Source organism: Schistocerca cancellata, chromosome 3 (genome assembly GCF_023864275.1).
Source record: "Schistocerca cancellata isolate TAMUIC-IGC-003103 chromosome 3, iqSchCanc2.1, whole genome shotgun sequence".
NCBI lineage: Eukaryota > Metazoa > Arthropoda > Insecta > Orthoptera > Acrididae > Schistocerca > Schistocerca cancellata.
This window is the reverse complement of record NC_064628.1, coordinates 902,259,886-902,548,243: the sequence shown is the minus strand read 5'-3', so window position 1 is coordinate 902,548,243 and position 288,358 is coordinate 902,259,886. Positions and strand designations below refer to the sequence as shown.

Sequence of the window (288,358 nt, the reverse complement as noted above, 5' to 3'; positions counted from 1 at the left end):
GCTCGCCGTGTAACAACACTCCCAATCTTATTCTTACGTCACATTGCTTTGTAATGAAAAATAATAGCCAACTCGTCCTCTGCGGAATTGTATATTCTCTGAGAAATAGTTAATGCTAGCTTTCTATATGTTCCAGCTTGTATACACATAAATTCCTACTCTAACAGAACCTCCTTACGAAAATAACATCGAATGCACTCATCCCACCTCTCCTAACGTCTTTCCCCTCCAGATTTCAACATATGCAAACGTTCCCTCCGCTATGTTCAGTCCCCTATATCCCAGCACAAACAATGGAGCATTCTGATTTGCTCTTATCCAATTTACACGCCAAATTACTTATGCAGCCGGTATCAAAGCACCATCCACCTATTCTTTCTGATGCTTTCTATTAAACTACAATTAAATATTATTATTCCTGCTACACTCTGACACCAATCAATGTACATGTAATCTCTGCTCTTGGCGGCTGTACTTCAGTATTTATAGCGAATATAATTTTCCACTTAAAAATCGTTATCAACCTGCTCAATCTATATATCCCTCACAATAGGACATACAGTCATCCTCTCTAGTCATGCCATAACATAAACCGTACTATCTTTACTGTAACACTTCTGACACTAAATGTAACTGGGTTTTCTCTTTTGATGCTAGTCAGTTGTCAGGATGAGCATTACTGCAACGGGCATTTGATTCTAAAGCATTATCTCAGGGTGAAAATACTAAATAAATTAATTTTTCTCTCTTAACAACATGTGGGCAGGGTGGGTTCTTCCTTGGCTCGGGTATGAGGTAGAATGAAACAGCATTTTTACATAAGATAACTTTTATTGAAAGTTTTGTACAACTCTTTCCTTACTCGATTGTTCTTGCCGGGAGAGCGGCAGCTGTGTCGTTTGCGAAGCCTCTGCTGCGTCGTGTGATTACGCCTGGCGGTGTGTATCTCGTGTCGCCGTCTCGCCCAGTTGACTGGAGACACGCCTCGTGTGGTGGCCCGTTTAATTATTGGGAGCCAAGTCGTGCATCGGATGGTGATGCCTTGAATGTGGGGTCGCAGTGTTTCTCTACTCTAAGCGGCCGTGTGTGTTGCGCGTCAGCCAGCGGAGCGGCGCGGCGGGGGAAGGCCAGTGTCCCGGACTCGAACAACGGACTCCCGCCTGCCAGTCTTCGACTGTCAGATCTTCATCCCAGCTCACAGGTGACTGCTGATATGAGGCCGTCTCCTTCCCGTCCTCACGAGTCACCCGGGTACGTAAAAATCAGATTTCAAATACCTTTTAACTTCTGTCTTCTGGCGCCGAGGCTGCTGCTTGCTATTCCATTACAGCGGCGGACTTGGTGCGTCTGTGTATGATGTAGTCTCTTCTTGCATGACGGTCTTCAGCACCGAAACTAACTGAAAACTACTGCTACTCTCGTCGGGCCCACTGCGTCTCGCGTATTTATTCACTTCAGTTCACTGGAGGTGAACGACTTCACGGTCATTGCCTCTTCTGTCACGTTGAAAAGCTTCTCGAAGAATCTTCTTAACGTCGGTCATTGGCTCTTGGAATGTAGGCGAGGGCCTTTGATCACATGTGACAGTTGAGAAACACGTGAGCTGGTCGGGCGATGCCCTGACGGATGAATCGACAGCTTCCGCTTATGTGGGGAGGGCGATGGCTTCTCCTAAACGTGCTATGCTGACTTGCAAGCGCCGGTCATTGCCACTGCTGCTTTGTCCGCAGTTTGTAATTCTTCTAAACTAAACTGAGTTTTTAATTTATTTTCTAATTTCTACTTCACTTCACATTGCTTTCACTAATTTATTTACCTCGCGATAGCTAACGCAACATACACTCCTGGAAATGGAAAAAAGAACACATTGACACCGGTGTGTCAGACCCACCATACTTGCTCCGGACACTGCGAGAGGGCTGTACAAGCAATGATCACACGCACGGCACAGCGGACACATCAGGAACCGCGGTGTTGGCCGTCGAATGGCGCTAGCTGCGCAGCATTTGTGCACCGCCGCCGTTAGTGTCAGCCAGTTTGCCGTGGCATACGGAGCTCCATCGCAGTCTTTAACACTGGTAGCATGCCACGACAGCGTGGACGTGAACCGTATGTGCAGTTGACGGACTTTGAGCGAGGGCGTATAGTGGGCATGCGGGAGGCCGGGTGGACGTACCGCCGAATTGCTCAACACGTGGGGCGTGAGGTCTCCACAGTACATCGATGTTGTCGCCAGTGGTCGGCGGAAGGTGCACGTGCCCGTCGACCTGGGACCCGACCGCAGCGACGCACGGATGAACGCCAAGACCGTAGGATCCTACGCAGTGCCGTAGGGGACCGCACCGCCACTTCCCAGCAAATTAGGGACACTGTTGCTCCTGGGGTATCGGCGAGGACCATTCGCAACCGTCTCCATGAAGCTGGGCTACGGTCCCGCACACCGTTAGGCCGTCTTCCGCTCACGCCCCAACATCGTGCAGCCCGCCTCCAGTGGTGTCGCGACAGGCGTGAATGGAGGGACGAATGGAGACGTGTCGTCTTCAGCGATGAGAGTCGCTTCTGCCTTGGTGCCAATGATGGTCGTATGCGTGTTTGGCGCCGTGCAGGTGAGCGCCACAATCAGGACTGCATACGACCGAGGCACACAGGGCCAACACCCGGCATCATGGTGTGGGGAGCGATCTCCTACACTGGCCGTACACCACTGGTGATCGTCGAGGGGACACTGAATAGTGCACGGTACATCCAAACCGTCATCGAACCCATCGTTCTACCATTCCTAGACCGGCAAGGGAACTTGCTGTTCCAACAGGACAATGCACGTCCGCATGTATCCCGTGCCACCCAACGTGCTCTAGAAGGTGTAAGTCAACTACCCTGGCCAGCAAGATCTCCGGATCTGTCCCCCATTGAGCATGTTTGGGACTGGATGAAGCGTCGTCTCACGCGGTCTGCACGTCCAGCACGAACGCTGGTCCAACTGAGGCGCCAGGTGGAAATGGCATGGCAAGCCGTTCCACAGGACTACATCCAGCATCTCTACGATCGTCTCCATGGGAGAATAGCAGCCTGCATTGCCGCGAAAGGTGGATATACACTGTACTAGTGCCGACATTGTGCATGCTCTGTTGCCTGTGTCTATGTGCCTGTGGTTCTGTCAGTGTGATCATGTGATGTATCTGACTCCAGGAATGTGTCAATAAAGTTTCCCCTTCCTGGGACAATGAATTCACATTGTTCTTATTTCAATTTCCAGGAGTGTAATTCCCCGACATATAGACTCCAAATCATTTCTCTACAAACACTAAACTTTATCTACGTGGAGCGTCCTCTAGACCACTCAGTAATTAGAAACAAACATATGAAAAATCATTTTTCCAACCACGAATACTGATCTCTCTGATCTAACATACTCCAAATCATCCATATAATTTACAAGCCAACTAAGGTCCTTCCCATGTCTAGAGAACAGGCAAACGTATCTTCCACACACCACATTCGATCTTCTCTCAACTAAATAAAGGCGGGAAATGTGCACAAACAGTTAACTGAACAATTTACATGGGCGGAAATAACACTCCTTCACAATCATACCATCTTCTCAATTTTCCACTTGATCACAAAAGCCGCCCGACACACACTCAGTATTAGTTCGGTATCTGGCCGTCTAGACAAGGGCAAAGTTAACTCGTATGCATTCCTACAATCCAACAGGCCACTACAGTCGCACGGATGCTGCTGTTAGCAGGAAACGTGAATCATTACCTCCACGGACTTTTCATACACAGATTCATTCCGGAAAACTGGTCTTATATATGTTTATCATTATACTTACAATTAAATGTTACTATCGCGCTGTGTATTGAACAGCAATTGAGAATGAGATAAGTATCTGAAATACACCCTCTTGTCGGCAGTGGCTCTGGAAACAGCTGTACCCTCCTTACGACTAGACATACTCTTCCCTTCGCTATCACTGTACTCCAAGTGAAATCCATACCCTTCGTACAACGGCACATAGACATTTCCTTTACACAAACGCATATACTATATAAACCTGATGCTGAAATGCAAACATATCACACACCCAGCACTAATACTAAGTATAATATTACCTCGTTAATAACTGGATGCATACGATACCAAATAATACTGACCGAAAATCAACGATGGGTGTGCATGTCTCTTAAGTTTTTCTTTCGAGTTCTACCGCCGTGTCCTAGACGTAATCAAGCAGATGATAAAGAAAAAAATCCTGATCCCAACAACTACTGCATGTTACTCACAATCAGTCATGATTCTGCAGGTGCACACAAGCATCCGTGCTAAAAAGTAACCCCGCTTTACGAATCAAGGTACGACAATACCTCTGAATGAGGTGGTGTTTTCCAGATAAATACCGTGATGATGTGTCTATTAAGAGCCAAGGATGCAGCCTAGGGATAAAATCACTGAGCTTTGAAAGTGATTCGGCTAAGGAACGTGGTATGTACTCGGTATTTGTGACTCTATCACACCACACCCAACTAGATAATTCTTTAGTATTTGTTACGCACTCTGTCTCGGGATCATATCAGAGGTTCTGTTATATATCCACCGAGTTATAGGCGATGACTGATTGAGAAGGAACACAAACAGTAGTAGTAGATGATGTGCAGACTGAGGTCGTAAGAAGAAAAATGTACACTAGCTTCTCGGATCTCTAGAGTTCCGGTATATGTTCAAAATGATGTCAATCATTTAGAATCGCCTCTCTCCATTCAAACACATGGCTGTATCGAATTACAGCCACTACTCAATCGTATTTGTCGCACTCTCATATCTCTAAACGAGTCACCTTTCCTAAACCTAGCTTCTACAGTAAAATTACAACATGGTTTTAATCACCCCGTACATGTCCTGCAACTGATCCCATTTCTACAGCTATCCGCAAGTGCTAGTTCCAATTTAAGTCGGAGAAAGACATATCCAACATCTTTCTGCAACCCCTATAGAAACAGATCGAGCTGAGTTATTGCAACAGGGCCGTGTTTTGAGCATTCGATGGAAATGCGCGCAGTGTGGTACGTTCACAAACTAGATACAAGTACTACAGATCTCCGACATGCTATCTTCGTTCTTCTATACTCACCCCAACATAAAAAAATTACGAACTATAAGAGCTCATCCTATTTACAAGTCACCTAGGCGTCGATGTGAGCGCAATGGCATATTGCCTGGTGGGCCTCCAGCGCGAAGAAAGAGATTTCACAATACTTCCCCTGAATAGCGTAGCGTCCAGCCATCCAGGCATTCCTAACGGTTCACCAAGTCCGAGACCTCAAACTGCAGCTGCCTATGTGGACACGATCATATTTAATATAGAGACACCACAGAGACCACTTTAAAGTTTCATCACTTATACTCTAAGCGAATTATCGTATGACACGCTCCATCTGGTCCTGATTCAAACACTGTTTTCTAACACACTTTTGTACATTGCCAAACATTTCGTTTTCTGCCATGACTTCGAGGTCTGTGTCACATTAACAGACATTAAGACTCTCTGATCCATGACCTCTCACAGAAAACTAGACATCGCAGGGTATAAATAATATTGTTACGGCAGATAGCATAACAATGGATCATTTTTAAATAAAACACGCTTACAACATAAGGAAACTAGAATAGTTTGGCAACATTGTGGAGAGTTTCCAAACTACAGTCCGAAAGTGATTGACGACCTCTACATTTAAACTCATATGTCACAGTGATGGAATAGGTGATGGCTCCACGTTCCATTTCGAGTTATTCTTAATTTTGCACTCATGTATGCGATTGCTGTTTAGCTGCTAGCAACACCCAGAAGTTGTCACCCATCCACAAAACTTCTTCCCAAACTCAAACAAGCGATCTAACTCAATCATTATGCGATAACCAATGCAAGGAAGCGATGAAAAAGACACTGCCAATGTACTCTAATATTAAGCAACACACTTGATAATGCGAAGAATTTTATATTAACTCCAACACCAGCCAATCATGTGGCAGCATGTTTCCCCAATTTCAGTATCATAACTAAAGAATCCCTTCTCTACTTTGCAAGTATTATAACGAACATGGGTAGATGGTCACTCGGCAAGCACATTCACAGTTAATTCTCGAACACATAAATCATCAAAGTATACCATAGTGCGCTCTACATATTTCTAAGATCCCGAGCATAGTACTTTGTTGTGACTTGGCAAGACAGCCAAGCCACTATGACCGGTAGCCGAAAGGCACTCGTTTAAGCTCACGCAAGCTGGCGTGAGGTCTGGAACAGTTAATGGAATTTATGGTAGCAAATAAAGTACGTAGCTGATGGAATACTTAACTTTAATCCATAATTGGTGAACATGGGTCTGACGGTACATGCATCACAAGATAAATAGCAAATGATAATAGCGCCTTGCTAGGTCGTAGCAAATGACGTAGCTGAAGGCTACGCTAACTATCGTCTCGGCAAATGAGAGTGTATTTTGTCAGTGAACCATCTCTAGCAAAGTCGGCTGTACAACTGGGCGAGTGCTAGGACGTCTCTCTAGACCTGCCGTGTGGCAGCGCTCGGTCTGCAATCACTGATAGTGGCGACACGCGGGTCCGACGTATACTAGCGGACCGCGGCCGATTTAAAGGCTACCACCTAGCAAGTGTGGTGTCTGGTGGTGACACCACATACTTAATTTACGATCCATCTTTCTGCGTGTGGGAGTCACAGAGCATTCTCGCCGTCTTAGGCAAAAGACCATCGTCATATTGTCATTGGCCAACCCGCCCCGCAGCACTGTCACTGAATTAATATGCAACCAATCAGAAGACCGCTACACTCCACGTCTCGTGAATGAATAGAGCTTTCCGAGTCCTAACCCATCCAAGTGGATGAGATTTCTTGAGATGTGACCAAGTAGAGGAGCTTAGCACCTCTTATCGATGTATAGTAACATTCAAAGTGCATTGATGAAACAGCATAGACTTAAGAAGAAGAATAAACGACTGATTTTTATACACGATCGAGTTCCAGACGAATGAAGTTCCACGCATTTTTACGTAAATCATCCAAGCTCTCAACTCTAAAGTATCCTTTTGGGTCTAGGATCGGTACCTGGAAGGTATTGGTAAGACAGAGAAAACAAAACACACGCACTCCTAAGACTACAACGTTCTCCACTTAAAAACTAGCTATAATGTTAGATCGTATACGTTTCCGACCTATCAGACATACATCCTCCTTCCCAGTATCTCTACGCTGAACTATCTTACCGGATCGTAAAACGAAAAAACTACATCCGTAAAACAATTGCCTTGCATGACACGAGCACAATATAGCTTTGCGGAGACGTGTAGTGTCCACTGTCCACATTTGATCACGGTTCAGAAATTATAAAAATGGTTCAAATGGCTCTGAGCACTATGGGACTCAACATCTTAGGTCATAAGTCCCCTAGAACTTAAACCTAACTAACCTAAGGACATCACACACACACCCATGCCCGAGGCAGGATTCGAACCTGCGACCGTAGCAGTCCCGCAGTTCCGGACTGCAGCGCCAGAACCGCTAGACCACCGCGGCCGGCCCAGAAATTATACAGTGCATGCATCAGGCCTATATAAAATGATAGTTAGTAGCGGCGGATACATCCTACAAGGAAACACATAAACGCACAGCATCAGCATCTGACATGTGAAAATTACGAGTCATTCTGTCACTAACTCTGTAAACAGCACATCTGTCAGGCAAATGTGTACACGGGGATTGCAGCGCCTCACAAGCTCCTACTGCTAACTGCTAACTTAGTTATTACGCTGAAGACTCGATTTTACATCCAAGATGCAAAAGGAGGGGTCGCACAAATCAAGTATTGTTTAGAGGAATGTGTCAAGTTTCATCACACATGAGATGGAACTCTTCTCACGACTGACAGGTTTACCGTTGACGATTGCAAGTAGACAGTGCTTTAAAGCACATACAGAACACATAGATGTATACGAGTAGAATGCTGGCCATGTCACGTGACCGATGCCTCCGAACAGAACACTGGGAAAAAAAGTGATCTACAGCAACTTCTCCTTCTCTAGAATGAATCAGTCAGCCATTAAATTGCGTCTCGTTACAGCTCTAAATCAATCAACCCGCCCCCTCTCTGTTATTCTTTAGAGCAGATGCAAGTAAATGTAGAGGTGAATGATTCTCTATCATCCTGAAAAGCACCAAATACAGTAGTCAACTCGCGTACATCACTGGTACCTCAATAGACATACACTATAATACTGCCTCAGTGGAAAAGAAATTGACCACCTCCCTCATTCCCCTCATTTTGATGTCATCGTTTTCCCGGATTCCTCTTGTTCCCATGTGCAAATTGTTCAGCGCGAACCAGAAGATATGCAAGTAGTTCTGCAATTTCCCTGCATTTCGGTGTAAATTCAGTCAATTTATGCCTATGCCCTCGTCATTTTCTGCAATTCCGCAATGAGGTGTAACTGAGTGCATAAATGCCTTTCTGTGAAATTTCCTCAACCCTGTAGTGTGTATACCCTTGCTGGAGAATGCTAGAGATGTGAGGCTACATGTAGTTACTTACGCAGCTCGTAGAATCTGTTGCAGTGACTATTGTTTACTTCTTTAATTCTTTGAACTTGATAAATATGCTCCGACAAGAAGTCACTGTATATTGAAACGAAATGTATGTCAATTTATGCCATAAAGGAAAAAAGAATCTATTATTGTATGAATGTTATGTAAAGAATGTAAAACCAACCAAGAGCAAGAAGTGTACTCATATAATTGAAATTGACAATGTAACAAAATTATAATTTAACAAAATGTACTAAACAAAATGATAATCAGACTGTAATGTATATAAGCAATGACAATGGCATGTCAGCAAATGAACAGCATAAGTTTATTCTTGTAGCTGTATTTTTATTATTTTTGTCATGTGTATAGTATGTGGAAAGGACACTACAGAAATTTTGCATAATGCAACGGTATGAAAGACGCTCAAAAACAAAGCACAAAAACATATGAAACCTGCCTGCAAAGTGTTAAGTGTGTGTGAGAGATATGTGGGTGTGCACGTGATGAACTTAGAAAATGACAATACTTTGTGTAATATGAATTTTCTGTGCTCAACAACATTGTAAAAACATGAATTTTCTGTGCTCAAAAACATCAGAAAAACATAAATTTTCTGTGCTCGACAATGTTGGGCAAGAAACTGACCTTGTCAGTGGATGTCAGAAGTATAGCTGCTATCCCGAGTACTTTCCAATTTTTTTTCAGTTATTGCTTCAAAATTTTCGTTTTAATTATTTAAACAGCAAATTTTTATTAGGATTTCCAATATGTATCACATTTCTACTGTAATGTTTGCATATGCATTGACAATGCGCTGACGCATGTTGTCAGGCGTTGTCAGTGGATCACGATATCAAATATCCTTCAACTTTCCCCACAGAAAGAAATTTGGGGACATCAGATCCAGTGAACATGCGGGCCATGCTATGGCGCTTCGACGACCAATCCACCTGTCATGAAATACGCTACTCAATACCGCTTCAACCACATGCACGCTATACGCCGGACATCCATCATGTTGGAAGTACATCGCCATTCTGTCATGCAGTGAAACATCTTGTAGTAACATTGGTAGAACATTATGTAGGAAATCAGCATACATTGCACCATTTAGATTGGCATCAATAAAATAGGGGCCAATTATCCTTCCTCCCATAATGCCGCACCATACATTAACCCGCCAAGGTCGCTGATGTTCCACTTGTCACAGCTATCGTCGATTTTCCATTGCCCAACAGTGCATATTATGCCGGTTTACATTACCACTGTTGGTGAATGACCCTTCCTTGCTAAATAGAATGCGTACAAAGAATCTGTCATTGTCCCGTAATTTCTCTTGTGCCCAGTGGCAGAACTGTACACAATGTTCAAAGTCATCGCCATGCAATTCCTGGTGCATAGAAATATGGTATGGGTGCAATCAATGTTGATGTAGCATTCTCAACACCGACGTTTTTGAGAATCGCGATTCTCACGCAATTTGTCTGCTACTGACGTGCGGATAGCTGCGACAGCAACTAAAACACCTACTTGGGCATCATCATTTGTTGCAGGTCGTGGTTGATGTTTACCATGTGGCTGAACACTTCCTGTTTCCTTAAATAACTTAACTATCCGGCGAACGGTCTGGACACTAGGATGATGTCATCCAGGATACCAAGCAGCATACATAGCACATGCCCGTTGGGCATTTTGATCACAATAGCCATACATCGACACGATACCAACCTTTTCTGCAGTTGTTAAACAGTCCATTTTAACAGAGGTTCAAAAATGGCTCTGAGCACTATGGGACTTAACATCCTAGGTCATCAGTCCCCTATAACTTAGAACTACTTAAACCTAACTAACCTAAGGACAACACACACATCCATGCCCGAGGCAGGATTCGAACCTGCGACCGTAGCGGTCTCGCGGTTCCAGACTGTAGTGCCTAGTACTGCCCGGCTTAACACGGGTAATGTATCACAAAGCAAATACTGTCCGCACTGGAGGAATGTTACGTGATGCCACATACTTATACGTTTGTGACTATTACAGCACCATCTATCACAAAGTGAAAAAAGTGGTCCAACTGAAACATTCATATTTCTTTACATACTACATGAATATGTAATAAAAAATGGGGGTTCGTATTTAAAAAAATGCATTTTATATCCGTTTGACCTATGGCAGCGCCATCTAGTAAGCCAATCATAGCGCCATCTGGTTTCCCCCTTCAAGCTAGACGAGTTTTGTTCTTTGTAGTTTTTTCGTTTGATGCTTATTTCTTGAGATATTTGGCCTGGTCACTATCAATGGACCAGCTTGTATACAGTTCATACTGAATGCTGTACAATTGCAGCTTCGTTGCATCACTTTTGTTGCAAGAATGTCCCCTTTATTTGGACAGATGAGTGCCAAGTTGCTTTTCAAAACCTTAAGGATGCATTGCTCAGTGATCGATGTTTAGTTCACTTTGTTCGTGACAAACTTGATAAACTAGTTGTATTGCAATTTGACAGTTCCTCTTATGGCTTCAGTGCAGTGCTTTCACACAGAATTGGTGATAAAGACAGGCCTACTGCCTTTGTGTCAAAAGTGTTGTCCAAAGCTCATTGTAACTATTCACAAATTGAGAAAGTGGCTTTGGCTATTGTGTATGGTGCCACCAAATTCCACCACTATTTGTATGGCAGAAAATTCTACTTAGTAATGGATCATAAGCCTTTGTAGTCCTTGTTTCAGCCAATGAAACTGATTCCTGTATGAATCGCCCAAAATTTGCAAAGATGGGCTTTGTTGTTGTCTCAATAGCAGTATGAGATTGTGTATCATCCAACACCTCAACATGATAATGCAAACACACTTTCACACCTTCCAATTGACCCTGATACATACTTTGACGCTTCTGCTGCATCTTCTTGTCACATCGATGCTCAGGTTTCTGAATTGCTTCAATCTTCTCTGCTGATTTGAACACTTTGCTAACACACATTTACACATATTGGCCTCATTCCTTGCATAGCATAAAGAACTTTGTAGTGTGCCAATACTTTGCACATCGGCATGGCCCCACTATATAGAAAGAAGTGATTCTTGTTCAAAATGACAGTGGGTAGTCATGTGTGTTGATCCGTAAAGCTTTGCAAAAAGAAGGGTTGCAGTTACTTCACCAAGAACACTGGGAGATAGTTCGTACGTAACAGTTAGTGCACCGACACTGTACTTGGCAAGGTATGGACACACAAATAGAACAGATGATGTCACAGTGTCACACATGTGCAGAAAATCAGTCTGCTCCACCACAAAAATTCTCTACTTGGGCTAAGTCACAATCACCACAGCAATGTGTGTACATAGACCTTGCGGGACCTTTTTGGAACACTCGTTGGTTGGCTGTGGTTGACTCGTATACCAAGTTTCCTTTTCCTGTGCCAATGAACTTGACAATGTCACATAGCACAATTTAGGTGTTGTCCTATAATTTTTGCCTCGAAGGTTTACCTGAAGTCATAGTGTCAGACAATGGTCCTCAGTTCACATCATATGAATCTGAAACATTCTGTGAACAGGGTATGTCCAGAAGCTTGATGTCCCCTACAGCTACAGCTTCCATTCCAGTGCAGTGTCCACCCTCCAGCCTCCCTCACTGCTGTCATGCTCCCTACATGATATGATTGTCCATTGCTTTGGGCGGGAGGAATGTTCTGATGTAACATCAAGCGCCATCATATCAGCCCGAAATATTGCAGCAGAGAAGGCTGAGAGACGACGTTAACCAATAGAACACTGACTAGGGCGACAAAACGATAGGAGTGGCACGTATACAAAGAGAATATAATCACCACTCCAGTTAGCCTCAGCCACACTAGAAGACACACTAGAAGATGAACTGTGATACAAACCCGATAGCAGTGACTTATGAACTTGTGTGATTTGCTTGCATGGAAATTGTATATGTCAAAGGACATTGATTATTTGAATGTCACCAGTTGTTTGTGACACCTCATTATAAATCCAAGTTAAGTATTCTCAATTCAGTTTACTATAATAAAACTCCATTAATATTATTTGCTTCAATTGTTGTCTAGCTATCTGAGAAAACAGCTTCCTAGCCACCCCATATTAGATGAGTAGGCAGAACACCACAGTGTGTACATCACTTACACCTTTTAACTTATCTACCAATTGGCCTTGTGTCTTGTCTACTGATGACACTCTTTGATTCAAGTTATTTATATTGTGGGGTAAGTCAGTGAGCTACTCTGCTTTTAATTCCTTTCTGATGTTTACAAGTTTACCTGTTAATTCACTGGACATGTCAGTACATAAATTCTGACTAAGGTCAGCAAACTGCTGTGTTAAATTAACTTTAAGACCATAAATTGCCTGTTTTTGTTCATTTTTAAGAGTGTTAAAATTTTGTGTTTGTTTTTCAGGAAATTGGTCAAATGTTTGCTTTTGTTCCTTTGTAAAATTATTTTTAAATCACTGAATTGTCATGCTTGTGTATTGAATTTTGCATCAAAGTATCTCATTATCTCTTGCATCATGTTCATGGTACAGGGTGTGCCCACCATGTTTCGTTCAGTTATATTCCCATTAGGTGTCCATGCCATAGGAAAAGTGTAATTTAATGAATCTGCACTATCACTCCTTTCATTCTCACCATGTAGAAAATGCATCCCAGTGAAAATTAAGAAGCCATTTTGTCTACTGTAATCATGGTAGCATTACAGATTACAACATTGCTGTTGTTTGTGTCCATAGCATTTAAAGGGTAAAGTTAGAAGTCAATAGGATGACCGACATTTTCAATTTCACTGTCATTTGTTGTTATTGTATTGTTGAATGTAGGTGGTATTGGCTGAGGTGGGATGGAGGTCGACATGGAAGGCCACAGCAGACATGCTCTGTGCCAGTGCGAAGCTGGTTTGTGCATGTGGTGGGGTGGAAGCAGCAGTGACATTAGCATCTGTAGGAATGGCAGCAAGTGATCATGGTTTTCTGGAGGCCATAATGATAAGAAAACCCTCAGTAGAAGAGCTAGATGTAATTGCTGCTAAATCTACATCATTTGAGAGTTTGGAGCTGCAAGTGAGATGTCTGGTGATAAAGCTGTTGTCAGCTTTCCATTTCTCATGCTTCCCTTCAATCACGAGGAATTTATCTGCCAACTTGACCATGATGTCACCTTGCAGGAATCGCTGCTGTATATCAGGTTGTACCATGAATGTGTTGTCGGTATTCAGAGCGGACAACGCACGATTGGGTTCTGAAATGATGAGTGGTGGCATCAAGCTGCGTGGCCTCCACATCATTGGTATGAGTAACATTGCACAAGATTCAAACAGGTTTAAAACGGTTGACAGTCATGGTGGTATGGTTCCCATGGAGAACTGTATCAAAAGAAATGGTACCTCATTTGACGATTTAGTGGGGGCCAGAGTAAGGAGGCTGCAGAGTTGAGATCACATGGCGCCATCCAGTAACATGGCACAGTCACAGTCTGCCAGTGCTTTATGAACAAAAATTTTCAGTGGGCTGTGCGTCTGTGGTGGTAATGTTTTTGGAGCCATGGAACAAGCTGTTTAACTTGTTTTATGAGAGCAGGATGCTCCTTGATCTCTTGCGGCTGTATAGGCATCACAGAGTCTGTGGACAGAGTAAGCAACCCATTGCATGGAGCCTCTGCCAGGTAGATGTGGAGGTCTTTCTACGTGGAACGTACATCTAGCAACATCGATGGTAATGCTCAGTTCAGTGGTCATCATGATACGAGTGCAGCCTTAAGTGTATGGTGCCAGTACTCCACAAATCTGTTGCTATGCAGGTGATTATCCATTATGCAATAATGGTGTACACAACAAAGGTTACATAGTTCATTAAATAGTGCCACTTTGAAGTGATGCCCTTGGTCAAAGGCAAAGCATGATATCCATATATCAACAAATGTTATTGCCATCGTTTCTGCTGTTATGTTCTCCATGGATATAACCCATCACATCACACAGTCAGTGACAGACAGTGTGTAACAAAAGCCTTCAGAATCTGGGAGAGGATCTACCAGATCGAGATGGATGTGCTGAAATCAATCTTTCAGTATCTCATAGGAGCGAGTGGTGGCTGTGTGTGTCAACAAACTTTGCTGCACTGACAAGCCATACGTGTCTGCATCCACATTCAGCAGTCTTTTTTTATGTTGGACCACACAAAAAATGTTACAAATTGCATTGATAGGCATACATTGGAGTGAGACAGACTGTGTAACTGGTCAAATATGATCTTTCTCATAAGTGTAGGTACAAGAGGTCAGATCCAGTTTTGTGAAACATCACACAACACTTGTATAATGGGCCCAGGGATTGAATGTTGTTCTATATGTATACTAGTTGTATTGTCATGAAGAAGGTCCATAATTTGTCATGCAGTTGCACCTACGGTAATTTGTCATACTCAGTATGCATAGAAAGGGCACTGAATCTCAACAGATAGTCTTCTACAACATTGTCTGCTCTGTGGAGGTGTCTGACATCCATTGTGAGTTGTGCTGTGTTGTCCAAATGGGAGAACTGTCAGGGACAGGCAAACTGCCTCATATACTGCTATCACGGGCTGACCACTGGTGCTGAGAGTCTGTCATTTTGCAATAAAAGAAGCATGGGAGTTGTTGTATGCCAATCACTTCCTGCTGCAGCACTGCTCTGATGGCAAAGTCGCTCACGTCTGAAATGGTTGTCAGTTTTTTAGGAATGGTTGTGCTAATGTCGTAGTGTGTGTAAGAAAATCCTTGATTTTGTTGAAAGCATGCTGCGTTCATGGAGCCAATTCTAATCTTGTGTTTTCCAGTTGTGTTCTTCCCTGATAGTACTTTATTCAGTTGTGCCAGATGTCAATAGCAGAAGTTTAACACACCGAGGAAACAGCAAAATTCATGGAAGTCTTGAGGCCAACGTAGCTTGATGTTGGCAAAGCTGATGCTTACCACCATTGATGATGAAACTGGAGTCATTAAGAGTATAAGGAACTTATTTTAGATGCAGTTTATGATCTTCCTGTGAAGCAGAGAAAATCAGAATGTCATCCAAATGTGCGTAACAGAAGGGAAATTTCAACAGAATAATGTCTATGAATCATTTCCATATCTGGGCTGCATTTTTGAGACCATGAAGTATATACAGAAATTTATATAGTCCAAAGGGTGTTATAACAGATGCCTTTTGAATGTTCTACTTGAGATCTGCGTAGACACACACACACTTTTGTATGTTTCGAATCAGATAACTATCCTGGAACATGTGGGAGGTCAAAGCCTGGTGGTCGATTCATAGCCTAATAGTACCATCTGTCTAGGTTACTCATTTGTAGATGAAGTATATGAATTATCAGGAAGGTCTCACAATTCCAGCTTGTGATAGTTCATCAACAATTGCTTTAGCCACATGAAGTTTGTCTGGTACTGGTCTCCACATCTTATATTGGACTAGGTAGACTGGTGTGGTCGTAATTTTATGGACAGTACTGTTTCATACAGTACTCTGAGTAAATAGCACTTGCAGATACGTGGTGGAATACATGAAGAAGAAACATTGACAGGGTGAACCATATTAACCTGGATTGCATGTGGTGCAGGTGTTGCCATGTGTACTGCCATTGTAGTGTCCCTGCTGGATGATGCTGTGTGTGCCTTGCCTCACTGAAGTCAGTGGTATCAGAAAGTTGAGGATGTTCCACTGTAATGATATCCAAGTGGGAGTGCGTAATAGCAAGTTCCTCCATCACCATGTGAATTTTTTGTTGGAGCTGATGATGCAGGGAATAGACTGACCTGATGTTGAAGTGAGCCACCTCTTAGATCTGGAGAGAGAGAAATGAGGCAGAGTAAATCAACCCTGAGCACCCATTCCTTGACATCTGCAATGGGAAAGTTTCACAGAAATGTATCCTCAAAGCTGAGATCTGAGGTGTGAGGTGAGGATCCATAGATGCAAATAATGCGATCATTCAATACTCGGAGTTAAACAGCAGCTACGTTCATCATCACTGGTAAGTGTATGGAACATACGTCTGTCATTGCTGGTAAGTGTTCAGGAGGTGAGGTTCTCACTTCTGAACTCGTGTGAATGGGGAAATAGTGGTTCTGAATGTGGTCAAGGATGTAGAGTCTGCCACCCTGGTGAGAAGGCTGTGAGCAGGATGTTTTGCTGATGCATTGCAGGGTTAGGCCCATTGAACTGCTGTTACTATTCCGCACACCTATTGCCAATTACACTTTTCATTTGGGTGCTCACACACAGGTTTACAGTTCCACATTGTGTCACCAAACTGTGCTTGAAGCCAGCAGAGCCACAGCCTTGGCCCTGCATGGGGCACTGTTGCTGTCTGCGCGAGGGCATGTTATATTGTCTGGAGGCTGTTGCCCCATGGGTGAGGTTGACATTGCTCTCGGTGGCAGTCAGGTGTAGTTGGGTCAGTTTGGCTGCTTCTTGCTGCTCGGCGTGATGTAGATGCTGTGTGTCTCAGGTGCAGAGCACTGTCGTTGATGGCAATGATACATTGTCTACATTGTAATACTGTAAAAATCCTAACTGCCAATATTAGTTTCTGTTCCAATGATTTTCATTTGTGGAAAATTATTTCTATTTGTACTTTGAATGGCAGTTTGATGATATGCAGAGTTCAAAGTGTGTGATTGGGCATGAGATTCATGCCCACAAGAATACATAACAAGCACTAAAGTTGCAAGGTGTCCTGGTTCCCAGAAGTTCGTCATGTATGACTTGTTTTAATTGCTGCTCCAGTGTCTGTGAAAGGCGTTGGAGTGGTGCTGACTTCACAGCACTGTATTTGTTGTCATTTGGGGATGCAATAATGATATCACTGATAATGTCTGCATGTTCATCTAAGTTGGACGGTATTGCAACAAATTTTTGTCTGTTGTTGGAAATGGCGTGGGTGGCAAGTATGCACTTAGCAATCACAAACCACATAACCGTTTGGTCTGGACAGAATGGTGGTAACTTAAGCTGTGAACTAAAGCTTCCAGGGTGTCCCTCATGTGCAACTGTGCTTGTGGTTATGAAAGTGTCCAGTAAGGCACGATAGGACGAACTCTCAATTTCTGGACGTGGCTCAGTTTTAACATTGGTGAGGATGTCGATAAATTGTCCAATCAGCTGGACCACATTGTGCAGTATGAACAGATTGATTGGATATGTATGTGGAGTGGTGAGCACAACAGTGTTGGAGGACATACCATGATTTGCATTTACAGCAGTCTGTTGCACTGTCCTCATGGTATGCACGCAGTTTATAGTCACGGACAAAGTCACCCAGTGGATTGTCCATACGTACCCCTTGTTCAGTACTGTAGATAGCACAATAAGACATATAGCATTGCTCTGAAACATTTCATTTTCCTCTTTCACAAGCAGCAGCTATTGTACATGTTAATGCAAAGTAGTGAATGCATCTGTATGAAAGTCACTGCCTTGTTGTAAAAATTCAAGCACATGATAGTTGCGAGATGACTTCATCTTCAATGTGCAGTAGCTGGTTTGCAGAATGCAGAAGGGTCCAAATTGCACAAGGTTATCACTGATCACCAATGTGAATTTTACGCCAGAAAAGGATAAAGACAATGATTAATAATGGCTCAGTTGCAGATAAAATGCATCTTTATTATTTATAGCAGTACAGTTTGATATGGTCCATACAGGTGTCAATCTCAAAGCACACTACTCTCCTCTCAAGATATTCCACTCATGGCCATTGGTGCACTGGTCAGAGAGTCTTATCTCTCCATTGCCAGTATCACTTGCAAAGTCCCCACAAGCTGCACATGGACAAACCCTTGTTGTCATTGGTAACAGATGTAGCAGTTTACTTTTTAGGACAGATCATGATATCAGGTTCCCCTGCCTGATAAATGTCTCAACCAGTTTAGAGATTATGGCAACAGATAGAGAGAAGACAATGAACCACACTGGAGAGCACACTCATCAGTAAGTGGAAAGAAAAAGAAATAGTAAAGACTAACATGATACAACTGTATTCACAATTATTAAGCCTTCATCCAAATATGTAGTCTATTAAAAATAAAATAAAGTACCTGGAACAGCACAGTGGATGCATTACAGAAAACAGGTATACAAACATGAAATACTGCAAGTAATGGTATCATCATGTCAAAGGGCCAGTTATCACTTTAGGACTGTTAAAAAGGGAGGAGGGGGGGGGGGTATCAGAAATGCGATGTACTTTAAAGATAGGTAAAATCTGACCACAATTAGTGTAAATAAATATTTTGAATTGGTAAGCACTGAACTAAGCTTGCCATCCATAAGAATTTAATTATTTTGTGTGTATAGTGCCCATCTACCTGGAGATATATTTTTACAAATTAACCAATATGTTGTACAGAATCTCAGCTTCCAAAACCAACATAATCTTATGTGGAGATGTGAACATAAACACAAGTGTTAAGGATGAAATTGGTAAAAACTTCCAAAACATTTTGAATGCTTTTGGTATATAACACAGCCATAAAAGCTACAAAATTGTAAAATACATACTTTTTAAGGGTCTGGAAACAAAAGCTGTGATGAAGTGTGTACAGAAAATAGTGTAGATGCAAAATTCTGCACATTGTTCAAATAAATAATTTCAGAAGGCGGCCACTTCAGGAGCAGAAGCAGCAGCTAAGGTAAACAAACTATGGGTATTAGAAAGTCATCTGAAACACTTAAATATCTAAGATCTTTACAAAAGCACTATACTAATACAAAGTTCATAAATTAGTAACACATAGAAAAATATATATTAGAGGGTACTGCTACCCAAAAGAAGAATCATTTAACAACAAAATAATATGTAATATAAAAAATAAAACAGTATGAGACATCATAAAACAAGAAATTGGAAAAAAGGCAACCACAAATACAATAACATACAAATCATAGATGGGAGTAAGTTAATAGACAATCCACAGGAACTACCGGTTTGTATAAATGACTATTTTTCAGGTATTGTTGAGAAACTCCAACAAATATCCTTAAAGCAGGTATGGCACCCACAATGAATTACATAGCCAATACAGTGACGATATATCCAACAGAGTAAGAAGTGAGGAATAACAACAATAATAATAATAATAATGTCATCAGGCATAGATTAAATGCCAATCTGTTCTGAAGACATGCATACATAGCTTACACGCACTCCTCAGCTGAGTGAACTGTTTGACAAACCTAAAAAAGAAGAGGATCCTATTGCCCTAGATTACAAGCAAGAAGCTTTTTTGAGAGTAAAGGGCCATCACACTAGTGTCCAGGGAAATAGTATTTCCAGTATCAACAACAAAAGCAGTGCAAACACCAGCAGTAGATCTTCTGACAGCAGCAGCAGCAGCAGCACCTGGACCCATGTTAAGAAGCACCAAGAACAGGAAGCCCTCACAAAAGAATCAAAATTTTTGACATCCAGAGGTAGGGAAAAAATCAGTATAGCAAGTAGAGAAATATATTCAAAGAAATTAAATTTAAAAATACTGCATCAAAATGTTCAATATGCATCCAACAACAGGGGATTGCTCTCCACAGAGGATCACAAACTGTACACAATTTTGCTTTGAATCAGCAGCAGTGCAAATAAAGTTCATGTGGGAAAAATTCCTTGTAATGAGAATATACGGATCACCTAGCTCATGCATTAAAAGATGTTTATTGTAAATTGATGTGTTACTGCATAAAGTCATGAAACAGTACACTTATGTAATAATAGCTGGTGACTTAAATATAGATATGCTTAAAGTCAGTGGCTACACAAGACATCATAAGGATATACTATCTCCGGTTTTCGTGCAACAAATCCAACAAGACATACAGAAGAATCTAGCACATTAATAGACCATGTTCTGTCAAATATACATACAGACACACAGACAAAAAGTTCACATTATAAATACTGTAGTTGCAGACACTTTTGGACAAACATTTGAACTGAAAGAGCACATAAAAATTGAGGAAAATGTAGTGGCTGAATTTAAACAAACTGATGTTAGAAATCTGAGCAGGCTAGAATTTTTGATAAAAGAAGAAAAGTTAGACGATATGTACACAGAGGACAGTGTAGAAAAGAACTAGGAATCTTTCTGTGGTGTATTATGACACCACATATGCAGAACTATTAGGAGTAAACCAAACAAAAAATAGTTCACCACAGAAATTAAAAAAAGATGAACTGATTGAACTCTTTGAAACATATCAGAAAGGAAATGGTCAGGTCAGTCATGAAGCTTACAAATGTAAGAAGAAAGCATGAACTAGAAAGATAAGAGAAGCAAATGCCAGCCAGAAAAATCAATCTTCTTCTAACATCTCTAAAACAGTCTGGAAGTATATAAATGAAAACAAAAGAATCACATGCCTTGAAAGATACAAATATAGCACTGAAGGGAAGGGAAAGAAGTGACTGATCCATAACAAGTGTGCAATATTTTCAACCAGCACTATATAGCTATAGTGGAGAAACTTCTAAAACAAGATACATCAGTACCAAAAAGAATGGAAAGTCCCGAAAAGGTGGCCAAGAGTTTATACCTCCTCCCTACAGATGAATCAGAAGTTTTTAAAAAAAACTGGATCACTGGAACTTGATGGCATCTCTGCAAAACAGTCAATCACTGTGCTAGATATCTTGCTAAGCCTCTAGCATTCCTGGTAAATTTAGTAATGAAGCAAGGAGTATTCCTGAAATGTTTAAAGATGAGTAAAGTTGTGCCAGCATTCAAAGGAGGTAATAAAGAAGAGCCCAGAGACTATAGGCCCATAAGGATCACACCTGTTCTGTCTAAAATGGTAGAAGCAGTGATTAAAAATAGATTTATAAACTTCATAGAGAAGCATAACATTTTAAATGATGCACAACATGGATTTAAAAAGGGAAGATCCACCAAGGCCACAGTGACAAACTTCATAACTCACATTAGTGAGGCTTTGGGTCATCAAACAAAAGTATCTAGTATCTATTTAGATGTTTCAAAAGCTTTTAACTGTGTCTCCCATAAAAGTCTTTACAGAAAATGGACAGCTATAGCATAAGAGGGAAAGCTGATGATATTATAAAAAGTTTGTTGGAAACAGAAAACAGTGCATTGAAATTAAACATAGATCTGGAAATACAGAGAGAAATATCTACTCTGATTTTCTGCATGTAAAATATGGAGTAGCTCAGGGTTCAGCACTAGGACCTCTGCTCTTTATTTTATATATAAATGATTTGCCCACTGCTGTAAATGAAAAAGTGGTCATGTATGTTGATGACACAACTTTGCTAGTATGTAGTGGCTCAATGAGGGAGTTGGAAAAAAGAGTCAGTGAGAGCTTGCAAATGGCAGAAAGGTGTTTTAGAGAAAATAACTTATTGATCAACAGGAGGAAAACTATGTGTACAAATTTGAAACAAACAGAACCAATAGAGCAGAGGAACTTACTCTGTGTATTGGGGATGTATAAATGTGGACAAATTTCCAACAAGGGAAAACCGCATTGACAGGATCTCTTCCAAAATAAGTACAAATATATTTCTAATGAAAAAAATTTGACATACGGTGGACACAGAAACCTTGCTTAGAATGTACTACGGACTTATTTTTCCACACATATTATACTGCAACCCAATATGAGGTGATGCAGCAGATGTACATGTGCAAAGAATCCTAAAACTTCTTAGATGCATAGGCAAAGTAACACCTCGGGAATACTGCAAAAATAAATTCAAGGAATTTAAAATATTAACTGTACCAAGTTTGTACATACATCAGACAATACTTCTTCTAATGGTAAATTGTACAGCACCTCTAAACAGAGACTTTCATGACCACAATGCAAGAACCAGAGAAAATTGCCACATCTGCAGAAAAAGATTGAAAATGACAAACAGGGACCCTAAAATTGCAGGAAGCTCATTTTATAACAGATTACCATCTAACATCAAGAGTATAAAGGAACAGAGCACCTTCAAAAGAAAACTCAAGGTACACCTCATCTACGGATGGTGCTACAAGGTGAAACAGTAGTTGTTGGCAAGCCCATAGGACAAATGTAAATTGGAATATCAAATTTTCCTGAAAGAAAGAAAAGGAAAACAAAGTGTAGTGCTGAAATTACAGAAGAAAACATACAGACTAAGATGTAGCATTGCAATAATGTATAAATATTCTAATATTTCTATGCAGTGAGTTTAACATAGATGAACTAAAAAAAATTAATCTTCAGTTCTTCTAAATGTATTATTTATTAATATTAGCAGTATGACAAAAACAATTAGATTACAGGCTTTCTCTATTTGTGCTAGACTGTTACATAAATCAATGCAGGCTATCATACATCAGTGAGTAAAAATATTATCAGTAAACATTACAACAGAATTATTTCATGTATAAAATGACAAATTTCCAAGAAATTTGCTTATTTCTGCAACAGAACATGTGAAACTTATCAATGCGCAAAAAATAAACTATAACTATCAACAGACATAATAAAAGAGTCTTTTAGTTCAGCTGTTTTCTTAGAGTATCTAAAGCACACAAGTTGCACCCAAATTACAGGAAGATAATATGGAACATACTGAAAACTACAGACCAATTTTCTTATTCTCAACCTTCTTAACAAAGCATACTTTGCAGAAATACAGTACTGATCATAACAGAGTTTATGAAAGTGGTACTTAATTCTCCCAGTAGTAGTGAGTGTGTTAGTAGCGTGTTTTTAGACCTGCCCACAGGTTATTGTTAAAGAAACTAGAAGCACTAGGTATAAGAAGAACTGCTAATGAAAGATTCCAATCATACCTGGAAAATAACACGCAAAAGGTACAAAAAGCCTACACTTCAGATGATGCTAAATTTTTAGTCGACAATGTTCAGGCTCAATAAACATTAACATTGGTATTTCTCAGTGTAGTACATATATTAGGACTGGATTTGTTCTTGGTATATATATCGACGATGTCCCAGACAGTAAAACACAATGAAAAACAATTCTCTTTCATGATAGTAGTTAAAATACAGCCACAGATACACCAGGAAAACTCCTAGTTAAGAAGGCAAATGTAGACCTCAAGGATGTTAACAGTTGGACAGTAGGCAATAAAGTAACACTGAACATGAAGATAACAAATAGCATCAAGTGAGAAAACCCTTGTTATGTTTAAACATAAATGACAGTGTAGCAAATACAGAGTTTCATCAGCACGTTATCTCCTTAAATCACTAGTATGTAACAGCCCATAGCTTGTGATGACTCACTGTTCCTGTATACACTCAGTTCTTAGCCGCTGTTGTGTTCTTCAGTCCAAAGGGCACTCTAATGCTGCTCCTCACACTAGTTTACCCTGTCCCAGTCTTTTCGTGTATGAGTAACTACTGCAGCCTACTTCAATTTGAGCCTTCTTATTACAGCAAAGCATTGATCCTGTCTATTTACTTCCAAATTAATAAATACTACAGTGAATTTACCACTAACAACATTCTTGTAATGTGCTGAGATGGAGAACTGAGCCAGCAATGGGGTACACTGTTTACTGTAAGAAACTTCTTAATCAAGCAGTTGTTGGAATGCAGGCAGCACAAAAGGCTTTGCATATCCAAGTTAATTGGGCTGACTGTTGCCTCCATGTCTACTTGAAACTCAATTGGTAGCCTGTCCATAACCAGTGTTAGCAGAATATGCTTGGGGCTCATGGGGTTTGGAGACAGCTTCCAATTCCAGGGAAAATACTGGGGCCTCCGTTGACCATACTGTGGCTCACCGTCAGATACAAACTGACATCAAATGGCCTGCTTTCCACCATACACCACACTTGGTATCTACATGTGGGTAATGTATTGTGCTGGTGCATAAGCTTTTAGCATTTTTCCAAATGTATAATAAACACAACACATACACACAACAGAGAATTTAGTCCTCAATAATATTTTCTCCTTGACTATTTTGCAACAGTTTGCTGATGTTGAAGTAACTTTTCAGTTCTGCAACTGTAGAAATTGAGTGGTTTTGACATGAAGAACATGTTGTGCTATGTTCAGAGATCATGTTCATCTAGAAAGGAAGTTCCTTGAAGGTTGTTTGACAAAGAGTGGAAAATATGAAAATCTGAGGGCACAAGGTGAATAAGGTGGGTGCAGAATGACTTCCTAACCCAACTCCTGTATAGCTTTTTTTGTCAGTTTAGCAAAATGCAAGTGAGCATTATCACATAGTAGGATCACTTCTCACACTCTACCTGGCCATTTCTCTTGGATTGCATCTGCAAGACATCTCAGTTGTTGACAATAAATTTCAGTAGTAATAGTGATACTTAGGAAAAGCAATTCATAGTACACCACAATGTCGCTGTTGCACATCTTTTGTGGATGTGTGTAGGTCTTTGTACAGGGAGTTGCTGCTTTGTTTGGGCTCAGCCATTCCTTTCTTTTCCTTACATTAGCATAAAGACACCATTTCTCGTCACCAGTAAAGATACAGGCTAGGAGTGGTTGGTGTTTCTCACAGGCCAATTGATGATGAGCAAGCAGAGATGCACATATGGTGATCCACTGATTTTTGTGATTTTGGCTTAGAGCATGTGGTATCCATACACCCAATTTTTGAACCTTCCCCATTGCATGCAAATGTCACACTATGGTGAAATTATCACAGTTCCTCACATTTGCCAGTTCTCAAACACACTGATGCGGATCATTGTGGATTAATGTGTTTAAAGAATCTTCATCAAATACCAAAGCTCTTCCTGGATGTGGAGAGCCAATGATGTCAAAACAATCCTCCTTAAAATGAGAAAACCATTTTCTTGCAATGCTCTGTCCATTGGCATTATCCTCATACATAGTGTGAATAATTCTGGCTGTCTCCACTGATGTCACACTTCTATTGAACTCAAACAGAAGAATATGTCAGAAATGTTCATTTCTCAACTTGTCACTTGATTTTCTAGCATCCACAGCTCCACTCACTATCTCCAGATGGCAATATGTAAACTCAAAAAGTGAAAGTGAACTACAAAGAAAAAATGACAATCAATAAATAAACACATAGCAACTGGACTAGCAACACGCACAACAAAAATGCTATGAACATATGCAACAAATGAAAATCAGGGCAGGGCCAACAACTTCCCCATTGAGTGGAAACAGACATGAAAGGAGAGCAATGCCAAGGGGCTGGTAAATGTCACTAATAGTGGTCACATCTGTTCAATTTACTTGTACCTGGCAGCTCACTACGGGTAAAGACAGGCAATGACATGATGTCACTGCACTCGAATCGTCGATGGCTTCATCACATGGCAGCTCAGTGGAAGGGAAGGTCTCCAGGCCAACCCTTCATGGTACCAATTGTCAGTAAGAAAATCCCTTGCACTGCCCTAAGATCATGTGAGTCTTGCCAACTTTAGCTAAAGATGAATCAGATGAGGTCAATGACCTAGTTTTGACCTTGAAGTTGGATGCTAAACAGATGATCATGTCCCTAATTAGCAAGTCTGCATACAAGGTAGCACACTGGGGATACTCAAACTGACACCTGTGTGACAGATATTGTAGGTAGGTGATCCAGGCCTCATATGACTGCCCAGGGCATTTGTGATGCTGATTAAAGTGCAACCGTGCTGCCACCATATCAGTTAGATGTCCAAAATACTGTGTGAGCAACTGACAGAGATCCTTAAACATAAGTTTCTCTGATATGGTAGAGTGCTCCAATGGTGCATAGTTTCATACAACCTTACTGGACAACAACAAGGTGGCCTTATCAGCTGGATCCGTGATACGCCTTCCCTAACAGGACAGCAAGAGCTGGCACAGGTAATTCTCCACCTTCCAAAGAATCGTCAAAAACAGCAAAAGGCTTCAGGGGTGGTGAGCAGGCACCTGGCCATTGGCATGACATGAGAGCACATCAATCCTGCATTCTGTAAGTGCAGCACCTGAAGCTATTCCTGCTCACTTGTTTCTGGAGGTGCAACTGTTCCTGCCAGCACTGCAAGTGTGCTGGGCCCATTGGGCGTACATTAACATTATGAAGAAAAATAAGAAAGAAAAAGAGTACAAACATCAGTGTTCCGGCCAACGGTGAGTGCATGACCCGGAGGCCGGGAAGCTGGACACCGGAAGAGGAAAAACTCGATGTGCGTGTCAATCTATGGGGCTGCAGAGCGTCTAGACACTAAGTAGAGGCTGCCATGGAGAAAAGCACACAATTCGAGCACAATACATGACCAGCGTGAATGATCAAAACACCTAACACACAGGACCAATAACATGGCATGATGCAAAAGCAAGGTCTATCTTAGTCAGTCTCAGTGTAAGAACTGACTGGCTCATCCTATCAGTGCCAGCAAGTAAACACCTGGATCAATGGTTCTACCCATCCTCTCTAATAGCTTTATACACCATTCTCCCATGAGACTCATGCCAATTCATCTGCAACCATATATATATCCGCTGGTGAGCATACTGAAATTGTAACCAAAATCACCTGTAACTTAAATTCTATTAAATTTATGAGTAGCCTGCCTGTACCAACAGAAAGAGGAGGGAATTTTTGGGAAGAATGATGTTCCACATTGTTTGATAGTAATAATTTTTTGGCACTATTGATAATGTAGTATAACTGTGCAAACTTGCTAACTCACTGATTGTGGATGAACTACCATAGCTTAACTGTGATAAATCAAATTAATTGGCACAGAAATGTGTATCTTCATGTGTAATTAATTTTAATTATCATTAAGAATACAGCAATTGTAATTTTGTACTGGAGATAATTTGTGCCCAACAATAAGTAGTCAGAGAGAAGTCCGGTCTTATTTGTAATAAAACTTCACAGTTAAGTTGTAGTTCGGACTGTGATTATATTTGTTGCTTTCTTGGACTGTGTATTTCTCAGAACTTGTGACACTTCGAGTTGTGTATATTAGTTGGATGTTTGAATTTTTCATGTGTTAGCGATGGTTGGAAATTATATTTATTTTTGTGGTACAACCATCAGTAAAGACTTGTATTTATTCTCCATTTGTTAAAGACAGATGAACCTGGAAACTTAGCTACATAAAACAAATGAAAAAAATCATACCAGCATTTTTAACTGGATACTAAACTTATATAATACTTTGACCAAGGAGATAACTCAACTAAATTTATTTATATAGGCAGTCAAGAGTTGTTACTTAATTAATGTATATTACATAATTAAAGATTACTTAGAAAACAAGAGCACAGATTAATTAAAAAAGTGACAACTAAAACAACACTCCACATACATTCTGATCCATGCACAATGAACAGCTATGTGCCCCCCACAGACTGTAGGTGCAGCACCTTCTGTCCCTACATTCTGTCTGGTCCCTCCAACCAATCTCATCCAGGGCTGGTTTGAGGTCCATGCAACACAAGCCCCTGATTGGGGTGACAAGCTGAGAGGAGAGCAACAACTGCGAGAATTTTATACAAGACGTATCAAAATTAGTAGTAGCCACCAGGGGCACAAGTGCAAGATTTGTATACAGTGCATATCATGGTCAGTAGCAAAACCAGACCTGGCCGACAGTGTATAAAAGGAATGGGGGGAGGGGTGGTGCCAAATGATAAGTCATTTGTGTGCAGAAATATATTCTCAAACCAGCCCTGATCCCACTACCTCCTTTCGCCCATGCATATTTGCAGAAGTTTTCCTGGTACTCCCGGAATCACACATACTTTATTGCACCTCATATCTAACAGCTGGTCCTCCCTCCCCCTCAAATCACTTTATTTTCACTATACGTCATCTGTTTTGTACTGTTTTTTTTTTTTTTGTGGTGTTCCTACTATATATCAGGAATGAGGTTGTATAATTCATCAGCAGATCCTTTGCTATCATCTCTGAACTTGCCATCTCCATACACTCGAAGACTCGACTCGTCAGTTTCTGCTGCTGCCCATTTAACTGCAACAGATTAACTATCAACACCAAAAAGACAGCTTCCATGAACTTCCACACAACACAAAATGCAAATTCCTCTCAGCCATCTATCACTATATATTACCAGTCAATAGATACCGACACTGTTTTCAAATTCCTAGGTCTGTGGGTTCAAGATAACCTGAAATGGAATACACATACAGGAAAGGTAAATGCCAGGATTTGTACTGGCTGTTATGCATTGAGTGTACTGAAAACATGTGCTAGCCAGAGAACATTAACCAGTGCATACTATGCTTATATACAAGCCTACCTAAAATATGGTGTAATATTCTGGGGAAATGCTCCAACTGCTCTGAGCACATTCAGAATCCAGAAGAGAGCATTGAGGATTATTAATGGGAGCAAACCCAGAGACTCCTGCAAACTCATCTTCAGAAAGTTAGAAATCCTTACACTGCCTTGCCTCTACATTCTTGAGACTCTAAAATTCTTCAGAAAACATATAGTGCCAACTGACCCCAGAGTCGTAAAAAATAATGAAATACATGAACACAACACCAGGAAAAACGCAAACCTGCATGTTATACGTACAAACACTCAACTGTGTAAAAAGGGAGTTTTCCACATGGGCCTCCAACTGTTCAAAAATCTTCCCACTAGTATTAAGTCCATCGAAGACAACATAAAATTTAGCAAAGCCGTGAAGTCATATTTGTTGTGTCACTGTTTTTACTCTGTAAATGAATACTTAGATCAGTAATCTTGCTGTTTGTGCTAAATTGAAAACATTGAGCAATATAATACATTAGAATACTATAGGCTTACATTAATACATGTTAACAATGTTAAATGACATTTTCCGACATCTGCAACACTCTGTGTACCATCAGATCACATGGAATAAATAAAATAAAATAAAAATATTACTGACCAACATATTAGCAGTGAATCATGTTAGTAGTGAGTATTGTTCTGTTTACATGTATATACACACATGTACAAACATACCCCTTTTATCATCCTCAAGGAATAAGCGCTTGATGCAAAAATCCTAAACCTCATCAAATAAAAACACACACACACACACACACACACACACACACACACACACACACACACACACCTCTATACACCCTCCGAAGTAAGATTCTTGGGTGAGGTGTCAGAATATTTCCTGATCAAAACCAGTGTTTGGCACGGGGTGTCTGTCTCCCATGCTCTTCAGTCTGGTTTTGGACAATGTCTTCCAAGAATGGAAGAATGAACTTAGAACTTGTTGACTTACCTTCTTACTAAATGAGAAGAGAACCATTTTATTTGCATTGTACAAACTATGTTTATTTTTCCTGTGAAATGTGGGCTGCACCATCAAACTTTTTCTAGATATCACTCTTCCTCTTATAGAGCAAATTTGCAATTGTGTACACTGCATCATTTAATTTTTGTCTTACACCCTCCACAGTCTTACAAAACAGAGCTTCATTGGAGGACACCTGATCATAATAGCTGGCCTTTCTCACCATGTCAGTGCCATTCTACATCAGCATGATCGTGCACTCCTCTTCTGTGCTATGTCATTGCTCTACATTGCTCTACACTCCTCCACGCTTTACTAAGAGGGAATGAGTTAACAAGTAAAAAGTGACCAAATGCCACCAACTCTCTGACTTATCATACTCAAGCAATTACAGCTGGGGGGAAGGAAACCAATGTAACATTGATGTAGCAGAAGCATTTTGATTTCAAATGTATGCAACCCTCAGCTTTCGATTCATTCCATTTTTGATCGCTAATTCCCATGTATTTTTACATATTCTTATATGTTTCCTTATTCTCCATTATGGATCCTTGTTCCTTCCATCTACACCATTACAGAAAAGTTTCCCTGTTCCTAGAGATAACCTGGTCCCACCTACTATTCCTCGTTTATTGCTGCCTGCCTCACAGAGTTCCCTCAAACAGTGTGACCATCAAATTAACATATCCAGCTGCAAACCATCCTTCCACAACGACCTCTATCTATTCAAATTCGGTCAATCCACAGCCTCTGCAACCCCAAACTCCAACACCCTCTCTCCCTGACTGAAACCTTTGCCCTCCATGAATGAGAACAATATGCTCAACACACCTTAAAAAGACTATTCAATCTCTTCATCTCATAGTTCCAACTTGGACTACCACTACCCACAACCACCACTACAAGAGCGTCCATCAGATCTCACCCGCACCCCTTCATAGCTGCCAAACACTTGCTTGCAGACATATTATATTTGACACACACACAGAAACTACCTCCCACCACCCCAAAGAACCCAAAGGTTGAACAGAACTATCACACAGTCGTGAACCAGCTGTCTACAAGTCTCAGTTTAACAGAACTATCAGTCCTTTCCAAAGACCTTAATTTTGACCCATTCCCAAATTCAATCATTCTGGGCTTATTACAAGCCCCCTCTACTTACCCCACTCCATGTGATAGCAACACCTCTTTGCTGCTAACCTTACCTATTAGACTCAACCTAAAACCCTACATCTCCATTTAACCATAATCCACCCCCAATAACCCCAAATAATCACCTGCTAACTTTCCAGAATTTTCTAACCTTGAGCCTTGCATTACCATCATTTCCCAAAGTCCAAGAGGGAAACCAATCTCGTATCTGCAGGAAAAACCACAACCACCACCCAAAACTGGATCCTGACCTTACAACCCCACATGCTGACAACGGCTCCGCCATTGTAGTTATGAACTGCATGGATTACCTGGTAGAACAACTCCACAAGCTGTCATTAACATCTATCTACAAGCCCTGCAACAGTTTCTATTCATTCTCAAATCCCTAGGACAATATCAGAACCTCTCCGCTGAGAGTCTCTCTCTCTCTCTTCAACCCCACCACTCTACACACTCCATTGTGGTTTCTTACTGTGTCCCCACAGAGGGAATGTCTGCCCTTGTGGACCAACACCTTCAGCTTATTACCACTAACCTACTGTTCTAAATGAAAGACTCAATTTCCCCTACTGACTCTCCACAGTTCCTGTTCCTTTGCCACCCAGATTCCTGATTGTTACTATTGACCCCACATCTCTCTTCACTAACGTTCACAATACACACAGTCTTGCCACTAGTGGACAGTATCTGTCCCATTGCTTGATTGATTCCAAAGCTACAATCTCTTTCCTGGTCATTATGACCAACTACATCCTCACACGCAGTTACTTCTCCTTAGAAAACAGCATCTACAAACAAATTCATAGTGCAGCAATGGGCATCCGCATGGCTCCATCCTTTGTCAATCAATTCGTGGGCCATCTAGAGGAATCTTTCCTAACTATCCATAAATTCCTCACCTAGTACAGATTCACTGATGACATACTTATGATTTGGACTGAGGGTGAGGACACCCTATCCACATTCTTCCAGAATCTTAATGCCTTTACCCCATTTGCTACACCTGGTCCTCCTCAGCCCAACAAGCTGCCATCCTTGGTGTCAACCTTCGCCTCAAGGATGGCTACATCTGTGCCTCTGTCCACATGAAACCTACTAACTTCTATGTTGAAGCCTTGCGCCTACTCAGTCAGAAACCAACAATACAGATGGGTTATGTGGGCACAGACCTTGCACAGCTCTATAGATGCCACACAATGGATGGCCGCATTCCGCCCAGCCACCAGGCAGCAACTTTAGTGCCACCAGAGGTCACTGAACCCAAGGACATTTTCTCCTCCATGAGCCACATGATGGAAAAAAGCATCTACAGTATCCTGGCACCAAGGCAGCAGTTAGGGCAGCACTTTGACTGCACTCCAGAGCTCTGCCACCCCCCCCCCCCCCCCCCAAAAAAGGTTAAATGTGTGTGAATTCCCTAGAGACCAAACTGCTGAGGTCATCATCAGTCCCCAGTTTGCTCCAAATGAGTTTCCTGTGCCAGGAGTTGATTGTGAAAGTATTCCCACAATCAAGATCTCATTTTCGAGCTGTTGTTGAGACGACACCATCCACATTGATCTTCGCCTCCAGAAGCTCCTAGCTATGGAACTACACCATTCATGGCTTCTACACTGAAGAGAGATGGCCTCCAATGTTGTGGTCGGCAACTGGATTTTGTAATATTTTCCTTTGTTTTTCATGAGCAATGTGCCAAACTTAAACTCTTGTTTGTCCTCTCAATAATTTAACTTTTGGAAGCCCCTTCTAGAGTTTGATAGTGACACTTAGTGTATGAACATAGGATTTTGGAACTTTCAATTTGCTGTGACATTTTCAGCCCCTCAACTTTCAGATAATATTGTTGTTCTTTCAACATTTGAACAAGTGACTTGTTTTGAATTGCTGAATTCCAAACTAACTTCCATCAAAGAAGTTTGTTTATGTGTTACAATGAACTTCATATTCATTTTATGCCAGCGCTGCCTTCAGCGAGCACATCAGTTGCTGACAAGATATGTTTTTGGCTGTCTTTGTCCAGATGTTACTGTTCCAATACATGTAGTGCATCCACAAGCAGCTGGTGGCCATCTCCATGTCACCTTCAGAGCTCTCCAACAGCCTCTTCAGGATCAACTCCAGGGTCATGGGCTTCCCCCCCCCCCCCCCCACTTCCCCTCCCCCACCATTCCAGCAGTTCAACAAGAAGATCAAGCCATGGGCAAACTATGTCACAAGCATGGAACAATTCACAGCATCAGAGGTCATACTCAGCAGTGCACCTTCTTTCTGGCATAAATGGGCCCTGATGTTTTCCACTCTCTGCTAAAACTTAATCTAGAACTGGAACCCCACACTCTGTCCTATGACACGTTGAAGTCAAGTTTGTTAGAATACTTTGACTTCCAGGTGCATCTGGCAGCAGCTGCCATAAACTTAACAGTCAGTCATATCACGAACAGATTGTCCACATCTTCAAACAAAAAAGAAACTGATCACAGTGGGTATGTCGGAGATGGTAGATGATGCGAGAAAAAGTACCGGAGATTGGTTTCTGGTGAAAATAGGGAGTATAATTTTTGTCTTTGAAGAGCTCAGTGAGACTCTTTGCATATGTGGAGAGGAGCTGCTCATCACTATAGATGTGATAACCATGTGTTGCTAGGCTGTATGGAGGGGCTTCTTGGTGTGGAATAGTTGGCAGCTGTTGAAGTGGAGATATTGTTGGTGGTTAGTAATGTGTCCGCCAAAGGTAGCACAGATAAAATACCTGTATAAAATAAATACGAAGTTTATTGTAACATGCACAAACAATGTTCCACAATGGGAGTTGGTTTGGAACACAATAATTGAAAATGTGCCACTTGCTCAAGTATTGAAACAATATTAATATCGGGAAGTTGAAGGCCGGAAAAGGTCACAGTAAACCTAAGGTTCCAAAATCCAATGTCCATACACTAAGTGCAATCAAAGTCTGAAAGGGCCATGGAAAAGTTAAATTACTGTGAGGACGAACAAAAGTTTAAGTTTAGCAGATAGCCAATCGAAAAAAAGGCAAATATTAAAAAAGCCAACTGCTGGTCATGGCATAGGCAGCCATGAATGGTGTAGGTCCGTAGCAGGCAGCTCCTCAATGTGAAGGTCGATATGGGCAGTGGTTGCATCATCATAGCAGTAGCTCCAGAGCCTGGTCCTGATTGTGGGTATGCTTTCACAGTCAACACATGGACCAGGAAACTCCCAGAACATAGCCCGGGCTTGATGTAAATACTGCCCGGGCACCAGCATGCTGTTTTTCTGCTTCTGGTCACGTGGACCACGAAAAAGAAAAGGTCCACCCCGTGTCTCTGGTGGCACTTGGGTTGCCGAGTGTGGCCATCCCCTGTCTGGCTATTGGAGAGCTGTCCCCTGGAAGGTCTGTGCCTGCATAACCCGCCTGTATTGCTGGTTGTTGGTGAGTAGGGACAAGACCTCGATGCAGCATTTCCCCCAATGCCTAAAGGGCAGGATAGGTGGTAGCACATCTCAGCGTGGAAGGGGCTGGTCTCCCTCCATCAGTGTTGGTGCTAGTGTGGCATGTGGAGTAGCTGAGGGCCCCTGCAGGGAGACAGCAGCAGGCTGGGGCTAATAAAGGCCAGCAGTGTCTGGAGAAGGCATTGTGGAAAACTCTGCCTCTGAAATGAAAGATGATGGTTAGACTATCGGACCTAGGAAGAGGACCATGTCGAGGTCACAACTGGTTAATGTGCATATGGCACACTGTGCGGTCTTGATGCATTACCCCGACCATGGTCCAGCCCAGAAGACTGTAAATAGCTGTAGAAACAAATGCAGTTGGCTTTTGATCAAGACAAGGGCCTACACAGGGTCTTGGAGAGAGAAATGGTGGCAGCTGAGCTCAATGTACATTAAAAAATAAGGTAAGCCATTTTGATGCCTGGTAAGCACAAAATCCCCAGATACCCTTGCACATCTTGAAGTCACTTTGAGGACTTTCATGACCATGCATACAGCAGAACCCGGAAATGGTGGTGTGTACCTACAGAAAATAATTGTTTCATGTCTCTCACGAACTGCACCATGGCACAATCCATCAATACTGCTCGAAAGACAAACATTATTTACCCTGGTTCTCCCAAAGATGAGCATTTGCAATGTGAATGGATAGTGTGATGAAAATGCATGGACAAAGTGAATGTAAGAACTGTACATGCCACCCAACTGGAAATCTTCGACTTTAGCAACTACTTCACAGACTGTGCCATCTCGATTTTTCCCAGCAACCCCATCTTGTCTGTATATATGCAATGGGAACTTTCTCTGAAACGTATCCTTTGTTCCTGTAACCTCAACCTTCACCAGACCTTGTCCTCCAACTGCCTATTCCCTTCCTTGTTGCCACTTCAGTTCTCCATATGCTTTCTATCCTACCAGTGCACCTATAGAGTCCTTTTGCCTCCTCTCCCCTTTCTGCTGCCCCCCCCCCCCCCCCGCCCCCCCCCCCTCCCCTGCCCCAGCCCCAGCACAGCCTCCGGATGTTGTATTGGTCCCTGCACACTCCCACAGGCAGCATTAGCATCTTTCCCTGCCCCTGTCCTGCAATCTCTCACCTCGCCCATCCAACACTTGTTCTGGAACCCCAATACCTTTCCCAGCAAACATCACAACTCATCTCAGATGCAGTTGGGATTTGGTGTCTGGAGGTAACAGTGGCGATGTGTGCGAGAGTTGTGCTTTTGTGAATATTTTTTTCTGTCAAAGTTTGACATAGGAATTAAGCCAATAGCTAATAGTATCTATCAACCTTTTCCAATCTGCCCGTCTGCCATTCAATTTGGTGGAGGATGGAGGTGGGGGGGTGGGGGGGGGGGTGGAGAGGGAAGAGGTGGAGGGCGGTAGTAATATTTCAAGACTAAGCTTTGTGTAACCATTTCCCCATCTTATTATATAGAATTGCTTGAAGTATGTGTAAACATCAAAGCATCTCTGAGTGTGAATCTAAGTCACTGCAAGCAAATGCCGCGATCACTCCCTAAAACAGGCCATGGCTCACCACCTCTCCTCTCCTCATTGATTGCTTGAGTATGTATTTATATGTCTCTAAATCTTACTTTTGTTCCTGCTCAAATTATGCTGACAAATCTTAAATCATCTTAAAATGATCCTTGGAAGAATAGCTACTACACTAATTCTTGTAATTTGCTCTCATCCTGGAATACTGGGTGTTTCCTGTTTCGTAATGGATGACCTGTCTGATAGTTATCACATAGTTCAATGAGGAGAGCACACCTGTCCTTTTGTGTGTTCTGCCTGACCACATTTTGCCACATGTAGGCTGAGCTTTACACCATTCAATGCTGTGTTCAAACTTCTACCATTTCAAATACCTCATGGGATTTTAGAGTAACAAATAATAGTAAATACAGTATGTTTTCCAAATGCAGCCATATGCAGGGTGCAACTCATTTGACGACACTTTCACTGGTCCTCTCCAAAGGTTCTACAGTGTGAAAATAGATGGAATCACTGCAGGGCACTACACTTTTACTCTAATTAAGTGCAGGAAGTAGTTTGTCTACAAAGGAGTAATCAATGACTTGCCTTACGTTCAGAGGATTGACTGCTTGCTGTGACGTCAAGGTTTCTCCCAGAAGGCTTCCCTTAGACCTCTTGGCATTTGTTTTAAGACCCTACTATTCCATCAAGATCTTCCTGGGCAACAAATGAGAATACATTTGAGGAAGCCCTACATTCTCTTTTTATTGCAACAAAATTCTGACACACTGGAATTGTCCTGCGACAATAAGTCATATTTACCTTTACTGACTACATGCCCAGAAGACCACCTCCAGATCAGATACTGATTTGAGAAAATGGTGAACTTACATTTTTGTGGTAAGATGGAATTTGAGTCCGGATCCTCCTGAGTGGAAGTCCAATGTCTTCAGCCCCAATGGCCCAACCAAACTCCGTAGTGGGAAAAAGCACTACAGCTAGTGATGGTAGTAAAGAGAGATGGTAATTTGGATTCTTTTGAGCATAAAACTAAAAGTTGTCCATTTCGCACAGAGATGGCTTTCATACAAATGAAACTTTGGTTTTGTTGTGTTGGTATGTGTAGCATAATAATACAAGTCAAGTGCCGACTTGATCTGTAGAACAGTTCTGTTTATTTCTCACAAAAAAAATCAATAGGAATATTAGGCTCTATTATAAAATCCCTTGCTTTGTTTCTTTTCTCCATATGGAAATTCATTCAGAGTTGGCAAAGTTTTGGAAGACATATGCTCCTTCATTTTCAATGGTTAAAAAAATATGTTGTTGGATTCAGTATCTCTCTTTACAAAAAATAAATAAAAAATAAAAATTTGATGATCAGTTGACTGCTTCACTTCATATATGTTTGGTTGACTGGGCATTTAACAAAAATGCACCATACTATATACAGCCAAGGAGCACTGAAAATTAAGGAGAGCTCCAGTTTTGATAACAGCCTAAAACAAATATCAAAAATGACAATGCGAATAGAGGTCCCACAATGAGTGTGCTCAAACCTCTTGTCCTCACTCACAGTGTAGGTGTATCTTTGCAGACAGTAAAAACCTCTAGTATATATACTAATTAATATCTTTGAAACCGAAAATCAAATACCGACAAGAAAAACTACAAAGACCAACCATATTGTTTTGTTGCAAAATATAATTACGACATATAATTAAAGAATAGGCTTGATATTAAAATAGAAAACCTCTAAACACCATGATCTGTTTCTTTCATCAGCAAATTAATTTGAATTAAGCACACACACAATGAGATAAAAGTTTAATATTTCTCTTGACGACTGGGAGAAAGTGAAGCGTTTAGTGAGCTGAATGTTGGAATGAATACTATATTTCTTCACAAGGCGTGATTCTACTTTGAGCAGTTTATCCATGTTTCGCTGCAGCCTGTAAACCTGCTTTCCCAAACAGGTATGAGGGAGCCAACAAGTTAATGTGGAATCTACCGGGTGATCAAAAGGTCAGTATAAATTTGAAACCTGAATAAATCATGGAATAATGTAGACAGAGAGGTACAAATTGACACACATGCTTGGAATGACATGGTGTTTTATTAGAACCAAAAAACTACAAAAGTTCAAAAAATGTCTGACAGATGGCACTTCATCTGATCAGGATAGCAATAATTAGCATAACAAAGTAAGACAAAGCAAAGATGATGTTCTTTACAGGAAATACTCAATATGTCCACCATCATTCCTCAACAATAGCTGTAGTTGAGGAATAATGTTGTGAACAGCATTGTAAAGCATGTCCGGAGTTACGGTGAGGCATTGGCGTCAGATGTCGTCTTTCAGCATCCCTAGAGATGTCGGTCGATCACGATACACTTGTGACTTCAGGTAACCCCAAAGCCAATAATCGCACGGACTGAGGTCTGGGGACGTGGGAGGCCAAGCAAAACGAAAGTGGCGGCTGAGAACACGAACATCACCAAACGGCGCGCGCAAGAGATCTTTCACGCGTCTAGCAATATGGGGTGGTTCTAATAATATCCCATGTCATTTCAAGCACGTGTGTCAGTTTTTACCTCTCTATCTACATTACTATGTGGTTTATTACGTTTTCAAATTTCTACTGACTTTTTGATCAACCGGTAAATTACAACAAGGCATTACAGTTTTCCATTTAGAAGAGAGTATGGGTAAACAAGAATGTCAAAATTTCTCTACACTAGAGATGTTGTTGTTGTGTGTGTTTGTTTAGGGTATTCAACACCATGGTTATCAGTACCCTTTTAATCACTGCACAGGATGAAGTAGGTTAAATCATAAAAGATGCAGATATGCAAGAATGCCACAATGATCATGTTTGCACTCTCACACTTATTCTCACTTTAGCACACACTTACTCTGAAAGGTGCAAAAGTGAAAACCGGTTTGTTGTATTGCAGCTTATTGATACTTCCAAAGCCGGTACCTCGAAGATTCCTTCGGGCGCTGTAAGCGATGAACATCGCCACCAATGAAGAACCTACAGAACACCAACCAATGAAGACCACCAAGATGGTGCTATAAGCAAATGGCACTTGGGCACCAGTCTTCTAGTTCAAGGTTGCATCTTGTCAAAATTACTTGTGTTGCTAGTTGGTGCCTAATGTTACACAGAATTGTTGATATGTTAGCTCTACCTGCAAACATTCAGTGCACTTAGATGCACACCTGTGTCAGGCCTCTGCTTACAGCTAGCTGTGTCTGCCACAAGTTGTCAAACATGTAGCAGTTCTTTTGCACATATCGATTACAGTATATTTATTTAAAGTGCTCTATGTCTACTAATCTTTTGCTTGTCCGTCCAGATTCCTACGGTGACAAATCCTTTCCCATCCTCCACAAATTTATCTCAGCAGCAAGGGTGTAACATTTGGCTCCTCGGAACATAGCAGGTGCCAATTCACATCGTAATGTCTGGCGACAAGCCTCGACAAATCTACAACACCAAATCATTTCACTCCCATTGCCACCTATTTTCTTTTATCACTCTGAACACTTTCGTTTCTGCTTTTACCATTGGGCTTGTGGATATTTCTGTTTCAGAGCTGTGCTTGCCAGTTTGTTCAAGTTACTTGTTTGTGCTGCCACATATTGTTATAGCTTTAGTATATTTGTTTTGCCACGACCGCCTCACCACCCCGAGCTCCACACGTACCTGCCTTGCACTCAACAATGGCACAATTGTAAGTGTGTTTGGCACCAATGCAGATCTAACACAGCTTCTTCAGTTCCAGACACAACAAATGATGCAGCTTACCGAGGTGATGGGAGGCTACATTGAAATGCAGGTGGCAGCCCACTTTGCGGCCAGAACTTGTGAACTGTGAGGAATTAATCTGTGCTTTGAACAGATACTATGACGCAGAAATCCATGTGGCGGCTGCCAGGTCTAAATTTTCCAGACTAAAGAAGCAGTCAGGACAAAGTTGTAGACAGTGGGTGACAGACTCACAATGGTTTACTAGACAGTGTAAGTTTAAATGTGACTGAGACAAGTCTGATAATAGAATACAGGAACATATTCTCAAGTATCCCAGCCCTTCCTTGCAGCAAGTTTTGCAAACTATTGACAATCGAGATTATTATGGCAATGCTGTGTATAGTTTTCAATCAATAAACATTTGTGCAGCCACATAAACAGGCTGCTTCCAAGTCGAGCGCACAGTGCCCTACTCGGGTTCAGCATAGCCAGTCACATAAAAGGCCAGGCCAGCAAGGTACTGGCATGGAGTCTTGCCTGCTTCTCAGAATGTAAGCATCACTTCACATCACAAAACACAACTTGTTTTTCATGTGGCAAGAATGGATGTGTTCAGAAGCAATCTTACAGAAACAGAAGGACCCCTCCTAATATACACCCACAGAAATCAAAATTTGCTCAACTAGAGCTTCTAGTGTGACACAGAAGTATAGCAATTTTCAATCCAAGAAATCAGCAGCCTCTTCTTCGGTGCAATACCACTCTAACAAACGATTTGTGGATCTTGTGTTAGCTGGAATCTGGCACAGACTGTGAAATTTCAGGCTTCACATTCATGGAACTGTGCAAATATATTTGGTCTCGATTTGTTTTGGTTGCATGTGATAGACAATGTGTTGTCAGTTACATCCTTTGGTTTGAAGGACAGTGTTGTTCAGTTGTGTGCTGAATTCAAAGACTTGTTTGCTGATGGCTTAGGCAAAGCTTCTAATTTTGTTGTGCATAAGACACTGCACAGTCTCACATCTACAAGGCTTCCGTTGTACGTGTTGCTCAGGAACTTTCACAGTGGCAGGACAGTGGCATTATTGCACCCATCACAGCCAGTCTGTGGGCATCTCCGTTAGTGCTCATCAAGAAGACTTCAAGCAGACTGTGTATTTGTGCAGACTTTAAGGAAAAAGTGAATCCCAAAAAAGTGATTTGACTCATTTCCTTCACCTTGACCTGGTGAACTTATGGATCCCTTTAGATGAACAGTTACAGCAAGTGTTTGTCAGCAATATACAAAGGGGACTCTCTCTTCATTTGCCTTTCAGAAGTACGCTTGCACCATCAATTTCCCAGTACTATTTGGAAAAATTAACTGTATCTGTGCCTGTGTGTACAAATTATTTGGATGATATGGCGATATCAGGTCACATAGCAGATGAGCACCTTAGGAATTTGTGCACCCTGTTTCAAGTGCTATCAGAAGCAGGTTTTAAATGCTACACAGACATGTGTGTTCTTTCATATTGAGATCAAGTACTCAGGGCACGCAATTAATTCTCAGTGTTCATCCAATGCAGTCGCACTTGCATGCCATTTGTGACCCCAAAACTCCAAGGAACGTTACTTGAGTTACAGTCAGTTCTAGGAACACTGATGTATTACATCCATTTCACTCCAAGAGCAGCTCAGATTGCGGCACCATTGCACCACCTTTGCTGCAAGAATGTACCATTTGTGTTGTCCCAGGAATGTCACATAGTTTTTCGATAGCTCAAAGATGCTTTGCTCTGCGACTGTTGACTAGTTAATTTCGATCCTTCCAAACCTGTTGTCTTGGCCACGTATGCATCTTTGTACAGCACTGGTGCTGTACTCTCACACAGGATTGGTTCTGCTTCACCTCCAAATTGCATAAAAAAACGCAGATCAACTATTTGCAAATAGAGGAGGCACTCGCCATTATCTGTGGACTGACTAAATTTAATCAGTATTTGTACGGAATAAAGTTCTACTTGGGCTCTGACCACAAGCCTTTGCAGTCATTTTTCAACCTGGCGAAGCCCATTCCGGATCACTGGACAGAAATTACAACATTGGGGTCTAGTCTTATTGCACTATCAATATGAAATGTGTATGGGCCCACATCCAAGCATGACAATGAAAACACACTCGGGACAGGATGCAGACTTTGACACATCAGAAGCATCTTGTTGCCACATTGATGCACGACTCAGACACGGTGGACCAGTTTCCATCAGATCATGGGAAGATCACCCAGTCAACAGCAGCAGATCCGGACTTGCAGATTCTTTTGTGCTATATTTGCACTGATTGGCCTTACACTGTGAAATAAATTGTTAGCCTAGTGGTTCACTGATACTGTTGGCATGAAGCGTCTATGCTAAAAGGTGTCTTACTGCTATGCACTGAATCAGAACAATCACGTGTGGTGATGCCAGAGACATGTTTTTAGTTTGCTTCATCAGGGTCACTGGGGCATGGTTCACAACAAACAATTACCTCACTGACATTGAACACGGTTTGGCATGGACTCGCAAATACAGCGGACGATGGCTCAGTGCCACTGCCATGTTTGTGCAGTACACCCGGCAGCCTCTCCTCATTTTTTTGTTGGCCACAGTCTGAAGTGCCTAGGAAATGTTTGAATTTGGTCTTGGCTGGAGTGTACTGGAACACTCATTGGATGACATATAGCAGATTCCTTTTTGTGGTTCCCATGCACCCTACAATGGCATGTGGCACCCTTCAAGCCTTGCAATCCATATTGTGCCTTGAGGGTCTACCAGAGTTGCTTGTGACTGACAACGGACCTCAATTTGTGTTTGCAGAATTTCAAGTAGTTCTGTACAGCCAATGTGATTTGTCACATCACCAACATACCTTTTCATCCACATTCCAATGGAGTAGAGCAATGCTTCATTTGCACTTTTAAGCAACAGATGGATAAACTACGCATCCACCAGAACCGAGCTTTGCTGCTCTTCTTGTCACCCTATTGGTCCCAGCTTCACAACGATGCATCGCTGGTGAAGTTGTTTCATGAATGGTGCCACTGCATGTTGCTCCAGTTGCTGCACCCACCTCAGCTGCCGGCACCTACTCCATCCACTCAGACAATGTATCAATTTTATGACTCATTTTTTCTTTTTCTTTTTTCCAGATCATACAGTGTTTGAAAGCAGTGGGAATGTGGCACTGTCGCAAAGTTGCTCTGATACATGGTCCATGCAGATTGCAGCAATGGAATCTGAATCAACTTTACATAGTAAATTCCGTGATCTTGCCACAGACTCTTTGTTCCGAGATTCACTGCTCCCCAGATGATGCAGCCTACATCCCCTCTGGCTGTCTGGGGTCCTGCATCACCAGTAGCTGGCCCCAAACTGATCGATATGGACCCTAAACCTCATCTGTTGCAAGTGGGCAGCAGACGCCACAAGTTTTGGACCCCTCCATTCCACAGCCAGCCTTGAGGCTCTGAATCACTTCAAGATGCTGTTGCAATTGGAACACCAGAACACACTACACCATTGCTAGATGCAGGAGTGCACCCTCTCTCTCATTTCTCTGTGGCATTCTGCATAAGTCTCAAGTCGAATACTGGGGTGTGGACAGGAGCTCAGCACCAGATACAGCTTTGGCTCCTGTCTCCTCAATGCTTTCTGCATCCACACCTCTCCCCACCATCATTGCAGGAATCGTCATTACGATGACAGTGAGGTGTTTTGGGAGGGGGGGGGGGATAAAGGGAAGCGGGGGTTGGCACTCCAAGCTCATAGCTTATTAATACTGTCAGAGCCAATGCCTTGAAGGTTCTTGCTGCCATCATGAGCCACACTTTGAACATCACCACCAATGACCAATGAAAACCCTCCAGGTAACCAATTGGTGAAGACTGTTAGGACGGTGTTATAAATGGCAGGCACCTGTATACCAGTCTTCTAGTTCAAGATTGCTTCTAGTCAAGATTGTTGCTAGTTGGTGCCAAACATCAAACCAAGTTGTTGATAGTTAGCTCTTCCAGCAACCATTCAGTGTACTCAGATGCATGCCCGTTAAGGGGCTTCCACCTATAGCTAGCCACAAGTTCTTCTCAGCAATGACAAGGCAGCATGCCGAGAAACAGAAATGCGGATTATGTCTGGAAGGGTGCAAGCCTTTTTGGAATGTTTCTGGCTATCTTTTGGCCACAAATACTCACATGTCCTGTTACTAATCTCTGTATCTGCAATTGGAGAAGGGTATCCTGTCTGTTCTTGACAATTTTATGTGCTGAGTACATATGCTAGATGGTCTGCAGACCACTGAGTGAATTAAAGCAGATCAGGATTTTCAAAGCACAATCATGTTTCATCTGGTACAGTTTTAAGTAGATTTCTGCATCAAATATAGTAAACTCATGGGGCAGGTGGATTCTGAAGACACAGGCAGGACAAATGACAGAACAACCAGTAATGACCCCCCCCCCCCCCTCCATTTGGTCTCATTAGTGTATACAATGTTAAAATCATGGCACTCACTTAAAATGGTAAAAATGTCCTTAAAAATATAGTTTGGAGTAAACAGTTCTTTGCGCTCCTGTCAAGATTAATATTATACTAGGCTTCATTAACAGCCACAATGGTGCTCTGTTTATCAGAGATACGCAAGATTCATTAAATGCAGCTTTGCCTCTATGTTGTTGTTGTGGTCTTCAGTCCTGAGACTGGTTTGATGCCGCTCTCCATGCTACCATATCCTGTGCAAGCTTCTTCATCTCCCAGAACTTACTGCAACCCACATCCATCTGAATCTGCTTAGTGTATTCATCTCTTGGTCTCCCTCTACGATTTTTACCCTCCACGCTGCCCTCCAGTGCTAAATTTGTGATCCCTTGATGCCTCAGAACATGTCCTACCAACCGGTCCCTTCTTCTCGTCAAGTTGTGCCACATACTGCTCTTCTCCCCAATTCTATTCAATACTTCATCATTAGTTATGTGATCTACCCATCTAATCTTCAGCATTCTTCTGTAGCACCACATTTCGAAAGCTTCTACTCTCTTCTTGTCTAAACTATTTATCGTCCATGTTTCACTTCCATAAATGGCTACACTCCATACAAATACCTTCAGAAATGACTTCCTGACACTTAAATCTATACTCGATGTTAACAAATTTCTCTTCTTCAGAAACTCTTTCCTTGCCATTGCCAGTCTACATTTTATATCCTCTCTACTTTGACCATCATCAGTTATTTTGCTCCCCAAATAACAAAATTCCTTTACTACTTTAAGTGTCTCATTTCCTAATCTAATTCCCTCAGCATCACCCGACTTACATCGACTACATTCCATTATCCTCGTTTTGCTTTTGTTGATGTTCATCTTATATCCTCCTTTCAAGACACTGTCCATTCCATTCAACTGCTCTTCCAAGTCCTTTGCTGTCTCTGACAGAGTTACAATGTCATTGGCGAACCTCGAAGTTTTTATTTCTTCTCCATGGATTTTAATGTCTACTCCGAATTTTTCTTTTGTTTCCTTTACTGCTTGGTCAATATACAGATTGAATAACATCGGGGAGAGGCTACAACCCTGTCTTACTCCCTTCCCAACCACTGCTTCCCTTTCATGTCCCTCGACTCTTATAACTGCCATCTGGTTTCTGTACAAATTATAAATAGCCTTTCGCTCCCTGTATTTTACCCCTGCCACCTTTAGAATTTGAAAGAGAGTATTCCAGTCAACATTGTCAAAAGCTTTCTCTAAGTCTACAAATGCTAGAAACGTAGGTTTGCCTTTTCTTAATCTTTCTTCTAAGATAAGTCGTAAGGTCAGTATTGCCTCACGTTCCAATATTTCTACGGAATCCAAACTGATCTTCCCCGAGGTCGGCTTCTACCAGTTTTTCCATTCCTGTTAGTATTTTGCAGCTGTGACTTATTAAACTGATAGTTCGGTAATTTTCACATCTGTCAACACGCTTTCTTTGGGATTGGAATTATTATATTCTTCTTGAAGTCTGGGGGTATTTCGCCTGTCTCGTACATCTTGCTCACTAGATGGTAGAGTTTTGTCAGTACTGGCTCTCCCAAGGCCATCAGTAGTTCTAATGGAATGTTGTCTACTCCCGGGACCTTGTTTCAACTCAGGTCTTTCAGTGCTCTGTCAAACTCTTCATGCAGTATCATATCTCCCATTTCATCTTCATCTACATCCTCTTCCATTTCCATAATATTGTTCTCAAGTACATCACCCTTGTATAGACCCTCTATATACTCCTTCCACCTTTCTGCTTTCCCTTCTTTGCTTAGAACTGGGTTTCCATCTGAGCTCTTGATATTCATACGAGTGGTTCTCTTTTCTCCAAAGGTCTCTCTAATTTTCCTGTAGGCAGTATCGATCTTACCCCTAGTGAGATAGGCCTCTACATCCTTACATTTGTCCTCTAGCCAACCCTGCTTAGACATTTTGCACTTCCTGTCGATTTCATTTGTGAGACGTCTGTATTCCTTTTTGCCTACTTCATTTACTGCATTTTTATATTTCCTCCTCTCATCAGTTAGGTTCAATATTTCTTCTGTTACCCAAGGAGTTCTACTAGTCCTCATCATTTTACCTACTTGATCCTCTGCTGCCTTCACCACTTCATCCCTCAGAGCTACCCATTCTTCTTCTACTGTACTTCTTTCCCCCATTCCTGTCAATTGTTCCCTTATGCTCTCTCTTAAACTCTGTACAACCTCTGGTTCTTTCAGTTTATCCAAGTCCCATCTCCTTAAATTCCAACCTTTTTGTAGTTTCTTCAGTTTTAATCTACAGTTCATAACCAATAATTGTGGTCAGAGTCCACATATGCCCCTGGAAATGTCTTACAATTTAAAACCTGGTTCCTAAATCTCTGTCTTATCATTATATAATCTATCTGATACCTTCTAGTATCTCCAGGATTCTTCCAGGATTTGCCTCTATACCGAACATTATTATTCCCTGCATGCAATTTCTAGAGTCATCCCAGGGAACACAGATGTTACTTGTAACAGAGGCAAGTCAGTGACATTGGAAATGAATACAGCTCGAATGCTTGTTTAACCACAAGAAATGTTTGCCAAGCAGATAGAGGCAGCTCACCTGCCTCTGTGCATAAGCTCAGTATAGGGCTTGTCCTGTAGGCTCCCATGGCCAATCTGATGGTCCCGTGCTGTACAGACTCCAGCATCTTCAAGTATATTAGTCCTGGTGAGTCCTTCCATGTTTTTTCAAGTCACTGACTCGCTGGAGATGTAGGTCAGAAAAATTGGTTGACTGGGATCTGATAGCCTGACCTTCACTTATACTGATACTTATTTAATACATTTAATCAATAGATCTGATATTGCCAATATCAATGTTTGTAGGTGAAGAAATAAATATTGAATGTCATGAAACATAGTTAATTAACAGGCTGATACAATATAATGTAACAAAATGAAATAGCCAGGCCAGCAGAGAAAGTATATTAGGAGCACAATGTCAAATGTGAAGCTTATCGGCAGTCACTGTGTGTCTATTTCAACAGTAGAAGTTCAATAACGCAACTGACTGTCTAAATTACTGGAACACAATGAACTTACTTCAACATTTACTTTCCATTACTAGCAGGTTTCAGCCTGTGGCCATTTTCAAATGCAGGCTGTAATATCCAACATCAAAAAACTTATTAAAGTTGAAAAATGTTAATTCTTACAATATATGTCATAAAAGCAGTTGTAACTACTTACATTGTACCTTACTGATGACATGTATGCCACCATATTTAAGGCAAAGAGCATCTATTGCTATTTTGAAGCTGGATATTACAGCTGCATTTGAAAATGGCCAAATTGGTTTTGACTTCTGAAAATACACTGAGACTGCAAACCTGAATATGAGGAAACTAACAGAAAGGTATATGAGAAATAATGGCAAAAACAATTGTTAACCAAAAGCTACTTCCTTTAAAAGCACGGCATCTGTGTTTATGATGTTATCTTCGCTGCATATGTCTTTGGTATAAATGTTGTATAAACAAAATCTGGCATTCCTGAGTCAACTGTTGAAAGTAAGAAGATGTCTAACAGTTTTTATATTAACAACAAGAAGTACATTTAATTATCTAAACATCTCTTAATGTGAGAGACAGCAAACTACATCCTTGTGTACAGTGTGTGTGTGTGTGTGTGTGTGTGTGTGTGTGTGTGTGTGTGTGTGTGTGTGTTGGGTAGGGGGGGGGGGCATTTAAATCATCATGTATGACTTGGCACAGAACCTGGTTTAAACATATGACTAATTGAATACCTGATTATAGGGGCAGAAAAAATATTTGCGAAGAGTACTTTCTATCAGTGTAACACTCTCATTCACAGACTATACAGGAAAAATTAGTCAAATCTTTAACTCATATCCCTGTTCCTGAAGACATTAAAGCTGCATTTGAAAATGGCCAAAATGGTTTTGACCTTCAGAAAAGACATTGAAGCTGTGTAAGTGTATCCTAATCTACTACGTCCCTAATTTCTTTCTTTCTTAGCTTCTCAAATCTGAAGAAACAGAACTAATTTGATATTCAAAGAATATTAATCACTTCTTTATATTTCCTCAAGTACAGAGGTAATTGCAAACAGTATTGTGGTGTGAAATAGACTTCAAGGCAACTACTGCAGTTCAATGCAGACAACTACTTTTACCTTTACAAATAAATGGATGTGTATAAATATAGGCCACTGGCAGGGAGTCAATAATAAGCTATAGGGGAGCAAGCTGAAGTGTACCACACTTAATCAGGCGAGAGGGGAGTTCTGAATTATCACTACTTGTCATTTCTACGTGCATATGGGCTGTATGTGTAGAATTATGCTTTGATTAATCTTTTTCACTACAAATGTAGAACCCATGACTATTTATTGAATATAAGTACAGAAAAATCAGTCACTTCTTAGAATTATTTTTTATTCCATTAACTAGTTTTCAATCCTTTTCAGGCTCTTCTTCAGATGGGGCATATAGAAGTTACAAGATTATTTTCACAACATGATGCAATGAACATGTAACTTCCATGAGCTCCAGCTGAAGACGAGATGGAAAAGGACTGAAAACTAGTTAGGGGAATAAATGAACATTTTACAAAAAAAAAGGGGGGGGGGAGAAAGAAAGATTGGTTCCAGTTTTCTGTGTTTACACTATGCACAGATAAATACCATGGATTCTAAAATGGCTTATTATGAGAAGATTTCTAAAAGTAGCTTCTTAAATCGTCCTATCACGCCAGAGTCAGTACCTTCCCTGGCTCACAATTCCTCAATTAACTGTCCAAATATCACAGCCACCATGTCTTAAAATGTTGATACATAAACCATGAATGTTCTCTCTCTCTCTTTCTCTGTGTGTGTGTGTGTGTGTGTGTGTGTGTGAGAGAGAGAGAGAGAGAGAGAGAGAGAGAGAGAGAGAGAGAGAGAGAATGAGCATGCAGCCTAAATTGAATTACTATAAATTCTTTCTTTTACACACGTGTTAATTTCTAAGTGATGCAGTAATTTATTTACAGTACAGATTCTAATTTAAGTTCTGGTATGCTAAGAGAGCGTTATACTTGTACAATGTGCTCATCCTTTTTATCATTATATACTGTGCCTGCAAGAAGTTGACAGCTTGTAAACACAGATCCTGTAACAAGTTTCCACCTAGTTTTAACACAATATTTCATTTTCTTAAGTAAGGAAAACAACTAAAAAAATGATCTAACAGTATGTCCTGAATGCACGAACGTTTATTACCAGTGTTATGGATTAGTTCCCATTAATATATAATACAATATGTGAGAGTTGCAGCAATGTGGAACACTGAATCTAGTTACTAAAAATAGGTCAATACAGTACTACTGTATTTTTACAGTTGAAGGAACTAAGCTTAATTACAGTTTCCTATGTTGCTGCAGCTTACAGAAATAAGGTTATCGCAATGGTCTTTTCTAACAACTTAATCACAAAACAGAACTCCATGCTAAAAATATAGGCTATCTGATAAAAGTACACATCACACTCAAGCATACAGGTACTTCTCATATACAAGGGAGGGAAATTTACAAACTATCTCAATAAAATTAGAAAACAGATGCAATATTTTTATACCAGATAAGCAGCAATAATACAGCTAATTAAATATTACTATAGATACAAAATTTTAACAATCCTCACATCTCTTTCTCCTTACACTAGAGTGGAATGTACACTAAAAGTTTTCCACAAATTTGCGAATAACATGTGCTGAATGAGAAGGCACTTAAATATGCAAAAAAGTCCATAATGTTACATAATAAAATAATAATAATCACTTTGTATTACGTAGTAAAAGTCATGGAAATCAGAAAAGAATAAACAAATATTAAAATACACTATTTTCCACAAGAATGGAGCACACACACAAAACACATGGAGTAAACACACACACACACACACACACACACACACACACACACACAAAATTTCTATTAGCTCTGCATTTTGTTACAGGTATGGAAAACTCATTGAACCCTAGCAGAGAAATCCTGTTTAATGATTCTAATTTATTGCAAAAATGGGTATTTAATCAAGCACTGCATTAGCACAGGGACTAATAAGACTGCATTTTGCCATTAAAGAAATATTATTAGTGCCACATGCCATAAGAAGATATGAGGTTTCAACCATGTGTTCAATAAAAGAGTCAATATAAATTTTGATATATATTTAAATGAGTTCTGTTTAGTTTCTGCAGTTATGCAGTACTTCCAAACCACTTCACATTGCCATTGTCAGAACTGCTAAATGAATGGATCTGCTATTATCAGGTGAGTTGCACTGTCTTATATACCCAGTTACAATAAGCATCTGGCATTGTCTTCCCTGACACACAATAGCAAAATGCACCTGGCAGTCAATGCAATTTCTACAACTCTATCAAAATACAAGTGTACACATGCCTTGAAGAATGACGTAGGGAAACTACGTACACAAATCACAGTTGTCTTCAAATTGTGGAACACTCTCTCTGCAAATATGAAATACATTGTTATATTTTTGATGCATGAAACCAACAAAATAATTTCTTCACAGATAGTAGTGACGCCACTGTAATTTGCTTCTTGATAACTGATTATACGTTTTCATATTAAATCACCAAATTTCATATTGAGCATCTTTCCTATGTATAGAAGTGCATTGTATGTAACCTGATGCACTTCCCTAATTCAAGTTTATTCACACAAAAATTTTCAAATTGTTGATCACTCCAAGCTGAGTGCAGTCATTTGTGCGTATAGCTAATAAATATATTTAGGAACACATTTACAAGCAGTAGTTAACTTTTGAATGAATATGGCAAAGATGTTGGAGTACTCATTGTCTTCATAAATTTGCTTTCATTATGTAAATTTTAAATACATTTTAGTAGCCTCCTTCAGTACCATGCGTGATACTGAATGCCACAGCTATAGATGAAATTAAAATGAACATTTTCCTAACAAACTATAAAGATTAAATATTCATCCCCAGTAGTGTGGTTTATCTACTGACTACACTTTACAGTTTACCTTCTTGAGTGTTTAAGTTCAAAACATTACATTTATCAATTTAAGCAAACTCATGATCCATAGAGATGAAAGAAGAAAATGTTTTCAAATGTGCATAATGAAATACAAAATCCTACAATAATGTAAACATTTAAGACAAAAAATGATGTGGATTTTATACAAAACTGAAAAATTTATTTTCAAATATAAGTGGCATTGTACCTCTATAACTATCCTACAAACACATTGCAGACTTAATGTAAATGAAAATAATGTATGATGTCCAGTGTTGAGTATTCAGTAAAACCTTAGTTAGTTTGTCTTCTTAATACTTGTTTACATTTTCTCCTTCTGTTTTGCTCTGTATATTTGTACCAAATGAAGCCAAGCTAAGCACACTCATATCAAAAACATCATGTCATACGTTCTCACAAAACATTACACAATCAGGGCCTGTCAGTACCAAGGTAAAGACTTGCTAGCTGGGGTAGTTGAGCACATGATGAAATCCTATAAAATAATGTACTATAATCCATCATTATATCATAACAAGGGCAAAGGCGAGAATATAAAAGCTATAGGACTTCCGCTTCACCAAAGCGATAAAGACTACTGCTTTAGGTAAGACAAGGGATGGAACAATGCTCTATTTCAGAGACCCACAGGAAGAATATAGCAAACATGAACTGAAGAAGCTGGATAATAAAAGCACTACTGTTTTGATAAACAAATAATAGGACAGGGATCTATTTCAAAGAGTCCTGTATAAAGAACACAAGAGCAAACGAAATAAAGAGCCCAGACAAAATATGAACAAAAGTGCGACACTCATAAAGAGGAAACATGAAACAGAAAACATACCTATTTTATACAAGGAAAAGTATAATAAGTTAAAGTGAGGATATGATTACAGTAAAAATGGCAAGAACAAAGACTTGGAAACAAGTAGTACTTTGTGTACCAAATAAATACTTTTATATTCAAATTTCACATTAATATACACAATATATCAGTGAGTACTGACCAGCAGTATATACAAAATTTATTAGAATTGAGCAATGAAAAATATTTTGTACTAGTAAAAAGATAGTAATCTTAAATAAAAGGTGATAGAGACATGCTTATAAATGTATCTCTAAAATACAATAAAATCAAGTTTATACAATGCAACAAATATAATAATTTCATACACAAAACAATATTTTTCCTTTTACCTCATTTCCTTTAACAGTTAACTTCTCCCCCCCCCCCCCATACAATAATAATAATAATAATAATAATAATAATAATAATAATAATAGTCTGAGATAGGAAAGAAAATAATAATAATAATAATAATAATAATAATAATAATGTCAACAGGATTTATCTGGTACATCTATTTCTAGTACCGTCAAGCCTGTTACAATCTGTTGTGCAAGGTCCTGGAAGTACTAAACAATATCAAAGCAATGAGCATCTTATTGGAAATACATATGCCTTCTACCTATCATCGCAAAATGTTCACAATTCATACAAACTAACAGACTTCAAACTGAACTATCCACATATGACAGTAATTCATATTTTATAATAAAATACTGTAAACAGTTTTCTAACAAATTGACATATTGCAGAAGTAACTTCAGTGGTGGAGTGGTATCTTTACACTTCTAATATTTCTTTTAAATAACAAAGATAAGTCACAAAAATTTTGGAGAGGATATACACTAAATGTGCCTCTTGCCATTAGTGTGTCAATATCACCTTTCTTCTTCTTCTCACTCAGAAGACAATGGGAAATGTTATGATTCATTTTGAAACAATGATAAGGATTTCAAATTATAGCGGAGGCTTGTCAGGAATTTGGATACTACAAGTTCTTTCAGTCCTAGAATTTTTTAGGCTCACTTAAGAAACTATCAAGTACTTTAAGTGTGAGAAAAATCAAGTTGTAACTTGATTTAGTTAAAATTATAAACCTACTCTTATACAGGTTGTATGGACTGCTATCGAGTTCAAGAACTTCATGTGCAAACATAAAAGTCAAAGGTTAATTGCTCATTTACTTAATTTCCTTTGTGCTGTAAATTTGGCCAAACGAATTGTTGATGGTGGCCTGTTCACTGGATGGAGATCTTAAACTTCCCTTGATGATATTTGAGAGTAGTAGTCTTCTCTCATCATCAACAACAATAATGCAAACATGACACTGCGCAAGTCACATACTCAACGCAGTCACCTCTATGAGACAGTCACGGTTTACGATATGTAACACAAGACCTGCCCAATCAACTAAAAGTACTTGCACTGAGTGTAAGCCCCCCAATAAATAAAGTATTACTGCAAACAAGTATAGTTAAACACCTGTACTGTGACAACAAGTATTTACTAAATAAAAAAATCAGTGTCATACGTTTCTGCGTCCAAATGAGGCTCTAATCAAAATTTTACCAAAAAAGTGTTCAAGCACATAATTTATATGTGTAAATGACATGTACATCTTTGTAAATGTATTATTTACATGTGGATCATGAAATTAAATCTCAATTTTAGTTATAAACACAAATAATTAACTTATAATCTGACTGCATTTTGAGTTTCCTTTAAGAAAACTCTGCAGGTCTTTCAATAGATTTTTTTGTTCCTGTAAATCCAACTGAATGCCAAAATGATTACTTCAACTGATTCTTGACAGTTCCATCAACTGATTCTTGGCTGATTCCTTCTAGATCCTTGATGAAACTGAGGTCCAGTAGATGTCCAGTATAACAAAAAAGAGAAGAAAATAGTTTGTCTGCCTTTAGTTCTGGATTAAAGAGACTTTCAAGTACTTAACGTATGAGAAAAATCACGGTGTAACTTACATCGCACACACTCAATAAACAAGGCCCTTCTTCAATTTCTGGATCTTATTATACAAAGCTTATATAACATCATGAGGCATGATGTACTTTGAATGTCAGCTATGTTACTGTATCGCACACACTCAATAAACAAGGCCCTTCTTCAATTTCTGGATCTTATTATACAAAGCTTATATAACATCATGAGGCATGATGTACTTTGAATGTCAGCTATGTTACTGTCTAAATGTTTTCAATACAATCTCAACATGCAAAATGCACAGAATATTACGGAGAAATTAACTTACTGGCATGAGGCACATTTAACATCCTATTTTAAGCCATGTTGATGCAAATATTGTTCCGATCTTAGTGTTAAATGTAAGATATTCTATAAATAAGAAAGTTAAACAAGTGGACATTTCAGGAGCAGTGAAAAACAAAAGAATTTCTTACAAATACAAAATTAACAATAGAGACTTGAAGGCAGCTAATTTTTAGTCTTCTTAACCCATAAATATTATTCAGCTTATGGAGTCTAATGATTTTGATGACTTGAGTTTGCACAACTATACACAGCAACTTTTTTTTTTCCGGTGAAACTGAATTAACAAATCTGCACCCTTAAAAGTCCATTACTTGAATTTAACGAAACTCTGTCAATCATCGGCTGACATTGTTAAGCCAACTACATATAAAACAACCAACGAGCAAAATAAATAATCACAATCATTCATAACTATAATATGCATTTTTCTGCTAATGTTGGCTACTCTACAGCACAAAGTGGCTAAAGTTTTAGAAGGCAAAGCACTTTAAGAAGAGCAGAAACAAAGGTTTCCACTGGAAAACTGAGGCTAATTTTATTCATGTTTAAATACTTTTCTTGGGCATCAACTGGCAAAACCAAAGGCATAAATACCGCAGATAAGTAACAGAAAATTTACTATAAATCCAACAATGCACCATCAAAAATATGGGTAGACAGATTTTTTATTTTCACAGTGTATGGCAAGGACAGACCATTATATTACAATTCATGGCACATTGGGGTTATATAACTTTTTACCTATGAGCAGATACTTGAAAGATGAATGGAAACAAACAAAATCTTACACTGGTTTAAGGAAGTCAGCATCTATAACAGCTTTATGTCTCAATTTCTGATGGACGTGTATGAGTGTATTAGCAGACACATAATCAAACATGCACTTTCATACAAGTACACAAATGCCTGTGCTTTTACATGCACACATGTACATCACGGTCCCTGCCCATCCTGAAGTCATAACCCTCGACCTACAGTACATTTACACATATTAATGTGCTACGTTGCACCTAAGATGTTCTGAAAACCTAATTTTCCCAAAATAAGATACATACCTGTAAGAAACTAATAAAAAAAACTTAAATGAAATGATCCTGAGTTTTCAAGCTCTTGAAAAGTGTGCTAAACTAACCACTGGAACAATACAATCAATCTTTGGCACATTACTGTATTTGAAATATATGTACTTCAAGATCTTGTGACCAGTACCTTTCCCATCTAAATACAGTGTTACAGCATATTACACTATCACTTAAGTTAACATGAGTAAACCACAACGAATATCTACCAGTTCGTTACACCATGTCATACAGTGGATATAAATACTTTCTACTTTCGAAATACAAGGAGTTGAATTAGCCAAATAGTATTCACACAGTGAAATTCTATTTCATTAGTACAAAGAAATGTAGAATCATTTGTACTAACTGGAAGAATAGGGAGCAAAAAGTGATGGCACCCAATGAAGTTAGGATATTTTGCACTGATTCTTCAGTCATTCATATGTATAAATACAACTTTTGCAATACAGTTAATCAGTTATTATTAAATTGACATTGCCTACATAGCAGTTTATAATTTTGTAGATTAAATAGAAATGAAAAATGTAATATATAGTAAAATTAGAGAAAGTTCATAACTGTAGTATGGCAACAGGCCACACTGAATTTAAAATTCAATTATCTACATCTCAAAACTTAATCATGCACTAATGTTTTGCATGATGACTAACTACTAGTTTAAGAGTTGATCCTTCTATAAATCTCATGCAAGGAAGGAATGTTGTGTACCATTACAAAGGACTCCGAAGTGGACGTCATGGGAGCACGATATAGTTCCAGGATAGCTCCTCAGGAATAATACTGATAATAGAACCATGTAGAAGCTACAAAACTTTATAGTCTTAGGCGTTTGCACATATTCCATTGCATTTATGTACCTGAGAGGCTGACATCTTAATATAATTATGAAATGAGTGATGCACAAAACTGCATTCCTTCGTGTTTTGAAAAACCCAATAGATGTGACAAGATCCTTTGATCAGTATTAACACATTTAACCAGCAAATCACTCATCCATTAGCAATTTGTGAAACATTTCATCCCAGAAAGACTAGATACCATAATGTTAAAACGATTTCACTTGAGGCAATATCTCTTTTCCACTTATTTCTATGGACAACACACACACACACACACACACACACACAAAAGAGAGAGAGAGAGAGAGAGAGAGAGAGAGAGAGAGAGAGAGAGAGAGAGAGAGAGAGATTGAAGCCTCTGATGGGCATATGATACCTCATGTTACTTAAACAGTGTAAGGAACAATGTTTTTTAAAATGCATGTAACAACCTGAGAAATGCAACTTGGCTATGAAGTTCCCTAGCAAATAGCTGAATATGAAACTATAGTAATTAATTGGCTATTATGCTTGTAATTCCTATTTTCATATGAAACCAATTCCATAACCTTACATAATAATAACGGAAATTTGTAGATGGATCAGTGCGTAAAATAGGGAAAGGCAACCACTCATTTACAGTGCACATACGTGCGATATATGTAACAGAAAACAGTATTAACACTAGCTTTCAGGCTTTTGCTCTTTTTCTAGAAAAAGTACACACACTGACACATACAACCACACAGACACCCAAATGCACACTCTTGCAGCCACAGGAATGTGTGTCAGAGTGCCTGTGTGGTTGTGTGTGTGAATGTGTGGAGGTTTGCTAGAAAAGAAACAAGAGCTCGAAAGCTAGTTTGAATACTGTTTTCTGTTCTGTGCTACATATCAGTCCATTACACGAGATGCAATTACAATGCGGTACAGATCTTATAACCATTCAAATCACGAACCTACTGCATTTGGAGGGGGAAAAAAGAAAGGAAAAAAGAGAGAAGGATAATTCATTACAACATTAATGGGTAAATCATCTACGCAACAAGCTATGTGTAGCAATGACAAAAAGAAGCACAGAATGAGGAATTATGTGGCTGTTATGAATGTTAAAAAAAATTCAATTCTTTATAAGATAGTGAAGGAGTTATGGTGCAGTACAGACTAAAAGGTGAAAGAAAGACAATGTGTAGCAGATACTGAATAATACTTACTTACAACCAGAGAATTTCCTACAAAAATAGAAAAGAGATTCTTCTGCCAATCATCATACAGTGAATAAGGGCATCAGGAACAGAAGCTTTCAATTAAGTTAGCTTGATTTGCTGAAAAAATATTTTGTGACTGACACAAATAACCTGTCACAAAATGTACGATTGCAATGAAAATTTACACATACAACTGAGGAGGAAAGTAAAAGTCAGAATATCCAAATTAAATTTTATCAGCAGTGCTATGGAAGACCTGAGTGAACCGAAACATAGTTTCAAACACATTTAGAATACAGGACATAATATTTCACGTCTGTCTTCCACAGGCTGGGATAATTTTACATACAGCAGAAATTAGAGAATGAAATCAATTTTCAAACACTTAATCTTAAACTGCTATTCTCCAAAAAAGTTGAGATAAATGGTTGCAATGTTCTAAGAAGTGCAAGACATATTGGGGGAAAACCTGAAACCGTTTCTGTAAAGAGTATTTTCAGGGTGTTACAGCAAGTTATCGTCTTTAATGAGAAGACTGCATCAAAATGTAACAGTCAATCCAATGACCAAAAGGGATGGAAAATGTGAATAAAAGTAAATGAATAAATAGTTCTTGATGAGTTTACAAGTTTAAGAGACACATCTCTCATATAAAGAAACTACGCAAAGTACAATATGGCAGAATACACTCAGAAATAAGAAAACTATATTAGACATATGTCACAAAAGAAAAATTGAAATTACATTACTTAAGTGATAATGGCATTCACGTGCAAACAGCTGAACAAATACAAAATAAGGGAACAATGCATGACTAGGATATGATTAACACATGTGAAACAAAGTGAAACGAAGATTTATGTCTCGTATTTGGTGGCCCATAACAGCGATGAAATGTGCAATCTGTACAAATTACAAACATATATTTGTGTAGTATCTACAGCATCAAATTCATGGTAATAAAATAATTGAAAACCATTATAAGGTTTCACAGATTACAGACAAAATGATATGATATAAATATAAACACAAGGAAAAAGTTAGACAAGCTAAATAATATGCATGATACTGTTTTCAATAAATACCTATAAACAACATCAGTTAATATTACACATATCTGCCACTAAACTGCGATAACTAGCAACATATATGAGGAACATAAACTACTACGACTGGCATCAGCAGAAAGCTTTCCTGAGTAACACATAGGAATGAGGATACAGCAAGCCCTCTTATTTTGTTTACTGTTTTGGGTAAATGTTACTTTGCAGAAAAATTTAGCACAACTGATGTAATAACTGTACAATTCAATCATATTTAGAAATGAAAGGGCTCAGATTCAATCTTTTTAGTGTGTGCAATAATAATGTTACTTATGGCTGGACTACATAATTTATACATGATGCATCATGAAAACAAGAAAGACAAATGAGAAATTACACTACATCAAGTTCTGGTTTTCACTATACTGAGCTTCTGGCCATTAAGTCTGCTCATGGCTTCAGGCTTTTACATTTACTATGTCTCTTCAAGTTCTCGTTGCTTGAAATTACTTGCATGTGCTCATGTTATTAACTAAAGACACTAACATATAAAAAAGCAAGCAAATCAGAAAACAGCAACACACACAAATGACAATACAGCTCCTCTCAAAAACAGGAAGTGTTTTTAAATAATGTCAGCCAAACGTTGAGCCTTAAATTATAGAGTATACAAATCTTAAGTAATATGCTTTGTAGCCCACAGAGTTCCCCATTACATTAATGATTTCCAAGTGCCTGTTGGCTTAGTTATTTAAGACCATGTGACAACACAGCTTCGTGCTTTTTAACCCGTGTAAACTAAAAACTATGCTGTGACAAAACTGGAGGAAATTCTGTAAAAAATGGGGAAGACCCTCAAAACAGTAAAGTAAACTGTGATGAAATATATTACATTTAAAGAGAATTGAAACATATGAAACATTAAGTTTCTATGGTGCTTGTAAAGTATCCTGCATACAGCAAATAAATGCTATTGAACAAAATGAATCAGAATAGACAAAACTCAACTAAAAAAGTTTTCAAGTGAGGAATCAGTATTATATTAAATTTATAAATACCTACTGTAATGAATGACATTGGCACTATATAAAGTTTTGTTGTGCATTTCACCTAATTCAATTGACATTTAACCAAATATTGATTATATGCAATATGTACTGTATAGATGGCTACATTACAAAATAAGCCTACACGGCTCACATTTCATACGAGCAGTCTTTCTCTATGAAATGAAACAATCAAACAATTTCATTCGAGACACAGACTCTAAGGAACACATTTACATCAGTACAGATTCTCTCTGTCTTATTTGTATGCACTACACAAACTTTACTTTTCAAACATACACACTAATTCAGTCACTCCCTCACAATATGCTTTAATATCATTTCTATGCATCACTATACAATGACCTCCAAAGTATTAACATTTTACTTGGATTCTGATAATACAACAAAAAGTATAAATGCTCTTTTAAAAGGTAGATAAAAAATGGATGTCTCTCTGGTGTTTCTCATCCAATGAGGAAAATGAATCCTAATGCTTATGACTGTAATCCACTAGTCTTAAGGCTATCATTCAAAGTTGTCCATTTGCACTTATGATTTTTCTTCCCTTAACAGCATTTAATTCAACACACAGCAAAACTGTGTCTCATTGAAATCTGTTAACAAAATATACAAATAACTGCAACAAATTCAAAAAAATTTTGTTTCATGTTGTCCAAAGGGTGAATAGTTCATTATAACAGCAAAATAATGTCTCACCTGGAACAAAAAACATAAGCTTTCACAACTCTGCATTTAGCAGAGCACATTTTGTCTAAACATGAAATCTAAAAAGTAATTCAAAGTGATGAAACAGACCTCAGTGAGTCACAGCAGTAATATAACAGGGTGCAGAGAAATGTAAATGTAACCAAAGTCGGCACGAGTTGTTTTAAAGCATTGTAAGAAATACCTCTGCATTACTGAATCTCATTTTACATATTCATAAAAAGTATGGCTAATTTTACATTTGCAATCTAACTCTCAAACTTGTATGTTATGGCACACAGAAATAACATTATAATCAAAACTCGTCTATAAAATCTTGGTGAAATGTCACACCATAAGAACAGTAACAGAGTCAAATCTCAAGCCCTAACATCACTGCTCATGAGCAATCAATAATAGAGTAATGCTGGTGTTCTTAACATGTATAAAAGCTACATGAACCGTAAACCGGCCAAGAGATAACACATCTCATATGCCACTATTAACAGGTACTGCAGACATATTCTTCAGTCTGAACATAGGTAAGAAATCTACAGCTGCCCTGCTGATGCACAACTATTGCTCAACAGTCATCAGCTTCTGACTTCTTCTGTTGGCACAGCAGCTGTCTGATCTACCACAGTCACAGGCCGCGTGCGAGCAGACTGCTTCTTCTGAGAACAAACAATTGCAAAACAAATCGATTAACAAATTTGAAGTGAAATTGTGTAAATTGCACGATTTTGAGTTCGTTAAGTTTATTTCAGTATAAAATGATACAAAATCATCATCTTCTTGAATATTTAGCTCTAGTTTTTTTAAGTAATCTACATTTTTGTATAAATAACTCACTAACTAAATATGACTTACCAAATGAAAGTGCTGGCAGGTCGACAGACACACAAACGAACACAAACATACACACAAAATTCAAGCTTTCGCAACAAACTGTTGCCTCATCAGGAAAGAGGGAAGGAGAGGGAAAGACGAAAGGATGTGGGTTTTAAGGGAGAGGGTAAGGAGTCATTCCAGTCCCGGGAGTGGAAAGACTTAGCTTAGGGGGAAAAAAGGACGGGTATACACTTGCACACACACACATATCCATCCACACATATACAGACACAAGCAGACATATTTAAAGACCAATATTTTTCCTTCGTGGAATGTTTCCTTCTATTATAATCACTAACTAAATATGTATTCGTGTTCCAAGATTCAGTATAACAAATTTTAAGTGAATAATTACTTGAATTATGTTGTGTGTTATGCATTGATAAATTTCAGTGCCATTACGGAAGAACAAAAGTAAAATATTAAGAAAAATGAAAATAATATTACATGAATGAAAATACTTTGTAAATCTACTTTTCACCAGAACTATGTAAAGCACAAAAGAAAATGTATAAATTAACTGGTCACAAATGTATATAAAGGATTACAAATGTTAAATGTCCATATGTACAGTACATACAATTACATATTTTGTTCAGAGATAAACTCAAAAGATGACCATTTTTGCTTGGCTTGACATTTATACACATACTCTGGAACATCCCTTATGACAGTCCAGCAGTAATCTCCTAAAATGGTAGTGCTCCACTTTCCGGCATACCTCTTCTCAAATGTGGCAATATCTTGATGAAATCGCTCCCCATGTTTATTATTTACTCCACCACAATCTTTGGGGAAGAAGTCAATATGACCATGTAAGAAATGCGTTTTCAATGACATGTTACAACCAAGTTTTTCATAAGATGTCAACATGTTATCTACACTCTCCTTGTAATTTATTGTTTATTTGTTCCATAAGAACTGTAAATAGACTGTCTTAAAACATTTCCATGCACGCTTCTCATCACCTTGCATGATTCCATCAAAAGTATGGCCTCCAAAAAGCTCTCTCAAATCTGTGGGTCTACAAAGATGCCTTCCTTTACTTTGGCATCACTTAAGTATGGGAATTTTTGCCTGAAGTCCTTAAACACGACACCATATTTGTTCATTCCCTTAACAAAGTTTTTCATGAGACCCAACTTGATGTGCAAGGGCGGGAGCAGAATCTTTTCAGGGTCTACTAGAGGTACACTCTGAATGTTCTTTATACCTGGTGGAAGAGAGTTTCTGTGGGGGGCCATTCATGTTTACTGTAACGAGATGCATGAGCTCAGCTATCCCATTCAAAGAGAAAGCAGCAATATTTAGTATACCTTAATTGCATACCTAATAGCTGTGCAACCACTTTCATTAATAAAGTCACTGAAGTTGAAGAGGAGTGGGACAAAAGGATCACTAAAACTGGTATATCCAAAATATTGCACACAAGTAAGACCAGGGACAGTAATACAATCCACTGTTACTAGTTATTATGTCTCTGACAAACCATTATAATATTTGATTTTGAACTTAACATAAAAATCTGTATATAATTATCTCACCATAATACAACAGTGTAAAATGAAAACTAGAGCTAATTTTGAATTGTCTTTGTGACATTCATGGTCAGCACATTAAAACTGGTAGGAATTGGCTATTTTCATTCGATTTACATTTTCATTGTTGCACAGTGTTATGAGATTACTTGACTTTTCTCTTATTTAATGAAAATCAAAAAAGAACAAAGGCAAAAATTAGGAAAGGCAACCACTCAATTACATCTGACTGGTGTAGCAAAGACACATATTGCAGTACAAAAATCTAATAGGTTTTTCAGCTACTAGTCTTTATCTAATGTAAGTACATATTCCTTCTCCCCCCCCCCCCCCCCCTTACAACCACAGTCAGCCTTAGGCACCCACCTGCAGATGTGATGACATTCTAAATGTGGGTGAGTGCATTCGGGTGAGTTTGGCAATGTTGTTAGTGTGTGTTCTGCTAAACCATAATAACGAGCACAATCAGAAATGTAATACTCAACTTCTAATGGTCCTACAGTCTTAGCTAGTTAATCTGCAAACTGAGGTAAATTACCCAAAATGTACAAAACAATAGTTGTCACCTGGTCAATGATGACATTGGAGTTATAACAACAAAGCGTGCATCAAGTGCAAAATGTCATATTACAAACAAGAGAACTCATTTATCAAGAGAAAAAAAGTTCCTGAAATAGAGTGTACTGCTACTTGTTCTGACTGCAGCATGTGATGGGATTTGAAATTTCACTGCAAATATGTTGTTACACACACAGAGGTTCCTCTGACCAAAGAAGAATATTGGGAATATCCCTGTTTTAACTTGAAAGAAACACAATGTTTTCCAAACTATATGATTGTGTTACATTCCATAAGTAAGAATTACAGTGACCCAAACCTACTACATTCTTGCCCATAAAAATGCAGTGGAAGTCATCCATTTACATACTAAAGCACAATAATGAGCTGCTTACAAGTGTTCTGGATTATTTATCTGACCATTCAATCAGAAATTATGTCTGTGACACGCACTGGAATATCCACTGAAAAGCATTTTTATAGAATTAATGGTTGAACATCCCTTTGTAACTCAGTCTCAAAAAATAAGCTGTGAAAACATTGATGAATTTCTCTCTACAAGAGATGTGAAGTGTGCAAGATGACTTACAAATCTGAAGTATGCCCTCTAATGGCTGTTGGATCCAAAAATAGATCAACAAATTGACCTACATGGCACGGTGTTGGAAGTAAATATGGCATTTGCCACATGCATCATACCTATGTGCCAGATGTAGGTCTAAGACCTGTCTGATACACACACAGGATATCTTATTCCGGTCTGGTCACAGTCTTATTCTATGTGGGGCAGGGCAGCCTATGAAATCATTTTCTTTACACTGTGTTCCCAACTGTTCAAGATTTTGTTAAAGGCTAAAGTCACTGTTCCACCAGGACAGGACAGGAAATATTAAAATTTATTATTGTTCATTAAAGGCTTGTTTCAACTATTGTGCCATCTTCAAGTGATATACTATGATGCATATTAAAGGCATTTCACTACAACCCACAAATTAATTTTGGTTAAGCACACATCAAGCACTTGAGCACATGCACAGTGGTAAGTGCCATCAAGAGATAATGTGAAAAAACAAAGTGACCTGTTTTGCTGTCAACTGGTCCAAGTTATATACTGTTAACAGTAGCACAAATGCTGACATTATCTCTTGCTGCTCACTACTGTAAGTGTGCTCCTGTGCTCAATGCAATCCTAGCCAAAATTAATATGAGGGGTGGAGGTTATTGAAATGCATCTGACATGCATATTACTACATAATTTGAGAATGGTGCAACAGACGTAAGATGCCTGTACTAAACATACATATTTTTAATTTCTGATGACAATCCAGGTGGAAAACTTGTTTTAAGCTTTAACACAGCCTGTGAAAGCAATGATGTAACATACCGGCTCCATTGTAATTCCTGCACAGCATTTTATGTTGGAATGACCATCAACTATTTGTGCACCTGAATGAATGGCCACTGCCAAACTGAATGTACTTAATTCCAATGGCTGCTTCATAAACTATGTCACCTAGATCCCCTCCCATGCAAAATACCAACTTCACTGACTTATGGGGATGGGAGCTGCCCTTTCAACACATCCTCCAATCCTGTAATCCTCCTGACCTCAATCTTCATTAAACCCTGCCCCATGCGAACACCCACTCCTGCCGCAAGACCATAACTTCACTCATCCTCTTCTCCAGAGTATCCTTAATTCCCTATTTTCCATTGTCCCCCCCTCCCCCCCAAAAAAAATCATTCCCCCACATCACACGTCATATAGTGCACTGAGCACAACTCCTACTGCCTGGGGCCAGAACGAACTCACTGGTGTCACATTCCTATCCCAGGCCCCTGGTCTCCTTTCTCTGCAACCCCCGTGACACAAAACTCTCACCCCAACTGCATTGCTAGCACAATGTGGTCAACCAGAACAATGCAGTAGTACAGGTGTGTATACATGTGTACTCTACAGCTCTTAAGGACAGTTCACTTGAAAGCTAGCAGTGTTCTCAGTCATATACCTGGGGACGACTTGGCACTTCAACTATTCATTTTACAGATATCCCATCCACCAAGGACTTTACTTTTCATTACCATATGTTCATCAAGGTGTATTTGAATCTTTAACTGCTAGCACAGCGACCTCCATAAAAGTCACAAACTGGCACCATAGACTGTTCTGTCCTTTTTCTGAGCTAAGAATCTTCTTTATGGGTGTGTAGTAAGCAAAGTAATCAAGCTTCAGGGTTTCACCACATGTTAGTATGGGTATTACTCACAGTGAAGATGGCAACATTGAGATCTACTTGTTCTTTTGCTGTAATGCATTGCTTTAACCTGCCTGATGACATTCTTCAGCACTTCGGCATACAGTCAGCAGCAGAATTCTATAACTGGTTGATAACTGTGTAACATGGTAAGGATAACAATTGTCAATGTGCATGTACTGTTGATGGACTTAACATGTAGTGAATTATAGTGGTGGTCTGAAAATTTTATCAGATAAGCATAGTACCAGCTGAATTTCAACTATATCAATGGACTTATATGTTCTATAAAATTTGACAGCTCAGCTTTAACATAGAACATATATTATCACCAATGAATCTGTTTCAATTAATCTGCCTGAAAAAAGGTAGGTGCAATATACAAAAAGGTTACTCCACTGATAATTTACAAATCAATGTACACTACATCTGAACATGACTCAGCAATACTGAGAGCCAGAAACTGCACATAGTCAGCCAAAAAGGACATATGCCTTGAGTAGTCCTCAAAGCATTACAAGATTTACAAACTAACACATATAATACTGGAAGGAATGTACCATTCTCCATGGTGGATAGAAGGGTGTTTGTGAACAAAATCAACAAAAGCATAAATTTGCACCTTTAACCCTTTAGATGATGACATTCATATATGGTATGAAAGTTATCAATACATAACATCATTTCACTTATAGTGAGAATTTGATCCGATGTAGCATTAGCAACAGGTGTTAATTGCCATTTGCGGCCAAAATGCTGGAGTTTGATCTCTGGTTGATCATATGATTTGTTTCTGGCACTTTACATGACATACACCTCTGGCAGTGTTCGATCATATGTAACAAATGCCATATGATACTGTGGATCAAATAACAGATTAAACATCAGATTATTTCATACCGGGGTTGGTGCTCTGGTTAGCAGCTACAAGAAAATGAAGATCACACTATCTCTAACAGGACGATGACATAATAAACACTGTGGTTTTTAATATAATGTTTCAATTAATTATAGGTGAAGATACGGTGGTGTTGTTCTGAGAGAATATTAATTTTTTTTTTGGTCATTTATTCATGTTTCAAATCCCACTGCATGTAAGATACTTATTACTTTTTTGGAATACCTTTATATTTAGAGTATCAGTTTTCATTCTCACTTTTCAACCATTGTGGTTAAACAGAAATTAGTAATACGAGATCTACATGAATAATTAAAGCTGTGTTGCAATTTGCATGTCACTTAACTGAACATGAATGTGATTCTCTTATTAGAAGACAATGAAGAGTGAACAATAAAGTCTGTTCCCAAAATTTTTCTGGCATTCACATTGCTGCATCTCATTATATCACCTACTTTGAACACACTAAAATAAGTTGACTTACATAAAACTACGAAGGCAATAGTAGTAGTAGTAGCAACAGCTTTATTCATCCACAGATCTCTTTAGGATATAGGACATGTAAAGGGGGAAAAATCAACAGAAGCATTGATGAACTGATATGATTGCTTTCTCAATTTTTTGTCAGATGGTAGTGTGAGTGTAGCTACAGAGTTTCGCAGTTACAAAAACTAATCCATGTTTTTGGATAATACAATAATAAATTAAATTGACAATGGAACACAAATTAACCAATTTGCTTGCACATGTCATGTAGTACAACAGGAAAATATCTGGTTAAATAAATGCTAACTTAGTTAACTGTACTCATTACAACAACTGGCTGATAACAAAAAGTGACAAGTTTCAGAGCAACCACTACTACAGATTAATCAAATTTCCTTCTCCTTCAGTCTTGCAGCCTCTCTTAACACAGAGATCCCTTGGTGTCTTTTACATTCCTTCCTAAAATTATCATGGAGACCACTACTTCTGTGTAATTCCCATATAATTTCAAGGCTATTTTTCTTACAACTTGTATATGTACAGCAGCAAAAGAAGCACTCATTACCATATACACTCTTTCAAGAGGAAACTGTAGGGCATCATTACTTCTAGCATTAAGGGTAATTTAAATATGAAATGCCTCTCCATAATGATCAAGCTGCATCAGATTTTTCAGTGATGTATGTTAACAGTTTTGGGCTGCAGTGCCCTACGAAATTTTTTATCATTGAGTTTAACAGCAGAAACACACATACCTTTCTCCTAAAAGGAAAGCACCCTTTTTTATCAGGTTCTGGTAAAGCATCAATGATAAGGTCTGGAGTTGGAGTGTTGTTTGGACCAAATACATTTAGTTCCTTGAAGCATTCTGTCTCGACCATCTAAAAGAAAAAATAACAATACATAATATTTTACCTTATACTTAAAATTTTAACTCTGATGCACCATAAGCCAAATATAATTTTAAATATATGTGCTTTACGATATTAAAATATGTCGATCAGTTGTATTAAGTGTTACATGGCTAAGAATAATTTACTAATACTATACAAAATGAAAATGCAGTAACAAACCCAATAACTAACAATTGACATGGTATCAACTATTTCTGAAGAAAATATTTTGTTCCACTATGATGAATAATTCAGTTAAGCAACTCACTTCTCTGAAAGAGCAATATATTAGGAAAACAAACATAGGTATTCAGAAATAGCTACTGGCTAAAAACAGTAAGAACCCCTGCAAGGAGATGCATACAAATAAAATGCCAATGACAGTTTCTGCAATATGTTTTACGTCTTAAATTACAAAACTAAACACATTTTCAACTTTAGTTACTGTAACCAACAATGTTTGGTGTGATGCATTTCAGCTGCACATTGCATAAGCTCACATATAGTTAATTATAAAGTGTATTAACATTTGTTATTTTGCATCAAGTTGTGCTTTTTATAATGTTTCATGGGAAGACTGACTTATGTCTGAGGAGAACACACAATTAATTTATGGCACACTAAAAATTCTCACTTCCTTACTATGGACACAAACATTTAGCAGAAAATTGACATCCAGTGCACAGTAAAAATGTCTTCAGCTACAGGCATGCACTGAACCTGCAAGTTTTCAAAAATTGTCCACCCACTTTCCATTAGGTAGTCATCACAATCATTTCTCATCTTCTGGAATTCAATAAAGAACTTCCACGGTAAATGTGCAACACATATGCCTGACTGTATGTTCTGCCTGCTTCTACTTGATTTTCATTAATTATAATTACATTTTCCACTGCATACCATTCTTTGATCCATTTACTTGTTTTGCTATCTTTCCAAGTAATTTCCAAGATGCACCTCTCTCTGCTCACTGAGCAAACCTCAGTTTTTGAATGATTCTTTCTTTTAAACATTTATGTGATACTGCTATGAATCAAAAATGGTAACACACAGAGTGTAAACTTTCCTTTTTACATACATCAGAATCTTCATTTCATAAATCCTATTCAGTTTATTGAAAGCACTTCAGATAATATTTACTCTTCTGTTTATTTCTTTTGCTGTCCATCACCAACTGATTCTATGACTATATTGTTAATTTTTCCAGTTTTCTTCATCATCATCATCATCAGCAGCAGCAGCAGCCAATTCAATCATTAAATGATGTGGCCTCTTCGAGTCATGGATTCAGGTAGGCTTTCAGCAGTCTTCTCCAAGTGGGACGGTCTTGGGCAGTTCTCTGCCTGGTGTTACCAGCGATCTCCTTGATGTCTTTGTCCCATCTGTCTGGTGGTCTTCCTCTAGGCCTCCGGTGCTCTCTCGGACTCCACTCCAGTACTAGCTTCGTCCATCTGTTGTCTTTTCTTCTTGCGACGTGGCCAGCCCACTGCCATTTCGAGGAACCTACTGTCTCTAAGATGTCATTAACCTTTGTCACAGACCGGCTGTCATTTGCCCTTTTCCTGTCCTTTCTTGTATAGCCCAGCTTTCTACATCTACATCTACATCTACATCTACATCTACATCCATACTCCGCAAGCCACCTGACGGTGTGTGGCGGAGGGTACCTTCAGTACCTCTATCGGTTCTCCCTTCTATTCCAGTCTCGTATTGTTCGTGGAAAGAAGGATTGTCGGTATGCCTCTGTGTGGGCTCTAATCTCTCTGATTTTATCCTCATGGTCTCTTCGCGAGATATACGTAGGAGGGAGCAATATACTGCTTGACTCTTCGGTAAAGGTATGTTCTCGAAACTTTGACAAAAGCCCGTACCGAGCTACTGAGCGTCTCTCCTGCAGAGTCTTCCACTGGAGTTTATCTATCATCTCCGTAACGCTTTCGCGATTACTAAATGATCCTGTAACGAAGCGCGCTGCTCTCCGTTGGATCTTCTCTATCTGTTCTATCAACCCTATCTGGTACGGATCCCACACTGCTGAGCAGTATTCAAGCAGTGGGCGAACAAGCGTACTGTAACCTACTTCCTTTGTTTTCGGATTGCATTTCCTTAGGATTCTTCCAATGAATCTCAGTCTGGCATCTGCTTTACCGACAATCAACATTATATGATCATTCCATTTTAAATCACTCCTAATGCGTACTCCCAGATAATTTATGGTATTAACTGCTTCCAGTTGCTGACCTGCTATTTTGTAGCTAAATGATACAGGATCTATCTTTCTGTGTATTCGCAGCACATTACACTTGTCTACATTGAGATTCAGTTGCCATTCCCTGCACCATGCGTCAATTCGCTGCAGATCCTCCTGCATTTCAGTACAATTTTCCATTGTTACAACCTCTCGATACACCACAGCATCATCTGCAAAAAGCCTCAGTGAACTTCCGATGTCATCCACCAGGTCATTTATGTATATTGTGAATAGCAACGGTCCTATGACACTCCCCTGCGGCACACCTGAAATTACTCTTACATCGGAAGACTTCTCTCCATTGAGAATAACATGCTGCGTCCTGTTATCTAGGAACTCCTCAATCCAATCACACAATTGGTCTGATAGTCCATATGCTCTTACTTTGTTCAATAAACGACTGTGGGGAACTGTATCGAACGCCTTGCGGAAGTCAAGAAACACGGCATCTACCTGCGAACCCGTGTCTATGGCCCTCTGAGTCTCGTGGACGAATAGCGCGAGCTGGGTTTCACATGACCGTCTTTTTCGAAACCCATGCTGATTCCTACAGAGTAGATTTCTAGTCTCCAGAAAAGTCATTATACTCGAACACAATACGTGTTCCAAAATTCTACAACTGATCGACGTTAGAGATATAGGTCTATAGTTCTGCACATCTGTTCGACGTCCCTTCTTGAAAACGGGGATGACCTGTGCCCTTTTCCAATCCTTTGGAACGCTACGCTCTTCTAGAGACCTACGGTACACCGCTGCAAGAAGGGGGGCAAGTTCCTTCGCGTACTCTGTGTAAAATTGAACTGGTATCCCATCAGGTCCAGAGGCCTTTCCTCTTTTGAGCGATTTTAATTGTTTCTCTATCCCTCTGTCGTCTATTTCGATATCTACCATCTTGTCATCTGTGCGACAATCTAGAGAAGGAACTACAGTGCAATCTTCCTCTGTGAAACAACTTTGGAAAAAGACATTTAGTATCTCGGCCTTTAGTCTGTCATCCTCTGTTTCAGTACCATTTTGGTCACAGAGTGTCTGGACATTTTGTTTTGATCCACCTACTGCTTTGACATAAGACCAAAATTTCTTAGGATTCTCTGCCAAGTCAGTACATAGAATTTTACTTTCGAATTCATTGAACGCCTCTCGCATAGCTCTCTTCACACTACATTTCGCTTCGCGTAATTTTTGTTTGTCTGCAAGGCTTTGGCTATGTTTATGTTTGCTGTGAAGTTCCCTTTGCTTCCGCAGCAGTTTTCTAACTCGGTTGTTGAACCACGGTGGCTCTTTTCCATCTCTTACGATCTTGCTTGGCACATACTCATCTAACGCATATTGTACGATGGTTTTGAACTTTGTCCACTGATCCTCAACACTATCAGTACTTGAGACAAAACTTTTGTGTTGAGCCAACAGGTACTCTGAAATCTGCTTTTTGTCACTTTTTCTAAACGAAATCTGCTTTTTGTCACTTTTTCTAAACAGAAAAATCTTCCTACCTTTTTTAATATTCCTATTTACGGCTGAAATCATCGATGCCGTAACCGCTTTATGATCACTGATTCCCTGTTTTGCGTTAACTTTTTCAAATAGTTCGGGTCTGTTTGTCACCAGAAGGTCTAATATGTTATCGCCACGAGTCGGTTCTCTGTTTAACTGCTCAAGGTAGTTTTCAGATAAAGCACTTAAAAAAATTTCACTAGATTCTTTGTCCCTGCCACCCGTTATGAACGTCTGAGTCTCCCAGTCTATATCCGGCAAATTAAAATCTCCACCCAGAACTATAACATGGTGGGGAAATCTACTCGAAATATTTTCCAAATTATCCTTCAGGTGCTCAGCGACAACAGCTGCTGAGCCAGGGGGCCTATAGAGACATCCAATTACCATGTCTGAGCCTGCTTTAACCACGACCTTCACCCAAATCATTTCACATTTCGGATCTCCGTCAATTTCCTTCGATACTATTGCACTTCTTACCGCTATAAACACGCCTCCCCCTTCACTGTTCAGCCTGTCTCTGCGGTATACATTCCAATCTGAGTTTAGGATTTCGTTACTGTTTACGTCTGGTTTCAGCCAACTTTCTGTCCCTAGTACTATATGGGCGTTGTGATCGTTTATTAATGAGAGCAGTTCTGGGACCTTTCTATAGACGCTCCTGCAGTTTACTATTAGCACATTAATATTGTTATTCCCTGTTGCATTTTGCCTACTCCTATCTTGTCGCGTCTCAGGAGGCGTCTTGTCGGGCCTAGGGAGGGGATTCTCTAACCTAAAAAACCACCATGTGCACTCCACACGTACTCCGCTACCCTTGTAGCCGCTTCCGGCGTGTAGTGCACGCCTGACCTATTCAGGGGGACCCTACATTTCTCCACCCGATAGCGGAGGTCGAGAAATTTGCACCCCAGATCTCCGCAGAATCGTCTGAGCCTCTGGTTTAAGCCTTCCACTCGGCTCCAAACCAGAGGACCGCGATCGGTTCTGGGAACGATACTACAAATAGTTAGCTCTGAGTCCACCCCGCGAGCGAGGCTTTCCGCCTTCACCAATTCCGCCAACCGCCTGTACGAACTGAGGATGACCTCTGAACCCAGACAGCAGGAGTCATTGGTGCCGACATGAGCAACAATTTGCAGTCGGGTGCACCCAGTGCTCTCTATCGCCGCCGGTAGGGCCTCCTCCACATCTCGGATGAGACCCCCCGGCAAGCAGACAGAGTGAACACTGGCCTTCTTCCCCGACCTTCTCGCTATTTCCCTAAGGGGCTCCATCACCCGCCTAACGTTGGAGCTCCCAATAACTAATAAACCCCTCCCCCCGTGTGCCTGCTCGGACCTTGCTGAAGGAGCAGCCACATGTCCCCTCACAGGCAGAGCGGGCGATGCCACACGGCCAGCCTCCACATTGACCTTCCGCCTCGTGCGCCGCGAACGCCGCTGAACCCGCCACTCCCCTTGGGGAGAGGGTGGCTCAACCGCGCCCGGTACCCGCGAAGGTGTCTCGACAGCAGGGACAGTGGGTGAAGCATGTAACACCTGGGGTGTACCTTGCGACGCACCAGACTCCCCACTGCCGCTACACTCCGAGGCAGCAGCCTGAAGACGCCTGACCGCGGCCATCAACACGCTCAGCTGTTCGCGAACAGTGGCCAGCTCCTCCTGCGTCCGTACACAGCAGTCACACATCCTATCCATCCTAAGGAAACAATTTACTGAAGGGAGTTAATCAACCTTTAACTAGACTGCTAATTCACTAAAGGCGGCTGCTTATTCACTAAACTGTGGTTGCTAGCCACTTCTTGTAGAAAACAATGAAAATAGCACTACCTGTCTCTGGACTGTACTGAAAACAAACTCTAGCACTACTGGCACTATGGTTGACTACAGGGACTCTCTCTTACTGTATTCAAAACAAACACGAAATCTATGGAACACTATTAAGAGCACTCGAAAATTAAAGCTTCCTAAAAGCAAACACACACATGTTATTAATCTTATTTTCAAATCTAATTTTGAACTTGGTCTATTAAGTTTCACAAATTGTTGTTGATGTTTATCATCTGTACCAGAGGTAAATAATACAATGTTACCAAAAGAAAAGTACAGATTGGCATATACAATTTTTTTTCCACATCAAAGATTGAAAACTTTCTCTCTAGCAGAATAGTTTTGGTGATACGGCATTTCCTTCTAGGTTCTTCTTTCAATTCTAAATTTTTCAATATCCTAACACAGTTTGCTGGAAGATTTCATTTTAAATGAGTCAAAGACTTTTGCAATATACATGAATCCCACATAAAGTGGTAATCCATTATCATGATTCCACTCTTAAAATTTTGTCACTTGCAAATGACCCTTCTGAGGTCAGCTTGTTCCTCCCCAAGCTTAAAAACCAATGTTTTTTATAAGCAATTGATGATAATTTTAGTGAAAACCTTGCATATGACAGAGAGAATCCACTGCTTTGTTTTCTTCATACTTTCAGTGTTTTCCATTTTTTCTCTTATCAAATATTATGGGCCCAGCACGCTTCCACTGCGCCACTCTGCTGTGTGGAGGCACGGGCGCTCTTCGGTGCGTGACATGGGATACTTGGAAAAGTGTTGTCTGAGTCGGTTTCACGCACCTACCGTTTAACTGTGTAACAGCTCTCAACTTGACTTGTCTGCGTCGGTTTCACGCGCCTACCATTTAATTAACTGTATAACATCTCTCAGCTTGACTTGTCTCGACTTTAGAAATACACCGTTTGTTGCAATATGCTTGGGACAACAGTACATTTTCAGGCAGACAAACTTTCGAAATTACAGTAGTTACAATTTTCAACAACAGATGGCGCTGCGGTCTGGGAAACTCTATAGTACGATATTTTCCACATATCCACCATGACTAGCAATAATATGGCGTAGTCTCTGAATGAAATTACCCGAAACCTTTGACAACGTGTCTGGCGGAATGGCTTCACATGCAGATGAGATGTACTGCTTCAGCTGTTCAATTGTTTCTGGATTCTGGCGGTACACCCGGTCTTTCAAGTGTCCCCACAGAAAGAAGTCACAGGGGTTCATGTCTGGCGAATAGGGAGGCCAATCCATGCCGCCTCCTGTATGTTTCGGATAGCCCAAAGCAATCACACGATCATCAAAATATTCATTCAGCAAATTAAAGACGTCGGCCGTGCGATGTGGCCGGGCACCATCTTGCATAAACCACGAGGTGTTCGCAGTGTCGTCTAAGGCAGTTTGTACCACCACAAATTCACGAAGAATGTCCAGATAGCGTGATGCAGTAATCGTTTCGGATCTGAAAAATGGGCCAATGATTCCTTTGGAAGAAATGGCGGCCCAGACCAGTATTTTTTGAGGATGCAGGGGCGATGGGACTGCAACATGGGGCTTTTCGGTTCCCCATATGCGCCAGTTCTGTTTATTGACGAAGCCGTCCAGGTAAAAATAAGCTTCGTCAGTAAACCAAATGCTGCCCACATGCATATAGCCGTCATCAATCCTGTGAACTATATCGTTAGCGAATGTCTCTCGTGCAGCAATGGTAGCGGCGCTGAGGGGTTGCCGCGTTTGAATTTTGTATGGATAGAGGTGTAAACTCTGGCGCATGAGACGATACGTGGACGTTGGCGTCATTTGGACCGCAACTGCAACACGGCGAACGGAAACCCGAGGCCGCTGTTGGATCACCTGCTGCACTAGCTGCGCGTTGCCCTCTGTGGTTGCCGTACGCGGTCGCCCTACCTTTCCAGCACGTTCATCCGTCATGTTCCCAGTCCGTTGAAATTTTTCAAGCAGATCCTTTATTGTATCGCTTTTCGGTCCTTTGGTTACATTAAACCTCCGTTGAAAACTTCGTCTTGTTGCAACAACACTGTGTTCTAGGCGGTGGAATTCCAACACCAGAAAAATCCTCTGTTCTAAGGAATAAACCATGTTGTCTACAGCACACTTGCACGTTGTGAACAGCACACGCTTACAGCAGAAAGACGACGTACAGAATGGCGCACCCACAGACTGCGTTGTCTTCTATATCGTTCACATCACTTGCAGCGCCATCTGTTGTTGAAAATTGTAACTACTGTAATTTCGAAAGTTTGTCCGCCTGAAAATGTACTGTTGTCCCAAGCATATTGCAACAAACGGTGTATTTCTATCGCTGCTCGTTTAGTTTTTATTGCCGTTTAAAATATACCGGTCATTTTTGAAACAGCCTGTATTTCTGAACAGTGATATTTATTTCCACATACAAGGGGATGCTGATAAGTCATCAGCTTTTACTAGTTAAACCTGCTATAGATTAATTCTGATGTTTTGGCATTAAACTTTATTCTTTACATTAGATCTATTAATTGCATAGCAGTAACATTAGTTTTTATTTTTCTGTGCAGATTTGAAGCGAACATGGAGCAAGAAAATAGGGAATTCACAATGAAAGAGAGCCCGGCTGTGATTATGTATGTATTTTCTTCTTCTTCTTCCTTCTTCTTCTTCTTCTTCAAGAGAAAACGGCCAAACAAATTTATCATGATATGGCAGGTACAAAATGGGTTACCAAATGTCTCAGTGCAGACTAAAATCATGAGCCAGAGTTGCTTCATAATACCTTTTCAGTCCAGTTTCACTGGGATCCTGTGGGATTTTTGAAGCGTCTCATCCCCATGGATGAAACATGGATATACACATATGATAGAGAGACTAAAGAATAGACACGGAGTAGTTCTCCACATCCAAAGAAGTTCAAAACACAAAGATCAGCAGACAAGTTGCTCATATCAGTCTTTTGGAATAAAGATGGAATTATACGTGTTGGCTACTTGCATCTTGGTAAAGCCATGGCTGCAAAGTACTGTGTTGAACTACTCAACAAACTGAAGCAACGATTGGTCTCTGAACATCAAAAAAAGCCGAGAAAAGGAATCTTGCTTCTGCAAGACGATGCCCTGCCTCACACAGCAAGAACTGTCAGATCTTCACTTTGAAATCCTCAGACATACATCCCATTCACCTGACTTGGCCCCTTCAGACTATTATCTGTTTCCAAACCTCCAGAAACATCTCAAGGGAAGATGATTTCTAAACACTGAGGAAGCCAGAACGGTTGTAGATGATTAGTTTGCAGCACAATTCTTTTATTTATTTAGATTTTTTTTCCCTAAGAAAAACATGGGTTAAACAAGCTGGAACAAAGATGCCATAAATGAGTTGAGCTCAAGGAGGAATATGTTGAGTAAATAATTTCTTTTTCAAAACCATAACACCATTTTTTATTTATAAAGCCAAGGACTTATCAGTACTCCCTTGTATTACCTCATGTGCTAGAAACTCTTGCTTCCTCTTTTATAGCTGCCTTGCACGACTTGGGATTTTCTTTCCTTTCGTATCTTCTACTTGTAAAATCTTCTAATCTTTACAAAAGTACCTCCTTTAAATAACTGCCTCTTTCATCTATACCTGTGTAGCCTTTATTTTCTAAGATGCTGACCTTTCTGATTATTTAGTCTGGCATATCATCCTATTCATAAATAAATTTGTATAGTCTACATTTATAACCTGCTGAGTAATCTGTCCATTTGTAGCTATAAAAAGCACAGACATTATTATACATACATATTAACATTACGGCAGATTTTATTACTTAGTGTTTTTGTTAGTAATGAAACATGCATTCAGCTGCAGTGAAATTCATGGAATTACTATCTACAGCTCATCAAATATTCTAATTGGCAACCCCGGTAAAAGCCATAGCATTGAAAAGAAGTATGCAGGACACACTGAAAAACAGATACTCTCTATGCTAGTCTATCTTGAGCAAGACTCTTCACAACTACTGCAACCTACATTCATTTAAATCTGATTACTGTATACATGTCTCAGTCTCTCTCTACAATTTCTACCCCCTGCCCCCCCCTTCCACCACACACGCGCGCGCGCACACACACACACACTCACACACACCAAACGAACCTCTCTTTGAGTTATATTGTGCATTAGAGGTGACACGCACATATAAACATAATATATGGGCTTCTGAAAATGGCATTGTGTTGCCAAAGTGTGTCATGGCAAACTACTTTTAACATTAAAAGTTTGTAAACAATGCAATATTGTACATTTTGCACCTCACAGGTCTCAAAATGTGATAAATGAAGTTGTTCTTTAAGTTGCATCTATAACTGTTATGTAAACGAAAAATGATTGCTATTGTTCCAGAGAAATATGGAAGCTTATGTTACGGTTTGGTTTTGCACTTGTGAGGAAACTCATAATTAAATAGGAACTGTGTGCAAATGTGATCTGAGAAGATACGAGATGGCAAAAAATGTTTCAGGCCATACAAGGCTGAGAGATAAACAATGAAGTTGCAAGTTTTGGATGTGCTTATTAGTAGTCAAAAGTAACAGCTATAGAGATCCAAAAACATTACATTATTAATTGCAAGAAACTTTGAGGTTGATCTTTTTAACTATATTATAAAGGAGATAAATGAGAGCAAACGTGGAGTTCACCATTGAGACACACACATGAACTGCTGAGAGTCAAAGTCGTATAACTCAGTTTTTCCTAATTCTGAGAAATGAAAAGTTTTGCACTTTGTTTAATGTAAATTCATGCTTTACAATAACTTGAGATTCATTTGATGAAATGTACAAATGAAATATTATAATTACATTTACTACAAACATTTTAGTTTAGTTCAGCAGTGCATTCATCAACAGATTACAAATTACTGTTTTTAAATAGTGAAGTTTCTTAAACTGTAATTCTTGTCGTGCTGATATTTTGAGACACTTTATAATGAAGCATGTCTGTTTACTCAACTTCACTGTTCACATCATCATCTACTGCTAAACAGCCAACATGCCCACGTCCAGACTCCTGAGCCAAACTTGTAGTTGTCAGCTGGATGATGAAAGCGTAGTGCACCCGAGGGATGTATGGGGAGGGGGGGGGGGAGTGTTATCATGTCTCTACATTTTTGCCTTGGTGACAGGTCACACAGCACTGTTTAGAGGGATGAGATGAACACTAGACAAGCGAGGATGGCCACGAGCATGATGTGAAGTTTTAATATTCAAAGTTTTCAAAGGGATTCCTGCATCACGAGATTCTTTGTATAAAACGAGATGTGGGCACTCTTTATGGAAAAGAAGCCAAAGAATGTGAAGCCAGTTGAACTTTCCATTTGGCATATTATTCTTTCTAAATGTCACACTTTCTTCTAGATCCTTTGTTGAGCCAAAATCATAAAGGGCCATTCTACAAATTGTAAACGGTTGTTTTCTCTTTGCCTTTTGAATGACATTACACCAATCATCCAGAGCAAAAATTTGAGCAGATCTTGGTTTTGTCTCAATAACTCTGAAATCCTGATTGTTTGGCGGAAAGGAATGTCCCAATAACAAATATTTATGGGCAACTCTACAGATCCCATTTCTTGAGTTCTTTGCACACTCTATCCAAATTGTGCAAGTTTCGAATTCTGATTTTGATCAGTTGCTGGGTCACTGTATGCTGTTACATAATGAGCATTGCGGGTATGGAGTTCTACATGCTTTAGAAGGTAGGAACCTACTTCTTGGGAGCCTTTTGATGCCGAAGTCTCATCATAAATGTACATAAAGTCTTGTCCGTTTTGAGATCATGAATGCTGCAGTTGTATACATATAAGTTATTCAAACAATAACGTTTTGATATTGAAACTTTAGGGAAAGGCAATGCTTTCTGGAGATCAAAACTTATGGTTATGATATTCACATTGCCTTGACTGGGTATGGTGTCCTCAGCCACACACTGCTATGCTATATCTTCTTTCTCCAATGTTAATTTTGTTTTTGCACTAATGCCAATTTAAGCGGCTCTTCTGCAGTCAAAATTCTCATCTTTAAGGAGTCACATGTAGCACAGGAATCCTTCCCTGGGGCATGGAACAAGTTGAATCTCTCATTGAAAACATGTCTGTAGAAACTCTCCTTCACTGCTCTTCTTTCTCCTAGTTTTCTTTTTCTTGTTGCCAGCTGTTTCTGGTGATTTTGAGGTGGCACGAGAGGAAGAATGCGTCTGGTACTCTCAAGCAGCTCTGGTGGAAGTTATTGTTATACCATTTCTCCACAACGATTTCTGTGCATTGTGAGTAAACTGAGTGGTATTACTCCAAAACTACAGGGTGACAGGAGGTCTGCAGTAAATATAGTACATTTATTGCAGCATTTTTTATTTTTGTCCATTATTCTCTCTATTACATTGTACGTTTCCTCTACAATTTGGTCATCATGTTCTGAAGTTGGCATAAACACCTGGACAATCAGTACATCATCTTGTGCTCCTTTCAGCCTTACACCAATAATCCGGTCATTTGCATAGTCTATTCCACACATTTAGCCAATTCCTTTGTCATAATCATTCCTACTCCATTAATTCCTTTTACTTCTCCTCCTGAGTAGTAGAATACATATTCATCTGACTGCAACTCTCTATGTCCATTCCATCTTACCTCAGCAACTCCTACTCTGTTGTATAGTAAGTCGTATCTTCCCTTCCTGTCCAGTTCTTCAATTTCTTCACATTTCATCACATACTGTACTACACGACTATAATTATTATTTTTTCTTTGGTGTTGTAGAAGTAGTTATTGGTGCACTGCATTAGAATTTCTGTTTGAAGACGTTAGCAACATCACTTTGGTGAGGGGAAATCAGGCAATGGACCTGACTAAGAACATAAATAACGATGTGCTAACATCAATGTTATGCTAAACGGTAGTTATGCGCCTTTGTAGCAGTGAAATTGGTATCATTTTGGTAAAATAATGTAATTCTTTTAATGAGTAACTCAGTGATAATGGAATGCTAATAAAAACAATACACTTGTAAGTTAGTTACATAGACTGCTTGATAAGGTCGTGTAAATGAGTACTTAGAAGACAGACATGAAGTTGAAGAATGCTCCAAATATGTTTATTGTTAAAGTGGGTGTAAGGTCAGACATGTGATTTTCAAATAATATGCTGGACCCTAAGGCACTATGAGATCAAAAGTATCCAGACACCCCCAAAAACATATGTTTTTCATGTTAGATACATTGTGCTGCCACCTACTGCCAGGTACCTCAGTAGTCATTAGACATCGTGAGAGAGCAGAACTCACGGACTTTGAATGTGGTCAGGTGACTAGGAGTCACTTGTGTCATACATATGTACAAAAGATTTCCACACTCCTAAACATCCCTAGATCCACTGTTTCCTATGTGATAGTGAAGTGGAAACGTGAAGTTACACGTACGCCACAGAAGCATACAGGCCGACCTTGTCTGCTGACTGACAGACTGCTGACAGTTGAAGAGGGCTGTACATGTAATAGGCAGACATCTATCCAGACCATCACACAGGAATTCCAAACTGCACCAGAATCCACTGCAAGCACTATGTCAGTTAGGTGAGAAGTGAGAAAACTTGGATTTCATGGTTGACCAGCTTCTCATAAGCCACACATCACGTCGGTAAATGACAAACAATGCCTCACTTGGTGTAAGGAGCATAAACAGTGCACGATTGAACAATGAAAAAACATTGTGTGGAGTGACAAATCACAGTAGACACTGTGGCGATCAGTTAGTATGGTGTCGGTATGGCGAATGCCCAGTGAACATCATCTGCCGGCGTGTGTGGTGCCAACAGTAAAATTCGGAGTTGGTGGTGTTATGGTGTGGTCATGCTTTTCATGGAGGGGGCTTGCACCCTTTGTTGTTTTGTGTTGTACTATCACAGCACAGGCTTACATTAATGTTTTAAGCATCTTCTTGCTTCCACTGTTGAAGAGAAATTCGGCAATGGCGATTGCATCTTTCAACAAGATCGAGCACCTGTTCATAATGTAGGGCCTGTGGTGGAGTGGTTACATGACAATAATATCCCTGTAAGGGACTGGCCTGCTCATAATCCTGACCTGAATCCTACAGAACACCTTTGGGATGTTTTAGAGTGCTGACTTTGTGGCAGGCCTCATCAACTAACATCGATACCTCTCCTCAGTGCAGCACTCCATGAAGAATGGGCTGCCATACCCCAAGAAACCTTCCAGCACCTGAATGAACGCATGCCTGCGAGAGTGGAATGTGTCATCAAGGCTAAGAATGGGCCAACACCATACTGAATTCATGCACTACCGATGGAGGGCGCCACGAACTCTTAAGCCATTTTCAGCCAGGTGTCCAGATACTTTTGATCGCATAGTGTATATGTCGTATAGTAGGAAACAGGGTGAAAGATGTCTGAGGAAAGAAGTGAAAGTGACAGTTTATGCAGATGCAGGATACTAAAACTAAAATGAAACAAAATGTTCATAAACAACTATTTAAGTGGGTAACAGAGACTGAAAACATGTAAAATATAAAATACTTAAAAGTTTACCTGGATAAGTAGATAATATAGAACAAAATTTTGCAAAATTCTTAACACTGTACCTGATTACTCACAAGCTGAGAAAATACAATGTTGTTCAAAAAGAACACAGTCTTAGGCTGTAAAATAAAAAGAATGGCATTGCAGAACAGTTGTGACAACATTCTGTGGTATCCAGCAATTTACTAAATCCATAGTTTGTCATACTGATCCGTATGTCATGGATCATTTTTGGGGGAGGACAGGCAACTAATACCGTGCAGCATTAAAATTTAACAAAGATATTGTCTAAAAGACATAATACAAGCAAACTAAAACTAAGAAGCTATGTGAATAATGCACCTAATATTCAAATATGAGACATCTTTTTTAAATTCATAACTAAATTAGAACATTGATCTAAAACAATGAGTGCATGCAGTTTTCAGCAGAGGGTTTCCGAGGTGTGTTTCTGCTTGTGTACATGACGACCTGCAGGTGACTGGGCCACCTGTGTATGTTGCCAAAATCCCTTAAATAGAAACAACTCCTTAAGTCACATTGGGGATTGAGTGTTCTATCTGTTTCTTTCAGGTGATGTCAATAGACAAAGTTCTTCCAGTATGTTACAAAAATTGACTTTCTGATGTGACATGTAAAATTTCAATATGTTTGTCCGTTGGACCTACTGAGTGTTTAGTTTCAGTTATGTGAACTCTAAATGCTGTCTTACTATTTCATAGTGCAGTGTGGTCTGCAAACTAGATCTCAAAAGTTCTATTAATCAGATATATATACTGTTTACGACATCCATTATGTTTAATCTTATACAAACCTGATGCATTAAATTTCCAAATTTTATACGTGGAAGAACTTGAAATCTATGGATTTGACCTGAAAGTAACAGATAAAACACTCAATCTCCAATGCGACTTCAGCAATTTTGATGATGTACTCAGACGCTCAGTCAGCACCAACTCCGTGTTTCTTAGAACGCCACTCAGCAGAAGATGACCTTAGCAGCTGACCACACTTTCAGGCAGAATGACAGTGCACATTTCAGACACCCTCTGCTGAAAACTGTGTGCACTTAAATGTTTCAGATCAAAGTTTTAATTTAACTCTCAATTTTAAAAAGATGTCTCGTGTTTGAATATTAGGTGTACTATTCACATAGCTTTTTACTTTTAAATTAATTGCGTTACCTTTAAACAATGTATTTCTTACACTGTTCCCCCCCCCCCCCCTCCCACCAACCTCTATGCATCGTCCATGACATACTGTTCTATAAGACTATCCGTGGAATTTGTAAACTGCTGGATACCACTGCATATGGTCCCAGGTATAGTATAGTGCTGTTAGTTTGTTTTACTGCTTATGACTGGTTTTTTTTCTTTTTTCTTTTCTTTTTTTTTTTTTTTTTAAGAAATACGAGTTTTAACAACTCATAGTCAGTTAGGTACATGTTTTTAGAATTTCAAGTATTTTCACGCTATATTATCTAACTACCGTATTTACTCGAATCTCAGCCGCACTTTTTTTTTTTTGTTTTTGTGATCCAAAAAACCGCCTGCGGCTTAGAATAGAGTGCAAAGTAAGCGGAAGTTCTGAAAAATTTGGTAGGTGCTGCCACAACTAAGTTCTGCCGTCGAATATATGTAGCACTACACAGGCATGCTTTGCAGGCACAAAGATAAATACTGGTGCCAAAACCTCTACGCCAGTAAATAAATTTTAAAAAAAAGGAGGAAGACGAGCTTTTTTCGCCGCCCCTAGTTTCGACCACTGCATTTTCATACATTATCCAACGAAGTAAATACAAATTCCATATTGTTCATCTTTGAATGTAGCAGCATTTCAATGTACTACGAAAAGCCGACTGGCAAGACTGTTTGGGATGTTTGTCAATATGGCCAACTCTACGATCTGAATTTTTTCCTACCTGTGAGAAGAGATGGTTGCTAATAGGAACTTTTATGAATTGTGAATCACATGCAGTATTCTCTTCACCATAAGAATAATTCGAATATAAACATTTTGCCATGTATGTGTTTCGTGTTTGCTGCTATCTCATTTAAATTCTGTCTGCCTAATAAACTACGAAACTAGAGAGAGACACACAACAGCAAACGCGGAAGAATATACATATCATGTCATGTTTATATTCGTATTATTCGTGTGCCTAATAGTGATACAGTCAGAAATGAAGCACAGCAGTTGACTAGGTTTTTAAATCTAAGATGGCTTTGTGCAGAATTTAATGTACTAAAGAGGCGTCTGCAAAGATTTTCAAACGGAGAAAAATTTTCGCTAAACTCTCATTCAGAACATCATCTATCATACACAGTCTATCATTTGGTTCTTGTTGATCATTATCAAAGAAAGCAGCAGTGTAAGTAACAACAAATAGCAGTCTCTTGCCATTGTTTCGCTAATGAGATGATTCCTATCTCTCTCTCTCTCTCTCTCTCTCTCTCTCTCCCCCCCCCCCCTTTTTTTAATTGTAAGCGGCGGTAGTGCTTACAAAAGCAAGCCATGCCGCGAGTGGCGACAGGCCGTAAACACTCATTATCAGAATGCGACAAACAATGCATGACACATTACAGTAATGCATTTTCAGTTTAGAGTGACGTAAACACCTATAACAAAGAGAACGGCACTTATCAGATCAAAGAAAAATAAGTAATGAATTCAAACTAGTCGAAGCACATGAAAAAAAGAAGGGTAACCGTATAAATACGGACGGAGCGCCTGACGCATAGCAATGGCTACCTGGTAAAGCTTAATTTCTAAGCTTACAACTCGAGCCAAACTACTGTAGCTGTATCGTCATTCATTCGATCTAAATTGTGTCTCATAGTACAATGTACTAACTTTGTTTCGATTTGGAGGTGTGGCCTAAAACTTCTCTCCCCCCTTGAATTTCGAGTCTCAAATTTCAAGTGCGGCTTAGATTCGGGAAAATTTTTTTCACTCGATTTCTAGTCTCATTTTTCAGGTGCGGCTTAGATTCAAGTAAATACGGTATTCCGGTACAATTTTAAGTGTTTTCAATTTTAAATATTTTCCACAGTATCCATTTAAACTGTTATTTATTAATGTTTCATTTTATTTTAGCTTTAGATCTGCAGATGATTGGTTCAAAACAGAGATCGGAGGCTTTTGTGGCGGTCTTCGTGCTGGATAGCTATTGCCCAGTCATTTGCATAGAAAAACTTTCTGGACTCTGCTGGAGGAATAAAAAAAAATTGTTGGTAATGAGGATCACCCTGTGGCTAAACATGCCTTGGTGCACGACCAGCACATCTTGGCGCAGTGTTACACCGTCCGGGTTATCTGGATACTTCCTACTAACACCAACCTGTCCGAACTCCGGAGATGGGAACTTGCTCTTCAATATATCCTCTCTTCCCGTTATCCACCAGGCCTCAATCTCCGCTAATTTCAAGTTGCCGCCACTCATACCTCACCTGTCATTCAACAACATCTTTGCCTCTGCACTTCTGCCTCGACTGACATCTCTGCCCAAACTCTTTGTCTTTAAATATGTCTGCTTGTGTCTGTATATGTGTGGATTGATATGTGTGTGTGTGCGAGTGTATACCCGTCCTTTTTTCCCCCTAAGGTAAGTCTTTCCGCTCCCGGGACTGGAATGACTCCTTACCCTCTCCCTTAAAACCCACATCCTTTCGTCTTTCCCTCTCCTTCCCTCTTTCCTGATGAGGCAACAGTTTGTTGCGAAAGCTTGAATTTTGTGTATATGTTTGTGTGTCTGTCGACCTGCCAGCACTTTCATTTGGTAAGTCACATCATCTTTGTTTTTAAGTATATATATATATATATATATATATATATATATATATATATATATATATATATGAATATAATAGAGGGAATATAATAGAGGGAAATTCCACGTGGGAAAAATATATTTGAAAAGAAAGATGATGAGACTTACCAAACAAAAGCGCTGGCAGGTCGATAGACACACTAACAAACACAAACATACACACAAGAATCTAGCTTTCGCAACCAACGGTTGCCTCGTCAGGAAAGAGGGAAGGAGAAGGAAAGACAAAAGGATATGGGTTTTAAGGGAGAGGGTAAGGAGTCATTCCAATCCCGGGAGCGGAAAGACTTACCTTAGGGGGAAAAAAGGACACGTATACACTCGCTCACACACACATATCCATCCACACATACACAGACACAAGCAGACATTTGTAAAGGCAAAGAGTTTGGGCAGAGATGTCAGTCGGGACGGAAGTACAGAGGCAAAGATGATGTTGAAAGACAGGTGAGGTATGAGCGGTGGCAGATTGAAATTAGAAATTAGCGGAGATTGAGGCCTGGCGGATGGCGAGAAGAGAGGATATGCTGAAGGGCAAGTTCCCATCTCCGGAGTTCTGACAGGTTGGTGTTAGTGGGAAGTATCCAGATAACCCGGACGGTGTAACACTGTGCCAAGATGTGCTGGCCGTGCACCAAGGCATGTTTAGCGACAGGGTGATCCTCATTACCAACAAACACTGTCTGCCTGTGTCCATTCATGCGAATGGACAGTTTGTTGCTGGTCATTCCCACATAGAACGCTACACAGTGTAGGCAGGTCAGTTGGTAAATCATGTGGGTGCTTTCACACGTGGCTCTGCCTTTGATCGTGTACACCTTCCGGGTTACAGGACTGGAATAGGTGGTGGTGGGAAGGTGCATGGGACAGGTTTTACACTGGGGGCGGTTACAGGGGTAGGAGCCAGAGGGTAGGGAAGGTGGTTTGGGGATTTCATAGGGATGAACTAAGAGGTTACGAAGGTTAGGTGGACGGCGGAAAGACACTCTTGGTGGAGTGGGGAGGATTTCATGAAGGATGGATCTCATTTCAGGGCAGGATTTGAGGAAGTCGTATCACTGCTGGAGAGCCACATTCAGAATCTGATCCAGTCCCGGAAAGTATCCTGTCACAAGTGGGGCACTTTTGGGGTTCTTCTGTGGAAGGTTCTTGGTTTGAGGAGATGAGGAAGTGGCTCTGGTTATTTGCTTCTGTACCAGGTCGGGAGGGTAGTTACGGGATGCAAAAGCTGTTTTCAGGTTGTTGGTGTAATGGTTCAAGGATTCCGGACTGGAGCAGATTCGTTTGCCACGAAGACCTAGGCTGTAGGGAAGGGACCGTTTGATGTGGAATGGGTGGCAGCTGTCATAATGGAGGTACTGTTGCTTGTTGGTGGGTTTGATGTGGACAGACGTGTGAAGCTGGCCATTGGACAGGTGGAGGTCAACGTCAAGGAAAGTGGCATGGGATATGGAGTAGGACCAGGTGAATCTGATGGAACCAAAGGAGTTGAGATTGGAGAGGAAATTCTGGAGTTCTTCTTCACTGTGAGTCCAGATCATGAAAATGTCATCAATAAATCTGTACCAAACTTTGGGTTGGCAGGCCTGGGTAACCAAGAAGGCTTCCTCTAAGCGACCCATGAATAGGTTGGCGTACGAGGGGGCCATCCTGGTACCCATGGCTGTTCCCTTTAATTGTTGGTATGTCTGGCCTTCAAAAGTGAAGAAGTTGTGGGTCAGGATGAAGCTGGCTAAGGTAATGAGGAAAGAGGTTTTAGGTAGGGCGGCAGGTGATCGGCGTGAAAGGAAGGGCTCCATCGCAGCGAGGCCCTGGACATGTGGAATATTTGTGTATAAGGAAGTGGCATCAATGGTTACAAGGATGGTTTCCGGGGGTAACAGACTGGGTAGGGATTCCAGGCGTTCGAGAAAGTGGTTGGTGTCTTTGATGAAGGATGGGAGACTGCATGTAATGGGTTGAAGGTGTTGATCTATGTAGGCAGAGATGCGTTCTGTGGGGGCTTGGTAACCAGCTACAATGGGACGGCCGGGATGATTGGGTTTGTGAATTTTGGGAAGAAGGTAGAAGGTAGGGGTGCGGGGTGTTGGTGGGGTCAGGAGGTTGATGGAGTCAGGTGAAAGATTTTGTAGGGGGCCTAAGGTTCTGAGGATTCCTTGAAGCTCCGCCTGGACATCAGGAATGGGATTACCATGGCAAACTTTGTAAGTAGTGTTGTCTGAAAGCTGACGCAGTCTCTCAGCCACATACTCCCGACGATCAAGTACCACAGTCGTGGAACCCTTGTCCGCCGGAAGAATGACGATGGATTGGTCAGCCTTCAGATCACGGATAGCCTGGGCTTCAGCAGTGGTGATGTTGGGAGTAGGATTAAGGTTTTTTAAGAAGGATTGAGAGGCAAGGCTGGAAGTCAGAAATTCCTGGAAGGTTAGGAGAGGGTGATTTTGAGGAAGAGGAGGTGGGTCCCACTGTGACGGAGGACGGAACTGTTTCAGGCATGGTTCAATTTGGATAGTATCTTGGGGAGTTGGATCATTAGGAGTAGGATTAGGATCATTTTTCTTCGTGGCAAAGCGATATTTCCAGCAGAGAGTGCGGGTGTCGGACAGTAAATTTTTGACAAGGGCTGTTTGGTTAAATCTGGGAGTGGGGCTGAAGGTGAGGCCTTTGGATAGGACAGAGGTTTCGGATTGGGAGAGAGGTTTGGAGGAGAGGTTAACTACTGAATTGGGGTGTTGTGGTTCCAGGTTGTGTTGATTGGAATTTTGAGGTTTTGGAGGGAGTGGAGCTGGAAGTGGGAGATTGGGTAGATGGGAGAGACTGGGTCTGTGTGCAATGAGAGGAGGTTGAGGTTTGTTGGAAAGGTTGTGGAGGGTGAGTGAGTTGCCTTTCCGGAGGTTGGAAACCAGGAGATTGGATAGTTTTTTGAGGTGGAGGGTGGCATGCTGTTCTAATTTGCGGTTGGCCTGTAGGAGGATGCTCTGAACAACCGGTGTGGATGTGGGAGAGGAAAGATTGAGGACTTTTATTAGGGACAGGAGTTAATGGGTGTGTTGATTGGCTGAGTGGATGTGTAGGTGAAGGATTAGGTGGGTGAGGGCAATGGATTGTTCGGTTTGGAACTGGTGTAGGGACTGATGGAAAGAAGGGTTGCAGCCAGAGATGGGAACTTTAAGTGTGAGGCCTTTGGGGGTGATGCCAAATGTCAGACAAGCCTGAGAAAATAAAATATGGGAGTGTAATCTGGCTAGGGCGAAGGCATGTTTGCGGAGGGAATGTAAATAAAACTTAATGGGGTCATTGTGGAGGTGTTGTGAGGGTGACATGGTACTAGAAGGTGGAAAGTGGAACACGAGGCTGAAATGAAAACGAAAATAAATATAAAAATATATGGGGAGAGATAAAGGTAAAACTAGAAAGCAAATGGAGATCTGGTGTGAAAAAAGGCGAAAAAGGGTTGGTTAGAGCTGGGCTATGTTGATCCTGTGGTGAACTTGTGTAGGTAGATGATGATGTGCATAAAGGTTAGGTGGTTGTGTTGCCGCCAAAACACGTTAAAGGGTGGAGAAATACGGGAAAATTTCGAAAAAACTACGTGAGGATGTATTAAAAGGGTGGTTTGGTGGTGGCAGATTATGGAAATGAAGCTAACAATTGTCTGATGATGAAATAATGACGTTAAAACCTGTGGGAAACGGCTAAAAATGATCGATGATGTGAGAAAAACGGAAATGGAAATAAAGCAAAAGATATTAAAACTAGCCGAAAAGGTTGTTTAATAGCTGAAAGGAACTGTTTGTGAACTGGAAACGGTGGATTTTATGCAGCGGTAGTGTTGAAAGCGGAAAAAAAAAAAAAAAATTTTTGTTTATGGTTTGGAAGTGGGTTACGTATTATTACGTATTATGGAGTATATATCGGCGGGATAAAATTGTATACTGGATTACGGTAAAAAAACAAGGAGAAGGTGAATAGAAAGTAAAACTGCTGGCAAAAACAGAAGGAGGAAATAAGATGACAGAAAAGACTATGAAATGTAACAGTGACAATAACAATAACAAACGTGATTGTTGGGTTCAAATTAATGATATGAATATAATAGAGGGAAACATTCCACGTGGGAAAAATATATTTAAAAAGAAAGATGATGAGACTTACCATACAAAAGTGCTGGCAGGTCGATAGACACACAAACAAACACAAACATACACACAAAATTCTAGCTTTCGCAACCAACGGTTGCCTCGTCAGGAAAGAGCGAAGGAGAAGGAAAGACAAAAGGATATGGGTTTTAAGGGAGACGGTAAGGAGTCATTCCAATCCCGGGAGCGGAAAGACTTACTTTAGGGGGGACAAAAGGACACGTATACACTCGCGCACACACACACATATCCATCCACACATACACAGACACAAGCAGACATTTGTAAAGGCAAAGAGTTTGGGCAGAGATGTCAGTCGGGACGGAAGTACAGAGGCAAAGATGATGTTGAAAGACAGGTGAGGTATGAGCGGCGGCAGATTGAAATTAGAAATTAGCGGAGATTGAGGCCTGGCAGATAGCGAGAAGAGAGGATATGCTGAAGGGCAAGTTCCCATCTCCGGAGTTCTGACAGGTTGGTGTTAGTGGGAAGTATCCAGATAACCCGGACGGTGTAACACTGTGCCAAGATGTGCTGGCCGTGCACCAAGGCATGTTTAGCGACAGGGTGATCCTCATTACCAACAAACACTGTCTGCCTGTGTCCATTCATGCGAATGGACAGTTTGTTGCTGGTCATTCCCACATAGAACGCTTCACAGTGTAGGCAGGTCAGTTGGTAAATCACGTGGGTGCTTTCACACGTGGCTCTGCCTTTGATCCCCCTAAGGTAAGTCTTTCCGCTCCCGGGATTGGAATGACTCCTTACCCTCTCCCTTAAAACCCATATCCTTTTGTCTTTCCTTCTCCTTCCCTCTTTCCAGCCGAGGCAACCGTTGGTTGCGAAAGCTAGAATTTTGTGTGTATGTTTGTGTTTGTTTGTGTGTCTATCGACCTGCCAGCGCTTTTGTTTGGTAAGTCTCATCATCTTTCTTTTTAAATATATTTATTTTCATTTCAGCCTCGTGTTCCACTTTCCACCTTCTAGTACCATGTCACCCTCACAACACCTCCACAACGACCCCATTAAGTTTTATTTACATTCCCTCCGCAAACATGCCTTCGCCCTAGCCAGATTACACTCCCATATTTTATTTTCTCAGGCTTGTCTGACATTTGGCATCACCCTCAAAGGCCTCACACTTAAAGTTCCCATCTCTGGCTGCAACCCATCTTTCCATCAGCCCCTATACCAGTTCCAAACCGAACAATTCATTGCCCTCACCCACCTAATCCTTGACCTACACATCCACTCAGCCAATCAACACACCCATCAACTCCCGTCCCTAATAAAAGTCCTCAATCTTTCCTCTCCCACATCCACACCGGTTGTTCAGAGCATCCTCCTACAGGCCAACCGCAAATTAGAACAGCATGCCACCCTCCACCTTAAAAAACTATCCAATCTCCTGGTTTCCCACCTCCGGAAAGGCAACTCACTCACCCTTCACAACCTTTCCAGCAAACCTCAACCTCCTCTCATTGCACACAAACCCAGTCTCTCCCATCTACTCAATCTCCCACTTCCAGCTCCACTCCCTCCAAAACCTCAAAATTCCAATCAACACAACCTGGAACCACAACACCCCAATTCAGTAGTTAACCTCTCCTCCAAACCTCTCTCCCAATCCGAAACCTCTGTCCTATCCAAAGGCCTCACCTTCAGCCCCACTCCCAGATTTAACCAAACAGCCCTTGTCAAAGATTTACTGTCCTACACCCGTACTCTCTGCTGGAAATATCACTTTGCCACGAAGAAAAATGATCCTAATCCTACTCCTAATGATCCAACTCCCCAAGATACTATACAAATTGAACCATGCCTGGAACAGTTCCGTCCTCCGTCACAGCGGGACCCACCTCCTCTTCCTCAAAATCACCCTCTCCTAACCTTCCAGGAATTTCTGACTTCCAGCCTTGCCTCTCAATCCTTCTTAAAAAACCTTAATCCTACTCCCAACATCACCACTGCTGAAGCCCAGGCTATCCGTGATCTGAAGGCTGACCAATCCATCGTCATTCTTCCGGCGGACAAGGGTTCCACGACTGTGGTACTTGATGGTCGGGAGTATGTGGCAGAGGGACTGCGTCAGCTTTCAGACAACACTACTTACAAAGTTTGCCATGGTAATCCCATTCCTGATGTCCAGGCGGAGCTTCAAGGAATCCTCAGAACCTTAGGCCCCCTACAAAACCTTTCACCTGACTCCATCAACCTCCTGACCCCACCAACACCCCGCACCCCTACCTTCTACCTTCTTCCCAAAATTCACAAACCCAATCATCCCGGCCGTCCCATTGTAGCTGGTTACCAAGCCCCCACAGAACGCATCTCTGCCTACATAGATCAACACCTTCAACCCATTACATGCAGTCTCCCATCCTTCATCAAAGACACCAACCACTTTCTCGAACGCCTGGAATCCCTACCCAGTCTGTTACCCCCGGAAACCATCCTTGTAACCATTGATGCCACTTCCTTATACACAAATATTCCACATGTCCAGGGCCTCGCTGCGATGGAGCCCTTCCTTTCACGCCGATCACCTGCCGCCCTACCTAAAACCTCTTTCCTCATTACCTTAGCCAGCTTCATCCTGACCCACAACTTCTTCACTTTTGAAGGCCAGACATACCAACAATTAAAGGGAACAGCCATGGGTACCAGGATGGCCCCCTCGTACGCCAACCTATTCATGGGTCGCTTAGAGGAAGCCTTCTTGGTTACCCAGGCCTGCCAACCCAAAGTTTGGTACAGATTTATTGATGACATTTTCATGATCTGGACTCACAGTGAAGAAGAACTCCAGAATTTCCTCTCCAACCTCAACTCCTTTGGTTCCATCAGATTCACCTGGTCCTACTCTAAATCCCATGCCACTTTCCTTGACGTTGACCTCCACCTGTCCAATGGCCAGCTTCACACGTCCGTCCACATCAAACCCACCAACAAGCAACAGTACCTCCATTATGACAGCTGCCACCCATTCCACATCAAATGGTCCCTTCCCTACAGCCTAGGTCTTCGTGGCAAACGAATCTGCTCCAGTCCGGAATCCTTGAACCATTACACCAACAACCTGAAAACAGCTTTTGCATCCCGTAACTACCCTCCCGACCTGGTACAGAAGCAAATAACCAGAGCCACTTCCTCATCTCCTCAAACCCGGAACCTTCCACAGAAGAACCCCAAAAGTGCCCCACTTGTGACAGGATACTTTCCGGGACTGGATCAGATTCTGAATGTGGCTCTCCAGCAGGGATACGACTTCCTCAAATCCTGCCCTGAAATGAGATCCATCCTTCATGAAATCCTCCCCACTCCACCAAGAGTGTCTTTCCGCCGTCCACCTATCCTTCGTAACCTCTTAGTTCATCCCTATGAAATCCCCAAACCACCTTCCCTACCCTCTGGCTCCCACCCCTGTAACCGCTCCCGGTGTAAAACCTGTCCCATGCACCCTCCCACCACCACCTATTCCAGTCCTGTAACCCGGAAGGTGTACACGATCAAAGGCAGAGCCACGTGTGAAAGCACCCACGTGATTTACCAACTGACCTGCCTACACTGTGAAGCGTTCTATGTGGGAATGACCAGCAACAAACTGTCCATTCGCATGAATGGACACAGGCAGACAGTGTTTGTTGGTAATGAGGATCACCCTGTGGCTAAACATGCCTTGGTGCACGGCCAGCACATCTTGGCACAGTGTTACACCGTCCGGGTTATCTGGATACTTCCCACTAACACCAACCTGTCAGAACTCCGGAGATGGGAACTTGCCCTTCAGCATATCCTCTCTTCTCGCTATCCGCCAGGCCTCAATCTCCGCTAATTTCTAATTTCAATCTGCCGCCGCTCATACCTCACCTGTCTTTCAACATCATCTTTGCCTCTGTACTTCCGTCCCGACTGACATCTCTGCCCAAACTCTTTGCCTTTACAAATGTCTGCTTGTGTCTGTGTATGTGTGGATGGATATGTGTGTGTGTGCGAGTGTGTACCCGTCCTTTTTTCCCCCTAAGGTAAGTCTTTCCGCTCCCAGGATTGGAATGACTCCTTACCCTCTCCCTTAAAACCCATATCCTTTTGTCTTTCCTTCTCCTTCCCTCTTTCCTGACGAGGCAACCGTTGGTTGCGAAAGCTAGAATTTTGTGTGTATGTTTGTGTGTCTATCGACCTGCCAGCGCTTTTGTTTGGTAAGTCTCATCATCTAAGAACAGTGGAGCAAGAATGTATCCCTGTGGTAAGACATTATTTAATATTTTTGCATGAACAGTGCATTTTCCTGTAGTTAAAGTAAATATCTTTCCAATTACAATGTTGCCAGTTACTTCTGTAGTCCATCTGCTTAGAACAAGTTGCAGTAATATATAAAGCAGCTCATGCCTCCAAACCGTGTCAAACTGATGTTTACTGCTTCATTTGGTATCCTGCAGCAATAAGTGTTGTTCATGGTAAGACCTTATCAGCACAGCTCCATCCTCGAAGGCCCTACTGAAAGATCACTGGACTAATCCAATCATGAAAGATTCTCTGAAGGAACTTACAAATAGTGCCCAATAGCATGATTGGTTGATAGTTCTTTGGCTGGCCTGATGCCCTGTGGGGTTTGAGTTTTGCTATGATTTTTGATCGCTTCATTTTTAGTGGGACTGCATCAGAATAACGCAAATAAGAAATCCACCAGCCATCTTTTTGCACATTTCCCACTATGCAGAAGAAATATGAGATGGAGTCCATCACTTCTCAGTACCTTCCCAGAGAAAAATTATTTGGTAGATAGTGATTTTTAACAGTTTTGTACAAGAGGAAAATTAATTCCTTTTTATGTGTAGCACCTGAAAATAAATCCCAATATTACAAAGCAAATCATAAGAATCTCTTCATCTTTAATGAAATGTGAAAAACCTGTACGGTTTTAATGGCTAATAACGTATCTCTAAGTGAAACTCAAGTTTCCTTCAAATAAAAATACTACTGTATTATGCAAGTAATATTACTGCTGTTACTGCTACTTTTATGACCATCTTTTGAATACATAACACTTGTAATTGTTCCTAAATTGAAGTACAAAGCCCAGAACACATTTTTAGAAGCTAAATCATCTTGTGATGTAAGATCTCTTGAAACAGTCAGATAAGAACAACATCTTTCTTTGCTCGCTGTAATACAGTACCCCCCTATCAAATTTTCAACAACTATAAAAACTGAGGCTAAAAACAGTCAACAACTCAATAGCATTTGCAGTACGGGTTTAAAATTTTTCCATATTAGCATATGACAGACATTTATGAGACTGAATCAGAGAAAACAATTTATTTGTTACCTCATTCTGCCATGGAATTGACACAGAACCAGTGTTGAACTTGCTATAAAACGTGTCATCCGAGGCATCTAAATTGACGCCTTTCACGGTTGAGAACTGCTCAATATCCAGGACATCCTTGGCGTATACGGCGTGTGGCTGCAGGACAAACAGCGTTGGGCTGCAGCGTGAGTTAACAGGTAATGACAACTCTGATTTCACAACAATCATTACTAGCAAACTCTTGGAACATAGATGGTTTTATGATGAAAACAGTCACTATTAGTGTAACTCTTCATTTAATTACACTGAAAAATGGGGCTCAGTCAATATATCAAACTTTAGATGACACAGAAATGAGAAATACTTTATACTTAAATCTGAAAACTAGTAACATGCTACTTAAAATATGGACCCCATTTGTATAGCCTCCTCCATTACTTTGATGACAGTCATTAAGTTTTCAACAGAATTATGTACCTTATCGTGGCTCATGACATAACTTGTAAAGACGAAAAACTTACTTGGTCATTAATAAACAGAGAAACAAATGTGTCAATACACCGTAAGTCCTATTATGAAATGCACAGAACACAACCATGCTAAATATCTATGGTAGAAAAATTTCATTAGTTCATATGATATTATATCATAACATAACTGGTCATGACAACAGTATGGAAATATGCAATATACAATGTCATCTGTACGAAAATACACAAAATTATTTTGGTGGTTGCTGACAGTACAGTAGTCAAGAGTGCTAATTAGTGTCTGCACTACATAACAACTTTTGGTTTGGAATATATGTCACCCACATTTAGTTATGAAAGAGTGTAAAGTAGTGAGACGATCTACTCTTCAAGGTATGTACATTTGCATTAGTACTCATGTACCAGCAACATCAACCAGTTATATTGGTGCCATCTAATAATAAAATATGTAAAAAGTTATACATGTATAATTTTGCATGATTTATGTTTAGTCACAGCTCATATTTACAAGAACTGCTCCAAAAGTGTAAAGAAACCAATAAAGATTCCTGCATTTCAAAAACTTATCTCCATTCACTTGAATGGTGAAGGCCCCATGACTTGACTAATTATAAATGTTGTTTTGAAATGTTTTCTAAGCACATACACGTGGTTACCTGTTTCCTTATCAACACATATATTTTAAATCCTGATATTTCTTCCTAATACTCTAACTTTCCTTAAGATTGGTTATGGAGACAAAAGTAATGACCATAGAGGGTTTATTATTTTTAGGAAAAGAACATGGCATCTCATCTAGATTTTACAGTGATGCCAGCAATGTCTGGATTCCGCACTGCCTGAGAAATGTTTTGTGTTTACGATGTCCTGTGAAGAAACAAAATCCAATGACGACAGGCCCTTGGCCACTTCTCCTGGAGCCTTTTCTAAATCTTGGAAGGAATAGCCAGCACACCAATTTATGGTTTCAAGTGATTATTGATTAGAAAGATACAAGTAAAAACAGACACAAAACTAACAAGAAACAAACTCATTAGGCAGGAAATTCATAAATATAGATTTACAGGAGTTTACTTAAAAATAGGGCCATTCAGTGGATTACATTTAGAAACAATTAGTTAACAAAGAAAATAATGCAAAGAGCAAAAGGTGCCATAGGTATGAAGAAAGAAAAAAGAAAAGAAAATTTCAAGTGGAATGTGGCAACTACTAAATAAAAAGTGAGCATTTCAAGCAAATTGGTGATAGCAGCAGCAGCAGCAGCAGCAACAATAATAGCAACTGTAACCCAGACGGCTGTCAACAATAAGAAGTGACTTTGCTAATGTAATAATGGAAATAATGCAAGAGAAGCAGATGGGACAGTTATCAAAACAGAATAATCAACTACGTAGATAACAGATCAAGGATCACTTAATGGTACGATGGATGCATTGGAAAAGGGAAGTGGAAACAGATTTAGTCAATTAAGAGCACATGACTATCATTTTGAAGGGATTTAGAGTAGTGAGATGTCACTAAGTGAGTGGCTATATATGAGTGAAAAGACTCAGGAGGATAACTTACTTTACAGGCAGTGCAGAATCCAGACATCGCTGGCATCACCGTAAAATCTAGATGTAATGCCATGTTCTTTTCCTAAAAATATATAAACCTTCTATGGTCATTACTTTTGTACCCATAACCAATCTTAAGGAAAGTTAGAGTATTAGGAAGAAAGATCAGGATTTAAAATACATCTGTCAATGAGGAAACAGGTAACCAAGTGTATTTGCTTAGATAGGATAACTACAAGAAAAAGTTATGTAGATGATAAAAATGCTTAGAAAGGTAAACCAAATGCAGGAAGAACTAGAAACACTCCATTAGAGGCTACTCAAAGTAGAGGAGGAATAGGTCCCTTACTGGGCAGTGGTAATATTGCCCAAAAGGCAATTTCATGGCAACAAACTGTTAAACCTGTTGAACAAAAAATAAAGTTGAGTCTAGATCAATTCAAATTAAAAGGTTTGAATAAAGTATTTCAAGATTGTGAGCAAGGCAAGGTTCCCCCTACAGGAGAAGTTGAATGTTGAAACTTTACTTTCTTTTAAGTCTGAAAAGAATTAAAAGGTTGTCCTAGTGAAAAACAGGAACAAATATATGTGGTTGGAAGAACTAATACATCACCTACAATCCCCTGTAAATATAGTAGGAAAGTCCGGGTAGCACATTAGTAATTTAGGAGTAAAGGAGACCACTCACCAAATACCAGAAGTGTTGAGTATCGACAGGCATTCGCAAAAGGGAAAGAAAAAGTGCTAGCTTTCAGAATTATTTGGTGAGTGGTCTCCTTTACTCCTAAATCACCTACAATGCCATTATTTTTTTTTAAAATTGGGGAGACCTATTTGTCTTTTGTTAGATAGTGGTTCAATATTTGGGGGAGGGGGGGGGGGCAGTGAGTTCAAAGAATTTTAAGAATGAGAAGACGTATAAATGGTATTGATTCCAAGATATCATCCACAACCTCACCTCTCTAAAAGAATGATGAGAGAATTGAGTCAGCTCTTCAGAACTTATGACAGGTACAAATGTATCAATTGGACAGAGTTTGTGCCAGATATTGAGGCTATTTCAAATGAAGTACCACATTCATTCATCAAGTTCACATCCTTAGAAACAGCAGGTGGAAAATTTGAAAGTGATCCTCCACAGAATGAGTGAGGTGAGGAGCAACTTCCAGAAAATAATGAAGAATCAATTGATTTTGAAATAGGAGTTCAAAGGAGGAAAAAAGTGGCAATTCCTTACAATGCAAGGAAAGAGACTAAGTATTACTAAAAAGTCGTGACATTTTGACCCCTATTGCTATAGCTATAACTACATCTTCATCCTATATTCTACAAACTACATATAGAGCATCCTCTTGTGATTACTAGAATGCCTCATCCTTAAGTACTATCAAAAACAGACCAGGGAAAGTAAAGATTCTTTATAAGCATCTAAGTATTTAAAGAAATCTACAGATTAAATGAGATTTTTTGGTAAAGTTATGCTTAAAATATGTGCACTGAATTAATTAATGGGCACTAGGAATAAAAGTTTTAGTATGAAGTGTGCACAGATAAATCTGGGAGAAAAGAAATTCATGTGAGCCTGACTAAAAGAAGGATCGATCAATTGGAGACAATCTGAGGCATTATGGTATTGTCAGTTGGTTATGGAGAGCAGTGTACAGGGTAAAGATTGTAGATGGAGACCCAGGCTTGATTAGCAGGTTGAAATGACTGTAAGTTGCAGCAGTTATGCAGAGATAAAGAGCCTTGGAAAGGACAGATTAGTATGGAGAGTTGGATCAAACAAGTCTTGATCAAAGAAACCACCACCAACAACCACCACCAATGTTTGAACACCACATTCAAAAACTAATAATACTGAAATAAGCACACCTGTGTTGGAAAAAAAAACTAGGAGAACTCTTAGCAAAGTTGGTACCTGGCTCTGACTGAATTACCGCAACAGTTTACTTTGAAAATGCATGCAATTAACCAAACAATATCTATAGGATCCCTCTACTGTAGAATCCTGGAGAAAATTCTAAGTTTATATCTGGAAGAATCAGTACCTGTTTATGAAAAAATGGCTAATGTGAAATACTGCTCACTTTTTTCCACATATTATATCTTCTAAAGAGTATGTGCAAGTGAAAAACTAGACTCTCTTTTTCTATTTTTAAGACATTTGAGACTGTACCACATCAACTGGTAATGAAGACATAATCATGCATTAACTGGACAGGGAACATTAAACATGAGCGAAAATAACATTGGATGGACACCAAGTGTGCCTAACATGACTGCTAATATTCACAGTACACGTAAAATGATGTCCAAGACAGGATCATCAGCAGCACTGTCAGATTCTTTGCTAATAAATAATGTTTCTGGAGCAACATTTCTTGCGTACCATTTCCATTTGGTGCACTGAATGGCAGCTCTTTACCTAAAATAAACAACCAACAGTATACAATTACAATATTAGTGGTAACCTTTTGGGATCTGTTACACTGTTTAAACGTTTTGGCTTAATACTACCAAGCAATATGAAATGGGATGAACACAGTAGTAGTAGTACAGTATTGCCATTGTACAGTATTGCCATTGTACCACAATGCCAAATGATAATCAAGACATAGTCATACATTATGCTGGATGGTAAAGAGAAGTGAAAGAGACAGTAAATGTCCAACAGAAATGAGGTAATATTGGAAAGACTTAGATCAGTTAGGGGAGGTGGGGGTTCACAATTTCAGTGTGTTTACAAAGAAGAAACCACATTCAAGAGTACTTATCCAGTGTTTGGCACCACAGTCACATAGGCCTGACAGCAGACATTGAATGAACTCATAGATGCACTACTAATAATGTACGTAAAAGATCAGCACAACTCATATAAAAGTGTAACACATATGCTCATAGAACTTAAATGGGAACTGTCAAAATAAAGTCAATGTTATACTCATAAAACTCATTAAACCTATGCAATATGAGCTCCCAATACATTAAAAATCTATTTTTGTATCAACATGTGCTACAATTCAAACAAAACTTAAAAGACACTTCTTACAAGATATTAATATTATTATATAACTTACATCTGGAACAAATGGAGGCTCATATACTCCTGCTTCAAGTCGCTTCCAATTCAAACACCTGAAGAACTCATGCTGTTTAACTTCCAATGCTCCCATCCTCCCATTGTGACATCCTAAACGTGCTTTTGGTGACTTCTTCAAAAGCTGCATCACAACATACACTGAATGTAAGTACCATATGTACTCTGTGCATTAAGTTTTGTAACAGACATGTTAGACCCTATTGCAGTAGGTAATACTTATAACAGGGAATACAAGTTCTTTTGTCATGTTACAAAGTTACATTTTCTTACAAATGTTACTACCACTGTTGCAGTAATTGCTAATATAGATTGTTAATAAATAGATAAAACCTGGATTGAAGCCCACACAAGTATAACCATTTATAAGTTACTTTAAAAAACACACAGATTAAAATATACTGAAGAGCCAAAGAAACTGGCACACTTGCCTAATATCGTGTAGGGCCCCCGCGAGAATGCAGAATTGCCACAACACGATGTGGCATGGAATTGACTGATGTCTGAAGTAGTGCTGGAGGAAATTGACACCATGAATCCTGCAAGGCTGTCCATAAATCTGTACGAGTGTGAGAATGTGGAGATATCTTCTGAACAGCACATTGCACGGCATTCCAGATATGCTCAACGATGTTCATGTCTGGGGAGTTTGGTGGCCAGTGGAAGTGTTTAAACTCAGAAGAGTGTTCCTGGAGCCACTCTGTAGCAATTCTGGACGTGCAGGGTGTCACACTGTCCTGCTGGAAAAGCCCAAGTCCTTCGGAATGCACAATGGACATGAATGAACGAAGGTGATCAGACAGGATGCTTACATAAGTGAGACGTATCAGAGGTCTGTGCATGACCCACACCATTACAGAGCCTCCACCAGCTTGAACAGTCCCCTGCCGACAAGCAGAGTACATGGATTCATGAGGCTGTCTCCATACCAACACACATCCATTCACTCCATACAATTGGAAACAAGACTCATCTGACAGGCAACATGTTTCCAGTCATCATCAGTCCAATGCCGGTGTTGATGGGCCCAGGCGAGATGTAAAGCTTTTTGTCATGTAGTCATCAATGGTATACAATTGGGCCTATGGCCGCAAAAGCCAATATCGATTATGTTTCGTTGAATAGTTCACACGCTGACACTTGTTGATGTCCCAGCACTGAAATCTGCAGCTATTTGCGAAAGGGTTGCACTTCTGTCACGCTCAACGATTCTCTTCAGTCGTCATTGGTCCCGTTCTTGCAGGAGCTTTTTCTGGCCACAGTGATGTCAGAGACTTGATGTTTTACTGGATTTCTGATATTCATAGTACACTTGTGAAATGGTCATACGGGAAAATCTCCACTTCATCACTACCTCGGAGACGCTGTGTCCCATGGCTCACGCTTCCACTATAGCACCACGTTCAAACTCATTCAAATTTTAACAATTGCATCAGACACTTGTCTTATGTAAGAGTTACCAACTGCAGTGCCATACTCTGACTGTTCACATATCTCTGTATTTGAATATGTTTGCTATACACATTTCTTTGGCACTTCGGTGTATTTTAATGCTTTCTGTTTTTTGGAAAGAAAGCACCTGTAAGTGATAAACAGCTATTACCTTGAGATACACCATCAATAGTGATGACAAATGTGACGAGTAACAACAATCTGAAAACATCAACAGCTAAATATATGATCCAGATACTTCCAAGCATAGTGTACGGACTAGACAGCACTGGGTAGTGTTTTAGCTCCACTTGTCATCAATACCTACACCAATAACCACTTCCTGTATGCAAATGATCTGCAAAGAGCAAGAACTTTACAGTGTGGAGAGAAATCTGACAACTGCCCTCAGAAATCTGTCAGGGTAGTGTAATTGGAGCTAGTTAAGATAAAAATCTTGTAACATTAATGGAACAGAGAGGCTCCTTTTGAACTGTGTGGTTAGGACCCACTTACACAACTGTTGTCTTTCAAAATACTTGCTAGTAGTAAATTCAAAAAGCACTGTAAGACTAACAACATCAAAATCTCACCAAAAAAAAATCTGATTTCAAGAATCTATGCAACAGCAAAGGCACTGTCCCCCCCCCCCACCCCCGCTACGTAATAGTCTCTCTGGTCTTGTACAGAGAGTCATATACCAATCGATGTGTCAAAGATCTTTCTCTGGATGACAAAATAAACATGAGAAACGGCGAAGTGACGAATATTTCAGGAAGCTCTGCACACGAGTGTGGGACAGCAAACTTCCTACGGTGACAAAAAATCTCATCTATCAAGTAAGTGTGCTGAGCACCATCTTATATGGTGCTAAGAACTGGACACATTACACGAGGTCTGTTCAACAAATTCTGGATCATTTATAATTTCACACCAATGGTGTGTTGGAGCAAAACACACTTGGCATCCCTGCACATACCTGAGTTTAATGTGTAACTGCCGGAAGTTTGTTGTAGGTCAATTAGTTATTGTTCAGTGCTCTATTGAGTAGAACATTGTGTCACACAGTTTGCAAATTTCGGATGGCAGTTAGAGGAGCAATTCATCTCCATTAAATTTTGTGTAAAAAAAATCAAGAAAATCTTTACACAGTTTCACAAATGATGCAGGAAGCCTATGGTGAAGAGTGCTTAGGCTGTAATAAGTGTTACGAATGGTTCACATGGATTACAAATGGCCAGACGAAAGTTAAAGTTGATGCTTGTTCAGGTCACCCTTCGATGTCATGCCAGGAACATCATGTCAGGAGCGTCAACAAAACTGTGCATGTCAATCAAAGGCTGGCTGTCCGACAGATTGCAGAAGAGTGTTAACATTTCAGTTGGATCATGTCACGAAATCCTGATACAGCATCTTGGAATGCGTTTTGTTGCCACCAAATTCGTCACACGTGAGCCAAGACCAGAAAGACCTTTCTCTCGTAATCTGTGAAGAACTTTTGGATTGCGAAAATCAGAATGCGATATTCCTTAAGAGAATCTTAACTCATGATGAGATGTGGGTCTACGGTTATGATGTTGAGACCAAGATTCAATCCTCACCATGAGTCGAGAAAGGTTCTTCAGGACCAAAAAAAGCTCGTCAGAACAGATCAAAAGTCAAAGTCATGCTTACAGTTTGCTTTGACTCTGACGGACTAGTTTATTATAAATTCATGCCAAGGGACAAACTGTTAATTGATGGTATTATTGGGCTATGTTGTGATGCCTGTGATAATACGTGAGAAGGAAATTGCTGGAAATGTGGCAAGACAATTAACGGATCTTGCACCACAATAACACACCTGCGCATTCATCCCTGCTCATGTATGACTATAAAACAAAATTCCTGTGCTGCCTCATCTTCCATACTCTCCAAGCCTGACCACTGAGGACTTTTTTATTTTCAAAGTTGAAAACCCTTTGAAAATAAAAATATTTGCAACAGCAGACAAGATAAAAAAAAATTCGCAGATGGCTTTTCGCAAGATCCAGCAAGAGGCATACCAAGACTGCTTCCGAAAGTGAAAAATGTTGATGGCAGCAGTGTAGCAATTATGGAGGAGAGTATTTCAAAGATCATCCACAATAAGTAAAAGGTAAGTGTAGAAAAATTTTGTAGACAAAGTTCTGGAATTTTTTGAACTGACCTCGTACATGAGCTCAACACTTTTCATCTGCAGTGCTTACGAAACAGTCTAAGCATAACACGTATGGACCAAAAGACAAATGAGTTGATTGTGAATACTGCACAGCTCCCATGTATTCACCAACCATCTCAAGAAATGTCACCTGCGGTGGCTAGGACACTTACATCATAGGGACTACTCGCATCTTCTCCATTACACACTACTTAGTGAGATAGCACTTGCCGAGTGACCCCCTGGAAGACATGCATTGAACTTTAAGGACTGTGTCAAGTGTGATATGAACACATTTAATGTTGACTGCCAAACTGGGAGGAGCTCGTCAAAGACACCACAGCAGGTGGAGGAAACTTGTCAAAGAAGGCAGCAAGTCGCACAATGGCACCTGGCTCAACAACTTAGCTGTGAAACGAACATGTAGGCAATCACCTCTGACAAATCCCTCTTTTGCAATGATAAACACTTGCCCCACTTATGGGAGCCAAATAGGTGCTCTCACTGAATGCCTATGAATAGGTTCATTACATGTTATCTCAAATACACTCCACAACACAGACTTCATCAATCTGGAATAACATCACCACCTGTACAATGTGCAGTGTCTGCTGGTTAGGATAGACTTAAATTGGGGTAGAATAGCACTAACCTACTGAACAGAGACATCCCTATTCTGCAAATTCTGAATACCAACAAAAGCTATGAAGCTTAGCATGGCTACCAGCAAGGCAAAGCTGGAACAGTGAAACGAGAGAACACCACACTTCTGTATACGGATGGCAGCAGCCGAGCAGCTGCCCCTTGGACACATAGAAAGTTTATCGACAGGGAAGTCAGTAAACAGATTTTGATTCAGACTGGGAAGATCCAAGAACATTAAGAAGAAAGAGGATTTAACTGTTGGTGATATGTACTGTGAATGCAGACAACAACAAATCACAAGCTTCAGTGGTTTCTGTATCCAACTTTCCATGGTATCATTCATGTCACCCCAAGGGCCACAGGAATTCCAAAGTTCCTGACACATGAGACATGAAGATACAAGTGCATTACATGTGTTGTATTTTCCCACTTTTAGTCTTCTGTTTCCTTATTTGTAATCAGTCTGTACATTGGCACATTTCTGACTTGAGAGTAAATAAATGACTTTCAATGGCCTCACCCTTAAGATTTCTCAGGTGTGGGAGCTAGGTTAAGTTTTACACTGAATATGAGGCTCAAAAATCACAGTATTGTCAACATTATGGACGAGCCTATAAAGTGCAACTGTATTCAAATTTTATTGACTGCAGCTGAATGTAATAGATTTTGTTTTCAGTATAATACATAAAACAGTACTTACAATCCACTCCTCCAACCTCTGAGGCATCAACTGCAATTGACAAAATTATTGTTGCTAGGGGACTTAAAAAAATGGAAATTGTAGTACTTCTTGGACTTCCATTTTTCAATTTGCTTGGAACATTAGTTCTAAGAAAAATAGGCACTATTTCTGATCACTTAATACTGAGAGGTCTCTTTCCTCCCTCTCTTGTCACTTGTGGAGCTGACCAAACTTCCAGCTTGGCACGGCCACCCATAATTGGAACTGGAGTGCACACAAATATAGCACAATAAGTGAAACACTAGTTGACGCTCTCAAAGTCGCTTCTGGTTTCAACTGTTATCAGCTGATCATAAAGTTGTGACACTTCTTTTAATGTAACACTCTTACTGCAGTCTGGAATATGAGTAATTTAAGGAGTGAAGGCAGCAACTCACTGAATAGTGCAGGTGCTGAGTCACTGATAGAAATATAAATTAGTATGGTACATTTGCTAGCTTTTACATGAATTGTGCTTCAGAGCTATAGAGGGTACATACACCTGTATGGCTATGCTGCAGTGACTGAGTGCATTGTGCCAGCACTGCAGCTCAACTGGGGTGAGAGGTTGTGTCAGTGGGGGAGGGGGGGTGTTAGGAGGGGGAGAGGGGGAGGAGGAATTGGTGAAAGGTGGCAGACAGTTTGGATGGAAAGACAGTAGATGGACAGGATAGGAACTTAGGACTGGTGAGCTCATTGTGGCCATAAACAAGAGCTGCTGTGTGCAGTGCACTATGACGTGGAGGAATGGATTTCAAGGGGGAGATATAACAGAGGAAGAAGAATATGGAGGAGGAGATGTGAGTGCAGGGTAAGTGGAGTTAGTGTGTTCTGTGGCAGTGGTGGAAGGTGGGTGTGAGGCAGGGGCTAGTGGAGACTGACATGAGGATAACAGGATTGAAAGGTGTTGCATGAACAACTCACACAGGTTGTGAGGTAGCCATTGAAATCCAGCAAGTTGTGTTTTGCTTTTGTGTGGCCCACTGTGCTCTAGGCCACAAATGGTGATAGCCATTCATTTCAGATGGTCAGCTAGGCTGTGGTTGCATCAATACAAAATGCTATAAAGAAGTTACAGCAATGCTGGTATATGATATGGTTGCTTTCACAGGTTGCCCTTCCTCTGACAGGATAGGATAAGCTAGTGATGGGGCTGGAATACAATGTGCTAGATGGCCTTCCATACAGGTACAACCCATGCAGCAAGAATTGGAGGACATGTGGCCTACAAATGGACTACGATATTGAACAGATTAGGTGAAATGCTGAATACCATTTTTGGGACAGTTGGGAAGGATTGTGGGTACGATGTTCCTCATTTCTGAGCACAACGGTAAGTTGTCAAAGCCTTGTCGATGGAAATGGTTCAGTTGTTCCAGTCCAAGAAGATTTTGGGCAATGAGGTGGTGCTCCTTTGCAGCTGGTTCCTGGGTGTTGCCTATATAATCACCTTGGGGCAAAGTGGGCTATTCTCATTTCTGTTTACGATCACCTGATGTTGCTACTTAGTGTAAAATTATTTTTTTCATTATTCATATTGGAATCTTGTGGGTTAAGTAGACACCAACACATACTGTAAACAATTCAATTGTATGTTTCTTCTTTCTTTTTTTTCTACTGATTATCTAACTTGATTGGTGGATGTCTCATGTCATGATTGCTTAGAGCAGGGCTTAACAACTGGCCGGTTTTGAGCGCGAGAACTCGCGTCTGCTCAGGCACGTGCTCGCGAGCAGGTGCAAGGTCGTGGAGTAGGGAGGGAGGGGAGGGAGGGGAAATGCGCGCGCACGCTTGAATAGGGCTGCAGCGTGCCTATTGAATTCGCGCCGACTGTGTAATGTTTAAAGTACTACGATCAGCTCAGATAACAGTCACTTCGCTGGTTAAGAATCATGTCAAGTCGCCGTTGTGTAACCCCAACCATGCTTTCGCAGTTCAGCCCCCATTGGGATGAATTGTATCGGTTTACAGAAAAAGATGGTATTGCAAAATGTTTAGTATGTCACAAAATGCTGAATTCTTTTAGGAAATTGAATTTGCAGCGACATTATGTGTCGTACCACACGAAAGACCACGGAAGTGGAAAATATGATGGACCAGATCATGCACAGGAAGTTATTAAACTTGAAAGGAAGCTATCCGAAGAAGATCTGGACGACCAAGAAAAATCAACCGAGGCAGCTCCCAGAGTGAGTTACAAAATTGCTTTGCTTTTAGCAAAAGCCCTGCGCCCCTTCACTGATGGCGATTTAATAAAAGAATGTTTGGTAGTTTCAGCGGAACATTTGTGTCCATCTCAAGTTGAACAGTTTCGGATTGTGCCATTATCTAACATGACCATTATGTGTCGCATACAGGACATGGCAGACGACGTCCAGAGCCAGCTTGCAAATATCTGTAAAGATTTTATGGCGTACTCTCTAGCTCTGGACGAAAGTGTTTACCGTATTTACTCGAATCTAAGCCGCACTTTTTTTCCGGTTTTCGTAATCCAAAAAACCGCCTGCGGCTTAGAATCGAGTGCAAAGCAAGCGGAAGTTATGAAAAATGTTGGTACGTGCCGCCACAACTAACTTCTGCCGTTGAATATATGTAGCGCTACGCAGGCAATTTTGTAGGCACAAAGATAAATACTGGCGCCAAAACCTCTGCGTCAGTAAATAATTAAAAAAAAAAAAAAAAAAAAAAAAAAAAAAAAAAAAAAAAAAAAAAGTGGAAGACGAGGATTTTTTTCTCCGCCGCGAGTTTCGACCACTGCATTTTCATACATTATCCAACGAAGTAAATACAAATTCCGTATTGTTCATCTTCGAATGTAGCACAATTTCAGTGTACTACGAAAATCTGACCGGCAAGACTGTTTGGGATGTTTGTCAATATGGCCAACTCTACGTTCTGAATTTTTTTCTATCTGTGAGAAGAGATGGTTGCTAATAGGAACCTGATGAAATTTGAATCACATACAGTATTCTCTTCACCATAAGAATAATACGAATATAAACATTTTGCCATGTATTCTTTCGTGTTTGCTGCTATATCATTTAAATCCTGTCTGCGTAATAAACCACGAAACTAGAGTGAGGCAACAGCAAACGCAGAAGAATATACGTATCGTCTCATGTTTATATTCGTAATATTCTTATGCCTAATAGTGATACAGCCAGAAATGAAGCACGGCAAGTGACTTATTTTTAAATCTAAGATGACTCTAATTTCTGTGCAGAATTTTATGTAATAAAGAAGCGGCCGCAAAGATTTTCAAACGGAGAAAAATTTTCGCCTAACTCTCGTTCAGAACATGTTCTATCATACGCAGTCTATTATTTGATTCTTGTTGATCATTATCAAAGAAAGCAGCAGTGCAAGTAACAACAAATAGCAGTCTTGTCATTGTTTCGCTTATGAGACGATTCCTCTCTCTTCTTTTTATTGTATGCAGCGGTAGCGCGCACAAAAGCAAGCCATGCCGCGAGCCGCGACAGGCCGTAAACACGCACTATCAGAACGCGACAAACAATGCATGACACAGTGCAGCAATGCATTTTCAGCTTAAGAGTGACGCAAACACCTATAACAAAGAAAACGGCATTTATCAGATCAAAGCAAAATAAGCAATCGATTCAAACCAGACGAAGCACGTGAAAAAGGAAGGGTACCCGTATAAATACAGACAGAGCGCCTGGCGCATAGCAATGGCTACGTGGTAAAGCTTAACTGCTAAGCTTACGACTGGAACCAAACTACTGTAGCTATATCGTCATTCATTCGACCTAAATTGTGTCTCATATTACAATGGACCAACTTTGTTTCGATTTGGAGGTGCGGCCTAAAACTTTTCTCTCCCCTTGAATTTCGAGTCTCAAATTTCAGGTGCGGCTTAGATTCGGGAAATTTTTTTTTCCTTTATTTCGAGTCAAATTTTTCAGGTGCGGCTTAGATTCGAGTGCGGCTTAGATTCGAGTAAATACGGTATATCACTGGAACAGCACAGCTTGCCATATTTATTAGAGGTGTTAATAGAGATCTTCAGGTGAGGGAGGAGCTCCTCGATGTAGTAGCCACGAAGAACACTACAACCGGAGGTGATATTTTAAGTACTGTTGAAGAAAGTGTTGAAAATATAGGATTGTCGTGGAATTCTTTAGTTTCAGTGTCTACAGACGGTGCACCAACGATGACAGGGAAAAAATCAGGTTTCATTGTGCTGTTGAAGGAGAAAATGCAAAAACTGACCGTGCCGAATGAAATAAGGGGCGTTCACTGTGTGATCCACCAGGAAAAATTATGTGCAAAGAGTATCGCTCCAAAAAATGTGATGAGTGTTGTTGTTCGTACAACCAATTATATAAGGAAGCATGGGTTACAACACAGGCAATTTAAACGCTTTCTTGAGGATGTAGAAAGCCAGTATGGTAGCCTGCCTTAATACAGCGAGGTCCGCTGGCTTAGTCGTGGCGAATTATTAAATCGATTTTTTTGCCTATTAGATAAGATAAATATGTTCATGGAAATAAATAACATGTGTGTTCCTGAATTGAAAGAGCCTTCATGGAAATGTGATCTCGTGTCCTTAGCAGATTTAACTAGCCATCTGAATGCTTTGAAGATTTCACTACAAGGTAAAGATCTGCTAATTACTCATTTCATAGATCGAATACGAGCTTTTAAAATGAAATTGACACTTTGGGTGAGTCAGCTGGAAACAGGAAATCTAGCCCATTTTCCTAAATTATTATCCATGTAAGGTGTTCACGAAGACTGTGAACGTTATTCACATAGTTTAGTTGCTCTTAAGGAAGAATTTTATCAACGCTTTCAAGATCTGACAGTACTAGACAGTCATTCTGAATTGTTCTCCTCTCCATATTCGGCGAATATTCAAGAGATTCGTCCTGAGCTGCAACTAAAAATTATTGACCTGCAGTGTGACAGAGAATACAGAGACAAATTTCAGAACAAGAAAAACATTTTGGAATTCTACAGACACTTCCCTCAGGATAGATTTCCTCATTTGCACAAACTGGCGGCTACAATTATATCAATTTTCGGTTCCACATATGTTTGTGAACAACTGTTCTCTGCAATGAAATGTAACAAGACACGCCTGAGAAACGCATTGTCTGATCGAAATTTAAACTGCATGCTGTGCCTACAATGCAAAAGAACAATTACTCCGAACGTAGATGCAATTGTAAAGGGCAAAAAGTAAAAGATAACCGAGAATCCCACACTTCAGTGACACCTTTTATTGTGTAACAGTTCACAAATTAATACGAATGTAGAGGCATACACTAAGCTAATAAAATTATGTGGCACGTGTACATTCTCCTTTATTTGTTTCATTTGTCGCAGTAATAATTCGTGAGTGATATCCCTGCAGGTGGCCGCGGATTTACATTGACTGGCGGCAGCTGTTGTGTGCCCCACGTGACTCTCCCCCTCCCAGGTCTGGTCCGGTAGTGGGGGTAGCGTGCTCGCGCTGCTCCGTGCTCGCGCCTTGCTGCTCACAGCTTGCTCCGCGAGCACGTATGTTGTGAAGCCCTGGCTTAGAGGATATAGGATTTGCATTAATGAATGCAGCTCTAAGTGGTACTTCACATTTGTATCCATTCTCTGTTATGTGTAGAGTGAAGCACATTATAAAACATGGTGTGGGGCTTTGCGCACAAGCAAGATGTTGTGTTTCACATGGAGCCCAGGCAGTAGCTTTTTCTGCCACATCCATCTGCTTTATGTGCTTCGGGATGTATATGGAATAGTTAGCATTGATTTAAATATTAGAGAAATGTGTATGGTAATTATTTTGATACTGTACTGTTAATTTTGGTGACTTAAAGTAAACAAAAAAATGGCTCTGAGCACTATGGGACTCAACATCTTAGGTCATAAGTCCCCTAGAACTTAGAACTACTTAAACCTAACTAACCCAAGGACACCACACACACCCACGCCTGAGGCAGGACTCGAACCTGCAACCGTAGCAGTCCTGCGGTTCCGGACTGCAGCGCCAGAACCGCTAGACCACCGCGGCCGGCTAAAGTAAACACAAAATATATTATTTGCACAAGCGAGTGCAGTAGTATTTCATATATATTAATATTTTGAATGTGAGAGATAACAGTATTCCCACATGGAGCTTGTCAATGTTTCCAGTTACCGGAAGAAAAAAAATGCATGGAATATTTCACATGGAACAGAGAAATAGGGAGAGCGGAGGCCATCATGCCTTATTATGTGTACATCGGTCTAGTAACTCACTTTCCATCTCTTGTACTCTGGTCATTAACCACTTCTGAAACATGAAGCAATGAAATATGCACATGTACATAATACAGTACATTCTGAAGAATCGCCAAAAATGGTGTAGTGTTTATTTTTAAAAAGCAATTTTCAATAATTTGCAAGTATTGTTATGTTTGTTGTACAGTTTTCCTGCTGTACACGTATTCTCAGTGCCATGAAAATATTCCAGACCCGCAGTACATTGTTTTGTATTTCATTTACAGCCCATCAGAGTTCACTACTTTTACTTTTTTACTAATGAATGTTAACACAAGCATCTTCAGACCTTGATATTTATCTTATTATATTTTACACATAGCTAATAAATGTGTTGTCAAATAGGCAATAACCAAATTTTTTTAAATATATCACATTACATTAGAAAATATTTAGGAGAAACACGGACAAATATAGCTGACGAAAGCATGCAAAAGGCTAGAAAAAGTTTTTATCCATCAGTAGATGTCAAATGGCCGACGATTATTAGATTTACAGTTTTTGATTTGTTCTAGAGCTCTTGATGTGAAATATAAACGAATGGAATAGAAAGCATCATCAGGTTTCTTACCCGCTGACAAAGTGACTTTGCCTCTTCACTAAATTTATGGGAGTATTTTTCCTGATCTTCTTTGACTCTACGGTCCACTTCCTCTCGCTTAACCTGTGAAAGAAAATACATTACCACCACAACAAAACTAGAGAGGGAATGGTATACAGAGGGGAGAGTTCGATTAAGGGAGAGTAAAATGGAGGAGAAGCAAGCAGGAGGGAAGATGAAAGGAAACAACTATATTAATGCCAGTTAAACAAACTGGAAGTCAAGCTAGTAAAAGCAAAGAAGATGGGATTGCGGGGGAGGGTGGTTGGGAGGGGAGGGGGAGTCATGACATGAAACACATGGCTGCATCTAGGACAATAAAATGTTGTTAATCTGTATAAAAATAAAAAAAATCCTCCAAAATGTGAAAAGCCTCAGAAAACGTTCGTTTGCTTTCTTAACTCAGCTAGAATTGCGAAAAGATATGGAAATATTCAATCAACAAGTTATTACATTACGACTAAGCACAGGAAAAAAAGAAGTTTTACTTTATGACCAATTCCAGTCTTTTTTGTTGCCAAATTTGGAGTTATTTCATGGGAATCTTGATGCTACTTTTGCCAAATTTGGTGTTACCTTTTGACAAATGCTATTTTTTTTACCAAATTTACCAATTTATTTTCATTTTGGTGTTTTGCCAGTTCTGGTAGTTTTTCTTTTGCCAATTTAGTTGTAATTTTTCTGCCAATTTAGGTGTTATCATTTTGCAATTTTGGTATTGTTGTGCGTCTATTTTGGTGCCATTTTTCATCAATTTTTGTGTTACTTTCTGATTGCTTAATTTTGACTACTGTACGTTCTTTATTTTTGTCTTAATTGTTTTTCAGTGTTATGTTGAAAACAAAAATACATCTATCACTTACATTACATTCACAGACAGGTGAAATAAAAACAAATGCTAAAATATTTAAGCTTTAGAACAAAGTTCTTCCACAGTAGAAACACATTCACACAAGCACAACTCACACATATGGCCAAAGTCTCTGGACACTGGGGCCTGACTGTAACTGCATTTGATGTCAGCCACAATCTAGCTAGGATGGGTGGTGAGGATAGGGAAGAGGTATGGGATCAGGAGAGGAAAGGATAGCAGGGGGTGAAGATGCTAGTTGTGCCTTTGGGGACCTTCAGGGACTTGGTGGTGACAGGATAGGGCTGCTAGTTGCACCGCACCAGTAGCCTAGGGATAGTGTCTTTGACAAGTAATCAAAACATCCTTGGACCAGGTTTGAATCCCACCCTTACTTAGATTTTGAATAAAAATTATCAGCAATGGCAGCTCAAGACTTCCAGCATAAGAATTCACCCTCATTCTGCCAACAGTTTTGTCAAAGACAGCAGAGGAGTGGACAGAGGTTCAGGGCACTCTCTTGCCCTTGGGGTGGGAAACTGCCAAATGTGGAAGAACCAGTAATGGTCAACAGCATGAGGGTGCAGAAGGCAATGGAAACTACTGCATTAAAGACATTTAATGTTTACCAACAAGATATGTTGCCTGCAGCTGAAAAAATCTCACAATGGCCTCTCGATAGGGCAAAAGATCCCAGATTTGTCTCCAGCATTTGGATCTCTGGGAGGAGGTGAGGATGAAAAAAAGATTGAATAACCAACGACAGGATTATGTTTTACGAGTCGGGGTGCAGAATATCATAAGCTTTCACATGGCATGGAAACTAGAATATCTGAAAGGGAAATGCTAAGGCTCAATCTAGATAATAGTGGGGTAAGTGAAGTGAAACTACAAGAAAACAGGTTTTCTGGTCAGATGAATATGAGTATATATCAACAGCAGTAGAAAATGGTATAGTGGGAGTAGGATTCATTATGAATAAGAAGGTAGGGCAGAGAGTATGTTACTGTGAACAGTTCAGTGATAGGGTTGTTCTCATCAGAATTGATAGTAAACGAACAACAACAGTAGCTCAGGTACACATGCCAAAGTCACAAGCAGAAGACGGAGAGACGGAGGAAGTATATAAAGGATATTGACAGGGTAATTCAGTACATAAGGGGAGATGCAAATTTAATAGCATGGGGGACTGGAATGGTGTTGCAGGAGAAGGTGAAGGTGAAACAGTTAAAGAAGACTATGATCAGAGATCAGAAAGACTAATGGAGTTTCAGAATAAATTTCAGCAAACCACCCTTTTAATACATCCTCACGTAGTTTTTTCGAAATTTTCCCGTATTTCTCCACCCTTTAACGTGTTTTGGCGGCAACACAACCACCTAACCTTTATGCACATCATTATCTACCTACACAAGTTCACCACAGGATCAACATAGCCCAGCTCTAACCAACCCTTTTTCGCCTTTTTTCACACCAGATCTCCATTTGCTTTCTAGTTTTACCTTTACCTCTCCCCATATATTTTTATATTTATTTTCGTTTTCATTTCAGCCTCGTGTTCCACTTTCCACCTTCTAGTACCATGTCACCCTCACAACACCTCCACAACGACCCCATTAAGTTTTATTTACATTCCCTCCGCAAACATGCCTTCGCCCTAGCCAGATTACACTCCCATATTTTATTTTATCAGGCTTGTCTGACATTTGGCATCACCCCCAAAGGCCTCACACTTAAAGTTCCCATCTCTGGCTGCAACCCTTCTTTCCATCAGTCCCTACACCAGTTCCAAACCGAACAATCCATTGCCCTCACCCACCTAATCCTTGACCTACACATCCACTCAGCCAATCAACACACCCATCAACTCCTGTCCCTAATAAAAGTCCTCAATCTTTCCTCTCCCACATCCACACCGGTTGTTCAGAGCATCCTCCTACAGGCCAACCGCAAATTAGAACAGCATGCCACCCTCCACCTCAAAAAACTATCCAATCTCCTGGTTTCCCACCTCCGGAAAGGCAACTCACCCTTCACAACCTTTCCAGCAAACCTCAACCTCCTCTCATTGCACACAAACCCAGTCTCTCCCATCTACTCAATCTCCCACTTCCAGCTCCACTCCCTCCAAAACCTCAAAATTCCAATCAACACAATCTGGAACCGCAACACCCCAATTCAGTAGTTAACCTCTCCTCCAAACCTCTCTCCCAATCCGAAACCTCTGTCCTATCCAAAGGCCTCACCTTCAGCCCCACTCCCAGATTTAACCAAACAGCCCTTGTCAAAGATTTACTGTCCTACACCCGTACTCTCTGCTGGAAATATCACTTTGCCACGAAGAAAAATGATCCTAATCCTACTACTAATGATCCAACTCCCCAAGATACTATCCAAATTGAACCATGCCTGGAACAGTTCCGTCCTCCATCACAGCGGGACCCACCTCCTCTTCCTCAAAATCACCCTCTCCTAACCTTCCAGGAATTTCTGACTTCCAGCCTTGCCTCTCAATCCTTCTTAAAAAACCTTAATCCTACTCCCAACATCACCACTGCTGAAGCCCAGGCTATCCGTGATCTGAAGGCTGACCAATCCATCGTCATTCTTCCGGCGGACAAGGGTTCCACGACTGTGGTACTTGATCGTCGGGAGTATGAGGCTGAGGGACTGCGTCAGCTTTCAGACAACACTACTTACAAAGTTTGCCATGATAATCCCATTCCTGATGTCCAGGCGGAGCTTCAAGGAATCCTCAGAACCTTAGGCCCCCTACAAAACCTTTCACCTGACTCCATCAACCTCCTGACCCCACCAACACCCCGCACCTCTACCTTCTACCTTCTTCCCAAAGTTCACAAACCCAATCATCCCGGCCGTCCCATTGTAGCTGGTTACCAAGCCCCCACAGAACGCATCTATGCCTACGTAGATCAACACCTTCAACCCATTACATGCAGTCTCCCATCCTTCATCAAAGACACCAACCACTTTCTCGAACGCCTGGAATCCTTACCCAGTCTGTTACCCCCGGAAACCATCCTTGTAACCATTGATGCCACTTCCTTAGACACAAATATTCCGCATGTCCAGGGCCTCGCTGCGATGGAGCCCTTCCTTTCACGCCGATCACCTGCCGCCCTACCTAAAACCTCTTTCCTAATTACCTTAGCCAGCTTCATCCTGACCCACAACTTCTTCACTTTTGAAGGCCAGACATACCAACAATTAAAGGGAACAACCATGGGTACCAGGATGGCCCCCTCGTACACCAACCTATTCATGGGTCGCTTAGAGGAAGCCTTCTTGGTTACTCAGGCCTGCCAACCCAAAGTTTGGTACAGATTTATTGATGACATTTTCATGATCTGGACTCACAGTGAAGAACAACTCCAGAATTTCCTCTCCAACCTCAACTCCTTTGGTTCCATCAGATTCACCTGGTCCTACACTAAACCCCATGCCACTTTCCTTGACGTTGACCTCCACCTGTCCAATGGCCAGCTTCACACGTCCGTCCACATCAAACCCACCAACAAGCAACAGTACCTCCATTATGACAGCTGCCACCCATTCCACATCAAACGGTCCCTTCTCTACAGCCTAGGTCTTCGTGGCAAACGAATCTGCTCCAGTCCGGAATCCTTGAACCATTACACCAACAACCTGAAAACAGCTTTTGCATCCCGTAACTACCTTCCCGACCTGGTACAGAAGCAAATAACCAGAGCCACTTCCTCATCTCCTCAAACCAAGAACCTTCCACAGAAGAACCCCAAAAGTGCCCCACTTGTGACAGGATACTTTCCGGGACTGGATCAGATTCTGAATGTGGCTCTCCAGCAGGGATACGACTTCCTCAAATCCTGCCCTGAAATGAGATCCATCCTTCATGAAATCCTCCCCACTCCACCAAGAGTGTCTTTCCGCCGTCCACCTAACCTTCGTAACCTCTTAGTTCATCCCTATGAAATCCCCAAACCAACTTCCCTACCCTCTGGCTCCCACCCCTGTAACCGCCCCCGGTGTAAAACCTGTCCCATGCACCCTCCCACCATCACCTATTCCAGTCCTGTAACCCGGAAGGTGTACACGATCAAAGGCAGAGCCACGTGTGAAAGCACCCACGTGATTTACCAACTGACCTGCCTACACTGTGAAGCGTTCTATGTGGGAATGACCAGCAACAAACTGTCCATTCGCATGAATGGACACAGGCAGACAGTGTTTGTTGGTAATGAGGATCACCCTGTGGCTAAACATGCCTTGGTGCACGGCCAGCACATCTTGGCACAGTGTTACACCGTCCGGGTTATCTGGATACTTCCCACTAACACCAACCTGTCAGAACTCCGGAGATGGGAACTTGCCCTTCAGCATATCCTCTCTTCTCGCTATCTGCCAGGCCTCAATCTCCACTAATTTCTAATTTCAATCTGCCGCCGCTCATACCTCACCTGTCTTTCAACATCATCTTTGCCTCTGTACTTCCGTCCCGACTGACATCTCTGCCCAAACTCTTTGCCTTTACAAATGTCTGCTTGTGTCTGTGTATGTGTGGATGGATATGTGTGTGTGCGCGAGTGTATACCTGTCCTTTTTTCCCCCTAAGGTAAGTCTTTCCGCTCCCGGGATTGGAATGACTCCTTACCCTCTCCCTTAAAACCCATATCCTTTTGTCTTTCCTTCTCCTTCCCTCTTTCCTGACGAGGCAACCGTTGGTTGCGAAAGCTAGAATTTTGTGTGTATGTTTGTGTGTCTATCGACCTGCCAGCGCTTTTGTTTGGTAAGTCTCGTCATCTTTCTTTTTAAATATATTTTTCCCACGTGGAATGTTTCCCTCTATTTTTATATATATATATACCTGGTATATTTTTCCTTCATGGAATGTTTCCTTCTACTATATATATATATATATATATATATATATAGGGCTATTACAAATGATTGAAGTGATTTCATAAATTTACCGTAGCTCCATTCATTGACATATGGTCACGACACACTACAGATACGTAGAAAAACTCATAAAGTTTTGTTCGGCTGAAGTCGCACTTCAGGTTTCTGCCGTCAGATCGCTCGAGAGCGCAGTGAGACAAAATAGCGACAGGAGCCGAGAAAGCGTATGTCGTGCTTGAAATGCACTCACATCACTCAGTCATAACAGTGCAACGACACTTCAGAACGAAGTTCAACAAAGATCCACTAACTGCTAACTCCATTCGGCGATGGTATGCGCAGTTTAAAGCTTCTGGATGCCTCTGTAAGGGGAAATCAACGGGTCGGCCTGCATTGAGCGAAGAAACGGTTGAACGCGTGCGGGCAAGTTTCACGCGTAGCCCGCGGAAAATTGGCTCATGCCAGAACTGGAGACCGACAGCGCTGACTTCATCTTTCAACAGGATGGTGCTCCACCGTACTTCCATCATGATGTTCGGCATTTCTTAAACAGGAGATTGGAAAACCGATGGATCTGTCGTGGTGGAGATCATGACAGCAATTCATGTCATGGCCTCCACGCTCTACCGACTTAACCCCATGCGATTTCTTTCTGTGGGGTTATGTGAAAGATTCAGTGTTTAAACCTCCTCTACCAAGAAACGTGCCAGAACTGCGAGCTCACATCAACGATGCTTTCGAACTCATTGATGGGGACATGCTGCGACGAATGTGGGAGGAACTTGATTATCGGCTTGATGTCTACCGAATCACTAAAGGGGCACATATCGAACATTTGTGAATGCCTAAAAAAACTTTTTGAGTTTCTGTATGTGTGTGCAAAGCATTGTGAAAATATCTCAAATAATAAAGTTAGTGTAGAGCTGTGAAATCGCTTCAATCATTTGTAATAACCCTGTATATATATGGTTATATATATGAGACAAACATACACACAAAATTCGAGATGAGGCAACCGTTGGTTGCGAATGCTTGAATTTTGTGTGTATGTTTGTTTGTGTGTCTATCGACCTGCCAGCGCTTTTGTCTGGTAAGTCTCACCATCTTTCTTTTTAGATATATTTTTCCCACATGGAATGTTTCCCTCTATTATATTCATATCTTTAATTTGAACCCAACAATTACGTTTGTTATTGTCGCTGTTACATTTCGTAATCTTTTCTGTCGTCTTATTTCCGCCTTCTGTTTTTGCCATCACTTTGTATTCACCTTCTCCTTTTTTATTGTAATCCAGTATAGAATTTTATCCGGCCGATATATACTCAGTAATACGTAGTAATACGTAACCCACTTCCAAACCATAACCAAAAAAAATATTTTTTCGCTTTCAGCACTACCGCTGCTATAAAATCCACCGTTTCTAGTTCACAAACAGTTCCTTTCAGCTAGTAAACAACCTCTTCTGCTAGTTTTAATAACTTTTGCTTTATTTCCATTTCCGTTTTTCTCACATCACCGATCATTTTTAGCTGCTTCCCACAGGTTTTAACGTCATTATTTCTTAATCAGACAATTGTTAGCCTCATTTCCAAAATCTGCCACCACCAAACCACTCCTTTTAATACATCCTCACGTAGTTTTTTCGAAATTCTCCCGAATTTCTCCACCCTTTAACATGTTTTGGCGGCAACACAACCACCTAACCTTTATGCACATCATTATCTACCTACACAAGTTCACCACAGAATCAACATAGCCCAGCTCTAACCAACCCTTTATCGCCTTTTTTGCACACCAGATCGCCATTTGCTTTCTAGTTCACCTTTATCTCTCCCCATATATTTTTATATCTATTTTCATTTTCATTTCAGCCTCATGTTCCACATTCCACCTTCTAGTACCATGTCACCCTCACAACACCTCCACAACGACCCCATTAAGTTTTATTTACATTCCCTCCGCAAACATGCCTTCGCCCTAGCCAGATTACACTCCCATATTTTATTTTCTCAGGCTTGTCTGACATTCAGCATCATCCCCAAAGGCCTATCCTCTCTTCTCGCTATCCGCCAGGCCTCAATCTCCGCTAATTTCTAATTTCAATTTGCCGCCGCTCATACCTCACCTGTCTTTCAACATCATCTTTGCCTCTGTACTTCCGCCTCGACTGACATCTCTGCCCAAACTCTTTGCCCTTACAAATGTCTGCTTGTGTCTGTGTATATGCGGATGGATATGTGTGTGTGTGTGCGCGAGTGTATACCTGTCCTTTTTTCCCCCTAAGGTAAGTCTTTTCGCTCCCGGGATTGGAATGACTCCTTACCCTCTCCCTTAAAACCCAAATCCTTTCGTCTTTCCCTCTCCTTCTCTCTTTCCTGATGAGGCAACCGTTGGTTGCGAAAGCTTGAATTTTGTGTGTATGTTTGTGTGTCTATCGACCTGCCAGCGCTTTTGTTTGGTAAGTCTCATCATCTTTCTTTTTAGATATATTTTTTCCACGTGGAATGTTTCCCTATATATATATATATATATATATATATATATATATATATATATATATATATATATATATATATATATATATATATAATAGAAGGAAACATTCCACGAAGGAAAAATATACCTAAAAACAAAGATGATGTGACTTACCAAATGAAAGTGTTGACAGGTCGACAGACACACAAACGAACACAAACATACACACAAAATTCAAGCTTTCGCAACAAACTGTTGCCTCATCAGGAAAGAGGGAAGGAGAGGGAAAGACGAAAGGATGTGGGTTTTAAGGGAGAGGGTAAGGAGTCATTCCAGTCCCGGGAGCGGAAAGACTTACCTTAGGGGGAAGAAAGGACGGTTATACACTCGCGCACACACACACATATCCATCCACACATATACAGACACAAGCAGCCATATTTAAAGACAAAGAGTTTGGGCAGAGATATCAGTCGAGGCAGAAGTGCAGAGGCAAAGATGTTGTTGAATGACAGGTAAGGTATGAGTGGCGGTAACTTGAAATTAGCGGAGATTGATGCCTGGTGGATAACGGGAAGAGAGGATATATTGAAGAGCAAGTTCCCATCTCCGGAGTTCGGATAGGTTGGTGTTAGTGGGAAGTATCCAGATAACCCGGACGGTCTAACACTGTGCCAAGATGTGCTGGCCGTGCACCAAGGCATGTTTAGCCACAGGGTGATCCTCATTACCAACAAACACTGTTTGCCTGTGTCCATTCCTGCGAATGGACAGTTTGTTGCTGGTCATTCCCACATAGAATGCATCACAGTGTAGGCAGGTCAGTTGGTAGATCACGTGGGTGCTTTCACACGTGGCTCTGCCTTTGATTGTGTACACCTTCCGGGTTACAGGACTGGAGTAGGTGGTGGTGGGAGGGTGCATGGGACAGGTTTTACACCGGGGTCGGTTACAAGGGTAGGAGCCAGAGGGTAGGGAAGGTGGTTTGGGGATTTCATAGGGATGAACTAAGAGGTTACGAAGGTTAGGTGGACATCTACATTTATACATCTACATCTACATTTATACTCTGCAAGCCACCCAACGGTGTGTGGCGGAGGGCACTTTACGTGCCACTGTCATTATCTCCCTTTCCTGTTCCAGTCGCGTATGGTTCGCGGGAAGAACGACTGTCTGAAAGCCTCTGTGCGCGCTCTAATCTCTCTAATTTTACATTCGTGATCTCCTCGGGAGGTATAAGTAGGGGGAAGCAATATATTCGATACCTCATCCAGAAACGCACCCTCTCGAAACCTGGCGAGCAAGCTACACCGCGATGCAGAGCGCCTCTCTTGCAGAGTCTGCCACTTGAGTTTGTTAAACATCTCCGTAACGCTATCACGGTTACCAAATAACCCTGTGACGAAACGCGCCGCTCTTCTTTGGATCTTCTCTATCTCCTCCGTCAACCCGATCTGGTACGGATCCCACACTGATGAGCAATACTCAAGTATAGGTCGAACGAGTGTTTTGTAAGCCACCTCCTTTGTTGATGGACTACATTTTCTAAGGACTCTCCCAATGAATCTCAACCTGGTACCCGCCTTACCAACAATTAATTTTATATGATCATTCCACTTCAAATCGTTCCGCACGCATACTCCCAGATATTTTACAGAAGTAACTGCTACCAGTGTTTGTTCCGCTATCATATAATCATACAATAAAGGATCCTTCTTTCTATGTATTCGCAATACATTACATTTGTCTATGTTAAGGGTCAGTTGCCACTCCCTGCACCAAGTGCCTATCCGCTGCAGATCTTCCTGCATTTCGCTACAATTTTCTAATGCTGCAACTTCTCTGTATACTACAGCATCATCCGCGAAAAGCCGCATGGAACTTCCGACACTATCTACTAGGTCATTTATATATATTGTGAAAAGCAATGGTCCCATAACACTCCCCTGTGGCACGCCAGAGGTTACTTTAACGTCTGTAGATATCTCTCCATTGAGAACAACATGCTGTGTTCTGTTTGCTAAAAACTCTTCAATCCAGCCACACAGCTGGTCTGATATTCCGTAGGCTCTTACTTTGTTTATCAGACGACAGTGCGGAACTGTATCGAACGCCTTCCGGAAGTCAAGGAAAATGGCATCTACCTGGGAGCCTGTATCTAATATTTTCTGGGTTTCATGAACAAATAATGCGAGTTGGGTTTCACACGATCGCTGTTTCCGGAATCCATGTTGATTCCTACATAGTAGATTCTGAGTTTCCAAAAACGACATGATACTCGAGCAAAAGACATGTTCTAAAATTCTACAACAGATCGACGTCAGAGAGATAGGTCTATAGTTTTGCGCATCTGCTCGACGACCCTTCTTGAAGACTGGGACTACCTGTGCTCTTTTCCAATCATTTGGAACCTTCTGTTCCTCTAGAGACTTGCGGTACACGGCTGTTAGAAGGGGGGCAAGTTCTTTCGCGTACTCTGTGTAGAATCGAATTGGTATCCCGTCAGGTCCAGTGGACTTTCCTCTGTTGAGTGATTCCAGTTGCTTTTCTATTCCTTGGACACTTATTTCAATGTCAGCCATTTTTTCGTTGGTGCGAGGATTTAGAGAAGGAACTGCAGTGCGGTCTTCCTCTGTGAAACAGCTTTGGAAAAAGGTGTTTAGTATTTCAGCTTTACGCTTGTCATCCTCTGTTTCAATGCCATCATCATCCCAGAGTGTCTGGACATGATGTTTCGAGCCACTTACTGATTTAACGTAAGACCAGAACTTCCTAGGATTTTCTGTCAAGTCGGTACCTAGTATTTTACTTTCGAATTCACTGAACGCTTCACGCATAGCCCTCCTTATGCTAACTTTGACATCGTTTAGCTTCTGTTTGTCTGAGAGGTTTTGGCTGCGTTTAAACTTGGAGTGAAGCTCTCTTTGCTTTCGCAGTAGTTTCCTAACTTTGTTGTTGTACCACGGTGGGTTTTTCCCGTCCCTCACAGTTTTGCTCGGCACGTACCTGTCTAAAACGCATTTAACGGTTGCCTTGAACTTTTTCCATAAACACTCAACATTGTCAGTGTCGGAACAGAAATTTTCGTTTTGATCTGTTAGGTAGTCTGAAATCTGCCTTCTATTACTCTTGCTAAACAGATAAACCTTCCTCCCTTTTTTTATATTCCTATTAACTTCCATATTCAGGGATGCTGCAACGGCCTTATGATCACTGATTCCCTGTTCTGCACTTACAGAGTCGAAAAGTTCGGGTCTGTTTGTTATCAGTAGGTCCAAGATGTTATCTCCACGAGTCGGTTCTCTGTTTAATTGCTCGAGGTAATTTTCGGATAGTGCACTCAGTATAATGTCACTCGATGCTCTGTCCCTACCACCCGTCCTAAACATCTGAGTGTCCCAGTCTATATCTGGTAAATTGAAATCTCCACCTAAGACCATAACATGCTGAGAAAATTTATGTGAAATGTATTCCAAATTTTCTCTCAGTTGTTCTGCCACTAATGCTGCTGAGTCGGGGGGTCGGTAAAAGGAGCCAATTATTAACCTTGCTCGGTTGTTGAGTGTAACCTCCACCCATAATAATTCACAGGAACTATCCACTTCTACTTCACTACAGGATAAACTACTACTAACAGCGACGAACACTCCGCCACCGGTTGCATGCAATCTATCCTTTCTAAACACCGTCTGTGCCTTTGTAAAAATTTCGGCAGAATTTATCTCTGGCTTCAGCCAGCTTTCTGTACCTATAACGATTTCAGCTTCGGTGCTTTCTATCAGCGCTTGAAGTTCCGGTACTTTACCAACGCAGCTTCGACAGTTTACAATTACAATACCGATTGCTGCTTGGTCCCCGCATGTCCTGACTTTGCCCCGCACCCGTTGAGGCTGTTGCCCTTTCTGCACTTGCCCGAGGCCATCTAACCTAAAAAACCGCCCAGCCCACGCCACACAACCCCTGCTACCCGTGTAGCCGCTTGTTGCGTGTAGTGGACTCCTGACCTATCCAGCGGAACCCGAAACCCCACCACCCTATGGCGCAAGTCGAGGAATCTGCAGCCCACATGGTCGCAGAACCGTCTCAACCTCTGATTCAGACCCTCCACTCGGCTCTGTACCAAAGGTCCGCAGTCAGTCCTGTCGACGATGCTGCAGATGGTGAGCTCTGCTTTCATCCCGCTAGCGAGACTGGCAGTCTTCACCAAATCAGATAGCCGCCGGAAGCCAGAGAGGATTTCCTCCGATCCATAGCGACACACATCATTGGTGCCGACATGAGCGACCACCTGCAGATGGGTGCACCCTGTACCCTTCATGGCATCCGGAAGGACCCTTTCCACATCTGGAATGACTCCCCCCGGTATGCACACGGAGTGCACTTTGGTTTTCTTCCCCTCCCTTGCTGCCATATCCCTAAGGGGCCCCATTACGCGCCTGACGTTGGAGCTCCCAACTACCAGTAAGCCCACCCTCTGCGACTGCCCGGATCTTGCAGACTGAGGGGCAACCTCTGGAACAGGACAAGCAGCCATGTCAGGCTGAAGATCAGTATCAGCCTGAGACAGAGCCTGAAACCGGTTCGTCAGACAAACTGGAGAGGCCTTCCGTTCAGCCCTCCGGAATGTCTTTCGCCCCCTGCCACACCTTGAGACGACCTCCCACTCTACCACAGGTGAGGGATCAGCCTCAATGCGGGCAGTATCCCGGGCAACCACAGTCGTAGTCCGATCGGGGGATGCGTGGGACGAGCTGGCCGTCCCCGACAAACCCCCATCCGGACCCCCACAGTGATGCCCATTGGCAACAGCCTCAAGCTGTGTGACCGAAGCCAACACTGCCTGAAGCTGGGAGCGAAGGGATGCCAACTCAGCCTGCATCCGAACACAGCAGTTGCAGTCCCTATCCATGCTAAAAACTGTGCAAAGAACGTCTGAACTAATCTACAGAGAGCGCAAACAAAACGACACAAAATTGAAGCGGTTATTAAAATACAAGATTGCCTAGTAAATGCAGTAATGCTGCCACTTGTGCACTGCTGACACACTGCTCGGCGGCGGAAGGAGACTACGCGATTTAACACTATTCGAGTACTAAAACGTGATGCTACAACTCTCAAATACTATAATACGCCCGAAATTTATGAATTAAACAATGCAAGTACCAAAAACACGCAAAGAAATTAAGAATTAAACTATGTAACAAATGAGTGAGCTAGGAGTATACGACTTGCTGCTGCAGCTGCTTATCCAACGGCGGCAGGGAGCACACTGACTGTGACCAACCGACACTGGCCGTTCAAAACAAAAACAGTTGACAGACGACTACGCGAATTTACACTATTCAGGTACTAAAACGCGATGCTACAACTCTCAAATACTATAATACGCCCGAAATTTATGAATTAAACAATGCAAGTACCAAAAACACGCAAAGAAATTAAGAATTAAACTATGTAACAAATGAGTGAGCTAGGAGTATACGACTTGCTGCTGCAGCTGCTTATCCAACGGCGGCAGGGGACGGCGGAAAGACACTCTTGGTGGAGTGGGGAGGATTTCATGAAGGATGGATCTCATTTCAAATCCTCATCATCTTTCTTTTTAGACATATTTTTCCCACGTGGAATGTTTCCCTCTATATATATTATATAAAAAGAAAGATGATGAGACTTACCAACCAAAAGCGCTGGCAGGTCGATAGACACACAAACAAACACACACATACACACACATACACACAAAATTCTAGCTTTCGCAACCAACGGTTGCCTCGTCAGGAAAGAGGGAAGGAGATGGAAAGACGAAAGGATTTGGGTTTTAAGGGAGAGGGTAAGGAGTCATTCCAATCCCGGGAGTGGAAAGACTTACCTTAGGGGGGAAAAAAAGGACGGGTATACACTGTCTGCTTGTGTTTGTGTATATGCGGATGGATATGTGTGCCTGTGTATATGCGGATGGATATGTGTGTGTGTGTGTGCGCGAGTGTATACCTGTCCTCCTTTTTTCCCCCTAAGGTAAGTCTTTCCGCTCCCGGGATTGGAATGACTCCTTACCCTCTCCCTTAAAACCCAAATCCTTTCGTCTTTCCATCTCCTTCCCTCTTTCCTGACGAGGCAACCGTTGGTTGCGAAAGGGAAGGATATACTGAAGGGCAAGTTCCCACCTCCGGAGTTCTGACAGGCTGGTGTTAGTGGGAAGTATCCAGATAACCCGGACGGTGTAACACTGTGCCAAGATGTGCTGGCCGTGCACCAAGGCATGTTTAGCCACAGGGTGATCCTCATTACCAACAAACACTGTCTGCCTGTGTCCATTCATGCGAATGGACAGTTTGTTGCTGGTTATACCCACATAGAAAGCTTCACAGTGTAGGCAGGTCAGTTGGTAAATCACGTGGGTGCTTTCACACGTGGCTCTGCTTTTGATCATGTACACCTTCCGGGTTACAGGACTGGAATAGGTGGTGGTGAGAGGGTGCATGGGACAGGTTTTACACCGGGGGTGGTTACAAGGGTAGGAGCCAGAGGGTAGGGAAGGTGGTTTGGGGATTTCATAGGGATGAACTAAGAGGTTACGAAGGTTAGGTGGATGGCGGAAAGACACTCTTGGTGGAGTGGGGAGAATTTCATGAAGGATGGATCTCATTTCAGGGCAGGATTTGAGGAAGTCGTATCCCTGCTGGAGAGCCACATTCAGAATCTGATCCAGTTCCAGAAAGTATCCTGTCACAAGTGGGGCACTTTTGGGGTTCTTCTGTGGGAGGTTCTTGGTTTGAGGAGATGAGGAAGTGGCTCTGGTTATTTGCTTCTATACCAGGTCGGGAGGGTAGTTGCGGGATGCGAAAGCTGTTTTCAGGTTGTTGGTGTAATGGTTCAGGGATTCCGGACTGGAGCAGACTCGTTTGCCACAAAGACCAAGGCTGTAGGGAAGGGACCGTTTGATGTGGAATGGGTGGCAGCTGTCATAATGGAGGTACTGTTGCTTGTTGGTGGGTTTGATGTGGACAGACGTGTGAAGCTGGCCATTGGACAGGTGGAGGTCAACGTCAAGGAAAGTGGCATGGGATATGGAGTAGGACCAGGTGAATCTGATGGAACCAAAGGAGTTGAGATTGGAGAGGAAATTCTGGAGTTGTTCTTCACTGTGAGTCCAGATCATGAAAATGTCATCAATAAATCTGTACCAAACTTTGGGTTGGCAGGCCTGGGTAACCAAGAAGGCTTCCTCTAAGCGACCCATGAATAGGTTGGCGTATGAGGGGGCCATCCTGGTACCCATGGCTGTTCCCTTTAATTGTTGGTATGTCTGGCCTTCGAAAGTGAAGAAGTTGTGGGTCAGGATGAAGCTCGCTAAGGTAATGAGGAAAGAGGTTTTAGGTAGGGTGGCAGGTGATCGGCGTGAAAGGAAGTGCTCCATCGCAGCGAGGCCCTGGACGTGCGGAATATTTGTGTATAAGGAAGTGGCATCAATGGTTACAAGGATGGTTTCCGGGGGTAACAGACTGGGTAAGGATTCCAGGCGTTCGAGAAAGTGGTTAGTGTCTTTGATGAAGGATGGGAGACTGCATGTAATGGGTTGAAGGTGTTGATCTACGTAGACAGAGATACGTTCTGTGGGGGCTTGGTAACCAGCTACAATGGGACGGCCGGGATGATTGGGTTTGTGAATTTTAGGAAGAAGGTAGAAGGTAGGGGTGTGGGGTGTTGGTGGGGTCAGGAGGTTGATAGAGTCAGGTGAAAGGTTTTGTAGGGGGCCTAAGGTTCTGAGGATTCCTTGAAGCGCCGCCTGGACATCAGGAATGGGATTACCTAGGCAAACTTTGTAAGTAGTGTTGTCTGAAAGCTGGCGCAGTCCCTCAGCCACATACTCCCGATGATCAAGTACCACGGTCGTGGAACCCTTGTCCGCCAGAATAATGACGATGGATCGGTCAGCCTTCAGATCACGGATAGCCTGGGCTTCAGCAGTGGTGATGTTGGGAGTAGGATTAAGGTTTTTTAAGAAGGATTAAGAAGGGTTACAGCCAGAGATGCCCTTTAAGATTCCTTCAAGGAATCCTCAGAACCTTAGGCCCCCTACAAAACCTTTCACCTGACTCGATCAACCTCCTGACCCCACCAACACCCCGCACCCCTACCTTCTACCTCCTTCCTAAAATTCACAAACCCAATCATCCCGGCCGTCCCATTGTAGCTGGTTACCAAGCCCCCACAGAAAGTATCTCTGCCTATGTAGATCAACACCTTCAACTCATTACATACAGTCTCCCATCCTTCATCAAAGACACCAACCACTTTCTCGAACGCCTGGAACCCTTACCCAGTCTGTTACCCCCGGAAACCATCCTTGTAACCATTGATGCCACTTCCTTATACACAAATATTCGCACGTCCAGGGCCTCACTGCGATGGAGCACTTTCTTTCACGCCGATCACCTGCCACCCTACCTAAAACCTCTTTCCTCATTACCTTAGCCAGCTTCATCCTGACCCACAACTTCTTCACTTTCGAAGGCCAGACATACCAACAATTAAAGGGAATAGCCATGGGTACCAGGATGGCCCCCTCATATGCCAACCTATTCATGGGTCGCTTAGAGGAAGCGTTCGTGGTTACCCAGGCCTGCCAACCCAAAGTTTGGTACAGATTTATTGATGACATTTTCATGATCTGGACTCACAGTGAAGAACAACTCCAGAATTTCCTCTCCAACCTCAACTCCTTTGGTTCCATCAGATTCACCTGGTCCTACTCTAAATCCCATGCCACTTTCCTTGATGTTGACCTCCACCTGTCCAATGGCCAGCTTCACACATCTGTCCACATCAAACCCACCAACAAGCAACAGTACCTCCACTATGACAGCTGCCACCCATTCCACATCAAACGGTCCCTTCCCTACAGCCTAGGTCTTCGTGGCAAACGAATCTGCTCCAGTCCGGAATCCCTGAACCATTACACCAACAACCTGAAAACAGCTTTTGCATCCCGTAACTACCCTCCCGACCTGGTACAGAAGCAAATAACCAGAGCCACTTCCTCATCTCCTCAAACCTAGAACCTCCTACAGAAGAACCCCAAAAGTGCCCCACTTGTGATAGGATACTTTCCGGGACTGGATGAGACTCTAAATGTGGCTCTCCAGCAGGGACTCGACTTCCTCAAATCCTGCCCTGAAATGAGATCCATCCTTCATGAAATCCTCCCCACTCCACCAAGAGTGTCTTTCCGCTATCTACCTAACCTTCGTAACCTCTTAGTTCATCCCTATGAAATCCCCAAACCTCCTTCCCTACCCTCTGGCTCCTACCCTTGTAACCACCCCCGGTGTAAAACCTTTCCCATGCACCCTCCCACCACCACCTACTCCAGTCCTGTAACCCGGAAGGCGTACACGATCAAAGGCAGAGCCACGTGTGAAAGCACCCACGTGATTTACCAACTGACCTGCCTACACTGTGACGCATTCTATGTGGGAATGACCAGCAACAAACTGTCCATTCGCATGAATGGACACAGGCAGACAGTGTTTGTTGGTAATGAGGATCACCCTGTGGCTAAACATGCCTTGGTGCACGGCCAGCACATCTTGGCACAGTGTTACACTGTCCGGGTTATCTGGATACTTCCCACTAACACCAACCTGTCAGAACTCCAGAGATTGGAATTTGCCCTTCAGTATATCCTCTCTTCTCGTTATCTGCCAGGCCTCAACCTCCGCTAATTTCAAGTTGCCGCCACTCATACCTCACCTGTTTTTCAACAACATCTTTGCCTCTTTACTTCCGCCTCAACTGACATCTCTGCCCAAACTCTTTGCCTTTACGAATGTCTGCTTGTGTCTGTGTATGTGCGGATGGATATGTGTGTGTGTGTGCGCGAGTGTATACCTGTCCTTTTTTCCGCCTAAGATAAGTCTTTCCGCTCCCGGGATTGGAATGACTCCTTACCCTCTCCCTTAAAACCCACATCTTTTTGTCTTTCCCTCTCCTTCCCTCTTTCCTGATGAAGCAACTGTTTGTTGCGAAAGCTTGAATTTTGTGTGTATGTTTGTGTGTCTATCGACCTGCCAGCACTTTCTTTTGGTAAGCCTCATCATCTACATAAAGAAAGATGATGAGACTTACCAAACAAAAGCGTTGGCAGGTCGATAGACACACAAACAAACACAAACATACACACAAAATTCTAGCTTTCGCAACCAACGGCTGCTTCATCAGGAAAGAGGGAAGGAGAGGGAAAGACGAAAGGATGTGGGTTTTAAGGGAGAGGGTAAGGAGTCATTCCAATCCCGGGAGCGGAAAGACTTACCTTAGGGGTAAAAAAGGACGGGTATACACTCGCACGCACACACATATCCATCCGTATATAGACAGACACAAGCAGACACCCGGTACTATAATTAGAATTTAAAAGAGCTTTGGAGGATTCAGGATCAAATAAGACAGAAGGGATAGATAACATTCCAGCAAAATTTCTAAAATTATTGGGGGAAGTGGCAACAGAACAACTATTCGATTTGGTATGTAGTACATATGAGACTGGCAATATACCATCAAACTTTCGGAAAAACATCATTCACACAATTCTGAAAATTGCATTAGCCGACAAGTCTGAGAATTATTGCACAATCAAGTTACTGACAAGAATAATGTACAGAAGACTGGAAAAGAAAATGAAGGATCTGTTCAACAATAATCAGTTTGGCTTGAGGAAAGATAAAGGCACCAGAGAAGCAGTTCTGACATTCCTGTTGTTAATGGAGCCAAGACTGAAGGAAAATCAAGACAACTATAGGATCTGCCGATCTGTAAAAAGAGTAAGACAATGTAAAATGGTGCAAGATGTTTGAAATTCTGAGAAAAATAGAGTAAGCTATAGGGATAGATGCGTAATATAAAATTTGTGCAGGAACCAACAAGGAACAAATAAGAGTGGAAGACCAAGAACGAGTGCTCGGATGGGGATGTAGCCTTTCGACCCTACTGTTCTATCTATACGTCAACAAAGCAATGACAGTTATAAAAGAACAGTTCAAGGGAGGGATTAAAATTTGAGATAAAGAATATTGATGATAAGATTTGCTGATGGCACTGCTATCCTCAGTGAAAGTGAAGAAGAATTACATGATCTTTTGAATGGAATGAACAGTTCAACGAGTACAGAATATGGACTGAGAAAAACGAAAATGTTGAGATGTGTCACAAATGAAAATAGCTATAAACTTAACATCAGAATTGGTGATTAGGAAGTAAATGAAGTTAAGGAATAGTGCTATCTATGCAGCAAAATAATCCATGACAGGTGGAGCAAGGAGGGCACAAAAAGCGGACTAGCACTGGCAAAGAGGGTATTCCTGGACAAGAGAAGTCTACTGGTATCAAACGTATATCTTTGGAGGGAGAAATTTCTGAAAATGTAGGTTTAGAGCATGGCACTGTATGGCAGTGAAACATGAAGTGTGGGAAAATCAGAACAGTGGAAAATCAAAGCATTTGATATGTTGTGTTATAGAAGAATTATGAGGTCTAATAAGGCAAGGAATGAGGAGGTGCACCACAGAAGTGGAGAGGAAAGAAATACATTGAAAATACTGATGTGAATAAAGGGACAGGATGATAGGACATCTGCTAAGACATTCCATGGTACTTGAGGGAACTGTAGAGGTAAAAATTGTAGAAGAAGATAGAGATTGGAATACAGCCAGCAAATAACTGAGGGTGTAGGTTCCAAGTGCTACTCTGAGATGAAAAGGTCGGCAAGCCACATCAAACCAGTCAGAAGACTGTGTGTTTGATTGGTTGAGTGTCATAATCTGAACTGTATGTCAGTCTAACATAAAGACACATCCTAATCTCTTGTCTGATGTATAGTCAACATTAATAAAGTCTGATTATAACGTGAAGTAGTCAGAATACTGATTTAGTAGTCGTTGGTATCAAATCAAGATTGAGTATGTTCCACAGACACAAGAGTAATGCATCAGCATAATTACCAACAAACCTTATAACAATGCCAGCAGGCTGGAGATTCAACTCTTATGATCATACCTGCCTCACCAGTACGTGGAGGAGAGACTCATCCAGGGAGAAAGGTTTTCTATGGCAAAATATATGTTTTAACATTACTTTTGACTTTACTTTTAACATTTCTAGCTCCACTGTCTTCCATGTGTTATGACACCACACCCCTTCTTAATATATAATTTTTTGATGTGAAAGCACAGGTAAACTTATTTGTTATATTTTTAGAGGAGACTAAACACACTCAATATGTAACTGAAAATCTAAAATGTATTTTCATTAAATGTGTAGTGACATGAATTGAAATCAAAATTTTACTTGTTCTAAATTCCTTCATCATTGATCCCTTAGAAAATATGTTTCTTTGAGATGTCTGCTACAAGCATTCATAAAGTATTCATAGTGTGAAACTGAATGGTTTGTCTGATTCTTTTCTTTCCACAGATTCCTGGTATTAAATAAGGCAGTCCGCATGTTTTTTAATAAAGCAGACATGGATGACATATTAGGTGGGTTGTAAACATGCAACAACTACATAAAGGACTAACAGACAAACAAAAGCCCCTGATAATCCCAAACCAACTCCAAATGCTCAATGGCTACAGGAAGTTCTTCCAGTTTAATAACCAGAGACTGGAAGTTTTGTAGAACGCCTTTTCAAATATGTTTGATCTAGCTTCAATTAGAACATGAACCTGTACAATTTACAAGTAATACATAAAACCGATCCAAGTAACACAATTATGGCTTTATTAATAAAGCTCTGAACAATAACACAAATAAGCCTCTTGTGACTCCACATTTACCAAGACAAAAGAATCACACAGAAGGTGCAACATAAGCAACACACAGGACAACTGATGTGACCAGTACAAACTAAAAGAACATAGGACGAGTGAGTCAGCGCTGCTCTACATGTATGTAGATGTGAATTGTTGGTAGACAGCATGGTGAAGACTGTTGTGTGTGCACACTTTCTATGGCAGCCTCTAGTGACTGGCCCTCTGGCACAGTGGGGGCCAATTTAAGTACACATGCAGGGCATACTCATGCACTGTAACTGGAGTTACGAACAACGATGGTCAAATTTATGCTTGTTCTGCACACGTACGTCATGCATTCTCAGACAGCCAACGAGCAATGGGTAGTGTTCTGAGTGCCCTGCTGTGAATGCCACAGGTTATGCGAGCATTAAATGAGAGTTGTTTAATGAATTTCTACTCCATATGTTGCAAGTTGTCATCGCTGATGGTTGTGGCAAGTGATACAATCTGCATAAGCAAGCAAGAGACATAATTTGCTGGATATACACTTTATTCAAGGGGAAAGCACGCGCATGTGTGTGCCAGAACTGTCGCTTGGAATCCTCAACAATGCAATCCCAATTAGTGCCTCAACATGCACAAACCACCATCGTTCATGGATCGGACTATAGTAACAGGATACAGCAGATTGAAACTCCACATAGAAGGTAACGGTTTTAGTATTATGCCATGTGTTTACTTGGCTTCCCATCAGATCATATGTCCTTCAAAAGCAACAATGAGTGCCAGAGTTAACACATGGTTTCATTGTTCTTCCAAATTTCCTTTTCTTTCAGTTCTCACTTGACACTGTTGTGTGAAGTAGCTAGTAACAACCCGAAATTATTTTCTACTGACAGTAAAATACTTCTGAGCAGTCAGTGAACAATGAAAGAAATATTTAATTTCTCAACATATCAGGGCAACCAAGCACAAAAATGCATTTACCAACATTACTGGGAAGAAGATTTCTTTGCTTTCAATGGCAACTGTGACATTGAGTCAAAAATTGGAATTTGAATTTGACTTGAGTAAAGCTTTAATTCATGCCTGCATCCGATTGTGGAAACTACACATTCCTACATTAGGTCAGTTTTTAGACAAGTCTGAGTCAAGTCTGTGAAAACTTTACTTGAATGAACGTTACAATTAAATAATGAAAATCATTACAGTTAAAGTAAAAAGATTTGAATTTCAATGAACGAGTCAACTGATCCTACAGTTCATTTTATTGCCAATATCGACATCAGACTATCAGATCTTTCAGGTGAATTAATAACAGCATTCCTGCTTACAAAAAGAGTGCCAAAAAAAGTTAACAATTCACTCACTGCACTGTTATTTAGCAATTCATTACAGTTATTATAACATGAAGACATTCAATATGACACTGTATTATTTTTCATCTTAGATGCTGCTTCATATATGAAGAAAGCTGAGACAACTTAAAAAGTGCCATTTCCAATCATGCTTCACATGACCTGCAAAACACAGTGTTTTTTTACAAGGTGTCAGAAGCTTGTTTCTGGATGTCAACAAATTGATTTCCAGTATTAAAAACATGTTTGTGAAAGCCTTGCCAAGGATTAAACATTTAAAGACAATGCACCATATATACCTCTGCCCCTTCGACCTATCATAATGAGATGGAGGACGTGGATTTAAGCAGCAGTTTACTACACTTCAAATTTCCTGAGTATAACTGAGGTAGTCATCACCCTGAAGGATGAAGCATCTTAAATTGTAGCAGCGAAGAAACTTCTTGAGTCTTGAAATGTGAGAAATAACTTAATTTTCATTATGGCCAAGTTCAGTTTCGTGGCACAAGTGATCTGCCAGATTCAAGAAACAGGGGAGTCTTTGATGAAGTACGTGAAAATTGTGGCTGATGCAGTGGAAAGATTGGAGACTGTGACAGGGAAATGGAGTTCATTAATTACAGGAAACTGTAAAATGGTGTTCTCGAAAAATTCTGATTTTGATAAACAAATGTTTTGTTTAAAACTTTGAAGTTATGTACTTTAAACATATAAACAACAATATGCTAATATAAATATGCTGATTTTGTGATTGTCTAAATAGTACAATCTAGTAAATAAATATGCATAATGTAACGTTTTTCTATAATGCATTTTACTGCCCATTTTATCTCCTTATAATGTCTTAACTTTCGCTCTCAGTCAATTATAAATTTGTTACAACTGTTCACACTTTCCAAGCAGATATGTTCAATATACGGCTCTCAGTCTGCCACCAAAGCACATTTTGCTTATTCTACAATATTTCCTGAAGGCAACTGCTCAACACTGTCACCTGCAGGTGGTGGTTACTTGCTACTGATGGATGGCAAATAGCCACTGCTGACGATGTTGAGCAGCTGCCTGTATGAAAGATTTTGAGATTCGCAAAACGTGATTTGGTGGCAGAACAAAGAGTCATATACTGAACAAATTTCTTGTTTCAAAGTACTTCACACTTAGGCACAAAATGTACTAAAAATTTATTAATATGCAGCTACATACATTCTACTGCAGATAATGTTACCTTTTCTTTCCTTGCTCGGAAAGGAGCTTGACCTTCAATCATTTCATATATCAAACAACCAAAACTAAACCAGTCAGGGCTGAATGTGTACCTTTCATTATCAATAACCTCAGGAGCTGCAGACAAAAAGAAAAATCACAGAAAATCATAATGGCAGTATACTTGTGAGCAACTATGCATTCAGTGTCAAGATATTCAGCAGATGACATACCCATATAACCAACAGTTCCCACTCTGCCGCGGACCATCTCTCCCTCTGGAATTTCAACTGCCAAACCCAGATCTGATATACGCACATGTCCATGGTCATCCAGCAAAATGTTCTCAGGTTTGCAATCTCTGTACACAATTCCTTGAGCATGCAAGTGTTCCAACCCACACAACACCTGCAACATTTCAGAATTCTTTCAATACAACACAGAACACAGCAATCAAACTTAATCATAAACATGATGAATATAATAAAATTACAAATTGTCCTTTCTCATGAAAAGATGGTACATCCTGATTAAAAAGGAAAGCATTCATAAAAGATTACTATCAAATAAAAATTCACTCATCACTTATTAAGACCGGCATATCTTGGTTGCCTACTTCAATATTCAATATATTTACGGTGTAGAAATCTCAACATGTGTGCACTTATCTTTAATTTTCACAAGATAGAAAAAGCTAGTTATTTCTTCCTTTTACACCTCATATATCCAGAAACAGTAACAATAATAGAAAATAAAACAAAATTAGGTAATTGGTGCAGGAACTAGAATATTTGGTTCGGAAGGCAATAGTGGACATCTTGTTCTTTGTGAAAGGGTGCAGTAAACAAAACTGAAGGGAACTTACCTCTGCTGCATAAAATCTAGCCCTATGAATATCAAAACCAGGCTCACCACCCATATTATAAATATGGAATTTAAGATCACCACCATTCATGATTGTCAGAACAAGGCACAGAGCATCCTTAGTCTCATAAGCATAAGCAAGACTCACCTGGAAAAATAAATAATAATATATAAATAATGTTAATAACAATTTATTCTTAAATACTTCTGCCACTGTATAAATTAAGTGCATATGTGTAAAAATTAAGGTATATAACAGTGTCACCCAGAATAAAATGCTCAGTCTTCAATCATCAAACTACAATATCTGTAGCAAAGCAGTCATTCCACACTTTTGCTGACACTGATCCTACACTTCTAGACAGTTGTTAATCTCATCCTTATCAGCATAAGAAATATGCATTAGAAACAATGAAATATTATACACAACTACAATATGCAAATTATTATTTATTACATGAAAGATAACACTTTTAGGGAGGCGAGAACCAACCAAGAGTAAGTTTATATTAGATTAGATTCTGTTTATGCTCCATAGACCCAAGAAATGAGATGATTCTCGTGGGTGTGAACATGTCAGAAAGTGAAACTTAAGTCGTAAGTTACTAAGAGAAAGGGAAATTGGTGACTTCCATTCGAGAGTACCGAACTAAACAAGTAAATATTTATTTACTCCATAACTGGTGGAGAGCATTATCAAAAAATACACTACTACAACAGTAACTTAAGAAGGAAACAAGGCCAAAATTTACTCCTTAGCATTGGTAGAAGTAAAGTTAAAGAGTAAGGTGTGTTCACTGGTTTCTGCATGTTAAATATTGAATTCTATGGGTGACTTGGACTACAAAGAATACATAGAGATGTCAGAAGGGGTACACATCCCAAGAATGACAGTTTTAATGAAGAGAAAAGACCCATTCACAATGTACTGCGATAGTGACTTCAAAGAGCAGTTTGTGTTTCCTAAGGAAACTTCTGAGTCACTGCTGTGTGTGCTGGAGCCATTACTGTGACATAATTCTGACAGGAATCATGGTTTGTCTCCTACACTCCAACTTCTTTGTGGACTGTGAATCTTTTGCACTGGTACTTACCAAATCAAATACAGGATCTCATTAATATCCATCGTACCACTGCTGGAAGAGCTTTCAACAGTGTGATAAACAGTTTAATTGTCTTTAAGCCTTCATATGTGTCATGTCACAGAACCAGGAACAAAAGGGAATTCTACTGAATTGGTGGATTCCCAAATGTCATATGGGCCATAGGTTGTGTAGATATATCGGACCTGGGGGTATGGAGTACTTTTAATACTTAGGAAGATGAGTGGCAACCTGTAAGTAGATTTTAAATTATTTTCTTGAAAGAAAGGTATCTGACTACATTACATTTTTTTCTTTTCACTGACAGCTATGCGGTGGGCCTGGGCGTGTGCACCCTTGCATATATACATACTTCGTCCTTCTGGAGCACAAGCAGAACCATACAGAAATCACAAGAATTTCCTTTCTATCAATACAATACAAAAATCATCTGTGATACCAGTATGAATATTCAAGTATGACAAATGGGTTCCACGCATGTTGCACGAGTCTGGGACAAAACAGAGCTGCTGCAGAATTTGAAAAGGACAATATGATGAGTTGCTTGTCAGAGATATTGGATATACTGTCTGTCTCCAAGCATCTTATGATGTCTGTGTTTTGACACCAAACAAGAACCAAAGAGTGCTACAACACAGCCCTTATTACAACCACATGTTCGGAGAAATGTTTCAAAATTCTCTCTAAAACAATGTAATCTAAACAAAGCAAGTGTGGGAATGTTATTTGTGGCTGATGTAGTTCTGCACAAATTTGGAGCAGAAGCTGGAAATGTGTTTCACCCTGATGCCGTGGAGGTGAATGGCATAGGTCTATTGATCTATGCTCATCAGCCAGAAGCAAGAGCTGCAGGCCAAGCTGTCATAAGGCACTGGGTCATAGTATAATTATTAGAATGTGGTTATCAGAAAAATTATACGTACTGATGCTGAAATAAAATCAAGCAAATAACATATGTTTTATACATACAAAACATATTTATGTTCATTTACAGAACCTAAATTTCTTGAGCAGATTGCATGAAGAACTAGAACCTGAAGTTGACTCCATTTTGATTTTCAGCTTATTCATAAGTTCCATTTCAATGTTATGCTCTTCTTCCATCATTTCTCTCTGTCTTTCGATTAACAAAATTTTTGCACTGTATTACTCTCATATTAACTGCATTTTTAGCAAATGAAGCTCATTTGCTTTTCTCAACAATTCCCTGTTCTTCACATCAACTGCGTGCTCTCTGCCTTTTTTCAGGGACACATGTTCTAACAAGGTCCCACCAAAGAATGGAAGGTTCATGACTATGGGATAAAATTTCACAGCCATCTTCAGAGTAGTTATCATCATCGATATTGCTTGAAAGGACCACATTATTTTCAGCTGTGTCATTGTCATCAACTCGAATTATCCCCTCAGAAACTTGTGGGATAATATCAACAATCATCTGACATATATCATCTAGCTTCGTCTCAAATACTCTGTCAGTTTGAAATTGTTCTCAATTACATTTACCTTTCATTTTCTCTGCTTTCTGTCTCATGTCCTTCCAAATTACTTTAAGCTGCTCTCGTGATCTCTGTGTACTACCTTCTGCCTTGTATTCAACATGTATTTTTTCCAATGTGTCCTTTTTGCTTTTCAGCATGTTGACATCGTGCATTTTAAATTCAATAACAGTTACGTACTTTTTCACTGTTCAAGCAAACCATTTTTTCACTTTGTGTTTTTTTTTTTTGTTCTTTTTTTTCCCTTAACACTTAAGTTGTCCTTGGCTATCTGCATGTTGTTGTTAGCTCGTATCTCAAGCTGGGGAAAAAAAAGTATGTGGTGCCACTTAAATTAACATGTACCATCCACCAATTATTATCAGCGGTAGCTGTAGATGGTGGGGTTAAGGGGTGACCAACAGATACACCCATTAATAGCACATTTATTTTTCGTCATACACGGATCTTGTCATTAATACAATAGCATTTAATTTCTTTTAATTTTAAGAATTCTTTCAAACATGAATTACCCTATTAAGATATTATTGTCAAAAGGCGATGCAACACTGTCTGCTGGCAATCGATACTTTTCAAGAGGAAATGACATGCACGTGCCAGCAGTGCGCAGAAATGGCTTACTTCTTTCGTAAAAAAAGACGTTACCACTTCAGTTATAACTAAGGAAGTAAATAAAAACTGAACTCTCCAACAGTTACTGAAAGAATACATTACTACAGACGTAATTTACTAAATTAGTACAGACTATAGGAGTAAGAATTACTACAACACTAATTTATATTAGTTAGGTGCTCATCGGCCTTACTGTATCATATTTTACAGTATAGTCCCATGTAATTGCTAGAACAATTATACCACCACAACAACAGGTCACTGGATAATTTTAACACAGTTTTCCTGCCTATGAGGCAGACAAAAGCTGTGTGACTATTCATACTGTCCTTTGTATACCCTCAATATCACTTGTAAGCCCCATATGATATGGCGTAATATTCCAGAATAATAATGACAGTTAGTAGTGACAGATGAAAATGTTGTCCTTCCTCCTTATTTTTGTAAAATTAATATGGGATGCCCATCAGTAATGTCAATAGAGATTATTAATTCATTTTCATGGAGGAGAAGTAACCAATAGGTGTATTCTCAAAAATCAGCATAAAACTTTGAATTATTTGTTGAAAGAAAATATAAGACCAGCAACAGCTTCTGGACTAAAACATCATCCAAACTTTTTCAATTCCAAATGCAAGTTTCATTACTGTACTTTGACAACGTAACTGCATATACTTCACCAAAATAAAAATACGATACTGTCATGTTGTTGACAAAAGTGAAACTTTATACTTGCACTACAGCATTCACAGACCAAAACAAGAAGAGTAATCATCAGCCTTTATGGTTAGGTGATACTGAGGAAAAAAGGAATCTTGTGACAATGAGCAGAAAAGGAGGACAGTTTACTTTAACACTAAGATGTTTATATGCCAGCACATGTCGGCCAATGATCAAATTACAAACGTAACCTTCTCAGTCATTGTGTCACTGATTCGAAACACACAAAAGAAGTATTGAAAATCATACAAATAACACACAACGTCACAGCGGACCAATGAAAGATTGTAAAACTACAGAAATATGCTAGCATTAATACCACACAAGTCAGTGAGAGGAGTGTACTACAGAAAGAGGGGAGGAGTGGGAGGGGGCAAGAGGTGGTAAAATCATGAAACTGATTAGATTCCAGGTGCTGGCAGATATGTTGTCGAGTTATTATTAAAGCTGTAGTTTTAAACAACACAGCGGCAGGATACAAAAAGATGAGAATTATCAGTAACAACTCACAAATACTCTACATTAATTTCAAAAACAGACTTTCACTGGATCATGTAATGATAACTACATATCACGGAAAGAGTTTAATAAAGACACTAAACTGACACGAAACGATCCCATGACGTAATATAACTGATGTGAATACTTTTGAAAAAGTAGTATTCTAATTGGAAATTGTATTCAGTGACTCATGATGAAATTAAAGTTGCATACAATAGCAAGTAGCAGTACACTCTCTAGATAGAACATGTGCATAATTTCTTTACTGAAGAATCCCAGCTTGTATACAAAAGGATGATTATCAGTGGGTTAACGCACAAATATCCAACTAGAAAAAACCGGCAAGTTGGAGATGTAGGGAAGAGTAATAATTTGGATTTCACTTAAAGCTATTTAAGAGTGTGTTTCATCCTTAGTTTTTGGAAAACAACAAATAAGTACGGCTATTTGTAGCTGCTAGCAATAGCTGTGCAATTTTTTGCTACTTTCCATGATCTTTTGTAAGAAATTAGGATGACAAAATTGCCACTTGTAGTCTAAACACCAATGAACCACCACAGCATTCTTTAAACAAAATTTTGTAACTCTCAATAGCCTTTTAACGAAAAGATAATTTTTAAATCATATAATTCACAGAGACATTATTTTGAAACACTTTTAGGTGGGCTACACTATTATATTAGAACATTTCTTAGCATTCTGAGAAACAGATAATAACTTTCAATGCAGTATATACAAAATGAATGTATTATGTGGCTATTTCCTTTACAAAATGAGCAAGTAAATGCAAGTTAAACAGGGGTCACTTACCACAAACTTTGAATTGATTTTCTGGAGTATCTGTTTTTCAGTTAAAACCATGGCTTCTCCTTTTCTTTTTTTAATTCGTTTTTTCTCTAATTTCTTACAAGCATACATTTTTCCTGTTGCTCTCACCTGGCAAGCACACACTTCACCAAAACCACCTTTTCCTAAAACTCTGTACATTCTGAATGTTTTATATGTGATTGGCTGGCTGAAAAATAAAAAAAAAAAAAAAATTAAGATGGAGATTAAAATTTATGTACAGTGTTTGCATATAAAGTAATGGGACACAAATTGGGAAAAATGCACTGAAGATATCACTGCAAGCAATTAACAAGTAATATAGTTTATATACTACTTTTCGCAACTGTAATAAAATGCTTATTTAAGCCATGTTCATTTCTCTTTATTTTAAGCCACCTTCAGTGGTCACTGTAACAACACTGCTTTTCTTACAAATCTGTTTGCGAACATCGTAAACAGTACTCATGTTTTAAATTAATATTAAGCATGTTTGACTTCAGTACACTGTACTTTACTGAATACTTTCATGTTGTGTACACCCATTTACACCTCAAGTACTTTGTATTGATATGCATGATATGATCATCTTTTGTTTTGTTTTTGTGGCTGCGGAAACATCTGCTATTCCCACTCTGTCTCTCTTCCTCTGTGTGCATGTGTGTCTGTGTGGGGATGGGGGCTAGGGAGTGGGGGCATGCACATGCTCAATGGAAATGACATGTCTTAACTTCATTGATTGCGCAAACTATTACTTTGTTAAAGCTACTTTGTAATGGTACTGTGCTAATTGATCAAGAGTGGTTATGTTGCCTGGTGTATGCAATATTGTTTTTATGGTGGCTAGACGGATTGTTGTTTATCTACTACAGGCTTTATTAGTTTAAATAATGTCTGGTTGCTTAAGTTTGTTTGGTTATTTATTATATATTTCTTTTTTGTGACTACATTTTGAATTATGAAGTTTTTTGTTGTGTTAGGATTTTTTGTTTGTTTGTTTTGTTTTTACTATGTTTGATTATTTTTATGTCTGTTTCTATTGTGGTGGGGTGGTGATTTACTTGTTGGAGCTTTTCTATGGGCAACAGGTATTTCCCTGCTCTACACTCTTTATACATTATTACAAATATTTTGCTGGTATTCTGTAAGTACAGAGCATCACAGCTGTAAAACTCATCCTGGAAATATTTTTGTGTGGAGATATAACTTTGGTAGGCTACTTTTACTCGTTGTTTCTTGAAGATGTTACCAATTCTGTGTGTCATTTTGTTTCCATAATTGAGGAGATTTCAATTCATCTGTTCAGCTTTAATGTTGTGGCCTCACTGTGTATTAGTGGTGCTGTGATGTGTATGTCTGTAGAGAGTGCTGTGGGTACCTGCATTTGTGTGGTGTTTTGCTTTACTTCTTTAGCTTTATTTTTTATTTTTGTGTGTTTCTGTTTTATATTATTCAGTTTTGTAACTAGAGATTCGTCGTATTAATGGTTTTTTACTATCCGAGATATTATGTCTAAGTCTTTACTGTAGTTTTGTTGATCTAGTGATACTGCGTTTTATCAGTGTAGCATATATCTGATAGCTGCTTGTTTTTGAGACTGTAAGTGGTTTGATGATTGGTATAGTATTTTGTCTGTTGCGATGGTTATCTAAGAAGTTTATTTGTCCTGTATGTTCTTTCTCTAAAGTGAACTTTATGTTTTTGTGAAGTGTGTTTATCGATGTGCATAGCTGTTCTATCTTCATTTCTGGTTCCTCTACCAAGCAGAGTATGTCATCCACAAAGTTCCACTAGTATAGTAGATTGTATTTTCCAATTACTATTTTCTGAAATATTCTTTCCCCTATATTGCTCATGAAGATATTTGCTAACTTTCCTGAAATGGGGGATCCCATTGACAATCCTTCCTCTTTTAACCGAATTATTTATTGAATACAAAGTAGGTTCAGTCAGTAATAAGGTGTACGAATGTGCTTATCTCTAACAATGAGATTTGGTCCAGTGGTAGCTGATTTAAATATCTAGGTCTTGTTCTATTATCTAGATTGTTTTCTTTACTGGGATTGTAGAGTAAATGTTTTCTACATCAAATGATATCAACATAGTTGTATCTGGAATACATATGTCTTTTATGTGGATTATTAGTTGTTCTGTGTTTTTAACTGTTCTATCATTCTGTGTTTTGTACTGTTGTGTGGGTGTCTTTAACAAACGTCTGGTGAGGGTGCATGTAAGTACCATTCTGTACTTTACGACTGGTCTCAAGGGTGTGTTTTCTTTCTGAATTTTTAGTTGTTTCCAGAGCTATGGAGCATTATGGTGAATGCATGCCTTACAAGCTTTTTGATTGTCATCAAGTGTGTGTTCTATAGTCCTCCGTACATTTTTCATTTATGGGCGGAACCTGTTTGTTGGGTCAAGCTTGAGGTTCATGATTTTATTCTATGTAATATTTCTTGTGTTTTGTTACTGTACTCTTGTTGACTTCCACTTGTCAACCTTGGTTATCATTTGTTTTATCTGTACATTTTCTCTCTAATTGTTTTCAGAGTTTCAGATACTGTTGTCAGCTCTCATTTTATTATGTTCATGTCTTGTATCTATGAATTCTTCTTGGACCTACGTTCTTGGTGGTCGTACCCTTCCTCTGCTCTTGAGATAGTAGTGTGTTCTCAGATTCTATGACCAAATTTCATATTAATGTTCATTTACTTTTGTGTTTGTGTTGGAGTGTTTTAGTGTATCAGTCAATCTGTGGGGTTTCACTTGCTTTTTTTGTCTTTATTTTACATGTTCCTTGGTGTTACAAGTGTGTTCTTCAACTTGGTGTATTGCATAGGAGAGAAGAGCACTGTTGTTTGTGGTGTCAGCTAAGTGCAAGTGTGTTTCATACAATTTACATTTCAGTTTGTGTTTTTAGTGCATAATGTTGTAATTTCTCTAATAGGCTACAATTTTTGAATTAATGACTTTGCTCATCACAAAAGATGGTTCACACCCTATGTTACTTGTATAGCTGTGACTGTGGAAGAGAGGCTTACAAAAAGAGACAACATGTACAAACAATTAAAACTCTTCAAAAAAGTACTCTTGGATCTTGGCACACTTATGTCACAAGTTTTTTCCACCTTTGGAAGGCATCTTTTTAATTCTTTTTCTGAATGTTGCTTTGACCTTGTGTGTGTCCACTGTGTTGTCCTAGAGGGCTGTCTTCACTTGGGGACACAGTAAAAAATCTGCTAGGGCAACAACAGGATTGCAGGGAGGTCTGGGGAATTACTGCAGTGTTGTTCCAGACGTGGTAGTTGTTGACCAGGAAGCAAGTGTTGGTTGGTGCAGTGAAATTATGCAGCTTCCAAATAGCAACGATATTAGGCATAAATATGGTTTTCCTTTGTCTTCCCTTCTCTTCCATGTTTTCAGCATTTCCATGAATAAAGCATTTCCATGAATAAAGCATCTGGACGGCCTGTCCCTCAGTTACAAATTTATGATGGCAACACCCTTGGTGTCAAAGAAGACAATGAACATATCTTTGGCCTCTGACCTGTTCATTCTCTCTCAGCTGTCTTTGATGCACTTGTGTCACATGAACACAACAGCATTTGATAGGATTTCACTTTCGAACACTTCTTGGGTCATGGTTAATGTCTCCATAATCTATTTTCTGAGCCCTGCAGAAAATTTGATAGTGCAACACGGTTCAACAGAACCTAAATAAAGAGCCTATAAATGGGTAAAATAAACCATAGTAAAATCGCACAGTAGCTTGTAAGCGAATGATGCTAGGCGAATTTTGAAAGAGACTTCCCCTCCTTCCAAATCCACTTGGGGCAAGTGTACTGTACATCAAAAAAAATATGATTCATTATTTTTAATACAAACAGTATACAGTCCAGAACAAAAATGTTGGAGAAAACAAAGGACAATTGAGGACGAACTGGGTGAATATTCATCCAAAAACATCAATACGGTAGCTGATGCATAGTAAGAGAACATACTGATATCTTCTACATTTACATTAAGAGCGAAAACTTCAATGTTTGCTTGGAAATGGCTACCTATTACCGCTTCAGAATTGCTTCTTCTCACTGGGAAATTTTCTGTGCCACAAGGGTAAAGTTTACTAGGGGCCACTAAGATGCTGTACATATGTGCAGTTCAGAGCAGATGTTGGCAATGTGTCATCGTATCAGATTACAAGTGTAAAACAGTCCTAAATCCAAAGGTTTCACAAACCAAAGTGCTTCCCTAGCCACAGTTTTATGTTGCCGGTGTACCACTGCCTTCCTCTGTCCCCTGAAATGACTTACCAATCAGTTATATAGGGACTTGCACTTTAACATGGACATAACATGGACCTACACAATGGTGCAACTTGATATTTTTCAGATATACAATCCTTTGCCAGATATGAATGAGGCCATACGTGATGCCAAAAATCTTAGGAATGATTGAGGTTTGAACCGTGAACCTTTGATTTACAGTCTGACATATCTCCAATTAGCCACTAAGCAGCACCATGTCAACTTGCCGACAGCCAATAGGAGGCTAGCACAGGGTATTATATACCAAACTCAAATAGATGACACCAACATGCCAGAAAATACAAATTTCTCAAATTGTGTAGACAGTCTATGATAGGCTACAAGGCTATGGCTTCACTTGCCACGAGGAAAGCAGGCTGAATATACAGATCCTGCAATTCTGATAACTATCATCCCCAAGCTATCATTACATAGAAAAGAAAAGTTACTTCTCCACTGACAATAGTAACAAAAGAGATGACCTCATAGTTACTGCACTGCTTACTCAAAATCAGCTGCTACTCCTACCAACTTAAATTTCTATGATTGGATGCAGCCTACATTACCAACATACACTTTGAAGTTAGTGTGCGGGCATCCCTTCAGAAACTTTTATCAGTCATATTGTGAACTTTCTTTTCACGCCGCTGCAGAAACAAATAATGATTAAGAATAGCTATCATACATTGGTAACAAATTCTTATGCTTTCTATTTGATGTCCCCACCAAACATGGAAACAGACTCTAATCTATACAGTTAGGAGAGTGTCACAAGGGAGTATAATATGACTGCACCAAAGGAAGAATGAAGAATAAGGTTTATTGGCATATCGCCAATAATGTAATATGACGTGATGCAAGACTTAATCGAGCAAGAATGGGAAAGGAGTGGCCAATTTCAGTTTAAACCTGGAATGTGAGATAGTGATTTGAACTTCCATCCTCCAGAGTACGAATCTAGTATCCTTCCACTTTGCCACCTCACTTAATCAATCAGACCACCAGGGTTGCCTGCATCGACTCCTATAGGCAAACTCCACAGTGATGATGATGTTTTGAACTTTAAAGGAAGTTAAACAGGGCTAGAAAACATACCAGTATTGACTAGGTCTTCAATCAAGGTAAGTGGAAATACTGATCCTGATTTACAAAGGGGCTACTTCTTGTCTTTGAGAATTCATACCTATTAATAAATTCACAACTTTTGTATGTAGAAAACTGAATTAATCTGGCTTACGGAGAAATTCGTGCTCTGCTGTCTGATCATTTTAGTATGCAGACATATGTATATCAGTGGGCTGAACTATTTGCAACAATGTGAACAATGCTCATAATAGCATGCTGCTCAGATTGCAAACTTTTAAAAGAATCAAGCAGATGTTGACAGTTCCCTTATGGTATAGTTTCTCTTTGTTTTATACTGAGAGTGACATTCTATATTTCTCTTGTTAATTAACAGCATACTGCATATCATCAACAGCCCTGCAACATGGACTGGTGGATCTGCTAGACTTTTTCCTATATGTTATGGGCTTCAGCTATATGCCCCAATTTTGCTCCTACAAGTTTTCTAACACCATGTGCCCACCCGTCATTAAGTTGTCTTCTTGGTAATATTTTACCTCTTAGAATCTTTTGTCCGTCAACCATCCATGGTTGTATGGAATGGATAATGTCATGGAAAGAGACAAGACAAGATGACCAACAACAAAAGTAAAACACCTCTATGGACAGCATAACACATGCTCACTCTTCTTTCTGTCTTACTCAGTTGGCAACATTGTCATGCATGAAATTATACAGTGGGGCAACAAACATGAATTACCACTTTGTCTGGGATTCATAAGTGTTTAGGTAAATTTTGATTCATTTCAACAAAATTGGCATGCTTCTTGAGAAACAAGAGACTGATTCAAGCTACGTGAATGAACTGAAGAAATATAATTATATCAACATTACAGCTTGCATTAGATTTCTTCATCAGGTTAGAGAGAAATACAGAGATTTAAGAACAGTCAGGAAAGCAGATTACATTTCACCATAAGCGTTGTCAGCAGTCCTAGAGGAAGTTTTCAAGTTCTTCAACTAGAGAAATGGAGAGGAATGTGTGTTAATGGAACATAATCTGAACCACATTCATTTTGTTGATGGCATTGCACTGTTTGTCTCAAGTGCAGACAGACAGACAAACAAAGAATAGATAAACCAAGTTTAAAAGTAGACTTGAAAGTCAGTTACTGTACAACTGAAGTAATACATAACACATCAAAAAGAAAATTATGCAAATTAACAATAAAGTAAAAGAATCAGTTGATAAGTTTTTGTTTTTGGGGAAATTGGAAAATGTGACTGGAAGTAGAGCACAAGAAAAGCAAAGAGTAGACAGCAGTGCTTTTTATAAACTAAATACAGTTTTTAAAAGTCGAATTAAATCTGGGGATGCTGAGGGATTTAGATTAAGAAATGAGTCACGAAAAGAAATAGGCCTAATTAACTTTTGCTATTTGGACAACGAAATAACTAATGATGGTCACAATGCAGATGACAAAGATGACTGGCATTGTCAAGAAAAGTATTCCTGAAAAAGAGAAATTTTCTAACACTGGATACCAATTTCAGAGCCAGGAAGTTTTTTTGTGAAGGTATTTGTCTGGGATTGTAGTCTTGGATGGAAGTAAAATGTAACCGCAAGCAGTTCAGAAAAGAAGAAGTAGTAGCTTTTACAATATGGTGCTAAAGAAGAATTCTGAATGGGGAGATCGAATAACTAATGAGGTGGTACTGAATCAAACTGGGACAAGAAAAAATTTACGTCACAACTTGAGAAAGAGAGGGGTTCAGTTGATAGGACACATCCTGATGCATCAACTAATAGTCAATTTGGTAATGGAAAGAAGTTTTTGAATAAAAATTGTAGAGGGAAACCTAGGTATGAAGACAGTAAGTAGTTTCAAATGGAAGCAGGCTGCTACAGTCATTTAGAGGTGAAGAGGTCTGAACAAGATAGAATATTGTGAAGAGCTGCATCAAATGGTCAAATAGTCTTCAGGCTAAGATCATCACCACCACAACAGGACCTGTTCACTTAAGTTTCATTTTCATTGCAACTGTAATCATGTTTTCCACTTCAGTTCGTTTGCTGACACTTTCTTTTTCACTATCTCTGTCAATAATTTCCGACATGAATCTTTTTATTGTCCACCGAGAAACCTAAAGATTTCCAATGGTTTTTGCATTCAAAAGGAAGGAAGGAATGAAAGAAGATCATGGTTTAATGACCTGTCAGTGATGAGGTCACTAGAAATGAGCACAAACTTGAATTGGGGAAGGAAATTGGCCCTGTCCTTTCCATAGGAACAATTCCAGCATTTGTCTTAGGTCATCTAAAGAAACCACATAGAAATTAAATCTGGAAGGCTGGACAGGGATTTGAACCATAGTCCTCCCAAATGCAAGTCCAGTGTGCTAATCACAAGTCCAGTGTGCTAATCACAGTGTCACCTTGGTCTGTTTCACATTTAAAATCCATGTCTCACAGGCACAAGTAAAAACTAGTAACACACTCTTAGAGTTTCCTGTTGAGACATTTTACAAGCTCGCTTCTGAAAACCCTCTTTAGTTCATTAAAAGCACTGCAGCCTGTTTTTACTTTTCTTCTGGTCTACATACAACTTTCTTTCTCAACTAATATAAAACAATTAATTGTTAATTTGCATAATTTTCTTTGTAATGTGAGGTTTAGACATAGCTTCAGTCTTACAGTTACTGATTTTCAAATCTGCTTTTCAACTTAGTTTACACATTCATTGTTTAAGTTTGACAGCAATTGAGACAAACAGTGCAATGTCATTAGCAAAATGCAGGTGGTTTAGATGATGATATATCAATACACATTCCTCTTCATTTTCCCAGTTTAAGGACCTGAAAACTTCCTTTACAACTTGCTGAGAACAGTTATGGTGAAACAATCTCCTTACTGTCCTAATGAAGATACCTAGTGGAGTCTGCAGCATTTCTTCAATACACCCACCTAACTTGAATCAATGCCTTGTTTCTCAACAGGCATTCACATAGATTTTGTTGAACTCACCCTTTTTTAACCCTAGGCAAAGTGGTAAGTCATACTTCTTGCCCAACTGTGTAATTTCATACAAGACTTCCAAATGGATGGTAATAGTGTAACACAGAAAGTAGAATGAGCATGTGTTTCACTTTCTACAGAGTTGACATCATGCCTTGAGAAACATTTTTACTTCCCATGCCTTGCATCACAATTATGTGGCAATCATTTTGAATCAACAGAAGTAGTTCTCTTTCCTGCAGAGGCATTCAAAAATGTAATGCCAGAAGATGGGTTCCACATCTTTGGGAGATATGCAGCATCATGTTAATATGACTCAAATGAAAATGCTTCAGTAAATACCATGTTGGCCTTAATGAATTATTTCATGAGATAACATTAATTCCTATGCTTAACAGACACACACATATCAAGTTTCACTCTTCCACAACTGATGCTACAATCTTTGTCTTGGACATTAATTTGTCCTTGACCCAATATTGTCTTTTTGTTGCCCTTCACCTCTGTACCAACATACACCTTCTACTGACCCCTCTCTTCCTGGCACATTCAGCACACTTTGGGGAGAACAGCTGTAACTTGGAGACATGCAGTCCCAATGTTATCTGCATCACAAAACAAAATTCTACAAATTATAAGCATTGTTCCATGCTATGCATACACCATAGACATATATTCTATACATGTAGACATGTACTCTGAGATCAAATTACAATGTGTTGCATGGGAATTCAAGAAACTCACCACATGACTCTACAGAAACTCTAGATACATGAGTAACCTTTTCACCAAGAATATGAGGAAATACAACTACAATCAGTGAAAACTGTGCCTGGGTACATGACACTGACCTCCTATGCCTATCACGATTGAAACATTGTAGACAACCCTAAATGAGCAAGCTTCTGTGAGGAAACTCCTATACTGGCATCAACAGTCTGTTAAAATCTTGACAGACCTTACCATGAGAGCTGACAACAAAGGCATGCAAACACAACTCTACATACATGAAAACAATGATACGTGGGTTCATAATCAACTCTGATGGTGATTCTGGTGTATTACAGGAATCACTTTTAACACTGCAGCCATTTTCTTTGACGTTCTTGTGATTTTCCATTCTCTTCATTTATTACCTTCTCCACAGAACTTTATTGGGTGTAGGCACCAGAACATGTACAATAATGCAAAATCATATCCTGTGATTCCTACACTAACCCATTAACTCTGAAAATGGCAGACAAGACAGTATACCTCTTCATCGGTCACCATGGAAGAACGAGTACCTTTAAGACACCCACCCCAACCTCTTAAAGCCTGGCTGTCAAACTCACAATTTATATTATCATTATGCTTGTTTGTCTGTTCACTTTAACTTTTCAAATCAGCTGCCCCTTCAAAGCCATAGTTTTCATGGTGGAATTAAAGCACACATTCCATACACTTCATTCTTTTGTTATGAATTACAGCTTATTTTAACACATTCTTTCAAGCTCTGCAGAAGAGCTTTGTTTTGTGATACTCAGCACTATTTGAATTTTAGTTATATGTTCAGTATTCCCTCAGTAGCTAGACAGTCGGTTGCTTCCCCTTCTCCATTAACCCACCCTTTTACCATCACACACACACACACACATTCTACAGAATTTAACAGTTTTACACTACCTGATCCTGAAAGCTTAACACTGGGCATATTATTCATTTTAATTGTGATGTTGCTGACATTTCTCATTTCAGTAAGTACACTGACTTGCTTTTTCCCTTCCAGTTCTCTACAGCTTCTTCTTCACTAAAAATACCACCCAACATGTCAACACCGCAATTTTTGTATCTGGTAAATAATATTTTTAATAACTTTTAATGAGGTTCTTCACTTAAATTTTCGAATTCTGTAATTGTATTCTATATTAACTGAAACAGAGAGAATTCCAACTTACCTTTCCAGCCACTTCCACTGCAAGTAACGATGGAAGTACATGGAACATTCAAACTGGCGAAATGGGTCTCCAGCAAGAAAGGTTTTTACAGCATTTGTACATTCTAAAAACAGGTCCTTATTACCAGCTGCCAGTTTCTCCTTGCAATGCTCAGTGAGTTCACTGTTCAGAATATCTACAGCTTCACTTGACTGTAGAAAAAAAAAAATCTTCATATGAGAAAAGATGTTGGGACACATCAAACTAGGAGCTATTTTAGCTAAATCTGAATGGATCATTCTCTCTCTCTCTCTCTCTCTCTCTCTCTCTCTCTCTCTCTCATACGATACCAGAACTATGTACGAGTCATTACAATTTTAACTCAAAGCAGTTTCCTGAGTAATCTACTTGTGAGTGAAATAATCTAATGTATGATAATTATGAACAAAGTAAGGCATCCCTTAGGGCTCTCAATAAAAGTAAAGCATACTTACCTCAAACAGTTTACTGAGACAGCAATTGTTGAGCTACTTTTCAGTACATTTCAACTTTTAGTATATCCAAGTCAGAGAAGTATGTCACCTGGGATTTGAACTAATGTGTGAATGTTATCTATGGTCCACTGGTCAGGAATTTCTTCAGTTGTAAAATAGAATGACAAGTGATGAGACCAAGGGAAGTACTTTTCAACTTCATGCAATAAAATTTAGAATACTTGATGGAGATGACTGCAGTGCTCTGCAACTGTAAAGCAACAGTTCTCCACATTGCATTGCCTCACGTGTTCTACAAGGTTGACAATGTCAACAGGCACTTCTCACTGTATTCCTCATCATGGAATTTTTGAAAACTTTAAGTCCATTGCCTCCGTCAACAACGTATCACCTGCTTTTTCATACTAACTGAGCAACACTAGAACAAGCCCAGATGATAGGTACTACATCCTCAGCATCCAAAAACAGTTGCAATGTCACAGCCGGAAGAAGGAATCAGAAGTGCCACATTCACTCATTAAAATGCCAATACTACACAGATCAGGAATTGTCAACTGCTATGTATGATAGACCAATGGCTTACTGCGAAACACTACCTGCTTTGGTACTGTTCATTGATTTATACTTCATCATATTCTGTAAATAACGAAGAGAAGAATTTTCAAGAATGTAGGATGCATCAAGGTATACGTAAATGTAAAAACACAACTCAAGCTGTACACTGTATTATATAGCCATACTACTTGTTATACAGCTTTACAATGAAACCTACCGGGACACCCGTGCATGTTAAAGGGCCAGTTCTGGGGCAGACAAGACTGAATCCTCTTGTGTTAACGCCAAGGACAGGTGTGCTGGCCAGCCTGGATATGTTTTTAGGCACTTTCCCACATCCTGCTAGGTGAATACCAGGCAGAAACCCAAGTCTCATCTCAGTTACATGTTTTGCAAACATTTAGAAAACTTTTGTTCACTTTCACATGAATAATTTATACACTGACTGTTGCAGCACACACATTCTGTCCAGGGAGCAGTAACAGGATGGCAATAGAAAGGGCATTCAACCACCTATTAAATTAACTGCACCAAATCCGTTCATACTCATATGGATAAAGGCACAAGAAAATGAAAAGTTATCCAGCTTCACAGTGAACATCACTATTTATGATGTGGCTAACCAAATTCCTTGTTTCAAGATATGTAATTAATTGTTCAGAAAGCATAATATGATGACACAGTGTTTGAGTGTTTGGTAGAAGATCTGTAAATAAGATTGTCACCTTGCCCCAGAAACACACAACTCAGAGAATACAGTGTGCCAAGTACTGGTGGAGCAGCAACGACACTCCTATTGCGAACAATAAGTGCAAGCCATGGAGTTCAATGAATTTTAACCCAGATTTCAAGCCTGTCAACGGATTATTCAGCACAGCACTGAAGCGATGCACTTCTTACATTTTGGATTGCACGTTGATAATAACTCTCAACTCCAATGGCGTTTTCAGTTAATGCAGTAGCCACATTTCGAGCATTGAAAATCCTTACATAATGCTTGTCTCAGATCACCAGCAACAATTCTCTATCAACAAGTCAAATCAGTTCCTGTAAATTCATTTGCGACCAAACCATTTTACTGGATCATGTTACCTGTTGTTTATTCAAGACATGCTTCCATACTTTTGAAACTATCTATTGTTCACAAGAGGATGTGATTTTAACAATATACCGCCCCATGCCACCTCAATATTAATGTCCATGTGCACCAGAACAACAGTTACCTTCATTGTTAGATGGGGAGCCATGACGCCAAAGCCAAGACCATCATCATCCGCGACTGCTACGGTCGCAGGTTCGAATCCTGCCTCGGGCATGGATGTGTGTGATGTCCTTAGGTTAGTTACGTTTAAGTAGTTCTAAGTTCTAGGGGACTGATGACCACAGATGTTAAGTCCCATAGTGCTCAGAGCCATTTGAACCACCATCACCATCACAAGATGTCACGCATATGTATTATTTACTACAGTGTTACACAAATTGGTCATCATGTAAAAACCCAGCAGAAAGAGAAGGCAAACTGAGTGGTATGATCCTAACAGACACTTCATTGTATGAATGACAACAGGTATATTGCACTGTTGTAAAGTGTGCACTGAGATAAATACCTACGAGTTTAATTTTTGCAATAAAATTAAAGTGATAATAAAGAAGCAAATATTTTCCTGCCATTAGCTTCTTATCTCAAACTAATACCCCCCCCCCATATAAATATTTATTCTTTTTTCTCAGAGTAATCCCCCCTCTTCCCAAAACACACACAAAGAACAATCATTCTTTTTTTCTTCCCACACCCGCTCTTTCCTTATCATTTGAGGAAGGATTAAATTTACAGTCATCAGATATACATACATCTTGCTTTTAATTATTATTTGTGTACTGTACTTCACTCCTGCACTAGTTTTTTCAGCTATATAAAAGCTTTGAAAATTAGGTAAATGCAGTTTATAGTCAGTATAATAAACAGTGTATTCTCTGAATTGTGTGTCAACTTTCATTATTCAGTCTACACACGTCATCAATATCAACATAATAGGCACTTCAAATAACACTAAATTAGTCTTGTTTGTTAGTAGCACACAATGACAGTCTTCACTACATAATTTCTTTCAAATGATCTAGCAACGTAGAAGTTTCCTCCTAAATTTGTAAGTAGTTCCTTTATATTCATCTCTAGATACAAAGAATAGCAATTATATCTACAATTATACTTGTTACTGACATACGTGAAGAGGCAGGGGCTGCCAAACAAGTTTCTAAATTGGGTGGTATCATTTTATATTACTACAAGAAAAGCGAGACTAGATTTCCAACAAATGTCATACTGAAGTGTGTTTAGATAACAATGCAGGATTTGAGACTGATATGTGTGTGTGCTTGCAAAAATTTATTTTTGTAGATCATCATTTGACATAAGAAGCAGCATGGCTAGGCAAACTTTCTCAATACAATAGGTTTTAAATACTTTCAAAAGCCATTGGATCTCTACATAATTACAGTTCAACCTTTAAAGTTAACTGAGAACTGCTTTTACATTCTGGATGTGGTGCAATTACACTTACAACACATCTGATCAACAATGGACTTACCAATGGCTTTCACATTCTTCACTACAGAATTCCTAGCATCACCTCTCATACAGCAACATCTCTTGCTGGAATAAGGAAAGTATATGAACTGTAACAAAATATGTCTATTGCAATCCACAGTGGACCTCATTTTCTCTTGCAGATAACTTTTAATAAGTATAAATCTTCAAGGAAGACAGGAAAAACAATGTAACACCTATTTGGAAAAGGTAGTAACAGTTGAGGATAGGAGAGAACCGATTGAACAGCAAATTAGCATTCAATTACATATAAAGATAAATACATAATAATAATAATGATAATAATAATAATAAATTAATAATAATAACACTGATTACAATTGTTTAGTCTCATTTCAGATAAAAAGAAATTGGAGGTACAGAACCAAGTTATTCTAAAAAGGAAACACAAGGGAAGACACTGCTTGAAATAGCAAACAACCAGTGGAATCGTACTACAGGGTGCACATAAAGTCTGGGAACACTTTCATTTATTTATTGCACAAGAACTAAACATTGTACAGATGTCATACATATTGCATTTGGAATAGAAACTCTGTCTTTTACAAACATTCGATATGTGAACCATGAGTGACCCAGCAGACGTCAATACGGTACTCGAATTCTTGCCATACCCGTTCCAGCATGGATCCTCGACTGTGGCAGTCGCTTCCCATATTCTCTCCTAGAGCTCTGCTAGCACATGGTAGAACTCTGCTAGCAAGTGTGTCCCCACAGAAAAAAGTAACATGGAGTGAAATCTGGTGATCGGGGAGGCCATTTCATGAAACAGCTGACCCCCTTCTGTAGCATGGCCAATCCACCGATGCGGCAGCTTCGTGTTCAGGTACTCACGAACTTCACGATGAAAATGGGGTGAAGCCCCATCCTGTTGAAAGATGAATGGAGAGTCCAATTGCATTTGAGGCATCATCAGCCATTGCTGCAACAAGTAGGAATATCCAGTGACAGTGCTCTCGGCGAAGAAGAATTGCCCGTACAGTTTTCGACGTTACAAGGCACAAAAAACACACTCAAAGTCAATGCATTCGTGTGGATGCTTTGTACCCCTAGATTCAACAATTATGCCTCTTCAATTTCCCATTATTGTGAAAAGTGTTTTTGTTGAACTCCAACACACAGAAAGCTCGCTCCGCAGCTGAACTTGCCATGTTTGTGACAAGCGCTGACTATCAGCAAATTACCAAACTATGCTGTGGCTGTATACATGAAAAAAACTTTCAGGATTTCTCTTCAAGGCAACATATGTATATCAGTACAATGTTCGGTTCTTGTACAATAAATAATTGAATGTGTTCCCAAACTTTATGTACACCCTGTATTACGATCATCTGCCTCTGCATCTACATTTATACTCTGCAAACCACTGTGAGATGCATGGTTATGATCCACAGTGCCATTTACAGCACAACATGGAAAGATGAGCTAGATGGGACTCAAGGAGGTGCTGACATGCCTCCGTATTTATGTAAAGTTGGTGTGTTTTTTGCTGTTTCCTGGAGTTGCCCAAGGGTGTACGCAAGGGGGGGGGGGTGGGGGGGGGGGGAAGGGACACATCTTACAAGAAAGACGGCATTCATTGCGGTCTTGTAGTCTCACAGATAACCAATTGGGTTATCACATTCACTGCAGGCATCAGTGGTAGCCACTAATCCTCGAGGAAGAAGCTTTTAAGGATGCTTGAAATTCATGTTCTATGCTTATGTTGAGACTGACAGCTGCATGTAAGGTGCTAGATGTAAAAATGTACATTAGCATCAGTTACACTGGGATAACTGATAAAGTCTGTATGTCGTCCGACACTTATAAACATCATAAGCATTATTTCAAACAACTTTGACAGAGCCTATGATTAATTGCCAATGCAAAACAAAATACAGTTTGAAGAAGGCACACATGTGCATCTCTAGTGAAGAACAAACACTGTGCTATGAAAATATTGAAACAATTTTTAAAAATTTGAGGAAGAAAATTATGTGTGAAAGAACAGATCTTTCTCAAACTATTAAGAATTCCTAGTATAGCAAAAACTGTACTCTTAGTAATGTGTCATTACACAGCAGTTCAAACAGAATCCAGGATTAATCATACAATGTATTTTTAGTAATTATGTAATGTAATTGGATAGGTAAAAAAAACACTCACCGAGAGGCGGCATGAGAACACATATATAAAGATGTATTTAAATTTGCACATTTTTGGACCTAATGGCTCCTCCTTCGGGTTCAAGGGGAAGGAAGAGGGGTAAAGGATGAGGATTGGTGAGATTTAGGAAATGAGGAGAGTTTGGAAAAGTGGCCACAACACTGGGTCTGGAGAGACTTATCAGACAGCATGAGAAGGAAAGACTGATTGTTGGGAACAGCACCGGATGAGATTTGAAAACATGGGCTGGTGTAGAGTAGGCTTAACCAGAAAAAGGGACTTTCAACATTAGGGTATTTTAGGCTAACTCCCTGGGACAAGCAGACTTTAAGAAACAGAATGTTGGACCTTGTTTTTGATATTTCAAAAGCACGTTTTTGAAAGGACTGAATGTAATGTGTGATGTGATTCATCAAGGTCAAGAGAGGAAGGTTGAAGTATTAGAGATGGTGGGAGCGGTAAGAATGAAGCAGTGGCGAGGGGGAGGGGGTGGGGGGGGGGGGGGTTGAAGGGAACTAACAAAAAAGATCAAAAAAATTTCATACAAAAATTATGGTAACAGAGAAGGGTTCACAAGAGGCACAGAGTAGGCAAAAATTTCTTGCCAGAAAAGTGGGCAATATGATACCAAAATAATTATGATGAGAAAAAAATTGTGCTGGGGAAAGTCGTGAAAACAGGCAAAAATTTAAGGTTTTCAAACGTCATCCGGTGTAGCCTGTCTTTTCCTTCTCACCCCGCTCAGTAAGTTTCCCCTGAACCAGGGTTCTGGTCAAACTCTCCCCATTTCCTATATCTTAGCAGTCCTTTTCCTTCAACCCTCTTCCTTCCCCTTCAACTCTTCTGCCAGAAGGAGCCAATGGCTCATAAAGCTTGCATGTTCATTTTTATACGAGTGTTCTGCCGCCACTTGGTGTGTAGATTTTTTATCTATCCAATTACATTATATATCTAAATATTATATATATCTTTTAGATATATTTTTTCCCATGTGGCATGTTTCCCTCTATTATATTCAATTACATTATATATAGTACTTTTTAGTGATATTTGTTTTATGGTGTTAAACTGTGCCCCAAAAGTATATTTCTCTACAAGGACTGTTTAGACAATTTCTGGACATTTGTTGTGTCAGAAGACTTGCCCCATTCACTGCACTTTCTACATTTTCCCCTAATGACATGCTTTTTCACATCGCTTGGTTCATGCTTTTGCACAACATGTGTTTTCTTCTGATTTCTCTTTCCCATAACTCTTTGAATTTCATTTGCGGAAGCAGTCCCTTTATAATTTTTAATTTGCACTTTGAAAGATCATTTTTCACTACCTGAATATTTGTTGTACAGGCAATGTGAAGTAAAAAGTAACATGTTCAATAATATAAAAGAATACTTTTTTTGGGATGGGTATCTGCTCACATAAATAACAAGACAGCATCTGCCTATCTGTACCAGATACATTTGTGTTATATCTGACAACTAGCACTGGTTTTGAAATTATTTGTTAGCATAATTTCATTTTTTTTTTTTTTTTTTTTTTTTTTTTACTGGTTTGTCAGGAAATTAGGTGGAAGTGAATCTAGTTTCTCGTCTTCCTTTACAAAACTGAGCAGTTGTATTTTCTTCTCACCATCTGGGCATACAGCTTCTTTAGTAATGTTCCTCCTGTTTAACCCTAGCGCATTCCAGGTTCAAAATAAGTTTAGGTAAAACACAGTTATTGTAATAGTTATCCAACAAATGGAAAATGGCCTTTTCAGTACAACTTTCTCGACTGTACTGTCAAGTATCAGTGAACACAGCACATTTATTTATAAAAGCAGTCAGATTGTTTAGCAAGTACATCTTCATGCGATATTTCGTTTGTTTTGTATAGATTGTCATTTAGACAATCTCCTCCTCCAAAGGATTACTGATTCATTCCGACACAGTCTATCAAAATAATTTAGCACAGGCCATTCTTTGTATAATCAATCATCTAAAGCTGTTTTTGAATTTTTAGCACAATGTAATGAGCATATGATAATCATATATCTGTGTACTCACACTCATCACTATTGCCCTATTTTTGAAGAGTGGATATCTTCCCAATAGGCTTGGAATTTGCTGAATTTCATGTTACCCGTAAGTTATGAAATTCCCAAGACAATTATTTCTTCTGTAATTATAGGTTTCCAGTTACAATTTGTAAAACCATCCTTTATATTTCATTTGCAGATATTGTAACAACATTGTTCTTATTTCCTCAGCTACAAGTTGAAGTACGTCACCTGTAGGTAGTAGCCAACAGAAATCCATTGATGTACTGCTGGTAGAATGAATATGCAAACATTATTTTGTAAACAGATTTCACTGTGCAACTTTTTCTTAATCCTACTCTTCTTCATGACAGAAGATTTTTGTGTCAGTTGATTAGCTGCCATTTCGAACAATGCATGTTACAGACAATTCTGCACGAGAAAATAAAGCTGTTTGCAGAATAACATTCCCTCAGACTTTGTTAATTGTAACAACACAAGTGCACAGCTGAAAAGCTAGGTAGTATCTAAAACAATGTTCCCCCAAACTTTGTTGCTCATACAAGCACACGTGCGCAACTTCAAAGCTAGACTGAGCGATACACTTGAGGATATGTAATCTTACAAGTATCTTCAACACTGGTCTAGTAGCTCATGTTGTTACATAGTAGCGTCAACCCTGCAAACGTTAAACTCAATAGAATTTGAAGGTCAAACACATAAAATTATGTCTTCATCTTGCTCCTCTAAACAAATACTCAATGCGAGCAGCATCACCATCCACCTACTTTACAAAATGGCACATTGGCAAATGCAGAATTCCAGCTTTGATACTGTCTGATAAATTACGTTGTTTCCATTGGTGCAGCATTTTTAGCATATGCACGTGGTATCTGCATCCTTCCTATACCCATCAGGTGTGAACACTCATCTCTGTCTTTAACAGCTTATTTAGCTTCAATTATTATTCACAATAGTGGCACTGAAATTCATGTTACAGTTATGCCACACACACACACACACACACACACACACACACACACACAAGTGGACAATGTTTAAACTGCACAATTTAAGAACTACTGCTCCCACCAACTTTGAAACAAATACAAATGAACATCTACTTTCGCAACTGCAAAACATAGTTTCTTTTATTCATTAAAGAAGTGAAAAATGCATATAGATGGCATGTTAATATAGGTAGTATGTTAATCACAAACATTTACCACATCTGCACACACCATGTTACTTACACTGGCACCTCTGTGTAACAAATTTAACATCTAGGATGTGGTCATAATAGTGGGACTCAACAAAATAACCATGGCAAGATGATGAAGACAATTTGACAGGTAGTGTATTTTTTTTACAAGTGTAATTGAAAGGGTTCCAAGACTTTATGTACACCCTGTGTGTGTGTGTGTGTGTGTGTGTGTGTGTGTGTGTGTGTGTTCACTGCTGTTATTTTAAAGTTTTGATTCCCTGCTTGTTGGTAGTAAACATTTAGCATTTACAAAACGGATTTTTGAGTTCCTGGTCATAAAATTTCCCCATTTCAACAGCCAAGCTTTTGACAATCTCATATCAATATGAGACTGCTCAGAGTTATCAGTTTTGTAGCCTACTATTCCTCATTTGCAGATGTAATCTTCAGGTGATTCCATAGAGGTGAGCAGATTTAATGAAATAATGTAATGTATTTTGAACAATGAATGTACAGTGATCAGGAAACTGCTGAACTTACTCCGGATAAATTCATACTACTTATGCAGAATTTTAAGTTCCCTTTATATGTTTGTGAGTTCTGTCTCGGGAAAATTTACAATATTTAAGCAATATGACAAGGCTTGGAATGACAAGTATCAGTAAACTGATTTATCCTACTGATAAATAATAATCAGGAAAGGTAGGAGGTAAATTTGATAGTTCTCAAATTTTATTTCAACAAATGGCAGGACTTTAAATTGGTGTGTGAAAAGAATTTTGGAATGTAAATTGCAATGATCTTAAAAACGATTAATCAATATACAAAGGCAAGGAAAATAAACTGATAATATGTTCCTTTAGGAACGCTCATTTTATCCAATACCTGAAGGGGGAGACTTCTTTGCTTTAGTTGGTAACTGGTGTGTGGCTCATTTTTTTCCATTATAAAATAATTTTTTTTCATGTTTCTGTCGATCAAACTGATCACAGAGAGGGGGCACGAGGCGGCGGGCAGAGAAGGGGGGGATGGGGGACGAGGCGGTGGGCAGGGACAGGGGGGGGGGGGGGGCACGACAAGGAAGACACGCAGAGGGGGCGGGGCGACGAGGAAGACATGCAGAGGGGGGGGGGGGGGCGACGAGGAAGACACGCAGAGGGGGGGGGGGGGCGACGAGGAAGACACGCAGAGGGGGGGCGACGAGGAAGACACGCAGAGGGGGGGGGGGGCGACGAGGAAGACACGCAGAGGGGGGGGGGCGACGAGGAAGACACGCAGAGGGGGGGGGGGGCGACGAGGAAGACACGCAGAGGGGGGGCGACGAGCAAGACACGCAGAGGGGGGGCGACGAGCAAGACACGCAGAGGGGGGGCGACGAGCAAGACACGCAGAGGGGGGGGGGCGACGAGCAAGACACGCAGAGGGCGGGGGCGACGAGGAAGACACGCAGAGGGCGGGGGCGACGAGGAAGACACGCAGAGGGGGGGCGACGAGGAAGACACGCAGAGGGGTGGCGACGAGGAAGACACGCAGAGGGGGGGGACGAGGAAGACACGCAGAGGGACTGGGCGAGGAAGAGTCGCAGAGGGGGGGGGCGAGGAAGACACGTAAAGGGGGGGACGAGGAGGAAGACGTATAGGGGGGGGGACGAGGAAGACACGCAGAGGGACTGGGCGAGGAAGACACGCAGAGGGGGGGGGGGGGGGGCGAGGAAGACACATAGAGGGGGGGACGAGGAGGAAGACGTAGAGGGGGGGGACGAGGAGGAAGACATAGAGAGGGATGAGGAGGAAGACACAAAAAGATGGACAGAGAGAAAGTGAGGAGGATATGGACGAACAGAATCAGAATAAATATATAACCAGGCAATGTCAGTCAGCTAGCTAGTATTGTAAAAACCTTAACCGTCTTCAGAATGAGATTTTCACTCTGCAGCGGAGTGTACGCTCATATGAAACTTCCTGGCAGATTAAAACTGTGTGCCGGACTGAGACTCTAACTCGGGACCTTTGCCTAGGTCCCGAGTTCGAGTCCTGGTCCGGCACAGTTTTCATCTGCCAGGAAGCTTCTTAACTGTCCTCATTCTTAGGAGATGGCATTTGCAGTGATTCCAATTCTTTTAAAATATAATTTTTCTGTTATCTTAATGAGTTGCACATGTCACATCTCTTCTAATCTATACAGCTCAGCTCATAATGATGGGCAAGTACAATTTCTCAAAGCGTTCTCTGTTTGAATATCACTATTTTAAAATTTATCCACAATTACTGATAGTCCGTCATATGTGTATGAAGGTTTCACACAAAGAGCTCACTAATTTCCATGGAAGGCTGCATATGATGATATGTCATCTATATAGAAAAGATGATCTAGTCTGTAGTATTTTGAGCTGTCTTCTGTGATGGAGAAGTCTCTGTATGTGGTTTTCCCATAGAGACATAGCCAGCTCATATCGATACAGGTGCTTAGAATATTTTTCAACCTTCCAGGTTTTCTCTATTTTTGACAGTTGCTCCATAAACAGATATATTTTGATACCTATGGTTGCTTGTACAAATTTTTGTAGTCCTTCAGTGGACTCCACATGTACCTAATTTTCAATAGGCAACTGTTGGCAGGCAATCCGAGGTGCTTTTATAATCAACATAGAAAACATTAAGATATCTTGTCTCTTTCTCTGAGCAACAGCTCCAATTACAAGCTGCTTTTTTTTCTTTTTTGCACGTAGTTGATTCATAATTTCTATTAGTAAATAAGTACATTTTGGCTATAAAGTGATGATCAATTCTGCCATTATGAATTTTGTTACATATATCTGTAGAATAAGGTACATCATAAAATCAGGCTTTTGGAAACATTTTCTTTGCATAGAACATATGTAGTTTGTTGTGTACGGGAAGTTACCAATCTATCTCAGCACTTCATTATTCAACTAAACTGCTTAGCCACTTGACAGTGACAACACATACCACATATTGTATTGCAGTTATCAAGCAATTGTATGAAATAAAGATAAACATGGAAAAAACTACAACAGAGCCCCAATTTTAGAGTCTTTATTTACCATTAGCCATAAACAAAAAATTTGACAAGTACAGTACATCGTGTAAAGCTGGATTAGACAAATTTCCACAAACATTCAAAAGGGTCATAACCTATTGCAGAATTAACAATATTCCAGTTTTCCACACACCTTTTTGTCTTAGAAGCCTTACACGCTTGATTTTCACTAACACACTGGCAAGAATGATGCTATTAACACTACACATCAAGTAATTTTGCACTTTGTTAAACAAAAGGAGGTCAAACAAACACTACAGAAGCCCTCAGCTGTGCTGTTTGTACAACTGGCAACAGCTGTGTGTCAGTGAAGCAAACTGATCAACAACAACATGTCTCTAACGTTAACAGTATATGCTTAACTGGAATCTTATCAGAAGAAAACTATGGTGTAGTATACCTTTAGAGTCAATTCTCTGAGAAAAATTTCATAATTCAAAGAGTATGCAAGAGAACAGAGAAAAATATTCTCATAACACTTTTTTCACAACTGCCACAATCAAATAACATTTGCAAGGATGTTTGTTAGGCCACTTTACGCCATAAGAGACACCAAATATCCACAAAACAATAACCAGTTTGTGTGGTAAATTTTAATGTCCAAGATCAATTTCATAACATGGTCTGCAACACTCATAACAGCTTTAAATCACATCTTGTCTTCAGTTAGCTGATCCAACATCATCCCCATTTCTTCATGATCCTACAAGCAAATTCCTGCACCTACACATACCAGCTACCTCTTCTGTGACGGCATTAACAGATGCTATAAAGCATAACTACTACTATCACACTCCAGATTCTGTCAGACCACACTCGTTACTTCCTGAAGTAAACTGTGATCCCCAACAGCTGGTATAATTTCAGAACACCTGGTATCAATCACTGAATTGGCCTTTAATAAAGTATTCAAGGTCTACATTTGACACTGAAAATTTTTTAATTCTCACAGAACTTCAAAAATAATCCATCGCATGCTACTAGAACCCACAACCACGTTATTTTAGTCATCATGAAATCATACTACTTGCCACACACAATCAAACCTGTTTTCATTAGATAATATACAAATGAAACAGGTCAGCATGTGCGCAAGATCTCAAACAACATTTAAGTTTTGATGGTGACACTTCAACATGACCATCTGAAAAGTTTTTTTCCTGCCAATGTACCATTCATTACTAGGACAGAGTATTTTATGTCTGCACAAAACTTGCTTTGTCGTCATTTAACATTATGAATGGCTCCTGTTCTAGTTTCTGATCTCATAGCAAGGCACAAAGGAATAGCGGCAGCATGTAATTGCCATCACAATTTCTCCTCTTCCCCAGGAAAAGGACAATTGCCTGGCTGGTGGAAGGAGGGATGAGTACTTTGTACACCAACAGTTGATTAGATATTTACGTTTGCTCTGCTGAACTGAATAAACCCGATGTCAAATTTTCAGCTGCCATATTTAGCTGCAATTTAATAGTTCTGTACTGCAAAACTGTACCAAGAACTTTCCTGTATCTGTTGGTGTGAGATCTGTTTCAACCAAAAGAATAGAATGTGTCACAGTGTAGGCAGGTCAGTTGGTAAATCACGTGGGTGCTTTCACATGTGGCTCTGTCTTTGATCGTGTACACCTTCCGGGTTACAGGACTGGAGTAAGTGGTGGTGGGAGGGTGCATGGGACAGGTTTTACACCGGGGGCGGTTACAAGGGTAGGAGCCAGAGGGTAGGGAACGTGGTTTGGGGATTTCATAGGGATGAACTAAGAGGTTACGAAGGTTAGGTGGACGGCGGAAAGACACTCTTGGTGGAGTGGGGAGGATTTCATGAAGGATGGATCTCATTTCAGGGCAGGATTTGAGGAAGTCGTATCCCTGCTGGAGAGCCACATTCAGAGTCTGATCCAGTCCCAGAAAGTATCCTGTCACAAGTGGGGCACTTTTGTGGTTCTTCTGTGGGAGGTTCTGAGTTTGAGGGGGTGAGGAAGTGGCTCTGGTTATTTGCTTCTGTACCAGGTCGGGAGGGTAGTTGCGGGATGCGAAAGCTGTTATCAGGTTGTTGGTGTAATGGTTCAGGGATTTCGGACTGGAGCAGATTCGTTTGCCACGAAGACCTAGGCTGTAGGGAAGGGACCGTTTGATGTGGAATGGGTGGCAGCTGTCATAATGGAGGTACTGTTGCTTGTTGGTGGGTTTGATGTGGACAGATGTGTGAAGCTGGCCATTGGACAGGTGGAGGTCAACATCAAGGAAAGTGGCATGGGATTTAGAGTAGGACCAGGTGAATCTGATGGAACCAAAGGAGTTGAGGTTGGAGAGGAAATTCTGGAGTTCTTCTTCACTGTGAGTCCAGATCATGAAAATGTTATCAATAAATCTGCACCAAACTTTGGGTTGGCAGGCCTGGGTAACCAAGAAGGCTTCCTCTAAGCGACCCATGAATAGGTTGGCATACGAGGGGGCCATCCTGGTACCCATGGCTGTTTCCTTTAATTGTTGGTATGTCTGGCCTTCAAAAGTGAAGGCCTCACACTTAAAAGTTCCCATCTCTGGCTGCAACCCGTCTTTCCATCAGTCCCTATACCAGTTCCAAACTGAACAATCCATTGCCCTCACCCACCTAATCCTTCACCTACACATCAACTCAGCCAATGAACACACCCGTCAACTCCTATCCTTAATAAAAGTCCTCAATCTTTCCTCTCCCACATCCACACCGGCTGTTCAGAGCATCCTCCTACAGGCCAACCACAAATTAGAACAGCATGCCACCCTCCACCTCAAAAAACTATCCAATCTCATGGTTTCCCACCTCCGGAAAGGCAACTCACTCACCCTTCACACCCTTTCCAGCAACGCTCTGCCTCCTCTTATTGCACACAAACCCAGTCTCTCCCATCTACTCAATCTCCCACTTCCAGCTCCACTCCCTCCAAAACCTCAAAATTCCAATCAACACAATCTGGAACCACAACACCCTAATTCAGTAGTTAACCTCTCCTCCAAACCTCTCTCCCAATCCGAAACCTCAGTCCTATCCAAAAGCCTCACCATCAGTCCCACTCCCAGATTCAACCAAACAGCCCTCGTCAAAGATTTACTGTCCTACACTCATACTTTCTGCTGGAAATATCACTTTGCCACGAAGAAAAATGATCCTAATCCTACTCCTAATGATCCAACTTCCCAAGACACTATCCAAATTGAACCCTGCTTGGAACAGTTCCGTCCTCTGTCACAGTGGGACCCACCTCCTCTTCCTCAAAATCACACTCTCCAAATCTTCCAGGAATTTCTGACTTCCAGCCTTGCCTCTCAATCCTCCTTAGAAAACCTTAATCCCACTCCCAACATCACCACTGCTGAAGCCCAGGCTATCCGTGATCTAAAGGCTGACCGATCCATCGTCATTCTTCCGGCGGACAAGGGTTCCACGACCGTGGTACTTGATCGTCGGGAGTATGTGGCTGAGGGACTGCGACAGCTTTCAGACAACACCACATACAAAGTTTGCCAAGGTAATCCCATTCCTGCCACCCTACCTAAAACCTCTTTCCTCATTACCTTAGCCAGCTTCTTCATCCTGACCCACAACTTCTTCACTTTTGAAGGCCAGACATACGAACAATTAAAGGGAACAACCATGGGTACCAGGATGGACCCCTCGTACGCCAACCTATTCATGGGTCGCTTAGAGGAAGCCTTCTTGGTTACCCAGGCCTGCCACCCCAAAGTTTGGTATAGATTTATTGATAACATTTTCATGATCTGGACTCACAGTGAAGAAGAACTCCAGAATTTCCTCTCCAACCTCAACTCCTTTGGTTCCATCAGATTCACCTGGTCCTACTCCAAATCCCATGCCACTTTCCTTGACATTGACCTCCACCTGTCCAATGGCCAGCTTCACACGTCTGTCCACATCGAACCCACCAACAAGCAACAGTACCTCCATTATGACAGCTGCCACCCATTCCACATCAAACGGTCCCTTCCCTACAGCCTAGGTCTTCGTGGCAAACGAATCTGCTCCAGTCCGAAATCCCTGAACCATTACACCAACAACCTGATAACAGCTTTCGCATCCCGCAACTACCCTCCCGACCTGGTACAGAAGCAAATAACCAGAGCCACTTCCTCACCCCCTCAAACTCAGAACCTCCCACAGAAGAACCACAAAAGTGCCCCACTTGTGACAGGATACTTTCTGGGACTGGATCAGACTCTGAATGTGGCTCTCCAGCAGGGATACGACTTCCTCAAATCCTGCCCTGAAATGAGATCCATCCTTCATGAAATCCTCCCCACTCCACCAAGAGTGTCTTTCCGCCGTCCACCTAACCTTCGTAACCTCTTAGTTCATCCCTATGAAATCCCCAAACCACCTTCCCTACCCTCTGGCTCCTACCCTTGTAACCGCCCCCGGTGTAAAACCTGTCCCATGCACCCTCCCACCACCACTTACTCCAGTCCTGTAACCCGGAAGGTGTACACGATCAAAGGCAGAGCCACGTGTGAAAGCACCCACGTGATTTATCAACTGACCTGCCTACACTGTGACGCATTCTATGTGGGAATGGCCAGCAACAAACTGTCCATTCGCATGAATGGACACAGGCAGACAGTGTTTGTTTGCTAATGAGGATCACCCTGTGGCTAAACATGCCTTGGTGCACGGCCAGCACATCTTGGCACAGTGTTACGCCGTCCGGGTTATCTGGATACTTCCCACTAACACCAACCTATCCGAACTCCGGAGATGGGAACTTGCCCTTCAATATATCCTCTCTTCCCGTTATCCACCAGGCCTCAATCTCCGCTAATTTCAAGTTGCCGCCACTCATACCTCACCTGTCATTCAACAACATCTTTGCCTCTGCACTTCTGCCTCGACTGACATCTCTGCCCAAACTCTTTGCCTTTTAATATGTCTGCTTGTGTCTGTATAATGTGTGTGTGTGTGTGTGTGTGTGTGTGTGTGTGTGTGTGTGTGTGTGTAACTATTTGCCATTTGATTGATGAGTAAACGACTGATATTATATATATTAATCAACTGGAGGGGGGTGGTTGCCTATCATCATTTCTGTTTATTGCTTTCATTCTGATAATTTGATTATTGTAAAATGCAGTTTGGATAAACAGGCACCTCAACTGTCAAAATCTTCATCTCTTAAATGCGAGACGATCCCTATATTAATATATTACACGATGCAAAAGTGTTGGCCTCAGCAGCAATAGCTCAATTTCCAAACTTAAACACACACTACTTTTTCAAAAAATGGATTTGGAAAGAAATTTCTTCTTATAATCGGGAATACACATTAGTTAGCAGTTCCAGCCATACATTACAGTTCGTTATAGACAAAATTGTTGCTTGTATCATTTTTCTCTCTTCTCTTCTCTTCTCTATTCTACAGTGTAATCCAAGATGGCAGAAGTTCATTGAATTTCGCTGCCAGAAGGGTCAATGTATGTACAATTGTTCACAAAGCAAAAGAAAACACCTACTTGTAAACTAAGATCGAACACTCTACTTGTAGCTCAAATTCAAGTGCAAAATTAGACAGTTTTAAGAAGAGTGACTTAAGGCCTTTTTGCCTCTATAATTTGTCCTCGTTCTGTCACACACAATGAATACACACACTAATAGACAGTAATGAATCTACTACGTAACAAGCTCTGCCAATTAAGAGTTCTCCACACACACTGGAAGGCCATACAGAGACCTGAACATGAGAACTACTGCATCATTGGGAAATAATCTGTCTGGAATACACTGCAAATCACAAAATCATCAAGAACAGCATGCTCTTTAAAGCCAATCATCATCACTGGACAGTTTCAAGTTAATTTACTTGTACCTGAAATCTGTTAGCACATTATAAAGCAAAACATGTTGACCATAAAGATAGCACTGAGACAAGACATAGGTCAACAAGAACATTAATAACATGTATCCACAGGACCAAGGTACTTACCCCATACAGATGTGGCACACTGCACAAACACAGATACAATACATGGAGAACAGGCAGTCTGAAACCTCCACTACAATACCGATCACCTGTCATTGTTTTTATGATTTGAGGATGTTGATCAATGTGAAAAGGCAATGATGGGAAAAACTTTATTTATGCTTACTTGGGTCTTCTGCTTAAAAAACAGATGCTTTTTAATAACATTAGTCTCCACTACTTAGAACCTAGATGACAGTCTTAGGTCCCTACAGCACATTGAATGCGTGTAAATCGCATAAAAATCAGCAAATTGCTCAGTTCTAACACTATAAAGACTTTTGTCAAGAGGGAGATGAAGCAGCAAATATATTGAGCAAACAGCGATTTCCATTAATGTTTAGTAATACAGGGTGTATACGCGGACGAGGAAAAAAAAATTCAAAGATTTTTCCCAGATTTCCCAGTTAAAAATACACTTTATCCTGGATGAAAATACATTTTTTCCATGTTAAGTAAGAGTATACCTTTCCTCGGAACTGTTAAACTTATCAATCCTTTCAATGGTAGTGGTTTTATACACCGGTGTAGAATTTCCTGGCACTTTAAAAAACGAAACTAAGGGTAAAAAACATGTTTTGGAAAGATGTCTGCTGTGCAGCAACATGTACACTGCATATTTTCATATTACGAAAGTATAAATTCGAATTCCACCAAACACCGCATGTTACTTTCTGAAGCATTGAAATGGACATTGCGATGCACTTTTGTAAGCCAGTCGTAGCTCACGTCAAGTGATCTCACCAGCCAATGACAGCGGATATTCAGAGCACAGGACATGTGATGTAGTCAGCCAATAACAACATCACTGTTAAGAACCGCAAACACACAAATAGGAAAAGGTAATGGTTTAAATTAACATACATAGTGTTGCTACTAGAAAAGAAAAGCTTTCACATATAATATTGGTCTCTAACATTAATAAGCTGCAAGAGAAGCTATGTTGTCACACATAAAGTTGATCTTTTTTTTTGCGTGAGTTACACCTTAAGATAGATCACACTAATGTGCCAGTAAAATTTTTAACAATGACATAAATGTCTGATCTTTGGGGCTCGAAAATATTCTAAATGGTCATCCTCAAAGATCTGATTTTTGAATGAGAGTCAAACGCTCTGTGATTTTAGAAATTCATCGGACATTTGAGCACAGAGTTCATCTTGTGAAATAGAAAAGTAACGCTCTTCAAACAACAATTTGCAATATTTTCCCACAACCTGTTAGAAATAGATCCGTTTCAGCAGTTGCCAGAGAGCGCCAAATAACAGGCGTCGCCGTGATTGCGCAGCCACAATGACGCAGGAAGTCCGCACATTCGTACATATAAAACATTAAAAGATCTTACATTATGTCATAAAAGAAATAAGACATGGGAATTTTGTGAGCCATACTAAAATGCATAATTCAGCTTAAAGCGCACATTCATATGTCCAGATTCAGATGTAAATTTTCTTGGAGTACCAGTACTGTATTATCTCATGTTTGATTCTTTATTATGGCATAATGCCATACATGCTAGAAGATGAATAGGTGAACTTGAAATGCAGCGAACAGTTGAAACTAGCCGACAGTGCTGAATTAAACACTTCATTTCAAATAAATTGACTGCCTCAGCAGAAAAGATTAATAAAAGTCAAATTTCTTTAACAAACTGACAAAAATAACTTCACTGTTCTGCAAGGCGATTAACGCTTGACTGTCAGAAAGGTGGAAACAAAATATGATCTGAAACTAATAACATATTTTACCCTTCTGTAATTATGTCAATGTATTTTAATTCACTTGATAGCTCCTGCCCACAGAAATCCGTTTTGTTTTCATTTGATGTGAGAGCAATAAACGAAGAGGAAACAGCAAAATCACTTAACGTAAACACGGGTCACGAGGAGACTACCACCTCCCCACTACAACTCAGATTGCTCTGTGCATCAAGTCCAGATCTACAATATTTCCGAACCGCGGCAATATTAGATAGTGGCACTCCCCTCCCTTGAGCATTTGAGGTAGGAAGCCAAAAATTTAAAGAATCGACTTTTCAAAAAATCTTCATTTTGAAGCTCACATCTTTCTGAAGATGTCTGATAAATAAAACATATATGTTCGAGGGAACGTAATACATGTTATTTGGTCTTAAGTGTGCCAAAGTGCAGTGCCACGCCTCTTCACACAGCATTCTTCCATCGCACGTCTCTGTATTTCGCTCTGTGGAATTCAAACGTGGAAAATTTTGTAAAGGGGCCATCAAACTATATTCAGGCAAATGGAAATTAAAATGTCCTGCGGTGCCTCCCCTGCTCCCAGTCGGCCAGTTTGACATCCTGCCCCTCTTTAAAAAAATCTCGCAATTAATACTGGATGGGATTATTTGTAACCGGAAGATCAAGAAATATTCAGAAAATTTGCAGTCTTTGCTGCCTGTTAGCTAACATAAAATTAAATATAGGATACATAAAACGAGTAAAAACAAGAGACAAGCAAGACAGTACACATTTCTTCAATCCTTCAGTCCTAGCTTGTTTTCCTCTCTAGTCTTGCCACAGCTTTATATAGCGTACTTTCTTTTCTGGGAAAGAATCTATTACTTCATCAAAGTTCGTCAACATTCTGCTACACGAAAAAATGAAATGTCTTTGTCTACTACTAGAAACTCTGTTAATACAAATAGTACCCAAGACTAGTGTGGTTTCTCGATCTGATTACGTGTATTTTGTCACTGTCTGCCAGATAAAACGAAATAGACCTGTCTAATATTGCAGCAATTGTTACACACACCAAATAAACGAGACTGTTTTGGCATAAATGGTCATTTTTATAACACAACAGAATATAATTCACGAAGTACTAATATCAAATGCCTATTAGGTATACTGCAAGCAAAAAGTTTTATGTTAGGAAATAGTTTCACACTTTATTCATACACTCTAGCTTCTGAAGCATGAGGTCAAAAAGTAGTAGTACGAAATCTTTATATACATTTTGAATAGTCATATTCTTCCGTAATTTGTTAGAGTCCCCTTTTCTTCTCCTTCCATGTTCTAACAAACAATCTTGTCATCACTAACTCTATAACTATTCCTGCCAGTGTCAAAACGTATTCTCTGGTTAACTTCACTAACCCTGCCACAATCACCGTTTTAGTTATCCCGCATTTATTCTCCGATTAGGTGTTGTTATGTGTTCGCACAACGCGTTTTCCACGTGACTCCCAGAATAGAACTTTAGCAGCTGCTAGCTGGGGACTACACTTAGTAGTGTAGCGGTCTGGCCACAAATTTTCTGTCAAAATTTCATTTCCTTGGATACTCAGAGAAGACAATACATAATCTTTGTTGCCTGTTATTCCTGTCAGTCATTTATTTCCACTCTGGTAGTCTGAATATATGGATTTCGCTAGTAATTATGACAACGCTGATTATTCGCAAACACAGTCAACCACATAAACAAACAGCGACTGCGATTCACCCGTTCGGCTTTATTTCGCTCAGCTCGTACAGGCCCGTCCCCTTCTGTCTGCAGGAAAGTTTATTTGTAGATGCAATGGGATTCCCCTGGCAGATATATGACATACGCTATACACACATTCAAAATTCAACTTATGATTCATTCAGAAATAAACTTAGAATATGTTCTAAAATGTTCAAAAACCAATGAGGATGCGTTTCAAAATCATATGAATAATCAACAGACCAACGTACGTTGGATGCTAGGCGCTTTGTGAAACAATGTCTTTTTCCTCAATAATATGAATTTGGACACCCCCCCCCCCCCCACCCGAAACGCTGCAGGCAGATACCCCGGTTTGCCCCCCGCCCCCTAGTTCCGGGTTGTTGCACATACATGAATCTGACGGTTTAGGTGCACCAGTGAAATTTTTCTGGATAGCATCTGGCTGCTTGCTGCTTTTGCTTATACAGCTAACTGCCACAATTCTGTAGCCAGAAGCGCAAGAAGGTACTACCACAGTCTATGTTAGACTGTGGTACTACTCATACGAGACTAAACTGCACATGTGCATAAGCTCGCTTGCAACCACTCAAACAAATCTAATGTAAACAGTTGTGATGTCACACTCATCGGAGGCAATTTGTTGTTATGAAGCATTGCATAGTCTTCCTAAAGGCTTTTGACACATTTTGCTGTTGGCAGACGCTTGTATGAGCACTGTGTTTTGTTGTTGTATTTGGTGCATTTCCTTTGCAACCTAAGTTTTATTTTCGTTTTTTTCTCTCGTCCTTGTTTTATTGCTGCAGTATTATTCTGCAGTAGCAAGATACAGTAATATTCTTTGTTAGAGTACTGGTTCTTACCAGTCAGTTACAAAAATTTAACTGAAAACTAAAACAATGAAAAATTCCTGGAATTGTAAAAAAAATCCCGGGTTTTTCCCGGTTTTGTCCCGGATGAAAAAATTCCCGGGTTTTTCCCAGATCTCACGGTTGTCCCAAGTCGTACACACCCTGTAATAGCAGCTGTTGCAACTGATAGGTAAGGAAATCTGAGAGATGGAGCTTTTCTGACTTGTAACTGTTGGAAGTCTACACTAAAAGGGTTGTACACATGTCCTGTACCCAATCAGCCACTGAAATTTTCTTTCTACTTATTGTTCCTTTACTATGATATACATGCTTCAGTACCATTAATGAGACCATCAGCTATGTTCGACATCAACACGCAATTATGACTGAGAGATGGCAGGTGGCAGCACTAGCAGTGGAGAGTACATAAAGTGTGTCGGAGGATGGTAAAAAGTGCAGTTATGACAATGACATTGTAATAATGCAGAATCAGAGTGATTTTATCTGATTTCCAAAAGGGCATTGTCATTGGCTTTTAGGCTGTGGTTTTAGTACACTGTGCATGGCAAAATGGTGCTATCCAAAACTGTGCCTAGACAACTCGGGTGCACCACGGGCCATAGATTGTGGTCGTAAACAACAGCTGCGGAGGTGTGTACAGGAAAATAGAAATGCAACTGTTGAGCAACTGATCGTCCAGACCAACTAAGGAAGTAGCAACAGTGTCTCCTTAACAATCATTCTGTGAATGTTGCTGCGTATGGGTCTCCGCAACAGGTGCCTGGTTCATGAATACAAGATGACTGCTGTTTTTATGAGTGATAAAGACTGGAATTTGCATGCCAATACTGCAACTGGATGTCCACTGAGGGGCAACAGGTGGCCTTTTCAGACAAATCACGTTTTATACTCCTTCAGACAGATGGCTGTTGGTGTGTACAGCATGAAACATCTGAAAGTAAACACCCTGCAACAATCATCTAAAGGCTCCAGACCAGAGGAAGGGACATTATGGTCTGCAGAATTTACCATTCCCTGGGTGATCTCGCCATTCTGGAAGGCAAAATGGATCAACATAAGAATGCATCTATCCTTGGTGACCACGTCTACACCTACATGCCATTTGTTTTTCCTCAGCATGATGGCATCTACCAGTAGGACAATGCAATGTGTCACACAGTTTGCAGTGTATGTGGGTGTCAGGATGAGTTGCCCATAATCCCCTTGCCACCCAACTTCCTGGATTTAAACCCTGTTGAGAATCTGTGGGACCACCTCAATCAGGCTGTACACACCACAGATCTTCAACCAAGAAACCTAGCATAGTTGGCCACGGCATCACATGCCCACTGGTATCTTTCAGAACCTCAGTGACTCTTGCTGAATGTTTAGCAATGGTCTGTACTGCAAAAGGTCATCAGTCAGGCCAGTGACCAGTAGTCAGATTAATGTGACTAGTAGGCAGTGTATCTGGTCCTAAAAAGAGACAAGTAGTCATTGTCAGTTTCTATAGAACTGCGACACAGCTGTCCAGTCACTGTTGACCATAAAATTTTGTCTGAGGTTTTGCTCCATTTCCTTGGTGCCTTCTTATGTTTGGGAGCAAAGCACAGAGAGAGAGAGAGAGAGAGAGAGAGAGAGAGAGAGAGAGAGTTAAGGTTACTTTCTGTTCTACTGGAGGTTTAAGAATGGGGGAAATTCATGTCATTGGAGATTTTAATCCTGCTCCTATAGAATATGTGTCCAGTGTTTTAACAACTGCAGCACCTCGCTTTGCACTACTCACCTCTACATAATTAAATCAAGAGATCTGATGCACAATGAAGACTACACTGCATTATATTTTTTTCATTTCGGTTCGTAGTTATCTTTTTAATTCCCAAGAATTGCCAGCAGTTCTTTTTCTTGAATACGTGCCACACAATCCCATCTGTAATGAAAATGTCATGACAATAATCACTGCCATATTTTCTGCTTGTGGAAGGGTATGCCACTGTCCTCCTCCAAATCCCTTCTCCTGGAAGCACATTGCATTTTATGTTCCAACGTACTCTCTGGGAAAAATCTGCAGCTCCTGTGTTTGGAAATCATAGGTGGAAACATAAGTGAGAATCATAATTTGAGTATGGCCCAGAGAAGTGCTCATTTAGGTTAACGACCAAGGTGATTGCTCACACAAAACTGGAAATATCTGTTCCAGTCCTGGCCTGGCACACAATTTGAACAGTCACGACATTCATTAGAATGTAGGTTCAGCATTTCTGTACAATTTGTTCTGATACCAGTCATATGACTATAATTTTATTGATTCAGTCCCCACTGTTCAATTCGTTTCATATCTGTCCAGTTCATTTCATTCAAATGTTAATCCCTTCTGTAAACCAGCTGAATATCTAAATAGTCAAAAACTTTTTGTGAAGAAAAATTGCTTTGCCAATGCTCATTACTAACTCACATTTTCCACATGTGTGAGTATGTAGGTATCTGACATACAAAACCTTTTGATGAATGCACATGCACAAACGGTGTCAGGTACCAACAGTATATTAGAAATTATGGGATGGTCCTTTTCAAGCTCTTCATTTATATTATATGTAATATTTAAAATTTGAACAAGGGAATCGGAACATACATTAGCTCTGACCTTCACAATGCAATTGCATTCTCCACTACACTTAGTGTTGTGTTATCCAAACTTGTTAGCAATTTATCACATTTGTAAGATTTACTGATTTTCTGTCCAGCAAAATGTGATCTGTTTTCACAAGACATGTTATAATGCTTGTCCCAGTAATCAATTCAAATCCAACTCTTGCAAGACAGACCATGTTCTTTGATATGAAAGACACCACGTCTGTCGAATGTCCATTTTTCCTTCTTAATACACCAACACTGATAAACTTCACCACCAAGAATGGGACATGTGACCAACATTAATTCTGTACCAAAGATTTGGTATGTGGCATTACACAAATGACTGAGACTGCAAAACTATGGTTTCACAAATTCAGTATGACTCATGAGTGTTGCAATCAGACCAGTCAGCACCATGGTGTGAAACTGAAGAGGAGTTTCATCTGTACTTGGACAATCTCCCTCTACATGGTATGTATCCGAGTCCACAAACCCAAAGAGAAATTGCTTCAGACTGTGACAAACAAGCTGCCAATACATTAGGTACACAAAACATGAGAATGTGGAAGTCAGGTAAGCTGTGCTATCCATCATTCTACAAAGAAGGCTCACACATTCCTTGCCACAGGGGCCCACAAGGTGACTTGCCAAAACAGGTCACGGAGAGTTGCCTGTAACCGCAGCAAAACTCTGGATTATGAAACATCCCTGATGTAATAGTCTGTATCCAGTTTTGTTCTCAATGATACCAAAACCATAAGACTTGCAATTTGTTCACCATGCCGCTTAACAACACAGGTTGTCATACTGTAGACACAACAGCAGTGTGTAATGCACACAGAGGCATCATTATAGGACACAGTAAGGTGGGGCTTTTCCAGAACAGCTACATTTTACCACTCAGCAAAACAGCAACAGCGTTTGTATGTTCGGTGCAGTCTTGAGGAGCTTGGGGTTTATCGATGCAAGGCAATGTCACAAATGCTACCAGTTTATCACGTAGCACAGATCCACACACTGTGCACTGCTCCAGCAACCATCAAACATTGTGGATCTGGTGTTGGAAGCCAAGTTGAATCTGCAGCAGGAAGTATGGACCTGGATACCATCTAGGGGTCTCTGTGCTCTGGCGCACGCCTGTGCCATGAACCTCGCTGTGAGAGTCCATCACTCTCCGTACCACGTGAAGTCCGCGGCCAAACGTGTTTCCCACGAACATGTATTTAGGCGACCGTGCAGCACTAGCCTGACAGTCTGATACTCGGCGTAATCCGGGTGTGCATCTGGGCTATACTCCGTTTCAGTTTTGTTTGTTGAGATACATACTGTCGCTGTTTGGAGTGTTCCTGTGTTGTTTGTCTTGCCATATCTGTTGTCCCCTACTTGTTCATCTGTCCTATCTGTCTGTTGTTAGTGATACCTCCAGCGGCTCCCCTGCCTGGCAGCTTCCTGTCTCCATTCTCCACTGTGCACCGCTCACCGGTCACTCGAGGTTGTAACAATGGATGAAACTGTAAGCCATGTTACAGTCAGAGAACATTGTAGACATATTCTGTTGTAGTCATATTGCATGGTTCAGTACATCCTTATCACTGGGCAAAACCCTTATTTACACAATGGTTCCACTCTTGCATCATTATCATAGCAGCATGCCCTATACGAGCTGAAATGTCAGGGTATGCCATACCAATTTTCTGGAAACCAATCATTCTGTTCACTCAAATGCAATCACACGTTGGTAACACTTCCATTGAGTATGACGAGACCTACTGACCTTTTATTTTATATTTTTACTTCATCTGAGAGTTCCTCACTGCACTGGCCTAATACGCAATACATTTTTGATTACGACAATCCATCATACAAAATGATCAACACTGAAATATATGGAGTGTACAGTATGTCATGCATAGCACAACAGCCTTTTACCATTCTTGCTTTTCAATTGAGCTCACTGAATCCCCCAATAGTGAAGGTGTTCTGAAAGCTATCTTTGACCAGTGGATGAAACAAAGGATGGAAAAATAGTTTCATATTAACGAATCTCTGCTTGCCTACGTATTGCTAACGTTAACAGAGTTATTTGTCTTGAAGCAGTTTGATTTAACAGTAAGACACTCACTGACAGACTTCCCTGGAGTATCCTCAATTACCTTCCACTAGTACAAAGCCAACTGGAAGTCAAACTTACGGAGAAATCAACATAGGTGTAAAATAGTTAGTAGTAATAAAGTAATTAAATACATAAAGCAAACAATTATAACATCTCACCTCTTGATTTAAATATCTGCCATAGATAGTTTGCGCAACCTCCATACGCTTTTCATCAGATTCCAACTCGTATCTTTCCTAGAACAAATGCGTCTATTACAGTATGATACTTTATTTTGTAAAACTGACTAAAGTAAAAGTGTTACTGTAAAGTAAAGATCGGATCCAAGAGTGGTGGGAAAAGGAGAGGAAAAGGCAGGTATTGCATACATCTGTACTGCTGATGAATACAAGTTTGATAGCTGAATTACACTCATTATTTTAATTGTTGAGTACCCACTGGTACTGCTCAATAGTGCTTTGAATTCGTTTATACTATTCTTTATATTACATCCATAATGTATTATCACCTTATTATTATGTTTGTTCATAAACCATCAATTATAATGAAGTCTACATAAATAAAAATGTAACTGTTTATTTGTTCAAAATCTTTTATCTCTGCATGTTGACACAATGTTGCATTAAGACTGTCTTGAGAGAGGGGCAAAGAATAGCTGGACGGAGTGGCACAAGGAAATGGATATGGAACACTGAAAGGAGGAGATAAACAAACGGGGGGAGGAGGAGCTGAAAAGAGAGGGGAGAGAGGGAGAAGATGGACAGACAAATGGGAAGGATGTGATGGGGGGGGAGAGGGGGCAGGGCAAGACAGAGAGTGGGCAGAGGTGTACAGGTGGGGGCAGAGGTGTACAGGTGGGGGCAGAGGTGTACAGGTGGGGGCAGAGGTGTGCAGGTGGGGAGAAGGAGTGGGGCAAGGCGGAGAGCGGGCAAGATGGAGAGGCGGCAGGGCAAGACGGAGAGGCGGCAGGGCAAGACGGAGAGGCGGCAGGGCAAGACGGAGAGGCGGCAGGGCAAGACGGAGAGGCGGCAGGGCAAGACGGAGAGGCGGCAGGGCAAGACGGAGAGGCGGCAGGGCAAGACGGAGAGGCGGCAGGGCAAGACGGAGAGGCGGCAGGGCAAGACGGAGAGGCGGCAGGGCAAGACGGAGAGGCGGCAGGGCAAGACGGAGAGGCGGCAGGGCAAGACGGAGAGGCGGCAGGGCAAGACGGAGAGGCGGCAGGGCAAGACGGAGAGGTGGCAGGGCAAGACGGAGAGGCGGCAGGGCAAGACGGAGAGGCGGGCAGGGCAAGACGGAGTGGCGGGCAGGGCAAGACGGAGTGGCGGGCAGGGCAAGACGGAGTGGCGGGCAGGGCAAGACGGAGTGGCGGGCAGGGCAAGACGGAGTGGCGGGCAGGGCAAGACGGAGTGGCGGGCAGGGCAAGACGGAGAGGCCGCAGGGCAAGACGGAGAGGCCGCAGGGCAAGACGGAGAGGCCGCAGGGCAAGACAGAGAGGGGGAGTGGAGGGTCCGAGGAGATGGAGAGGGGGTGAGGGGGGCCACGAGAATTAGGGGAGTGGGGGCTGGTGAGTGGTGGGAGGGAGGGGGAGGCTGGGTGCGCGGGGGTAGGGAGGGGGAGGGCGGGTGCGCGGGGGTAGGGAGGGGGAGGGCGGGTGCGCGGGGGTAGGGAGGAAGAGGGCGGGTGAGCGGGGGGAGGGAGGAAGAGGGCGGGTGAGCGGGGGGAGGGAGGAAGAGGGCGGGTGAGCGGGGGGAGGGAGGAAGAGGGCGGGTGAGCGGGCGGGAGGGAGGAAGAGGGCGGGTGAGCGGGCGGGAGGGAGGAAGAGGGCGGGTGAGCGGGCGGGAGAGAGGAAGAGGGCGTACAGCCAGCACATTAAATATTGTTGTGTTGAAGTTATATTAAGAATACAGCTACTGTAATTTTCTGTACTTTCCATTTAGCTCAGATGATTCAGTGTCCTATAAAAGCAAACACTTTAAACTGTATTGACTAGCTAGCATGTATAATTGTTTTTGGTGGAAATGACCAATTATATCAAAATTGTTAAGTGTAATTCTATTAGTAATACTAAATACAATCTATCTGCAATATATAGTCCCCGTCATGAAGTCGATATTCACTGGAATTGTCACTCCAAGTCCAGTTCCGAGAATAACATTCTAATGAATATGTGCTTCACGAAATTCTTGCCAGGCAGATTTGTACTTAATTTCAAGATTTCAATGGCTTCCACAGTCATCACTTAAAACGAACGATTTCGGAATGCTGCATAGTGCACCAACGCCACATTAAACATCACAATTTTGACAAATCTGCTGTTAATGAACACAACCTCATGAACAAACATACAATTACGATTGATGAATCAGAAACATTACACCATGAATCTACCCCCCCCCCCCCCCCCTTGAAACATGGACCTTGCCACTTGTGAGGAGGCTTACATGCCTTATCAATACATAGTCGCATCACAAATACAACCCTAACGGGGAGATATCTGTTGAGAGGTCAGCAAAACGTACAGTTCCTGAAGAGGAGCAGCAGACTTTTCAGTAGTTCCAGGGGCAACAGTCTAGATGATTGACTGTCTGGCCTTGCTTTGCTGGTACTGCAAGCAATTGAAAGCAAGGAGAAACTACAGCCATAATTTTTCTCGGGGGTGTGCAGCTCTACTGTATAGTTACATAGTCTTGGGTAAAATAGTTCCCCATTCAGATCTCGAGGCATGGACTACTCAGGAGAATGTCATGATTAGGAGCAACAAAACTGGCAATCTACGGATTGGGACAGGCAATGTTTGAATCCTTATATAGGTAGGCAGGTTAGAAAATTTAAGAAGGTAAATGGATAGGTTACAGTTAGATATTATAGGAATTAATGAAGTTCAGAGTGGCAGGTGGAACAGGGCTCCTGATCAGGTGAGCACAGATTATAAATATAAAATCAGTATGGCACATGCATTATTGTGGCCAAAAAGAGAGAGAAAGCCAACACCCACAACAGTAGTACAACTGTGTATGCCAGCTAACTCTGCAGATGAAGAAGAAATTGAAGAAATGTATGATGAGATAAAAAAAATAATTCAGATAAATAAGGCAGACAAAAATTTAATAGTGATAGATGACAAAATTTGATAGTAGGAAAAGGAAGAGAAGGAAAAATAGTAGGCGAATGTGGACTGGAGGAAAGGAATGAAAGAGGAAGCCACCTGGTAGAACTTTGCACATAGCATAATTTAACTACCACTAATATGTGGTTTAAGAAGCACGAAAAATATTTTATACATGGAAGAGACCTGGAGATGCTGGAAGGTTCCAGGCTCATTATATAATGGTAAGACAGTGATTTAGAAACCAGATTTTAAATCGTAAAACATTTCCAGAGGTAAAACTGAAGAAATTGCTCAAAGGTAGAAAATTAACAAGATGGAACCTGGTTAAGTTGAAAAGAACCTGCGGTTGCTGAGAGTTTCAGAAGGAGCATTAGTCAGTGATCAACTAGAACAGAGGAAAGGAATACAGCAGAAGACAATTGGGTACCTTTGAAAGATGAAATGGTGGAGGCAGCAGAGGATAAAGTAGGTAAAAAGACAGGGCCAAATAGAAATCCTTAGATAACAATGGAGATATTAAATTAAACTTATTCCTTTCACCTGCTTCATTTGTTGAAGTTTGGATTCTGGACAAAGGTTAAAAAAGGCAGCCTACATTTATAGCATTTGTGGACTTAAAGAAAGCTTCTGACAATGTTGATTGGAATACTCTCTTTTAAATTCTAAAGGCAGCAGGGGTAAAATACAAGGAACAAAAAGCAATCTACAACTTGTACAGTTACCAGATGGCAGTGATAGAAAAGTCAAGGGCCATGAAAAGGAAGCAGTGGTTGAGAAGGGAATGAGACATACCTATACCAGATGTTTCTCGATCTCTACATTGAACAAGAGTGAAGGTAACAAAAGAATAATTTGGAGAGAGAATTTGGAGTGAGAATTAACATGCAGGGAGAAGAAATAAAAACTTTGAGGTTTGCTGATGACATTGTAATTCTGTCAGAAACAGCAAAGGACTTGGAAGAACAGCTGAAGGGAATGGACAGTGTCTTGAAAGGAAGATATAAGATGAACATCAACAAAAGCAAAACAAGGATAATCGAATGTAGTCACATAAAATCAGGTGATGCTGAGGAAATTAGATTATGAAATGAGACATTTAAATTATTTGTTATTTAGACAGCAGAATAATTGATGCTGGCAAAAGTAGTGAGAATATAAAATGTACACTGGCAACAAAAAGAAAAGCATTTCTGAAGAAAAGATATCATTTAACGGTTTAAGTGTTAATAAGTATTTTCTGAACGTATTTATATAGAGTAGAGCCATGAATGGAAGTTAAAAACAGGATAAACAGTTTAGACGAGACAAGAATAGAAGATTTTGAAATTTGGTGCTACGAAGAGTGCTGAAGATTAGATGGATACATCAACTACCTAATGAGGAGGTACTGAATAAAACACATGAGAAAAAATTTGTGGCACAATCCCAACTTGGAGAGAGGGAGGGGGGAGAGGAGAGAGAGAGAGAGAGAGAGAGAGAGAGAGAGAGAGAGACAGAGAGAGAGAGAGAGAGAGAGACAAGGGGTGAGAGACGGAGGGAGGGAGAAGGGGGGAGGGAGAAGGGGTGAGAGAGGGAGGGAGGGAGAAGGGGTGAGAGAGGGAGGGAGGGAGAAGGGGTGAGAGAGGGAGGCAGGGAGAAGGGGTGAGAGAGGGAGGGAGGGAGAAGGGGTGAGAGAGGGAGGGAGGGAGAAGGGGTGAGAGAGGGAGGGAGGGAGAAGGGGTGAGAGAGGGAGGGAGGGAGAAGGGGTGAGAGAGGGGGGAGGGAGAAGGGGGAGGGAGAGGGAGGGAGAAGGGGGAGGGAGAGGGAGGGAGAAGGGGGAGAGAGAGGGAGGGAGAAGGGGGAGGGAGAGGGAGGGAGAAGGGGGAGGGAGAGGGAAGGGGGAGGGAGGGAGGGAGAAGGGGTACTGGGTCATCAGCTTGTAGGTCACTTAGCCAATGAGCCTATTATTGCGAATAAATCATCATGTCTGACAACTCTTTATAAGTTGACTATTTTAGTGAGAAACCTGCAAATTTGTTTCTACTAACTTTTGGTGCAAAATTCAAATATAGAATTGATGAGGTCAGTGAGATAGCACATTTTTCACAATTGGCTACTACACATGCATCAATGCATCATCCTAGTTTCAACCACTGACATCTCCAACATGACACATTTTTATGTCACGATATTTGATTTGTTTATCAAGAAAGTTCTTGTTGGACCACAAGATAAACATTAACTTTCATACTTTAGTTACTGAGATATTTTATCAGGATTGAATTCAGTCATCAGTTGCAAATATGTTTCATTATGCTTCACTGGTTTTGACCAATTGTCATTTTCAGAAGCCTAAAAAATTTGGGATATGACAAACCTTAAGATCTTGGGTATACATTTATGTTAAGCATAAAAAGTATATTACATTAACTTAGTGTTGGTTTACCAGATGGCAATATCTTCTTCATAGCACAATGCCCTGGTATGTTTAGAAATTTACGGCTTGTATGTGATTATTTTACACACAGATTGAAAATCTACAGTAACTGAATCATACCTATGTATCTGTTGTTCTAGTAGCAAGAAACATACGTAAAAGCATATATACAAGATGTAACCAAAGTACACAGAAATGTTGCTGTCATCAAATCTAAGGGTCAATATTTTGTTCTGAACAACTTGTTTTTGTCATGACAAGGATAAACACAGAAGAAAAGTTGCAGCTTCACAATCCAGCACTGAAGAGCTTTCTAAATCTTGTGGCAACATGGAGTCTGGTAAGAAATATTTCTTCACTTGTGAGTATAAAAAATGTAATTAAATAGGTTGAATTTTTCTGTTAAAGATGCCCTGTTATGATCTTACTTGCTTAGTAATGGTTAAACACAATGGTCAGTATCATTATGCACAAAATTTTGACTAACTGCATGTGCCCCACTTACCCACCAATGTCCATGTGCACCCAGCAAATGAGTTGTTGCGCCATCCAGCCTACAGGCAGTTATTCAAACTGTAACAACCAGCTGCAATTGATAAAGCTCAGTACCTACTCTGGAAAATCCAGGATGGAATAATGATAATACAGTACAACCCACGTCTGCAGAATCAATGTTTTCCCACGGTTTTAGACTTTTTTATCACTCCCATCAAATTTCCTATGTTCACAATGTTATTCGCAGCCATATTTACATTAACATACCAGTAATTTTCCTGCAATTTATGTTTTATGAAACTATGTTCATGGAGGAAAAAACTGGCATGATTGACATAAAATTACGCAGGCACTGTGTTAGCCTTCAAGTTTACATATGTTACATGGCTAACTTTCTTGACACCTGAATGCTCTACTCAGCAGATCTGAATCGGAAAAAGTCTGAACAAATTGTGATCTGTGTCCTGCCGCCAACCACTACCTGGCATGGTGGCTGAAGGGAGCAACAGTTTCGATAGAAGTTAGAAGAATGTGCAACTTTTGAGGAACATTCACTTGTTTCACGTCTATACTAGCTTTATATTCCAGTACTGTGTGCTACAATAGGTAGTATCCTTACTTCATTGTGGAATCGTTTTGGCGTTAACTTCGCCCTGTGATATTCCCAGTATTTGTAATTTGCTAATACACGTACTTTTCCTTTATGGTTTGTATATGCAGTGTACATAGTGTCATTTTCTAGTTAAGGTTTACAATGTTAGCAATGCTGACAAGCCTGTTCCTATGACTGAAATGAGTCAAATTCCATCTCCACAGCTACTCTCAACGACTGCCTCGCGAAGAGTTTGTGTGTATCCTGCAGCGTGTTTGTAGCCTTGTGTTAAGTGATCGAAATGTGTCTTTAGTTGTTTCTTTCTGTCACAGTTTTAAAATAGAAAAAGCTGGTATTGCCAAGAAAGACAGGAAAACCCTTTCTATGGAAGAAAAGGTAAAAATTATGGATAGAGTTGAAGCTCACCGTGAAACATGTGTTGCATTAGCACAGAATATAGGAATACCCATATCTACATTGAATACTACCATGAAAAACAGAAACTCCATTTTGGAAAATGCAAATAACAGTGTGACAAATTCCAAAAAAATGAAATATTACAGCTTTTCAAAATATGCAGAGCCAGAAGAAATGACGCAGAACTGCTTTCCGGCAGCACATGCATCGAACATTCCAATTTCTTACAGCATCTAATGGGTGGATAGATATATTTAAGAAGCAGTATAATGTATTGTATAAAACTGTATGTGGTGAAGAAAACAGTGTGGACATCAAATCTTTTCCTGAAAGGCAGAGTGGCAGGTTACAAGAGCTTCTGAAACAATATAAACTAAAGGATATATTCAACATTGACAAAACAGGTCTCTTTTCCAGCATATTGCCAAACAAAATGCTTGCCTTGAAAGGCGAATACTGCAATGGAGGTAAACACATTAAAGTTCACCTGACGTGCAGAAGGTTCCAAAAAAATTAAACCATTCATGATTGGCTAGTCTAAAAAACCATGGTGTTTTAAAAATATAAAAGCACTAACAACAAACTGAAGTGAAAACAAAAAAGCGTGGATGATGTCAGAATTATTCAACAAGCAATTACATCGCCTTGATGCAAGAATGGGCCCTCGCAGCAGAAAAATTCTCTTGTTAGAGGGCAGTGGCCCTGCGCACCCAGAAATATAACTCTATGTAATGAGCAATTAGTTTCTACCACCAAATCTCACAAGCAAATTATGCCTTTGGATTTGGGTATTATCCATGCGTTCAAAACACACTATAGGATGGTGGTTGTGCAGACGGCATTAACTCTGATGAAGGCTGGGAAAGACCCAGCTTCCTTTAAAGTGTAATTCTAGATGTTTTGCATTACATTGCGAAGACATGGACAGTAGTTACAGCGGCCACCGTCTCAAATTGCTTCCGTAAAGCAGGATTCATTGAAACCGACGAAGGAAATGGATGTGACGCACCAGACCTGAGTGTTAATGACAATGGTGAAAAACTGCTTGCATGATCCTGGGAAAAGCTACAGCTGCAGCATACAGTTCATGATTTCGTACACATTGACGACGATGTTGTCACTGTGGAAAGTGTTTCTGTTGATGACATGATCGACTTTCACACATAAGAAGATGCTGAAAGTGCGGACAGTGACACTGACAGTAATACTGATGAGGATAATGAGGTTCCCTCAATTACAGTTGTTAATGCAGCAGTGAAAACAATTAAAAATATATTTCAACTGCAGATATTGATGACAAAGTTTTCCATTGTGTTTAGGAACTCTAAAACATCACTGGAAAAATTAATCACGAAAAACAACCCATAATTTTGGATTTTTTTGCATTTATAGACCATCCACATTAAAGGTCAGTATAACAAATAAAAATGGCTTATTAATGTTTTGTAAATGTGTGCTTAAAATTCTTAAGTGTCGCTGTAATCTTGGCTGTGGATACAGACCGATCTCTATCATAACCCCAATGTCTATACTGATTTGAAAGTTTTGTGTGTGTGTGTGTGTGTGTGTGTGTGTGTGTGTGTGTGTGTGTGTGTGTGTGTGGGGCGCGCGCTCGCGCATGTGTGTTTATCTAATTCAGAAGAAGGCCTTTTTGACCAAAAGCTTACTTGTTTGACTATCTTTTTGTTGTGCCAATCTGCAACTCAACACCTCCATTCTACGGTGAGTAGCGATCTACCCTTTTTATAAAATTTTGAGTACCTACTCTGATACACAAGTAATAGCACCTGTTTATTTATCCAGATACATCATTAGATGGTGATTAGAGGGTAAACAGTATGTGAAATGTAGTACACAGAGTTGCCAACTCTGGCAGCAGCAATGCCTTTAGTCCAGCTGGGCGTCTAGTCAAACTGAGCTTGGATGACAGACACAAGTACATCATTCCATGCTGCTTCAACTCTATGTCATAGTTCATAAATTGTAGTGGCTGGCAAATGGTGGCGTCTTATGTCTCTCAGCAACCAATGAAAGAGATGTTTTCAATTGGTGGCAGATCTGAAGAACATGTTGGCCAGGGCCTGTCTAACACCCTCTATTTCAAACTGAGGCAGAATAGCATGGACAACATGTGGTCTTTCATTATCTTGTTGAATGACAATATTACAGAGATCCCTGAGATAGGGCACAGCCATCAGCCTTAACATATCAGAAATTACTAGCTACGCAAATTAGTGATTGTGTTGTGTACCATATATTTACACCAGATGCTGAGCCTGTATGACAATGATGAACGCAAATTGTCAACGTTCATTCTCTTTTGAGGCTCCACACACAGATACTTCCACTGCACTGCTGTGTTGTCATTCAGCACACCACTGCCACATCACGATGCTAACAGTCTGTTGTGCTCAAGGCATCATACTTGTCATGTGGATATCTGACCTACTGCAACCATCCCATTTCCTGCCTCAGTGTGATGGGGCTGTAAGGTCCTGCACTCCACAGGCAAACAAAATATCTGTCCTCCCAGGAACTAGTTGACTGGGGTCCTTGAGATCCTGCATGCCTTTAGTATGCTCTTTCTGAACCTACTGACTCCATATTCGCATGTCAGTTGCCACGTCAGTGAGATGGTTGTTAAAATTTTAATGTCCGCCAGTGTATTTCCTATAGCACAAAACTACAGAACAATTTACTACCAAAAAGGAATAGATTTAAGACACTGTTACACTTATTTGCCATAAGGCAAGAGAGGCTGCTACAGAAACTAAGCTACAATTTTTAGGTACACCAGTATGTAATAAACATTATAAATGACCTGACAGTTCCATGAATTTTCTGAAAAATTGCTTCTGTGGCTCTGATTTACAACACATTATGAACTAATAACTGACAAAAATTTATTATACTCACAACAGCATCAAGAAAAGCATTGTAATGGTGGTATTGTTGCTTCTCATTTTCACAGAACTGCCGAAATAGTAATCGACCAATTGGTTGATGATCTACAACGTAAGAATAGCGTGCATCTGTAACACAAGGTAATTCATAATGAATAGGAGCTAAACAGACCTACTTAATAGTTATAAAACCATAAGACAAACATCAGATACACTGAAAGACACTTTGAAAACTGTGGCTACGCAATGCAAAAAAACAGCACACACAATAACTTTTCAGAAGCTGCAGTTCTTGTTATAAAATGAAATGAAAACAACAAAGAAAAAGTTATAAATAGGAAATCTTAGTCATTATTTGTGACAGGCATGAATCAGATGGTGGCAAAAACACATACTTAATTGTAAATTTAACAGCATAAAAATAGCCAGTGGAAATAAGTCAGAACTGACATCCTGTAGAATACTAATACAAATAAAATGCAACTTAAGATTTTCAGTTTTTACTGGGAACACACAGAAAAGATATTAATTTAATATTACTTGAAAAATGGTCTTATAAATTTAATAAACCTGGAAACAAAACGTTCTGCACAAGGAACACACACACATGAACTATATACGCACTGTGCAGTAACTATAGTCTGACCCAAAAATGATGGCAGTTCACGCAGGCACATGTGTGTGCTCTGTGCTTGACATATACTGCAAAATATGTCTCTTGCTTACTTGTGCAGAGTTTGTCACTTACACCATCACCGCCAACTGTGACAACTCACAACAAATGGAATAAAAATTCACTAAGTAACCTGCTACGATCACATTTAATGCTCGCATTGGCTACAACATTCACAGCAGAGTGTTGAGAACACTACTGTATGCTCATTGATTGTCGGAGAATATATGACGTAGATGGGCAGAACGAGCCCAAACTCTACAGCCATGATTCGTGACTCCAACTATAAAGAGGTGGAAAGATGTGTGGAATTTTCGTAAGTGGTCTCTATAGCTGAATGTTTAATGTCAGTAGTTCTGTGCAAAGTGTTCCAGGTTCAACTCCCGGTTAAGTTGTCTTTTGATCCTTATTTGGCAATGTGAAAAATGTTTTGTTTCAGTTGGAAACTAGGTGTCTCCAACACCCTTATAAGTGTCTACACTATACAACATGAAATTCAATTCTCATTCAAGGCAACTTGCAGTTAATCTTCCACAGTAGCTGTAACAAAGTTTTGACTATAAATCAAAGAGGGTGATTTCTGACTGTAATATGGAAAATCTGATGGAAGCCTAGAAAAATAGAGGCAGCAATTTCTGCTGATAGCTACCTATGTGGAATGGATTTTGTATGAAGAGCCTGCTTTCTGCAGGTATAGGAATAACATTGGTGATTTGAGAATTTCTTGTTATAGTCTCCATGCCATTGTGCACCACCACCACCACCACCACCAGTGTGCTCACAACAAAATTTATTAGGAAACTGTGTTAACTGTTAATACTCAAGAAACTTCAAACGCTGTTTTTTTTCTTTTTTAATGAAACATAGGCCTTATGAATTGATGGCATTCACAGTGAATGAAAACTCTTCAAGCCACTTTAGCTGTTTTGTGGTCCTTTATTGGGAACACTATAAGTTTCACACCATATGGTTCCATGTCTGGCGGAACATGCATGTATTATAGGAATACTTTTATTATTTTATGCTTTTATGAAGACATGTCTGCAAACAACCCTCAGTAAGTAACGTAACTTTCTCTTTTATGGCACCTGTCATTGGTTTACCATTATGGTTTGCCACATATACTGCAAGCGATTCCTCAACAAAGGTTCATTTATTTTCATAATTTTCCATCACAGGGAACTTTATGGTTTATGGTATCAAACTTGGGATGAACATTTGCCAATTTATTTTTTTTAATTTATTTATTGTTCCGTGGGAACACATTAAGGAGAAGTCTCCATGGTCATGGAACGAGTCAATACATGAAATTATAACACGATTGTAGAAACAGATAAAATGAAATATAAGAAACATATTCAGGCGACACGTCATTAGTTTAAATAAAGAAAATCAAGAATGTAACACTGGAATTTGCTTAACTTTTTAGCTCTTCCAGGAGCTCCTCGACAGAATAGAAGGAGTGAGCCATGAGGAAACTCTTCAGTTTAGACTTAAAAGCGTTTGGGCTACTGCTAAGATTTTTGAGTTCTTGTGGTAGCTTATTGAAAATAGATGCAGCAGAATACTGCACTCCTTTCTGCACAAGAGTCAAGGAAGTGCATTCCACATGCAGATTTGATTTCTGCCTAGTATTAACTGAGTGAAAGCTGCTAACTCTTGGGAATAAGCTAATATTGCTAACAGCAAACGACATTAAAGAAAATATATACTGTGAGGGCAATGTCAGAATTCCCAGACTATTGAATAGGGATCGACAAGAGGTTCTAGAACTTATACCACATATAACTCGAACAGCCCGTTTTTGAGCCAAAAATACCCTTTTTGAATCAGAAGAATTACCCCAAAAAATAATACCATATGACATAAGCGTATGAAAATATGCGAAGTAGACTACTTTTCATGTTGAACTGTCACTTATTTCAGATACTGTTCTAATGGTAAATAAAGCAGCATTTAGTTTCTGAACAAGATCCTGAACATGGGCTTTCCACAACAGCTTACTATCTATCCGAACGCCTAGGAACTTTAACTGTTCCGTCTCGCTTATAACATGCCCATTCTGTCTGATTAAAATATCAGTTCTCGTTGAATTGTGAGTTAGAAACTGTAAAAACTGAGTCTTACTGTGATTTAGCAGCAAATTATTTTCCACAAGCCATGAACTTATTTCATGAACTACATTATTTGATAATGTTTCAATATTACACACAAGATCCTTCACTACCAAGCTGGTGTCATCAGCAAACAGAAATATTTTTGAATCACCTGTAATACTAGAAGGCATATCATTTATATAAATAAGAAACAGCAGTGGCCCCAGCACCGATCCTTGGGGAACGCCCCATTTAACAGTGCCCATTGGGACTGAACATCATTACCACTCTCAATATTGCGGAGAATTACCTTCTGCTTTCTGTTCTTAAAGTATGAGGCAAACCAATTGTAAGCTACTCCCCTTACTCCATAATGTTCCAACTTCTGCAGTAATATTTTGTGGTCAACACAGTCGAAAGCCTTCGTTAAATCAAAGAAAATACCTAACGTTCGCAACCTTTTATGTAATCCGTCCAAAACCTCACAGAGAAAAGAGACTATAGCATTTTCAGTTGTTAAGCCATTTCTAAAACCAAACTGTACATTTGACAGCAAATTATGTGAATTTAAATGCTGCAGTAACCTTGTATATACAACCCTCTCAATAACTTTAGCAAACACCGATGGCATAGAAATAGGTCTATAATTATCAACATTATCCCTGTCTCCCTTTTTATAAAGTGGCTTCACTACCGAGTACTTTAATCGGTCAGGAAACCGACCACTCCTAAAGGAAAAGTTACAGGTATGGCTAAGTACTGGGCTAACATACATGGAACAATACTTCAGTATTCTGCTAGATACTCCATCATATCCATGAGAGTTCTTGGTCTTTAGTGATTTAATTATTAACTCAATCTCCCTCTTGTCAGTATCATGGAGGAGCATTTCAGGTAACAGTCTCGGAACACTATTTTCTAAGAGCGCTATATGATTCCCTGTTGGGACTAGGTTTCTATTTAGTTCACCTGCTATATTCAGAAAGTGATTATTAAATACTGTACGTATATGCGACTTATCAGTAACACGGACATTCCCACTACGCACTGATTCTATATCCTTGACCTGTCTCTGCAGACCAGCAACTTCCTTTACGACTGACCATATGGTTTTAATTTTATCCTGAGACTTGGTTATTCTATCTGCATACCACATACTTTTTGCCTTCCTAATAACTTTTTTAAGCACCTTACAATACTGTTTGTAATGGGCTACTGAATTTGATTGTGACTGTTTCTAACGTTTTGATATAATTGCCACTTTGTTCTACAAGATATTCTTATACCTTTAGTCAGCCACCCAGGCTGGCTGTTTGTGCTAGTACCCTGTTTTGAACGTTCTAACAGAAAGCAACTTTCAAAGAGCACGATAAAAGTCTTGAGGAAAGCATTATATTTATCGTCTACTGTATCAGCACTATAAACATCTTGCCACTCTTGTTCCTTGATAAGGTTTACAAAAGTCTCTACAGCAACTGGATCAGCTTTCCTAAAACGTTGGTAACTATATTTAACCTGCGTTGCAGCACAAAAATCTTTTAGACTTAAAATTTGTGCATCATGATCTGAAAGGCCATTCACCATTCTGCTAACAGAATGCCCTTCTAGTAATGACGAATGAACAAAAATATTGTCTATGGTTGTTCTACTGTTCCCTTGCACTCTCGTTGGAAAGAATACGGTTTGCATAAGATTATATGAATTAAGGAGTTCTACCAGCATCCTTTTCCTTGCACAATCACTTATACAATTTATATTGAAGTCACCACATATATATTTTTTTTTTTTTTGGTTGGGTTTAAGGGCGCTCAACTGCTGAGGACATTAGCGCTCAGTCACTGTTGTTAGAGCACATGGAATCTGGTAAAACTCAAGGGGATGGAGGGGACACCAGAAGGACCCGACAAAGATGCAGACAAAATAAGTAAAAAGATTAAATGTCTTTGGACAAGCCAGTTAAAGTTATAAAACGCAGAATACGAGCAGCTGCTCGAGCGTCATCAGCTAAAACATCCGGTAAAGTAGATGGCAGGGACAGGACAACACGAAATTGACTAAAACGGGGACACGACAATAAAACATGGCGCACTGTTAATGCCTGACCACAAGGGCACTGCGGGGCTGGGTCACCGGAGAGCAGGTAGCGGTGGCTAAACCGGCAATGCCCAATCCGCAACCTGGTCAGAAGGACCTCCTCGCGCCGAGATGGTCGGGAGGATGTTGTCCAAGCAGTTGGTAGCGGTTTTACTGCCCGGAGCTTGTTTCCTTGGAGGGATGACCAAGCATCCCACCACAACGACACAAGCCTCTTACAGACATCCCCACGAACGTCGGATGACGGGACACAATGGGAGGCTGGCAGAGGCAGGAGGACTGCAGCCTTGGCTGCAGCATCCGCAGCCTCATTCCCAGGCACTCCCACATGTCCGGGAACCCACAGAAAGCTGACAGAACCACCGTTATCAGCGAAAGAATGGAGGGACTGCTGTATCCGTTGAATCAAGGGATGGACCGGATAGGGAGCTCCAAGGCTCTGAAGAGCACTGAGTGAGTCAGAGCAGAGTACATATGATGAATGGTGGTAGCGGCGGGCATACTGAACGGCCTGATGGAGAGCAAAAAGCTCGGCCGTAAAGCTGGAACATTGGTCGAGGAGCCGGTATTTAAATGTGGCGGCCCCGACGACAAAGGCACAGCCGACACCATCGTCAGTTTTGGAGCCATCGGTGTAAATAAAGGTGTGACCGGCAAGTCGAGCACGAAGTTCGGCAAACCGTGAGCAATACATTGCAGCCGGAGTACCATCCTTCGGGAGTGAGCTGAGGTCGAGATAAATATGAACCGGAGCCTGGAGCCAAGGTGGTGTCGGGCTCTCACCCTCTCTGAAGGTGGTAGGGAGGGCAAAATCCAATTGTCGAAGCAGGCGACGGAAGCGGACTCCGGGGGGCAGCAGGGCAGACACATACAACCTGTACTGACGGTCGAGAGAATCGGTGAAGAAGGACTTGTAAGAGGGGTGGTCGGGCATAGACGACAGCCGGCAGGCATACCGACACAGCAGTACGTCGCGCCGGTAGGTCAACGGTAACTCGGCAGCTTCAGCATAAAGACTCTCGACAGGACTAGTGTAGAAGGCTCCGGTCGCAAGACGTATCCCCCGATGGTGGATGGAGTTGAGCCGGCATAAGAGGGACGGCCGAGCGGACGAGTAGACGAAGCTCCCATAATCCAGCTTCGATCGGACTATGGACCGATACAAGCGAAGCAGGACAGTGCGATCCGCTCCCCAAGATGAACCGCTAAGAACTCTGAGGACATTAAGGGAACGTGTACAACGGGCTGCCAAATAAGAGACATGTGGAGACCAACACAGTTTCCTGTCCAACGTGAGCCCTAGAAACTTAGTTGTGTCCACGAATGGGAGAACAACGGGACCGAGATGTAAGGATGGCGGAAGGAACGCTTTATATCGCCAAAAGTTGATACAAACCGTCTTTTCTTCAGAGAACCAGAAGCCATTTGCCACGCTCCATGAGTAGAGGCTGTCTAGACAACGCTGAAGGCAGCGCTCCAGGAGGCATGTTCTCTGGGCACTGCAGTAGATCGCGAAGTCATCGACAAAGAGAGAGCCTGAGACATTAGGTGGAATGCAATCCATAATTGGATTGATCGCGATGGCAAAAAGGGCTACGCTCAAGACGGAGCCCTGAGGCACTCCGTTCTCCTGCAGGAAGACGTCGGACAATACGGAGCCCACACGTACCCTAAACTTTCGATCCGTTAAAAAGGAATCAATAAAAAGGGGCAGGCGACCGCGTAGGCCCCACCTGTGCATAGTGCGGAGGATACCTCCTCTCCAACAGGTGTCATAAGCCTTCTCCAAGTCGAAGAACACGGCTACCGTTTGGAGCCTTCGCAAAAAGTTGTTCATGATGAATGTCGACAAGGTCACGAGGTGGTCAACAGCGGAGCGGCGGCGACGAAAGCAGCATTGGACATTAGTAAGTAGCCGTCGAGATTCAAAAATCCAGACTAACCGAGCATTAACCATGCGCTCCATCACCTTACAGACACAGCTTGTAAGAGAAATGGGGCAGTAACTAGAAGGAAGGTGTCTATCCTTCCCGGGTTTGGGTATAGGAACAACAACGGCGTCACGCCAACGCATGGGGACTTGACCTTCGGTCCAGACGCGATTGTAGGTACGGAGAAGGAAGCTTTTGCCCGCCGGAGAAAGGTGTGCCAGCATCTGAACGTGAATGTCATCCGGCCCCGGAGCAGAGGACCGGGACAGTGCAAGCGCACGTTCTAGTTCCCGCATAGTAAAGGGGGCATTATAGGTTTCCAGATTCAGCGAGTGGAAGGAAGGTCGCCGAGCCTCTTCTGCCTCTTTCCTGGGAAGGAAGGCAGGATGGTAATGGGCGGAGCTTGAAACCTCCTCGAAAAAGCGGCCAAAGGCGTTGGAGACAGTCACCGGATCAACAAGGACCGCGTTACCTGAGGTCAGGCCAGGTACCGAGGAGTGGGCCTTAATGCCCGACAGCCGGCGCAGGCTACCCCAAACGACGGAAGAGGGAGTAAAACTGTTAAAGGAGCCGGTGAAAGAGGCCCAACAAGCTTTTTTGCTGTCTTTGATGACTCTACAGCATTGCGCTTGGAGTCGTTTGTATTCAATACAATTCGCCAACGTAGGATGGCGGCGAAAGGTGCGTAAAGCACGTCGTCGAGCACGGATAGCGTCCCTACAAGCCTCGTTCCACCAGGGGACGGAAACGCGACGTGAAGAAGTAGTACGAGGAATGGAACGTTCGGCAGCATGGATGATAACAGCCGTGAGGTATTCGACCTGACTGTCACAACTGGGAAAATCGTGGTCCGGAAAGGTCACCAGGGATGAGTAAAGTCCCCAGTCAGCTTTCAGTATGTTCCAGCTCGAAGGACGTGGGGATGGGGTGTGGTGCAGGAAACGAACGACACAGAGGAAGTGGTCGCTCGAATAGGTGTCAGAAAGGACTTACCACTCGAACCGACGGGCAAGAGTGGTAGAACATATCGAGAGGTCCAAGTGGGAGTAGGTATGAGTGGAGTCCGAGAGGAAAGTCGGGGCGCCGGTATTGAGGCAGACAAGATTGAGATGGTTGAAGACATCTGCCAAGAGTGAGCCTCTTGGACAGGATGCAGGAGAGCCCCAAAGGGGATGATGGGCATTGAAGTCGCCAAACAATAAAAACGGCGGGGGAAGCTGAACGATCAGGTGCATCATGTCAGCCCGACTAACAGCAGACGACGGTGGAGTGTAGATGGTACAAACTGAAAAAGTAAAAGCAGAAAGAGTAATGCGGACAGCTATTGCTTGGAGTGGGGTGGTCAATGGGATGGGATGGTAATAGAAGTCGTCCCGAATGAGCAACATGACCCCACCATGAGCTGGGACACCGTCCACAGGGGTGAGGTCATACCGCTCCGAGGTATAGTGGGTAAAGGCAATACGGTCAGTCGGGCGCAACTTGGTTTCCTGGAGTCCAAGGACGAGCGGACAGTGCAGGCGGAGGAGCAGTTGTAATTCCTCCCGATGAGATCGAATACCTCTTATGTTCCAATGAAACAACGCCATTGCTAGTCAAAAAGTTGGGGGAACGAGACGGGGGAAGAGCTGGTCACCTCGACGGCCGCGGAGGGCCAGGTTGCGAGGGAACAACGCTACAACCGACGGGAGGCGGATCCGGTTCCATCGACTGGTCGCCAGCTGCGGCCGCTGTCCCTGGTTGTATAGGAGGGGCAGCATCATTTGCCGACGAAAGGCCAGCTGAGCGCCTGGCAGCAGAGCGTCCCGGCGAAACTGAGGACGGCCGGGAGCGGCGACTCACGGATGGAGCGTCAGTCTAAACGCGCCGGGGTGGAGAGGGGGATAGAGACTTCTTCTTGGAGGCCTTCTTGGAAGGCCGAGGAGGCACAGGGATGGTGGGCTGGACCCGAAGAAGGTCCTCACGCGCGGGGTCCGTTTTGGAACGCCGGACCTCGGAAGCCGGGGTCCGGAACGTTTCCCCGATGGACGCCTGAGAAGAGGATCGCTTCTCAGGTGGCGTGTGGGGAGAAGGAGGAGGAAGGGTGGCCCCTGGGGCAGAGGGGGTGGGGGCCACGGGGGAGGAGGATTTGGAAAGGAGGGATTTGGGAGGCGGAGGCAGAGCCCCCTGATGGGCGGAGGAGGCGGAGGGGGGACAGGAGAGGGGTGAGGATACCGCGGAAGGAGTGGACACAACTGAGGCAAACGAAGTGGTCAATGGCACGGGATGGAGGCGGTCGTACTTCTTCCTGGCCTCAGAATAAGACAGCCGATCCAAAGTTTTGATTTCTTGTATCTTCTTCTCCTTCTGATATGCGGGGCAGTCTGAGGATCTAGGCGAGTGGACGCCAGGACAATTAACGCACCGAGGTGGTGGGGTGCATGTATGTTCCTCACGAAGAGGACGTCCACAATCGCCACAGAGGGGCTCAGCCTCACACCGTGACGACATGTGCCCAAAGCGCAAACACCTAAAACAGCGCATAGGAGGCGGAACGTAGGGTCGCACGTCACACCGGTAGCACATTACCTTTACCTTCTCCGGGAGAACGTCCCCCTCGAAGGCGAGGATAAAGGCCCCAGTGTCGATGCGACGGTCTTTGGGGCCGCGCTGGACTCGCCGGACGAAATGCACGCCTCGGCGCTCCAGGTTGGCCCTGAGCTCCTCATCAGATTGTAGCAGGAGGTCACGATGAAAAATAACCCCCTGCGTCCTATTGAGTGCCAGATGTGGGACAATGGAGACTGGGATGTCCCCTAGGCGGTCGCACGCCTGGAGCGCCGCCGACTGTGTGGCGGACGTGGTCTTGATAAGAACGGACCCTGAACGCATCTTGCTGAGAGCCTCAATTTCCCCGAAGATGTCCTCAATGTGCTGAACAAAGAACATGGGCTTGGAGGTGGCGAATGTCCCCCCATCGGTTCGAGAACAGACCAAATAGCGGGGGAAGTACTTCGCTCCAAGCCGGCGGGCCTGTCCCTCCTCCCATGGAGTGGCCAAGGGGGAAGGGGCAGGAGAACCAGAACTAGAAACGGTACCTTTTCTTTTGAAAGACTCGGCCGCAGAGCGACCTGATACGTGGTGACGTTTCATCTGCGAAACGTCCGCCCCGATACCACCCACTCCGACCAGGGGCTCTCCCCACGGGCACCACCCAGCCGCAGCAAGGGCCACCTGGCAGGATGACCATTGCCGGGAGTCCTGATGCCCCAAGGAGACGGGCTTCTACTCCTTGGCCGACGTGGGGAGAGTGCAGCTCAGGTATCGGCAGTACGATCCCTGTGTTGTCAGGGGGCTACAACCTAGAGGGTACATGACGACCCCACCACAACGGGCTGGCTACCGTGCTGGATTTCTGGTGCCATGGAAAGTCCATCATGATCGCTGGCGCAGATGGAGACGCACTATGGGCGTAACTGGGACAACCCAAAAGGCGTTTAGGCCCAATTTGAGTAATAGTGGGTATGGTTACAACGCCGGTGCAATGCTGAGTGCCAAGGTCTGAGTGCACTTAGGACCAGTGGTACACCACGTAAGGTGTCCTTCCCCAAAAGGCTCGTACTTCTGTAGAAATTTAGAAAAATGGAGGTCAAACCCCAAGGAGGACCATCACATGGAAGGCCGAAATGGTTGAAACTCCTTTTAGTCGCCTCGTACGACAGGCAGGAATACCTCGGGCCTATTCTTACCCCGGACCCGCAGGGGGGGTCACCACATATAACTAACTTTTTGTATTTCCTATAAAGTGAACCAAGAACCTCCTCTAACTTTAGCAAAAACGTTGTGAAATCGGAGTCTGGGGATCTATAAATAACAACAGTAAGAAGTTTAGCTCCACTAAATTTAACCACACCTGCACAACATTTCAAACACCTTTTCAGTGCAGTACTTTGAAACATCAACTGACTCAAATGGGATAACGTTTTTCACATACATGGCTACTCCCCCACACCACAAAAAGCTCCTAGAAAAGCTGCCAGCCAGCCTGTATCCTGGTAAAGGAAGCCTCTGAATTATCTCCTTATTTAAGAAGTGTTCAGATATACCAATAATTTCAGAGTCAACATCTATAAGTAATTCACTAACTTTATCTCTAATGCCTTGTATGTTTTGATGAAATATACTAATTCCCTCATTAATCGGATACCTAAGCTTTGTCGAAAGTGGTTTCTTTGTTAGAGAGACTTCCCTTAAGCAGGAATACCTGTCAGCTGACTTCAATCTAAAAAAGGTACAGCTCTAACACCCACAACTACCGGAATTTTCCAATGAGTGATCCCACCACCCCCACCTATGCTGTCACCTATTAGCTTCTACAACAACGCCCCCAATTACCAGTCTTCACTGTGAATCCAATCAATTCATAAGGCCGTTTTTAGTGAAAAACCAGGTTGAAGATGTTAAATACGAGGGCTATCCACAAAGTACATTACGTTTTGTAATTAAAAATAAATAAAGTATTCGAAAATCTTTTTATTATATACAGACGAAAGCCACACTTAAATACTACTTTTCTACATAGTTGCCATTTAAATTAAGGCACTTATCGTAGCGATGGACGAGTTTGGAAATTCCTTCGTCGTAAAATTCGGCCGCCTGCGCCTTCAACCACGTGGCGACTGTCTTTTGGGACAGAAAAGGTGTGATTTTTGTGGATTTCCTGGAAAGAGCCACTACAATAAACTCTCAAAGGTATTGCCAAACTCTGCACAACCTCAGAAGAGCAATACAAAACAAGCACAGGGGAAAGTTGGGCTCAAAGATCTTGCTGATTCACGACAACGCCCGGGCCCACACGGAAAATGCCACTCGTGAAGTTCTCGAATATTTTAAGTGAGAGTTGTTTCCTCATCCGCCGTATAGTCCCGACCTGGCACCGAGCGACTTCCTCTTATTCCCAGCAATGAAGAAGTGGCTGGCTATGCAGCGTTTTGATGACGACGCACAGCTTCAAGAAGAGGTAATCACGTGGTTGAAGGCACAGGCGGCCGAATTCTACGACAAAGGAATTTCCAAGCTTGTCCATCGCTACGATAAGCACCTTAAATTAAATGGCAACTACGTAGAAAAGTAGTATTTAAGTGTGGCTTTCATCTGTATATAATAAAAAAAATTCCAATGCTTTATTTATTTTTAATTCCAAAACGTAATTCACAACAATATAATTTTTTAGCTGTTGCTGTCTTAGGTACAAAATAAACTGTTTCAGTTGAAATAACTCTCCACAGCCACCACTATGAGAAAATTACCTCTTCCACTATTATGTTCCGGCGTGCTTATGACCTCGCTGTTTAGTGCCCTAACCCATAAATAATCATCATCATCATCATCATCATCATCATCATCCCTACTATGCTCTGTCTCTAATAAAAAAAAAGTACTGTGCTGTAATCAGATTAGCTGCTCAATAAACCATATCCTAGTTTTCCATTCAAAAATGATAAAAAGAGGGATCTTCATAAGAAACTTTTCATTCATAAGCCAAGTCTCAGCCTACTTGTGATTGTATCATTGTTCTCGTAAGGGACAGAAATTTGAAAACATTACATGGTGGACACAATATGGAGTTTCTGAGCACTCTGTGATGTTGGCTAAGACAATACTGAGAATGTGGAGAATCCAGTGGGCATCCACAAACTGTTACAATATCTAAAGTAATGAATTTTGACACAATGGCAAAAATCTATTTATAAAATAGTGCAATTTAAATACAGTACTCCCTTTCCCAGTAAAGTGGGTATGTCTTGACAGTCACTTTGGGAAGCCCAGCTATAAATATTGACTAGAATAGGCATTTTCAGAAGAAAATATCAATCTTAAGTGGCATAATTTCCTCAGTGAGGCCAGTGTGACAACTATATTCTCAGAGAATAATCTGTTCTCAGCAGACCAGTCTCTGACACACACAAACAATGGAATGGTGGTATGCAGAAAGAGAAAGTTTGCTCTTCTCGAATGACCCCCTCTTGACTCAGAATTCAATCTTGAAGAAAATAGATGGGCAGAGATGAAACAGATATTGCTAGAAAACTGACCTACCCCTCGCTACAAACCTCATTTTACCTCTGAAACACCACAGAGACTGCTTAGGTGTTGAAGACAGAAAATGAGCAAGTCATTACCCTTGTGCAAATTATGCATATGGTCACCAAAATAAAAGACTCTTTCAGTAATATTAAGAGGCACAAAATTTGAAGTTCTGTACCCAAGTGAGAGCCCAAAACGTTTTAGTAACAATGGTGATAATTTTGTCAATTTTGCATTTTCTACAATTGAAAGAAACTAACATAACATAAATATTCGCCAAAGATGGGTCCAAACCAAACATAGCAACAGCACAGCCACGTTCCAGTCAGTCAAGTAATGTACTGAAGTATCAAGACGCACTGGCCACTTCACAATCATGTATGTCTTGTTACTGTTCCACACAGACATCAGTGCCTTTCCCACAACTAGTCTGAAAAATAATATGGTAATCTAGTCCAATGAATCTTATGACACCAGCTTTCTTTTTTGTTTTAGAGGCCGTTCCTCTCATTCTGATTCACAAGATGTAAAGCACACCATTATAATATTTAATGCGATGGGCTGCTGCACAACATGGTGAATAGTTAAAAATCTTCAATCAACTTTGCTGCAATCACTTACGACAGAAAGGTAGCAGGTAGCATGGGGAGTACTGAAAACTCTAACCCACTTCCCCTACTCTCTGCAATATCAAAAATAATTTAATCAATCATGAAAGATAGGCTAATGAGTTAGATGAATAAGTACCATATTTTAATGAAGCACAGGTTGGTTTCCAAAGTAGAAGAAATACAGAACTAGCCATTAAACAGTTAATAAAACTGGTCCTTGAAGCCCATGACAAGAGTGGCTGTTTTACAAGCGTATTCTTAGACTTGTTCAAGGCTTCTCCACTGTTGACCACAAAATATTACAAAATAAGCTAGTAGTGCTACGTGTAAGAGGAATAGCCAACAAGTGGTTCCACTCCTACTTGAGAAACGAGGGTGCAGAAGGAAGAGAGCGTTCATAAATCTGTTGAAGGTAATTTTTTGCTAAAACAATTGTCAAATGAGAAACACAAACATAGATGGCCCCTCTCAATAGTGTATGGGGCATCCAATTCTTTCCTTAATATATACCAGTGATGTTGCAGATAATGAAAATATTTTGAAAAGTATAGGTTGTACTTGCCACATAGCAGAGATGTTCAATCTCTAACAGGCACAACAAGAAAACTGTAAAACAACTGAGCTTTCACCCAAAAGGCCTCCTTCCAAATTAGACAAAACACACACACACACACACACACACACACACACACACAGTCTCTAAAGCGACCAACCTAATGAGGCAGTGTAGTTGTTAAGACATTGATCCCATATTCAGGAGGATGAAGTCTGCTCTGTGCAGCCACCCTGATTTAGGGTTTTTCCTAAACCACTGCCCCCCCCCCCCCCTCTCTCTCTCTCTCTCTCTCTCTCTCTCTCTCTCTGTGTGTGTGTGTGTGTGTGTGTGTGTGTGTGTGTGTGTGTGTTTTAAAGCTACTGAAAAGATGTTCCTTATAAAATACTGAAAACACTTTCCTTTTGTTTATTTATGTATTTATTTATAATTAGTACTTATTATTACAGCTGTAGTCTTACCTATTTTGTTTTTCAAATCAATGCACTGTGATATGTGAGGGAACTGAAGAATTTTTCTCCATTTCTTACTTTTTCCTTTGTTACTATCTGCACCCCCTGAAAAAGGTTGATTTCTATTGAAATAAAAATACATATATTTTTGATTAAGTAAAAAGTTCACAAACTTGCAATAACAAAAAGGTGTTTAACTGCACCATTAATTGTACTGCTAACAACTACTAAGAACATTAAGTTGAAATCATCAGCCTTGAGTTTCAAACTCTGTTTCTACTTTTAAGCATGGTGCATTTTAATCCCTAAGATGCTTAACATATTATTTCATGATTATCTGTACTTGGCAGTACCCACTTGTCTGCTTCTACCAGGGAATAATTTAAGGTTTTTTTTTACAACACAAATTTTCTTTATTTACAACACAAATTTTCTATACTTCAAGTCTACACAGTTGCTATAAGAAGTATGTTTACAAGCAACCAGTATTTAAAATACTAACCTATTGAAGGGTGTAAATTATCTACACTTTAAATCCATGTAAATGATAACAGAAGCAGCAAACAGATAATGACAAGAGACTATATTAAAAACTTTTATATGACCCTCCAGGACTTGAAACCTATTATACTTTAAACAAAAACTAAGTTTGTAACTGAGGGCTGATGATCTTTCCTTTATGGTCTACAAATGTAAATCAGTCACGACTCCAACGTGGATAAAATTAACAGTTACTTTCCTGCACATGAAAGCAAGACAGATACTGAAATGATGAAATTATCAGAAAGGAAATAGCATCAAAAATTGTGGGCAGACTTATCAATCGACACATGGTGAGAGGTACATTTAAAGATCAACCAGTTGCACCCATTTTTTATCTTACATTCTTCTTCAAAATTTTGTACAACACACATACTCACCCTCCACGGCCATATCAACATTAACTTTTGACAAATTGTTGGCAAGATAGACATACCAGCACTTCTGGAAGGGGACATAGCTGATGTGGCATTGTGTAAGGAACAAGGAGGCTACAACATAAAGAGAAAAGAAAAGAAAAGAAAAGAAAAGAAAGGGTGGGGCTGGGGATGGAGGCAGGGGGGGGGAGTGGGAGGGAGGAAAAGAGAGCAAATGGTGTGGTCAAGGACGCACCTCCAAGCGCGTGTAGTTGCCTGTCATGATGACACTTATAGCTCGTGTCGATGAGAGCGAAAAGAAAGCAAAAATTAATAATAAAATTATAAACAGCCGACCAGTTGAAAGGTGACAAGTAACTACGCTCGCTGATTACGCTCAGTCAGTTGTGAGCTCTGCAGGAACCATGTACTCATTTATATTTACGTGACAAACCCTAATTCTAGGGCTGTATTTCATTTTGACAAATGGAGCTATGCCGATATTTGTAAAAACGGCGATGGTACATTAGTCCTTACTAATGTAAAATTGCAACCTTCTGAAGAAGACAAATTTATATTTGTCAAAACCTAGGTAATGAATTCTTTATCCATTGCAGCTGGTCGGCTGTTTATAATTTTATTACGTGGAACCATTGCTGTTGTGCAGCTACGTTTAAAAAAAAATAATAATAATAATAAATACATACATACACATATATAATAGTTAATGCCCATGCACCAATCAGCTAGGCCTATAAAACAGAGGAGAAAACGATAAATATTGGGAAAAACTATGAGATTATCCCAAAAATTCCAAAGAAACACACTATAACACTGCTATGGGATTTTAATGCACAACTAAACAGAAAGAGAAAAAATCCGAGAATATTGTAGGGGTAGGGAACTACCCAGCTCACAGAAGGCCAAATAAGAATGGTGAAAAAATAACAGAACTCTGCAGAGTAATGAAATTAAAAGCTTTTAAGCATCTCCCGGAAAACAAAACTCTCCAGACTCCAGTTTGGGTGAATTTCAAATGGATCATGGTGCAATATCCAGAGATTCCTCCCAAAAAATCCAGAATGTTACGGTAATAGGAAAAGCCAAGTTAGATTCTGATCACTGTCTACCAAAAATCAAAGTGGAATTCCAAAAGAGGAATACCAAGAGAAAAGTCAAATCAAGGACTCATGAATAAGACACAGAAAATCTCAGACAAGGAAGAAACGTAAGCTATAAACTTGAAACAAAAAATCCAGAAAATTGGGAGCAACGGAAACAATCTCTTACTCAAATACCAACAGAAACTATTGTCTTGATCAATATCTAATCATAAGGCATGTATGGAGGAATCTGGAACGTGATGAAGCAGTCAAAATAAGAAAGTACATGGCAAAAATGGAATAAGAATGCAGAAAAGATTCCTTGAAACTTTGAAAGAAACAGCTAAATTGATTAGGAATACGAAGAGACTTTATGATAAAAACCAATTAAAACATACAGACTACTACTTCAATACAAACAATACTAGAAAATTTTATACAACTTTCTTTTGAGAGTCAAGAGATACCTGAAGACTGCTTTGATCCACTCACTGTACAAAGGAGGTGATAAAACCCACATTAACTACAGAGGCATTTCTCTTCTATCGGTTATCTACAAAATCTTATCAAAAATCAAACAACGGAAAATCCGGAATAGAATGTAACAATATTATGAGAAGGAAAGTTGCTATTTACCATATAGCTGAGATATATGTGCCTATCTGCAACTCAGCATCTCCACTATATGGTGAGTAGCAACTTTCCTTCTCATAATTTTGTTAAATCTTATCAAAAGCATTATTAGCTAGGGCAGAATAAAAACTCAACCCTCTAAAACTGATAAATATCTATGTGGTTTCAGCAAGCTGATTTGCAAACATCTTTCCACCCAGCGACTTATCACTTGCTGCTCCTCCCCACAACTGTTGCACAGAAATCCTACAGCTGTGGTGCCTCTGTCACCTGCGTCAGCTTCACACCCCAAGCAGTTGTTTATGTCATTAGGGCCTTAAACCAGCTCTGGGTCTTGGAAAAAAACAGATCATGTTGAGAGCAGATTCTCAACTTGCGGTCAACAATAATGAATCTAAAATAAGAACTAAGATTTTGCAGTCACTTTTGCTGACTTCAAGAAAACCTATAAGGCAGTGAATAGGAAATTAAATGTATCAAATTCTCAATGGACTGGGCTTAGATAGAAGTTTTGAGATGAAAACTTCAGGGAGATTTAATTGTGTTCTAGAAAAAGTCAAAAGAGAATGGAAGACACTCACTCAATGAGGGAATTAGGTTACGTTACAAATGGGCAACCTACCACAGACTGAAAAAATTACAGACATTATTATTCTATGACCATAGCCAAAGGATGAATCATAGGATGATAAAAATACTGTTATTTCAGATTCCAAAATGTTTCTATAAGAAAACTGGAGTCACTAGACCAGAAGAGAGAAACTTCAAGAAATTGTGAGAGGAAGCCATAGGCCATAGTGGCTCATACATAAAACAAGGAGAAGACAATAAAAACACGAACTTTGGCAAAATCTCGTTGTTCTATATCAACAAAAAAATATACATATTAATAATCCACGAAACTGATTATCATTTTCTAGCTCATCAGCAAAAATTAAGTATATAACACAGTTTCCCTTATATACTGGCAAGCAACTCCAATCTGACAGGTAAAATCAGCATCACAATGTACTTAGCTGTCCATCATATTTTTCAGGCATATTTTCCATGAGTCCACTGTTCCTCAATGCCAAGTCAGCAGACTGTGAATCTTAACTGACATTATGTAAGTAATTGTCAGTTTTGTGACAATCAAACAGCATGGAGTTGTGAAACATACTGGGGAGAAAAAAATAAAATAAGGGAGGAAGAAATCAAAGCAGATTAAGAGTTACATAATCTCAGGGTAAAGTCCAAAAAAATACAGTTTTCAAACGTCTACCAGGTTCTTTGCACTTTTGACTGAGATAGTGACCATATGCATGCGAGTTGGCTTTGTGTGAATGTGTGCGTTTTCTATTTTTGAAGAAGGGCTTCGTCTGAAAGCTTAATAAGAATATTAAGTCCTTTTCATTGTGTCTGTCTGCAAATCAACATCTCCACTGTGTGGTGACTAGCAATCAATCCTTTCCACAATTGGTGGATGGATTCATTTACAGCCAACAGCTCATTGTTCCTCACATACAGCCAACCATCCTCTCACTGAACAGCATCCTGAGGCAACAGTAAGGGAACAGTTCACAGTAGGACAACACAGTGCCGTAATGCCTCTCTTGCAAGCCACTGGCTATGTCAGCTGTTTATTTCACTGGAATTCCTCTTAACTCGATACTCAATACAATTCAATATCATCATTCCCCCATCTTCGCAGATGGCATTCATAAATTGTTTGATGGGCAACGATGGCATTTGGGCAGTGGTACACATTCCCCTCCCCTCTTCTTTTTATCACACAGTTGATCAGCTTCAGTGTTCCCTAGAGTTACACAGTTCTGTGTTGTTCCCTGCGAGTTCATTTGGGAAAAAAATATTCAAGAGATGAACCATGAAAATAAATGAGCAGCAAAGGAAATCTTTTACTTGGACTCCTCATAATATAGCTAATATGCCTCAAAATATACAATAATGGAATTGCAGCATTAATCTAAAATATGTAAAAGGAAAACTGTAAACTGCATGGACTGTCCGTTACCCTCCCAGTACTGGAAGATGAATTCTTAGCCTCTTAAAAATCCAAAATAGTGAGTTATTCCAATCTCAGCATTCAACATTATTATTCATAATACCCGTTTCTAAAAGATTACCTACACACAAAGTTCTCACTTTTCACACACACTTACTGGAAGGTCATTCCATGCGTGGCAAGTATGCAATATGCTGCAGTGAATATCAAGCCCCTCACTCAGAGCTGTACCCCGATTTCAAGCAGCACCTGGACCTTGAATCTCCCCCCGATACCAACAACAATTCCACTACATGCAATATCAATATAATCAAAACAAATATGTTGTGCAACATGAATACTAGAGACAGATGGAGCTTCTCGCAGTTCACCTGACCCCGCCACCTGGATGGAATATTGCCTGCCTGCCTTCACAAGCTGTGGCTGGAAGTATCAAGACAAAGTTCACTGAGTAAAGGCTGCTTACATCATCATCACCACCACCACCACCACCACCACCACCACCACTACACACTTCTGGAACCTGGCTTGTATCTGCCGTATATCAACTTCAGGTTGCTCCACAGACAAATAATTACAGTACTGTCAACAACTTTGTGAGGACATGCAGACACACTGGTATCATCCTTCCACAGTCTTAATTTACTAGCTCACATTGACCGAGAACATTCAGATTTCATGGATTTTTATACTTTGCTTTAAATTCAGAATTAAATTTGGAAATTTGTGGTAAGGTCTTATGGGACCAAACTGCTGAGGTCATTGGTCCCTAAGCTTACGCACTACTTAATCTAACAAACTAACTTACACTAAGGACAAAACACACACACACACACACACACACACACACACACACACACACACACACACACACCCGAGGGAGGACTCGAACCTCTGACGGGGGGAGCAACGCGGATCATGACAAGGTGCCTCAGACCGCGCGGCTACCCTGCATGGCAAAAGATCCAGAATTAATAAATGTTGTGCATGTTAGTACACAGTAACCTTAATAGTGAGTACAAAACCAATGAACCTCATTGTGGAGGCTAGGAATACATTAGGTACCAAATGCCCCACTAGAAGCCAAACTAATCCCCCCTGCAGCCAATAACTCTGAAATAGTGTTTTCTGGTGAAACCACATGCAGTGTTTCCACAATCATTCTGGGACCACATAAAGGCTATAAAGCTGGAGCAGCTGAGTTTCATACACTCAATGTATTATACAAATATAAAGTAAATTACAAGTAATTCCCACAATAATCAGTGCAGATTAGCTCTGGTTATAACATCTTGTTAGTATATATTACATATTATACAGTAGTAGCTGTTTCAGAAAGTAAAGCTTTAGTAATTACATGTCCCTAAAGTTTCACCATTAAGGGATTTACAGAGCACAATGTATGAATGTGCACTGTGGTCACCACAGAAAAGCAATGGATGGGTGTGGTCACCACAGAGAAGCAATGGATGGGAAGTTATGAAATGAAAATAATGGTAAGTTCCTCATCTACTGATGCATGAGCGAAAAAAATAGAGGGAACATAATGCTACACTCAAAGCACTTCTGTGGATAGTAATTTAATGTGGACTTACATAGTCTGATAACTTTGTACTGATTTTTTCAGATCTCTTATGATTTTGAAATGTAAGTTTTTACCCACCTGTGAAGTTGGCAGTGTAACTGCACTCTTCACACTCTTTCCCTCCCCTCCCAAAATGGTTCTCCATCTTAAGGGAGTTGAAACCAGCCATCCATGTGTTTGTGAGCCATTAACACACACACACACACACACACGAAGTTCATGTCTGTCTGAGATGAACAGAAGGGCCAACATTTTCTGCATCTTGACATCACTCATCTTCATAATATACTATTTCAACACCTCACTAACAAGCCAGCCTCTCACTCATCTTTCTTTAACATAACGAAATGCCCCTCCAATACAGTATTCGGCATTTAAAAAAAAAAAAAAAACAACTCTTTTTTTAACTTTGTGGACAGGTGCCCATCCTGACATCACAATTGTCAAGGTAATGAAAGAGAGAAAAACTGCATGTGCCATCTGTCGATGAATCGTGTAAACTTTGTTCTGCATGTTATTGTATCTTAGTTGTGTCAATCATATTAACTACAGCAGAAGTAGGGGATCAGTCCAGTATTAGTCTAAACGAGTGAGGAAAACTGCCTCAAAACTACACTCATGATAGCTGGTGTACCAGCCCTGGAGATTCAGTTCAGGTTTCCACTACCTCCATGTCTCACAAGACAGTGCACTGCACTGCACATTATGCTACATGAACAGATCCCTCTCATTCGTCTTTTAGCCGATTTATTCACCCATCTTTTAGTTCATTTATTTTGAACTGCTTATGTTGTACATATAACAATCCCTTCCCTATAGTAGTATATTAAGCATCTCTATTTTAACTAAACATTCCCTAAAACACTTCTGATTGAGAAGGACGATGAAGGCATCTATTAGAAGGGGTCCACTTCTCAACCATCTGACACGGGATTGGTCCTTCTTCTTTAAGTTAGATGAACCCAAGAGAGATCTGATACATAGGTAGGGAAATACAAGTGGAGTTAGGAGCTATGGCTGGCAAGACCTAATATAAACGTGCTGTGGCACAGGCCACAACAATGTTTTCCATCCATCACATCAGCTTATTCTGTGCAGATCTAATTCTGTTGTAGCTGCAATTGATCTGTCTTCTGTGTGCACACAGTCTTCTACTATTTGACCAGCTACCCAAGTCCAGAACTCACAAATAGTAGGAGTTTATAATGACCACAACGCACAACCAATGGACAGCACTAACACGGGAAACTCCCCATTGTACCCCTCAGATTTTGTGGTAAGACGGCCCTATGCACTGCCTGTCAAGAACTGAATGCAGATGAAGCATGAAACAGGAAGAAAATGTACTGAAATGTGAAAAATAAGCAAACAGAAACAATGAACGGTCCAAACTGAAGATGTGCAACATCGAGTGAATTGGAAGAACAATAATCACATGATCAAAATATCCACAGGTGTGCTGCCGGTCTATAGTGTCCAACGGGCACAATATTTCGGCGATCATACATGTCGCCATCATCAGGTGAACTGACGGACTGAGCTCCTGTGAACGTGCCGGCACGGAGATCCGTACGCTATGGCTGCTCAGAGGAAACTGGGTTCGGTCGCGGCAGCAGCCTATTTAAATACCCTCCGCCCGTGGCGCGCTCCCTCCGCCGTCCGCGCCCCGCGCCACGGTCGCGCAGTGGAACAGATTGCGACGACATCTGAGATGACGTCGGTGTGATGGCTCTGTCCGCCGTGGTCGTCACAACTATACGTTTGCTCAATTTACTCTTGATTAACCCAATCGCTGGTTCCCAAGCCTTGCTAAGATTATAGCCACAGTCACGGTTTATGAGGTCGTCATTGGTGCGAATTTCGATGGCCTCTCTAACAACGCTGTCCCAGTATCTCGACGTCTGTACCAGAATCCTCGTGCGGTCATACTCCATGGCGTCATTTTCCGACAAACAATGTTCAGCGACCGCCGACTTGCTCGGATATATCAGTCGAGTGTGCCTCTAGTGTTCACGGCATCGATCCTCGACGGTACGCATCGTCTGACCAATATACGACTTGCCACATTGACACGGAATCTGGTACACGCCAGCCTTCCTCAAACCGAGGTCATCTTTGGCGCTCCCCACCAGTGCACGAGTTTTATTTGGAGGACAAAACACAGTTCCGACCTGGTGTTTCTTCAGAATGCGGGCGATTTTCCCTGGGAGTCCGCCTGTGTATGGAATAAATGCAGTGCCTACCTCCTCCCTCCCTAAATTTTTTAAAACATATTTTTGTGACTACTACACATTGGGGAATTCACCCAGCAAATATAAAATCTTTCTGGGATGGTCAAGCAACCAATTTTTTTATTCTTGGACCACTCAGTATGGATTGAGCCAGTATCATTTTTAATAAGCGCCATCCCACCATTTGCTTCAATCGATCTAGGGAAATCTTGGAGAAGTGAAATACAAATGGCTGGATGGGGTTTCGGCAGCTCGTTCCACATCAGAATGCAGTGTCCTTACTACTAAGCCACCTTCTATGTAAACACTCAATGGTGTCCCAGAGGGCTGCTGCAGCACTCTCGTGTCCACTGAGTGCTCCTCAAATATTTCTTGCATAATTCTGAAATGACAAGAGTTGTGCTTTCACTTGCTGAAGTTACAGACCACCTGTGGTGAGCTGTTGGTAAAGCACTGCCTCATGATTCTCAACACACTCACACACTACCCTCTCAGCACATGCTAATAACACATTCAGTGACCCATTAACCCAGGTGGCCTTTTCCCATGCTTCTTGCCATCAATTACAGTGTTCCTGTGGCCATGATTAGAACTGTTTCCTGCGAAAAATGACACGCTGAGGAACAAGCAGGGTGCCCTTTCCGGAATGAATTTCCATCCTGCTGGGAGTAAGTGCCAATTTGAAACTTTCTGGGAGATTAAAACTGTGTGCTAGACCAGGTCTCAAACCTGGAACCTTCGCCCCTTGCAGGCAATAGCCCCACTGACAAGACTTCTAGGCACGACTCATGACCCACTTTCACACCATTTTTCAGCCAGTACCTCTCCTACTTTCCAAACTCATGTCATACAGGAGTGGTAGTCCAACAAGGTATGAAGAAGATCTGTGAAGTTTTGAAAGTAGGAGAGTGACAATGGTGAAAGTAAAGATGTGACAGCGCATAATGAGTCACGCCTTGGATAGCTCAGTTGGTAGAGCAACTGATCGTGGAAGCAAAGGGTCCAGGTTGAAGCCCCAGTCTGGTGTACAGTTTTAATCTGCCGGAACGTTTCACATCAAGTTATCCTACAACAAGGTGCCTCTGGATGGAAAGGCTGCTCATCGTTTGTTTTTATTCATCATTAAATAGAAAAATAATTTGTTGTAATGTGAGCCTTATACCTGACAGAGCGAAATTTGACAACTCAGCGCACTGTAGTTCACAATATATTACTGCAGTGGTGGCAGTTTCCCTTGAACCAAGATACTCACGGTATATCTGTTGTGACTCGCCGATCTTTCAAAGTGCCGCCACGCAGTTACGCGCGTCGTTTACATGCGGCGCTGTCTGCCAGCAGTGCGGCAGCCGCGCCACCTAAGCGGCCAGCCAGCCAGCGGCCGCTAGACTTGGACTCAGTGCTGATTTGACTGTTACTGTGTACACGTCTTCCTTTGTCTACTTGCTCTGTGACTTACATGTATTGTGTCGTCTCTGAAATATGTGTGTTCAACCTGACGTTATAACAATTAGCGACGAGGTAGTGATTTTTCTTTCCCATCGTTGACCCACAGATTTCCATGGCTACTTTAGAGCAACTATTGCAAGGTCTCATAGAACAGCAAACGCTTCTCACATCTGTGATTCGTGATTTCGTCGCGGAATCCAATGCGGGGCGTCTCTCGTCGTTGTCTATACCTCCTTTTCCTCCTTACGACGAGATGGCGGAAGACTGGTCTGATTACAAAAAACGTCTTCGACAGCACTTCTTGGCATTTCATGTCGCGGACCAACAAACACGTAAGTCTCTGTTCCTTTCATGGATTTCTCCTCAAATGTATTGGTTGGTGTCGCAATTGGCTCCTTTGAAAGATCCTGCGTCTTTGTCCTTTGCTGAAATGTGCTCACTTCTGTCTATCTATTTTCAAAAGCAAACGCATGTGGTAGCCACTCGTGTTGCCTTTTATCGTTGTCAAAAACAACCGAATCAATCTTATCGCACTTGGGCTGCTGAACTTCACGGCCTCAGTCGAAAGTGTCAATTTGTTATTGACGTTCACAAAGAATCCTACGCCGATTCCATGGTACAGGATACTATTATCCGGTCGGCGCCTGACAAAGAAGTTAGGCAACGTGCACTTCAGTTCGCAAATCCGACTCTAGATGAAGTCCAATCCATCGCGCAGTCTTTTGAAATATCTCGTGCCGCTGGAGCGCAAATAGAGGCGTGGGGTGACGTCGGGGAAATACAACCTCTGCGCGCTGTTGACGACACGTGCGGCGTGTCCCCACCGGCCGACGCGGCCGCGGTACGCTTCCACGCACAGCCTCGGCCTAACTGTAAACAACCCTCTAAGAAACTGCAGCAAAACCCTCGGCACCTTCGTTCATGTCCGCGGTGTTTTACGAAACATTCACGGGAGGATTGTCCCCAACGTTGGGCCGTGTGTCAATTTCAAAAAGAAGGGTCATGTGTCTTCCGTTTGTAACTCCTTGTTCATGACCGTGGCGCTGATTCTGCTTCTGTGTTGTCTGTCAATTGTACTTCTTCCCTTTCAGGGAAGTTATTCCTCATTGTCCAAATCCTTGGTCGGGATGTTCGCATGCAGGTGGATACTGGTTCTGCTGCCACTGTCATTAATTCTCAGGCATATTTTCAGTTGGGTTCTCCAATCCTATCACCTGTCACTCGGCAATCACGGACGTACAATAAACAGAAGATTTCTCTCTTGAAAGAATTTAATGCTGAGGTATCTTACAAATCCGTCGTTCGCACTGTTCTCATACTTGTCCGCCCGACCAGAGTAACGCAGAGAATCTTTTTGGTTTCAATGCCTTTCGCGTTTTAGGGTTCTCCATAGATGCTCGGTCAACATTGTCTCTGATGCTATTCCTTACGCTCAATTGGATTCCTTGACGACATTTTTGTCCCTTTTTTCTCCTGGGTTAGGCTGTGCAAATGACTTTGAAGCTCATATCACGCTCAAATCCACTGCTCGGCCTCAGTTTTTTTGGGCTCGGCCCATTCCTGTGGCCCTTCGTGATGGGGTAAAACGGGAGCTGGATCGTCTCACTACTTCGGGGGTCTTGCTTTCTGTCACTTCCAGTGAGTGGTCCTCTCCTGTCGTTGTCGTTGCTAAGCCCAATGGTGATATTCGTCTCTGTGGCGATTTCAAAGCCACTGTAAATGCTCAATGCCTTATCGACACTTACCCTATGCCTCGACCTGAAGAATTGTTCACTAAACTTGCTGGAGGCCAGTATTTTTTTAAAACTGGCTTGTCAGAAGCTTATCATCAATTTCCTCTCAACGCTGCTTCCCGGCAGTTTCTGGTCCTTAACACGCCTTTCGGCCTCTATCAATACCAACGATTGCCGTTCGGGGTTGCCAGTGCCCCTGCTCTCTTTCAGCGATTCTTGGAACAATTACTGCTCCCTGTCCCTGGGTGTATCAGTTACTGTGGACAACATTGTTGTCACTGGCTCTACCACTGAAGAACATCTTCAGAATCTCCACACACTTTTTCATGTCTTACAGACTGCCGGCCTTACGTGTAATCTTCAGAAACCACAATTTTTTCAGGCATCTATCACGTACTTGGGGTTCCAACTCTCTCGGGATGGTATTCGTCCACTTCAGCAAACTGTCGCTGCGATCGATGCCCTTCTTCGCCCTCCATCTGTTAAGGAACTGCAGGCTTTCTTGGGGAAAATAGCATACTATCACAGGTTTTACTGTCTGCGGCTTCAGTGGCTCAGCCATTGCATCACCTTTTGCATAAAAACATGCCCTTTCACTGGTCCGCGTCATGCCATATGGCTTTCAAAAAATTTAAGACTATGCTGAAACAGGCCCCGTGCCTGGCTACTTATCGACCTGGCCAACATCTCGTTCTTGCCATCGACGCCTCTCAATACGGGGTCGGTGCAGTCCTTGCGCACCGTTTTTCTGACGGTTCGCAACAACCCATTGCTTATGCCTCCAAAACGCTCACGGATGCCCAACAAAAGTATTCTCAAATTGAGAAAGAAGCTTTGGCCATTATTTATGCTCTTCATAAGTTTGGTGTTTTTCTTTATGGATCCAAATTTCATCTTGTTACAGACCACAAACCACTTGTTTCCTTGTTTCATCCATCAACGTCACTTCCCAACAAGGCTGCACACCGCCTCCAGCATTGGGCCCTTTAGTTGTCTCGTTTCAATTATGAGTTCATTTCTGGCCGATGGCTCAACATGCGAATGCTGATGCACTGTCTCGCCTTCCCATGGGTCCTGATCTGGCATTCGATAGGGACGAACTTTTGTGTTTCCACCTGGATGTTGCCGAGCAGCGGGATGTGGGCAGGTTCCCCATCACCGGGGACCGGCTGGCGGCTGCTACGGGTTCTGTCCCTACAATCTCCCGGGTTTACACTGTATTCAGAAAGGTTGGCCAGATCGTCCATCCGCTAAGACTTCTGATCCGTTGCATAACTACTATGCTTTGCGCTACCGCCTCACGGTTAGGGATGGTGTTATCCTTCTTTCCACCGACAATGCTTCACCGTGTGTTGTGGTACCTGCATCTTTGCGTGCGTCGGTTTTGTGCCTCCTTCACCAAGGGCACTGGGGTGTCTCTCGCACAAAATCTCTGGCGCGCCGCCACGTATACTGGCCTGGCATCAATTATGAAATCGCACACATGGTTGCTGCCTGTGGCCCTTGTGCGTCACAGGCCGCTGCCCCGAAGTCATCTTTGTCACTGTGGCCTTCGCCTGAGTAGCCTTGGAGCATATTCATACTGACTTCGTGGGACCTTTTTTAGGTGCTTATTGGCTACTCGTAACTGACGCCTACTCTAACTTTCCTTTCATTGTCCGTTGCACGTCGCCTACCACCACAGCAACCACAAATGCTCTAGCTCGCATTTTCTCTTTGGAAGGCCTTCCCTCTACTTTTGTTACTGATAATGGTCCGCAATTTGCCTCTTCCGAATTTGCAGATTTTTGTGCCCGTCACGACGTCATGCACGTCACGGCCCCTCCGTTCCATCCACAGTCAAACGGTGAGGCTGAATGTCTGCTCCGCACATTTAAGACTCAGATGAGGAAACTCCTGACTTCTTCTGCTGCTGATGATGCGCTTCTTCAATTTCCAGCTTCTTACCATTTCACCCCCATGGGCGACCACAGTCCAGCTGAGCTTTTACATGGCCAACAGCCCCGCATGCTACGTCATCTTCTGTGGCCTTCCACCGCATGGCAACGGGTGCCTTTGCTTGGCCGGTTCACCGCCGGTGACCTTGTATGGGTACGGGGATATGGCGGACGGCCAAAGTGGAGTCCTGGCCACATCTTACGACACCGTGGCCGACGCCTGTATGAAATCCAGACAGACATGGGTGTTGCAGTGCATCATTCGGACCAGCTTCGGCCTCGTGTGCCAGCAACGCCTGTTCCAAATGCTGCTAAACCACCTTCGGCTCTACCTGATGCTCGGGATCTTGGCATCTTTCACTACTCACAATGCAGCCCTCTCACCATCATCTCGGTGCCAGCACAAGAACTGAGGCCACCAGGAGACATACTCATGCAGGAACCGGATGACCTTCATCTGTCGGAGCAACTCTGCTCGCCTCCTCCTATGGACGCCGACACATTGCCCATGTCTCCTGTTATAACAACCGGACTTGCCGCAACGGGCAGATTGGTGCACGGGGCCCCAGCAGATTCGACCCCTATGTCTGCTGTCATCTCAACCCGTTATCATCAGGGACACTTCCATCTGTGCGGGAAGCCTCCTCCTCAAGGCTTTACGGCCAGTCAAACAACACCTATGGACGTTAGCAATCTACAAGCCACCTCCACCAAGACCAGTGCAAAAAATTCAAAGGGGGGGGGGGGGAAGTGTTGTGCCTCGCCGATCTTTCAAAGTGCCGCTGCGCAGTTACACGCGTCCTCTACATGTGGAGCTGTCTGCCAGCGATGCAGCAGCCACGCCACCTAAGCGGACAACCAGCCAGCGGCCGCTAGACTTGGACTTAGTGCTGATTTGACTGTTACCGTGTACACATCTTCCTTTGTCTACTTGCTCTGTGACTTACATGTATTGTGTCGTCTCTGAAATGTGTTTGTTCAATCTGACGTTATAACAATATCCTTGTCACAGAAGCACAGAACAAGCTCACAGCCCACATAATCACAGACACAGAGTGTACCATTCATCAAGTACCCACAATCTGGTAACAATCAAATGTGCTGATACTGTGCATCTTACACAATCTACATTGAACTGTTATACTAGTATAAGGTTTAATGACTAGGCATCTCAGTCACATAATGTTCCAGACACTGCGGCGACATGAGCACTGTCTTTCTAATTTCTGTAACATAACTGGGAAGAGGATTTCTCAATGTTCTTGCATATTAATAAGGATAATTATCACTTTCAATCATCTTTAACAGAACATTATTTAAAGTAGGAGCACTGGAATTAAAACCTGCAAATATATGTGTCACATTAAATCCACCACAGTTGATAGAAATGGTAGTCAAAATAAAATAAATAAAGTAACATGATAAAATAAAAATATAAAAATGCAGTAAATGAAGCAGTCAAAAAGGAATACAAACGCCTCAAAAATGAGATCGACAGGAAGTGCAAAATGGCTAAGCAGGGATGGCTAGAGCACAAATGTAAGGATGTAGAGGCTTATCTCACTAGGGGTAAGATAGATACTGCCTACAGGAAAATTAAAGAGACCTTTGGAGATAAGAGAACCACTTGTATGAACATCAAGAGCTCAGGTGAAAACCCAGTTCTAAGCAAAGAAGGGAAAGCAGAAAGGTGGAAGGAGTATATAGAGGGTCAAAACAAGGGCGATGTGCTTGAGGACAATATTATGGAAATGGAAGAGGATGTAGATGAAGACGAAATGGGAGATACGATACTGCGTGAAGAGCTTGACAGAGCACTGAAAGACCTGAGTCGAAACAAGGCCCCCGGAATAGACAACATTCCATTGGAACTACCGACGGCCTTGGGAGAGCCAGTCCTGACTAAACTCTACCATCTGGTGAGCAAGATGTATGAAACAGGCGAAATACCCTCAGACTTCAAGAAGAATATAATAATTCCAATCCCAAAGAAAGCAGGTGTTGACAGATGTGAAAATTACCGAACAATCAGTTTAATAAGCCACAGCTGCAAAATACTAACACGAATTCTTTACAGACAAATGGAAAAACTAGTAGAAGCCGACCTAGGGGAAGATCAGTTTGGATTCCGTAGAAATACTGGAACACGTGAGGCAATACTGACCTTACGACTTACCTTAGAAGAAAGATTAAGGAAAGGCAAACCTACGTTTCTAGCATTTGTAGACTTAGAGAAAGCTTTTGACAATGTTGACTGGAATACTCTCTTTCAAATTCTGAAGGTGGCAGCGGTAAAATACAGGGAGCGAAAGGCTATTTACAATTTGTACAGAAACCAGATGGCAGTTATAAGAGTCGAGGGACATGAAAGGGAAGCAGTGGTTGGGAAGGGAGTAAGACAGGGTTGTAGCCTCTCCCCGATTTATTCAATCTGTATATTGAGCAAGCAGGAAAGGAAACAAAAAAAAAAAAAATTCGGAGTAGGTATTAAAATCCATGGAGAAGAAATAAAAACTTTGAGGTTCGACGATGACATTGTAATTCTGTCAGAGACAGCAAAGGACTTGGAAGAGCAGTTGAATGGAATGGACAGTGTCTTGAAAGGAGGATATAAGATGAACATCAACAAAAGCAAAATGAGGATAATGGAATGTAGTCGAATTAAGTCGGGTGATGCTGAGGGAATTAGATTAGGAAATGAGACACTTAGAGTAGTAAAGGTGTTTTGCTATTTGGGGAGCAAAATAACTGATGATGGTCGAAGTAGAGAGGATATAAAATGTAGACTGGCAATGGCAAGGAAAGCGTTTCTGAAGAAGAGATATTTGTTAACATCGAGTATAGATTTAAGTGTCAGGAAGTCGTTCCTGAAAGTATTTGTATGGAGTGTAGCCATGTATGGAAGTGAAACATGGACGATAAATAGTTTGGACAAGAAGAGAATAGAAGCTTTCGAAATGTGGTGCTACAGAAGAATGCTGAAGATCAGATGGGTAGATCACATAACTAATGAGGAAGTATTGAATAGGATTGGGGAGAAGAGAAGTTTGTGGCACAACTTGACCAGAAGAAGGGATCGGTTGGTAGGACATGTTCTGAGGCATCAAGGGATCACCAATTTAGTATTGGAGGGCAGCGTGGAGGGTAAAAATCGTAGAGGGAGACCAAGAGATGAGTACACTAAGCAGATTCAGAAGGATGTAGGTTGCAGTAGGTACTGGGAGATGAAGCAGCTTGCACAGGATAGAGTAGCATGGAGAGCTGCATCAAGACTGAAGACCACAACAACAACGTGATAAAATAAATAAAATAAAATGTTTGTTTGCAGGTACATTTTATGGTCCTGCTACATATTGAAATCTCCGCACCACAGTACTGTAGCAGGGAACTAGAAGCCAAAATGAAAGTTGCGACCCATTCACAAAAGTGCGGATTGGCCGCACCATTTCTTTTCGTCTCCTCTAACACTGTGCTGCAATCCATGTCACAGAGATTTCAATGTGTGCAACATATACATCTACATCCATATTCTGCAATCCACCATGAAGTTCAAAGCAGACAGTACATCCTATTGTATGGATTACTAGAGTTTCTTTCTGTCCCATTCACATATAGAGAACAGGAAGAATGACAGACTGAATGCCTCTGTGTGTGTGCTGTAATTATTCTGATCTTGTCCTCATGAACCCTATGTGAGCCATACATAGGAGGTTGTAGTATATTCCCAGTGTCATCATTTAAAGCTGGTTCTTGAAACTTTGTTAGTAGACTTTCTCAGGATAGTTCACATCTAACTTCAAGAGTCTGCCAGTTCAGTTTCTCTAGCTCTCTATAACACTTTTCCATGGGTGCTGCCCTTCTCTGCATATGTTCAATATCCCATTAGTTCTGTTTGGTATGGGTCCCAAATAGTTGGGCAATCTCCTTTGTAGATTGGTTGCACTTCCCCAGTATTCTACCAATAAACCGAAGTATATCACCTGCTTTACCCACGAGTGAGCCTACATGTTCATTCCATTTCATATCACTACGAAATGTTACACCCAGGTATTTATATTAGTAGGCTGATTCCAATAGTGACTCACTGACATTATAGTCACAGGAAACTACGTTTTTTCATTTTGTGGAACTACCTTTTGCGTTTTGTGAAGTGCACAAATTTACATTCTGAACATTTAAAGTAAGTTGCCAATATTTGCACCAATTTGAAATCATATTAAGATCTGGCAGAATATAAATGTGGCCTCTTTCAGACAATACTTCTCTACACATAACTGCATCAACTGCAAACTGACTGAGTTTACTGATAGTATTGCCTGTATGGTCATTACTATACAACACGAACAGCAATAGTCCTGACACACTTCCCTGCGGCACACCCAAAATTACTTCTGCATCTGATGATGATGAATCTCCATCCAAGATAATATGCTGTGTCCTCCCTACCAAAGAGTCCTCAACCCAGTCACAAGTTTCACTTGATATCCTACACAATTGTACTTTTGACAATAAGTGTAGGTGTAGTACCGAGTCAAATGGTTTTCGGCAATCAAGAAATACTGCATCCACCTGACTGCCTTGATCCAAAGCTTTCAATATGTCACGTGTGAAAAGTACAAGTTGAATCTCATATGATCGATGTTATCAGATCTATTCTGGTTATTATGTTCAAGATACCTAATTATGTTTGAGATCAGAATATGTTCTAAGATTCTACAACAAATTGATGCCAAGGATACTGGACAGTACTTTTGTGTATCACTTCTACTATCCTTCTTGTAGATAGATGTGACCTGTTGCTTTCTTCCAACTACACGGCAGAGCTTTTGTTCAAGGAGTCTATGACAGATTATAGATAGAAGAGGGGCTAAATCAGCCAGAAATTCAATATAGGATCTGATAGAGGTTCAATTGTGTCCTGGAGCTTTGTTCAATTTTAATTATTTCAGCCATTTCCTAATAACACTGACACTAATACTGATTTCACTCGCCTTTGCAGTGGTACGAAGTATAAATTGGAGCAATTCTCCTGAGTTTTCCTTTGTAAACAAACATTTGAAAGTAGAGTTAAGCATTTCAGCTTTTTCCTACCCTCAATTTCATTTTCTGTCTTATTTGCTACGGTCTAAAGACTAACCTCTGGTGCCTCTAATAGCCGTTACATATATTAAATTAATTTTTTAACTTTTTTTTTCTGAGGTGGAAATCAAAACTTTATGATTACCCTTTGAAGTGCTTGCCACTGCTGGATCATCAGATTATGAACATCCACAAACCAATAACTAAAGTTAAACACATTAGAAAAAAATTGAATGTTCATGTCACTACTATTGCAAATAAGGAAGCTGTAACACAATAAGCAGAATAACAAAGTTGGTCACTGCAGTGTGGGATGGAATCAATGATCCAAAGGGATCATTTTAATACACGGCAATAGTGACTACACAAACAGTGATTGAGCTGGAATAAAAATACAACACCTTCGAAACATGCACCTAACTTATCTTGTTGCAACACATTTTTCCCCTTAATGGAGCACAAGGTAATGCTCTATCTGGATGGAGTGGGCAAAAACAGCTTCTTTAGGGTTAGGGTACAATCATATCCAGTCTTGGACTGTACTGCATGTCAGAATGGGGCACTTTTGAGTGAGAGATTGTTTCGGGTGGAGCAGAGTGAGATGAGGCTAATAGTAGTGATAAATCTGTATCAACTCCATTCCACTGTCCAACAAGCAGAGAGACTGCTGTGGCAGACAGGACTAGAGGGAGTGGATGTTGTACGAGGAAAAAGATTTTATGTGGTGCAAGTTGACAGGCAATTGGTGTGAGGATGTGGACACGTGCTGCGTAGATGTCCATCTAGAGTTATTTTTCTGGGACATGTCTGTACTTCATCCTGTTTGTGCCGTACCAGGGCTAGGGACAGTGTGAAGTCAAGTGTTTGGGCACAAGTGGCCAGATTTGGTTGTCTATCAACCACCTCGTTTGCAGCGTGCTTTTGAAATGCTGGGACTTTGTTCTTCTTCTGTGAACTAATGAACACACTTTCTTTTATTACACGGGTCAAGCTGTTGTACAAGATCAGTTTTTGACAAGTCTGGTGGCGTACTAGCTGACATATCACATTCTTGCTGAACACATCCTCATGCCACTCACTGCTCTGCTGATGGCAGAATGTTTATTTAACAGCTGTTCATTATTTCCACCACTTGGTATGGCTGATGATGATGTTTCGTTTGTGGGGCGCTCAACTGCGCGGTCATCACCACCCGTACAAAGACCAATTTTTACACAATCCAATGCTTATCTCAATCCAATCTAGCAACTGTCACGAATGATGATTAATATGATGATGATGATGATGATGATGACAACACAAACACCCAGTGATCGGGCAGAGAAAAATCCCCAACCTGGCCGGGAATCGAACCCGGGACCCCATTATCCAGAGGCAGCAATGCTAGCCAGTAGACAACACGATCTGTGGACTCTTGGCACAGCTGACGGTGCAGTAAAATATAAGTTGTGTACTTCTTGTTATGTGCTTGTCATCATAAGACAATGCATCCTCTCTAAGAACCCTCGGCATGTGAAGAATATGCTGGAAACTAGTTGCTCAGTATGAAGACCATCACTAATTTATTATCAATATAATTAGAAGGATAGGTGCAACTCATCATATGGTGCAGATGCTGAGTTGCAAAAAGGCACAACAAAACGACTGTCGGAAAGTTAGAAAACTGCAGCTGGAGGCAGAATGGGTGCAGCAGCACATTATGGGAGAGGCAACCAGGTGGAGGTACGGAAGAGACTTGGGCAGGGAATGGGAGGGATAGCAGGGTAGGGGTGGGGGACAGTAAAGTGCTGTTTGGAATGTGCAGGGGCGAGTTAGAGAGTACGGCAGCTTAGAGAGTACGACAGCTAGGTGCAGTGGGATGCTAAACGGGAGGTGCGGGCGAGAGGCAGGGGTAGCAGAAAAGGAAAGAAGTAAAAAGACTGCGTGTTTTGGTAGATGAAGTCTGTGTATTGCTGCAATGGGAACAGGGAAGGGTCTAGATGGGTAAGGATAATGACTAACAAAGGTTGAGGCCAGAAGGGTTACAGGAACACATGATACATTTTAGGGAGAGTTCTCACCTGTGCAATTCCAAAAAGCTGATGTCAGTGAGAAGTATCCAGATGGCCCAGGCAGTGAAGCAGTCATTGGAATGAAAGAGGTTGTATTGGGCAGCATGCTCAGCAACAGGGTGGTCCAGTTGTTTCTTGGCCACAGTTTGTTGGTGGCCATACATGCGGACACACAGCTTGTTGGTTGTCATGCCCACATAGAATGCAGCACAGTGATTACAGCTTAGTTTGTAGATTACATGACTGATTTCACAGGCAGCCATACCTTTGATGGGATACGTGCTGTTTGTGACCGGACTGGAGTAGGTGGTGTTGAGAGGATGTATGGGGCAGGTCTTGCGTCTAGGACTATTACAGGAATATGAGTCATGGAGCAAGGGTTTGGGAACAGGGGTTGTGTAGGTATGGATGAGGATATTGTGTAGGTTCAGTGGGTGGTGGAATACCACTGTGGGAGGGGTGGGAAGGGTAGGACATTTCTCATTACAGGCCACGACGAGACGTAATCTAAACCCTGGCAGAGAATCTAATTCGGTTGCTCCAGCCGTGTGTGGTATTGAGTCATGAGGGGAATGCTCCTATGTGGCCGGACAGTGGGACTTTGGGATGTGTTGGGTGCCTGGAAAGATAAGGTATGGAAGATCTGTTTTTGTACAAGGTTGTGAGGGAAATTACGATCTGTAAAGGCCTTAGTGGGACCCTCAGTATACTTTGAGAGGGACCGCCTCTCGAACATCCCATCTGTAGTGACAAGTGGTCCCTCTTGAAATATACCAAGAGCCTCACCGAGGCCTTTATGGATTGCAATTACCCTCGCAACCTTGCACAAAAACAGATCTCCTGTGCATTATCTTTCCAGTCACCCAAAACCTCCCAAAATCCCATAGTACGGCCACAGAGGAACATTCCCCTTGTATCTCAGTACCACACAGGCCTGGAGCAACCGAATTACATTCTCTGCCAGGGTTTCAACTACAACTCGTCGAGCCCTGAAATGAGAAATGTCATGCCCACTATCGTTCCTGCCCCTCCCACAGCGGTATTCTGCCACCCACGGTACCTAAACAATATCCTCGTCCATCCCTACGCAACCCCTGCTCCCAACCACTTGCCTTATGGCTCATATCCCTGTACAGACCTAGGTGCAATATCTGTCCTACATATCCCCGTTGATGCAAGACCTTCCCATATATCCTCCCACCACCACCTACTCCACTCCACTCCAGTCACAAACATCACCTATCCCATAAAAGGCAGGGCTATCTGTGAAACCAGTCGTGTGATGTACAAGCTAAGCTGCAATTACTGTGCTGCATTCTATGTGGGCAGGAATGGCCATCAACAAACTGTGGCCAAGAAGCAACTGGACCACACTGTCACTGAGCACGCTGCCCAATACAACTTCTTTCATTCCAATGACTGCTTCACAGCCTGTGCCATCTGGATCCTTCTCACTGACACCAGCTTTTTGGAAATGCACAGGTGGGAACTCTCCCTAAAATATATCCTGTGTTCCTCTAACCCACCTGGTCTCAACCTTTGTTAGTCATTATTCTCACCCACCTAGTTAGTGCCTTCCCTGTTCCCATTCCAGCAATACACAGCACTCATTCCACCAACACATCCAGTCTTTTTACTTCTTTCCTTTTTCATTACCCCTGCCTCTCTGCCACACCCTGCATTTAACATCTCGTTGCACCTAGCTGCCCTACTCCCCACCTCATGCCTGCATGCTCCAAGCAGCACTCCTACCCTGCTATCCCCCCCCTCCCCACCCCAGCAGGAGACTGTGGTTTTGTGTGTGTGTGTGTGTGTGTGTGTGTGTGTGTGTGTGTGTGTGTGTGTGTGTGTGGTGTTTTTTTACAAAGGCCCTGTTGGCCGAAGGCTAACTTTCCCACTGTCTTTTTGTTGAGCCTTTCTGCAACTCAGCATCTCTGCTATATGGTGAGTATCAACTATCGTTTTCATTATACAGGGTGATTCACAATGATATGCAAATATTTTAATATGTGGGTCAATCCAAATGAAGCGGTCCGATAAAAATTGAGTTGATTGCTTGACCATTTTTAAATATTTTAATTTTTTATATTTGATTACCCTATACTTGAGAAGTTCAAAACAGTTTTAAAAAATTTTTTACCTTTCACCTTTACTGAATGGCAGCCATTTTTGTTTGTAAGTGCGCGAGGATGTTTCAGTTTAGAGACGTTAGCAAAAATATGAATATCTCTGCACTGAGTTAAGTTACAACATTGCAACTGACATGATTGTTTTTAGAAAAGTGTCCTCTACAACATTATCTATTACACAAAATACCCTAAATTAAAAAATAACCAGTCAAAATGACCTCCAAAGTTTGGTATCCAAATTTTCAAAAATCCACTTTCTAGGCCCAAAAATAACATAAGGAGTAATTTATGAGAGTGTATTTTTTCCCATAGTTAGATATCATACACTACTAGCCTCATACAGAGCAAGAACACTTATAAATGTTTCCTTAATTTTTTATGAATGTCTGAAATTTGAAAATTTTCATTTTTTGTCAAGTTTGAGTTTAGTTATCTCAGGTGGGACTGAATATAAAAATATGATTTTTGTACAGTTTGTACACCTATATGATTGCAATGTACTGTAAAAATTTCAACATTGATATCTGACTGTGAACAAAGTTATGAATTTTTGAAAATGAGGAGATAATTCACATTACTCTACAACGGATCTTATGGCTGTTGCCTAGTCATGTGTGACACTGGTGGGATATAATCAGTTATTATTGCAGTAAGGTACTGAATTATATAAAAAAAGAGGAAACATCACTGAAATTAACATTTATATTATTTTGACATGCTTAAAATAAATATTTTCAATTAACATCCTTCGAGATGTGACTGTTCCTAAACCTGTTGGTGAATGTTAAGAACACTTATTTCTTCAGACAGCTTCTGTGATATAGGATAAGACCCCCCAGTTGCTGTGGTTAAGTTCAAGCACTGAGAGTTTCCTTCCAAACTTTGTCACTAGTAGATATTTTGGGCCAGCAGGGTGGTAAAAATGCACAAAAACACCATTGTTTTCCAACCTTATTCTTTCAACCTCTGCAAGCCACCACTGCCCATCATACACACATGCCACTATGTCATTCAATGCAATTTTACTGATATAATGATCCTCAAATTTCGGTTTCCGGTGTTACATAGCATCGAACTAAGTTTTCTGCAATGCCAAGGAATTTGTGGAAATGCCTTGTTCCTTTTATTGCTGTACAGTTTTCAAATCTGGTTTGAAGTGTTGTTTTCATATGCAGAACCACTTCTTTCTTGATCAGAAAATAGGTAATGCCTTTAATATTATCCTTGCGAAAGACATACATGTCCTGTATCTGAGATTTTGGTGTGTGGTTGGTCTTTGTAGGCTGGCTTTACTTACTTCATATTTTGTTGTACCTCCTACTCCATCACATGCATTTTAACCAGGGCAAGATGCAAAAAAGTGCCATTCAGCCTCCAACCCAAAGCCTACTTTGTGGTTGCACAGATTTGAAAAATTCTTTTTGTTCTTTGTTCTTACACTGACTACCACTTCCATCTGAAAAGTATATCAGATTCTCAACCTTGGGAAAATTTTCTTTTATGTAATTTATTACATACTTTTGAAACACATGTACAGCCAAAGTGTTGTGCTCCAAGTAGTCGCTTCGAATGCAAACTGAAGAACTGCAAACTTCATCTTTCTCATTTTTGAAGCAGAGAATAAATGGATGCAGTGTTGCCTGGTCATTGACCCAGTGGCACCCTTGTATTGCATCCTGAATCACAAATGTAAAATTTCCTGCAAAATCAGCCAGCACTATACATTCAGTTTCATGAAGTTGTGCTTTTTTGTCCTTAAAAAATTTACTTTGGACTTTAGAAACATAGTGATGACTTGAGTTTTTGTAAGTTATCAAAGATTCCAAGTACTCTTCCTGAGATTTAACCACTGTTATCATTTCTGCCCTGTCAGTTGTGACCCATTCTTTGAAGGTAATACTGTCTGGCATTTCGTCATCATATTCTTGAAACAATTCAATAAGTTTCCTTACCAGGGCATTTATTACACAAACTCGTCATAACTGTTTTCATCACTGAGTTTTGCAGCCGCAATCACCAGTTTGACATTTTGATGATATAAACAAACACATACGGAGTGTCCCCCTGAGGATCCAGCCAAAATACACCACTTAGGACGGAAGTCACGAAATTTTGACCTTCCAATTTGTGCATTCAGGATAACTATTTTTGAAAGCTACATAAAGTTCATTTAAATTTGACAGCACTAGTAGTTTCTGCTTTGTTACTTCAACTCGTTTTATAACAACTCTTTTGCTACCTTTGCAACCTGGGCACCTTTTACTGTTTTCATCATCAAAAAACTGCTGGATGTTTTTAATGTTTCTTCACTTATACCTACTCCTTTCTTCTTTCCTAAAACTGGAAGAAGGCCTTGCTCTTTCACTAATTTTTGGGTTAGTTTAAGCAAACGATGAGAAACGTTGAATTTGTGAACTATTTTTTCTCTTGACCATGAGTCAGGGAGCAAACTTTTTCCTCTTTAGATGTCACTGAACATTTAATTTTTAATTTCTCCATTAAGCTCAAATATTCAGTTTCAGATGATGCTGGTGATAGGTTTTCTTCTCCTTTGAAATAATGTTGGTATCTGTATTATTAAAGCACGATTTCAAGTCTTTTCTAATTATGTCTGAAATTTTTTTTTTTTTTTTTTGTGGTTTTAGGGCGCAAAACTTCTATGGTCATTAGCGCCCAGCCCGTGACTTAAGACAGTAAAAAACCGAAATTGAAAACCAGCAGCAATGGGAACAAAGTCATAAAATTGGAGAAACTAAAAATAAGAGGAATGCTTAAAAATCCACTACAGAAAGGGGGTGGTTGTCCCCAAAAAAAGCTTCAAATGACTGACGTCATTTCACTGTCACTAATAAACTGGAGAACGCGGTCGGCTGAGCGCGTGTCATCTGCTAAAATCGACGATAGATCAGGCGATAGCTGTAGACGGGAGCGTAACGGATTAAAATAGGGGCATTCAATTAAAAGGTGTCTTACCGTCCACAGCTGAAAGCAGTGGGGACAGAGTGGGGGAGGATCGCCGCTTAAAAGATGTCGATGGCTAAAAAGACAGTGCCCTATCCGGAGTCTAGCTAAAATTACCTCCTCCCAACGACGCGTTCGGGAGGAAGAGGTCCAAGCGCAAGGAAGGGCTTTCACTTCCCACAATTTATTACGGGGAAGTGCCGACCAATGCGCATGCCATAAATGAGCAACTTTGCGACATAAACCGCTCCGTAGATCGGTGAAGGGAAGCGACTGAATAGCTGGCCGAGGAAGAGAGACTGCAGCCTTGGCCGCCATATCGGCCGCCTCATTCCCACAGATACCAGCGTGTCCCGGGAGCCAGAGGAACGCCACCGAGACGCCCCCCAGGTGGAACAAGCGCAGACAGTCCTGAATCTGGTGGACCAGAGGGTGCACAGGGTAAAGAGCTTGGAGACTGAGGAGAGAGCTGAGAGAATCTGAGCAGATAACGTACTGTATCTGCTGATGGCGGCGGATGTAGTGGACAGCCTGGAGAACAGCGTAAAGCTCCGCAGTATAAACCGAACACTGGTCGGGAAGCCGAAAGCGATTTGGGGTGTCGCCAACAATATAGGCACTCCCTACACCTAACGATGTTTTCGAGCCGTCGGTGTAAATAAATGTGGCGTCCGTCATTTGTGCACATAGAGCAGCAAATGCCCGACGATAAACAAGTGAAGGGGTACCATCCTTGGGAAATTGACAAAGGTCACGGAGCATGCAGATCCGGGGATGGAGCCAAGGCGGTGCTGTACCCCAAGTTGTCAAGAAGGTTTTAGGAAAGGGGAAGGAAAGAGAATGGAGCAGTTGACGGAAGCGGAATCCCGGGGGTAGTAGGGAGGAGGAGCGGCCTGCATACCCTACATCAAAGGAGGCGTCGAAAAAAAGGTCATGGGCTGGATTAGCAGGCATGGAAGACAGATGGCTACCATAACAACTCAGGAGGACTGCTCGCCGATTGGACAGCGGAGGTTCAGCAGTCTCAGCATAAAGGCTTTCCACAGGGCTGGTGTAAAAAGCTCCAGACACTAAACGTAATCCACGGTGGTGGATAGAGTCGAGACGCCGAAGAATAGACGGCCGAGCAGAGGAGTAGACTATGCTTCCATAATCCAATTTCGAGCGCACTAAGGCGCGATAGAGGCGGAGAAGGACCACTCGGTCCGCTCCCCAGGAGGTACCATTCAGGACACGGAGGGTGTTAAGCGATCGCAGACAGCGAGCCAAAAGATAGGTAACGTGGGAGGACCAGCATAGTTTTCTGTCAAACATAAGACCCAAGAATTTAGCGACATCTGAAAACGGAAGGCTGACAGGACCTAGATGTAAGGAGGGCGGAAGAAACTCCTTACGTCGAAAAAAATTGACACAAACGGTCTTACTGGGTGAGAAACGGAAGCCGGTTTCGATGCTCCACGAGTGGAGGCGATCGAGACATCCTTGAAGACGTCGTTCAAGAAGGCTGGTCCGTTGAGAGCTGTAGTAGATCGCAAAATCGTCCACAAAGAGGGAGCCCGAGACATCAGGAAGGGGACAATCCATAATTGGATTGATGGCAATGGCAAACAGTACAACACTCAGCACGGAACCCTGGGGTACCCCGTTTTCTTGGGAGAAAGTACGGGAGAGAGTAGTGTTCACCCGCACCCTAAAAGTGCGCTCTGCCATAAATTCGTGAAGAAAAAGGGGCAGCCGGCCTCGAAAGCCCCAAGAGAACAGTGTGCGGAGGATGTCTGTCCTCCAACAGGTATCGTATGCTCTCTCCAGATCGAAAAATATTGCTACCGTTTGGCGTTTCCGGAGAAAATTGTTCATGATATAAGTGGAGAGAGCAAAAAGATGGTCAACTGCAGAACGATGCTTCCGAAATCCGCATTCAGCTGGTGTTAAAAGACTGCGGGATTCCAGCCACCAAGCTAAACGGTAATTCACCATACGCTCCAAAACCTTACAGACACTACTCGTGAGAGAAATGGGGCGATAGCTAGAGGGGAGATGTTTGTCCTATCCAGGTTTCGGAACGGGAACGACGACAGCTTCGCGCCACCGTCTGGGAAAGGTACTGTCGGTCCAAATTCGATTATAAAGGCGAAGGAGGTAACGCAGACTATGGGTTGATAAATGCAGCAACATTTGGACATGGATACCATCCGGTCCTGGGGCGGAGGAGCGAGAAGAAGAGAGGGCATGTTGGAGTTCCCGCATGGAGAAAACAGTATTGTAGCTTTCGTGATTTTGAGAGGCGAAAGCAAGAGGTCGCACTTCCGCTGCACGTTTCTTCGGGAGAAACGCTGGCGGGTAATTTGAAGAGCTCGAAATCTCAGCAAAGTGCTGACCCAACGAGTTAGAAATTCCGACGGGGTCCACTAAGGTATCATGCACGACAGTGAGCCCAGAGACGGGGGAGAAACTAGGCGCGCCTGACAACCGTCGAAGCCGACTCCAAACTTCCGAGGAGGGAGTGAAGGTATTAAATGGGCTAATAAAGAATTTCCAGCTTGCCTTCTTGCTATCGCGGATGACGCGACGGCATCGCGCACGGAGCTGCTTATAGCGGATACAGTTGGCCAAAGTAGGATGGTGACGGAAAATGCGAAGAGCACGTCGCCGCTCACGTATTGCGTCACGGCATGCCTCGTTTCACCAAGGAACTGGGGGGCGCCGGGGCAATTCGGAGGTGCGTGGTATTGAACGTTCCGCAGCTGTAAGGATAACGTCGGTAATATGTGTGACCTCATCGTCAACGCTGGGAAAGTGACGGTCATCGAATGTCGCTAGAGACGAAAAAAGTGTCCAGTCGGCTTGGGCAAACTTCCAGCGTCGCGGGCGCATATATGGCAGTGGAGGCTGCAGTCTGAGGACACATGGAAAGTGGTGACTCGAGTGCGTATCATCAAGGGCGAACCATTCGAAGCGCCGAGCCAGCGGAACAGTACCGACCGCAAGGTCCAAATGAGATAAAGTTGTCGTGGAGGCAGACAAAAATGTGGGGACCCCAGTGTTGAGGCAAACTACATCCGCTTGGTGGAAGACGTCTAGCAATAGTGAGCCACGTGGACAAGGATGTGGAGATCCCCAAAGTGGGTGGTGGGCATTGAAGTCCCCAACCAGCAAATAGGGGGGTGGAAGCTGACCAAGAAGATGAAGGAGATCAGCTCGTGCCATTGGTGTGGACGATGGAATGTATACAGTACAAAGAGAGAACACGTATCCGGAAAGGGAAAGACGGACGGCGACAGCTTGGAAGGAAGTGTTTAAGGGGATTGGGTGATAATGGAGAGTATCATGGAGAAGAATCATGAGTCCTCCATGGGCTGGAGAGCCTTCAACAGAGGGGAGGTCATATCGGATGGACTGAAAATGAGGGAGAACAAAGCGGTCATGGGGACGCAGCTTTGTTTCCTGAAGACAGAAGATGACCGGCGAGTAGGAGCGTAAGAGGATCGACAATTCATCCCTATTGGCTCGAATGCCGCGGATATTCCAGTGGATAATGGACATAGGGTGAACAGAAAATGGAGGAATGTGACCAAAGTTGCTGTCAAGTCAAAGACTGCTCGGAGCTAGCGACCGACAGCATGGAATGGCATTCAGCCGAAGGCAGAAGATCCTGATCCATAGGTTGGTCAGGAGCAGCTCCTGCCACCAGCGATCGGCCGGTTGACCGGCCACCAGCAGTGCGCCTCGGCGACACAGAAGACGGCCGAGGGCGATTTCCGCCAGGTGGTGCTGTAGATAGGACACGCCTTGGCGGAGAAGGAGAGGAACTGGGTTTCTTTGTAGCCTTCTTAGAAGTATGATGTTTAGATGAAGGAGGAACCGATGGTTGTGAAGTGGCGGTACGTAAAAACTCGTCACGAGTATGCTCTTTTTTCGAAGACTTGGCGTCTGACTTTTGGGCTCGAGATTTAGCAGAACCCGACGAAGGGTGAGCCATAGAGTGGGCAGGCGAAAGTGGTGAGGTTGAACGAGCAATCTTTGCGCTGGCCGATCTGACGACCATGGCACTAAAGGTGAGGTCGCAAGTCTGCATGGCCGCCTCCTTCGTTGGCCGAGGAGAAGCAAGGACAGTGCTGTATTTTCCTGTCTGAGGCACGGTGGGCTTGCGACTGGCGAATAATTTTCGAGCAGCAAAGGTCGACACCTTTTCCTTCACTCTTATTTCCTGGATGAGCTTTTCGTCCTTAAAAACGGGGCAATCTCGAGAGGAAGCAGGGTGGTCACCCATACAGTTGATGCAGCGAGGGGATGGAGGTGGACAAGCACCCTCATGGGCATTCTTGCCACACGTAACACATTTGGCCGGATTGGAACAGGACTGGCTGGTGTGATTGAACCGCTGACATCGATAGCAACGCGTAGGGTTTGGGGCGTAAGGGAAAACGGAAATTATCTCATAGCCTGCTTTGATTTTCGATGGGAGTTGAACTTTGTCAAATGTCAAGAAGACAGTGCGGGTTGGAATGATGTTTGTGTCAACCCGTTTCATAACTCTATGAACTGCCGTTACGCCCTGGTCAGACAGATAGTGCTGAATTTCTTCGTCAGACAGTCCATCGAGGGAGCGTGTATAAACGACTCCACGCGAGGAATTTAAGGTACGGTGCGGTTCCACCCGGACAGGGAAGGTGTGGAGCAGAGAAGTACGCAGCAATTTTTGTGCCTGGAGGGCACTGTGTGTTTCTAACAACAGGGTGCCATTCCGTAATCTGGAACAAGACTTTACAGGACCTGCAATTGCATCGACACCTTTCTGAATAATGAAAGGGTTGACCGTGGAGAAGTCGTGACCTTCGTCACACCGAGAAACAACAAGGAACTGTGGCAACGATGGAAGAACTGTCTGTGGCTGACTCAGAGAACTTACGTTTGTGAGCAGACATAGTGGAAGGTGAGGAAACCATTGCGGAAGAATCCCCCATGATTACCGGCGTCTCCGATGGCGCGCTCCTCCCTTGTGGGGGCCCTCTCTGAGGGCACTCCCGCCTTAGGTGATTGTTCACACCTCAGGTCACACCTCCCGACAAACGGACAGAGGGACCAATCGGCACTTTCGGAAGGTATCAGCTCGGGTAATCACCCCTCCCTGGGCCTGGCCGTTACCAGGGGGTACGTACGTGTCCTACCTGTCTACCCGGGGCGGGGAATTACGCGTTACCCCGTCACCGGCTACGCACAAAAGGCGTGGGTCGGCCTTCAGACACGCACAGGGAGGAAGAAAGATCAAGGGAAAGGAAAGAAGAGAGGTCTCAAACGCCGCAGCGGAGAAAAGGGAAAGAGAAGAGGTAAGGAAAAGAGAAGGACAAAGGAAGGAAGAAGACATAAAAGCAAGGAAGGCGAAGAATGCAGTACATTTACGAGCGTCCGTCTCCGGACGTAGGCACAAACCATACTCCCAGATGGGGAGAAAGGGAAAGAAAGAGCCAGAGGTGAGGGGAGGAGGGGCGAAGATAGGGATGTGGAAGGATGCGGAAAGGGAAGGTATGCAGCCCGGAAAGGAAGGAAGGCCACATTAGCTCGGGGTCCCGTGCTCGCTACGCACGTATCCACAAAAGAGTTGTGGACCCCTTGGGGGGTGTCTGAAATTTGTTATACCTTATTTTCAATAGGTGCTTTTCTTTTTCTGCTACTTAATTTTATTATTTTCTAACTTAGAACAAGCAAAATCCAATATGCTAACTGTTCCTCATTAGGAATATAAATGTCATTAACAAGGTTACATGATTCTGGTTTTGGATTCACAGCAAATATTTTTGAGCAACAATTTGGCTACAGGGAATTTCCAGGAATCACATTACATTTCAATTGGGAGGCCGTTTCACTCTCACATAACAAGGACAAATATTCGTTTTATTTCCCTCAAACCTTTAGTAATAGGCTTTTTATGAGCCTTATGTGGATCACAGCACTTTCTTCCAAAAAATGTGGTTTTACTTCAAAATGTATTTCTCCTCATGATACTCACGCACAGATGTTACAGAAGAACTTACTCGAAATTTAAACAAAGTTTGTCTCATTTCATCAAAGTAATTGACATTTTTCAAGTTTTTTGAAACTGAACTGTAAACTGTTTTGTGAGACACTTCCCTTGCTATCTGTCGAACAGAGCACTGTTCATCCGTGTTATTGCATTCAAATTAATCTCTCAAAATTAATTACAAATTACACACAGAACAAAGTACAGTAACACATTCTACAATCCCAATGACGTATGTACATCCACTCTAACAGAGGTTTCAGAACAGACTGATTACAACAATGCCACACCCAGCAATAATGTCCTCCTTTATTGACAATTAACCCGTAACATAAATGGGCATTTTTATAACCACAGAAGAAAAGCAAAAGCTCCTGTTGTTTAATATTGAATTATTAAAAATAAACTAAATGAATATTGGGTGATAGTGTTAACTACACTCATACTCATAAATTAACGATAATGCTGATACATGGTGAGAAACAACACTCTGGTGGGCAGTTTGCAGGTTTAAATCACCTTGGGGTATGACCATGTGATACATTTGACCTGCGGTTGTCACACGGCGGCGCTGGCAGCAGTCCACATACGCAGAGGTGTGTTGGTGCATGTCAGAGTACGGTGCAACGAGTAAGTGTGCAGACATTTTCAGACATTCTGATGGTGACTGTGTGTTGAAAATGGCTCAAAGACCACATATTGATGATGTTATGAGGGGTAGAATACTAGGTCGACTGGAGGCTGGTCAAACAGCAGGTCGTAGCATGGGCCCTATGTGTGCCACAAAGTGTCATCTCAAGATTATGGCAACAATTCCAGAAGACAGGAAACGTGTCTCAGGTGCTACAGTACGGGATGTCCACAGTGTACAACACCACAAGAAGACTGATATCTCACCATCAGTGTCTGCACACGGCCATGGAGTACTGCAGGTAGCATTGGTCAGGACCTTACCACAGCCACTGGAATAGTTGTCTCCAGACACATAGTCTACAGACAACTGAACATAGATGGTTTATTCACCCGGAGACCTGCAAGGTGCATTCCACTGACCCCTGGCCACAGGAGAACCCTTAAAGCCTGGTGTCAAGGACACAGTGGAACAGTGGTCCCACGTTATGATCACAGATGAGTACAGGTATACTCTGAACAGTGATTCTCTTCGGGTTTTTATCTGGTGTGAACCAGGAACCAGATAACAACCCCTTAATGTCCTTGAAAGGGACCTGTATGGAGATCGTGCTTTGAGGGTGTGGGGTGGGATTAGGATCGGTGCACGCACACCCCTGCAGGTCTTTGACAGAGGAACTGTAACAGGTCAGGTGTATTGGGACAACATTTTGCACCAGTATGTCCGCCTTTTCAAGGGTGCAGTGGGTCCCACCTTCCTCCTGATGGATGATAACACATGGCCCCACCAAGCTGCCTTCGTGGAGTACCTTGAAACAGAAGATATCAGGCAAAGGGAGTGGCCTGCCTGTGCTTCACACCTAAACTCCATCGAGAACATCTGGGATGCTCTTGATCAACATATCACTGCACATCTTCAAACCCCTATGACACTTCAGGAGCTCCGACAGGCACTGGTGCAAGAATGGGAGGCTATACCCCAGCAGCTGCTCTACCACCTGATCCAGAGTATGCCAACCCATTGTGTGGCCTGTGTACATGTGCATGGTGATCATATCCCATATTGATATCGGGGTACATGCACAGGAAACAGTGGGGTTTTATAACATGTGTTTCGGGACAGTTTTGTCAACTTATCACTAATACCATGGACTTACAGATCTGTGTTGTGTGTAGTGCCACATTGTGTGGCACCACATTCTGCAATTATCCTTAATTTATGAGCATGAGTGTACATATATGTCACAATTAAATTTTATTACAATGAAACAATAAACCATTTAAATAGGCAACAGCCGTAAGATCAGTTTTAGAGTAACGTGAATTATTTCCTAATTTTCAAAAATTCATATCTTTGTTCACAGTCAGATATTAATGTTAAATTTTTTACAGTGCATTGCTATCATATAGGTGTACAAACTGAGCAAAAATTGTATTTTTATATTCTACAAAAAATGAAAATTTCAACATTCCAAAAACTAATACAAAATTAAGGAAACATCTGAAAGTGTTCTTGCTCTATAGGAGGCTAGTAGTGTATGATATCTAACTCTAGGAAAAAACAGACTCTCATAAATCACTTCTTACATGTTATTTTTGGGCCTAAAAGTGGATTTTTGAAAATTTGGATACCAAATAACATAGTTCATTTTGACTGGTTATTTTATAATTTTGGGTATTTTGTGTAATAGACAATGTTGTAGAGGACACTTTACTAAAAACAATCATGTCAATCACAATGTTGTAATTTAACCCAGTGCAGAGATATTCAAATGTTCGCTAATGTCACCAGACTGAAAAATCATTGCACGCCTACAAATAAAAATGGCCACCATCCAATAAAGGTGCAAGATAAATTATTTTAAAAAACTGTTTTGAACTTCTCAAATATAGGGCAACCACATATTAAAAAAATTAAAATATTTAAAAATGGTCAAGCAACCATCACTGGACCACTTCATACAGATTGGCCCATGTTATTCTAAAGGTAAAACTATCAAAAAAAGTTCATATTAACATAGGTCCTCAAATGTTTAGTTACGAAGTTACAGCTAATAAAAGATTTTGCCTGAAATTTAGCAACTTGATTAATATGAAACCATCACAAAACTATACGAGGTTAAAGTAAAGCACAATTTCCATTTATTTTGTTGTTACTGATCTGGTGAATCTAATGAAACGTGCCAGGAGTGTATCTGCAGTAGTTTTCCAGGACATCCAGAGAAGCAAAGAATTAATTTAGTGAAATTTTTAATTTATTAACTACTTGACCCAATTAGTTTTTTTAAATTCCAGACAACAGAAATTGTAGAGAATGTAATTTTGGAAAAATGATGGTAATAATATTCACTGAAACTGTAAAAATGTTTCAGATAATCTGTTTTTATTAATACCATGGCACACGTGAATTTATGTTGAACCAGAAGAAACAAAGGTCAGTGTTAAAGAAGTTTCACAGTTTGGGACATTTTTTTTTATTCACCAGACCAATAACAAAATAAATGGAAATCGTGCTTTACTTTAACCTCATACAGTTTTGTGATGGCTTCATACTAGTGAAGTTGCTAAATTTCAGCCAACATCTTATTAGCCGTAACTAAACGTTTGTGAACTTTTACTTGTAGAACAACATTAAAATATTTGCATATCTTCGTAAATCACCCTGTAGTGTTCCATTCCATCCTGGATTTCTCACTGCTTGACTAATTTATAATCAATGTTCAAAAGGAAAAAAGATTTTGCTATTTCAGTTTATTAATTTTAGTGAGCTAGTGCCCTTGGTCTGGGCAACTGTTTAAAAATTTTGCTACCACAGAACGTGCTGTAGTTTCCTGTCAGACTGCTGTACCTAGTGATTATGGCCTATATGCACTGTTGTCTTGGTTACTCCTTAAAAATTGTGTTTTGAATTGGTTAATTTAAGTGAGCTAGTGCTCTTCCTATGGACCTAAGGATACTACTTCTTTTAGAAAGGAGTTATTTTAATTGTTAATCTAAGTGGACTATTACCCTTAGCTTGAGCAGCTATTTAAATATTTTGCTAGTGCCCGATGGTTTTAGTAGTGCCAAATCTGACTGCTGTTTCATATTAATTGTGATGGACTAGGTCTGTGATTTTATTGATCAAAAGTTACTGCTTTAAAAATTGCCTTTTAAATTTGTTAATTCATGTAATCAAGTGCTCTTAACTGATTTTCAATTGTTAACTCTAGTGGGTTAGTGCTCCTAGCTTGAGTACCCATTTGTATTTTCCTAGTGCAACTTGCCGTTCGTGTTTACTGACTATTTGGTCTGATTAGTTGCACTGGACTATATCCACAATTTCACTAATTAAGGCTTAATGTTTAAAATCTGTCCATTGGTTGCTGCATTATGAGGGTCAGTACCTTTAGCCTGCCAGTCTGACGTTCTGCTCGATATTATATATAAGTGCAAAACTGTTTGCTGTCAAATTCAATTTACTGAACACATTAATCACGACAGTGTTAATGCTGATCCTGAGTGCTATTAAAAGCTTATCTAAGAAGTGTAGTGCATACTTTGAGTCATTTACCTAGTTCCACCAGCTCTGTTCTTTAAAGTTTTATTGTTATTCATTGGTTGGTTGGTTGATTAGGGGGAGGGTAACAAAAGCGAGGTCACTGATCCAATGATCTAGGATGGCAGAAATCACAGCACAGTCCAGTCAAGTGGAAGTGATACCGTGCAAACAAAGACGGGAAAAGGGTGTCAGGGCAGCAGGAAGAGGAAAGAACAGGAGGAAGGGTGGGCGGAAATGGGGTGCCCCACAACGCTATGTGCGGTGGGCACAGGCACCGCCACCAAAATGTCCCGGTGCCCCCACCATATCATTATCAAGATACAACAGGGACAACACGCAGGAAAGACAACACAAGAAAAGGGGAAACAAAACAGCACAACAGACCAGACGAAATATAGGGAAAAGATAGGGAAAACCCCAATGGCGCAGAGACGACATCAATGCCTCCACAACCAAAGCCCACACTAACTAAGGGACTTAAATTCCAGAGCAAAATTGAAGGACTTATACCTACAAGTACACACCACTTTCACAAATAAAAGCAAGAACAGACATAACAATGTGAAGGTCATCCACTAATACCAGAGACAAGGGCAAAGGGCCAAAAGGCAAAATATAGATTATTATGAGTGGAGTTCTACAACTACAAAGGGGAAGGGGGCCAGGCCTCATTACGAAGTAAAAACCCATGGTAGGATTCTGCTTGATGACACAAAGTTCATTAGACAGGGAAGTAGCCTCTCAAGAGTCAGCCCACAATTGAGCACACATGGATCTGATGTAAAGCCTCAAATCCTTCCCTGGAGGGGTCACAGAGAACGGAGGTAGGTGACCACCACCCCTCCCCCTCTCCTCCCCCAGCCAGATGATCAGCAAATTCATTATCCACAATACCTACATGGCCAGGAACCAAAAGGAAGTCAACAGAACACTCAACACCATCAAGATCAGAGAGAAGATCATGAATGGCAGAGACCAAGAGATGGTGGAAAAAACACTGAGCAATGGCCTGAGACCACTCATTGGACTGTACATAACAAAACTCAGGTGAGGGAGGACCGTTTAATAATGCAGAGGGCCCAATAGATGGCCATCAATTCTGCAGTAAACACCTCACGTGAGGCAGGGAAGAGATGGTGTTCCATGCCAACAGGAGACGTGAAGACTTATGCCCCATGACCAGCAGATTTAGGGCCAATGGCAACCTGAAACTCCCATAAGAGCATTTGGCACAAACAACAGAACACCATTGGAGCAATGGAGACTTTTGGACCCCAGAAGAGGTCCATTTGAATCCGTGGTTGAGAAACTTATGAGGGGGGGGGGGGGGGGAGGATTGAGAGAGCACATGGGGAGGAGAACAACGGGGTGGGGTGGGGGGGGATACAGAAGTCATGGCAGGGAGAAACAAGGCAGAGCCCAACTGGTAAATCCACCCGAGGGCAGGCAGCAGGCGGGTGATGGCCGAAGCCACAAAAAGAAAGAGAATTGGAGGCAGACGAACAGAAAAAGAGCAGATTGTGATGGCTTAGGAAACCAGGAACTGGGGCCACTGAATCAAAAGGGGAGGGATCCAAGCATCAACCAGAAGACTAGCTAGAGAGCTAGTGCGAAAGGCACTGGTGGCTAAATGGATACCACAATGGTGAACTGGGTCCAAGAGGAACAGCGTGGCAGGGACAGCTGATCCATGAACTTGACAACACAGTCCAGACGAGACAGAACTAATGCCCGGTAAAGGCGGAGAAGGGTCGAACAATCCGTACCCCAAGTGATGTGGGCCAGGAAGCAAAGAACGTTGAGTTTACACAAATAGCCAACACTCAGATAATGGATATGGGGCAGCAAAGAAAGCTTGTTGTCAAAAATATGACCCAAGAAACGGAACTGGTGGACCACAGTCAGGCAATGGGCATCAAGGCAGTTCTCCAGAGCAGGATGGACTGAAGTACGCCACACACCGTCAGGTGGCTTGTGGAGTATGGATGTAGATGTAGATGTAGATGTAGACAGAAATGCACCACCCTCGACTTAGGGGAAAGAACTGAAAACCGTGTGAGAGTGTGTGGAAGTGCACCAGATGGCATCCTGGAGCCGATGTTCCACAGAGGCCACCAACTGTGACCTAACCCAAATACAGAAATCATCCACATACAGAGAAAGCGTGACCAATGATCCAGCAGAGGCCACAATTGCATTAATAGTGATGAGAAAATGAAAGACATTTAATAAGAAGCTCTGTGGAATGCCATTCTCCTGGAACCGCAAAGAGCTGAGAACAGTGCCACCCCATACTCTGAATGACCAGGAGGACAGAAACTGGTGAATAAATAATTGGGAGGGTGACCCCGAAGACCCCACTCATGGAGCATGAGGAGGATGCGATGGTGAAAAGCTGAGTCAAAGGTCTAACGAAGATTGAAGGAACCTGCGACAAGGATGACGGAATTGAGAAAAGGTCTGTCAAACTGTGGTTTCCAATCAAAGCAGATGATCGATCAGAGACTGTCCCTCCTGAAACCTTCCAATGGTAAGGAGATAAAATGTATCATGATTCCATGACCCACTTGAGCCAACAAGTCACCATCCATTCTAGTAACCTGCAACGGACATTGGTCAGGTGGTTGGGCTGGTAGCTATCAAGGGACAATGGATCCTCACCAGGCTTAAGGATAGGGATCACCTAGTGTTGGTGGACTCGAAAGTTTTGTTTATAGAGACATTATTGCCTATCGCACCTACCATATGGCAGAACTTGCAAATAAAGACTTTGGTAAATCAGCTTATATGTCCACCTCAGCATTGTCTTTGTATACTCGTAATAAGAGAAAAATATCTGTTAATGAGTCTGTATTCATTTGGGTTAAAGGTAAAGGAGTACGTGAATATGTAAAGTTTGTTGGAGACTGTACTTTGTATTTTCATAAATAAATTGACTCACTGACAAACTGATCTGTAGCGTAGCTGAGAACCGGACAAGGGTACATCTAGAACCGGGGGCTCAAGGATGCAACAGTTTTGTTATGTAACTACTCTGAGCGCCTGACCTTGTGACGTCACGCGCAGCTGCTGCCGGCTGACGCAATCGTGGCGGCCCGCCCTCCACTGACAGGGGAAAATATCTTGGAGTCAAACATGGTCAAATACCTGGACGAGATATTGGCTTGTGGAGGACTGAGGTGTTGAGGCGATTGGTTATGGATGCAATCAGGGCCAGCAGCTGAATCTTGGGAACAAGAGACGGCCAGAAGCAGCTCCCCATTCAGTAAAAGCTTCATTGTTGGATTCTGCCTGACAATGGGTAAAAAATACGCAGGACGAGTCCACTTCATATCCAGAGGAGGAAGTCAGACAGAGAGGAGGCTAATGCCAATGCCATTGCAAAATGGGTCATGAGGTGTTCCACGAGAACTGGACCACTCAACCATCCGCAACCTACATTCGTAATGTGGGTCTCACGGGAAGTGTGGAAGGGATAAGTCCCTGCAGTCGCACTATCCTCTGTGCCCTCGGCGGCTCAGATGGGACAGAGCAACTGCCATGTAAGCAGGAGATCCCTGGTTCGAGTCCCAATCGGGGCACACATTTTCAGCTGTACCCATTGAGGTATATCAACAACACCTGTTGGCAGTTGAGGGTTTCAATTAATCATCACTTCTTTCTAGAGAAGCCGCATGGTCATCATTGGTATCTGTTCTTTCGGAACAGTTACTACCTTCATATAGTTAAAAGGCTACCCGGCCATTGACCTCCTCCTGTGCAAATGTGCACAATTTGCCCAAACTCTTGCGGGAACAGTCACCTTAGTTGGTGCGAGTAATGAGTGAATGGGCAAATATCCTAGGAAAATTACAAATGTAGGTTGTGGATAGTTGGGAATGTGAGTCTCATGGGAAGCATGCAAGGGGTAAGTCCCTGCAGTCACGCTATCCTCTGTGTCTTCGGTGGCTCAGATGGATAGAGCGTCTGCCATGCAAGCAGGAGATCCCGGGTTCGAGTCCCAGTTGCGGCACACATTTTCAGCTATCCCCATTGAGGTATATCAACAACACCTGTTGGCAGCTGAGGGTTTCGATTAATTATCATTTCATTACAAGGGTGTTTGTGACACAAATAAAAATTACGAAATTACTTTGGACGGATTCTACTAATAATACTTGTCAATTTCCAAAAAGCACAAGTCAAACATCTGTTGAGAGAAAGAAAGGCACTGCATTCTTGTATGGTGAAAACGGTGATAATCACGATGTCAGAGCCAATTGATGCACAGCAGAAATTACATAGTACTTGATGTCAAAGAATAAGAACTTTCTTGCGTTAGGTTTAAGATGTTTCAGTCAGACACAGAGTGATACAGTACTATAGACACACTGGAGCAGTGAATACCACAAGCACTGTGAATAAGGTAGAGGATTGGCGAGCACACAGGCTGGTGGTTGGTCCGCTAGCTTGCTGTCTCTGGTGCATTCTGTTTGGCAGGCCAGCCCTTGGCCTGTGAATAATAAACTGGCTGTGCACAGGCTGATATCAGTGTCATGCAAGAGTGTGCAGGACAAAAGGATTTACTGGAGAAACAGTGCCTATGAATACAATTCGGAGAAAAAAAGTGTTGGGTGGAATATTACAATGCCAATTTTATCAACCATGTTGTGCTCCATGGTACACTCAAGCACTGTACAATCAAACTAGACCGGCCACAGCTCTATTATGGACATCCATACAGACAGAAATCCAGTTAGTGAACAATAGTGCATAAAAAGATAAGCAGTGGTAAAAGTCGCATCCACTTATTTCATAGCTGCATTCACAGGTGACTGTCTTTGATGAGCAGAAACATCAGTGACAAGTGGAATAGACTGTACTGTACATATTCATATGATAGGTCTTGCACTTAGGTCTTTCACCTACATACTGCACATTCCACCCACAGAACATAGACCTCATTATTGTGGTACAGCTTGTGTATGTTAATTTTACAGGTAGTCAAATTATTGGCATAACAATGGCTGAAGAGTATCTCTAGAGAGACCAGGCTAAGGCCCCCAAAGAGGGAGAGCAGTCTTTTCAGCAGTTGCTGAGGCAAGGGCATGGATAATTGCTCTAGCCTTTTAACATCAGCCAGCATGTCCTTACTATGTTGGTACTGCAACCCAGCTCAAGGTACTGAATGTACAGAGAAACTACAGCAGTTGTACAGGTTGTGGCACGTAAAACGAGCCTGTTGTACGCAATGATAATGCTGCAATGCCTGCGTGTCCATCAATAATAATGGGAAACAAAAAAGCTGTCCAAACAGCTGTGCACGAACTAACTATTTCCTCTCAAGTACTGACACTGCATGGAACTTTGTTGTTGTCTAAAGCAGCTGCAACTGCAGCCAGTGAAACTTGTCAAAACGAATTGAGAAAAAGCCCTCATTGCGTGAAGCTGGGTTAGTGTCACTGTATAATAATGCTACATTTCTTACCCGCACGTGTTGCCATTGTTGAAGTGTTCACTTGCACTGGATCTTTTGTGAAAACAAAGAATTTGTTTTAGGAAAAATTTCCAGGGGGTTCTGTGTCAATAAAGAGCACTGTACAGGAACTGATTGATAAATGATGGTGTACAGGATCAATTCAAAATGCTCCCAGGAACAGATTACCACCTGCCTGCACATCTGAATTAAAGAGGCAGCTGTAGCAGATAATGAGAAGAAGTTCTTGTAAGTCAACCAGCAGACTGAGTCAACAGGTACATGCAAGTGATAGAAATTGCAGATGTGTTTTAAGGTGACTGAAGTTAAAACAGTAATGGATAAGCATTTTGCAAGAACTGAAGGAGTCTGACCTGCCGAAGAAGGAGCATTACTGTTCATAGCTGTTTACAATTGTTGCCAGTGGTGTCTTGGACCCACTAAGGCTCATCATGTGTGACTAGGTGTGGTTCCACCCGTCTAGCTACATAAATTCACAAAACAACCAGTATTCGTCAGCCGTAAATCCACATCTAATCCACCAGATACCTTTGCATGACAAGAAGATTGTTATCTGGTGTGCGATTTCCACCATAGCATGGGGCCCACATTCTTTGAGAGGACAGTGAACAGTGACATGTATTTTGGAATCCTGGAAGAGTTTTATTCCAACCTGACAAGAGGAGTATCAGTTATGTTACTTTCAGCAGGGCGATGCAACATGCCACACATCAGCTGCATCATTGTCCCATGTGCACGAGATGTTTACACCAGAGGGGACAATTAGTAAAGGCTTGTGGCCTCCTCGGTCACCAGACTTGTCCATTTGTAACTTTTACTTGTGGGGACTGTTAAAGGGAAGAGTATATGAAACAAATCCAAATAAAATTGAAGAACTCCAGACCAGGATCCAGGATGCCATCAACAGCATCACAACACAAGAAATGATAAAGATTTATATGAATCTCCTCAAGCGTGCTCACATGTGCTGAAGTGGGCGGAGGACACTTTCAGCACGTACTGTGATGGGGAGTATATTCAATTATTCAATACATTACATTTCACTTTATATTCATGTGTTGCATTTATGGGCCAGTTTTATGTACCACACCCTGTATTTCTTATGAATGTGCAACACTTAAGGGTATGGTTTAATGATGGTGGTGGTGCCATCATAGGTAAAATATTCTACAGCTAAAAGTATGCTCCATTCTGAGCTCCACGCAGCAAATTCTGAGAAGAATGCTATCACTGAAGAAAAAAATCTGGCATTCTACAGATGGAATGTTAAATCCATTTAGTAGATGAACAGTCTAGAGAACTAGAAAAGAGAAATGGATATGTTAGATACAGTGAAGTGCTGTGGCATGAACAACTGGACTTCTGGTTACGTGGGTGCAGGAGGAATACGGTGAATACAGTAATATGAAGAAGGAAATAGGAATGTTATTGAGCTACACTGGTGCATAAAACTTAAGGGCAAAAGTAATTTGCATGAAGTGTCACTGCTAAGTAACATAGCTAGATCAAACTTGTACCATACACAGGAAGAGCTATGTAGTACAGAAGGTAAATGAAAGAAATACACAATGTGATGAACAGAAATGACACTTTCAATTATTCAAGGACAGTAATTACATTGGAATCAATATTCATGATGATCCCCTGACATTACAAAAGATGGGACACAGTTCTTATTAGTGTGCGTGATCACCATGGACAGTAATGCACGCTTTGCAGCATGCTTCCATGCTAACCACAAGGTTGGTAAGGAGTTCTTGTGGTAGGACACTCCATTCCTACACCAGCTCGGTTGATTGCTGGGTGCTCGTTGGTGCATGTGGATGTGCTCCAATACAACTCCACAATACATGCCACCCGTGTTCTATGGGATTTACGTTGGGGATCGAGCAGGTCAGTCTTCTTGCCAAATATCTCTCGTTTCAAGAGCTGCTGCACCTATGCTGTCCAATGTGATGTGGTTGTACATTGCCACCCACAAAAATTAAGTCAGGGATGAATGCTTCCCTGAAAATATGCACATGGGGAAGAAGTATAGTGTCATAATAATGCTGATTGGTGAATCTACACCTTTCAAAGATTTGAAGGTAAGTACGCCCATGCAATATTAATGCTTCACCACATCATAACACCTGCACCATCAAAACAATGCTCAATAATGCTGGACGAACTCTCATGTGGTGAGAGATAGAAACACATAATGCACCCAGGAACATTGTCGAACATGAATGTTTTGATGGTGCAGGTGTTATGATGTGGAGAAGTATAATACTGCATTGGCATACTGGCATACTGACCTCCAAATGTATGAACATAACACATCATGGATCGAGACCATTGTGACACAGTACTCCTTCCCCGTGTGCATCTTTTCAAGGGTGTGTTTAGCACTGACTTCATTTTTAAGGATGACAATGCACTATCACACTGAACAGCACAAGTGGAGCAGCTCTTGGAATGAGAGGGTATTCAACGATTCAATGAATGGTCTGGCAAACCGTGTCCCGGGTTTTATAATGTCCCGGGGACCATAGTGAATCACATCGACTTCACTGTGATTACTGTCTTTGAATAAAAGTGTCATTTCTGTTCATCTCATCATGTGTTTCTTTCAGTTACCTTCTGTACTATACTGTAGCAGTTCTTTCTATGTATGATCCAAGGTTCATCACATTATGTTACTTCGCAGCGGACACACCATACAGCAGTTAATTTCATTTCTTCAATTTTGCACACCAGTATATTATGAACAGTAAACTACAGATTAAAGCTAAAGAAACTGTGGAAAAAGGAAATTATGAAGGTTGGCACTGGATTAATTGAAATATGCAGAACGTCAAGAGTTTCAAATAGATTAGACAATGACTGACTGACACAGGCATAAGGAATAGTATAGATGAGGGATGGACAGCTCTGAGAGAGCAAGTAATGAAGGTAGGAAAGAAAAAAAGGCAGAAAACAAAGTCTGCAGAAATTCTTGGATGACATGGGATATATTAAAGTTGATTCATGGAAGGAGAAAATATAAAAATTCGGCAAATGAAGATTGCAAAATGGAATTTAGGCACCTAAGAAGTAAGACTGACAGGAAGTGCAAAGTTTCAAAGAAGGATTCACTGGGGGTACAAACACAAAGCTTTAGAAGCATGCATGGCTACGAGAAAGACAGACATTATGCATAGGATAACTAAAGAAACCTTTGAGTTCTATGAACATCAAGGGTAAAGATGGCAAGCTCGAACCAAACAAAGAAGGCTGAAAGGACGAATAAATACATTATTGAAAGAAACCTGACAACAATATAATGGACAGGAAAGAAGAGTACGAGATGGGTGACATACTGCGAAAACAATTTGCCAAAACAGTGAAATCCTAAGTTGAACCAAAGCATGTGGAGTACAACAGATACCTTCATAATTATTAAGATCCTTGGGAGAACCAACCATCACCAAATTGTTCCACTTGGTATGCATGATGACAGAGAGACTTCAGCAAGAATGTATTAACTCCAATGTCAAAGACAGCATGTGCTGACAGGTGAGTGTTGCAGGGCACTCAGATAGGTCATAAGAAGGAGAAACTTCCATCTATTACAGCATTTGTAGATTCAGCAAAAGGTTTTTTTTTTTTACAGCTTTTACAGAAACCTGACTGCAGTTATAAGAATCTAAGCAGATCAAAGGGAATTGGTAGTTGCCAAGGGTGTGTCACAGACTACTTCCTTTGTTTTTCAATCTGTAGGCTACATTGACTAAGCAGTAAATGAAATTGAAGCAAAATTAGAAAAAGGAATTATACTTACGGGGAAAAAATAAAAACTTTAATGTATAGCAACTAACAATGTAAAATAAATGTAGACCAGCAAGAGCAACTAAAATTTTCACAGAAAAAGATAAATCTATTAACACTGAGTATATATTTAAGTCATCAGAAACATTTCTGGAAAATATGTCTGAAGTGTAGCTTGAAAGAGCTGCAAAAAAATGGAAGATACACAATAAAGACAAAAAGTGATCAGAAGCAGTTGAAAAATGGTGCTACCAAAGAATGTTTACGATTACATGGGTAGATTGAGTAACTAACGAAGATGTACTGCATGGAGTTGGGGAGAAAAAAAGATTTGTGGCAGAGATTTACTTAAAGGATACACTGTTGGGGCACATTCTGAGACATCATGGGACAATTAAATTAGTGATAGATGGAAGAATAGGGGAAGGGCAGGGGAATGTAGGATGAGACCAACACTTCTATATAGTATGCAGGTTCAAATGGATGTAGGCTGTAGTAGGTACGCTGAGATGATGCGAATTACGAGGGAGAAATTGGCATTAAGAGGTGCATCAAGTCAATCTTCAGATTGAAAACATAATGCATATGACAAGGGTTTGGAAAATAATAGTGGAATAAGCATTGACTAGCATATTTCATATGTTGGGTGGATGGTAGAATCACTTTAGGAGAGTTTTATGGATTTGGGGAAGTATATTGCTCATCTCATGGCATGATAAAATACAGTCAGTGCCCTGGTGGAATATGTGTTAGGACCTGAAAAGGGAAACTAAAAGAAACAGTATTGCTGACATTTGTTTTATGAGCATAAGGCCATGGTGCAAGGTATAATTCTCTTGTAGACACTCTGATAGCAAATATCTTTGGAACAAAATGACATATCATTGCAATTTTGCCCAATAGCATAGTCCATTGTTTTCTCAACAGATCTTGATACGCCTCTTCCAACAGATGACGGAGCAATGAATGAAGTAAGATTATCATTTGAACAATGCAAGGCCATACTGAAGTAGTACTGGACATACGAAAACATGATGGAGGTACAAAGGCAATGGCGTAACGTGCCTGGAACTCGGCCAACAACATGTACAACAATTCGGGATAAATTTGAAGCCGACGGTACTGTTCAGGATGTGCATAAGGAAAGGTATGGCTGACCAAAAACATCGAGTTCAGCTTCCAGTACTGTTGGGTTGCAATATGTTACTTGGTCTGAAGCAGGTAGCATGTGAAAGTAGGGTACGCCATCAAGCATACAACAAATTCTGAAGGCTACAAAGAGGAAAGTGTACATTCCAATATCGCTGCATGCTATTAATGAGGATGCCCCGGACTGGATGGAGTACTGCGAATGCTCTGAAGGTATGCTCTGTGAGCATGAATGGTTTGCAGGGACAGTTATGTGATCTGACAAGGCACAATTCAAACTAAACAGTACTGAAACCACCAAAACTGCGTGTTTTGGACTCCCGAGAATCCTCATGTTAATATGGACAAACGTGTTAATCTAATGGGTATTAACGTGTGGTGTGGTCTGTCAATATACAGTTTGATTGCCCCTTTCTTCTTTGAAGGTACTGTAACTGGTGAGGTGTACCTTCATATGCTGCAAATATTGATTTTATCTGCCATCCGAGAGATGTCTGGAAATGAAAGATGTTACCTACAACAAGGTGGCACTCCGCCGCACTACCACAGAAATTTCCAGGGCCTACTTGGATGCAAATCTACCTGGATGATATGACATGTCGAAGAGGAGCTGTTGAGTGCCCAGCACTGCCACCAGAGCTCACACCTCTTGACTTCTACCTATGGGGATCTTTAAAAATGAAGTTTATCAACAGAAGCCAGCTACACTCAACAAGCTACGAGAAACCATCGATGTATCCTGTGCAGCTATTGTACCGGAAACACTGACAGCTATAATTCGGTCAACAGTTCAGTGGCATCGACATTGTTTGGTTGCTAATGGGGGTCACTTTGTACACAAAGTAACCTTCACCCCATACAAGAACTGCAATAGTATGTCATTTTGTTCCTCTAATATTGACTATCAAAAAGCGTCTACTTCTTCCTGGATCCATCCGTATGTACCCACGTCACTTCACATCATCAAACCATTGCCCGAAATCGCGGAGCTGCACTGACGGTGGGGGGAAGAGTCGGTGTTTTTTGTTTTATTTGGTCGGTTGGTTGGGGTTGAAGGGACCAAACAACAAGGTCATCAGTCCCTTGTTTCAAATGTGGTCCATTCAGATGTTTCAAATGTGGTCCATTCAGACGGACTGACATCTCAGAAAAGTCACAACGATAAAAGGTAAAAAGCTAAAAAACATAAAAGTGCAGTCTTGTTGTCAATGGTGAAAACAAAATGAAGGAAGTCAGCAAGTGAGCAACCCCAAGGCTATGCTAGAGGCAAGAAATATCCCACCTCTGATGCAGTACAGGCAAGACCACCCACTATTCAAAAGCGTTCAACTGCTAGAATGTAAAAGTGTGTATTGTAAAAGGAGACTAACGAAATCTAAAAAGTGATTAAAAAATGTAGTAAAAGGGAAAGAGAAGGAGATCTTGACCAGGGGAAGGGGATTCAGGAATCTCCAAACACAGCTTACAGTGGGAGACGCCCCAACCCTCACCGCCCTGCCCCTTCTCCAGAGGGAGATTAAAAACCTCAGAACTGAAAATAAAAACCACTTTCACAGAGGAAACTGAGAACCAGTTCAACCATCCGGGAATCGTCTGCCAATATTAAAGGTAAAGTGCGGGGAAGTCTACACTTAGTACGCAAAGCCAAAAGAAGGGGGCATACCACCAAAATGTGGGCTACTGACTGGAGGGCTCCACAACTACAAAGTGGGGGTGGCTCATCACGCAAAAGAAAACCATGGATCAGCCTGGTACGGCCGATGCAGAGGCGACACAGGATGGTTGAGTCCTTTCAAGAGAGGCGAAAGGAAGAACACCATGGGACAGGTGTCACCTTAATCCCACGAAGTTTATTAGACAGGGAGGACTCCCAAGAGTTGGCCCATGATTGTGCAAAGTGGGATTTGATGTGAAGCCATAAATTCGCCACAGGAGGGGTTACAGAGAAAGGGGGGAGAGGGGGGTGGTAAATTACTGCCCCCCCCCCACCAAACAATCAGCGAGCTCATTAGCTGCGATACCGACATAGCCAGGGACCCAAGGGAAGTCAACGGAACAAGCAGCATGGTGAAGATCAGCTAGACTGTCATGGATGCCCGAGACCGCGGGAAATACACCGGTCAATAGCCTGAAGGCCACTCATTGAGTCCGTACATAAAACGTGGTTGAGTTGGGACCGTGTAATAAAGGTAAGGGCCTGGGAAATTGCTGTCATTCTGCAGTAAACACCCCACATGTAGTTGGCAGGAGATGATTTTCCATGCCAACAGAGGACGTGAAGGCATATCCCACATGATCAGCAGATTTAGAGCCATCAATGTAAAAAAACAACAGCATTCAGAAACTCCCATAAAATTCAACGGAAAAACAACAGAACACCATCAGGGGAACGGAATCTTTCGGACCTCGGCGGAAATCCATCTGAATCCGGGGCGAGGAACTAACCAAGGAAGAGTGTTGGGGAAGGAACGTGGGAGACAGGACAAAGAAAGAATCCGAAAATCACAGCAAAGAGATGCAAGGCGGAGCCCAACCAGTAAACCTGCCGGAGGGCAGGAATCAGGTGGGTGATGTCCTTGGTCTGGGAACAGGATAGACTAGGAAGGATGAGTGGGAGAGGAACGGACAGCGATTGCATAAGAAACTAGAAGCTGGGATCGCCAAACAGAAAGGGAGGGGGGATCCCAGTTTCAACCAGGAGACTATCACCAGGGCTAGTAGAGCGGTCCACACCCCAAGACGTGTGGGCAAGAAAGCGAAGGACACTTTAGTTTACGGAAACATCCTACCTTCAGAAGTCTGATATGAGACAGCCCAGTGAGCTTGTTGTCGAAAAGAAGACCCAGGAAATGAAACTGTGGGATCACAGGTAATCATTGTGCATTGAGGTAGAGCTCCAGATCGGGGTGGTCCGTAGTAAGGTGACAGAAGTGGACCACCCGCAATTTTAAAGGAGAGAATCGAAACCCGTGTGAGAGAGTGCATGCAAAGGCATGCCATATAGCTCCCTGAAGCTGCCCCTCTGCAGAGGCCATCAAAGAGGAACTAACCCAAATGCAGAAATCATCCACATACAGAGCAGGGATGACCAAAGGATCGACGGATGCCACAAGTCCAACTATAGCAATGAGGAAAAGAAGTACACCCAATACAAAACCCTGTGGGATGCCGTTCTCCTGGTCCATGGAGAAATAAAAACAGTACCAACCCGAACTCTGAACGACCGATGGAACAGGAACTGGTGGATAAAAATCGGGAGTGGGCACCGAAGACCCCACTCATGAAGTGTAAGTCAGACAAGATGGCGCCAAACCATGTCATAGGCCTTGCAAAGGTTGAAAAATACTGCAACTAAATAGCGGCACTGGGAAAAAGCCTGTCGAACTGCGGATTCCAAGTGAAGTAAATGATCGATCGGAGACCGTCCCTCCCAGAAGCCACACTGGTAAGGGGACAATAGATCCCGAGATTCAAGGACCCAACTGAACCGACTGGCAACCATCCGTTCAAGTAACTTGCAAACGTTTGTCAGACTAATTGGCTGATAGCTTTCGACAAACAGGGGGATCTTATCAGGCTTAAGGATGGGAACCACGATGCTATCCCTCCACTCAGAAGGGAAGTCACCCTGGAGCCAAATACAGTTAAACATCCGGAGATGATGATGTCGTTGTGGAGCACTGAGATGTCGAAGCAGTTGGTTATTAATGGAATCTGGGCCGGGGGCTGTATCACGAGAAGAAGAGAGAGAGAGTGGCAAGAAGTTCCCATTCAGTAAGAGGTTCGTTGTAAGATTCTGACTGACAAAGGGTGAAACATAAGGCGGAAGCTTCGACCTGATGTTTCTGGTGAAGGAAAGCAGCCGGATAGGAGGTTGATGCTGTTGCAAAATGGGTCGCAAGATGTTCTGCGAGAATCAACAGGTCTGTGCAAAGGCCATTCGGAGGGCAAAGCCCGGGAGGGTAGAGTGCCGACGGCAACCTTGGAGAATGCGAAGTGTAGCCCATACCCGTGACAAAGGGGCAGTAGAACCGAGGGAAGAAACAAAGTGTTCCCAACACACCCATTCGCTCCATTTGATTAAGTAACAGGCTTTGGCGCAAAGGCGTTTTAAGATAATAAGATTGACAGAGGATGGGTGCCTCTTAAGGTGTTGCAAAGCTTGATGGCAATCATGGATGGCAACAGCAAAGGCCGGACTCCACCATGGGACTTGCCGGTGGCGAAATGATCTGGATGAATGTGGGATAACAAGGCTAGCGGCATGAACAATCACATCAGAACATCACGTAGGACATCATCTGTACAACCTGACAAAGAGGGAGAAAGAACGACCTGTGCAGTGTATAGAGGCCAATACAGCACTTTGGAAAGACCACGAGGTAACCTTTCCATCAGGGAGTGGGAAGGGAACAAGAGAATCAACAGGAAGTGGTCACTATCACAAAGGTTGTCAAGTGGCGACCAGTGGAATGAAGGGGGAGGGAGGAAAAAGAAAGATCAATGGAAGGAATGTATCATGACCGGCACTGAAATGAGCAGGGGAGCCATCATTAAGAAGGCACAAGTCATGGTCTGCAAGAAACTGGTCTATGAGAAGACCCCGAATAAATGGAAATGCAATGCCCCACAAGGGATGATGAGCATTAAAATCCCCGAGGAGGAAGTTGCTGAAGAAGGGCAGTTAAGGCATGAGTCCTGTCAGGAGGGAGATAAAGATTGCAAACTGTGACCTCAGAGTTCAGGTGGACCCTAACAGCAACCGCTTCCAATGTAGTTTGAAGAGGAATCCACGTGCTAGCAACGTCCGTACGGACCAATGTACAAACACCACCAGAGGCCTGTAGGGGATCTGACTCGATTTCGACAGAAAGCATGGAACCCACAGAGGGTCGGTGGGTGATCATCAGTAAAATGAGATTCCTGTGGAACCACATAAGCTGCAGAGTAAAACAAGATAAGGGATTTCAACTCCGGAAGGTGACGGTAATATCCATTACAATTCCATTGGATAACCACAGAATGATAATTCAAATCGGGGAGAGTGAACAGGCTAAAGCCAGTCATGCCGCCTGGTCACCATCTGTCACCAACAAGGAGGGGGTGACATTCATGAACAGTAGATCAGAGTCAAGATGTGAAGGTGGGGACGGGACCTCTGGCGACACCAGAGGCTTCTTGTCCCGGGACTTATGTTTCTTCTTCTTTTCTGTTTGAGATCGAGGAGGGCTGTGCGGCAAAAAGGAGCCAGCTGCAGCAAGATCTGGAACAGAAAGAGATCGGGCGACCTGTGGGCCCACAGACCGTGGTTCTCGTGGTCGGCGTGTGGCAGCAGATCTTCGGCCTGGAAGGTACCAGGAAGGGGGAGGTGCACCCTTGACTGGCAGACGCCGAAGTGGGACACCTCTCCGCCTGGGGAGGGGGAGCGGCGCCCAGAGTGGAGGGTGTGAGAGCCACAGGGAAGGGCCTGGGGCAAGGAAGGGGGAGGAAGGGGTGAAGATGTAACTAAGCATAGAAGCATAGCTAGCTGTCATGGACACAGGATGAAGACGTGCATACTTCTTACGAGCCTCAGTGTAGGTTAGACAATCTAGGGACTTATACTCCTGTATCTTCTTTTCCTTCTTATAAACTGGGCAATCCGGCGAACGTGGAGAATGATTGCCATGCCAATTAACACACACAGGAGGGTGATCACAGGCTCTCCCCTCATGGAGTGGAAGCCCACAGTCACCACAGAGAGGGGCCTGCAAACAGCAGGAAGACATGGGGCCAAAACGCAAGCTCTTAAAACATCTCATAGGTGGTGAGATGTATGGCTTCATGTCACATCGATAAACCATTATCTTGACCTTCTCAGGGAGGGTATCCCCTTCAAAGGCAGTATCAATACGATTGTCCTTCAGACCCTTCTGAACATGCCGAACAAAGCGAACACCCCGCCATTCGTGATTGTCCCTAAGTTCGTCATCAGTTTGAAGGATGAGGTCTCTGTGAAAAGTTACACCTTGAAACATATTCAAAGACTGATTGGAGAAGGGGGGGGGGAGGGGGTAATGGACACAGGAATTGTGCCAAGATGGTTACATGAAGAAAGGGCTGCAGACTGGGCAGCTGAAGCAGTTTTGATCAACAATGAACCCGAACGCATCTTGCTCAGAGTGTCCACTTCGCCAAACTTGTCTTCAATGTCTTCCGCAAAAAATAAAGGTTTGATATTAGTGAAAGTATCCCCATCAGTCCTGGTGCAAAGCAGATAGCGGGGCAAAGGTTTTGCCCCTAGCTGAAGAGCCTGACCCTCCCCCAGGGGGTAGCCATGAAAGGGAAGGCTGAAGGGGCAGAAGAAGCAGCACTAAAATAGTCATTTCCATGCAGAGAAAGCCGTAGAAGAATGACCAGAGTTCTGGACTCTTGTGTGTTTCATTTGCATAGCGTCCACCCTGATACCACCCACTCCGATCAGGGGCTCTCCCCACGGGCGCCACCCAGCAACAGCAAGGGCCGTCTCACACAGCGGCCATTGTCGGGAGTTCTGATGATCCAGGACGACAAGCAACCACTCTAGGCTTACACGAGGAGGTCATAGCTCAGGTATCAGACACGTGATCCCTGTATTTTCAGAGGGCTCAATCAAAAGGGTACATAGCGACCCCACCATGCGGGCTGGCTACCATGTTGGCTATGTACCCTAGCATCAGACAATGATGTGAAGGAAAAGGTGAAAGGAACTGGGAGGACACACGTTGGAGACACTAGGTAAGGTGCTCTTCCCCAAATGGTTCACACTATGGAATAGAAATTTAGTAATGGAGGTCAAACCCCAGAGGGGGACCAGAGAGCATGCCAAAAAGATGAGGTAATTACGCAACAAAACCAAATTGCAAAGCCAACATAACCAGGAGGACAGCAGGGCCTACATAAACAAGGACACCAAGAGAGGGAGAGGAGAGGGCAAAGGGGAAGGAGCAAGGACAGGAAAGGAGGGGAAGGGAAAGGAAATGCAGCCCGAGAAAGGAAGGAAGGCTGCAATAGCTCAGGGCCCCACGCTCATCACGCTCGTACTCACGAAAGGACCCTGAGCCCCCTGGGGGAGGGGGGGGGGGGGTTGTTTTATTTAGCGCTAACGCCTACAACCTGTCAAATTTCAGTCCTCTGTTTTTTCATACAAACTGTTCAGTTTGCTGAGCCTGTTTGAAATTAACTGATTTGAGTCATTAAAGCCTCTGATGACATCTCCAGCATTGGAAGTCAAAATGTTGGGCAGAGAATTACGCATTGGACCACGGCCTCATCCCCAAAAAAACAAATATCAGCAATAATGCAAACACCAGCCGCAAGAGTCTGCATTTTATGATTAGAAGAAACACTGCTTCTCTTGTATGGTAGGACTCTTGCAACTAATACTTACATCTTGATTTGGCTTTTAATTTAATATACTCTGGGTCTTTATTTTGTTATCATAAAACAGTGAAAATACTGGTAGCAAAAATATGTATTGTTATGAAATACAGGGAGATTGAAACAGCTATTCCCTTTTAAGCACTGCTTTGTGGCTAATGAAGAACAAATCAAGTGGTTAGGAATTCAAGGTCATTTCTTGCTTGTTTAAAAAAATCACTGCTTGAGATAAATGAGAAAAACTTCAAGAAGCACTGTCACAGTTTTAGGTCAGCATACAACTGACCGTTTAAGTAAATTCAAGGCAGAGGAAGGCAAGTGCATATTCCCTCGGAGGACCATACCTAGTACAGAACTGTGGTGTTCAGATCAGTTCTCAGGTCAATGACAGCTTTAAGATTCGCATGTATTTGTAATTATCATTCGAAACTCTGAAGAAACCAGAAACTGTTAACAAGTGCATACTTTTTTCAATAACTGGGTACAAGTTACTTAGTCGACCAAACCCTTGCATTTCTCTTAGTTTATGTATGCTGCATGTACATACTATGCATCAAAGTACTTGTAGGAGACTTGTCCTTTATGTAATAAAGGTTACCAGAATTTAGCTTGCTGTTTCGGATTTCAGAACTAAAAAAGAAAAAAATTTGGCAAAGTAAGTTAAATATAACACTGATGTAAACATTTGGCTGAATTAAAGATCAATCTGTTACCATAATCCTTATCTGACAAATATCTGTTGCTTTTGCCAACTCTCACAACCAAATTATCACCTTCCAACCTAACCTAAATCTTGGGCTATGTTACAGACCAGCCTGTCACCACAACCAATGTTTCATGAGGGCGAGGGTCTAACACCACACACTAGCTGGCAGTTGAAGGCCACATACTTAGAACAATTTGCCAATTGCTACCATCAGTGCCAATTTTCTCTCCTCAATGAAACACTTTGATTCAAACTGAATTGTTGCACTGGCACGTGACAATGTGTTATAGAATATACAGTGGATCACATAAGTTTGAACATTCTTTAGACCACAATACATTTGTAATTCCTTACAGAATGGATTGTACAACTTGGGAATAATTTCCACACGACTTTTGAGAGATCCACTGAGCACCATAGTAGTGTCTCTCATGCATGACAATGGATGGGACTTCATATTTAGAGCAAAATCTCAAACTAAAATGACCCACAGACAACCAGCAATGTCTTCTGGCTGATTAAAAAGACCTAGGAAGAGGGGGTGGGGGGTGAAAAAGTTTATTAGCAATTTTGTACGCACAGCTGGATCACATAGGTTGGTAGGAACACTTGTCTTAAAGAGGTTCATCTCTTATGGAGCAATGACGACAATAGCATCTAATTCACCATATAAACTAGCAACATAATTTTTTTCAATGATTTGGCCTTTGAGACTAACAAACTTACAAAACCATAGTCCTATACCACAGAAGATGAACTTCCATGTGTACATAAGTTAATTGTTATTTTGTATTATTCTAATTAAAATAATGGATTCATACAACAAGATGGTGTTTTTTTACTTATGGCAGTGAGTGGATGAACAACAAAAGAAATAAAACTATGAAGTACAAAAAGACTAATGTGTCAAAACAGACCACCTGAATCCTCAGTTGTGACCTCAAGAAGGGCGACTAAGCAATGGAGTGCACACACGAAAGAGTAGCTGAAGGACTAGGGTAATTTCGTTGAGAGTTGAAGTCAATGAATGTGAATGCCAAATAAAGATTCTGGTAACAGACTGACCTGTAGCACAACCTCATGTTTATCTTTGAGCCATATTTGAAAGCACTTTGCCATATTCAGCATACACTTCAGCACATTTAACACAATTTTCATCACAGAACTAAACCTGCAAAATACATTCAGATAACGTGTATTAGATAATGAACAGTCTCCAAGAGTATTTTGATGTTCTGTACATAAACAACAAAAAATGCAAATTATTTGTTTTGACTGTTGTAACACTATAATCTGTATGTTCTGGGAAGTAACAGTACTGGCACTATCGATGGTGTAGGCCCCAATTCATATACCTCAAGAAGTCAGACTAAGCAATGGGGGAGCGCACACAAAACTCTTTTATATCTACTTGACAAGTGCATGTGTTTCTGCAGAGAGGACCCAATCAGTTCTTCACAGGTTATAATTCAGAAAAATCATATGAATGATGTATGAAACAAATGTTTGTTTCTAGTGTGATAAACTCTTGCCACAGAGTTAACCATGCCTATTCACTCTCATCCTATGATTTTTGTGTCAATGCCATTGTCAGACATTTAAAACATGAAATAAGGCCACAAAAAAGAAAATTTATAACTGGAATGTGCCACATATCCCATCATATCTGGCAGAAACTAGATGTATTTGCTTTAATACAGCTGTTATAAATATTGACATGGCCACAGCAAATACCTAGCAATCAACATGCACTGAAAACTTGTACCATCAATAACAGTATTGATGGTGATAGCAATAGTAACAGTTCTGGTATTATTAAGTGTCTTGTAAAGTCTCTGATATTGTCTCAGCCCACATTTGGTAACCTAAAAAGCTGTGAACAGATTAATTTTCCATGCATCTCACAGATGAAATAAACGTGCTTTTCAATTATCGGGTGCTCTGAAGTCAAAGGAACAAACTGCTTTTGGTAGCAACCGTATATTTTCTGTTAAGTGCGTTTTTCTTTTTCTACAGTGAAGATACTTTAAATAATAAGTAAAAATTTATGATACTATGATCCTTTAAAGGCTTTGGAATGTTTTTTTCTAATTAGAAATCTCGAAATACAAATACATGCAGTCATTGGCTATATTTATGTCCACCAGTACTTTTGTACTGAAAAACGATTAAGATAATGGGTCTAACAACACATGCCACATATCATCAGCACATCTATGGCTCACGTCTATCACCTTTCCCAAACTTTCACGGGCTAATCCTAGCAATGTTATGAAAACAAGTATTAAAAACGACCATCCTGTGGTAGCCAAAACCTCTATAGGCCATAAGCTGTTCCATGTAATCGAATAAACAACGTGAACAATCTGTAGATACATGCGACCAAAATGCAATAACAACCCAATCGTTTTTCTTCCGAGTGACACTGTGTTTCTACACCAACAGTTCACTTGAATTGCTGAGAGTGTCATACTGGTGGAAAACTCTGAAACCTGTTCGATACACCCGAGCAACTACACACAAAATTGTGAGTTGTTTGTGCCACTGTCACAAATTTGAATATATAGGCTATCTGTAGTTATTAACAGTATAACAAAATTAACTGTAGCCCACTTACCTTCTCTTGCTTTTAAGTAAACGGTGTTCGCAACTATATTCTCCAATTCCATGAGTTCCAGCTTGCCGAATTTCCCGAACTCCGGGCCGATATCGACCCTGTCCCATCAAAATGTTTACTTCTCTCCGGATGTGGTGTACAGGGTAAGATGGTGGCAGTTACAATTGATGTTGATATTTTATTTTGTTCTTGGTCTCACTTTTAACAGTATTCATTTACAGTATCAGCAGGCACGGCATAACAATCTTCACTAGATTGCTTACACATGAATGGCGTCATTCGCCACCAACTACGCAAGTCAAAAATTTAAAAAAATATATAGTAATAATAATGCAATAGCACAGCAAATAAAGAAAAAAATAAGTCCATATTGTAATGTTCTATCATTTTGTGTGTCCTTCAATCACGCGTATCAACTAAAACAATGTCCATTATTACACGGAAGTTTTCTTTATCAGATCCTAACGAACAAGTGTTGTCTGTGCTACAGTACTACCAGACAACACTGCCGTTTCTGCGCTTTCGTCTTATCATCAGACACAAATGCGACGACCTTTCATTTGGTACCCTTTAACGGTTCTTCCGTCTTATATGAGTTTATTTGAAGCTACATTATCCCTCACGTGTTCGGAAAGTTAGCCTAGAAACAGTGAACACCGGTATGTATATGAAGTCAAATCAAATGGCTCACGAGTGTGATGTGCGCAATGTTCTACCTCGCGAAAATACAGCCGTTGAAAGTGAAAATATGCCATGTAATAAATGTGTAGCTGATACTGAACATTTAAAAGAGTCATCATAAGTATGCAATCAGCAATTCATACTTCATTGACTGATCTAACGAAACTTCGAAATGAAAATACTGAACTGTTAGGATACCTGAAATCGAGTACACCACTCAAAACAAAACCTACACAAACTGTAAACAGAGAGAAAGAAAAGCAGAATGAAGGGACCAGAAGCAAAAATACTACAGCGAAGGACTCAAGTGCTTGTGTTATGAAGTGCCCTGATAAAAAAAAAACAGCGTTAATACAAATGAAAACTGTTAAAAAAGCGATCGACCATTGCCCCAAAAAATGACACACACTGAAAACAAGAGTCAGAACGTATTAATTCTTTTTGACGATCATGGTCATCACTGTGCAGAAATTATGATCAGTTTTCACAATCAAAAACACTACATCTATTCTGTTATAAAACTTAACGCTCAGTTAAAGGACGCGGTTTTTAACATAGACGGGAAGACGAAAGAATATACGAAATAGACTGTCATCATTCTAGATGGAATAAAAGACATCCTAAAGAAATTTGAGGATTTCAAATGCGCCTTAACACATTCTCTTCGAAAGACAGTCCACACAAAAGTAATCTTATGCACAATTCCGTACAGATACGATCCACCGAAATTGAACAACAGAATCTACGCTGCAAAGGAATTCTCCATGACCACTGCAAAAAATTATGAGTATATAATGGCAATGGATGTCAATACATTATTCAGCAGAAGCGATTATACAAAGCATGGACTTCACTTGCGAATGGAAGGCAAAGAAAAATTATGTAGACGTTTAGAGTTAGCAGTAGGTGCCAATCTGTAAATATCTGCTCTAACATACATACAATGTGAAGACCTTTCAGCAAATATGAGAGTGAAAACACAAGAAAAATCAACAGCAAAAACGGACTTATCCACCTCAATAGTGATGAAAGATAAACGAGGAGTGCAAGAAAAAACAGTACTACACCTACATCACTCAAAGAAGACACAGCAAAACAAAACTACCATAGCCTAATCCAAGCTGTGATACCAGCAGAAGCATCTAACCCAAAAATAGCAACTCAACCAAGTTCCACACCTGAAGATATTCAAGATACAACAAGAAGAACTGTGCACTGGAAACCAGACACGGTACCTACAGGAGACCCACTAAGGACAGCAGCAGATCCAGTCACAAAAGTACCACCAAGGACACCTAATTTTACATGTATCAGTGAACACCAACAATCAACTACCACCACCCCAGCAACAGGAGGAAGATCAGCAATTCTAGTGAGAAGAAATGTAAGGCGACCATTTCGTCTGCAAGATTTTTTTATTCCCAAAAGGCCTCAAGACCAAATTAGGATAAATAGTTCACCTATCGACAACACCTGCAATAGCCGTCTATGAAGCAAAAACAGAAACCACATCGACATGAACCGCACAAGAAGAATGACCAAAGAGACAGAGAACTACACCTTTTCACGATGAGGACATTTATTATGACCAATGGCGAAAACCAAGGAAGATTCCCACATAATTTAAATGCAGGAATAAAGGTAAGTGGTCAACCAAGTACAATTAGAACAAACCTAAAATCTCACTAGGTCGCTCTTATTCATCAGAATGTACAGTCACTTAGGAATAAAGTAAGAGAGCTGGAAATCTTGCTATCAAGTGAACTCATATATGTTAATATACTTCGCTTAACTGAACGCTAGCTGAAAGAAAATGAATTAAAAGCAGTAAAAATAGCGGATTATTTATTAGCAGCACAAACTTGCGGAAATCAGTTTACACATGGAGGGAACTCCATGTACATAAAAAAGATATCAAATTCAATATCTTAGTCAGTGTTGAATCCTTAAACACTGAGAAAGATTTTCAAATATCAGGCATAGAAATTCCAGCATTCAAGTTAATTGTAAGATGTTTATATAGATCTCCAGATAGCCATTAAAAAATTCAACACTCAATTTGATACTTTACTAAATAAAGTAGTGACAAATCGAAAAACAGTTCTTATATGTGGAGACCTAAATGTAGACTTTAATAATCAAAGCAATTCAAAATCTGAGATGATGAACATATTAACAGCCAATAATTTGAAGATTACAATCTGTTCCCCTACATGTGAAACAAATCATTCTAGTACTACTATAGCCCAAATAATAATTAGCTCCATAACAAAATATAAATGAGTTGTAATTCAACATGGACTGGCAGACCATCATGCACAGGCTATAAGCTTTTGTGTAAATACTAATCCATCCTATAATTATATGAAGAAGACTACACACATGGGAAGAACTTTCAGTAATACTGCAGTACATACATTCCAGAATTATCTCCAACAAGAATCATGGGAGCTAGTATATAGTACGGAAAATATTTCTGGAAAGTTTCAGACATTCATGAATATATTTAAATATTATTTTGATCTTACTTTTCCACTGAAAGCCAAAACAACCCAAACCACTAAATGCAAAAAGTGGATTACTAGTGGTATAAGGAAATCTTTGCTAGAAAACAATACCTAAAGAATATTGCAAGAAGTTACAACACAGCTCCAGAGTTTGATAGTTACTTAAAAAAATATAAATCTATCTTAAATAAAATAATAAAGGAGGCAAAGAAACAAGACAACGACAAATACATAGAAAATGCTGTAAATAGAGCCAAAGCAATCTGGCAAGTTGTAAAGAAAGAAACCCAATCTGATAGAAATATAATTAATGTTGATCTAAAGGGTGGCTTGAAAAACAGTAATAACCCAGAGGAAGTAGCTAATATGTTTTATAACGATTTTATAAATGTAACAGAGAAACTACTATAACAGACCTCAAATAGAAAACAGTATAAAGAAACAGCGAAAAAAGTCCAACCCAAAGCAATGTTTCTGTACCCAAAAAATGTAGAAGAAGTACAGGTTACAATAAAAAGTCTCAGAATGGAACACACTGCAGGCATAGATGGTATACCTGATTTCATATGTGGGGACTTGATTACTGAGACCTTAACTCATCTCTGTAACCAATATTTTGCTACAGGAACTTTTCCTTCATGTTTGAAAATAGCAAAAATAAGCCAGTGTACAAGAAAGGAAACAAAGATGATATTTCCAGCTACAGACCATTGGCACTTCTGTCTGTTTTCTCAAAAATATTAGAAAGGCTCTTCAATAAGAGACTAACAGACTTCTTAGAGGATAATGGCATTCTGTCAGAATCTCAACATGGATTTAGAGGAAACCATTCAACCGAATCAGCAGTTCACTCCTTTCTATTGAGGCACTGATGGCATTAGATAACAAAAAACTTACCATGGGCATATTTTTAGATTTGTCAAAGGTATTTGACACCATAAATCATGACAAATTGCTACACAAGTTAGAAAATCTTGGCATTAGGGGAACAGCTAACAACTGCCTCAGCTCTTATCTTAAGAACAGGAAACAATATGTGGAAACAGATCAGCAAAGGTATAATGTCATTAGGAAATATAATTTCAAACTACTGACTGTTAAATATGGTATGCCACAAGGATTAGTAATGGGTCCTGTTCTGTTCTTACTCTATGTAAATGATCTAAACATAAACAATGACAGTGGTAAAATATTTCAATTTGCTGACGATACGACCATTCTAATCACAGGAAACTCAGAAGAAACTCTTGTAAAAAACATAAGAGAAGCCACTGTTACTTTGATAACAATGACTTAATAATAAACACTGGAAAAACATTAGCTATGGAAATACACACAGTACAAACAAAAAATCTGGTATCACCCAGTCTAGAGCTATATGGACAGGCAGTTACCAAAACAGCTTGTACCAAATTTCTTGGACTTCATCTACAAGAAAACTTGAAATGGAAAGCACATATTGAGCAAATGAAGAAAAAATTTAGTACTTCTTGTTTTGTGTTGCATACATTAAAAAACTGTACCAGCTACAACACTCTTCAATGTGTATATTATGTAGTTATACAATATCACCTAAAGTATTAAATTATGTTCTGGCGAAATTCTGGAGATGCCATCAAAACATTTAAAATTCAAAAAAATTATAAGAATAATGGAAGGGGTGGCAAAACTTACACGTAAAAAAGACCACTCATCACTCAAAATCACACAATACACAGCTATGATACAAGAGGAAAATTGGATGTACATGTTCAAAGTGCCAACACAAAGTTATTTCATAACAGTCTTATCCTTCCTAGTATCAAACTATACAATGCCTTACCAGATACCATTAAACACATACAAAACATTGGTCACTTCAAATCTAAATTGAAGTCATACTTGGTTTATCACTGCTTTGACACAGTAAATGAATATCTACAAAAATGAATTTTTCTATGTTAGTCCGATGTAGCCCCATACAGAAGAACATTTGTCTATTACGTATCTGTATACAACATAACAACATTTATTTAAGTATTCATCATTAATTGATGTAGTAATGTGTGTTATTATGAACAAAGTTATATTATAAGTAAAATTCTTAACATTAACATAAAAATCCATATATCTCTTGCACATTGTAGAGCTGTAGATAAAAATGGATCAATAAATCAATCAGTCAATCATATCAATCAAGACTCTGAAAGTTCATCATTCCTTCTATCGACATCTTCCTGCAAATTTCGTTCTTCATATACTTTTTGTTACATTTCGACAATTTTTTCTTAGCTTACTGCTATACACATTTTCATCTTTTATTATTCTAAATCAATAATGAACCTAAAAGTGGCCCTAAAAAGAACATGTCTGGTCTGATTTATCTATTGACTGGAAAAATGTTCACAAAAAGAATAGCTTAAGACAGGAACTTCCTCAGTACTGTAGGAAATAGAACAGAGGTTCCCCAGCTAATGTGTTGTATTCAGTTATAGTGTGTACAGTACAGTGGATTAATGTAATAGCCCACAAAATTAGTTTATGGCAGTGCTTTTGTCTGTTATTGTGAAGCTTGATTTAGGTAGGATCTTCAATGAGGTTCAACATTTAGAAGTGACAGTACGTTTATTATTGGAACCAACATACAGGCAGACACAATTGGAAGTGACAAACATGGCAAGCTACTGATGCTGAAGTCATGTTTTAAGAGAAATTCTATAATCCTGAGCTTGAACAGGGGTTAGATTAATCTCATGGTAGGACTAATGACTGACCATGGGAACTTTAAGAAACATCTGCATATGATGAGTGTAGAGAAAGAAGCTAATAAGTGTAAACTATATGGTGAGGGGGATGAACCTGAACCACATTTGATCTTCCAATGCAAAGGGTTGAAGGTCAAAAGACACAGAAACTGTGTCTAATTAAGAAATAGTAAAGGATCTCCTACTACTCTGTAATGATGGCTGGCTTCACTAGAATGACAGGGAGAGATACATCACAATAAACTTAGTATCAATGCAGGCATTAGTGGGCTGAGTCCATTGTTGTTTTGTCGTCCTGTATAAATGAAGCACTCAGTCAAGCCTAGATGGAGAGCACAGCTGTTTACACAAACATCAAATATTCAAGAATGCTGTTACTTCTACAAACACCGAATATTCCAGAATACACAAACATTATAAACATACGAAAATTCCAGAAATGATAAACACTAAATATCAAATAATTGGTGGTGGTTGGGTTAAACTGGCAACCCATAGCATGCCAACCTGTGACACTAACCACTACACCACAATGCATGCAGCAGAGCTCAGGGTATTGCTCTATCTCCTGCAGAAACAGTGACCAACTGTCTCAAAAGTTGTCATTGGAGCTGACTGCAACACTGTGAGTGGAGATCTTGTCAATGGTCCTCTGTATCGTAGCGTTGGCAGAAACTCCCCTTCTGGCCATACTGTCTTCACTATGATGAGCATGGAAGGTAGTACCATCTGTGAAAACTTTGAGATCGTTGAGCGGGTCTCTGTTTCTTTGAACTTTGCATCATCAGTGTGTGCCTCTGGACTGTCGTACGGCTTTATACAGAGGACATGGGCGATGTCTTTGCCCTGTTTCTTCCTGATAAAGTATCATAATCCTCGACTTCAAATGTAATATGCGACAATTGACAAAGATACGATTCAACCCAAAGTAGCACTTTAGTAACTTTTCTGATAGACCCACTTTCATCCCAGGTGTAAAAATCCATACCAAGTCTCTCTGGCTGTATCACAATGCCCAGCGCTTGGCATTATAGCGCTCTCCATCTTTCTTCTGGTCACCCAGTATCCAAATGTAGCTAGGTGTTTTGATTCTTCAATCCAGTGATGAAGTGTTTCACATGGCCATCTAAGTAACACACAGTTGAGACGTTTACAGTGTGTATCCATTGTTGTTTCGGCCTTATGACTGTGGAACAAAAATAAAAGAAAACAGTGTGAAACCCGTAATGTCCTTCATTATGTTGTATACAAATGTCATAACCGGCAGTATCGCGTCCCAGTCTCTCCATTCAACCTCACAATCATACTTACAAATGTGTTATTAAAGAAATATGTGAGGCCATTTGTCTGTGGATGGTAGTCAGTTGTCATCCCGTACTATGAAATGACCTCTGATACTACTTACTACTAGAAAACGCCTCTGTACTTCAAAATTATGACTTCTACGATGAATTTTGCTATCTCTGGAGCTTCAGCTGTTGGTACAGCTTTGGTAACAGCACAGTGGATGGTGGTAGTCAGTGCAGATTATTATCTGTTTATTAAAATCTGTCGATTTGGGGAACCTCCCCAAGAGATCGATTTCAGTTCGGTGGAATGGCGCTGCTGCAGGTGGGATTTGTACCAGGCGCCCAGAGGTAATTGTGGCACATGCTTCTGTCATTGGCATTCCTTATGGTGGCTCACATAATTTGTAAAATATCGGTAAAGTCCTTGGCAGTGACACATGCATCTGATTTCGTCTAGATTCGTCGTGGATTCCAGGTAAGGAAATGTTGGACATCATGGAAATATTTTGGGATAGCTGAACAACCATTTCCACTCTACTGGATCACAGTTCCTGTTATACAGTGTCCCATTTTGATTTAAATTGTTCTGGGTGTTGTACTGCATCATTGTATAAAATATAAAATACCTTAAAAAATTATGAAACTGGTATTTCAGCCATATTATAATGGACTTCCGAAACACAAGACTGGTTTTTTTTTGAGGAAAAGTACCCCTATTTATTGCAAACTGTTGGTGTCAGTAAGTTATATTTCTGGAAATTTATTGGCTCTAGAATATAATAGGGTAGCTGTGATGAGAGGGAGAGGGTAAGAAGGAGCGATTCATGGACTATCCACCTTGTCGGTGTTTGTGCCTGTTTGCAAATCAGTGCTTGGCTTCTGGTGGGAACGTTCTCTTCCTGGAGTCTGTAAAAGTGCATTGGTAGTTCCTATATAGCTGTTTCTTTAGGCTATCGCATCCCTGTCCAGTAAGGCTTTTGCCCGTGACCATTCACGGGCCATCAATCTAGTTTACAGCTAGTACACCATAAAATTGTAGCCATCCTCTCTAATAATATTGTCAGGCTGCTTAATAATTTCAGTCGCATTTTGTATTTTTCATTAGTGCATCCAAGGCTCTTTTTACCAATACATAGGCTTCCTGGAGCATGATAAGTTGGTCACAATCGCGTTCTTCTATTGTGCTATTACAGTCGCATGAAGCGTTCATATTCTGTCTTCTGTCTCAAATATGAAGGGAGCTCTTCACTAACAACAAAGCTCATATATTCCTACAGGAAATGTCCAACAACGAGGCTCAAATTGATTCTCTACAGAAGCTAGAAGACAGATTCCAATAGGGATGCAGCAATCAACCTTAACACTGCATGAATATATGAACCACTTTGTGAGTGCAGAGCTGCCTAAATAGGGGAGACAGTAAGGCCAGTCAGCATACAAGTGGCAGGACATGAATGCTACGTACGGTTAGAACAGCACAGTAAATTGGTAGTAGAGGAACATCAACATTATTGAGCACAACCTATCCTTCACGAAGCCTGTGTACTGGCAAAAGAGTTGTGGATACACTAATGTAAAAGATAGGAGGTGACTGAAATTGTTAATCACGCTGACACCACATCTCTTTCTGGACAACAAATAAATGCTGGTGGTTGGGTCTAAACTGGCAAGCCACAGAAGGCCACACTGAAAGCATCACAGCTTGCAGTGTTATCATTAATTCAAGACATTTTCTCAACTCATTAAAAAAGACACTTTTGACAAAATAGTGTCGTTGAGCTTTGTCAGTCACATAGTTGTCGTATGACACTGAGTTTATTTTTCAAAGTTGCTGCACTACTGAGGCAGATACTTTTACTTTCATTGAACATTAATCGCTTTTTAAATTATAAAATATCTCCAACTGGGATCTACTGCAATTTGTCAAAGATTATATGGATCATAAAATTCTAATAAATAAATTAAGTTTTTTGTAGGATACATGATTCGACACAGTCCTGTTTAACTAATGTTTAATAAAACAGGTTGAAGAAATTCGGCAGGATGTTCGAATAAAACAAATAAGGACGTCACATAACCTTAAAGGACAGAAATTACACTGGGTACTCCACATGGTCCAATTACTTTGCTCACTCTAGGTTCAGAGTCTAGCACTTTATTTGAATTGGGGGACAGAATTAGTCCTTTTTGCAGGTCATACAAACATTAATGACAAGTTAAAAATATCCATTGCACAAAAGAAAGTATTTAGTGTATGTAGGATTCACATACATATGAAATGTACACATCAATAGCACTGTAAGAGACATTTACAGAAACGGAAAAATATGCCTGGTGATGGAAAATAATTACAAACAAATTGTTTAGCAACTTGTTTTTAATTGATATGTTTATTCAATTTTTATCATCTCATACCAAGTGTATATATATATATATATATATATATATATATATATATATATATATATATATACATATACAGGGCTATTACAAATGATTGAAGCGATTTCATAAATTCACTGTAGCTCCATTCATTGACATATGGTCACGACACACTATAGATACGTAGAACAACTCATAAAGTTTTGTTCGGTTGAAGTCGCACTTCAGGTTTCTGCCGTCAGAGCGCCCGAGAGCGCAGTGAGACAAAATGGCGACAGGAGCCGAGAAAGCGCATGTCGTGCTTGAAATGCATTCACATCAGTCAGTCATAACAGTGCAACGACACTTCAGGACAAAGTTCAACAAAGATCCACCAACTGCTAACTCCATTTGGCGATGGTATGCGCAGTTTAAAGCTTCTGGATGCCTCTGTAAGGGGAAATCGACGGGTCGGCCTGCAGTGAGCGAAGAAACGGTTGAATGCGTGTGGGCAAGTTTCACGCGTAGCCTACGGAAAATTGGATCATGCCACAGCTGGAGACCGACAGCGCCGACTTCATCTTTCAACAGGATGGTGCTCCACCGCACTTCCATCATAATGTTCCGCATTTCTTAAACAGGAGATTGGAAAACCGATGGATCGGTCGTGGTGGAGATCATGATCAGCAATTCATGTCATGGCCTCCACACCTCCCGACTTAACCCCATGCGATTTCTTTCTGCGGGGTTATGTGAAAGATTCAGTGTTTAAACCTCCTCTACCAAGAAACGTGCCAGAACTGCGAGCTCGCATCAACGATGCTTTTGAACTCATTCATGGGGACATGCTGCGCCGAGTGTGGGAGGAACTTGATTATCGGCTTGATGTCTGCCGAATCACTAAAGGGGCACATTCGAAAATTTGTGAATGCCTAAAAAAACTTTTTGAGTTTTTGTATGTTTGTGCAAAGCATTGTGAAAATATTTCAAATAATAAAGTTATTGTAGAGCTGTGAAATCGCTTCAATCATTTGTAATAACCCTGTATATATATATATATATATATATATATATATATATATATATATATATATATATATATATATATATACTCTTGGTATGATATAATAAAAATTGAATTAATAGTTCAGTTTTAAATTTTTGTGATTATGGCGGAATAGCGCAATATATCCCTAGAGCTGAAGCATTATTGTATCATTATGGTGCTCACTGCCAGTAGGTTATTCAATACAACTTCATTAAATCAACACAAAACAAGTGTAACACATTATTTACCCAAAGAAAACTTTATGATCGTGCTTTCAATGCAATAGTAAACATAAAAGATTTTCAAATCTTCCTGAATATACAAACATGTCACTTTCAACGTTTTGAGTCATTGGTTATATTCCAAATCTTCATAAATTTGTTTTATTTTTTCTCCAAGAACTTGACTGTATTTAACTGGTCTCATTTATCTTCTTTCATGATAACAGGTTGCCCATTGTAGAATAGATTAAAAGCTGAAGGCAGTAGTAAACTTTCTTGTACTTTACAACTATAATCAGGGCAATAGAACATCTTTCACACACCCAAAGAGCATTATGGATTATCTCTATATAGTTGTAACTACAGCATCCATAAAACTACATTTCTCATTTTCTCAGTTTTAAGGTTCGAGAGCTAAACAAAAGGATCCACAATTAGATGCTTTCCTTAGGACATGACCATGACTCTAGGTACCTTCTTTCTTAGGTGAAGTTCCAGTCACAGGGACTGTAGCTGCACCCAGAACATAACAATATTTTGTGAATTTCGATGAAGTACTTACATTGTATCAAATGATGTAACAGTGTCAGCAGTACAGCAAGCGATCATCTTATTGTACAACAAATAACACCACTTGAAAGTATCCAAACTCAATAAACTCAAACACAAAATCTGTATCAAACGCTTGTTGATGAAGATCACCTTATTTCAAGGAATATTTTTGAAACAAGCGGTATATTATAGAGAGATCTAGTTCAGTGCTGATGCATTCTCTCATGGGAGTACCCCTGGAGCAATTACTCATTTGCTTCAAAAAACTGTAAATGTGCTAATAGATCAGGTTCATGTCTCCACGTGAAGCAGCGTGAGGCCTGTTTAGATACTTACTTCAGTTACCCTTAGAAAGGGTTATTACACTTGATGACCTGTATTCGTTCATGGAGAACAGAAAAAAATAAAATAGGAAGTAAAATCTTCAAAGGTTCTCAAGTAAAAGAGAATAAATGTGATAGACCTTCATTCAGGAATAAAAACAACAATAGAGCGAAAAAACGAAAAAGTGCTGGAAATATGTGAAGAACAACGTTGTTTGAGAGAGCAGTTCCGCCAAGTAATTGTTTTATGTGGTCCAGAGTTGGCCATAGTCGATGCAAGGACGAGGACAAGAAGATGAAGAAGAATGTCTTTTGAAAAACTTTCTCTGTATGAAATTTGTATCTGAAAGTTGATTGCTTCCACGAAACTGCATCAGTTTTGCATTACTTCCACCCAGTCTGTGTCATTTAGTTCCACTTCACTGGGTTAAAATACCATTCATCATAACTGAAAAGACCATGGTAGTTCCAGGACAGCATGAAATTGACTTCCATGTTCATATCTTTAGGTTTACTTTTACAGCACATACTAGAATTATAAACTTGGTTTATAAAAAATGAAATTAACTATGATTTCCACAGAGTTCTCAAACGAATATAACTTATTTCGTTTGTTTTAAAGCTCAAAGAGAAATTAACACGATCTTAAATTACATGTTATTGTTAACCATAAGATATTTGGTTCCTTCGTGCCTAAATTTAGTATTAGTATTAGTAATCTATTCATCCAAATGTCATTTTGGAAGCATGTAAGATTTGTCAGCATAATAAAAGGAGAATGTAACCCATATGTATACACATATGAAATATACACGTTGAATCAGGAAAAGACAGGTAGTCAGCTGTAACCATATTGAAGGAACAACAACAGGATTTGCCTGCAGTGATCAAGGAAAACCTGAACTGGGATGGCCAGGCAGAACATTATAGTCCAGGAGTCTGTGAGAAAAATGTACAAATATTTTATATTATGTTTTAATATATTTTTATTGATGACTTAACAAACAAATGCTTACTATCAGAAAGCTTAATCACAGACAGGCACAACAAAAAGACTGCTATACATGTGAGCTTTTGGCCATAGGGCCATTTTTAACATAGAAAACGCACACTCATTCACACAAGCACAACTCTCACACACATGACCTCTGTCTCTAGCCACCAAGCCAACAGAGTCCGCCCTTAGTGACCAGAAACATGGACATGTGTCTGTGAATTGTGCTTACATGAACATGTGTGTGTTTCCTACATTAGCAGAAGGTCTTTGACCAAAAGCTCGCATGTAAAGAAGTCTCTTTCTTGAGCCTGTCTGCAACTCTGCATCTTCTCTATATGGTAACATTCTACCCATTTCATAGCATTGTCGATATTCTATCCTGGATTTTCCGCTGTTTGGTTTTGTCAAAATGTTTGAATTCTAGAACATGTGATGCTCACATACTTTCAAATGTGACATAAAATGTAATGTTCAGAAACTATATTTAAAGCTCGAAATCTATGATTCTGCTGGGTGCATAAGCAAACAGTAAAACTGATATATTATTATCACGAGCAGTAAAGAGCGAGCAGTTGTCGCGGGGAGTCAGAAGTGGTCAGACGCATGGTGCAGTGGAGCAAAGCCATGCAACATGGAAGGTCGCAGCCTGCCTCGATAGTGCTAGTAGCATCGGAGGAGATTTCAATATTAATTGAAGATTTTTAGTAGTTTACCTATTTGCTGCACATAGTTGTTTGTTGCTTGCTCACTGGAGGGATTTTGACACATTTGTGTATAGATAAACTCAGAGTAATATTTGTATCTTTGTAGTGGCCAGAAACGTGTTTATTGAATATAGACATTGTGGAATAATTAAAAGGCTGTGTAAAGTTCGTCAGCATTTATATCACCAATTTTCCGAAAATAGTATATTAAAAGTTTTTATTGGTTTCTTTCATTTTTCTTTACATCGTTTAAGGTTAGTTGACTGAACCACTCCTGATCATTCAGTTTCTATGTATAAAAGTATGGCAGTAATTGTTGCAATTTGTCTGTGCATTGCAGTCTGCATGGGTGTCAGTATTTTTTTGAAATATGTTAGCATGTTGCTGATCACACAGTTGCAGTGCCAGGATGAGGTAAGCTGTATGTCGGGTACAAGAGCATAGCAGAACAGTTGTTACGAGACATTGGAGGATATTTTAAAACTCGCAGTCAGATGCTTGAGAAATGATTTCTTTACAATTCGTTTGAGGAGTATTTTTTTCTGTTCCTATTTCTGTTTCTTTTTGTTATCAATCAGAATTCCATTATTGTCAAGGATGGAATGTCCCACACATATTTGCATACATCTTTTAAAATAGTTTACCCAGAAGGATTTCAACCTTATATTAGCTGAAACTTTCTTATGCATTATTAGCAACATAAACTGTTGATGGAAAAAGTCAGCAAGCACCTAACAGAAGCCAACACTGTCAGCAATGTTTCAAATGTGTCAAAAATGTAAATGGTGTATCCAGTTTATACTCTTTGAAACCCTTGTTCTTTGCTTCGTTTCTTATTGTATTATTTCAAAAGTTAGAAATTTTTTACGATTCAAACAGGCAGAAACACTCACGTTGGAAATACATACATGATGTGCACCACACCTAAGTTTTACTGTTTTTTATTCTAAGTTTTTTATATGTTTTTTTCCAGTTGGAGTTTTTAAAATATTTTTAATAATAAAGAAATGTCTATTATCAATATAAGATTATTTTTTAATATTAACAATGCAGTATTGATATTATTATTGCCAGTCATAATAATCCATATTATGTGAAGAATATACAACTTGCTGACGTTTTCTATCGACAATTTATGTTCCTAATCATGCATAAAAATTGTTTTATCTAGTATAATGTAGTTTCTGAACATTACATATTATAATACATTATAAATTCAAGGGCGCCGCATGTCCTAGAATGCAAACATTTCCATAATAGACTTTTGTGTGTTAAGTCGTCAGTAACAACATATTAAAACACCAAATAATATAAAATAGTTGCCCTTTTTGTCATGGTCTGCCGGAGAATTGATCGCCATCCTCCGAAATCAAAGCTATTCTTTTAATAAATGCACTACCTCATTTGGTTATATCTATCATACACTTATTTTATGTTTGTAGATATTTGGAAAACATAAGTTTAATGACAGATGCCTTTTGACTGCACACAGCACATATACTAGCAAATGACATTAGGGATATGACAAATCTTTGTTAAGGTTATGTTTGAGTTTATGACCTACTTGTTTATCTTCAGGGATGTGCTGCAGTCTTCACAAGGCATACAGGATCAGTCTACTGTATTACTCAGATGGCTCATACAACGAGCCACTAGTACATAGTGTTACTCCAGTCACTTTCGTTGGAGGGTGTTTTGCCCAGACCAACTTAATTTTCTTCATGATTGCTGCAGACAAACATCGCACAGTCGTTTCCCTTTAGTGTCTTTCCCCTGGTAATTTTTAATTTTCCATTTGCTTGTATTAAGACCAATTCACACTGGTTGTTGCGGCACTCTCACATCACAGCACTGTCACATCAAGATGTATTCACACTGTCCATTGCATCACAGCAATTCAAGTCACACGATCTCAACTCGCTTGGGTGTCTTCAACTGTATTTTTGTGGGAATTGCTATCTTCACAAGATGATTTTCAACTGTTTTTCCACGCGAAATGCATATATACAGATTGATATCTTATATATGTGGATATCTGAGTCCACATTTGTACGACAATGACATTTATTGAAGTCAAATTGCTTGCAGCATTCGAGAATAACTCATATAATAGAGAAGGAAGACAGAAGTGTAAAACAATACACAAAAAGTGTGGTTTGAAAAATGTCAATACTCGTTACAGACAGGGAATTTCACACACTACACAAGAAGCTCGAGGAAGAGGAATCTTCATTTTATATGTTAGAAAGTCGAAGCATCAGTTTTTTTATTTGTTACCTCAAATTGGACCTAGAATTAGTAACAAACACCGCAGTGTTATGAGCTGTCATCAAATCGCGTGAAAAACTGGTTTGTTTAAGGTTATGTTTCGTTGTTAGTCTAATGCAAATTTTTGTACCGTAGTCATATCTCCGTCAATACTGTTCCCTTCAGTATTTATAAGTTTTCTTTACTTCTTGTATTTCGCTTTTAATAGTTCAAGTGTCTTATTTGTACTGGGATTTTCTAGTGAAACCACATAAATGTTGACCACTGATGCCTGCAAAACTGTTTCACACCTCAATTCAGAGAGCTACTGAACACTAAATATGCCTGCCCTAAATACATATTTAAACAAACAACTTGCCATGTCTGAATCTTTCAGACCATTTCTTTATGAAACGTTACAAATGCCTGAAAAAACGTACAAATAAATTTCACATAATAATCAAACCGATTCTACTCACAGTACCTTTTCCACTTCAAGTTGCAACCACATTGCTTGCATTTTGTTCTAAAACATTAAATACTGTATCAGTATGTACAAAAATTCACTTTATCAATGTAGTAAATTTAACGTAAGTTAGTACATTAATGTTGTACAATATAGACTGCTGCCTCAGCGTTTAATTTTTCGTCATTTATTATAAATTTTAACAAAAGAAACACAATAATTTTATAACAAATAATGACCAAAAAGCAACTAATATTAACTACTAAAACCACAATGAAACGAAATGTGGAGATCTGCACATGGCAGTACATCAGGAGAAAACGAGCTTGGTGGTCACGTAATCAACAATGGATGGATGACATCAGCCATCAAAACTTTCTTGCCGATAAACCTGGAACGGCCCATGATGTGACATGACAAGCAGGACGGGATGGCCAGTGTGGATGTAACCATTTCAAATGTATTTCAGAATGTTTTGATGGGACAGGTCATGACGTGACGTGATAGCCAGTGTGAACTGGCGTTTATTAATGCAGTTTTACATTACTAGATGTAAGATACATATAGTTTCTCTCACCCATCTTTTTGGTCTTCCAATGTACTACTAGGCTAAGCAAATGTTATAATTTGTATTATTCCACCAGGATACCAACATCCAAAAAAGTGGCCCAAAAGCATTACTCAGGCAGGCATCTGTTGAAGCAAGTGGGAATATTATGCACAATCTCACAGTAAATATATTCACTGTCAGATTTTTTGTCAGCAATCCACTGCAGCTCAAGAGCAATAGAGAAATTTACTAGTGCAATACTAGAAGGAAAAGTTATCAGTACCTCCCTCTAGTTTCTGACTTTAGCCCAAAAAATAGTGGAACACACAATTATAAAACATATTGGCAATCTTCCTAATGAAATAAAAGTCTAAGACACATCAGAAATGTTTTAATGCATGGATTAAAGTTGTTCCTCCTTAACAAGTCCTTCTGTATCATAGATGAAATTCTAAGTGAACTGAGTTTCAGAAGGTATCCAAAGACGATCCTCTGTGATCTTGCTAAGGCACTCGACTGTGCAGATCATAAACACATTTCTGGCAAAAAAGTGTTCACATTATGACACATCAAAAGCAAACTTTTGGCTTAATTAGAATCATATTTGCACAACAGGAAATAAAGAGATGTCTTGTTGGAGGCAGGTGTAACAATAAAATCAGACTAGGGAAAAGTAGAAACAAAACGAGAGTCCCCTAGGGCTTGATCCATTGACCACTGATTTTTTTGATCTACTGACTACAACTACTAAAAGAACAAGGGTAGTCATGGTTGCTGATGATAGTGTTCTGATCAAAGGGCATGCTGCTCATTGCAGGATACAGCCCTGACAGTCACAAACCAAGTACACAAATGGTTCACAGCAAATAGCCTAACCCTAAATATTTCAAAAACAAATATTATACAGTTTCAGACAGTAAATAAAAAACTTCAAGTTCTGATCAGAGAGTATACTGTGCAATGCATGATGTAATCCTGACAATCCCTCACGAAGTACACAAATGGTTCACAGTAAAAAGCCTAACCCTGAATATTTTAAAAAGCAAATGTTATACTATTTGAAACAATAAATAAAAAACTTCATGTTCCTGAAACTGATATTGACAATCAGAATTAAACCACCCATACAAAATTCCTAGGCATCCAGATGGATAGTATTTAAAATGTTAGGAGTAAATTGATCAGCTGGTCAAGAAAATTAGCTCAGGATACTTCGCACATTCTCATCTTAATGACAATGCTATTGATATATTTGGCATATTTCTATTCTATACTGCCCAATGGCATGGTATTCTGGAGAAATGACACAAAAGTTGAAACAGTTTTCAGACTTCAAAAGCAAGCAGTGAGATTAATACGATGGGTCTTTAATGAAACATCCTGCAGGAGTGTCTTCAAGTCTCACAGGATATTTATCATTGCAGGTCAATATAGATATTGAGGATGTCTGTAGTCGACAACAGAGAATTTTTTCAGAAAATTGTGACATTGACAATTTTGATAGAAGACAGGAGGAAAATTTCCTCGATAGTTTTACAGCTGCCAGGACAGTACACAAAATAGAGACAAATATAAAAATATAATGTAAGCTTTGGATAAAAAAGGCAACTAATGATGTACAGGTATTCAAAAGGAAACTAAAAACATTTCTCATACTCACACAATTGAAAATGTATGAATTCTTGGAGTTATAAGTCATCCTTTAATGTAAGAATAAGGGTAACCATTTAGGTTAAAACACAGATTTAAAAGAAAAAAAAAGTTATATATTCGCTTGTGTCATGAAGACAAAATTTTGCAATTTAATTTAAATTATGATGATAAAGTGTAAATTTATCTATGTCATCAGGTTAAAAATGTGTACTTTCATTAATTCAACACACTTAAGTGTTTACCTAAACTTTTACTTACATAATGAAGATAAAAAAAGTATTTTAATTTAAATTATGATGACAAAGTATAAATTCATATATTTGTTTATGTCATTAGTATGAAACTGTATACTTTCATTAATTCTACTAATTTTAGCATTCACTTAAACTTATTCCAGTCAACTGCAGGCTGTTGTATTTTTTTACAAACAACTGTGCTTATAAAATATCTAAAATAGTATATATATATACTATTTTATATATATATATATATATATATATATATATATATATATATATGTATATATATATATATATCCTGTGATGCTGAATTATTTCACTTAATTTGTCCTACATTATGAGTACAGTACAAGTAATAAGTAATCAACATGGTCAATTAAACAGTCAAATCTGCATCACCTGATTTAATTCAGCTACATTCCAATCCCTTGTTTTGCTAATGTTGTTGTTCGTCCTGCACTCTCTTTTGAAGACACTGTCCATTCCATTCAATTTATCTTTCAAGAACTTTTCTGTGTCTGAGAGAATTACAGTATCATAGGCAAACCTTTAATTGGGAACACTGGTCGACTAGCTGATTTGTTTTATGTTACACCAATTTCCGCCACTCTTCTAAAAAGATCGAATGTGGAACACAAGAAATAACAGAAATAATTGCGTAAGATCAGTAGCTAGTGCCTCCTGCAAACTATCTCCTGATTATAATCTAGATATAACACCCAATAGCGGTAAACCATAAGCAATTTTTAATCGTTAGTACAGTAAATGAGATTTCTCTTGGGCGGTAAATTCTTTCCTGGCCAGCGTGCCTTAGGAGAAGGAGGCCTGCCCCACACCGGGTGTGTTCATGCATAATGAGCCCTTTGGTACATGTCAAATGCTGTGGAGGTGGAGAGCTTCAGAAGACAGGCAATACTGACGTCCTGGATCATAATGATGGTGGTATGATGTTCCTCTGTTCTTGTGTACTGGGGAAATAATTGGCTATAAATGTGGGAATTGTTTGCATACAGGTACACCACGACTAAACTGTGCAGGGTGTGTTCATTTTCTTGCAAGCTTCTCAATTTCTTTGTGAAGACTTGCTAAGTTACAGTTTGAATCATTGGAGTGAGAGAAACAGCCCTTGTCTTTCCGAAACTGGCCATCTCGACCTGTTCACATTGTTCTGTAAGAGTTTATGGTTGAAAAGTCGCACAAGTCATTCTCATTCCATTATAACGCACGCATGTGAATTGGAGAAAAGTCCGAAGATAGTGCTGGACAGGGAAATTGCTGCACATCTTGCAGAACATATTGACTTTCATGGGCAGGCGTAATTAAAATCTCTTGATTATCTTTAAGAAAACAATAATTCTAGAAATGTCTTTTCCGAGAAAGGTTTAAATTATTCTCTTTTATTACAGTAAATTTATTCATCATCAGTTTGTTATTCTCTGTTGCTGGTATTACTGTATCATATTTTATATGAGGAGCACCTTTTCAAAATGCATAAGGTCACACTAAGGCAAATATTCAGAAGTGAAAAATTTATCCCATAAATACACTCCTGGAAATTGAAATAAGAACACCGTGAATTCATTGTCCCAGGAAGGGGAAACTTTATTGACACATTCCTGGGGCCAGATACATCACATGATCACACTGACAGAACCACAGGCACATAGACACAGGCAACAGAGCATGCACAATGTCGGCACTAGTACAGTGTATATCCACCTTTCGCAGCAATGCAGGCTGCTATTCTCCCATGGAGACGATCGTAGAGATGCTGGATGTAGTCCTGTGGAATGGCTTGCCATGCCATTTCCACCTGGCGCCTCAGTTGGACCAGCGTTCGTGCTGGACGTGCAGACCGCGTGAGACAACGCTTCATCCAGTCCCAAACATGCTCAATGGGGGACAGATCCGGAGATCTTGCTGGCCAGGGTAGTTGACTTACACCTTCTAGAGCACGTTGGGTGGCACGGGATACATGCGGACGTGCGTTGTCCTGTTGGAACAGCAAGTTCCCTTGCCGGTCTAGGAATGGTAGAACGATGGGTTCGATGACGGTTTGGATGTACCGTGCACTATTCAGTGCCCCCTCGACGATCACCAGTGGTGTACGGCTAGTGTAGGAGATCGCTCCCCACACCATGATCCCGGGTGTTGGCCCTGTGTGCCTCGGTCGTATGCAGTCCTGATTGTGGCGCTCACCTGCACGGCGCCAAACACGTCTACGACCATCATTGGCACCAAGGCAGAAGCGACTCTCATCGCTGAAGACGACACGTCTCCATTCGTCCCTCCATTCACGCCTGTCGCGACACCACTGGAGGCGGGCTGCACGATGTTGGGGCGTGAGCGGAAGACGGCCTAATGGTGTGCGGGACCGTAGCCCAGCTTCATGGAGACGGTTGCGAATGGTCCTCGCCGATACCCCAGGAGCAACAGTGTCCCTAATTTGCTGGGAAGTGGCGGTGCGGTCCCCTACGGCACTGCGTAGGATCCTACGGTCTTGGCGTGCATCCGTGCGTCGCTGCGGTCCGGTCCCAGGTCGACGGGCACGTGCACCTTCCGCTGACCACTGGCGACAACATCGATGTACTGTGGAGACCTCACGCCCCACGTGTTGAGCAATTCGGCGGTACGTCCACCCGGCCTCCCGCATGCCCACTATACGCCCTCGCTCAAAGTCCGTCAACTGCACATACGGTTCACGTCCACGCTGTCGCGGCATGCTACCAGCGTTAAAGACTGCGATGGAGCTCCGTATGCCACGGCAAACTGGCAGACACTGACGGCGGCGGTGCACAAATGCTGCGCAGCTAGCGCCATTCGACGGCCAACACCGCGGTTCCTGGTGTGTCCGCTGTGCTGTGCATGTGATCATTGTTTGTACAGCCCTCTCGCAGTGTCCGGAGCAAGTATGGTGGGTCTGACACACCGGTGTCAATGTGTTCTTTTTTCCATTTCCAGGAGTGTAGTATTTTATTAACTTTTTTCGAATTTCATGAAAAACTCTCATATATACTGATAAAATTATTATTATGAGGTAATTTTTTACTTTCAAGATAATGATGGCTTTCGTGATGGATTAATGCAGTTTTTGTGTTCTATCCGAAAATCTGCATTTTTATGTGAACTATTTAGGAAACAATGAATTTTGATTGGTTTTCAATAACACAAAAGTAGTAGAAATACATTTTACTTCCTGAAACTTCACTTTTAAATATTCAGTTAAGTGCTTGAACATAATATATTTCATTAATTTAAAATTTACTTTTTAATAGTCAATAAAGCACTCTAACACTAGCAGTAGAAATTAAAGACAATGATTCATTTCCAACTATAGGGTTCACATTATTATTCCAAGTACATGCTCCTTTTCTAAAAAATCACAAAAATTATCCTCTTTGACAATACGTTCATTGCTTGCAATGCTGAAAAACTGAAGTGTTTCATTTTTTCTCCATTTTTTTCCAACTCTGAAGCTTAGTTGTTTTTCTACATTGTCTTACTTCAAATGGCTCTGAGCACTATGGGACTTAACATCTGAGGTCATCAGTCCCCTAGAACTTAGAACAACTTAAATCTAACTAACCTAAGGACATCACACACATCCATGCCCAAGGTATAATTCGAAACTACAATGGCAGCAGTAGTGTGGTTCCAGACAGAAGCATCTAGAACTACTCGGCCACAACGGCCGGCAACATTGTTTTTCTTTTCTTGTTTAATTGTCTTTGGAGATGATACTATTGATCTATTTGTCACAATGATAAAACTGTATCCATGTTTGCCTAAAGGCAGAAAGTATGTAAGGTGAGTTTTGATTTTCACATCAATTACCATTTTGTCTACCATGTATTTCTTCAAATGTATCCTCTTCAGATCAATCAACTACCCTAAAATATATACTTCCTTCCTTGTAATAAAATAGTTCCCAATCTTTCCCCAAAAATTCTTATTTGACCACTTCTGCATAAAGTTCCTGACATTAGTTTGGAAATTTTACGAAGTTTCATTTCTAATTGGCCAAAAACTCCGTCAGCAGGTAAGAAGGAGTGTCCTCTAATTGGAAAGCTGAGAAATACGTAATTCTGATGCTCTGGAGATTCTCTGAGTAGGCAGAAGGCAGTTGTATGAATAACATGATGACTTTTATTTTGATGAATGCAGCCATTCATGAAAATTCCTCGAAATTTTTCAGATGTGTTTCTTTTAGATGTTGGATATTGCTGAGAAAATTTCTTGGGACCCGGTTATAGCTGAGAAAATTTCTTGGGACACTCTACCTGTCTGGTTTTAATTCCAAATGTGAAATGTATGTTCTGTGCCTGCTAGATTTGCTATATGAAAATTGAAAAGAGATATCTATCAGGCAGAGTATAGTTCACCAATATCTAATTTTTGGAGAGGCTGTACAGAATGTAAATCATTACAAATGTTTCGGTACGTAAATGATTTTGCTTCATTAGTTTGTGAGAGGCAATAGCTCTTAATTTATGTAAGTATGGTTCAATCATTAGGTTATTCTTTATGTTGCTGTCTAAAGCACTTTTAATTTGATGGTTCATTCTAAGGCAAATGCTACAAGCATCACATGTTGGTGTTTAAAACCTAGATTAAATTTTGAATTGAATATTTTCATAAGAAAAGGTTTCTTGACTTTCGGATTTGATGCCACTGAATTGTTATAAATGTTAAAATGTTTATTTGTTCTCAGATCACTTGGCAGAAGAAGGTTCTGCCTTTTATTTCCTCTGCTTATAGATATGGAATGAAATCAGATACCTCTTTCTTTTTTGCTCTGTACTTTCCAGCTTTGTGGTCTTCCACTTTCTTGTCAGTCTTTCCTTTACTTTTTTCAACCCAATAAGCAATGATATACTCTCCATTTTGACCAACCCCAAAAAGTTTCCCAAAGAAACGGATGTACACAGGAGTAATAATTCCGTTTTAATTTATACGAAACCCATTAAAGGTAGCAATTTCAATCTTATTCCTTTAATAAGTTTCATCAGAGAACTAAATGACAAACATGACGATTTCTTACTTTCATGATACTGTGCTCTTAGAGCAGTTGGTTTAACTTCCACATTGAAGGTAGCAGTTACAATATTATTCCTTTAACAAATTTAATCAGAGAAATGGGCAATAAATGTGACGATTTTTTACTTATGCGATGCTGCACTGTTAAAGCAGTTGGTTTAACTTTTAGATCATTTCAGACTCTCTTACACTTAGAATTCCTCACAATGAGAAGGAAAGAAAGGTTTTTACCTTTCTCCTTTCTGTCTGGTTTTGCCTATACTGCCGTTATGCTTTTGTGAACACTATTTCTGGAACCAAACAACAATAATGGTGCCCTTCTTTATGCTGGCAAGGAAGTTCGAAGCTTTTGACATAAGGATCCTTATCTCAGTATCTAACAATCAAAAATGACTGTAATAATAATAATAATAATAATTATTATATAAGCAAATTCCTTTTTTACATTTTTATTAATTTGCATAGCTATGCAATAACAGCAATTTTAAATGCTCTTTCTCTTATGAGTTTTTAAACTGTGATTTTTTTTCCGTCTGGTTCCACAGTCATTTCCTTTCCAACCATCACATATGCACTAGCTGTTATACTCTCCATCTTAGCAGATCAAAGTGTTTATATCTGGCTTCTGTCTGTTTAACAGTTGGAATGACAAACAAATATACACAACAGCGTTGTAATGCTGAAACTGAATACCAATTGGTTATTGTTGGTTAGTTATACGATTTTATTTTAGTCCATTAGTCATACATTGGAGCCAATTGCTTGACAAAATAAAATAAAATAAATTAATGGACTTCTTGCGGTTTGATTCATTCATTCATACCAGAGGACAAAATGATATTTTTTACCTTTACCATTTCACAAAGCTATTTTTGAAGTTTTTAAAGTGTTACTTGCAGTAGTGTGTAGAGTCGGACATAAAATACATGATTTCGTTATCAAATTCAATACTGCCCACCTGTCAACATTATGCATTTTCAAAAGTTGCTCCTGATCTAGTGAATATATCATGTCAATTTGGTTCCTAATTTATAGGGTTTTCCACATAATCATCAGAATACATTTTAATAGTTTAACAGGGAAAATTATAAATCATAGTGTTCTTGTATTCACATTTAATTTGTTATGATTGCAACTGTTACATCAATATGCTGTCTTATTAAAGTTTCTACAATCTTTGGACAGTTGTAATTTACGAACTATAACTTCTAGGTATTCAACCTCTTCAAATGTATCATTATTAAATTTATTCTTCATTTAGATATTTTTATAGTATCTCCATTAAAACATAATTCATAAGCTTTTACTAATTTACTTAGCACTTTGTTTTTTTACATTTACTGTAACTTTTAAATTTATTCCTTTATTTAATATGGCACATATAACATTGGTATTCTTAAAAATATTTAATATTAATATTTATACAAACAATCTCCTTTTATTAAATCGAGCAATATGATTTTTATTGGTTAGAGTGCATTTTGTATATACATTTATAGATTTATTATGAATAAAAGTTACTTTAAAAATTCTTTAGCTAATTCGTACTAATATTATGTTTCATTCAGAAGTTATTATACTGTTTATTTACATAGGAAAAAGTATTACATTAATATTATATGTATTGTACCTCCTTCTTTGTCAAATGCTGTTTTAACAAAAATCGATTAATTATTTTTAAAAATAATAAATTAAATTTAATAACTTTTGTATGCAGTAGATTTTGTAACTGCCTTTATATTCACATAAATTAAAACATAATTTTTCCCCTGTTCCCAACAATTTCATCAAAAATAATAATAATTTTATATCTGTTTAACTTGTTATAGAGAAAATACAAATGACTATCCACTTTTTATTCTATAATAAATAGGCAAACTTATTTCAGTACAATGAATTTCAGTGCAACGAAATTTTTGGAACCTTAAATCGTTAGTGTAAAATAACAAAAGATGATTTAGTAAGAACTACTTCATTTTACTTCTGTAATGAAAGATGTGCAAATGAGGAGTTTGATGAAGAAGAGGGAAATGGAAGAATATATTTCCATTCTCTACAACTATATTTGAAAATTCTAGAAGATGTAGTACAAATGTGAAATATATTGCTTACAGTACTTTACAAAGTAGATTTGTATAAAACAATGTAGAAAGTGCTAGAAACTTAGTAGAGTCTAGATATTTTCTAACTGATGTAAGATTTTTATCTAAAATGAATAAAAATTATTTAAAGACAAGCAAAGGACTGGCATTAAACATATACTAGAATTTGTAAATTTAAGTTTTTAATAACAATCAAACTCGAATATTTTATTTTCGTTCATACAGTGGCAGAAATATTCATGGAAGAGAAATCAAGAGGTTTTATAAGTTTGCTTAAGTTTGCTAAAGGCGAAATATTACCAAAATAAACTGAATTTCAAGTGTGAGGCTCTCGACAGTTTATATAGTGTTACTTGTTTATAATTAGCAATTACGAATTATAACCATTATGAAGATCACCATATTAATGAAAACATATATAGTGTAACAGGACATTGTCAGTCAAGTCCTGTTCTGCTATATGAAGAACTGTGACAAGGTTTAAGGAAAGTAGGCAGGTCAAATATCGACAGACAGATCGACATGCATACCACATCCATTCCTACTGATAAGGCATACGAGGAATGGTGTAGTTGCAGAAGCCAGGCGAACACTGACTACTTGCTGGGCATCTGGTACGCAGTCCATGGACCCCAAATACGTGCACAGAATAAGATAGATTATGAAATCTCTTAGGAGAAAAATAAATGAGGTTTTTTGGATTGTAATGTAAGAAAGCTTTTGTATTATTGTTAGCTTGGCGGCGCACTTTGAGTTCTCATAGAGAAAGAATGTATTAATGTCCTGTTAATGGACTGAATTGGAAATGTAGTTATACAATATACACCTGGAAACGGATGGTTGAAAGTGAAAATACGTGTTCAGTCGTCATTTGATAATTTGTTATAAGTTGGAAGGCTTTAGCAATTTCCTGCAGCAGAGAAGACTTTTTGGAGAAGTTCACATGGGCATGGCACAGCACAGCTGGTCCAAGAAATTCTACACAGTAACTGGAATTGCATACAAGGCAGATACATCAAAAAAGAGGTAATTCTTTAACAGAATATTTTGACACACAATACAAGGTGCAAGTGAAATATTACCTGGTGATATCAACCTAAACCGAACAAACTAACATGACCAAACCCCAAATGGATATTTATTTTTCGGCATACATAGGAAAAATAAAACTTTAATACAAATCTATTTACTAGATATAGGTAATTAGTTTCAATTTGTGCTTCAGTGCTAGAATATTGACAGAACATAAGAAAATTTTTATGTTTACTTTTCATTGACACAGTATATGTAGCATAGTTCTTAAGATATTGCTTTAGTATAGCTTTAGTACAGCAAATTATTTGTGGCAACGAATAAAGTGATTTGCAGAAATCTAGAAACATTGCACCTATCTGGTTGCCCTGATCCAGAGCTTTCAGTGTGTTGTGTTAGAAAAGTGCAACTTGGGTTTCACGTGATCGATGTTTTCGAAAATCATCCAGGCATTGAAGAGGTCGTTCTGTTCAAGATCTCTCATTATGTTTGAGCTCAGAATATGTTTAAGATTCTACAACAAATTGATGTCACTTGTTAATTTTATTGTGAGTTCCATTGATTCTGATGCAATGGAGTTGCAAGGATATGGAATGAGTAAGTATTGTTACAATGTCAACAATACAGCAGCACACAATATGGTTAAT

At 40.8% G+C, this 288,358-nt stretch overlaps 1 protein-coding gene across 2 annotated transcripts; it reads right to left on the bottom strand.

The window, feature by feature from the left end:
• Window positions 1-57,771: 57,771 nt before the first annotated feature.
• On the bottom strand, window positions 57,772-261,376 carry LOC126175979 (G protein-coupled receptor kinase 2). Of its 2 annotated transcripts, XM_049923086.1 has the most exons (14): window positions 260,959-261,372; window positions 203,857-203,952; window positions 189,385-189,500; window positions 179,598-179,675; window positions 152,329-152,519; window positions 141,989-142,193; window positions 136,745-136,891; window positions 136,113-136,287; window positions 135,902-136,017; window positions 112,277-112,369; window positions 100,431-100,574; window positions 95,322-95,459; window positions 67,730-67,855; window positions 57,772-61,022 (listed from the first exon to the last, which is right to left on the bottom strand). In XM_049923086.1, the coding sequence occupies exons 1-14, from the start codon at window positions 261,008-261,010 to the stop codon at window positions 60,942-60,944; spliced, it is 1,758 nt and encodes a 585-aa protein (XP_049779043.1). In that variant the 5' UTR covers window positions 261,011-261,372; the 3' UTR covers window positions 57,772-60,941. The 2 variants fall into 2 exon arrangements, 1 of the variants encoding a protein (XP_049779043.1); XR_007535630.1 differs by lacking the exon at window positions 57,772-61,022 and having other exon boundaries at window positions 95,322-95,481; window positions 260,959-261,376.
• Window positions 261,377-288,358: the final 26,982 nt, after the last annotated feature.

What these genes read in the sequence shown, in the direction of transcription:
- LOC126175979 (XM_049923086.1), bottom strand. Translation starts at nt 261,010, where the DNA reads ATGGAATTGGAGAATATAGTTGCGAACACCGTTTACTTAAAAGCAAGA. An exon ending in AAATCAATTCAAAGTTTGTG is followed by an intron (nt 136,892 to 141,988) that starts GTAAGTGACCCC and finishes TTATTTTTCCAG; the next exon opens with GTGAGTCTTGCTTATGCTTA. An exon ending in GGGAACTGTTGGTTATATGG is followed by an intron (nt 136,018 to 136,112) that starts GTATGTCATCTG and finishes TTTTGTCTGCAG; the next exon opens with CTCCTGAGGTTATTGATAAT.